This window comes from Pyrus communis, chromosome 8 (genome assembly GCF_041283825.1).
Source record: "Pyrus communis isolate YQ-2024b chromosome 8, ASM4128382v1, whole genome shotgun sequence".
NCBI classification, from domain to species: Eukaryota; Viridiplantae; Streptophyta; class Magnoliopsida; order Rosales; family Rosaceae; genus Pyrus; species Pyrus communis.
The window spans coordinates 8,022,328-8,310,685 of record NC_142572.1 but is presented as its reverse complement, the minus strand read 5'-3'; the positions used below and the strand labels follow the sequence as shown (position 1 = coordinate 8,310,685).

Sequence of the window (288,358 nt, the reverse complement as noted above, 5' to 3'; positions counted from 1 at the left end):
ATTCGCACCATTGTATAGGAACGTTGACATTCTTATCACCCCTTAATGGCGGAAAGACTGTCTCATTGAAGTGACAATCCACAAATGAGCGGTAAAGAGATCGCGTACAAGGGCTCTAAAAGAGCTAATGAGAAGGAGAATCATAATCGACAAAGATTCACATCTTTCATTTAGGACCCATAGTGGTACATTATGGCTGCGTAACTTGGCACATGGAATGCATACCCAAAACGCATAAATACAAAGAGTCAGGTTCGTACCCAGTAACCAACTGTAACGTCGACTAGGTTGAGTGGCAATAGGCTTCAAGGCGCACCAACATAACTGCGTACAAGATTTCAAAGCCCTAGGCAGAAATTGAAAACTTGGTACGCTCACCAAGGTCCGGGCAATCATTTAAATTGCACTTAATGATCACGATGCGAGGCTATTTAAGGTGAACATAGGAATTCGATGTTCAATTATAAACCCAAAAGACATGCAATACTTTATTAAAAAAAAACCATCAATATGAACTCTTTGGCATTATCCAATCTCCCAGACTTTAAGGGATAAGTAGGGTGGTGAACCCTTAAATTCAGCCAGGAGGTTTAGCAACAATGTGTGTAGACAAACATGTGACCAGTTTGTCGATTCATCAACCAAAATCGTAAGTATTTACATGGTTCGTATTTTGGTTGGATTAGTCCACATATTCCCTTAAATCCACAGTGAAAAAAGTTGATTTCGTATCTTTGTGAGGGATGATTAAAAAAATCAATTTTCCCAACGAGCAGGCTTGGCAAAGTGTGCTTGTAGGCACATGATCCTTACTTTGAGTGAGGAGATGCATCATTACATCATTGTTCGACCTAAACGTCCCAAATGGTCGTGCCAAAACAAGTAAAATGCTCAATCACCAAGCTCTAAGGCGGTCACAAGTGGTGTGTTCCCAGTTGAGATACAACCCATTGGCCCCAAAGCAAAGCTTCAGGCTCATTTTTGGAGGTGGTGCAATGACATTTCACTCTATTTTCTTTAGTGGTTTCATTCATGATCATTGTCATTTCGAATATCCTTTAAAACTCAATGAAGTTCTTCCAAAACGGGGAGAATATAAGGTCCCTTAAATGGTAATTCAGTACCATTCATACAACGAGGAGCGTGCCAATGATCTTAATCAGGTTGGATAGACCTGAAATCGTTGCTAGAGATGTGATTTAGGTGTAAAGTTAGTGTGCGTAGTATTGCATTCATCCAGACAACTAACTTTCTAACATTCCAACCTAATCACATGTTTAATTGAATTCGGTCACATGTATACAAGAAATATGATTCAATTAACTCATATTTGAGGACAATATCAATAAGATTACCCATAACGAAAAACAAACACCAAACTTGAATCCAAGAACATGAAAAAATGTTCACAAAGTAAACCAAAGTTACTAAGGGGATTCGACCAACAAAGACATTCATGTCAAAATTCTACTCTTCCCATGGTGTTCAGTGGAGCAAAATTTGTCTCACATATAGACTACGAGAATGGTGCTCGGTAGGGGCACAGATAGGTGTATAACCAATGATCCATTCCATCAAGACAGAAGTAGATTCTGCAAGGTTGAGGTTTGGGAATATTATCCCTTATTCTTGAAATTTTAGGTCTTAGGTACCAAAAATCACGCTTCGGGCATGATGCCACACATTGGCAGGCCCTGATTCTACCATATGTTGTAAAAACAAACTCGAAATTGGATTGTGAAAGAGACAAACCTAGAATTAGGTTTGGTAGGTTCCAGCCGAAGTTGAAGGGGTCTGTTCAGTAGGCCTCTGCCGAAGTAGAACAATATCGTTCGGTACATCTCTACCGAAGCAGAGCATGCCTTTCGATGCATCTCTGCCGAGGCAGGGCACCACCATTCAATAGGCTTTGATCAAACTGAGTTGATCCATTTGGTTGACTCCAGCCGAACTGAGTCTATACTGTTCGGTAAACTCTAGCTGAGGCTGGATCTATACCTTTCTCTCATGTTTGTGGTAGTAATCAAATTCGAGAATTTGGTAAATATCTATTGTCTGCACTGCTGCTTCATAAGCAAGTTAGAAACATGGAAGGACGAGAAAAGTATTCTCCAGCCAAAATTCGATCAGATTTATAAACTTCCAAAATTGTACTCATTCATGGACATAAGCATGGGGTGCTTCAGGCAATATCTTGAATGATTAGACTGGCAAAAGAGCCATGAAATCTTCATTCGGGAGGTACTTCCATTTGTAATGCTTCAGGCATAAGTCTTCCAACGAAGAGCATGGCAAAAGCTTATTCAACTCTTCCATGCCATTGTTCGCTTCAGTGGTTTCTCAACTGTATAGTAGTCAAGTAGAGATTCACGTCTTATACCCCACAGAAAGTGATTTCTATTAGAAACGTCCAAATTAGGGAAATCGAACTTGTGACGGTTCGACAATTCATTGAATTGGAGGGAACAAGATTGTGATTAGTGCTATAGGAATGAATCGTCCATAAGCATCAAAGTTAGAACATTCGAGTTCTAAGACATGCTTTTCATGAAAAACGTCGGGTTTTTATGGATGTATTTGTTTTATTAAAACTTAAGGTTTCAAAGGCACTGAATTTAAAACTACAGGTTCAATTTAGTTTATGAAAGTTTAGTTCATAAAAGAGAGGTTCCTGCAAGAACACAACATGCAATATGTTGATTTAAGTGTAGTGGATTTGAGTTGCTTCGGGAACTCAAGTGTGAGTGCTTCAGGACTACGAAATGATGTCAACAGTTCAAAGAACAGAATTAAAATATTGAATCGTTAATGTCCAAAAGTGATATTCAGGTCAATAATTTTGAATTTTTTGTTAGATTAATGGACAATTTGTCACTTTTAGTTAATTCAATAGATCGAGACCATTTGGGATTGATCATAGAAGCAAAATAATGACATGCGGGTCTTATTAGCTTCAATTGGCAGCGCGCCAAGTGACAAGTGACTTATAACTTAATTAGCATTAACGAAAAAATGTGCCAAAAAATATTTGGGTACGGTTAAGAAGCTGGGATGCCAAAATATGGCGTTGGGTCGAAAAAAGAATGTAGCCCAACACGTGTGGGCTGTCTGCAACACACAGCCCTGCAAAAAATAAAAATAAGAATTGCAAGCCATTGGGCTTGTTGACACGGCTGCAAGGTAGCCCAATCCATTGCAGGGCAAGCTACAAGTTTGCTACAGTTTTGGGCCGAAGGAATGGAGAGAGGGAAAAGGGAAAGAGAGAGAAAACCCTAGAGAGAGAGGAATGAGAGAGGGAAGAGGGAAGACTTGACTATTCAGTCACCACAGTGCTCACTAGCACGGAAGAACAAAAGCCCAGCATTCTCTGACTTTGGGTTGGTACGCGAGAAGCCTAGGGACACGCTGGCTTTTGGGATGAGACGCGGGCATGAAGCCTAGCACCAAAGACTCAGGCAATCAAGCCTAGTCTAATAAGAGAATAGTAAGCCTAAACAGAGATTGCTGGTTTAGAACTGAAGCAGCCTTGGTATGGCTGGACTACGGGCCAACCAAGCGCGACTCAGCGTTGGCATGGCACGACAGCGCAATTAGGAGTCGAGGCTTAGTTGCAATTAGGAATCCGAATCCTCATCGGATCCTTTTTGTAAGGATTCTGAAGATCCGTCAATCGTGTCCGTTCATCATACATCATGCTTCTTATTCCTTAATCTTCTCATGCATTTTCACAGGATTATTGAAAATTCTGCATGTTAATTGTAATGGTTTGATTGTGGTTTTTGTTCTCTTCAAGTTTTTCTTCTCTTAACATATCAAATAAACCAATTGAGAAATGAGGCTTTCAGTTTTTTATTTTTCTTCACAAGACTTTTAAGGACATCCTCAAGTCACAGTGATGGAATCAAAGTCTTCACTCAGGTTTGGGTGTGTTTTTTCCTTCTCTTTTTAGAGTAATTTTTCGAGTTTCTTCTCCCATTTTTCGGGTTCCTTTCCTCAGTCCCCCCAAATAACAATAAAAAATTGGCCTCTTCATTTTCAAACTCTCTTGGGGTTGGCAGACAAGGGGTTGCTTGCATTGAAACCTCACCGCTCGGTTTCTCCTCGCTTATGAAATTTTTTCCCTTTCCTATATCCAGTTCGTGAAGGCCGTTTTCAAATTGAGGTTTTGTATATTCTGTCTCTTAAGATTTTATCTGTTTTTGGCTTATTTTTTGTCTGATTTCTCAAACAATTTGGCTAATGAAGAGTTTATGGATATACAATGGGAGAGTGTATTATTTTCTCTCTGTTTTATGTGTTTATTTAGTTTTACTGTAGTTTTCATCTATGCCATGAGTTTTGACTTCTCTATTTTTTTTATCTTTTGTAGCGTTATAGGTAAATGGCGAGAATTATTCAAGTATGCGACATCATTTTAATTTCCTGTGAAAAATCTTCACTTATAATTCTATTTGAGTGATTGAATGTGCACATGTGAGCTTTTAGGTTTAGTTTCGTATTTATTGGGAGAATAAAAACAGAAAGTGAGGAACACAATAACCCTACTACAATTATGTATGAAATAAATTGGATCTATTAAAAACTTATATTTTGCGTGTGTTGTTAGGAAGAAACGCCTAAACTCCGAATTTGTATAGAACAAATTCATTATAGAATAAATTAATTGGATGTGTTATTGCTTTTAGTACTAAATTGACTTCTTTGCCCTCCTACAAGTCATAGCTTTGATGATAAATTAAGAATAATGTCTGATTTATTTTTTTTGGTCAAAATGTCTGATTTAGTTTAACTCTTTTCATTTCAGTCATCAAGTCATCAAGTCACCTATTAACTTCTATTCTGTTGATTTTTGTCTGTAGGTACACAAAAATATGCAGATTTGCTTTCAAATTGAGAGGCCTAAGGACAATCTCTGTTCATAGAAAAAAAGTTGGACAGAGAGGGCATGGGTATGGGAACATGATTGGTTGTTATATTGCTTTGGGATGTTTTGATATTTTAGAGATTAATCAGTTTGTGGAGCTTTTGCTTTTTACATCTTGCTTTGTATTTGAACTAAAGCACTAGAACTGAACTTACTTTTAAATTATAGGACTTCAAAATGCGACCGTGGTTAGGATTAGAAATGGCTAAGTATATATGTCGAGGTAAGAGGTGTTCCATGGTTTAGAACTATTTGAACCAACGTAAGGGCCTATATTAAGCATGGATAGATAAGTGTGTATATATATGAGGGAATGATGGGTAAAGAGAGATGTGTTTGTCTATGGTAGTCATGTAGAGAATAAAGTGAGCCTCCCCAGCTAAATACCCAGGCTATTGTATTTACAGGGATCTTGAGAGTCATGTAGGGAAGTAATCTTCATCAAATCCGGAGGCTATTGTAGACATGTAAATTTTGTTGCATGCAAATAATGCATCACAAAGCTCCACATGGCATATGACTCATCACAAATGGACAAGTCATCAATGACATGTGGCACAAATCAAGCAAAAGAAACTCAAAACTTCCCCAAAATTTAACAAAAAGGGGGAAATACCCCTTAAAATCGGCAAGGGGTCCAAATTGCTCTCAAAACCAGAAAGAAAGCTAAAGCATCTTCACAAAACAAGCAAGAATTGAAGATTGCTCACAAAATAGGCAAGAAAGCCTTATAATTCGGCCAAGCAAGGGAAAATGGCTGAAACAAGACATAAATCAAAGCTAAATCCACCCAAAGGCATGGCTTTAGAGGTCTATAAATACAAGGTCCCTGGACAAACAAAGGGTTGACAATTTCTACATTGAAAGGCCAAAATTCTCACAAAAGGAGAACCTCTACCAAATCTTTGAAGACTAATACGCTGTCAAAGCTCTCTTTGAAGAACGTACAACCAAAGTCGAAGCTTTCTTTCAACCAAAGCCGAAACATTCCCTTGAAGAATCAACAAGCACTTGTGCTGATTCCTTCAAGACTTTGTTGCAAGCTTAAAACTTATAACGATTTTCCATTCAAGATCAAGTCGCCAAGACCCTTGAATCAACAAAATCTCACATCAACATCACCTTTGCAGCAAGTCATACGCAAACCTAAAGGTGAAGATTATCCACGTATCGTTTCAAGCTCAAAACTTGAAGTAATCATTCAATTGTTAGTCCGAGATCAAGTCATCACAATCCTTGAATCAACAACCTACGCATCTACATCAAATTTGAAGGCTGAATCAAAGGAAAATTGTAAACAGAGATTGTAACCCAACAAATTCATCAATACAAATCTACTTTGTACAAGTGTTCTCATTTCATTTGTTACAAAATTTTCGTGTTTACAACTATCTAGGAGGAAATCTAGAATAAGATACCCAATCTTTCTAGAATATTAATTATGTTACCTAATACCTAACATAACCTAATTTGACTTTAATTAGGGCTTCCTTACTTAGGAGACAAGTAATATCTTCGATAAACTTAGGCCTAGTTTGTCTGCCTACGGTTGTTTGACTTTACTTGGTATTCTGACTTCGTTTAACTAAGGCTGGTTGAAGTCTAACTAAGGGTACTCCGAATTTGACTAGGCCTACTTCGAATCTAACTAGAGTGACTCCGAATTTAACTAGGGCTACTCCAATTAGACTAAGGCTACTCCGAGTTTCACTAAGGCTAGTCCTCTCTAACTATAAAAGTAACTTGTTCCGATCCACATCAATCCTCTCAACTTATTCACCTAAATATCACGTGGTATGGGCATTTCATTCTTTCTTGCCATCTAAGTTACTACTTGTCTTGGGTCTAGACAATCATGGTCCCACAATTGCCCCCTAACTATGCTTCTGAGAATGTGTTCTACTTCGAAGATGGATAGCTACCAACGGACCATGAGTGGATTATCTCAAAGTAACTTTTTTGGGGTGGTCTTTGAACTGTTTACGTGATTCAGAGCTAACAAAATTTGGCTAGTCTAGATTGTTGTGTCTTTAAAGGTTTAATCTTCTTAGGATAGAATCCTCGTTCTAGTCTGGGAGAATCTTAGAAGATATCAAAAAATAGATATTGTACCCTCTTAGGAGTTTCGATTACTTGCGGCGCACTCCAATTCCTAGATTGTAAGAACTACAAGACTTAAAGGATCTGATTGTGTCCATATCCAGATCCAACTGCGCATCTTACAAAACAAGCATGGTCATTCTAGCGAAACTGCTCAAACTTCGCTTATTGCCCCATAATAGGGTGACGGTGGCACCTCTGCTCTGTTTGATCCAGCTCTACCCGGAGCGATTGAGTCCATGATTGGACTTTTAAGGTAAGTGTATTCAAATCACCCTTATTCCAGCCCTAGAAAATCATGGTCTCACAATCGCCCTTAATTATGTATCTAAAAGGCAACCTGTTCTCTTTGAGGATGAACAGTTATCCAAAGACCATGCCTTTTGGAGTAGGCTGGAATACGTACTATTTAGTCTTCTTTCTTCTTGTGGTGATCTGATGCTTGCAGAGTATGTAATGATGAAACTTTGTGTTTGTTGGGTGTGTGCATGAAAAACAAGAAATTACCTTTGATTCTCTTCACTGATGTTTAACCATTAGATTTGTTGATCCCAAAAGAAATTAGTTCGTGTTTAGCTGGAATATACTGCTAAGCATATTTTACTCAAGTCAATAAGCCTATTAGAGTAAAACACTTGGAAATTTGCATCCTTGGCCTTCTAATCCGTCTATCTTTCTGAAGTAAGATAATTTAGAAATAAGAAATATTGAGGCAAAACATGACTAAACTTGTAAGCCCGGGATAAAGCTCAAAAGCCCTCCTCAGTGACGTTGATTCAGAAAAATGTCACCTCCCAAACTTGGTATTTATAAAGATTCCCATCACAATATTCGAAGTACCACCTTATTTCGGTACCAGGTATTAAATATTAAACCCATGAAAAACCTTTTGCCCCAGACTTATGATAACGGATTAACAGGATTAAGGATGGGAAAGTGTCAGATCATACCCAAAATGGCCTCCAAATTTAAATGTCAGTCTAACATGTTTGAGCTATCTTTACTTGTTGTTTCCTTTTGTTCTTTCACCTTTCCCCCATTCTAGGTCAGAGGATTTCAATGGTGCCACATACAACCAAGAAGAGAACTCATTCTTAGTCTGAATTGATGATTCACCCTTAGTGAATCTTAAACGAAAGTTCATTGTAGACTTGGTCACCTATAAGTGGATCGGTTTTGAATCCTTTTGTCAGACCCTATACGTAAAACCAAAGCGTTTCTGATCAGGCCACACTTAGCTGGCTTGAGTAAGGCACATTCGCATATCCGAGCGTTATTGGAATAAAATTCCCCTTAAGGATTTCCTAGTCTGGATGCCTCCTTTGGACTTGCTTAACACAAGGTGTTGCAGAACGTACTTGTCTTAGTACACTGGTCTGGGATAGAAGTAGTCATACTTAGGGTATTCCATGTACTGCATGAAATGTGTAAGAAATAACAAATGATGTCACATGAGGATCTGAAGAGACTATTCCCAGTTTTAGATCTTCTGTCTTGGTCATGTATTTAATCATGTATATAATTAAATAATTAAGAGTACTTATCTTTTGAAGCGCTACCATGGTTTAGACCAAGGTTGTTCACCCATGATGGCCTTTCTTCATGTGTGGGAATCTGGATCCATAACCACCATGTGGTGTAGAATTCATTCAGATTCATGAAATTTTTCTTCTTACTCCATACAGTTCATTCGGATTCATGAAATTTTTCTTCTTACTCCATACAGTATGCCCCATGACCTTTTTCCTTACAAGCTAGTAGTGGAGGAGGATAAATGTGGAGTTGTCGTCCAATGCTTAGCGGGCGCCCAACGGTTTTAGCTCATCAGAGCAGACTTGAATTGGTTGGAACCTTTAGGTTGACCATTGACTTAATCATGACTATGTGCATCTTGAACTCATAGGTTGTGTGCATCTTGAACTCTTAGGTCGTTCCGGCACATTGTACATCATTTGATATGAATTCAAAGGAAGAACTTGAAGGATCCTGCAAAAAATTCCAACATGTGCTATGAGGGGTAAAACGGCAATAACATCTCTCATGTAACTCAAAATTGAGTTCTGCAAAATTCTACAGAAATCTGACTTATGTATCTTCACGATGATATATGGTGCAAAATCCATTTTGCTCCAAACAAGTATAGTGTAATATGGGAAATTGTATATGCTGCTGTGACGTGTTGTTTATGTTGGCTTATTGTTCAACTACTTTGTGTGCCAGATCTGAGACTATTCTTTCTTTTGAAAATTCTAGAAAAATAAGAATATTGTAGCTCAACTTCTAGTAATATATGGCATGTCATGTGGAAAAATCAGGAAGGCCTTGAAATCTTCATTCTGCCTTAGATGTGCAGTTCTAACAAGAATCCAGCTTCGATTGACTTCATACGTAAAACTAAAAAGATTGGCTTTGTAGAAAATTATGAAACTTTGATACAACGATCTTAAGCATCTTAGTCTTTGTCTCCAACTGGCCTTTTGTTGAAATTCATCCGAGAAGTCAACTTTTTGTTGAAAATCATTTGAGTGCGCATAATGGGTTTTATGCATAATTACATTGCCCCAAAGCTTTACGCGAACACTTTCCTCCTATCAGAGTGTTGATGGACTTGAATTGAGTTGCGTATAGACTTCAGATGAGAGATCTACAAATCAAACTTGTGATGGGGTGTTGGTCCGCACAAGGCCAAACTTGCCTTTGTGCTGGAGCATGATCGCCATGTTGCATTGTAGAACAGTTGAACTTTTACGTCTTTTCTAAGGGCGACTTGCCCTTAGTGTACTTCTCCTTGTGTTGAGATTCTGACATGCTCTTCAAGGAGGTTTCATCGTTGTCGTAGTTACTAGCTCCATTGAGATGGTGTTGGACTGAGTTAGTCAAATGTCACAGGATCTAAAAGAAAAAATGGATGTGCAATCAGCACATATCCCCTTTAATGAGTCAATTTTATATTATTAATTTACCCTAATCTTAGTATGTTTTAGTGATTATTTTGGTGAAATTTTGGTACCTTATTATATATTATCAATGTAGGACAGGCAACTTCCTCTTGAGCAAAAAACGATCAAACAAATGAATTTTGGAGTGATTCCAATTGGAGGATGTTCGTGAGTCTCTCAACGTGTCAAACTTTCAAATTTTTCTACCGAACAATCAATTTTATGATGACAAAATAAAGGTCTAGCATGTAGTGCAGCCAAAATGATGTTTTTGGATTAATTGGCCCTTCTTTGTGTCCAAAAAGGTGTCTTTTGATGAAGGGCCTTCCTTGGAATGTGGTTGGGACAACTAAGCTTCAAGAAGAGTTATATTGGGCTTGTTTTGGAGCTATCAAGGGTCCAAAAGTGGTTGTTTTCTCTAGTGGCTGATTTTCCTTGTCAACAAAGGATTATGTTTCCTAATTTATTTTAATTTATTGGTTTCCTAGTTTTATTCTAAGACCTTTTCTATGAAGGATTTGATATTCTATGTAATATAAATAAAGCCTTTGGATGGCCCTATTGTTCTTCTCTATGCAATTTTTGAGAGTGGAATTCGGCCAAAGCTTAGAGATTTTAGACTTTTACATTCAAGGTGTTTTCAATCTTTTTCTATTTCAATAAAATTCCTTTTGATTATAATTAAGATCATGCATAACCAACTTTCTTTTGCTAGGGCGAAGTCATAAGCCTTAACATGAATATGTAGTCTTTTATTTAATAACTTATGAAATTATACATGCATACTTTGAATTATTAATCACTGTGTTCAAACTGTCTTTCTATCTTAGTGATTCGCGACTATTAGGATGCTTAGATAAGTAATTGGATGAACTTCAGTTGGAATATCACCAGTGGCTTTGAGTATTGCTTCTTGTGGTGAATAATTGTAATTTCACTTAGGATGAATATCACGTCTTAGAGGTTGCATGGTTTTTCAAAGGGTTTTCACAAAACTTAATGAGTCTTGTATGTTCATATTTGATATGAATATCATAGATGGATTTCATGTTTGATATACATTCTTGCTTGAATATCACAAGGAGAATATGCATAATTTATAAATAAATAAATTGGTAAAACTACGTTAAATTGTTAAGGTGATAGCGGAACCCCAGTACTTCCTTACTTTGATTTTCAAAAACTGATTTTCCTTTTCTTTAATATTGAAGATTTTTCTAATCTTTTTAGTGAAATTCATTTTTATTAATTTAGGTCATAAATCAATCTTTCCAAAACTTTGTTTTTAAAATAACTAATTGATATTTTGGTTTAATACGAATTGTTTTAATAATCCATGTGGAGAACGACCTTACTAAAGCCATCTATACTACAATAACCTTGTTACTCTTACAAGTATTATAGGTGTTTTAACCCCTTTTTTTGTGTGTGGTAAAAATCCTATCACCCTTTCGCAAAACGATAACAAATAGTCAGATTGTGTCCTTTGTTTTATGGTTAAGTGATTTAAACTTTTCAAAGCAATAAGATACTAGAACATAATACATAAAGGTATTAGAAACCCACCCCCCCCCCCTTTTTTGGTGTTCTTCCGGCAAAATCTGGGCCTTACGATAAGACTCTTCCTCACATCATATAGAGTTAGGGTTCGTGATTCTTCAATCCATCATGAAGTAATTGTGAGTCTGTGACCGTCGTCCTTGTTTTTGTTGTCACTCACGGATAGGATTTTTACCATCAAATCAACTTTGATTTGGTCCAAAAAAAAAAAAGGTCTCTTTTTAAAGCTTAAGACGTCCTCAACAAATCTTTAGAAGGAACCTTCCTTGAAATATGTCATCTTGATCTTCAAATTACCCAAAACGTTTGGAAATGTCAATCTGAAAAAGCTGTGTGATGGCCTTCTTTTCTTCACCATGATCAAACGACTTGAAATTAAATTATAAAATTTTGACTCAATTATCTTGTAAGACTCACAATTCCACTCTAACTAAAATTACTCCAAAAGTCCTCCTTGGATGCCTTTTTTCCCAAGGTAGATTCACATGTTGATAGAGTGATTTGGACGAGGGAATATAAATTCACTCTCAATGAAAGCACCAATTGTTGGAACCAAATTCACACACATCTGCAGACGGAGGCAAGAACCAAGTCGAAATTACCTATGATCATCGGCAAGGAGAATGAGGTTGATTGGGGTATGGTTGAATCCAAAAAGGACTGCCTACATATCTTTGGGAAGGAGAATCAAACCACGGGTGTAGCTCTATGAAAGAATGGAGTAAACCATCCTTGGCGAATAGCCTATGGTGAGGCATTGAGAGATGAGTTCTCCATGGACGTGTCTATGAGTAGAAGGCGGCATAAGGGCTTACATTAGGCATGGATAGAATAAGTGTGTATGTATCTGAGAAAAAGATAAGTAAGGGGAGATGTATTTGTCTATGGTAGTCTTGTAGAGAATAAAGTGATCATACCTCAATAAATAAGTAGGCTAGTGTGTTTATATGGATCGAGTCCTTGTAGGGAAAGTAATCTCCATCAAATTGAGAGACTATCTAGGAGGAATAGGATAAGATACCCAATCTTTCTAGAATCTTAATTATGTTGCCTAATCCCCTAACATATCTTAATTTGACTTTAATTACGGTTTCCTTACTTGGAAGACAAGTAATATCTTCAATGAGCTTAGGCCTAGTCTATCTAGCTACGACTGACTGACTTCACTTGTTATTCTGACTTCATCTTACTAAGGCTAGTCCGAGTCTAACTAGGGTTACTCTGAATCTGACTAAGGCTACTCCGAATTTGACTAGGGCTACTCTAAATATGACGAGGGTTACTTCGAGTCTGACTAAGGTTAGTCCTCTCTAACTATAAAAGTAACCTATTTTTATCCACATCAAGCCTCTCAGCTTATTCACCTAAATATCACGTGCTATGGACATTCAGGTCTTTCTTGCCACCTAAGATACCACATGTCTTAGGTCCAGATAATCATGATCCCACACCTCATCTCCATTACCATCTCAACCTCATTATCTCCCTCACAATCTTGTAATATTCATCAACACATGTAACACCGTCCCCACTCGTTTTTGGTGTTTCTCTTTGAGTTTATTGATGGATTCTTGTGGGGAAGATGAGTTTTAAGCTTAAGCTTGGAATGATCATGGGACAAGCTCAAAACGTGAATTAAATGCGCTCAACCCTAAACCAAACTAAGTTGATTCTCTTATTCAATTCAAATTTTAGTATTGGTTACATTCCTTGCAAAGGCTTGTAACTGGACTGGTTTAGAGCTTACACCTTCACATTGTAGTCAAATTCGATTCTCTAATCTAACAAATCTATCATTTAACCAAAAAAAAAAAACAAACAAACAGAAATTAATCAGATGATATAATAGAGCTTCTTGTGGTAAATCACATAAGAATGAACAACACCCAAATTGGGTACAATTCATATTATTGGGCCGAATTCTGGGCCCAATTAGTTGCTGTGTAAAATTTCCAAAGTCGGTTAAAAATAACGGTCGTATTCGTATGTCGCCGAGGTCTCTCGCTCCATCTTCCTCCTCTGTTCTTCATCTTCTTCCCCACTTTCCCTACAAAATCGACTGCAAAAGCTTCAAACTTTTCCTCCGAGGAAAATCCCACTCCCATTCTCATGGCTTCAGGTATCGTATTAATCTCTCGACGCTTCAATTTTGTCACTTTCTATTGGATTCTTCAGCCTTCGAATTTTCGCGCCGTTTTCTGCAAATGATATGCTTCTGTGTAGGCGGGAAAGATGATTTAAATGTTGAATATTTTAACTGAAGTGTAGAAATTTTGAGGTTTCGCGTTCTGGGTAGTGATTAATTTCGAATATGCATTGTGTTATGCGTTCTTCGAAATCGAATTGGAGCTGGAATTCGTTTGCCACTTATTTGGTTGTTGAGGAATTGGGAAATTGAAGGACTTTACGAGTGTTTAGGAGTTTAATTTTGCTTAAATTTTGCAGAATATTGAATTTGACATGTAAACAAAGTTTGATTTGACCAAGTAATATTTGAGCTGATTTAGCTGATGTCAATGAATGGTTATCTCTTGCAGATTTTGCTCTTAAAGTTCCAGCTGAACTTGAGTCGGCTTTGCGGTTGAACGCGGCTCAGAACTATATAACCAAGAGGCCGTGGCTTGGTAAATACTGGCGTCCATTACTTTGACCCCGGTTTTGGTATAAATTTAGTTATGTATATGGATTTTCTATGATATCTTATTATTCTCTGGTTTTCTGTTTCAGATCGTTATGGAATCAATGTGAGACCCATTGCACCGATTGGAAGTTCGAGTAGAAAAGTACAAGTTGATTCATCTATTTTACACCGTTGCTTGCCGGATGAGCTGCTCTTTGAGGTATCATCCGTGGATGAATGGCTGGTCAAAATTTTGATCAAGTCTTTAATATAAAAACATTGGTAGCAATGATGAAATTACAGTATTTTTTTACATTCTTCATCCATTATCTTCAGTTTGGTTTTGAGAAATTTTTTTTATGGAATGATAAAAGAGGTAGGAATTTTTACATCCTTGAGGTAACTGAAGAATCTCTGATTTGAACTGACTATTCTGAGCATGACTGAGCGATGTTTCAAATTATCTTTTCCCTATAGATATTGATTATATATATATATATATATATATATATATATTTATAACCTGGCTCCGGTACCAAATTGGTACGATCTTTCCAAGAAAATTAAGCAAGAAGTAAATGCAATTAAGAAATCAAAGATAAAAGTGCTTTCAAACTTCTCATAGCTTTCAAAGAGGCTCAACCTACAGATATAAATTAGAATGAAATGGAATCCCTAATGAGGTGCTCCGCACCCTACTGTAATGATTGGGAAAAGAAAAGAAAAAAAATATGCCAGCTCGATAATAGGTATCATATAAGGGTCTAAATGTAATTGCGCGATATATATATATATATATATATATATATATATATATATAATTGTTTTATTTCGAAGTATAAATTCTTGGTACTGAAGCGTGCTTATTTAAAGAGTATTTTATATGTTTTGTGGATTCTGAATTGTTGTGGGTATAACTGGAATTGGAGATTGAGCATGTGTGGTAACATGTTGACATTCCTTATTTTGGTTATAAAGTGAGAATATTTACATGCAGGTTTTTGCATGAATGACTCCATATGACTTGGGAAGGGCAGCTTGTGTTTGTTGAAAATGGAGATACACTATCCGTAACCCTGTGTTTTGGCGTAATGTATGCTTAAGGCTTGGCAGGTATAATGCTGTTGGTTTTAAAGTCTGTCCAGTTTAAATGTTGCACCATGTATATATTGGATTCAAAACTGGGACATTTTTTTCTTAAGCTCTCTGGAGTGGTGGAAAACCATGAGTACGACACTTCATGGAGGAAAATGTGGCTTCTAAGACCAAGGGTTCGCACTGATGGTAAGATGCATTTGTTTCCTGCCTCCCTTTCTTCTTTGCTTAAAATTTCATCACAATCTGTATTTGGATCTAGACCATGTACCCAATGATGCTATTTCTTCAATATGAGATTCCTCTCAATAGGATTTATCTGTTTTTCACATCTCAGGTCTGTATGTGAGCAGGAATACCTATATCCGTACCGGAATTGCAGAATGGGAGTTCACTTGGTATGCATAGTTTGTTTTTAGGTTTACCATTTATCAGAGGCCTATTAGTATTAGACCTGTGGCTTACAATGCTACAAAGTTAGATTGGGAGTTTTCACTTTCTCATTCCAAATACCCCAACTCCACTCACTGGTAAGGGCATGACTTTGATCCTAGCCTAGGTCCTTGAAAATGATTCCCATTGGGGATGCGTATATGTCATTCTAGTACTTGAAGCCTAGTTGAGACTACGGAAGTGTAGCTGCCTTAATGTTATCATGCGTTGATAGGGAAATCGTATAGTCAAACAAAAAGTAGTTGCAAAGCAGTCTTTTTGTGTAATTATTTCCAGCAGTTTTGAATCATTGTTTTGCTTTTGCAGGTGTGCTATTACTGTTACATGAGATTGTTTCCTTCTGGCCGATTTCTCTACAAGGTTGGAATATCTGAAGATTTTCTTAACTGATTTTTTTAATTAACGATAATTATATGTATCTGATTGGCCCTAATTTGTTCTCTTCTCTGCACTATCAGAATTCATCTCAAAAACTCAAGGATGTAGCGAAGTACATGAACTTCCGTGGAGCCAGGGCAGACTATGTTTTCAGTGGCCATTACACTTTGTCAGATGATAAGGTCAGGTTATGTTTCTTTAGATCAGTTAAAGTATTTTTTAAGTTTTGGATTTAATTCAATTCAATCAGTTATTGATTTAGTGGAGTGTTTACTGAGCACAGATATTCGACTACTCTACCTTGTTTAGTTTGCATCTTAAATCTTTTCTTCTCTCTTTCGTTGTAGGTTGAAGCTGCAGTTCTGTATCCAGGAATGCATCCTACACTCCTACTGTGTTGAGAATCCGACTGAAGCATTGCAACAGCTTGCATGGTCGCAATATCCTTTGTGAAGATTCTAAGATATTGTTATGAACACGGAGGACTGTCTATTATGCCACTTATGATTTACGTGATAGGAAAATGCAAGCTGGTAATTTAAATAAATTAGTTTAAGGTGCACTGTGTAGTTAAGTGCTGAGTGATCAAATATTCTAACGCGGACATCCAACAATTATATGCTCAAGTTAGAATGTGATTTAAAGTCAGTTACACCTCTAATCTGAGTTGTGAAGAAGAGAAATTAAGCTAACGAAGGCATGTTTTTCGTATTAAATAACGTCTGCAAGATTCTGTTTTTGCAGTCCTTGTGGGAAGATAAGACTTTGAAATGGGGCGGAGAGGGAGTCATTTGTTTTATGCGTAGTTTCTAATTGGAATGTCATTGGTGCTTATCTGCTTCTCGTATAGGTTAAGAGGAACAATAACAGGGGCAAACAATAGGATGGATTTGCTTTCACTTGTTTCAAGTGGTGTAAACAATGATGAGGTTAGCGGCCCTGATGAGGATATCCTTGGGGTGGTTGAAGGGTGGCAGGATGACGAGACTCACAACCCAGATGTGGCGGCTGTCTCGCACAAGAGGGGTCTAACACCTTTTGTCTTTGCCCCCTTTGAGGAGGTACATGTATTTCTTCCTTTTCACTTTACTTTCAGCAACCAAGTCCCTCTTCATGTAAAGGCTTCTGTGAATAATTGTTGCGCTTCAACATTTGGTGTTTCCTTACAATAGTTGAGTCTATTTTCTTCTTGTCCGATCAAGAAAAGTTTATATGATTCCCCTGCTGAAAGCGAGGAAAGGTCAACAAGATATGTTGTGATTTCTCACTTTTTCTGCCAAATGTTTCGTGTTTGCTTTCTTCGTGGTGTAGGTAGAAGCATCGTTTCTGAATCTTCCGGTGGAGAAGATGGATTATTTTGTACCAGGCTTATACCGTAACAAGAGAGTCTCCGCTATGTAAATACATTGTATAGTCATAAGCTTAAATGTTGAATTGAAGCCACGACGGCATCAAACATGTTCCCAGTGCGTGCTCTTGTTTTTGCTTCTGGAATTCACTGTCTTGCTGGAATTTTATGTACCAAAATATAAAGTTACGTGGAATGTGAGTTGTAATCTTGATTTCACTTCTGGCGTTCACTTGTGAGTTTTAAAATCCGGAAGCACTTACAGTTAATTGAATGTTGAACATTTGGTATGTGCTTTTGTGATGGTTAATTGAACCACAGCATGAAGAGTAAAGGGTGTCAATTTGAGAAACTAGTAAAACAACTCTGCAATACCAATCAAACCGCATTCACAATCACCTGAACACCCACCAACCACAATCCTCACAAAAATCCCTTAATCCTCTCCGCCGTGTACCTGAAAACGAGCACCAAGGCATTCCCAACCCTCCACTTAAGCAGCTTATGCTATTCTTCAAGGCAGTGAACCACATGGCCCATGTGTCAGTTTAATTCTATATGGTTTACAAGTTTTGGTTATTTTTCCAAATTTCTCCAAACTCTAGGATGGTGAACACACGATTGGCATGTGATTGACGCCTTTTTATTAATTTTGGTAACTGGCACATGAGTAACACTTGTTGAAAAGAAAATAACTTCTTTGGCCTACGTTGTATACAATGATATAAATGATATTTACCAAGTGTGGCTTTAATGCTACTTATCATTAAATGTTACGAGTGTTTTAATTGTAATTTTGATTTCCACAATTGTTTAGTTCTTCTATTTGCAGTCTCAATCATTCATTTTTTGGATCATTCAATGCTATGTAGTATTGATAAAAATCGATATTTATACTAACAAGTGGGGATTTGAACGAACTTACCCATGCAATAGTAATGTTATATTAAAATTTCCATCCACGAAAGTTGAACCTTAAAACAATGTTATAAAAATCCTCACCTAGCGGAGCCTTGGCCCCATCTAGACACTAGGCGGCTAGTCACTGCCCCAATTAATGCCTAGGCGTTTGAAAATTAAGAAAGTGCCTTATACCTGCTTGGGTTTTTGCCTAGCCTGACTAAACCCGCCTAGATTGCAACTCTCACTTAGACAAAAAATCAGAAAACTTTCATTCTGCGTTTTAATTATTCAATAAAATGTAAAAGACTTGTTGAATACACTCATTATGTATGCTTGTTTCCCATATTTTCAATGTCCTAATACTTTATAATTTAAATGTCATTTTAATTTGTAATTTATGTATCCCAAAATAATTATTTGTGTTTATTAAGTATAGATAGAAACTTATTTATCCACCTAGTCCGCACCTAGGAGTTAGGCGCTAACCGGGTAAGGAGTTAGGCCCTAACCTGTTACCCGGTTAGCGCCTAGCGTCTTTTAAAATCTTGCTTAAAAACGTCCCACTTATAAGTGAAAGACAAATATTTTCTTTTTGTTAACGGTAATGAATAGGAACTTGAAATTCTTTTTGTTACGGTGGGGTAGTTGAGATATCAACTGAAATATTTTAGATACGCTACGAATACATTGCATTCGATACTAATTTCTGCAACCGTGTGCTATTAGTCTCGGACGAAATGCATTTGATGTACACAAAAACTCGTGCAGTCAAAAGATTAAGTAAGATCCCGACGAACAAGATATCGCTAAATGACTCACCCATCCTATGGGTTTAGGATCCCAAATTTGATATGCAAGCCTCAATGAGTTTCTACAACCTGCGGAACATGCGCAGACTAATAATTTTACAGTCGAGACACACGACAAAATCGACCACCTTCATCTCAGTAGCGTTTCATCTCTCCTAAGAGCTCGGGATTTTCTAGTATGCACCGCAGGATCCTTGACCAATGGATGGATCATTGACTGCATCCAATGCTGCAAGAATACTATATACCGGAGCATAGTAGAATAATCTGTTCTTAACTAATCTGTTCTTATTTGGGGAAGGAGAAAAATAACATTCGAAACAATTGTTTCTTCATAACTACAAGCATGGTGCAGTTTAAACTTTAAATAATATACTTATAACGAAAAATTAACCAAGTTTTATAGTGATAGCACCATCATAAAGAAATCAAAACAATACGACCTTCAAATGATCTAGAGAAACAACATACTTGACTCCCTTAATCTGCGCGAGATTGCCCTGATCGGGATGAGAGGATGATCCCCACGATGAGACCATACAAGGCAAGAGCTTCAGCAAAGATGAGGATAAGAATCATACCAACAAAGAGCTTGGGCTGCTGTGCATTAGCTCTGAGATTAATCCAAAACGAACAATTGGTTAAATATCAAACCCACGTGTTATGTCTTCGATAGAAGAGTGCAAGTAGTGCCCTATTTACCAATGTACAATCTCACGTGGAAGAAAGCATACGAAATTCAATCAAGTGCAAAAACAACTGAACCAAAAAGGAATGGAGCTTTTGATTCCACCAAATCCAAACAATGACCCACATTTTAAGAAAAAACAACCAGGAGATTCTTGATCAAGTGTTTCAAATCCCCGCTGGTGATGTTGCTATAGTTTTTGAGTTTTTTGACACTAGGATTATAATTCAAACTATAGCAATCACATCGCATAAACCTGGTTATCAAAGGATGAAAGCCTGTAACTAGCCAATCTTACACTTAATCGGAAACACAAAAATAAAAGGCACAAATGACACTCATATGTAACCCAAACTGCTTTCACCTATTTCCTTGGAACTGAATGTGACAAGGTTGAATCTTATCAAAGCATATACCCGTTAACCAATACCTAATAGGAAATGTAATTCTACATCAGTACAGAATATCTGCATTCCACATTAGCCATACAACTAAAAACCAACATTGTTAAAACTACTGGCAATTTGGCATACAAACGATATATCATATATCCTCGTCCCCTTATAAAGTATTGTATCTCGGTTAATAGCTTATTGTTGGAAACACATAAGAACTTTGATTACAAATCCAAATGCTTCCCGAGTGGCGGGTATTCATCTAGCAGGTCTCATCGAGACGTTTAGCTTATTTCACCCAAACGCTGTCAACAACCGTTTCACTATTCAAAAGCTCTGTTGCCACTCCAAATTAATTCATGTCCACTGTTCTAAAAATCCCCACCTAGGCGCTAGGTGGCTGGCCACCGCCCCGATTAATCCCTAGGCATTTGAAAATCAAGAAAGGGCACCTAGCATGCCTAGGTGTCTATCTAGCATGCGTCGACCTGCCTATGTCACGACTCTGACTTATAGAAAATAGATAACCTTCATTCTGCATTTATTTTTTCAATACAATGTAGAAACTTAGTTGAATATTCAAATATGTTTATTCCCATGTTTTCAATATGTTTTAATACTTTATAATTTATCTATCATTTTATTTTGTAATTTATGTATCCCAATGCAATTATGTATTAAATAGGCGCTTCTTTATATGATATATAATAAATTTACGTAAATCCGTCTAGCCGTCTAGGCGCTAGGCGCTAGCCCGCGGCCCAACTGCTGCGCCTTTTAGAACCTTACATATCAATGTGCTGATTGTCAATAGGATACTAATTCACAGCTCTGTTACATCTACATATAAACTACAACATCTTCCTACACAATCATACAAGTTCTAAGTAATAAGACCACAAAACAAATGGGTTTTGGTCAAATTCAGCTAAAACTACGAAATTATTATGAATTAAGAGGTAAGAGTTAGAGGTGTTACCGGACACCGGCGTCACCGACAATCCCAATCGCCATTCCAGCGGAGAGTCCGGCCAGACCGCAAGCAAGGCCAGATGACAAGTGAGCATACCCATCAAACAGATAATAAGATTTGGCCTTCGGGTTAATCCCGGTACTAATAATAACAGCTATAATAAGCCCATAGATCCCGAGCACTCCCGCCATAACCACCGGAACGATCGATTTCATCACGAGCTCCGGCCGCATCACTCCCATGGAGGCCACGCCCACGCCGCTCTTGGCCGTACCATAGGCGGCGCCCATGCCTGCGAAATCATGAAAATTAAGAGTCGAAAGATCAGAATTTGAGAAAATTGAACGAAATTGAAAAACTTTGAGGGAAAAAAAGAGATTGAAAAGCGAGGGGGAAAGGAGTTTTACAGGAGAAGACGAGGGCTGCGGCGGCGCCGAGGAAGCCGAAGAAGGGAGCGGTTTCGTCGCCGCTGAAGGTAGAAGAAGCCATGTATCGCTGTGTGTGTGAGTGGGGGTGTATGGTTGCGGGGATTGGGGGGCGTGAGCGAATCTGGGGGTTTGGATGAAGACGAAGAAGCTCTGTTTTTAGTAGTTCAATAATGAATCGAATTCTTCTTTGGGGATTTGAGAGAGAGAGAGAGAGAGAGAGAGAGAGAGTTGAATCGGGGAGGACGGTTGATTTTGATTTGGGTGGCTTGCCGTTCGCGGTAAATTATCGTTGCAAATTTGTAACTAAATCAAAGTCAGGATAAAATGGGAGGTCTGGTTCGCGGGTCTGAGTTGGTGCGTCTGTTTTACTCTGATTACTGACAGAGTGAAGTTCCTGATTCTAGGTGGTGTATTCAATCGAAATTTTAAGGAATTTTAATTCTTTTAACGAATCTAGAGATATTTAATTGGGATTTTAAGTGATTCTCTAAAATTCAATGCGTATTCAATCAGGATTTTAAGATAGTTTATTAAAATTCTTAGAAATCCGAATGTATTCAATTAGAATTTTAAAGAAGTTTATAATATTCCAGATGTATTCAATTAGAATTTAAATTTAAAGAATTTAGAAAAGTTGAGGAATTAGAGGGAATTTGAGAGATTTTATAGTGTATTTTAAGTATTCACAAATCTTACCTCTCCCCATGAGATTTTAAGGGAATTGAATCAAAATTTTACATGGAATCTCTAGAAATCAGTTAAACTCCATAAAAATTCATGGATTTATAAATCTATTAAGGGGGTGTATTTAATTGGGAATTTGAGAGATTTTAATGGATTTATAAATCCATGAATTTTTACGGAGTTTAACTGATTTGTAGAGATTCTATGTAAAATTTTGATTCAATTCCCTCGAAATCTCATGGGAATATGTGATATTTGTAGATGCTTAAAATACACTACAAAATCTCTCCAATTCCCTCTAATTCCTTAACTTTTCCAAATTCTTTAAATTCTAATTCTAATGGAATACACTTGGAATGTTATAAACTTCTTTAAAATTCTAATTGAATACACCTGGATTTTTAAGGATTTTAATAAACTATCTTAAAATCCTGATTGAATACACTTAAATTCATTAAAAGAATTAAAATCTCTCAAAATCCCAATTGAATACACCCTTAAAAAATATCTCAAATTCCCAATTGAATACACCCTCCTTAGTTTATCTACACTCAAAAGTAATGGATAACTGCGACTTGTCATCAGTTATTCCCTTTAAAATATAAAATAAAAAATAAAAAAGAATAATAATAATAATAATAATAATAATAATAACAATAATAATAATAATAATAATAGTAGGGAGATCTAATTTTTAAATCAAATTAGCATATTGACTGACACTTAATAAATAATCAAATCATCTACAATCACATCATTTGACTTAAAAATTTTAGTCTCCCTAACATTATCATTCAAAAATAGTTGAATTCCATTAATATTTTGAAAATTTTAATAGCGAAGGCCACACAACCTATGCGTGAGAAATATAATTTTTTTTAAATATTGTTTTTCAATTTTTTATAGAAGGAATTATTTGTTTTTAACGGAGTTGGTAGGCATTCAGAAAAAAGGGGTTGGCAGTTAAGAGGAGAGAGAGAGAGAGAAGGAATTATTTGTTTTTATCGGGGTTGGTAGGCATTCGGAAAAAAGGGGTTGGCAGTTAAGGAGAGAGAGGGAGAAGGAGAGAGAGAGAGAGTTTAGAGGGTAAGACGGTCTCCTCAAATTTTAATTTTTTATTTTTAATACAACTGACACACCCCGATCTAGATCAGGGCATGCTGGGCGTCACGTGGAAGTGACGTAACCATGTGCACAGTGCGGAAGCTAATAAAATAATAATGGAAATAGTAATACGAATAAATAAAAACTAGTCTTACATAAAGTAATAACAACAAGTGCAAGCGTAAGTGTGACGCTAAGTTCAGAGCATAAAGCCTAAAGCAATCCGGGAGAAAATGACGCAACAAAAGTACACCCGAAGGTGGTCCTACGCTCGTGATCGTCTGTCAGATATGCCGGGAAAATCCTCAGGGAAACCACCAAACGTGCTAGCTAACTAGAACCTGGAGGGGGGCAAAACAAAAGCGTGAGTGGGCAAAAACAAAGCTTTTCGAAAACCATTTGATAAATAAGTTCTAACCCCTCGCCGTAAAACCTGTATACTTCCCAGAAAATAGATATATAGATATATATACCAATGCTCAAGAATATGCTATGCCAAAACCTCAAAATGAAATGCAAGTGCTCAGGTAATATCACATCAATATCATATAAACTGTCAGCCGGAGTCACCTAACGTGACCTGTATGGCTGAATCTAGAGCTCAAATCTCAATCTCACTAACTAGACCTGCACACGAGTCGGAACCACCTAAAGTGGTCTGTACGACAGGCCTGGGTGTAACATATATATATGCTCAAGTGCTACGATCACATGAAGGCTGGGCGAATAATCGCGGGTCGCCTACGAGTCGGAACCACCTAAAGTGGTCTGTACGACTGGACTGTGCACCTAACTTGGATCCAAGCTGAGCGTGTGGTGCGGGAGGTGAACATCACGTGAAGGATTGTGCCCAACTCTGGGCGGGAGCACTAACACCGGGGGTGCAGGTTATGAGCTCTCTATGCATCTCACATCACTACTGAATGTAAACATGAATTACACTTACCTGGCACTTACCTGTGCGTCCACAGCACCAATACATACACATATATAAATGAAACTAACCATGCATAACAAATGGCAATATAATGTATGGCATATAACTAATAAACATTTAAATCACCTTCTGGGAAAAATATAAGTATATAGGTATATACGGAAAACCAAAAGCCCACTCACTGGTAAGTGGAAGGGTCGTAGCCCCCCTGCCTCGAGTGATCACGCTCGTCCTCGGGATAGGATTCACCTATATGCGAAACAACTATAAAAACGTTAATTTTAAAGCACATAACCAAACTTAAGAAATAACTTCTCATACAATGCTCAAATGGGGTGTATATTCCACCAACGTGATCTACTCAACCTCAGGATCATCCCCATATTTTTAAAATAATTTTTCACCGTCGCACGCGCCGGCCAAGGCACGGCCACGCGCAGGCACGTGCCTGGCACGCTGACGGCGTCAGTTGACGCCGTCAAGAATATTCCGTTATCTCTAACGGTTTTCGTCAACGGCGTTAGGAATATTCCGTTAGTTTTGACAGAATATTCCGTCGTCTTCTCCGGCGCCGTCGCCGGCGCCGGAAAATCGGGAAATTTTCAAATCATGATATCTTCTTCGTTTTTCAACCAAATTTCACAAAATTGGTACCAAAATGAAGCTTACAACGAGAGGAACAAGATCATACCACTTTCAAGTGCCAAAATCCACGAAATCTCGCCTGGAAAATACCCCCAACTCCGGCCAACCTCGAAACTCGTGATCCCGATGTCCAAAACCTTCAAACGAACCACCCTGAGCCTCTTAAGGACCTCACCAAGCTTCCTACAAGCTTAAAATTCCCAAAAACATAAGAAATTACGTGTGCATGAACAGTACCCAAAATCGGGTATCCCGAGTTCGACGTGAAAACGAAGGTATTCTTACCTGAAATGGGTATGGATGGACTCCTACGGACCTCACGAGAATGGATATTTACTTTGTTTCTTCGATCTGTGAGGATTTGATGGGTTTGTGTGTCCGTACGTTTGGATGGAAAATGGGAAGGGGAATGGCACGGGAAAGGGAAAAGGTGAGTGTGTGTGTGTGGGGGGGGGGAATGTGTGGTCCACCACCAGCCAACAACCAACCAAAAATAACCACAAAACGTAAAGAAATCACACTAGGGGCAAAATCGTCTTTTCACGCGTACGTTTTAAAAATTTTCGGAACGGGCTGTCACAACAACAATATATTTTACATTTAGGAAAAAAGAGGGAGTTTGGCTGGAGAGAGAGAGAGAGAGAGTTTAGAGGGTAAGACGGTCTCCTCAAATTTTAATTTTTTATTTTTAATACAACAATATATTTTACATTTAGGAAAAAAGACGGAGTTCGGCTAAACCACACAACGGGCAATCTAATTTGGTATCGAATTCGTCGTCCACGAGATTCGAATCTAAGACCCGTCATTTACAAGTAAAGAGGAATACCACCAGAACATCATACTGAATGGCAGGAATTGTAAAATAAATTTTAAATTTGAGGCACATATTGTCAAATTTAAATTATTATTTTATTACATTATTTTATAGTTGTAATTAATGTTTTAAAACAAAAGATATGAATATAAATTATGAAAAGAATTTATTAATTACCCAAAATATATTTGAAGTTGCTGTCAAATTTGATATCAATTTCCTCTAATGCCATTTCATGTCATGCCACATAGGAAATCACATTTCTTTTGAAAAACAATAGTGATGTCTTTTTTAACCGCTATTGCTGATGTCGACTTTGGGTGACATGATTGTGTGATAGGAGCATATTTATGCTACTTAGTTATGTTTTTTCTTTGCATTTAGTTAGTTAACTACTACTTATTATAGTCTTTTAAGCTATTTTCATATGTTTTTAGGTCCTAATGGCAAAAGGAGCAAGAAAGTGCATTTTGGAGCTATTTGGAGCAATATTGGGCATGGATTAGATAGCTTAACTATGGAGCAAAGTGGATGGACGAAATTGAAGTCAAGAGAGGCTAGGAAAGGCTACAAATATGGAGAAAGAAGTTCAAATACAAAGAAGATAAGGAAAGAGCAAGAAATAAGGAACATTATCCAACCTTATCTTATCCTATCCTAACCAACCTTATCTTATCCTATCCTATTTTATCCAAATCAGTTTGTGCCTTAAATCTAGCTATTTAGAAGAGATTAGTTATACATTTAAACACTTAAACTCAGATTCTAGAAGCCTAATTTCTTGTGTGCCGCATATAGGTCATTCCTTTGAGGTTTAGGAGTTGTAATTCATATCCTACACCTATATCATATGTCCTTATCCCTTTAGGTCCAGAAATCTGTTCTAAAACATTCTTTCTAGAAGCACTATCTTCCAAAATACAAAGGTGCCGCACCCTATCCATATTCCCTTTGGTTTTCAGATTTCTAGAATGTCCAAAACCCTAGTCCTTTTCCCATTGGATTGTGTAATCCTTTTCCTTTAGAAATTGTGCAAGACTTAGCCTATAAATACAAGCCTTTGCCGTAGGTTTTATCCATCCATTCACTCATTCATTCATTCATACATTCAACCATCAAACACCATAATTCACACCACATCACCCTAGTGCCGCAAGCAAGGAAGGAAGGAGAAGAAGACTTGTGCAATCTGCCATCCAAGGGAGTGTCGTGCATGCCATTGGAGTGTGGAGTGTTTCTAGGTGTATTCTATCCTTAGTTTTAGTTCAATGTTTATATTAATTTGGTTTTCAATTATGATGAACATGTGGAACTAATTTCTTTTTAGTTAGAGGTGAATTCGAAGCCATGATTATATGTTTTATATGAATTGATTATATCTAGTTATTGTTTCTTAAGCCTTGAATGTGATTTGCTTATCTAAGTTATTAAAACTTGTTTATGTGTGTTGGTTAAGGGTTGACACTTAATTTGCATGCATGAATTTGATGCTAGAGTATAAGGGAGTTTCACGTAATAGTTATTCACTTATATTCACAAGTAGTGGAGGTTACTAGTCACAATCGTGTTAAGTAAATCCTTGGTATGAGTCTCATGCGTTTCATAGTGATGAATGCCTTGTCAATGCTTATGATTTTCATAGAACTTAATGACTTTTGGCATGTATCTCTATCATGTGTTTCATATAGGGAACTTGAGAAAGATATTTTGGTTTAGATGCGTATTCCATCTAATTCAATGAAATAAGGAAAATCTGATGGTTAGTTGTGCGATGCAACTAACTTGGGGCGTTGTCATTCATAGTCTAAAGGAATAATAACTGAAAATTGGTTTATATGCATATATCATGTGTGGAGAAGGACCATCTAACTAGCCTTTCACCCATTTAATTCACCCAAAGTCGTTTTTACAAAATGTTTTACATAAAGTTTCTGTTTTTAAGTTTGAAATTCGTCAAAAACAATCCCCCTTTCATTTAGTCTTGTTATTTGAGTCAAAATCTGTTTTCTTTTATTCTTTTGAGTCGAGTTAAGTTTTATTTTCGTCAAAACCACTTGTTAGGTCTAGAATTGAGTCTTTTTGAGTGTTTGTTGTTGTTTTAAGTGTTTTAAGTTAGTTTTGAGTCTATAGAGTCTAAATTAGTGTTTTTAAGTCTTATTTGTGTTGATTAGCATTCCTAGTTAATCCCCGGTCTAGAACGATCCCTACTTGCATATATACTACAATTGTCACAAATAGGGTTTAATTTGTGTGTCAAGTTAATTTTCACATCACTGTGAGGTTAAAAAAAATATATTAGTAAAAATTTGTTTGTGCAAAATTACTTTAATGCCCATATTTTTTTTCCTAATATTTTTTCAGTTATGTATTAAGGTTATATTTTTAATTTCATTGGGTTTTGGTTAACAACTGGTGTAGTTTGGATAAATTTTTATTTAATTAAAAAATATTTGATGAATTTTGATGGAGTTTAATTAATTGTAGATATTTCAAAATTTTGAGTAAATTTCTTCAAATTCTCAAAGTAAATTTAACTAATTGTAGATATTTTATATAAAATTTTAATTACTTATAGATACATTACGAAATTTCTCTAATCCCTTTTAATTCTTTAATTTTATTAAATCTTTTAAAACCAATTCCCAATTGAATGTACCTGAATTCTAAATGAATACATTCGGATTTGGCATTTGGACCTTTTTTTTTTTTTGCGTGGAAAAGAAAATTATAGAAGAAGTTTATCTGAATAAATGACAATAGTCTCGGAAAATCCAATAGAAAACAAAAGACATCCACCAGAACTCTCAAGAGAAATCCACACAATTCTTAAAAGTCCATTTGAATTCTACAAATCGTATGAAATCTACCACCTAAAAAATCTTTTAAAATCCTCCTAAATCCTAATTTGACTACACATTCTCTAAACTTTTAGTGAATCACTTAAAACCCTGATTTAACACGCCTTAGTTTGTAAAATTAAAAAAAAAAAAACTCCCTCGAAATTCCAATTGAATACACGTAGGGCCAGTTTGGGATTGCTGTGTTTTTTTAATAAATTGCTTATGTTGTGCATTAAGAATAATCAGCTGCAAAAAAAATAATGATCAACTGCAAAATAAAGCAGTTGAGCGTTTGATAAATTGTATTTTTAAAAGTGTTCTTGTGACATCCCGTCCCGGAATTATTAGAACGCACGTGTGAAATTACATAATTGCCCCTAGTTCATTTTCGTCACGTGTGTTGGTTGTTTTGTGTATTGTGGCAGGTGTTAGGCCACACACACACACCTGCACACTCACTGTCTCTCCCTTTCCCTCTGTCTCTCTCTCCCGTGTCTCTTTCTCTCCCTTTTCGTTTTCACCATATACGTACGGACAAACTCACAAACCACCAAACCATCACAGATCGAGGGAACCAACTACACCATTGAACTCGTGAGGTCGAGGGGGACACAGCCATACCATTTTCAGGTAAGAACTTCACTGTTTTCACGTCGATTCGAGGTAATCCGTTTTGAGTACTGTTCATGCAAAGGTTATTAATTGAGTTTTTGGGATTTCTAAGCTCGTAGGTGTCTTAGTGAGGTCCTAAGGAGCGTCGGAGTAGCTCGTTGGACGAAATTGGACATCGGGAAGGCCTGGTTCGAAGTTGGCCGAGTTTGGAGTTTTTGGACAGGTATAATCTTGTAGTTTTAGACCTTAAAACTTGTTTGGACGTGTTCTTCTAGTTCTAAGGTTTAATTTGGTGCAAGAAACGTGAAAAATGGTGGAAAAATGAGCGAGAAAACCCAAGTTGCAGGTTTTCCCAGTTTCCGGCACCGGCGACGTCGCCGGAGATTGAACGAAGAAGGTGACGGAATATTCCGTCAATTCTGACGGAATATTCCTGACGCCGTTAACGGAATCTGTCAGTTTTGACGGAATATTCCTAACGGCATCAGTTGACACCGTCAGTGTGCATGGCACGTGGCTGCGCGTGGAGGCGCGTAGGTCCGTGCCTATTTTGGCGCGTGGGGGCGCATGAAAGGTCCAAAAATTATTTTAAAAATATGGCTGTGATCCTGAGGTTGTGTAGAGCACGTTGGTATATTCATTTGTCCATTTTGAGCAATGTATGAGAAGTTATTACGAGAAGTTGGTTATGTGCTTTAAAGTTAACGTTTTTATAGTTATTTCGCATATAGGTGACACATACCCCGAGGACGAGCGTTCGCACTCGAGGCAGGGGGGCTACGACCCTTCCACGTACCAGTGAGTGGGCCTTTGTTTTCCGTATATACCTATATACATTTATATTCCCAGAAATTGTTTAAAAAGGGTTAATTATATTATGCCATGCACTTCATTATTATCGTTTACGCATCATTGCATGCATTATTAGTGGCATACATATACATATACATATTGGGTGCTGTGGACGCACAGGTAAGTGCCAGGTAAGTGATATTCATATTTACATTCAACAGTAGTTTGAGATGCTTAGAGAGCTCATAACCTGCACCCCCGGTGTTAGTGTTCCCGCCCAGAGTAGGGCACAGTCCTTCACGTGATGTTCACCTCCCGCACCACACGCTCAGCTTGGATCCAAGTTAGGTGCACAGTCTTGTCGTACAGACCACATTAGGTGGTTCCGACTCGTAGGTGACCCGCGATTATTCGCACAGCCTTCACGTGATCGTAGCACTAGAGCGTATATATGTATTACATCCAGGCCTGTCGTACAGACCACTTTAGGTGGTTCCGACTCGTGGGCAGGTTCAGTTATTAAGTTTGAGATTTGAGCTCTATATGCAGCCGTGCAGGTCACTTTAGGTGACTCCGGCTGCCAGATGTTATGTTATTGATATGATTCATACCTGAGCACATACATTTCATTATGAGGCTTTGACATAGCATATATTGAGCATGATTGGCATACCCTTGAGCATGTTTGGCATATTTATACATACGTATATAGGTTTATTTCTGGGAAGTATACAGGTTTTACGGCGAGGGGTTAGAATGTATTTTGTTAAATGGTTTTCAAAGAGCTTTGTTTTTGCCCACTCACGCTTTTGTTTTGCGCCCCTCCAGGTTCTAGTTGATTAGCAGTTTCGGTGGTCTCCCAGAGGATTTCCCCGGCTTTTCTGACAGATACTCACCAGAGTAGGGTCACCTTCGGGTGTACTTTTGTCGCAACTTTCTTTTGGACTGCTGTAGACCTGCTCTGAAATTGTCTTTCACTTACGCTAGCACTTGTTTAGTACTTTGTATGCTAGTTTTTAATTATTCGTACTTTTATATTATTACTTTATTGGCTTCCGCACGTGCACATGGCTACGTCACCTTCGTGTGACGGCCAGCACGCTCCGATCTTGGTCGGGGTGTGTCAGTTCTGACTATGAAAAACAATGTAAAAGCAGTGTCTAGAAGGATAAATAATGTCATTGTTTAAAACTAATGAGCTTATTATAGGTATTGAAATTATTCTAAAGGCTTAACTCCGCTTTTTATTAAAGCAGTTTTTAAAAGCAAATTATAGGCTGCTTTTAAAAGCTGCTGTCTAGAGGCCATTGTTTTTAAAATAAGCAGTATATTTTATTTCTACCAAGCACTTTTTTTACTGCTTAATTTTAAAATGAAGCAGTTTTTTGTGAAAAAGATCAATACCAAACTGGACCTTAGTCTCACAAAAACATGTTCCAAATAATTTGTGGCATTTTCAAAAGAGATGGACATTTGATTAGTACTGACTACTAAATCTAAGAAAATAAGTCAATTAGTATGTATGTTTTCGGTTTGACTGACTGTTTGGTTCTTTCTTTAATTGATGACATGGTGAGCATAAGGCTCATATATAGATTGATGTGTAGGAAATATTGGCACAGGATTAACAAAAAAATCAATTTAATGCAAGATTAGATGTTCAAACAAACAAAAGATAGAAACTGATACAATTTCAAAACCTCAAGGTGCAATGTGAAAAAAGTTGAAACTTCATAGCCCATTTGAAAACCATCTTAAGCCAAGGTGTAAAACGTAATTAGACCCTTTTTATCAGAACCAATTCTTAGTAACAATGCAAGTGAATTCTACAAAAGCACTTAAAGTGCTTCCTGCAAGAAGCACATAATTGGTGCTTCTTCCAAAATGCACTTCAAGTGTTTTTGGAACTCAAAAAAACTTTTACCAAAAGCACTTTCAATCACTTTAGAAGTACTTCCAAACGAGTCCAAATGTTCATTTTCGATTGAAGTGTTTGTTTATAGTTTTAACTAAATTTTTGCACTCTTCTTTCACTCATGCACTCCTTTGTCTTTGTCTAGCCTTATGATTGAGTAAATTTCCTTCCCAACACAAATAAAAGGACAAAAATAAAAGTTTAAGTCCTAAATGAAAAGGTGAAAGTGTGTAATCTCTTTCCCAACTTATAAACCAATATCTACATATTAGTAGCTTTAATATGCGCGTGAATGATTGTGAGTTGCTAATGAATGTGAATCTTTCTCTTGATGCACTGTGAGACTGACTCGCATTCATTAATAATAGCTCAAAGTCACAAATCCTTGCGTGAAAGACAGAACATTGCATTCTTCAGGCTGGAACCCACTTCTCAACCCTTGTAGAAGTTCATCGGGCCATACTTTGCAAGTACGGTCATCTCTAATGGAAGGTTATAGGTCCAAAAGCCAAAATATTGCATGATTTGTCCAAAAAATCATCTTCAATCGATAGCTGGACTATACTTCTATGGAGCCCACTTGGCTATTATTTGGCCAAAGGGGCATCAAGTTGGCCAAATGTAGCCCTTCTCGTAGCCTTTTTTTGGCACTCAACAACTCAATTGCGATAATTGATTCAAATTTAATGGCTAAATTTGAAAAAATTCAACAGCAGTTTTATTATTAACCAATAAATTTAAAGTATAAAATTTAAAACTAACAAATTAGTGAGGGACTATGTTTAGCCCCTTCGATTGGAGATGATATATGAGTATTGTATGTCACTGTTCATTTAAAAATAATTTTTTGCAGAACCATGTTTAGCCTTTTCGGTTGGAGATGACCTAAAGTTGTGGATAAAGAGTAGGAATTGGACACTTTTAGTCCAACCCTAGGCTAACCCCAATTGTTCTAGGGACAATCCTCTTTCTCAATCAGAACATTATACACACTAGCCTTCATGCATGCGCTCACGCACATACAAAAGACATTTTTTGAATCATGGCGTGCCACGCGCGATGTAAGATCCCACATCGCCTAGGAGTGAGGATCCTGTAAACCTTATATGTAGATTCCCACCTCCAATTAGCACGAGGTCTTTTGGAAGCTCACTGGCTTTGGGTTCCAGGCTGGGATGTGACACACGACTTACACGTTTTAAATGTATTTATATAAGTGAATTAACAAAAGGAAAGTCAAATATTTGAAGTAAATGAATAATCTTAGATCATGCTAGAAAAAACCCTTCACAAACCAATCAAAGTAGCTGAATTCACATAATACAATCGGTCTATCAATTTTCATCTACATTCTATTGATTTTACATTAAGAATAGAGAAAATAATATTTAATCAACTAATTGAATCACATTATTGTTAGCCCATTGTGAGGCTAAGCGCACTCCCTCCCCCTTAGTGTAGATAATATCGTTTGTTAAAAAAAAAAAATCATTTGACAACTAATTTAATTACATTATTATGTGTACGAAAGACTTTTTTTATAACTGACATTACACGCTTTTTAAGATGTTATGAACATGTTTACAAATAGAGAAAATAATATTTAATGAACAACTATTTGAATCATGTTATTGCTAACCTATTGTGATGTACTAATTATATAAAAAAAAAATGTACAAAAAGAATTCATTATTAAAAAAATACTGTTAAAATGACAAAAATACCATTGCATTATTTGGTGCATTATTTTGGGTTACTTTTGAATTTTTTTGTTTTGGGAATATTTTTGTTCAAAAATTTTTGGTGAAGCTTGTGACCCTAAAAAAAATTGTTGGCTTTATATATAAAGATTATTTATCTTTACCATTTCATTTTCAAACGTTATCAGATAAATCCTGGTAATATTTTTAATCATATATCATTTAATCTTATTATCATGGGGCTTTGTTTGTTAAGTTGTTTTTGTTTTTAATCCATTTCATGGCCGTTGTTTTCTGCTTTAATAATTATTAATAATGTCCTGTCATGTCCCACTATAGATAGTTCCATTTGGGTGGATATGGACACCTTTACTTCCTCGGCAAGATTGATAATTCATCACAACAAAGAAAATGTTACTTTCATGTGGAAGTGGAAACTTTCTACTACTTTAAAATACCTTTTACAGTTTTTTATTTTTATTTTTTATTATTTTTATGTGGAATTAATCGTTGGATCAAATTTCAATGGTCGGGATCCATTGATTTGGTAGATTAGGAGGAAGGGAGGATCCTTTTCCCTTATTACCTTTCATGCATTACATCTTTGTGCAAGCTTAATTCATCTCAATTGTTGATAGTGATTTGCCATCTATCCATAGTTGGGAGGGTCCCTTTATATGACCTTCAAGGCTTCGGATTTGGCTTTGTATCTGTTGATTCTAAAAATTACAAAACCTACGTGGCGCGCAGGCCGAGTAACTAATAAGCTAACTACGTCTTTCGGTTGAATGCGGGGCGTGCCAACTCGTCGGCCGAGCTCGGCCGACGAGTAAAATTCGTTGTTGTTGCATTGAGCGCGTTGCTGACTTCTTTATCATGCGACTACGACCGAGGAAGGAACATTCTCGATCTTTGGGTTCTAGAGCCTGAAGACAAGGCTGCTGGTTCTGCGAAGTTCACAAATCGTCGACACCCGATTCGGTCACCGTGACTATATTCGTAATAGTATAAGCACGTCAAATTGACACCAGACTATACGGACACAAATATTCAAAGGTGATGTATGTCTTGATGGTGAACGTGGTTCAGATGTCAGAATGCCGAACTCTAAAACTCACTTGTGAATATCCAGTCATAAAATCACTCAGCGTCCGGTACGTCGAATGTCGTAACTCGTAACACCTTACTTCGCCGAGAGGGCTGATAAGATGACCCCTGCCAATAAAGATTCGAAAACCCTTCTTGACCGAGACTTGGATAGGTAACCAGTCGGCCTCGACGCAGTGCTGTTTATCCAAACTGAAGGTGCTCCTTGGTCGGCTGCTTCTACGGCAACAGTGCTGTTTATCCAAACTGAAGGTGTTCGTCGGTTGCCTCCATAGTGCTGTTTATCCAAACTGAAGGTGTGTCGGCGGAAAAAAGAAAAGGAAAAATCTCAAGATGTTTGAGAGGTTTTGCGCAGGGCAATTGTATGTTGAATTGAAGGTCCCTCATTGTTGCATGATTTCTTGTATTTATAGCACTAACTCCTTGAGATCGAATTAAACCCCTATCTGGATTGGGAGTCTTTGCTCCGTTCCAACTTTGCTTCAAACAACCCTACTCCCATTAGGACTTTGAACTCACCCCCATTCGGGGCTTTATTCATTGCTGGTCGAGAATCCTAGTTGCACCAGGACTTCCTCGACCCTCTTTGCTTATCTGGACTACTCCTTCTTGCGATAGGACTCGACCATCCCTGCTAAATGGCCCAGAATCATCAGGCAGCCCATAGCATTTTGACACAGCTTTGGGCCGAGCACAAACCTACACTCGGCCCAACAATATTATTTTGAGCCCAAACAATATCATAATACACAAATTTAATAACAAAGGTAATACAATTATTAGAAGGATAATAAAAAGGTTTAATATATAAAATTTTAGATTTTTGAGTTTTTCATAAAATATAACTTGTTTAGAAGTGCTTTTAAAATTATTTAAGGAGCTTTTAGAGAAAGTGTTTTTGGGTTTCAAAAACACTTGAAGTGCATTCTGCAAGAAGCACCCGTTATTTATTTTAAATGTTTTTTCAGGATTTACTTGTATTTTTACTAAAAATTAATTCTAAAAGTATTCTCATAAAAAATACTTTTAGATATTTTAAAAGTATTTTTGTACGCATGGCTTTGAGGTCGATATTCCTTTAATATTCTATGAAAAATATAAACAGTGTTCGATATAGAAAGAAAGAAATCGACGAGACGACGTATTTGGAAGTTTGTGTATGAACTAGCATCCGGGGACCGCGTCAACAAACAATTCATCACTCAACAAGCAACACACAATGTCAATGGGTTCTCTGAGACTCTCAGACTCATGGTCTGACTGAGAGAGACAACCTCCAAAACTTCAAACCCTGCTGGTACTGCTGCTGGCGGAGCTCTGGAGAGAGAGAGACAGAAAGCTCAAAGCTCAAAACATGGCCGATTCCAAAGTGGAGACAATCTCCCGATTAGCCCAATGGAGGATCGAGAACTTCGGACCTTGCTCTTACAAAAAGTCCGACCCTTTCCGGCTCGGAATCTGGAATTGGTACTGCCCGCAATCCCCATTTTTTTACTTTGATTCATCTGTTTATGTGGGTTATGAAATTTGATGATCTTTTTTGGTTGGGAAATTAGGCATTTTTCGATAGAGAAGAATCGGTACCTCTACATTCGTCTGTTTCCAGAGCCGTCGCGGGTGTCGAAAGAACAGCCTCCCCTTGCTCGCTTTGTTCTCAGAGTCTCCAGCCCCAGCCCCGGCCCCGGCCCCGGCCGTAAGCCTTACATCTCTCCTGGTATTTCTCTTTCTCTTGCACTTTCAATTCAAATTCTTGAACTTTTTGGGGTGGTTTGTGATTGATTGGTGACGATGATTTCTGTGGATTTGTCACCTTTGGGAATGTGGTTAAATTGGATTTTATTAGGGTTGCTTGGGTGCCCATCAGCTCAAAATTGTGTAAAATGCAACTTCAAATGCTAAAGGGTGTTTCTCTTTCAATCGAAGGGGTAATTCTTAGCCGAATATGGATCAATCTCTTCCATTGTTCATATGGGTTTGATATGGTTTCTATACTTTTTTGGAAGTTAGTATATGAGTGATTGAAATGTTCGTAAGTTGGCAATAGCTGAGTCGAGTTATTGGAAGTAGTACATAATTAGACTACAGAGGAAATGAAAACAAAATCGATACTGTAGTAGTGCTTAGCGAAATGGTTGTTTTTGTTGTTTTCTTAGATATGTTTTGTATGAATTCTCCAGTGATATTTTGAGGCAGCACTGATAGAGGATCTTCACATGTCCCTTGTCAAATATATCATATACCTGTGTTTCAGTGTGCTCGTCAAAACATGGTATAAATTAATATGTAACTAGACACGACAAATTCAGACAGCAAAATTCCCCTGGCTCACTGGAACTCTGGAAAATTTAAATGTCATCAGAAATATTTACCTCACATATATTTGTTTTAGAAATCTCCTTTTTTATGGCCTTTTCTTTTCCTTTTAATCCAGAATGCATTAAGCAGTAATTCTGTTCCTGATGTTGTTCTGCCTCTTGTTACAGTTCATGAAAGACTGCTTCGTACAAGTGAAGACTTTGTCTGGCCTGTTGATTCCACCTTCCTTGGTCGCTTCATCATTGATGTTGAGTTTCTCGACTTGAAGATATGCCCTTTAAATGTAAGTTCCATAGCATAATTATCTGTGTGTTAGTTTCTTTATAAAATTTGTTGTATCACACCAAATGGATTTCCATTATTGTTGGTTATCTCCTCACTGGTGGACCATGGGAGGCAAACCATCATTTAACTGTGGAAACAATTATTCTGTTTTTAGCTTGTTTTACCTAGATTAACTAACATGTAGCTCAGTACCGGTGTCTGGAGGACATCATTTCTTGCAATTGTATTTATCCTTTAAGAATGGTAAGTTATTTTATGAAATCAGGGCGGGGAAGCTAGTCCTGTATGGCCTGCTGATGGATTGATGCAATCTGTGTCAACCCAAAGCACTCTCCGGTGCCTCTCTCGCATGCTTTATGAGGGCATCCATGCTGATGTTACTATCAACACTGCTGATGGCAGTTTAAGAGCTCACAAAGCAATTCTTTCTGCAACTTCTCCCGTGTTCCAAAGCATGTTCAGTCACGACCTTAAGGAAAAAGAGTCCTCCATAATCCACATAGTAGACATGTCCCTGGAATCTTGCATGGCTCTTCTAAGTTACCTCTATGGAACCATTAAACAAGAAGATTTCTGGAAGCACCGGTTGGCACTTCTAGGTGCGGCAAACAAGTACGACATTGCAGACTTAAAAGATGCTTGTGAGGAAAGCCTTTTGGAAGATATTAACTCGACGAATGTCCTTGAGAGGCTGCAAGACGCCTGGTTGTACCAGCTGAATAAGCTTAAGAAAGGATGCTTGATGTACTTGTTTGATTTTGGAAAAATATATGACGTGAGAGAAGAAGTAAGTAACTTTTTCAGGCATGCAGACCGAGAATTGATGACGGAAATGTTTCAGGAGGTGCTTACTGTTTGGAAGCCTGTGTAGGTTACCATGGTATTCTTAGTGTCATATGAAATCAGGTGAAAGATACATGTATATACATTTGTGAGTCCTTTGGTTATATGCATATATGAGGATGTTGTGATCTCATAAGAGAGTTGTTAGTTTGAAGTTTAGTTTTGGCTCTCAAGTGTTGTTTGAGTGAGATAATGTATGTTGTTGAAGCCAATATTGAATCTTGTAATGAATCTGCGTATTTCTGTTTTGAAAGCTTTAAAAGCTAAGGGTTGTTGGATAACCATTTTATTTTTACTTGATTGTGGCCACAGGCAGGGTGAAATTTCCCATGGCCTCTCGGGGGTTAAAATGGGTGGATAATTGTAGTTTGCTACAGTTGTCTTCCTTTTTTTTTTTTTTTTTTTTTTAAAAAAGAAGGGAAAAAAAAATATATTATGATGAAATTGAGATCTATTATCAAAATAATCTATCCTTTAGGTTTTCATTCTATTGTACCGCTCCTCAAACATTCACTCAAATTGAATTTTGTAGTTGTCATTTTATATTTATGTGATGTATTGTACATGTATGAACATTTTTAATGATATTTTATATTTATATGATGTATTGTGCCTGTATGAACATTTTTAATCATCAAACAATTTTCGACGTCTGATTATTTTTTCAAGAACAATTATTTACAAGGTACATAAAGAATGAACAATTTCAATGAATGAACCACATTATAGAATGGCGAAGAAGGGAGTATGTGGGGACTTTATGTGTACGATGAAGAGTGAAAAATTTTCGATGTTGATCTCTTAACTATATCCAGAACGTGTACAAGCAAATGAAATTATAAACTTATTTAGTTGATGATTGTTGGAACCAAATTTGCGCACATCTATGAGCGGTGATTGAGCACAAAACCGAGTAAACCTGAGCAACCTGCAAAACATTAAAACAACCGTAAGCAAACCTTAGACCAGAGGTGTGCCGGCCAAATGCTCTCCGACAGTCAAGTTAGTGAATGATTTGAGTCAAGCAATGGGCAAGAGAATTCAAGTGGGTAGATTGTTTTACCGTACATGAACTCTAGATGGGTGTATTTATACCTTGAGAGAGATTTTTTTTTTTTTTTTTTTTTTTTCAAGATAGACTCCTCGTTCTAAGCCAGGAGAATCTTAGAGGATATCTAGTAAGTAGATATTGTTTTACCATTTCTCCCTTACTGTTAGTTTTCCATATATTTCATCTAAATTAACGTTAACTCTTATCTCGTGCACACCACGTGACTCTCATTTGAGAATAAAAACGATACTTCACTAGACCTTTAGAGATTCACACATATTTGCACAAGTCAACACTTTAGAAATCTAGGGTTTTCAATTATTTCAAAGAATGAAGCGATCAAACTACTCTCATACATTGTGCACATATTTTCATCTAACATAAATTTAGATGGAATGAATAAAAAACTAACAGCAGGAGAAATTGGTCAGAAAAATTAGTTCAAATCCATGATTTTCCAATTTAAAAATGGGGAAACTTGATATAAGTCCAATTTTTTGAGCCAATAGTAGGAATAGTCCAATTTATTAAAATAAGTCCAATTTGTTATATTTAATTATTTAATTATCAATAGTTATCTGTTCAATGATAAAATTTATTACAAAAATCAAATTTCTTCCCAATTACCTCTTTGCTTATTTCTTTTTATTTATCTTTTTGTTATTTCTCGTCCTTTCTCCTACTTTAAACTCCATTTATAGATTTTATTTTTAATTTTTATAATCAACTTATATCACAGGTTAATTATATTTGTTTACCTATATAACAAATTCTTTTTTTATAATCAACCTGTCACAGATTAATGTGTCTTGCTTGTAGGTATGTTATGTTTTTTTCTACCCTTTAATTAGGTTTCATATCTCACGTATAGGTATTATATACATTCATATATTTGTTACTTGAGTTAGGGTAGAATGTTTTGCAAATAAATTTATGTTAGTATATTAGTTTTTTTGTTATAAGATATTAAATATATTCTTTTGGAGTTGGAAAATGCATAATATTAGAAGATTTTAATTGATTTTTAATATTTTTTAGAAAATATAAAATGAGTATAAAAGAAATAAAAACATATAATTAGATAACTGGACTTACTTCTAAAAACATTCTACATTTTTGGACCTGGATCTAAAAGCTTCTTTAAAAATTTAGAGATAAGTAAAAAATTAAGTGAAACTTTAGGGGAAAATCGGCAATTCACACTTTTTTCTTCGCCAATTGGTAATGTTACTTGGAACCTGGGTAGCCCAGCAAACCGACTGGACTAAGTAAGTAACACATAAATTCACACAATTCGATACTTTTTCGACGATCTCGATCAAATTACAGACCAAAAGAATTTTCCCAAAACTTTTAGAACGAACCCCTTCGCTACTTCCCCTTCCTCACAGTTTGTTTCTTTGAGCTCTCCAATGGCTTCCACCCTCTACCAATACTCAATCACTCAGCAAAACCAAGTCCTACCAAACACCCACCACCTCCTATCCTGCGACTGTTTCATCTTCCGCTTCAACTTCACCCACCAACTGCAACTGTTCTTCCCCCAGGACGTGATTGTCCCACTCAATTCAATCCAACAATCGTTCCTTGTCCCCTTTCATGTGTTTTTCTCACAGACCCGAGAAACAATCCAGACCATTCTATCCGGGACTGGAGTTTCCATGGACTTTGTGGAGACTCTGGTGCCGGAAGTTTATGCTTTGGCTGTGGAGATTACCCGGGACTCTGAAAATGCTGAGCCGATAGTAGTCCCGCTGGATTTGGATGTCCTTGCTGTGACCCCTTTTGATGACCGGGAACAGATTGAGAGGGCTATTGTGGAATCTGGGCGGGTTTATAATCCTGTCCCGGGCACCAAGTCATTGGGTGCCGGACTAAAGACTGTAAACATTGAGAATTTGGGTGTGAGCAAGGAATGTAGCATCTGTTTGGAGGAGCTTTCGACCGGATTGGAGGTTGTGCTCATGCCCTGCAATCATCTGTATCATAAAGATTGCATTGTTGAATGGCTGAAGAGAAGTCACATGTGCCCCTATTGCCGCTTCAAGATGCCCACTTGATTGCATTGGATTGGATTGGATTGCGAAAGGTAAATTCTTGGACTTGAATTTGGGATATCTTGTATTGGATTGGATTAGTGATTGACGTGATTATATCAACCTGTTGGTGTTTCTCAGTTGCCACACCTGCTGGCTTGATCACATTGGCCTAACGAGATTATGGTCGAAATCGCGGTGTTTGATAGTTGATGGCAAGGTTCTTGTCTTGGTATGGCCGCTTCTGTATAAATTTTGTGTGTTTGCGTGTTGATATGTGATCATTCATATAAATCCATAGCAATTGTTGATTTGTATATCACTTTTAACCAAAGGTCAATCCGTGTTTCTAACCAACACGAAGGAACTAATGATTTTAATTGATTGCGTTGAGCCATTCAGCTTTCTGCTATGTTACCGACAATGGAGGGAGTCTTATAAAAGTTTCCGGTGTTGTGCTTGGTACTGAAGTGCAGGGGACTTGATGCATTAGCTAGCTGCTATGAGTATCTGAGCTAGGTGCACGAAGGCTAAATAGATAAATTTCGGCGTTGATAGTTTTAAGGTAAATAGAAAATGCAGCAGAAGTTGATATGCAATGTGTAATGTAAGAGTAGTTTCTTGAGTCTTGGCAAAGACGAATGTCATTGTATTCGTTATCGACAATGCTAAAAGATTTTTGTCCTCTTTACCATGAACGAACGCGTTGCTTACGTTACAAATCAAAGGCATTTAAGGAGAAAAAGGAAAAAGATATTAACACTGTACACAAAAAAGAAAGCAAAAAAACAAAAAAAAAAAGTAGTGCACAGCTTCTTCTCTTCAATTGTACAAGGGTGTTCCTATGCAGATACTATTTTCTTCTTTGCCTCAGATCAGTTTAAAGTTCCCGCTGCGTCGCTCTTGGATTGGTTTATTTGAGCCAAGGAGTACCAAACTGCAAGGGCTTGTCAGCCAGTTACTGGATGATCATGTTATTTGCAAGTTTGTGCCGGAGGAGACCATTCAAGCAAGCAGGTTGGTTCCAGAGTTATTCATCGCAAAGAGGGATTTGTTGTTTTGGATTCGGGTTTAAGTTGATTTGGTGAAGGGTAGTTGTTTATCTCCTCGTTCCAAGGCGTCTCTCCATTGCCTGTACCTCACTCCTAGCTTGTCATAGGTCACCGGCGAATTCCATACATTTGCCCCGTTGTTCATTCGCTCTTGTTGACCTAGGACGAGCCTTAGATCCTCATTCAAAACCTGTGGATTGAACACAACAAATTTTGTAAGCAGGAATGCGAGAAAAAATGGTTATGTGAAAAGTAAAGTATGTCGCAAACAATTTTGTTTACCTGTTGGGCAAAATGCCTCCACATAAAGTTCATGAAGGGAACGTGCTTCAGCACGGGCGCAAAATCCAGTGACATTCTGTATAATAATCTTGTTTTACCTCTCGACGAAGGTAAGCATACATGGAGTTGATGAAGATGTGTGGAACACTGTTTAGTACTCTGTCCTTGCAGTTTTCCCGGTTTTGAGATCCCGATGGTTGAATTTACCATACAAGGTGGTCGAAATTCCATATCTATAGGATAAGGGTCCCAATATCCTTGGAGGCCAGACGCAGGCGTCAAGAATTTCACGAAGCTGAAAATTCAGATCATTCACCACATTAAATCCTGATGGAAAGGATTTGTTGTGAAACAACGCGCTACAACAGAAGCAATTCCACACTGATGGATAGACCTTCGATTCTTCGAAAAAGAAAAAAGAAACAAACCTAGGAACACTCCATCCCTTCGCGAAGGTGGACGTGTGAGTGAAAGGAGCGTGAGCGAGATCTAAAAGGTTATCAAGAAGCAGCCCATGTTCCACTGGGAGTTCTATGACGAGCTGCCAAGAACAGTAGAAAAATGTTACAACACTCGTCCACGTACAGAAACAATCACTAAACCTTGTTTTAGAAGAGCTAAAAGGATAAGAATTTTATCTGCAGCATACCTCGGCATGGATTTGAAATCCTGCAGGAGGTTGTAAAGAAGGAAGAGTGGCTGATGGAGGATCAGCACCGGGCCAAATCCACAACATTCCATCTTTCTCGAAACATGGCAATGACTTAATCTTCACTTTGTGTAATCGCGTAGATGGCATTTTTTCACATGTTCCATCGGTTGAATACTCCCACCCTGAAATTTATCCATCACAATGTTGTCAAAATGTTGAGTCCATTGTCGTACCTTATGACCTAAATAAGCGCAAATGGCAATGCCGTTTAAAGATGTCACTAACCATGGTAAGGGCACGTGATACGGCCCTCATTTACTGAGCCGAGGTCAAGAGGGCAAGCTCTGTGCGCACAAGTATTCTGCACACATCCAGGTTTCCCATCTTTTCCACGAAAGAGAACCCATGGTTCCTCAAAACAATCAAGTGGAACCTGAAAAAAGAAAATCGATGAGACTTTTGCTATAAGACATGCTAGATAACAAGTTCTTCAAAAGATTAACTCCGCAGAAGAAGTGTAACCGATAGATAATATCAAACTCCATAATGTTCAAACTATAATATAGCAACGAAAACCTATGCCGCTGAACTAACTATGTTTTTTGTTGTTGTTGTTAATGCTAATGTAGCTGATGCACAAATAATGAATGACAAATTCGAAGAACTAGCCTACCATGGTATCATCTTTCAGGTCAGTGGTGAAGGCAACAGGATACCAAAAATTCTTCAATCGGGGATGGTAGGGTTGAACTGGACCTGAAATGTTCAAGCATTTTCGAGGAGGCTTCCTTTTTACAGAATCTAGAGATTGCGTAGAAGTGCTGGGAGAAGGGGATGCTTCCTCGGAAGATGTAGTTGCTCTATCTTGTAACAGCTTATCATTCACTAATTCTTCCATGTAAGCCAATTTATCCAACGCTGTGGAAACCCTTGCTTCCGATATATGAACCTGTTGTAATTCAATTTCAATAGTAAGTATCTGATCAGCTGAATAGTCTAGAACTAGTTAATCTTCGTAAGTGCTACTCAATTTTCAAGGCGGATAAATGGAAGGAAATTTCAAGTTATTTGCAAGTTACAAGGCTTATATCTTCAGGTGTTAAAAAATTAAGTACCTGTCTATGAGCCTCTCCTAGTTCTTCTTGCAACTCCGCGAGCTCCTTTTTGACAGTACCTATAGACTTATATTCTCGGGCTAGAGGATTTAGAACGTCCACAACCTGAGCACCCATACTCGAGTGTAAGAATCCCAACGGAAATTTTCAAAAGCTAAAAAGATAATTACTAACTAAACAATAGTTTCCCCCCATGAATCAATGCTCAATGCGCATCACTAGAATTTTTCAAGATTTTGAGATTCGAACTTGATATATCGTCTAGAATCCAGATAGAAGTTACTCATCTTAGCACTCTGACCTTTTCATGGAGGAGCATGATTGCGAGCACATCTTGTCGAGCTCGCCAATCACAATACTGTATATCAAATCTAGCAACTTCCAAGGCCTGGTTTGCATCCAGAAACTTGCCTTTAGATTGTGGAACTTTCGACCTCGGATCCTCCACATCAAAGAGTGTGCTCCAAGCATTCTTCTTCTCTATCTCTGACTGCTCTCCGAATACAGCAAATACTCGAAATCCTCCTTTCACACCCTGAAATTTAACAAACCCAACCACCTAAGCCACCACATGATAATTTGGTCTATATTCATTAGATAAAGATCATAAGCACTGGTTTCAGTCGACAACTCAATTAACCAACAAACCAACTAAATTCCCCTTCAAAATTAGCTTGTGCCCACTTAAATAAAGGTGAAACCTATCCAAATTTGTTTACTTTTAAGCACTTATCAAACACACTAGATTATGGGTTTGTTTGGAAATGCTTATTCAGAAAACACTTATCCACATAAGCAGTTTGAACTTTGAAGAACGACCGAAACTTCAAATAAAAACCCTAAAAGTCGCTTTTGCAATACATGAACACTTTTAATCTGTCATACCAAAAATTATCATAAGCGCTTTTGATTATCTAAAATCGCTTTCGAAAAAAGGCCCCTAACATGCATTATTCCACATTTCAACGTACAAGTCTCTCAGATTTGATAAGTGAAGTATGAATTCGTACCTTCCTGGTGCTAAGCTTGGTTGTTCTGCAAAAAGATATTGGCAGAGATAGAGCTGCAGCTGTGGCTACAATGGTCATGGCGTTTGAAGCTGACAGACTCATGGCATAGATAGAGAGAGAGAGAGAGAGAGAGAGAGAAACGTAAGAGATATTGGTGTTTCAAATTTATTGTTGGAAAGTTTTGTTGATAAGTGGCTACTGTAGCCCGCGATCTCAGTTCTCCTCCCACGACACGCCACGTGGATGCAGTTCATCACACGTGGCAAGCTCTATTTCCACATGCTTTTTGCTTGTGTCGAGGAGTATCTGGCAGAAGTGGGGCCCATATATCTTGCCAGCTCGGATGACCAAGATATCTTGATCTACCCACCCCGTTTAGTGTATTTAGGCACTTCGATTTTTCAAGTGGGTTGGGTTTCGAAGTCGGTGGGTGCTTCACCTCTAATTTTATTTTATTTTTCTATTAAATGATAAATTTGTTAGATTAGTTACCAATGAACTTCAAACCCACATCATCATGCAAGGGTTTAAGTTATTTTCACCACTGTAGTAAAGGGTCATATGCTAATTTTTTAAATGTGGGAGGTTCCGGGTTCGATGATCTTCTGCTTAACTGTGACCATGGCTCACGGATATAGTGAAATTCCCCATAATTGTACCTAAAATGAGTAAATAATGGAAACTTGCAATCATATGTCCCCTTTAAAAAAAAATGATAAATTGATTGGCAAGGGGTGATTGTTTGTGATCAAAGATGTTGATGGTTGTGAATTGTGATGGGTGCTTAGTGTGTAGCATCTTATTTTCAAGTCAATTAAAAATTTGAAAAGAGAGAGTATGTGCTTTGACATGCTTAATGGGTTGGGCTCAATTTCGCGGTCGGGTCGGTACAGCGTCAACTTTGGGTCGGGCATTTGCTCGCTGAAATGGTTTGATCGTTGTTATGCCTCGTGGGATGGGATGCAAAAGGATAATATTTGTCTCTTTTATGGGGAGACTTACTTGTCCTCCCACTTGCCACTAACAAACCTTTACCGTCCCACCATTATAATTGAAATTGTTCATTTATTTTATTATCATTTAAAGATCAGACATGCAAAAAATTATCCAATTTCTAGTTCATTCAACCATTCATATGCATAAAACAAATAGACAGTCACAAGTTGCTATATGTTACGAAAATTGTTGATTGGGTTTTACACTATGAATAACTAAATGATCTCCATTGAATGATTTTTCTACAAATATGATCTTTAGATGATGATAAAGAGATTGAATAGTTCCAATTTTAATTAATACAATAAAGATTCGTTAATCATAAGTAAAGGGCAAAGTAAGTCTGGCCATGGGGGAACAAGCATTATCCAATGAGAAAAGTGTTACAATTCGTGTTGTTTGTTCTTTTAGATACTAAAAGCTCTTAAGAGAAAATTTGGTAGAAAATATTTTTAGTGCTTTTTACATAAGCACATTCTATGCGCTTTTTTGGGAATTACTTCTAGAAAGTCTATGAATTTGGTTTGGTTTTGGCTAAAGTCAGATCGATTTTGTTTGGTTTGGAGAATAGAGGAGAAGATAAAAAGATTGCAAGAGAAGCAAAGGTGAAGACAAAAAAAAGAGGAAGAGGTGAAGAGAGAAGGTGGTGAACGGAGAGTGGAGGATGAGATAGAGTAAGTAGGCAACTCAAAGTGAAGGACAAATTTGCATCCACCTTACGGGTGTGCTTCTTGTTCACTCATGTGTGAATAATGTACTTTAATTGTATAAATTTCAAAATTCAGGCTTATCTGCTTAAATCATTAATTAATAGGAACTTGGTAAGTTATCTTTATGCATAGAACAAATTGATAAGTATAGTAACAATTTACATTCTTGTGATGAAGTATCATTAGTTTGACACATATGGATGATAATCATCAAAGTGATTGATATTCTATTGGGACATTCCTTAAATGATGAATAAGAAATAGAGAAACTCTTACATTGACATTGGTACGATTATCAGAGTTAATTGGACAACAAAGTGCAAACTGTGCAACTATGGTTGAATGTAATATTGGCACAAAATAAAAATAATGTTAGAATAGTGTTATTTACACATTATTTTTATTTCTCACACTCTTTCTCAATTCGATCCTTAGATTAAATAACTTTAAAAAAAAAATCAATGTCTAAAAATTAACAAGGGTATATAAAAATAAAAACGATTGTGTAAATAATCCTGTCCAAAACAAAATAAATGAAACAATATCTAAACCGACAGTCACAGCTCGGTGCCCAACATTAGATTGCTGGTAAAAGAAGCAAGCAATCTCCAATCAGACAGACAATCAGCCAAACATTTCTCGAGTTCTTTTCATTAATTTGTTTTTTCAACTACTACGAGTACGAACAACCTCTAAAATATCTTTGCCATCCCGTTTTAACTTTTAATGGAGTTACTGTAGAGAGAGAAAGTAGAGCGAGGGAGAGAGAGTATAATGAGCAAAACAACGAGAGGTCCGAAAGAGGACAAGGCGGGACCTTTCTTCTTAGCCACTCTGTTGCTTTGGTTCGTCTCGGTCATGTTCGAAATACTCTTCCACCGGCGATCGGAGCTGCTCGCCATTGTTGCCGGCTACTTCTTTTACCAATTGGCCAACTGGGTTGTTCGCAGTTTCGTCTCTCGTGACCCTTTCTTTGTCAACACCTCCGTTTCTCTCCTCCACTCCTCCATAACTTCCGCTTCAGGTCTCTCTCTCTAACTTTTGCGTTTTGAAAATGTCTGATGGGCTATAGAGTATGCTCCGTAGTTTAACAAAAGATGGAATCTTTGTACTGAAATTAACATTTGAACTTTGTTAACTCAAAACCCAGTTCATCACTAGCAGGTTAGCAGGTTGTAACTTGGTATCAAGGTTGCCTATGTGCCTAGATTTTTGTCGTCTTATGATTGAGGCTGGTTTGGAAGCCATTGTTTCTTTGATTAGATTGGATATGATGGGGTCTCTGAGCACAGAGAGACTTCGCTACAACCCGAGATGCCACCATGGCCTTCTGGTTCCCCGGACCAATGGCATTGTATCACTGGCCCAAAGGCCATGGTGGCAGCACGGAGAGACTTCACTACAACCCTGAAATGCCACCATGGCTTTCTGGTCCCCCGGACCAATGGCATTGTGTCATTGGTTCGAAGGCCATGGTGGCAACCCAGGGTGTAGAGAAACTATTCCCTATAATATTTGTAAAAGTAGAATTTTATAGTATGAGTACTTAACTGCAATGTTATAGATTTTTGGGCAACGGACGAAATAGGTGCCTGCATATAGGATAAAGATAAGAACTTGCAATAGCTAAATTGAAGAACATTTTGAGTTGAAGTTCCAAAATCAAGGTACTTAGCTTTCAACATTTGTATGATCAATTAAATTTTCAAGTCCCCTACTATTTCCAAACGAGTTTTTTAACTTCTTTTTGTAACTAGCGTGAGTGTATCTTTCTTCATTCCTATTATATTGGATGGTAAGTTAAGTGTGTTTATTTTTGCAGTGGTATTCATTTTGGTTAATCAGTGTTTAAGAAATGGTTCGGTTGGAATGTTTGAGCACTCGGAGTTGGTTGGATGTACTTGGCCATGGGCATACCCAGCTTTGTGCTTCTCATGCGGTTACTTTGCATATGATCAGTGGGATATGCTGCATTATGGGTTATATAGTGGTTGGATCCCTTCCATCTTGATGCATCATCTGGTTCTCCTCATTTACCTTACTCTTGCTTTGTATCAGAATGTCACCATCAATTCTGACTCTCATTTGTGAGGTACGTTGAACTATCTTCTTAATGTTGGAGAGTTGACTTTTGTACTTAGTTTAGTTACCTTTTTTTTTTAGTCCTTATAATCAGATTGTAATTAGGTTATTTGATGTTTATTTCTTTCCTTGTAAATCACTCTTGTACATTATATATTTTCCTCATTGGTGAGAAGAATGATATCGGAAAATTAAGCCCCAAAGATAAGCTCTAATTAGCATGGTATCAGAGCAGAGATCCTAGGATTTTTGCTTTGCTCGTTCCCTCAAGCAAACTCGGCCCTCCCATGAAGAACCTACCACCACTTCACAGTGGAAACAATTTCATCCTAACCAATCCTACCCCTATACTAAACACTACTACCCTAACTAACCCTACCATGAATCCTCCTGTTTTGAGTTCTTCCGACATGCCTCCGGAGTCCTCAGGTAACTATGGTTATGCTTTTAATATGAATAATTGTGATACTCAGTCCGATTGGATTATTGACTCCGGTGCCACATATCATATGACCTATAACCCCACTGATTTATCTTGTGATACTGTTCCACTTCAACGAAATATTACTAATGCTAATGGTGTCACCTCACCGGTAACTGGTGCTGGCACTGTACGCCTCACGCCTACCCTCTCTTTGCTGCATACACTACTTGTACCTTCACTAAAGCATAAATTAATATCTCCTAGCCAAGCTCCTAAGCAATTGAATTGTTGTGTACTATTGTATCCAAAGTTTTGTCTTATTCAAGATATTCTCACGAAGGAGATAATTGGTCATGGTACTAAGAGGGGGGATCTCTATTTTGTGGACGATGTCAGTACAGGAAGGGTCAATCTCGCCCAAAGAGCCGTTGATCACAAATGGCGTCAGATATGGTTATGGCATCATCGTTTGGGTCATCCGTCTTTTAGTTATTTACAGCATATGTTTCCGAATTTATTTGTTGGTTGTTCGGTTTCAGACTTTAAATGTGACACTTGCGTACTTGCCAAGAGTCACCGTGTCTCTTATTCGTTGAATTCTAATAAAAGTGATATTCCTTTTGGTCTTGTTCATTCAGATGTTTGGGGACCATCTCCGATTACTACTTCATCTGGTATTAGGTGGTTTGTAACGTTCATAGATGATTGCACACGGATGACATGGTTATACCTTCTTAAGCATAAAAGTGATGTGTTGCTGGCATTTAAGACATTCCACACCATGATTTAGCCACAGTTTTCTACTAAAATCTGGATTTTGCATTCTGATAATGGTGGTGAATATGTTAATAATGATTTTACACATTATTTAATTAATCACGGAATCCGCCACGAGACTACTTGTCCTCAGCCTCCTCAACAGAATGGGGTGGCTGAGCGCTAAAATTGCCATCTATTAGAAACAGCTCGATCGCTATTGATTGGGACGGATGTTCCCCGCTCATCTTGGGATGTTTCTTTTCAGACTGCCACTTACCTTATCAACCGTATGTTATCCAAAGTATTGAATTTTCTGACACCTTTGCAAGTTCTTGCTACATTCGTGCCTCTACCGTCTATTTTGGTGCTCCCACTGCGAGTTTTTGGATGTGTTGCATTTGTTCATCTACATAAAAATCAACGGACAAAACTTGACCCATGTGCTCTCCGGTGTGTTTTCATGGGGTATGGATTACATCAGAAAGGGTACCATGCTACCACCCTCCTTCATGTCGGATGTATACTACTATGGATGTTACTTTTTTTTAGTCTGAGATGTATTACTCTTCGGCTTTTTCCAACCCTCATCTTCAGGGGGAGACACTGACAAGCAGGTTTGGACCATGGCTGCTGCTACCACTGATCTTTCGTTGCCAATGTTAGCCGAGCCCGCATTGGCTGCATTGCCAGCCTAGCCAATAGAAGTAGCATCGCTGCCCACAGAACTAGCGGCAGACACTGCAGTGCCGTGCTCACCCACGGCAACAGTGTTGCCACTTGTCGATGTTGAGACTTCTACTGATACCACTCCCCTTCGTCTCAAAATATAGTACCACTAGATGACCATACTCCAGAGAATATTCCTGAGGTAAGATGTGTTGGAAATGTGCCCTAAAACCAATCATATGATGATACTTTATGGACATTTCACATGTTAAACTAATCTAGTTTAATGTAAAGGGCAAAGATTATTGTTTGAGCCGTCTCATATAAATGTTATATGCTTAAACGATAAGTCCAAGGAATATGTGATTGGAAGAATGCGATCTAAAGAAGTTAGATTCATGAGACCATTCTTTCGTTGACACATCCTAAACGTTCCTGATCATAGGATTGTCAATTGGGCATTGACAGTCCGTTAAGATCAGTACGTGCTATGTCTTCTCTCAGGGAGAGTGACTAGTCTCGAGTCATTGATGTGTGTGACATCAAGACAAGTACGTAGGTGCTCAATAGAGAATGAGTTCACTGAACACGATCAACGAAGAGTTCTCATATTCATGTCACATGAGAACTCATGGTTGGGATAATGCAAATTAGTCTTTTGACCTGAGGCATCACAGTTGTCTTGTGGTTAGGTCCTTAATCTTTGATTATGTCAACGTCACTCTATCAGGGTGTCCACGACATCGTTGGGGTTAAGCCACTTAGCCATGGAGGCAAGTGAATGCGCAACAAGGGATCTCTAACCTTCAAACTGTTTTGAGGGAGAATACTCTATGATATGATTTAGAATCTCTGGCCAGAGTATGAATGAGATGTTGGAATGCGTTCCAGATCACATTCAAGGTAATCATATAAGTACAAGATTCACATTGGATAGTAGACATGAATAAACTATCAAACCAAACAATGTGGTCAAGAGTATTGTATTAGAGAAAGACCGTATTGCATTTGTAATCCTAAACTGAATAGGTTCTCCACCTCTTCTGATTAGCTTGGGTAACCATGATATGCTGCTAGGTGTCACTCATGGTTTGTGGAAGCCCTAAAAGTGTATTATCACTAACGGGAGAATTGAAAGTAAGTTTCAATTCACAATCGATTTGAAAGAGTTTGAATCGCCCACTGCCTCGCTAAAAGGAACCTAATGGATCGTACACCGTGTAAGGTAGAGATTGAAGATTCAACGGAGATGAGTAAGAATAATTAAATGGTTTAATTATTTATCTAAGGCTAGGATTAATTAATATGTTAATTAATCAAACGAATAAGTTCGTTAAAGACCTCGGGTTAGTTTTGGGCCGCAAGGCCCAATGGGATTTGAATGTCAAGCCCATTAACTCAAGTTGTATGACAACTTGAATAAAACAAAGGGCTTGAAAGCCCAATAAACCTATAGGCTAGCCATGTGTAAAAGAATAGGGCTTTTGGTCCATTAGGTCACTTATTTGAAGGGACTATATAAAGGACTTTATAGCCTAAAATTTACTAAGGGTTATTTTTGGGGGAAAGGATGAGAACACAAGCTCTCCTTTCTCTCTAAAATTTCGGCCAATCTAGAGGGGAAAATCTAGCAATCTTACTTACTCTAGGTCACTCATTTCTTCTTCAATATACCTTGGTGTGGAGACTTAGAGGTTCTCAATTTTGGGAACTTGGAGAAACCTTTTCATCCATCCAAATCCATGGATCCAAGATGCAAGGAATGAAGGCCCTCTCTTTGGGTGATTAGCCTTTGCTTATGCAAAGAGGAATCTACAAAGGTATTGATTTTTCAACTCACTTTGTTTTGAGTTGAGTCTTGATTCACCTATCTACTAGGCTTTGAATTTCATGGGTAAATGTTTTGTTTTAAGTGCATACAAGCATGATTCCGCCTTTAATTGTTAATTGCATGCTATTGATGTTGCTTAAATGAACATGTTTTTCACAAATTTTCCTTCAAGATGTACTATCCTTATTGAAGTATCCGATGTTCCGAATTATCAGTTACCTTTCAGGCACAACCAGGGAAAGCCACCCAATCGATATTCATCAGAAACAACGAAAGGCTCTAAATATCCCATTGCCAACTATGTGTCATCACATAAATTATCAGAACTCGGCAAAGCTTTTGTACAACAAATATCCAATGATAGCACACCAAGTTCATTGAAGGAGGCACTATCTGATGATCGATGAACCAAGGCAATGGAGGAAGAAATGGATGCACTTCAGAAAAATCAAACATGGGATTTAGTTCTGCTACTCCAAGGAAAGAAGAGAGTGGGATGTCGATGGGTGTACACCATCAAGTACAAAGCTGATGGGTCGATTGAACGATACAAAGCATGATTGGTGGCCAAAGGATACACTCAAACGTATGGTGTTGATTATACAGAAACATTTGCTCTGATAGCAAAGATTAATACGGTAAGAGTGTTACTTTCGTTGGCGGCTAACTTGGATTGGCCATTACAACAATTTGATGTGAAAAATGCTTTCTTACATGGTAATCTTAAAGAAGAAGTGTATATGGATATTCCACCTGGTTATGCATTGGTTTCACAACCCAGACTGGTGTGTAAGTTGAATAAAGCATTGTATAGATTGAAACAATCACCTCGGGCATGGTTTGGTAGGTTATGGACGACTATGAGGAAGTATGGGTTCAGGTAGAGCAATTCCGATCATACACTTTTCTTGAAATGTTGAATGGGTAAATTGATGACACTTATTATTTATGTGGATGATATAATTGTTACAGGTGATGATAAAGAGGAAATCTCAAGGCTGAAAGATTACTTAGCAACTGAGTTTGAGATGAAAGATCTTGGTGGATTGAAATATTTCTTGGGTATAGAAGTAGCTCGATCTAAACAGGGTATATTTCTATCTCAAAGAAAATATGTTCTTGACTTGTTAGCTGAAACCGAAATGCTTGATTGTAAACCGGCTGACACCCCTATAGTCCAAAATCACCATCTTGCCATGCACCTTGATCAAGTTCCCATTAACAGAGATCATTATCAAAGGTTAGTTGGGAGGTTAATTTATTTATCTCACACCAGGCTTGATATTGCATACGCAGTAAGTGTTGTTAGTCAATTTATGCATTCTCCGAGTGAGGCACATCTGGGTGCAGTTGAACGCATCCTACGATACCTGAAGTCCTCACCAGGTAGAGGTATCATGTTTTCCAAGAATGATCATTGCCGAATAAAGGGTTACACTGATGCAGATTGGGCAGGCAATGTTACTGATCGTCGGTCCACATCTGGTTACTTTACATTTGTGGGAGGAAACTTAGTGACTTGGCAGAGTAAGAAACAGAAAGTGGTTGTTTTATCAAGTGCAGAGGCGGAATACAAGGGTATGGAAAAAGGAGTATGTGAACTATTATGGCTTCAGAGGTTACTTGGTGAACTTGGGTATCCTTCGAATTCAGCCTCAAATTTATTTTGTGATAATAAAGCAGCTATCGATATCTCACACAACCCAATTCAACATGATCGCACAAAACACGTGGAAGTTGACAGACACTTCATTAAGGAGAAGTTGGATGGGAATATTATTCAATTCTCGTTCGTAAAGTCAGAGGATTAATTAGCGGATATCTTAACTAAAGCTATTGCAAGTCAAGCGTTCTACAACTCTCTTGTCAAGTTGGGTATGAACGACATTTATGCACCAACTTGAGGGGGAGTGTTGGTGAGTTGACTTTTGTAATTAGTTTAGTTACCTTTTTTTTGAGTCCTTATAATCAGATTGTAATTAGGTTATTTGATGTTTATTTCTTTCCTTGTAAATCACTCTTGTACATTATATATTTTCCTCCTTGGTGAGAAGAATGATATCAAAAAATTAAGCCCCAAGGATAAGCTCTAATTAGCACTTAAAAGCTTTCTTTTCCTTAGGCTTTCCTTTTCTTCTTCAGATAATATTTCTTAGTGTAAAGAAAATTCATCCAAAGTGTAAACTGCTCAGTTGAACTGTGAGCCAATTGGACCCAAAGACGATTTGAATCCATCATTGTGTCCTCATGCGAAAGTATTGTTATGTTGTGATCATTTCATAACATATTGCATAATGGTAGGAGATAACGAAAATGTCAGCAACCTCTTTCTTTTTTTTGTCTCCTGATTTTGTTTGAACGAGGGATGGAAAGTCTCGTTTAATTTATTTCTCATTGAGGTGCTCAGGTTTACTGGGTTTATAAGTTATTTTCCCTTGTAAATGAATTGTCTTGATTATTCCTTCACTAAGATTTATCTAGTTAAAGTAACTACAACCTCGAAATGAAATATTTCGATGTTGAAATAATAATATGTAAAACATGGTAACTTCAAATAAATGCTAAGAATCTAAAATCTTAAGAGGGATTTAGACTCTTAACGTGAATTCTACACAACATGAAATTGGTTCTGATATTTCTGTTTCTTTCAACAGCTGCATTCTATCTTTCTGCAGGTGAGGAAAGCACGGCGGATGGCTGGCATTCGTGACGCTAGAAGCAAAATTGTAAAGGCAGAGTGGGTTCTTAATTGGGTAACCTTCACTTTCGCAAGGACGGCAGCTCACCTTCTCATTACAGCCAAGCTCTTCTGCGATGCTTCAAAATTTGGAAAAGGGTATAGAGCTGCCGCTTGCGCTGTTTGGGATGTTCGGAATGAACTTTCTGAATGCTTTTCTTGGCATTGACCTCTTCCATGCCTTCAAGAGAGAGGAATTCTCAGCATGCTAATGCTCATCATGAATGACAAGGCCGAAACAAAGAGTTGCAAATAATTGTGGTTTCTATTGTTTAATTTAATTGATTTTGCACATGAAATCATCGTCGTTTCTTTGAGAAAATAAACAATGTAAATTATGTGATTATACGAAAAATATGGTTTGTTCCATCTAAGTTTTATTTTTTTTATTATTAGTTTTTATGTTTTGGTATCAAATCATTTAGTTTATTTGGGTGTTAAGAGATGAAAAGAAAAAAAAAAAAAAAAAAAAAATTCAGGATAAATTAAAAAGAGGTCCTACCGGGAGTCGAACCCAGGTCGCTGGATTCAAAGTCCAGAGTGCTAACCACTACACCATAGAACCCAATTTGCTCGATGATTACACCAGATGAAATAAAACGGGAAGCTAACCCAATTAAATATGAATACTTTAGGGCCAATGCTGTGTCGTTTGGCGCTGCTAGAGGTGGATGAGAATTCTCTCCGATCCCCTTTGTGAGGATCAGATATCATACCCGTTTATCGTATATTGTGCAGCTAATTTTTGTTAGGTACTATTTGTGTTTAATTTTAAATTAAAAAATTCATAATGATTTTTGGAAGCACGATATACAATTAATGGATAGGATGTGAGGATCCGAATGAGATCCACATCGGCTAGAAGTGTGTTTCAATTAACAAATGTCGATCATGCTACACTTAACATTTGAACACAAAATTTAAAGAGGAAAACTAATGAAAATGACTTGAAAATTTTGAGTTTTAACGATAGGGACAAAATAAAAGGTAAAACGAATGGTACCAAGATTGATTTTTTAGTGTAAAAATGTGATTTTTCATTAAAATAAGTAGTACGAGAGTTTTTCATTAAAATTCTCAATTTAACATTCAAATGTATTCACGATAGGTATCATTTATTCGACTAGCGTTCACCATGGGGCGGTGGCGCAGTTGGCTAGCGCGTAGGTCTCATAGCTTCTGAGTGATCCTGAGGTCGAGAGTTCGAGCCTCTCTCGCCCCAAAAACTTTTCATTTTTTTTACTTTCTTTTTGGGGTAAAATTTCTCTCTTTGCACCACTGTTTACCATCCTGGAGGAGTTTCCATTTTCCTAGCTGTGTGGCCGTTGAGTCGCGACATTCCATGAGCATAACAACTCGGCTCGGTTCCTTAGTTTGCTCATCTTTACATAATCTCACAAGAACGCATCTGATATGCCCCAAAAAGGATAAAATTATAAGAGCTGAGAATCTCTTGCAAATAAACTGAAGCACTAACTTCCCTGCTGTAATACAAACCCTACAAACCCCACAAACCAATTATGTTTCTTGTTTTCTCTACTAAAGAATTAACCTCGCCTAAATTTCTAGTCGTATCCCACTCTTGGTTCGGGAGAAGAACTTCGCAAACCCATTTCGATTCTTCTCAGAGCTGACATGAGTCGACAACACAGTGGATGAGGTTGATGCAGACGAAGATGGTGGGGAGTTGTCCTCATTTCTATTTGTCGAAGGACCACAACTCTCATCGGCTGGTTTTGATACAGAATCTCGTTTAGGTGAAAATGTCACATTGGAATGCAACTTCCACTGTTCATCAGCCTGAGGAATCTGCGGCGCAACACCAGTGAACCCTGGGAGGCTTTCGGAGTCTATCAGGAAATCTTCTAGTGTCGCTAGAGATTTGAGTTGATTTCCTAGCGATGCTATTGTCTTCTGGCACTCAGCAAGCTTTCCAGCTGCTACAGCTAGGTCTTCCTGGAATATTAGTCACCACAACATTAAATTACGGCATATTCATTTGTTTTAACTAGGTAAATGGCTTGAATAATCGAATACCAAAAGACGTAATGTAGATGGGTAAGTCCTTGATCACCAACCTGCTTTCTCTTCAATTCACTGTTCGAGCAAGCAGTTTTCTGAAGCTTGAATTCTTCGTTTTTTCTTGATAGCTCCTCCTCTAAATCCTGACATCTGATGGCAATTTCTGTTGACAAAGCCCTCTCCCTTTGAACCTCTGCTTCCAAAGAATCAACCTTAGTAGACATGGTCCACGCCTCCGCTTCCATGCTAATGAGCTGAGACTCAATAGTCTGCCTTGATTCATTTGCAATACTTAGCTCCTTTTGTAACTCCTCCAACTTCATTTCTGCTTCTTTAAGCTGAAACTCTGCTGCCGCATAACATTCTTGACTTTTGGCTAAAGCGGTTTTTATTTTAGCTTTCTCTACTTCCAAATTTTCTCTCTCAACTTCCTTCTTTTCTAACATGTCTTCTAATTCGGCTGCCCGATGACTCATAGCTTCAATTTCAGCATTCTCTACCTCTAACTTTTCTTTCTCTACTTCAAGCTTTTCTAACTTGTCCTCAAGTTCGGCCATCTGATGACTCATGGCTTCAAGTTCAGCTCTCAAGGCACGTTCTTCATTATTGGTTTGATTAACTATGGCTTCGGATTCCAGATAACTAGCTTCATTCTCAGTCTGTGGCAACGAAGCAAGTCGTTCCATCTCTAGGAAATCGTCCATGAGATCAACATCAATGGAAGGGGCAGGCAAATTTCTGCTTACAGCCTTTTCATTCTTGAATTGATCAAGCTCAGCAACCAGGGCCGAAGCCCAACAGTCAGAGAAAGTCAGGTCACGCTTGTTTGCCTGTGAGCCATTCATCTTTTGAGAATCTATCTCCATCATGTTTAGCCGTTCTCCACTGTCCGATTGACTATCCATGCAAGACTCCACGTACATTGAAGAAGCAGCACTGGACTTGTGATCAATGACAGTAGGTATTTTACTACCCAAAGCTTTTAGCCTCCGGCACTCGGATTCAAGCCTTGCAACCTTTTTTATACTCTCTAAATGTTGCTTACTCGCCGTTTCAGCTGCTTGAGTACTCAAGTCCCTTTCAATTGTCATGATTTCCAACTCCTCTGCTTGAGTCAGTAGCTCATGCTTTAGGGCCGAGTTTTCTTTTTCTAAAGATTGCAGCTTATGAGAAAGATGAGGATCGACAAAAGCAGAAACTTCAGATCTATTCACTTCTGCTTTTCTCTGTAGCTCAATAATCTGACTTTCAAGCTTCAACTTGGTGGACTCCCAGTCACGGGTTTTCTTCAGCACAGCTTCCTGTATGGTTTGTTCCTGCTCCTCTCTCGCTTGTCTAAGCTGTCTAACGCATTCCTTGAGGGCCCCATCTAGATGGCTTACACGATCTTCCAAAGCCGAGTTTTGCTGAACTGTAACTTCAAGTTCTGACTTAAAAACCGCAGCCTCATTTTCAGCCTTTTCCCAGCCTATAATAACATAAAAAACAGAATGGTTTAAGATAGAAAAACATGACAATTATATAAAATCCTTGGAAAACAAAACTATAGATCATGGTTGAGATTTGATAAACGTATTGTTCTCTTCTATTTGGAAAGATTATCCATTGCCGTTAGGAATTTCACAAATCTTTAAAATTCATCGCCATCATTATGTAGATAAAATATCTGTGTAAAGAGAAATTAGCAGAATTACCATGTTATATGACTATTACCTGCGACAGCTTCTTCAGCAACTTTGGCATGCTGCTTCACCAAGTCTTCTTTGGCGCTAACATTCACAAGAGCAGCTGATAATCTCTCCGTTAGACTCTTCAGACTATAATTAACATGGTCAGCACTGGATGCTGCTTTTGATGTGACTTCAGGTGATTGAGCATCATGATTTGGAGATGCCTTTTGTGCCTCCTGCTAGAATGATATCATAAGATATTCGACCATAGTTAAACATGCATAAAATCATAGTTCGGATTGCACAAACAACAAAAAGCACCTAATTGAGAGCGTTGTAAATGCACCAAAAGGCTTATCGTAAGAACATGAAAGGAAATATTGCCGGTCTCTTAGAGTGATATGAAACAGTCTGAAAACTTAAGGGCTTATTTTTAGCCATGTTCCTGGAACTCCATTTTGATCTCACTTTGCCCCCGGTAACTCAAAAGTCACCACTTTACTCCCTGAAACTCAAAATTCGTTCCACTTTGACTTGTGGACTCTCTCTCTTAACAGATCTAAGGCAATGTGGACCAAATTTTGAGTTTTATAGAGACAACTTTCAAGTTTCAAGGGAAAAAATGGAATCAAAATCAAGTTCCAGGAGGCAAAGTGAAGAGAACTTTGAGTTTCAGGGAGTAGAGTGGCGACTTTTGAGTTACAAGGAGCAAAGTGAGATTAAATTCAAGTTCTAGGGGGCGGAGCTAATAATAAGCCATCCTATAATTGGCTAAATCAAAGTGGCTGCTATTAGTTTGTATACATGTGGTCACACTAGAAGCTACCATTTATCTTCCTTTGGAGCCTGCAAGGTGTCCTGTAATACTAGTAATTATTCAGTTTTTAGCCACCACAGGAGGGGTCAGTGTAGGTAATAAATCCGAAAGTAGGACCCATAAATTATAAACTACACCCTCTATTCTCCAATATGATGCCTCAAACCTAGTCAACTAGACCAAAACTTCGATTTTTTAATTCCCCTACTTGAGATAACAATTTCAAAAATTTTCTACCACATTTCACAACTACCACAGCCCTGTGTACTCAACCAAGCCTGTTTGGGTTACAAATTTAAAAGTTCATCAGCCGAACTTCGTTTTCTAAGCGGTTGTTAACAAAATGAAACTTCAAGAGTACCAAAATTTTATACGTTATAAAACTCAGTTGGCATCAAGTATCTGCCACTCAAGGCAACGAAGACAACAAACAAGCAAGAGGGAGGAAACATATAGGTCATAAGCCTTTCTACAACACCAACTAGCTAGATATGATAACGGTATCTCAAACAGGAAATGCAACCTAATTGTTTGGTTACAGGGGCAGGCAGAAAGTCCTTGTGCAGGGCTACAAAGAATACGAAACACAAATTCCAAATCAGAACAGCCTAATCTATCTAATAGTTGTTTAGAACACTCGGTCATTGAAGGCAATTGATTAGCATAGGTGCATATTACTATGTTTTGGATATATGTTTCAGAAATGAGAAAAATATGTAGGATAGTAAACTAAAGCAATCAGTGTGCGGATAAGCAATGGTAGTTACGGTACATTATTTGTCTCCTCACATCATTAAGAGTCTATCCAGACAACAAAGAAATGGACAGAAAACTTCCACTGTAAATGCAATCTTCAACTTCTGAAGGGCATAAAAATTCATCAATAAGGCAAGGCTTTAAAGGGGTAGGGAGCAAAGCCGTTTATGTGAAATTGAGGACAATATACGTTAGTTACTTAGTTAAATGCCAAAAGAACAATGTGTACAAGCTTTGCAGAAGTAAAGTTGAACTCAAATATTGTGGTAATCAGGGTTCAGCTACCCACCTGTTCATCGGAGTACCTCTCCGAGTTTGAAGATACTGAACCTGAACTATCAGTTTCTCCAGAGCTCTTCTCCAAAGGCTTCTTCTTCCACAACCACTTGCGCTCCATCTACTGTTACTGTTCAATTCTCAACTCCTCAACTAGCACTTCACAATGTGTTCATCTACAACACACAATTACAAGTTTACAGACGTGTCATTGAAAAACCACCACGAATCCTCTTCAAAGTTGCAGAAAACAAAACAAGAAAGCAAAAAATAGATAGCCGACACCCAAATCTTTATCAACTTTTGCTGCACAACTGAACTCCAACCAATACAGCCAAAGCCTTTCAAAATCAGAAAGCAATATTCTTTCCACCAAATCCAAAGCATTTGAGTAAAAAAGAATGACTTCGCTTATCGCATTCTCTCAGCTTTGCTTCAAATCCACTCCAAAAACCATCTAACCCAAACAAAATATTATCACTTTATATAAGAATGAAAACAAAATGGATCTCTGCAAACTCGCTCGCTCTGAAGAGTCAACGATTTGCAACTCCAGCAGCATCACATCCAACTCAATCAATTGCTTTTGAAATAGTGAAAATATCATGAAATTGTGCAATCACTGAAGACCCAATTGCTGAAATCGCAAAAGAAGAACAGCCCAATTCATGAAATCACGAAAGAAGAACAACCCAGTTCTTGAAATTACAAACCAGAACAACCCAATTGATAAATTGATGAAGTTTGAAGAAAATCCAGTTTCAGAAGCCAAATTACGGATGAATGGAACAGTGCTTGCACCAGAAAAAGCAGCAAAAAAATTGAAAAAAACAAAAGTGGCCAACACAGAAGCTCCAATTGAAGAGCAACCCAAAAACTCGAATTCAAATAATAATCAAGATTTTAATGGACTAAAATTCAACTAAGAAAGATTAAAAGGAAGAAGACCCAGATCAAAATACCTTTGACTGGAGACCACAGTAACCTCAAGAGTTAGTTGGAAGCCAGCCAGCCAACCAGCCAGTACTAAAGTAAATGTAAAGATTCAAACTTCAAAACTTGAGACTGAAGATTTTACAAGCCAGCAATTAAAAATGATAGAGAGCAATAAATAAACAAGAAAGGCTGCAAAAATCTCTGTAGAATGTCAGATGAACAACCAAAAGCAGAAGCATAGATAATGTGGATTGGGTTGGGTTTGCATTTCTTGTTTTCTACTTTACCTTTTTGGGTACTCTCAGTAGTATTATTATATTAGTAAACAAGTGAAGAGCATGTGCTTCTTTGTGGATATCAAGCTCTGAGAAGGTTGAGAGAGGAGAGGGGGAATTGGATCCCCTCCAGAAACCTCAAAATTCCACTTTTTGTTTTTCTACAGCTTTTTCCTTTTTTTATTCAAATTTCAAAGAGACTTACTTTCATTTGTAAGTGAAAGGTATGTTCGATTTTTGTTAAAAACAAATTTGAATAATATTATTATTAATTTATTGTGAGGTTTAGCCGACTTTCTCTTACTTAGTGTAGATAATTTCGTTTCTTAAAAAAAAAAATATCAAAAGGGCAATTTTGTGTACCATTTTTCTTTTGGACTTTGAAATGGAGCTGAGCCCTTATTCCCGCCTATAATGGCGATTCATTACTTGTAATTTTGTAGCAAATGTAGCTCACTAGCAAGTTTTATTTTTCCAGACTCGGTTTAACTAAATTAGCTAAAGCAGCGTATTTCGTGTTCGGCACATAGATACGGTTAATTTAGTATAGTAATTCTATTATTTGACAAATTATTGTTTTTTAGTTTTCTAAATTATTGTTTCAATGGCAATTAAACTGTTTTTTGTTTATGCAATAATTTATGTTGCAGAGAAGGTGGTCCTAATTCTCATAAAGAGGATCCTCATTCGTTTTTCAAAACTCTTTTATATTGTTTTGTATTGGTCGGTGGGCCACGGGCACTGTGAAGGAATCTTTAGCATGAAACCGGGCCCTACATCTTCTCCCATTTCATGATCCAATGGTGGAGAAAAAACTTTGGGGGAATTTTCTCTTTTTGGGAAATGATTTTTTTTCTTTCTTATCAAAATTCACGGGTGCTTGTTACTTCGATTGTGTTTGGTACACTAAAAGGAATTCATGAAAATTAACTTCCCATGTCTTTTCCTTGAGAAAGGAAAATGCAAAATTCCTTTTCAATGTTTACTAACGATGCAAAATTAAGCAGGAATACCATTTTATGGGATATAATGATCATTTTACGTTAGGATATACTTGTTATAAACAGATAACAGTTAACTGGTGTTTTTTTCGGTTTCCCAAGGGGAAGGAAAGTGAGGACGGAGGGCTTCACTTTCCCCTCTATTTTCTCATGACTCAGAAAATCATTTCCCAAGCCTTACCAAATATGAAAAAGACAACAAATTTCCATTTTCAAGCTCTCTTTCCCGCATACCAAATGACACACCCCGACCCAGAAAGTCCACTTGGACCCTGAATCGAGCTGTGCTGGCCGACACCTGGAAGGTGACGAAGCCATAAAATGTGATAGTGTATAAAAAGTGAATAAATTTGAATCTAAAAGTGTCTAAGTACCAGAGTGCGCTACGAGTGGGAGCGAACTCATTTTCACACGCGATGTCAAAGCATAAGTAAGGTAGAATAATGTGGGTAAGAATCATACCCTCAGAAATACCCATCAATACTAAAATTCGCCACAGATTCTTGTCGATACAAACTCAGCAGCTAAAACCTGGAGGGCACCAAACAGAAGGTGTGAGTAAACGATAAAACCAAGCTTCCCAAAGTTATTACCTCTCTAAAAGTAATGCCCTAAATGTAAAACCCGTATCGTTTTCCATAAGACAGTACAACATATATACATATATCCAAACCATACTCAGAAATGACCAAAACCACGGTTTGCCATCAAATCCACCATACATTAATAAGTAGGCCAAATGAACTAAATCAATACAAAGTAATATATCAGTCAGAGTCATCTAAAATGACCTGTACAACTTATCCGTATCTCATCGATCATGGCTAGCATATAAGTCGGAGTCACCCATAGTGACCTGTACGACTTATCCATATCTCATCAATCCTGGCTAGCATATAAGTCGGAGTCACCTCTAGTGACCTGTACGACTTATCCATATCTCATCAATCCTGGCTAGCATATAAGTCGGAGTCACCTATAGTGACCTGTACGACTTATCCATATCTCATCAATCCTGGCTAGCATATAAGTCGGAGTCACCTATAGTGACCTGTACGACTTATCCATATCTCATCAATCCTGGCTAGCATATAAGTCGGAGTCACATATAGTGCTCAATAAGTATACCTGCACACGAGTCGGAACCACCTAAAGTGGTCTGTACGACAGGACTGGGTGTAAATAAATACGCTCGAGTGCTACGATCACGTGAAGACTGGGCGAATAATCGCGGGTCACCTACGAGTCGGAACCACCTAAAGTGGTTTGTACGACAAGATTGTGCACCTACCTTGGAACCAAGGTGAGCGTAAGGTGCGGGAGGTGAACATCACGTGAAGGACTGTGCCCTGGCCACGGGCGGGAGCACTAACACCGGGGTGTAGGTTTATGAGCTCTCAATGCATCTCAATATAACATGTGCAACTCATGGCAACCAGTACGACAGTATCGAAGTTGCCTAATTCATAATTGTAGTCATGCTATAACGCAATCGATTCAACTAGTACCATAAACTCACCTGAACTTACCTGGGTGCCCTGAGTTCACCTTTTCACTTGAAAGCATTCCTAATAATTATATGCAAGTAATATACATATGGATATATCATGATGCAATCTACTACTCAACCATGTCGTAGCATTTTCAATTATAAACAATATGGTGTGAAGTGTACAATCAGTAACGCCCTACTCCCAAACTACTTATTTTCAGGGATAATTATTCATGACAACCCAATTAACTCTAATTTAACTAACTAATTCACAAAACTAAAACTTGTCTTTACCAATTTCCTTCGCATTACTCAATTTCCCAAGCAAGGCTTTTGTCTCAAATATTTTATGGCTGCATCTAACGTCTCGTTAGACTACCTACATACCCTAAATAGAGATCAAGCCATTCGTAGTTCATATAGTACTTCAAGCATTCACAATAATTATATATGAAAGTAATATACCTAATCAATTTAAAAGTGTCGATAGGACTCTCAACAATATGTACGATAAAAAGGAAAAGATCCACTCACTTGGAGTCCACGCTATGATTCCCTAGCACACACATCGAGGCGTCCTGAATGATTGGTCCCTGTGACCAATTATCAAATCACATCTCAGAACTTTTATCTGAAGAATATGCAATTCACATAAAACACAACCTCAACGACATTCTAAAATAGGTTGAGACCTATTGACCACAAGTCAACCGTCGATCAAAGATCGACGGTAGGGTTTACAACACTGTATAACTTGACTCGGAAGATCCGCATATCAGATTTCCAATCCACAACTCCCAACGATCCACAATATTTTTCTAGAATAACATATTAAAATTTCATTACGATCCAACGGTCAGATCTTCGCCAATTGCTTAAAACAAGTGGCCGTGAACATTTATTTTACTAACTTACAAATCCAATTAAGGAAGATCTGTAAGTCGGATTCGCGATCCGTAAATTCCTATGAACTTTAAATATTACGCATTATAATTTATCCAATTTTGGTGACGATCCAACGGTCGGATCATCGATTCACATTTTTATCAAGTAACGTATCGTAACGAATTTACGTTCCAACTATCAACCTACGTCATTCAAATGACAAAACTGAATTCAAAACATTCGACATAGCCTAAAAATAGCATTGGCGGCTCACTGGCCACGCGCCGCCGCGGGTGGCGGTCGGCCGCCCCGACTCGCCGGAAAATCCAACTATTTCCAAAAATTCTCAAACTTCACAGAAATGAAGATCTCAGTGAGTGGAGCAACTTTTATACCTGCCACGAAGTCCAAAAGTGGACGGAAGATGGTCAATTTTGCCCACGAAGCCGGCGGGTGCCTAAAACTTTCCGACGTCGATTCGTCGTCTACGGTGGTCCAACGGGGTCAAGGTTGGTTGGGTTTTGCTCCTGGGATGATGGGCTACAAAGCCCAAGTGGTGGCATCGGCCATCGCTTTGCCGATTTGCCGGAAAATCGAAAAGGGTGGCCGGAGCACCATTGATTTTCGTCAACTTTCGTGGCCTCAAACCTCCACATCCCATGGTTAATCAAGGTGTTTCTTGGGTGGGTTTTGTAGAGGGGAATGAGAGCTTCAAGATGGTGGTGGTGGCATCGAAAAAATCCACCGGAGTTGGCCGGAATCGGCCTCGGAAAGTAGACCCACGGTGGGTGCGGGTGGACGGGAACCACCTCTTTTTTTTTTTCTTTCCTCCCTCCATTTCTGATTGGGTTTGTGGGGATTTAATTTAAATAAACACTAAACCTTGAATAACCAATTTCGAACGTCCGTAACTATACCGCTATAATCCGGACTCGCAAACGGCTTTCGCCTATACGTTCGTACCAATGAGTACTACGAGGATATGCTAAAAGAATAAGTTCCACATCTCTCAAGTCGATGGTCAACGGAAGTCAAAGTCCTTACCTCTAGGGCAATTTCGTAAATTCACGCTTTTAAAATAAAATAAAAACGTAAAATTTGGAACGGGTTGTCACACCAAACGTAGACTTCAGGATTATGTAAAATAAAGGCCAAGTCTCACTTTTAAATCATGTAATTTAGTTGAAGTTTAATTGGTGATTATAATTTTAATTTCTCAATTTTAGTCCTTGTAGTTTATCAAACGATAAAGTTCAAGAACGCATCACATTTTTCCTTCATTTAGTTAATGAAGAAGGCATGTGACACTCAAATGATCGAGCATTTTAGTAATTTTAAGACAAGTCATGACTCTTTCTCTCCTAAAAAGCAATTCATATTTGTGATAATGGTGCCATTTTTCTTTTTTTAAGTTTACTACTTTAAAATATTTAATAATTCGGTTAAAAGAATGTTGATTATTTTTTAATAGGTTCTTAGTCATCAAGTAGTCTAATTGGTATACTAAATTTGGGGTTCAGATAAATCTACACCATCGAATTTGAGATTTGTAAAATGTTTGCAGTTGTACAAATTGCTCCACCTTTTTAGAGGATAGTAACTTATATGGAACTGATTTATTGTCACTTAGCATCCCTACCCAATCATACATTTTACTTTTAGAAAAACTTGCACATAAAAAGGCTTTATTAAATAAGGAACGCCAAGTGAAGGTAAATCTTTCTATGTAAGTCATTATCTTTTTAGAGAGAATACGTTCTTAGATGTTCTCCCCAACTCACATGGGTTCTACGCACGGGCTACACACGACCTGGCTTTGTCAAATCTCAATCTTTCATTCCTTTACCTGAAAACAAGCGGTTTTGATTAGATTTGAAGAGATTGGCTGCAATAAAGAATGAATCACTGTATAACTATCTTTACAAGAATAATTGCATTCTTTGTTGCAACCCTTTGCTTGAAATCTTATCAGAGCCGCTCGTTTTTAGTTAAAAGAATGAAAGGATGAGATTCAACTAAGCCAAGTCGCGCGCAGCCCGCGCATAGAACCCAAGTACGCAGGGGTGAAAATCTGGTAAATACGCAGGGGAGAAAATCTGGTAAACCTAGCACTATCTCCCCCTCTAAGCACCACCATGATTTATTTACTTGACTAACTGCCTCTAGTGTTTCACTACCAACATTTGATTAGCATAAACGCAACAGACAGTTAATTAAGCCCAAAAGTATTTTTCTTCTTCATCTGTTTTGTTTCTGGATAGTTTATCAAGTTAATTATTTATACCACTATAAATAAAACCCAGCCCTGGATTTCACTATTCAAGTTTCGTATTTCATAGTTATGAATTTAATTTAATTTTCATTAAGTTTTGATTTTTAGTTGACTAGCTACTGAGTTTGATATTTTAGTAATTAGTCATTAAAAATCCGTAGATATGTTAGGATCTCTTTTAGTATATTTGGATAAGTTCGATTCTACGAACACGTGGGCAGAAACCGTTCACGAAACAAAGTTTTAACAAAGGAATTATGAGCGAATAAAGTTGAGGGCAAATTAGTAAATTGGGCTTTATAGCATCTGAAGATTGTGGAAGGGGGAAAAATCCCGTTTTAGAAACATGGGTCTGCAACTGACCCGTTTGCTGCGCACGATACGGGTTCTTGACACATTTCATGCAATAATTTTCAGCGCAGATTCCGGCAAAATTTGACGACGATGAACCGGGCACCCACCACCACCAATCGGTTCAGTGCTTCTCCAACTTCATTTTCCACCCAAACTCGAGTAAGCTTGTGCGCTGTTTCGAGATGGATGAGGCACGCCGTTTTGCCAAGTATCACGGTCGGTGATCTCCCAACTTCGACCAGTCCGACGTCGAGCACCACTTGTAATCAACTCATCTCAACCCTAACAACAAAACCCAGCTAGGTTTCGAGCCCTTGAAGCTCCAATAACGACAATTCGATATTCGACGGTTTTGAGTTTTCTAGCTATACCTCGCCATTTTCAAGCCTTTTTCGATGGAACCAACTATCTTGGCAGGTATAAAACTTACTCATCTCTTCGGAGGCTTCAATTTGATGTAAAACGAGTCTCGGCGGTGGTTAGATTCCAGCGGCCTATGGCCAGAGTCGACTTTGTCTCCCTAGACTAATTTTGATACCCTTTGACATCCGTTTGATGTATTCCATTGTTTGAACTTAGTTTCGTTAAGGCCCGCCACTTGAATTTTATGGTAGGTGGAGATCTGATCGTTGGATCGTCATGAAGTTATAGTACATTGTTATTTGATTAGTGTGATACTATTAGGACTTTACAAATAAGGAATCTGACGTATAGATCTTCCAGATTGGATTACTAAGGTTGTTGACTATATCATTGATCACGTTGACCAAGGGTTGACTTTTAGTCAAAATGTTTTGAATCATTCTTCAATATTGAAATTAACATTACTAAATATCCAATAGAGCCTAGTGGACCTATCTTTGTTAGTGAGCCGTCCTGAGGGATGTATGCTTCAGTTAGCGTGCAAGTGGCACCTTACCGAGATTTACGTGATGTGTGCTTCTGTTGAACCTAAAAACTACCAAGCCTACGTGGCGCGCATGCCGAGTAAATAATAAGCTAACTACGTCCTTCATTTGTGTGCTGGGCGTGCCAACTCGTCGGCCGAGCTCGGCCGAGGAGTAAAATGTGTTGATGTCGCGTTGAGCGTACTGCCGACTTCTTGATCTTGTGACTGCGGCCAAGGAAAGAACATGTATCGATCTTCAAGTTCTAGAGCCTGAAGACAAGGCTGCTAGTTCTACGAAGTTCAAGATCAAATTCGGCTTTCAATGTGCCGAATGTAGTAACCTGTAACACCTCACTTCGTCGAGAAGGCTAATGAGATGACCTCTTCCAACAAGGATTTGAAAATCCCTTTCGACCGAGACTTGGATAGACAATCAGTCAGCCTTAACGCAGTGCTGTTTATCCAAACTGAAGGTGCTCCGTGGATGGCTGATTCTACAACAACAGTGTTGTTTATCGAAATTGAAAGTGTCACCGGTTGCCTTCACAGTGCTATTTATCCAAACTGAAGATGTGTTGGCAGAACAATAAAAATCTCAAGGTTGTTGAGAGGTTTCGCGTAGAGCGAGAGTTTGCGCAAGGCAATTTGTGTGTTAAATTGGAGGGGGCCCTTGAATGTTGTCTGTGGCACTGTATTTATTTAAGCAAATGTTATGTGGCGCGGCTTCACACTAGTGTAGGATTTGATTTCAATTAAAACTCTTCAGCTAGGGTCCCAGTCAAAGACTTCTCAAGGTAAGCAACAACCTATCTTTTAAATGCCATCATTATCTCCTTATTTCATATAAATAATTAGATTGCAACAGCCTATCTGATGACCTCCACAGTGCTGGAACCAAGGCATGCAAATAATCAGCATGCAAGTTTATCCCCTAGCCATGCATTCCTGTAGGACTCCGCAATAAAGGGGGCACTGCCTTTAGTAATTCGAATGAAAGTTTTAACTCTTAATCTTTCCACCATATTTATCCAGTGCAATTGTGCATTTTCAAAAAACCGACTCGATCACAAATTCTAGCCCTCCACGTCTATGCATGTGCCGACTAGAGAATTGCAAATGAATTGCAATTCTTTTCCTGACCATTGGTTATAATATAATCATTCTTCTTTAATATTATCCCATGCAGAGAAACCCATTTCCAAACAAACGCTAGGATATTGATCATATTCAGTCTAGATCAATTGATATATTATTAAAAGATAATATCATGGTTAAAACCACAATATATCCTTCGATAATAATTATCTTAACTATTCTGTCATCCAACGGTTGAGAGCTATGTTCATCAACGACCTTGATTGCACGAGCCGATAGTATAAAATCAGGTCCAAACATTACCCCCAGTTTCCTTAAGCTTCGGCTCGTAAGCCAAATGGTTAAGGAAATTAGAGCAGTTAAAGAATCCCCCATATCACTGAAAATGAAGTGATTTGGTGAAGCAAATGACTCTCCTGTGCATTCAACGACCGTCAGTTCGAAAAAACTAAAACCAGTAATCGTACATTCCCTAACCATTGAGCACCTCCGAGTGACACCTAGAAATATATGGTCAAGGAAACATTACCATCCATCGCCGAATAAAAATTCACTCAGCAAAATGTTGTTCTGGATTCAGCCGAATGCAATCCATCTAAATGCTCAATGACCGCCAATAATTAAGGATTTAAACAATAAGACTTGGTCGTATGTGAGATTCGGTCGAGCTATATGGTCGAGGGCAATAAAATCGAAAAATCACTGTAGATATTAACCACCAAATGCCCTCTTTGTCCTATTGAATGCCAATTACAAGGTGAATAGGCTAGGCCACGTGGAGACCTACTACAACATGGGTGGCATTCTATTTAATGTAGAAAAGGAGAGAGCTGCCGTAACTCTCAACTGCCGAGGTCAAGAAAAATTTGGAGGTCGAGAAAAATTTAGGCCAAGGTTGGGAAACAAACCATTCTTAGCAGCTTCTTGGTAGCTCGACCTAGCACCGATCGAAGTCAATAATTGGAGCAAAGAATGGCCTACGTCTACTAATAATGTTTGCCCCCCTACTTTCTTATGCATCGGCCTGAAAGGCCAAATGGTTAAGAAAATAATTTATTCATCCTTTTGCTATTTATTTATTTATTTATTTTTAGCAAACGGAAATAAAAGTGGTCAAACCATGAGGAGGAGGCCAACGATGCTTTATTCCGAGGCGAGATCTTTTTGTATTAAAATTTTCGATTTGATTTCGCTTTTGGCTAAATAAAGAATCACTTCCAAATACTTTTGACTTGGCGAAATATTTTTTATTCTCAGCCGCCGAATGCATTGAACAATTATGAAGCCCCCTGGGCATAATAATTTCGTCAATTTTGGCTTTTAACTTAAACAACTTAGCCGAACAGGATTTCTCCATATCGGCTTTATCACCAATAATCATATCCATTGGCGTGGTTTTTTCGACTAGGCCTATGTCTCCAATGACCATATCAATTGATGTGGTTTTTTCATCTAAAGCCGTGTATCGGTCTTGTTTGTCATTGGAACACTCCTCTGACGAATCATTTTTTAAGTTGATTTTTGGCTTAGAAACTTGAACTTTTTCTTCTAGGCCTACCACACTTTCAGTCTCGATTGAGACAACAGATGGCCTAGGTATTTCTTCAGCCGTCTTGACAATTTTCTTCGGCCAATTTTTGATTGTGGCCGAAGTGGAAAATTGCCCCCCAGCCTTTAGATTTAACCATTTTTCAAAGGGAGTTGATTGGTAGTCAGAAACGTAAGGAAAACGTTCTTTATTTAGCCAGGCATTAAATCGAGCCCTATCTTCATTTAACCATTGATCTTGTAAGTTGTGATGAACTTTCACCTTTATCATTTGAGAGAAAGATTTTTGCCTTTCTTCACATGCTTTAAGGATCTGTTCCACATCAAGTTGAACTAGGAATTCGTCCAATCGGCTAAGTGGAGCTAAATTGGAATCTTGATATATCATATGAACTTCATAGTTTTAGCACTGTCAAAGACTCGTCAGCTAGGGTCCCAATCAAAGACTTCTCAAGGTAAGCAACAACCTATCTTTTAGATGCCATCATTATCTCCTTATTTCATGCAAATAATTAGCATGCAACAACCTATCTGATGACCTCATGATGTTGGAACCAAGGCTTGCAAATAATCAATATGCAAGTTTATCCCCTAGCCATGCATTCCTGCAGGACTCGACAATAAAGGGGGCACTGCCACTAGTAATTCGAATGCAAGTTTAACTCTTAATCTTTCCACCAAATCTGTCCAGTGCAATCATGCATTTTCAAAAAACCGACTCGATCACATATTCCAACCCTCCACATCTATGCATGTGCCAACTAGAGAATTGCAATTCTTTTCCTGACCATTGATTATAATATAACCATTCTTCTTCAATATTATCTTATGCAGAGAAACCCATTTCCAAACAAACGCTAGGATATTGATCATATTCAGTCTAGATCAATTGATATATTATTAAAAGATAATATCATGGTTAAAACCACAATATATCATTTGATAATAATTATCTTAACTATTCTGCCATCCAACTGTTAAGAGCTATGTTCATCAACGGCCTTGATTGCACGAGCTGATAGTGTAAAATCGAGTCCAAACAGCTTCTAAATGACAGTAATGACAACGTGCAACTACTAGCATGAAGAGATAGGTCGGGGACCATATTAGAACTATTTCGTAAAACTTGTACGTCTATATGATTTAAGATTTGTTAGTCATGCGGAATCAATAATTTGTATGCTTACAATTGTGATTCATGGTGAATTAATGTATTATGTATGATGCATGGTGTATGATGTATGATGTGTGATGATATAATTGAACTATGTAGCAGTGTGGTATATGGGTAGTCCTACTTGGTTAATCTGCATTGAGGGTCCACACCATTTGATGCATGCGTATGGTCTTGCTTGGTTAACAGGCATTGGGTGCCCATACACATTATAGGGGTAACGTTGTTTGGTTAATCCACATTGGGGAAACATACGCACCTAGGGATGATTTTGTTGAGTTGGTCCATTACATCAGGTTCTTGTGCATAGAAGTTGGTCAAGTTTAGCTTATGGTTTTAACTTAGAGTTACAATGTTGGATAATTGGATTTCAAGTAGAGAAATATGGCAAACTTTATAAAGTTGGCTTTATTAAATTAGTGAAGTGATATTTGATCTTGTTCATTGATCAGTGTAGTTAAATATTAATATTGTGCATCCTTAATTCATGGAATCGATTATTTGTTGTGATTGCGGAATTGTGCTTAAAACATTGTGATATATATAAATGACAAAATGACAAATCCTGGTTGGCAAATGGTTTTGTCATGTAGTTTGGAATCTAGTGATTCATGTTAGTCGAGTTCTATTGAGTGATTCTGGAACTCTATGCTTTTTTGCTATAAAGTACTATAAGAAATGTCAGAGTTTATCATACGGCGAGTCTAACACAAAGATTAGATGCAGCCATGAGAAATGCTAGAAAGTACTACAAATGACTTGATCTCATCTTAGGGTATGTAGGCAGTCTAACACAAAGGTTTTTGGTCATGCTTTGAAGGCGAGGGATGATAGATGAATAGATACATGGTGACATCACGTGTTAATTCTAGACGTATCTCGGGATCAGGGCGCAACACTAAACACTAGTTTGATCTTTTTTCTTTAATGATATAGAATTTTAGTTCAGAATAAAAGAATTTCTCATCTTTCAAAGTGATTATCACACTCCATTTTTTCTCCTACACATCCTCTGACACACCCCGACCGAGATCGGAGCGTGCTGGCCGTCACACTAAGGTGACGTAGCCATGTGCACGTGCGGAAGCTAATAAAGTAATAATATAAAAGTACGAATAATTAAAAACTAGCATACAAAGTCCTAGAACAATTGCTAGCGTAAGTGAAATACAAATTCAGAGCAGGTCTAAGCAGTCCAAAAGAAAAGTTGCGACAAAAGTACACCCGAAGGTGACCCTACACTGGTGAGTATCTGTCAGAAACGCCGGAAACGACCTCTGGGAGACCACCGAACTGCTAACCAACTAGAACCTGGAGGGGCGCAAAACAAAAGCGTGAGTGGGCAAAAACAAAGCTTTCTAAAACCATTTATAAAATACTTTCTAACCCCTCGCCGTAAAACCTGTATACTTCCCAGGAAATATATACATATAAAACATAAGCCAAATATGCTCAGAGGTATGTCAATCATACTCGATAATATGCCATGCCGAAATCTCATAACGATATGCAAGTGCCCAGGTGTAAACATATCAATATCATATAATCTGGCGGTCGGAGTCACCTAACGTGACCTGTACGACTGCATCTAGAGCTCAAATCTCAATCTCAATGTCTAAACCTGCCCACGAGTCGGAACCACCTAAAGTGGTCTGTACGACAGGCCTGGGTGTAAATAAGTGCTACGATCACGTGAAGACTGGGCGAATAATCGCGGGTCACTTACGAGTCGGAATCACCTAAAGTGGTCTGTACGACAGGCCTGTGCACCTACCTTGAGTCCAAGGTGAGCATAAGGTGCGGGAGGTGAACATCACGTGAAGGACTGTGCCTTGGCCACGGGCGGGAGCACTAACACCGGGGGTGCAGGTTATGAGCTCTCTAACTATCTCAAATCACTACTGAAACATAAACGTGAAAAACGCTTACCTGGCACTTACCTGTGTGTCCACAGCACCCAATATGCATATGTATATGCAAGCCTCTACTAATGCATGCAATTATGCATAAACGATAATAATAAAGTGCATGGCATAACGTAAATAACCCATTTTCAAACAATTTCTGGGAATATAAATGTATATAGGTATATACGGAAAACAAAAGCCCACTCACTGGTATGTGGAAGGGTCGTAGCCCCCCTGCCTCGCGTGTGCACGCTCGTCCTCGGGGTACGTGTCACCTATATGCGAAATAGCTATAAAAACGTTAACTTTAAAGCACATAACCAACTTCTCGTAATAACTTCCCATACATTGCTCAAATTGGACAAATGAATATACCAACGTGCTCTACACAACCTCAGGATCACAACCATATTTTTAAAATAATTTTTGGACCTCTCACACGCCCCCACGCGCCAAAATAGGCACGGACCTACGCGCCCCCACGCGCGGCCACGTGCCATGCACACTGACGGTGTCAATTGACGCCGTCAGGAATATTCCGTTAAAATTCCGGAATATTCCGTTAAACTTAATCGGATACCGTTACTGCCGTTAGGAATATTCCGTTAAAATTAACGGAATATTCCTGTTTCTTCTCCGGCCTACCCTCGCCGGACTCCGGTCACCGGAAAAACTGGGAAAACTTTAAACTCACTATTCTCCTTCGTTTTTCAACCATTTTCTATGATTCTTGGACCAAAAGAAAGCCCTAGACTAGTAGAATCACGTTATACAACTTTTACTAAAAACCACGCGATCGTACCTGTCTCAAAACTCAAAACTCGGCCAACTTCGAACCAAGCTTCCCCGACGTCAAAACACTTCCAACGAAACACTCCTGGGCTCCTCGTGACACCACCAAGCTACCTACAAGCTTAGAAATCCCAAAAACTCAATGAATAATTTTTGCATGAACAGTACACAAATCGGAGCTTGTGAAATCGACGTGAAAACGTCGAAGTTCCTACCTGAAAATGGTATATTCGTGCTCCCCTCGACCTCACGATCACGACTGCACCCTTGGTTTCCTCGATCTGCTACGGTATAATGGTTCTTGGTGTGTGTCCGTACGTTTGAAGGAAGAAGAAGAAGAAAGAAGGGAGCTCGGGGAAGAGAGAGAGAGAGAAACAGGGAAAAAGAGACAGAGAGAAAGGGAGTACGTGTATGGTTCCAAACATGCCAACCAGGCTCCAAATAACGATTAAACGTAAAAGAGACGGGCTAGGGGTAAAAGTGTCATTTCACGTGTGCGTTTTAAAAATTCCGGGACGGGATGTCACATCCTCTCTAATTATGGCTATTGGACTAAATAAATTAAAGAAAAATTGAAGAACAACAGTAAACATCTTCTTATAGATAAAGCCAACAAGCCCAATGAATAAGTTTTTTTGGTGTCACAAGCTTCACAAAAAAAAATAATTGGACAAAAATGCCCCTCAAATCAAAACTTCCAAAGCAACCCAAAATAATGCATCAAAAGTGGTAGGGGTATTTTCGTCATTTTAACAGTGATTTTGAATAATTAATTTTGTTTTGTACAATTTTTTTTTTTTTAGTACCTAACAATAGACTAGCAATAATGTGATTCAATCAGCTGTTTATTAAATAATATTTTCTCTATTCTTAATGTAAATTATATATAGACTGATTTTATTATGTGAATTTAGCTGCTTTAATTGGTTTATGAGGGGTTTCTTTTAGCATGATCTAAGATTATTCATTTACCTTTTCTTATATATAAAGCCAACAAGCCCAATGAATAGTGTTTTTTGGTGTCACAAGCTTAGGGCTTGTTTGGCATTGTTGAAATTATTTTAAAAGCAGTTTTTTAAAAAAGTTGGGGCTAAAATTGTGTTTGGTAAATGAAAAAAAAAAAGTGTTTATTGTCAAAATAATGGGTTCAAAACAGCAGAAAGCAGCAGTAGCTATACCTCTGCTTCTGAAAACAACACTTTTGTTTTTTTTTTTTCACAACACAGCAATCCTAAACTAGCCATTAAGCACTTACATTTAAGTGATCCTTTGCTTAGCTGAATCAACTCCAGTCGATCAAGTTAACAATGAAACTCGATTGAATCAATGCTTAGGAAGAACCTAACCACGATAACTAAACGAATCTAACTCAGAACGATATTTGCGACACGAAATCTTCTTTAAGAGACACCTTGACGAGGGAGGGTGCATTCAACAAAATAGTTCCACTCCTTCGTAGTCCTCTTCCATGGTAGATAAAGAACAAACCACTTTCAAAGAACGGAGATGTGTATCGCCATAAATACAAAGGTGTTCAAGAAGTTCGCAATGCGATATAACCTGCCCAACCGGTTCTCTACTTGTATTTACAGACTTCAAAGAAAGATGTATATAGAATAGACAATTTGTGGAAAATATGGAAGAGAATGCTTTTTTTCATTTTTTCTCTACAAGATTACAAGGATATATATACATGATACAAGTGTATAGGTAGGACAAGGTAGCCGTCCTAGTGTGTAGGTAGGACAAGGTAGGACGGCTGTAGGGGACAAGGTAGCCGTCCTAGTGTGTAGGTAGGACAAGGTAGGACGGCTTGACGGCTGTAGGACGGCTAGTGTGTAGGTAGGATAAGGTAGGACGGCTGTAGGACGGCTTATTCTTCCAATACTCCCCCTCAAGCTGGATCAAGGAGGTTAATTGATCTAAGCTTGGAGAGCAGACTTTGAAACTGAGGAGAAGCAAGAGACTTCGTGAAAATATCAGCAAGTTGATCTTGGCTTCGAGTGAATGTGGTTTGAATTACCTTGGACTGGACTTGTTCCCGAACGTAGTGACAGTCAACTTCAATGTGTTTGGTGCGTTCATGGAACACCAGATTGGAGGCAATATGCATAGCTGCTTGATTGTCATAGAAAAGTGACATAGGTGTGTTGATTGAGAACCCCAAGTCCGAGAGAAGGCCCTTGAGCCAAATGAGTTCACATGCAGTGGAAGCCATGGCTCTATACTCAGCTTCGGCACTTGAGCGAGCAATTACATTTTTTTTTTTGCTCTTCCATGTCACGAGGTTTCCTCCAACCAACGTGCAATAGCCAGTAGTGGATTTTCTATCAATAGCATTCCCTGCCCAGTCAGCATCGGTGTAGGCAATGATTTGAGTATGACCATTGTTTTTCATGACGATTCCCCGACCAATGGAGCCTTTGAGGTATCTGAGAATTCTTTTAACAACATTTAAATGAGCTTCAGTGGGTGCATGCATGAATTGGCTTACAAGACTAACGGCGTAAGTTATATCCGGTCTGGTGATGGTGAGCTATATAAGCTTACCCACCAATCGTTGGTAGTAACTGATATCACTGAGAGGTTCTCCTGTCAAGTCCAACTTCAATTTGCTATCAAGAGGAGTACGAGTTGGTTTGCAATCCATCATCTTCACTTCTTGAAGTAAGTCAATCACATATTTCCTTTGACTCAAAAAAAGTCCCTTGGGTGAAGTGGCCAGTTCAATCCCAAGGAAGTATTTTAAAACTCCTAAGTCTTTAATGGCAAATTGTTGATGAAGAGAATGTTTAAGAGTGTGAATCTCATCAATGTTCTCATCAATGTTATCACCTGTGATGATGATATCATCAACATAGATTAGTACAACTAATTTGCCAACTGATCCTATTCGAACAAACAGGGAGGAATCAACATGACTTCTCTTGAACCCAAAATTTTCAAGTACCGAGCTCAGTTTGGCATACCAGGCACGAGGAGATTGTTTCAAGCCATAGATTGACTTATGAAGCTTGCAAGCCATACCTGAATTATGTGCTTGTGGATGACCCAGGGGTAGTTGCATGTAGACTTCCTCTTCGAGGTCTCCATGTAAAAAAGCATTTTTTACATCCATTTGGTACAATGGCCATTCATGGTTCACTGCAACAGATAACAAAACCCTTATTGTGCTCATCTTAGCCACGGGAGCAAATGTCTCCTTATAGTCCACTCCAAAAGTTTGAGTAAAACCGCGAGCCACCAATCTTGCCTTGTGTCGTTCAATTGAGCCATCAGAATTAAACTTGATTTTATAGACCCATCGATTGCCTACCACCTTCTTGTCTTTGGGAAGTTGAACTACACTCCAGGTTTTATTTTCATTCAAGGCTTTGAGTTCTTCTTCCATGGCTAGCCTCCACACAACTTGACGATTGGCTTCTTGAAAGTTCCTTGGTTCACTTTCATATAACAGTTTACTGAGGAAGACTGCATGAGAGTGAGAGACTTTGGAGTAATTTACAAACTTGTGAATAGGGTACCTGGCATGGTAAGTTTCATAGTCTTGCAGCCTTGATGGTAGATGTCGATCTCGAGTCGGATTCCTGCGGGGTTGAGCTGGGATCACAATAGGTTCAGCTCCACTCTCTTGTATAGATGTTGTGTTATGGTCACGGGGAACTACTTGTGCTTCTGAGGCTTCAGTGTCGTCTCCAATAAGCAGGTTGTCATTAAGAGTTGCATGAGAGTCCCGGTTGTGAGGTAGTGAATGGACACAGTCACTTGGTTCGACTGGATTTGGCAATGGGAAGAGATCTAGGAAATGCTCCCCCTGACGATTTTGATCTGATGATTTGTTGAAATATGGTTGGTTTTCATCAAACTGTACATCTCTTGAGACAAACATCTTCCTGGAGCACGGATTGTAGCATTTGTACCCTTTTTGGGTGGAGGAGTATCCCATGAAAACACACTTGACAGCTTTGGGATCAAGCTTGTCTCGGTGATGGGATTGAATATGAACATAACAGGTACATCCAAAGATTCTCAGATGGGAAAGATTACCTTTTTTGTTTTGCATAACCTCAGATGGTGGTTTTGTATCCAGAACACGACTAGGCAGTCTGTTGATAAGATAGGTGGCTGCAAGAACTCCTTGAGACCAAAACCTCTTAGGTACATTCATTTGCAACATTAGCGCCCTGGTTTTTTCAAGTAGGTCTCAATTCTTCCTTTCGGCAATTCCATTTTGCTGAGGAGTACCTACACAACTTGTTTGATGTATAATTCCATGGGTGCTCAAATAGTTAGTCATATTTTTGGATGTATATTCAGTGCCATTATCAGACCTTAGTATGTGGATTTGGGACGAAAAATGGTTCATGACAAGATTATGAAAGTCCTTGAAAGCATCCATAACTTCACTTTTGAATTTTAGGAGGTACAACCAAGTGGCTCTTGAGAAATCATCAACAAAGATAACGTAGTACCTATAACCATCAAAAGACTCTAGAGGTGCAGGTCCCTAAACATCGGAGTGCACCATCTCAAACAACTTGCTAGTCCTAGACATGGAAGAATTGAATGGGAGTCTAGTAGATTTTGACAAATGACAAATTTCACATACAAGGGATGATTTGCATAAACTAGGGAACAACGTAGACAACACAGATTCTGAGAGATGTGCTAGGCGTTGATGCCACAACCGATGTTCTAGGTTTGAGCTGACTTGGAACCCCTTTGGAACATTGAGGTCCTCTGAAAAATAGTACAGCCCATTTAGGTAATGACCTTCACCAATCAGCTTCTTGGTGGCTAGATCCTGAAAAACAACATTGTGGGGGGAAAAAATTGCACGACAGTTTAGAGAGTTTGTAATCCTTCCTACGGACAATAATTGAAAAGGAAAAGATGGAACATATAACGCTGTGGACTCAACAGTTTCTGAAATCAGTTTAACTTTCCCTCTACCTAGAACTGGCACACCTCTACCATTTGCTATAGAAACTAGTGATGGTTTAGTGTGGCTTTCAAAATCGTATAGCTTAGAATATTGATTTGTCATGTGATCTGTGGCACCTGAGTCTATAATCCAAAAATCATGAGAGTGACTAACATTTAGAGCAGTTGAAAGAGCACACATGATACCTGGAATGTCTCCTTGAGGTACATGACCAGATTCAGCTAAGAGCCCTGCAAACTGTCCAAGAAGAGCAGTTTGACTTTCCCCAGTCGACGTTTCACCTGTGCTTCCTTTTCTGGTTTGAAGGTAGGTTGAGAACTCATTCAACAAGTCAGCCAGATTGGCTGTAAAGTTCATCGACCCACCGATGGATTTAGCAGCAGCAGCATGGTACTTGTTTGTATGTGGTCTGGCGTGTGAGCCCTTATGATCTCTTAAAGGCTTGTTCTCAAACCTTGGCTTCAACTCAGGGTGCAATATCCAGCATCGATCTATTAGATGTCCAACATTATTACAATGTAGACACTTCAGATCTGGCCTTTTTCCCTTGTATACTTTATCTCCAAATGACTTGTGATTTGTCACAAAAGCTCTAGCCTCAGACACACTAGGTTTTACGTCAACATTCATGACTTTTCTGCGTACTTCTTCTCGCTGGATAGTAGTGCAAACACTTGCAAATGATGGAAGTTCGGGATTCATTAGAATATGGCTTCTAAGATCTTCATATTCATAACCCAAACTTGCAAGCAAATGAAAGATTTTGTCTTCCTTGGACCTTTTTAACAGTACGGCAGCATCGATAGTGTGTGGTCGATACATTTCTAGTTCGTTCCACATGTTTTTCATGCAACCGAGATGATGAACAAAGGATTTATCACCTTGTTGAAGACTTGCAAGATTTCTCTTAAGCTGGAACACTCGAGCAGCATTGTTTTGATTTCCATACATGTCCTTGACTGCCTTCCAAAGAGCACTAGAGGATTCTAAAAAACTGAAAATTTCAGACAGCTTAGGATCCATGGAGTTGAGGAGCCACGACATGACCAGCTGGTCTTTGCACAGCCATGCTTCATACTCCGGCGATGCGACGTCAGGTGCTTCAATACTTCCATTGACGAATCCAAGTTTGGATCTTCCTCCAAGGGCAAGAGATATTGATCTGGACCATGGAAGATAGTTAAACTCATTTAACAACACAGAACACAAACGTTGGTTTGGGTTGACTTCAGCTTCTGGAAAACTAGGGCGAGGAGCTGTGAAGCTTTCAGCTTCTCAGTCAAAAAGATTATCTTCTGCCATTATCGAAACGAATGTGCAGAAGAAGAGAAGGGACAACAATGGAGTCAGGCCGGTTAAGGTTCCGACTCTGATACCATGTGGAAAATATGGAAGATGATGCTTTTTTTCATTTTTTCTCTACAAGATTACAAGGATATATATACATGATACAAGTGTGTAGGTAGGACAAGGTAGCCGTCCTAGTGTGTAGGTAGGACAAGGTAGGACGGCTGTAGGGGACAAGGTAGCCGTCCTAGTGTGTAGGTAGGACAAGGTAGGACGGCTGTAGGACGGCTAGTGTGTAGGTAGGACAAGGTAGGACGGCTGTAGGACGGCTTATTCTTCCAATACAATTTCATAGAGTGTCGAGAAAAAAAATACCGAGATGGGCGTATCCGCCGAGTCGATATATTCATATACCTATTTGATTATAGGCTCAATGAGCTAGAGGCTCATATACCAATTTGGTTATAGGCACAGTAAGCTATAGGCTTCCAATTGCATGAATATAAGCTTTATATTCATATATATGGGGCTACATGTCTCCCACTCATATATATGGGGCTACAAAGCCAATAGCCGACACAATTGGCTAAATGTTTTTAAATTGACTAGCAATAAAGAACAAATGATTGTTCTTTTGCCATATATGTAAAAGAAAATTAATGAAAATGGTTTGAAAACTCTGAGTTTTAATAAAAAAGATAAACAGGTGTTGTAAGTGAATATTACCAGGAATGACTTTTTAGAGTAAAAATATCATTTTCATTAAAAGTGAACAGTACCAAGAGTATTTTGTTAAAACTCCCTAAATGTAATTATAGAAATAAAAGGAAAAACTAATTAAGGTAAAAAGGCATACTAAAAGAGAGATCAAAAGTTTAAAATTTACAAATTAAATTCATTGTAATCCAATTATGCCGATTGATTACATGACGGGATGAGTTTGAACTTTGTCAATGACTAATCTGATATTTAATCTAACAAAATTTGTCGTTTGATGAAATTTTTTTCATATTTTTTTATGCCGATTGGTTATACGTCGTGCACGCACAGTGCCAAGAAAAAAAAAATCAAAATGAAGATGAATGGCAGACATATACCAGTAAATGTATATATGGTTTTTCAAAGAATATGCGCATAAACAAATGCGGAATTTCAAAGGATACATCACACAGGATTTTATCAATGCGGAATTACATTGCCCATATCACTCTTCTGCCTTCCAAGAGTAATTAAACAAGTAAACTTGCAAACTGATAATCTTATTGAAATTATATATTTAAAGAATGACTAACTCATGCGCGATAATAATCAAAAGTAAAATAATATAAAATTTTGATTTCACATGTTGACTTTGTATAGATTTCCTATTATTCCGGAATCCCTTTAATCTTGGGTTTCCTAGTTTAGGAGATATTGTCTAGTAATTATTCTTTCCTGTTTACAGTAGGATTGTATATGATTATATATACCTCTGAATGAGAAGAATAAAATATATATTCAAAGCATTATCTTCTTGGCACTAGAGCCAGGTCGTAAAAAAGGAAAGAAAAACTTCAAACCCTAATTGGGTTTGTGTTGCCGTGTTGTGCCCATCACCATTGCTGCGCCTCTCGTCTGCAACACACAGTGAGCGACTTGTTGTCATTGCTGTTCTTTGTTTTTTGCCCTAACTGCAACGAGCGACATGTGTCATTGCTACTTGAGTATTGTTCTAGGTTCATGTGGTGCTACCAGAGTCTGCCAGATTCCGACGACCGTTTTTTGTTCCAAACTCCTACCTTTGATGCTGCACAGATTACCATTCTTAGTGGAAGATGTCTGCCGAGGATAACAAGGTGGTTCTCGTTGCTAGCCCAGTTATGGTGCAGTTGGATAATTTAAACTTCAACATTGGGATGTTTTTGGATGAGAAGAACTATGAGTTATGGGCTCCTCTTATTCAGATTCATATTGCTGGAAGGAAGAAGATGGGATATCTTCGTGGGTCCATCAAGGCACCCAAGTAGGATGATCCTAGATATGATGATTGGCCTTCTGAAGATTAGAGAATTATGAGTTGGCTTTTGTCAGCGATGAAGCCGAAAATTATGAAACGCTAAATTCGATTGTCAACTTCGAAAGAAATCTGGGATTCTTTCAAGACTGCTTATTTTGATGAGAATGATGAGGCCATAATTTATTCATTGAATCAGAAGGCTTCACATCTTAGGCAAAATAGACGGTCTTTGGCTAACTACTTTGGAGAGCTGACAGAGATCTTTCAGGAATTGGACCACTTTAACAAGGTGGCCATGGTATGTGACAAAGATGTCCATATATTTCAGAAAACAACTGAGCGACAAAGGGTGTATTTATTTCTTGGAGGACTTGATGATGTGTTTGATCAGGTTCGTGGAGAAATATTGCGCAAAGATCCACCACTCGGACTTCAGGTTGCTTATGCGTATGTTCAGCACGAAGCAGATCGCAAGGAAGCCATGAAAACGGAGGACCAACATTTTGAAATAGCAGTAATGGAAGTCAAGGCCCGAGCTCCTTCCAACCGAATTGACTGAGGTGGGTTCGAGAGTAAGTTCAGACAACCACGAACCGGCCAAGCAAATCATAATCATTTTTTTGGGTAAATGTCCACATTGTTGTATGATGGGACATTCCAAGAGTAAGTGCTTTGAGTTGATTGGGTGTCCTGAAAATTAGGATAAGACACGGGATCCTTGCTTCAACAAACCTCGAGCCTTCGTTGTAGAAACCAAGGATGATTCAGCAATTGTAGCAAGCCAAACATTGGCTCTAATTACCGCAGCAGGTACCGAGGGTAAGGCACATAATGTTTCCACTTCTGTTATGAATATTATATGGATAATTGATTTCGGAGCTACTGATCATATGACTTGTGATTCTAGATAGGTTTCATCACTAAACAACTCCAACTATACCGAGGTTAATATCGTTAATGGTGATGCCGCCCAAGTTCTTGGGGAAGGCACTGTTTCTCTTTTTGACACCACGAAACTTGATACTGTCCTTGTGGTTCCCTCCTTAAATTATAATTTATTATCAATGGCCTAAATAACCCTTACCTTACTTTGTTTGGTTGTTTTTTTACCTTATTTTTGTGTATTTAAGGACATCCAGACGCAAAAGACGATTGGTTATGGTATTAGACAAGGGAAACTTTATTTCCTCAAGTTGAATTCCAGTAGCTCGGGGTTGCTCACTCAAGCATTGTCAGTGAATGAGACTTTAACAAAGACTAATCAAGAGGCCAACATGTAATACCTTGAAAATTTAAATATATGAATATGTGGAGAAAAATCGAAACTAAATTGTATATGGTTATGTAAAATTGAATTGAGAACTTTTAAAAGTTTTGTTTCCGGAAATTATTATAATTTACGTAGTAAAATTTATTGTTAAATGAAAAAGACGAAAATGCCCTAGTTGGTTTAACGTAATTATACAAGGACATATTTTATCATCGTATATATTTTATTGTATTTCTTGATATAGTTGGATAGAGCTTGACCCTACGAAAGCGAAGGCGAAAACCGTTTGTGAATCAGAGCTGAAACGAAGAAATTAAAGGTTAAAAAAAAAAAAAAACAAAAAAAAAAAAACGGACTAGAAGTTGCCAGCGTGAAAGAGGAGGGAAAGGAGAGAAGAAGGGGAGGGGGCTACCCAATCGGGAAAGGAAGAAAGGAGGGGAAAGGAGAGAAGAGGGGAGGAGGGGAACTCGAACCCCTTTCGACTCGTGACCCGACCAAGTTTCCACAAACAATTTCGATGGTTTTCCTTCTGTTTTTCTGGTGAACCACGTCACTTAACCACCAGGAAAACGTTCCCTATCGTTCCCTCCTCCTATTACACCCCAAAATCAAAGATATTTGGCTTGAAATTCAGGAAAATTGCACTGGTGGGTGCGGGAGTTCTTGTCGTTGATCCTCCCAATTTTGAAACAATTTCCTTCGATCACCACCACTTATAGCATCCTCTTGAGGCCTGGAACAAAGCCCAAACAACTATAGGGGTGGTGGAGCACCGGAGGTGACGGATTGAAGCCACCCATTTTTTAGGGTTTCCGGCGAGTTCGTGGGAAATTGGGGCTTTTCTTGGCTAAATTGGACTTGTCCACATGTATAAAACTTGTTCTACTCATTGAGATCTTCATTTACGTGAAACTTGGTAATTTTTGGAAATAGTTGAACTTTTCGGCAACTCGGGCGTCTGCCTGCCACGTGAGGCTGCACGTGGGCCGAGACCCCACTTGCCCTTCCTCAACTAATTCGGATACCCTGATTCCATATGTGACGTTCAATTGATGAAATCTCGTGGTATGACTATAGTTTTGATAGCGACAGCCACTTAGACATTATATGATTTGACGATCTGACCGTTGGATCGGTACCAAACTTAAATATATAGTAGAACATAATATCTGAGGAGATTAGAAACTTACGGATTGGGAATCTGACGTACGGATCTTCCCGAATTGGATTTCTAAATTTGTAAAACCAAATGTCGACTGCTACTTGATTTTGTGATTGGCGAAGATATGACCGTCGAATCGTAGTGAGACTTTAGTATATTATTCTAGAAGTATAATGTGGACTTTGAGAATTACAGAATAGGAATCTGATAGGTGCATCTTCTGATTTAGATTTCTAGGGTTGTGAACCCTATCCTCGATCTTGATGGATGGTTGATTTATTTTTTAGTCAACTAAACTGAGTTTCTAGTGTGCCGTTTATCTTAGAGTGTGGTTAACATTTCAAGAAGCTTAGTGCTCTCATTGCGACGAAGGGTGTCTTGATTTACGTACGAGTGATTATAATATAGGTTATTTATATTGAATTGTTATTTTATTTTATTGCTATTAATCTACGGTTGTGAAATGTGAACTACATAAGGCTTGATCCCGCTCAAGGGTACGTAGGCAGTTTAACAGAGGTTAGATGCAACCTTAAATAATCGAGGCATATCTTTTGTTGAGAAATTGAACTAAGAAAAGGAATTTGGTGAATAATTTGAGATTTAACCTTGTGTTTTGGTAAATAAATGTTGGTCATAAATTTTTTGTGAGGGATTAAGAAGTTGAAGTAGAGAATCGTGATTAATGGTGGTTAACTAAACAAGAGTTTAGTTTGGGCCTATCACCGATATTATTTTCCAAAATAAATATTTCAGGGTGGGGCGTTACATGACATCTGGATGTGTCACCGTCGTCTCGTCCATGCTTCATTTCGTTATTTGCATAAGTTATTTCCTAACTTGTTTGTAAAAAAAGATGTTTATCAGTTTAAGTGTGATGTGTGTGAAGTGGCTAAGAGCCATCGAACTTCTTTTTCTCCAAGTTTAAATAAGAGTTCTGTTCCTTTTATGGTTGAACACTCTGATGTTTAGGGCCCCTCGAAAATCACCTCTCTTAGTAGGGCTCATTGGGTTGTCACGTTTATTGATGATTGTACAAGAATGACTTGGGTTACTTTGTTAAAATCAAAAAGTGATGTTAGTATGGCTTTTCAAAAGTTTCACAAAATGTTCGATACAATACAATATGAATATTCAAGTGGTTCGCAACGACAATGGAGGCGAGTATGTTAATTCAGAACTTTGCTCCTTTTTTGATATGCATGGTATTGGTCATCAGACTATGTGTCCGTACACCCCTCAGCAGAATGAAGTGGTTGAATGGAAAAATAGATACTTTTTAAAAGTGGTTTGTGCTTCTATTTTTGAAGCCCATCTTCCCCTACACTATTGAGGTGAAGCACTCACATCCGTTGCCAATCTTATTAATCAACTTTCATCTCGTACCTTAGACTTTCAGACACCATTCCAGACCCTTCTGTCTCTGACAAATTGTCCACCAATTCTTAACTTTGCCCCACGGGTCCTTGGATGCTTGGCCTTTATCCACGTGCACTCCTCCCAACGGCAAAACAAACTAGAACCTCGAGCTCTTCGTTATGTTTTATGGGGTATGCTATTAGTCAAAAGGTTATCGTTGCTATCACCCTCCAACCAAGAAATTTTTTTATCACTGCCGATATCACTTTCCATGAAAATGAGATGTATTTTGGTTCCTTTGAGTCCTCACTTCAGGGGGAGTTTCAAGGCAATGAAGTTCAAATGTTTAATTATGGAATCAAGGAAAAAGCCACTGTACAACAACCTACTGCCAAGCAGCAAGCTGCTGCACAGCCGCCTATCACCGAGTTGCAGGCCACGAAGCGGCAGCCAACTGCCGAACCTAAGAGGGAGGAAGACACAGTTCCCTTTAAGGAAATCAGAGCACAATCCGAGGTGATTGATGATGGTAACCAATAGCAGTTGGAACCTACGGTTTTGGACGAAACAATACATGCAGACTCATCTCTCAATGATTCTCATAACCAATCGTCTTCTACGCTAGATGGACCACGACTCCGTAGTCTTCCAAAACGGAGTAACTGAGGTATTCGTAAACCCACTTGGTAGACCCTAAGTGTAAAACTAAATATTCAATGAGTGAATCAACCCAGAACCCAAGAGTGAGGTACCCACTAAACAACTATGTCTACTTGTTACCTGTCTGAATCAAATAAGTCATTTTTTAATCAATTGTCTACTGTATATATTCCTAACAGTGTGCAGGATGTCCTAGCTGATCCTAGATGGAAAAAAGTAATGAATGAAGAACTAAGGTCGCTAAAGAAGAATGCTACCTGGGAACTATTGGACTTGCCAAAAGGTAAGAAACCTGTGGGATCTAAATAGGTATATACAGTGAAGTACAAAGTGGATGGAATGGTTAGCAAAGGGATACACTCATAAATATGGCATAGAGTACACTGACACTTTCGCACCAGTAGCTAAGATCAATACCGTTCGAGTTTTAGTATCTCTGGTAGAAAACCTAAATTGGCCGCTGTAACATTTCGATGTCAAAAATGTGTCTTACACGGAGAACTAACCGAAAAATTTATATGGACTTTCCACCAGGATGTACCAGAACAGACATGCGAAATGGAAAGGTATGTAGGCGTAAAAAGTCATTATATGGGTTGAAGTAGTCACTAAGGGCATGGTTCGGTAGGTTCACTAAATCAATGAAGGCATTTGGGTATAGACAAAGCAATTGGGATCATACTTTATTCTTAAAGTGCAAGAATGAGAAGATTACGACATTCATTGTATATGCGGACGACATGGTGGTTACCAGAAATGATCCGGTTGAGCAATTAGAATTGAAGAAGTATTTGTCCATAGAGTTAAAAATGAAGGACCTTGGGCCTCTGAAATATTTCCTCATGATAGAGGTATTGAGAATCAAGTTCAGGATCTTTTTGTCCCAAAGAAAATATATTATTGATTTGTTGAAGAGACTGGGATGTTAGCATGCAAGCCGGTCATTACTTCATTGGCCAAAGGGATGGAGTTGAGTTTAGATCCGAATTAAGTACTAGTAGACAAAGGAAGATATTAGAGGTTGGTGGGAAGATTAATGTACTTGGTCCATACAAGATCAGATCTTGCCCATGCTTTGAGCGTGGTCAGTCAGTATATGCACAATCCCAGGAAACAACATATGCAAGCAGTTATGAGGATATTGTGCTACTTGAAAGGAAGTTCAGGAAAGAGACTTTTGTTTAGAAAGAACGCGCATTTCAAAATTGAAGGATATACTGATGTTGATTAGGCAGGTTTGATAAATAACCGATGTTCAACATCTGGATATTTTACCTTTGTGGGCGGTAATCTAGTGAAGTCGAGAAGTAAGAAACAAAATGTAGTAGCATGGTCTAGTGCTAAGGCTAAGTAAAGAAGTATGGCTCTTGGCATTTGTGAACTTTTGTGGCTTAAGTTCTTGTTACAAGATTTGGGAGTTAAACATAGTCAGCTAATGAAGTTATTCTATGACAACAAAGCTGCACGAGATATTGCTCATAATCCGGTACAACATGATAGGACTAAGTATGTGGAAGTTGACAGATTCTTCATTAAAGAAAAGTTGGAAGGGAAAGTAATTGAAGTTCCTCCAATCGGGACCTAGGACCAAGTGGCAAACATACTCACTAAGGTTGGCTCTAGTGAGAAATTCTCAAAGTTTTTGGACAAGTTGGGCATGTGTGACATATATGCACCAACTTGAAGGGGAGTGTTGACTTTGTATAGATTTCCTATTATTCCGGGATCCCCTTAATCTTGGGTTTCCTAGTTTAGGAGATATTATCTTGTAATTATCTTGTAATTATTCTTTCCTGTTTACAGTAGGATTGTATATGATTATACATACCTCTGAATGAGAAGAATACAATATATTCAAAGCATTCTCTTCTTCACATATGCAATTTAGATATGTGAAAATTCAAGAGAAGAAAAGGAAATCAAGAGAATGTTGAAGTCCAATGGTTAAGTGTAAAAAAACTCTAATCCACGCAATGACTCTAGCTTAGATGAGGAAAAGTGGGTTGATAACGTGTTGGAATTAAAGTATATAAAAAAAAAAAAAAACAATATAGAGATGGGAGGAGAAAACTAAGCCAGGACGATCACATCCGTTTATCGTACATCGTGCAGTCAGAAATCATTGTAATTTTTATTATTTAAAATTGAATATAAACAGTGTTAGACAAAAACTGACCACACAATGTACGATGAACGGATGTGATTGGAGGATTCCCAGGATCCTCACAAAGAGGATCCAGCGAGGATCCTCAATCAAAACTAAGTATCTTCCTTCTCATTAAAGTGCCTATTTATAAGCGTAGGATTTACATAGAAAGATATTCAACTATTGAGATATTATTTATTGGTCCAAAAAATGAACATCCATATAATAGATATTATGTATAACAATTTGGATTATATTCCTAGGGAACTGCCCCCTCCAAAAATCTCCTATATATATACTTCTCGCAAATGTTTTTTCCTTTTATTATAGAAAGTTTGGAGGCAAAATGAGATTTTTGAAGTGTCAATAACAATTTCCTATTTCCAATATTGATAAAAGAGTTTTTTTCTAAAATTCATTGATCTTGACTGGATCTAAAAAAGAAAAAAAAAAAAAAAAACTCTAGTATGCAACTAGGCTTGTGAGATGTTCTTACAAAGAAAGTTAAAGTTCCACCATAAAACCAATTGGCAATAGGAAGAGTAGTCCAACTTATTTATAAGCCTTTACAATGTTTCTCTTTTCTTCAATGTCAGACTCTTTTACTTTCACATCCTCACACGCCCCCCTCAAGTGTAGCTAATTTTAAAGCCAAATACATGGACAATATGAAGTGGGTGATGTGGAGCATGTGTGGCCATTGAGCTTCATACATGGGTCAACTTGCTCTGTTACCATGAACAAAGTTGAGGTTCAAGTATAAAACCAATTGGCAATATAAGGAGTAGCCTAACTTACTTATAAGCTCTTACAAAGTTTCTCCTTTCATCAATGCAGTACTCTTTTACCTTCACATCTAGAGCTTGGTAAGAAATTAATTTGGCATCATCCTGGGCTAGATGCTTTTATACCACAGAACAGAACAGTTGTTAGTATATAGTTCATTTTTTTTTAGAATTATTCAAATATTACTAATTTACTGAGGTTTATATTGTGCCAACAAAAACCTTGAAATATCCGGGTGCACTATGCTTCTTCATTGATGTGTTCAAATTTGATCTGTCGGCCTTGGATACTTTTTGTACCCAGCTTGTATTTTTCCTGGGATTCTAGCGAGAATGTGTGTGGCTCACATCTCCCAAACTTTGAGTGGACTTACTCATACAGTGAGGTGTGGATGTGACCCTAGGGAAAAGCTCCAAGTGAAGGCATGTGTTGTAAATGTCCCATAGCTAGTCCATATGCGTGTTGGTTTAGTAGATTCATTGCAAGCATAAAGGAGACAACTTCATTAATTAACCTGGCTTCGTTTAAGAAAAACCCTAGCTAACAAGGAGCTTAAGTGGATTAATTGACACATCCTGACCCAAAATATCTACCTGAAATCTGAATTGTGCTGTGCTAGCCGATACCTCGAAGGTGACGAAACTATAAAATGTAGTAATGTGGAAAGTATGAGTAAATTTAAAACTAAAAGTGACTAAATGCAAGAGTGCGCATGTGAGCGGGTTTGAACCCATTTCACACGTGATGTCTGAGTATAAGTAAAGTATAATAAAAGTAAATAAGAATTATATCATCGGAAGTAATCTCCTATTTAAGCTCCGTTTGCACCCACGCGTTTGTAACGTCAAGTACTACAATGATACACTAAAAGAATGGGACATACATCTCACGACACAATGGTCAATGAAAGTCAACATTCTCGCCTCTAGGGGCATTTTGGTCAATTCACTCCTTTAGAAATAAAAATACCATAAAATTAGGGTCGGGTCCTAACAATTACTCCATTTAATTGACACAGAATACTAAAAGTAGTCTAAAGTTCACTTGCAAATGAGTTCTAATAAAGTTTTGTTTGGATAGGTCCATACGGCTTAAATTAGAAGAAATTCTCTCATATATCCAAAACACCGTATATATGATCATAACTTCTACCAATCACAAGTGGGGCTTATGATTTATTTTTTCTTTCTCCTCTCGATTAAGCTTTTAAGTCCTGTCCATTTTTGACCTATGTCTAAGCTTTGGATAAAAAATTTGATCATCAAAGTGTCCATTCTATTTAGAACTTCTTTCCCAGATTAGTGTGTTTAATCCCAAATGCATCTAGGCTCACATGACATAACTTCTGTCAAATTTAATTAGACTTGTCCCGTCCAAAACAGTCCGCCAACTGTGACCAAGTTATGTTTTGCCACATAAAATACCAGTGTTGTATTGGACTATATTATTGTACTAAACAACCCAAACATTGTGCACACGGTGCACGGTACACTATTATTTGGTCCACTCTAGCAAATTTAATACGGTATATATTTTTGAACAGAAAATAAATTGTATAAAATATTTGTTGCATGCTACATTACAAGAGAGATAGAAAAAATGTACATGCACATGCATAAACTGGTGATTATCAAGTTTTTCCCGTAACACATGAGTTACAAAATCACATTAATGGCTACACTCTGCAACTATTGAATTGAATATTCTGTTGTTATGCTGTGTTGCTATATGTTCTGCACCTTATCAACCCAACCTGTTAAAATTTTACACGCGTCAGTTCCAAAGTTTGTGGATTATTTTACAATTTGTTGATGTTATTGCACTGAGGTAGGCTCCAGCATTATCTTCAACATCACAAAGTACTCGAAGACGTGGCTTTCTAATTGCCCATCAGTTGCTCACACACCATATCCACATCTCTCTCGATTTAAACCAGCTCTAACTCTCACGCACACCTCCAGTTCTCCACCCGAAGCAACAAAGACAATCTTCTTCCAACAACACCAAAGTTAAACCCTAGCGAAAAAAAAAAAAAAAAAAAAAAGAAAAGAGAAAAAAGAAAAAAACCATGGCTCAAACCATGCTTCTCATGTCTAGTAGTGTGTCTTCAGGCCATGTTGTGGACTTGAAGTCCTCAGACCCTTTACTCCAAGTACAAGCTCAAAGGCTTAGGCCTAAGTCTTTCTCTCAACTTGTTTGCAGACCCTCTTCTGCAGCGTCGTCATCGTCTACGAGGATTTCGACCGTCGTCGCTCTCTTCAAATCGAAAACCAAAGCTCCTGCCAAGAAGGTTTTCACTTCTTTTACACTACGTACATTCATTCTTTATTTTTATTTTTGTAGTTAAAATGTCACTTAGTTAACCACAAATTTACAGGCACCACCGCCGAAGCCCAAGGTTGAAGACGGTATCTTTGGAACCTCTGGGGGCATTGGTTTCACCAAGCAAAATGAGCTCTTTGTTGGTCGGGTTGCCATGATTGGCTTTGCTGTAAGACATTAATCTTCTTCTTGCTCGCTTTTGTCTGTTTTTAAACTTATCTTTCAGTTATATGTGATTTTCCTTTTGTTGTTATAAGTTCTTATAATCTCACTTTGTGTGTTTGTGAATAGAATTCATTTTTCAAACAAGCTAGTTTGTTCTTAAATTAATGTTAGGTGCTTATCAGAATGAAGTTGTGACAATTAGTTCAATTACATTACTCATCTGAGCACTATTGATAAGTTGAGACAACTTTTACACCGAGTTTCTATTTTTTTGTTTTACAGTACCACTTACGAAAGAAAATATAATACCTTATATTATCTTCAGAATATGTTAGTACTTTGTAACACATATTTTAAGTGACACAGCAAAATTGTGTGCTTGGGTTGTGGTGGTGTAGACATTTATAGAGAAATGTTTTCTTGGCAATATATGATTTGAGTTGCCTAACTTTTTTTTTTATTATTTTTTAAATAAAAGAAAACAACTTCGACAATACAATGGAAATTTTATTAAATAAAAAATTACATCTTGTCATGGGACACAAATTTTACTGCTTACAACAAAGCAAATTTGAAAAATGAAAGATAGATGAACAAGATGGAGCATGAAACCTACTCCGTTTGAAACAAAAAGCTTAAAATTATTGAGCTCCAAAACAAGCTTTGAATTGAAACACATAAAACAAAATGTTAGGAAATAAAGAAAATTGGACATCAGGAAATTTCCTTCATTTAACACTTTTTCACGATGTGCTTTGAAATACATAGCTATGTTATCAAATCTTAACATATTAATAATCAATCTCGAGTACTTGCCACCCAATCAGTTGTTCATGCTTTGATAACATCTTCCAAATTATGTTACGTGGAAAAAATTGTTTCTTACCTAACCAAGATTTATTTTCACTACCATTATCTTCCAAGATTTACGTAAAACTATTTAGTTTTCACCAATATCTCAATATAACCTATAATGGTTATGCAACAAATTTCTGTATAATCCTCTCCTTTCTCACTGTGCTCTAATGCCACTTCATTTAGAATTCATGGTGCAAAATACTTGTCCAATTAAATAGTAAAGATAATATAAAAACTTCTTAATTGTGTTCTTATAGTAGACCATCATATAATTAGCATGAACGAAGAATTTTTAGATGATCATATAACTAGCATGATGAAGCATTTTAAGATATACAAATAGTAAAAAAAACCCTCACACAGGACTGCCAAACAGTCACAAGCCTTGCCCTTTTGTGTGTGTATGTGTGTATTTATGAAGTATTTTGATATATAACATATAAAACAATGGACGTCGTGTACGACGAGAATTCGTAGAAGCATGAAATTGTAATATTGTATTATTTATGTATTTATTTATTGTTCTGAGCCTTTCTGTGCAAACATTACAGGCATCATTGTTGGGAGAAGCAATTACAGGGAAAGGGATTCTTTCCCAATTGAATTTGGAAACTGGAATTCCCATCTATGAAGCTGAACCCCTTCTTCTCTTCTTCATCCTTTTCACCCTGCTTGGAGCCATTGGAGCTCTAGGTGACCGTGGTAGATTTGTCGATGACCCGCCCGCTGGAATTGAAGGGGCAGTGATCCCTCCAGGCAAAGGATTGAAATCAGCCTTGGGTCTCAAGGAAGGAGGTAACTAATTTGCATGTCAAGATAAGCAATGTTCAAATTAAAGAGTAACTGTCCTTTGTCACATGTTAAGTTGTTACAGTGTCATCTTAGACATGTACAAGTCTAATCAATTGATAATTTTACATCATAACATGTCTAACGAGAAAATGTATGCATACAGAAGTAATTTATATTCGTGATACGTGGCATGACCTAGATGATCTAAGGAGTTCTTGTTGTGTAACAAATGCATAGGTCCTCTATTTGGATTCACAAAGGCGAATGAGCTATTTGTGGGAAGATTGGCACAGTTGGGATTTGCATTCTCCCTAATAGGAGAAATCATTACAGGGAAGGGAGCTCTAGCCCAGTTAAACATTGAGACTGGAGTCCCCATCAGCGAAATCGAACCCCTTGTGTTGCTCAACGTTGTCTTCTTCTTCATCGCTGCGGTGAATCCCGGAACTGGTAAATTCATCACAGATGTGGATGAAGAAGACTAGAGAGAGATAAATACTACATTGATGCTCACATCGAACTTGTTTGAATCATGTATGAGAAAATACTTCTTCCTCTAATTTTATTTTTATGTGATCGATCTTTTTTGTTTTCCCTTGGTCATGTTGACCTTAAATTAAGTTACTGTATTTTGCACTAGCTTTTAAATTCCTATGGTTATTGGTTACAACGCACCCAAAAAAAAAAAAAAAAAAAAAAAAAAGAAGAAAGGAAGAGAATGAGAAATTCGACGCAATGAGCTAACTTTCAACTCTACTGAGTTAACTTACTTAACAAGCTTGGTTTGTATATTGTAATCCCCTACGCGATTTACCGTATTGAACGGATCAATCAAATGCGACATTGTCTTCCATTGAGTTAACTTACTTTCTAAGTTAGGTTTGTAAATTGTAATACAAGATTTTCTTAGTTGGATTTACAAATGCGACAGTGTCTAAAAAATCCTAGAAGTTTCGAAATGGAATTCATCTAAAACTCAATATATTGGCGAGATTTATTTTGATATTTAATTAACAAAGAAAATTTTGAGACAAGAAGTGATCAAATAATCTTCTAGGAAATTTCATATAAACGACTTTTGTACCATGTCTCCGCCAAGAATCCCATATCGAAATGTGAAAATCGTTTTCATTTGCAACTAGCCCTTTATAAACAACGTTGCCTCTATGATTATTTAGTGATAACACTTTACAAACTAATTTAGGCATACATCTTGCATCTAAGTATATGAAAAAAAAAAAAAAAAAAAAAAATCTCATTCTATACAACTAGTTTTTTTTTTGGTCAACTATCTATAAATTGTTTTTTTGTCAACTATCTATACTATTATTTTTTTTTATCAACTATCTATGGTATTAATCAGAGAAGATGCTCCTTAGTCTTTCCAAGGAATCTCTCCCATGTCCCAATTTTCTTATGATTTTGTTGACTCTAAAAAACTACCAAACATACGTGGAGCGCATGATGAGTAACTAAGAGTTAATTACACACTTTTTGTGGTTGATGCGGGCTTGCCAACTCGCCACCGAGGTGAGTCGGACGAGTAAGATGATGATGGTGGTGGTGGTGTCGAACCGCAATGCTAACTTCTGTAACTATGGTTGAGGAAGGAAGACTCTCAGCTTAAGGTTCTACTAACCCAAAGATAAGGTTACTATCTTACTGCGAAGTTCAATAAGTAATTTGAATTTCATTCTAAAACTCAATATGCTGGCGAGATTTATTTTGACATTTAATTAACAAAGAAAATTTGGGACAAGAAGTGATCAAGTGTAATCTTCGAGGAAACTTAATATAAACGACTAGTTTAATCCCCTATCAAATTGTGGAAATCGTTTGCATTTGCAACTAGCGCTTTAAAAACAATGTTCACTCCATGATTATTTAGCAATAACACTTACAGACTAATTTATGCGAATCACATACATCTTGCATCTTAGTTTATGAAAAAAGAAAATTTTCTCTATCTATACAACTAGTCTCTTTTTTTTTTCTTTTTTTTGTCAACTATCCATAAAATAGTTTTTTGTCAACTATCTATACTATTATTTTTAATCAACTATCTATACTATTAATAAGATAAGATACTTAGTCTTTCCTAAAAATCCTTCCTATGTCCCAATTTCCTTACGATTTTGTTGACCTTAAAAACTACCAAGCCTACGTGGTGAGCAGACTAAGTAACTAAAAGCTAATTACGTCCTTCTTGTGGTTGATGCGGGCGTGCCAACTTGCCACTAAGGTGAATTGGGCGAGTAAGATAGTGATGGTGGTGGTGGTGTCAAATCGCATTGTGGACTTCCATGATTACAGTCGATGCTAATCTTGCTACGAAGTTCAATAAGTAATTCGACTTTCGTTGTGCTGAACAAGGGGTAACCTGGGAACACCTCACTTCGCCAAAGCTGGTAAAATGACCTCTTAAGACGAAAGAATAGAGAATTCCTCATCCACCAAGACTTGGATAAATAACCAACAAGGGTAGGAGAGTGTTGTTTAACCAAACTAAAGGTCTCCTAGGCCAAGCAGGTTCTATGACTCCAGTGTTGTTTAACCAAACTGAAGGTGTGTCGCCGTTGTTGACCTAGTGCTGTTTAACCAAACTGAATATTTGCCAACTGGGAGGGATTAATGAGCAGTTAGTGTTTTCTCAAGGTATGAGAGGGTTTCACGTAGAGTGTTGATTTATGTGTTGAGTTGAAGATCTCATTCTCGTTGCGATGCTTCTTCTATTTATAGATAAAGCCCTAAGGATGAACAAGTTTGCCAAGGCAAAGTCCTGCTAGGACTGAGCCACCTCTGCATCTCCCAAAATATTCCAATCCATCATTCCTTAGCTTAACCATGATCAGCTTCTCCATTCGAATCAGGGCTCTAAACCTAGTACCTTTCTAAACTTACTTCCTTCTTAGCTGATTAAGCATGAATTATGATCTCTTGAACAACCCTAACCTTATCAGAATCAATTGCCAATCCTTAACAGTTTTAGTCCATCTGGGACTCGGGCGAACCCTGCTCAAGTGTAACCTCTCTAAACTTAGTTTCGTAGTTTTTATTTATAAAACAGATTTTATATTTCAACATTAAAAATAAATAAAAAAGAATTTAAGTTTTAGTAATTTAAAATCTTAAAAATTACTAGTTACTTCATATTAGTTAAATTATATGTGTTTAACATTGACAAATTCCTTGTATTGTTGGCAGAGCATAGCCGCAACTCGTCTGGTACTTTTCCATGGTCAGAGATGGGTAGGTAGGCTCAGGTCCTCAATCAAGAAGTGGGTGAAGCCTAGTAAGAGATGGATTAAAGACAACTTTGACAGGGCATGGGAGGAGAGATTGAAGAATGGTGGCTTTGGGGTGATTCTTCATAACAGTGATAGGGGTTTCTTAGTGACGGTGGCTGGTTGAACTCGGGGTGTGGTTTCAAGTTTAGGGTGATTTTTCTATGACCCTTGCAGCGATGGCACCAAGAGGAGATGATATGTCAATGTTAGGGCCGATTGTTGATGTCCTTCAGGACTGCATTCAAGTATTTCCTCTGAAACGATTGAGCCATGTACGACGAGACACAAACCATGTAGGACATAGGCTAGCTTGGGTTGGGCTAGGTTAGCCACTGGAGGCGCAATGGTGGGAGCATCCACCTGGTATTCTCACTAACGTGCTCATGCACGATAGTTCTTTGTGATGTCTTTAGGTTTCTACTGTTAGTGCTTTTGTTGAGGATAATAAACTCTAAGCTTGTAAGTGCGGAATACTCTTTTTTCCTTTGACTTAGTTGAAATCCTCGACAAGATTTTTATTGAGACCCAGTTATGCAATCTATCCTCATCTTGGTTTGTGAATTTTTTACTTTTTCAATGAATATCGTACTTACTTTAAAAAAAATTATATCAAATTAAGGAAGAACAAAATTTAGTATTTTATATGTTTCACCATATTTGGCCTCTTCCTTTATATATTGAGATAAAAGATGCAATAACGACTACCACTTTTCCTTTTCCCACAATAACTAAACTCACCAAGGAAAAAAAGACATTTTACTTCTGCTAGACATGCTCATTTGGATGTTTAATGTTATAAAAAGAAATTACGTAATTATTGTGATTACCGTTGAATGCGAAGGGAATATGGCATGATGATAAGTCAGGTATGGAAAATATTATTGTGGATTACTTCACACAATTGTTTGATTCGCAGTGATGAATGAAATGATAGAAGTTCTTGATGCCATTAGGACATGAACGATGAACTTCTTTTGCCATTTAAAGATGATGAAATAAAGTTTGCTCTCTTTCAAATGCATCCTACAAAAGCTTCATAACCGGATGGTATGACCTGTTAACTTGTATAGTTTCCTATAATTTAGGATTTCGTAGTTTAGGATGGATCCCGTGTAATCTGTTTGAAATCTCTTTGTAATCTTCTGTAATTATTCTTCACTATTTCGTTAGGATTAATATTGTATATTATACCTCTTTCTCAGAAGAATAAACTTATCATTCAAAGCATTCTCTTCTTGGCACTAGAGCCATGTCGAAGAAAAAAAAACCCTAGCTGCAATAGCACTGCTGTGGGTCAGCCATGTTTGGTGCTCTGTCCTTGATTAGCATGTGACTATTGTTGTTGTTGTCCCTTGACTAGCAAGTGACTATTGTCATTGCTATCCCTCGATCAGTGGGCGACTGTTGTCGTTGCTACTCTATCTGTATTTGAAACGAACAGCGAGCAAACGTGTCGTTGCTACTAAATTTCTATGAGACCAATCTCAATTAGAAACTCAAAACATGTTGCTTGCCACTGCTCAACCCTAAGCTTTGCACGAAACAGACCACTAGAACCCATGGACGCACCTGCACCAACTCACCACTGTAGTTAAACTGTTATGCCTAGATTGGTTCAAATCGTCATAAGGTTGAACCCACTGTCTGCAATGTGAACTCGCACCCATTGCAATTTTTTTTTCTCTGCATCTAGTGGCGAAGCCAGGATTTGCCTTAGGGAGAGGTGAAATTCAAAAGAGTGCAAGGTTCAATCGAAGCGGTTACTTTCACATTGGAGAGTGCAAAGTTTTGAGTCAATATTCATAGTAGAAAATAGTCTCTTCACCATAGCGGTTGTAAGCAATAATATAAAAGCCAATGTAAGAATCTTAAATTTGCTAGTATTAGATCCTAAATAATGTTAGGCGCTAGTCAAACAATGGACTGGAACTTAGTAGCTAGGTGCCTAGGTGAGATCTAGGCAGTTTTTAAAAAGTAACATAATATTTATAAATAATGTGAGAGTTTAAGATAAATACGGTGTGAGTCTTAAAAGAGAGAATAAAAGTACATACAAGAATATAAAATATAAAAAATAAAAAAAAAAGGAGAGAAATGGGTTAATAAACCACAAAAAAAAGGTGGGGTCAGAAGAGAAAAAAAATGGAAGGGGGAAATGGGTAAACAAACAAATGGTGCAGAAAGATAAAGACCGGAAGAGAAGTGGTGGGTTAGCACAATATTTTAAGAGAGAAAAAAAGTGAACAAACGGTCAGCAGGATAATACTTGGGTAAAGTGTCAATACCCAATTTTTACTGACTTAGGTGGCCCAATAATTGTCCAACACCTATCTTTAAAACTCACACCCAAATTGAACAGCCAGTATCCAATTTACTCACCTTATTAAGTACCCAATAAAAATATAATAATGTCTTCTACCGCACACTTGTTATATTAGTAACAAAACACCCTTTCACCTTAAACAATAAACCAAACACTCATCTTCTTCTTCCTAGATGCAGACCTTCCACATTCCACATACTTTCAAGGAGCCTCACCAATCACCACCCATTACCCACTCCTATCTCCCCTCCAACCTTTGTCCTCCGTTGATCACACCTCCACACCGCAATCCATCCTCCAATGGTCAAGCCAACCCCAGACCTCTAATATCTCTCCTCCATCTTCACTTTTCCTCTGCAACACTGATAAAAACCAAACACATATCTGCTTCCTCTTTTCCCTATGCCAACCGCTCCGTCAATCCCAACCTCATCGCTCGAACGTCTCTTCTCCGTCTTCATCATTCCTCTGCAAATCCAACCAAACTTTTGCCCTTCCTCTACAAATTCGACCAAGATAGTGCACCAGCGAAAACCAATTTTTACAGGTGCTATGAATTCTGACAAGAGCGGAGGTGTTGAACCAGCACTCCTAGACGTGTTTTCCGACGAGGGGAGGAGTGGCTGCCACTCCTCGCCCTCACGTAGCTTCGCCACTATCTGCATCATTCATCAGAGATAAACATATTGAAAGCTGACCCCAAAAAAAGAAAAAAGTAAAAAAAAAAAAAAAGAAAAAGAAAAGTAAATCGGTTTGTTCTTTTGTTTTGGGCCATTGTTTTAAGGCTTACATAGTTTTTTTGTTGGGCTTGACTTGTTTGGGAGTTTAGCCATTGTCTATTTCAACCTAAAGCAATGGCAATGCGAGTTCATACCCTTTCGAATTGATCTGATCGAACTGAACAGGGGAGTAAGATCAATAGTGGCCGGTCTAATGCTCTTGGAGATTCCTCCTATCGTTCGCTTAGCAAATGTCCTCACTGCAGCCTGAGAAGACATTCAACAAATCAATGTTTCGAGCTTATTGGCTATCCTAATAATTAGGACAAGACTTGTGATCCCCACTGTAATAAGTCGCGTGCATTGTTTGCCGAAACTAAGGTAGATTCTGAACAAGAAAGTAATGATTTGCAAGGCTTTAAAAGTTTCTGCATTTGTTACGAATAATACATGGATAATTGATTCTGGTGCTACTGAACATATGAATTGTGATTCTAAACAGGTACAGATCCTAAAACCATCCCCCAAAATTGTCGTGAGTGTTACCAATGGTAATGTTACACTGAATCTTGATTATGTACTCGTTGTTCATTCTCTTGACTATAAGTTGTTATCTGTTGCTCAAAAAAATGCCATTGTACATTGTCTTGTGATTTTTTAGCCTTCTTTTTGTACTCTTAAGGACATTCGGACTCGCAAGACGATTGGTTATGATATTAAGAAGGGAAAGCTCTGCTACTTGAAACTCACATCGAACAGTACCCAAATGTACCCGAATGTTGACTTAAGCTCTTGCAGTGGAAGCAATTCAAGGGGAGAGGAATAAAGCTTTAAAGATTTGATCGTGGCATCGTCGACTTGGACATGCTTCATTCGGCTATATGTGGAGGTTGTTTCCTAGCCTATTTGTTAAGCATGATATTTCTAGCTTTAAATGTGGAGTTTGTGAACTGGCTAAAAGTCATCGTACTTTGTTTCTGCCTAGTTTGAATAAAAGTTCACTCCTGTTATGTGATGTGATAAAACTTAACACACAAATTAAAACCCTTTTTTTTTTTATAGTTGTAGTATGTGAAAGTAGGGATTGTTCTAGGTCGGGGATTAGAAGGGCTGTTAATCTACACAAATTAGACTCAAAAATAGAAAACTAGACTCAAACAACTCAGAACAAGCTAAACTGACTCAAATAACACATAATTAAGTTAAATTGACTTAAAACATGAACTAGAGAGAAGTTAGGACGAAAATTAAACTAAAAAGACTCAGAATACTAAATGGGGATAGTTTTGGCAAATTTAAGATTTAAAACAACAAACTTGCAAAAACAAACTAAAGTTGGTACGAAATTTGGGTGAATTAAAGGGGTGAAAGGCTAGTTAGAGGGTCCTTCTCCACACATGACACATATGCATATAAATCGATTTCCAGTTATTATTCCTATAAACCATGAATGACAATGCCCCAAATTAACTGTGAATTGCACAAATTAACTCTCAGATTTTCCTAATTTCATTGAATTGAACTCAGTGACGCAATCAAATTATTCTTATCAAGTTCCCTATATGAACTGCATAATAGAGATACATATCAAAGATCATTAAGTTTTATGAAAATCATAAGCATTGACAAGACATTTGTAACTATGAACTGCATGATACTCCTGCCATGGATTTACTTAACACAATCATGACTAGTGACTTCCACTACTTATAAATATAAGTTCATAACAATTAGGCAAAATTCCCTTATATTTTAGCATCAGATTCATGCATGCAAACTAAGTATGCATCCTTAACCAACATACAAGAATAAGTTATCAATCAAACAGATAAGTAAATCGCATTCATGTTTTACAAAACAATAACTGGAGGAAATCAATTCATATCACATATATGTTCATGGCTTTGAATTCACCTCTAACTAAAATGAAATTAGTTCCACATGTTTGCAATTAAACAAAACCAATCTAATTTAAACATAGAACTAAATCTAAGGATAGAAAGAACCAAGAAACGCTCCAGCACTGCAATGGTAGATTGCACAATCCTTGGATACAGGTCACGGCTCAAAGCTCCTTCTCTCCTTCCTTCCTTGTTGCGGCACAAAGTTATTTTTCTGATTTTCTCTCTAAGGCTCTCTGGTGGTTTTGTGCGGCATAAAACATGTATATATAGGGCTAGGGTTCACGCACCAATCCTTGAAGGACAAGGATAGGCACGGCACAAGTTCAGAAGGAAAAGGACTAGGGTTAGGTGCGGCATAAACTAAGGTTTCTAGAATGGGGTTGTGGCATAGAAAGGATAATGCTTCTAGAACCAGATATTTAGGTGTTCTAATGTGAAATTGATTCCTCTTTGCATCTGGAATTAAGGTGGGATAAGATTAGGTTAGGATAAGATAAGATAAGGTTTAGATAATGTTCCTTCCTTTTAGATGATTCCTTCTCTTCAATGTCTTGAATCAATTCTTCTAGATGTTAAGCATATTCCTAGCCTCTTTTGATCTTCAAAAACGTCCATCCACCTTGCTCCATACTTATGCTATCCATTCCAAGCCCAAAACTGCTCTAAAATGTTCCAAAGTGCCTTTTCTTGCCAACTTTGCCATTTGGACCTACAAACACACGAAAATGGCTTAAAACACTCTAATAAATAGAAACTAACTAAGTAAATGCAAGGAAATAGGCTAACAAAGTCGCATAAATATGCTCCTATCATTATGATGATTTATTCTAATGTTTGGGGACCATTTAAAACTGCTACACTTGGTGGTGCTCATTCGTTTGTTACTTTTATTGATGATTGCACACATATGACTTGGGTTTGTTTGATGAAGTTCAAAAGTGAAGTTACTTTTTTGTTTTAGCAGTTTTACAAAATGGTACAAGTATAATATAAGTCACAAATACAGGTTATCAGGAGTGACACTGTCAGCGAATATGTAAACTCTGAATTTCGTGCCTTTCTTGATCATTGTGGTATTTTTTATCAGACTACATGTCCATACACTCAACAACAAAATGGGATTGTTGATTGCAAGAACCATCAGCTTCTAGATGTTGTTCGTGCTTCTTTGCACAAGGCGTGTCTCCCATTATCCTTTTGGGGAGAAGCTTTCACCTCAGCTGCGTATCTTATTCATCACGTTCCATCACAATCAATCAATTTTTAGACATTGCTACAAGTTCTCTCCTCATATGCTAATGCTCATGCAGTTCCCAATCTTCCACTTCACATGTTTGGTTGTGTGGTCTTCGTTTATCTATATAAATAGCAAAGAAGTAAGCTAAAACTGTGGGCCTTACGATGTGTGTTTATAGGGTACGCCTCAAATAAAAAAAGGTATCGCTATTATCATTGTCTGAAGAAAAAGTTGTTAGTCATTATGGATGTTGCGTTTCATGAGAATGATATGTTTTGCCAATCCCAAGTCTTCACTTTAGGGGGAGAATCAGATAGAAGTTGAAACTCTTGATTATACTATTCCAAATACAAATAGTGTGAATGATTTGGATTTAAGTGGTAATGTCTTGGAAATAAGTGGTCATCATTCACACGAAAACAATGATGTGAATGAATTGGAACTAAGTGGTAATGTCTTGGAGAAAAGTGGTGATCATTCACATGGAAACAATGTTGAAAACCTTGAAAGGGATGAGTTAACATCGCCAGATAACTCACTGCCTGACAACTCAGTGCCAGTTTCCTCACCATTGGACAACCATGTGTTGCTAGCTACCTCAGAGTCGATCTCGCCACACTTGAGAGTCCCAGTAACCATAATCAATCATCTTTTATCCCGAGTGCACCACCACAACTTCGTCTCCCTGACCATGTCAACAAAGGTATTCCTAAACTTATGAAGCTGACCAAAAATGCAAAACATGGTAACAAGTTCAATTATCTATTGTGTCTAATCCTAACAATGTGCAGGAGGCTTTAACTGATCCACGTTGGCAAGCAGCAATGAATAAAGAGTTGAAATCTTTGAAGAAGAGTGTTACCTAGGAGATCACAAACTTGACAGTTGACAAGAAACCTGTGGGATGCAAATGGGTCTATACAGTGAAGTACAAAGCTGGTGGGACAGTGGATCGCTTCAAGGCAAGACTGGTACCAAAAGGATACACTCAAAAATATGGAATTGACTATACATATACATTTTCCTCTGTGGCCAAGATCAATATAGTCCGTGTTTTCTTGTCCTTGGCAGCAAATCTTAATTGGCCCTTAGAACAATTCGATGTGAAGAATGCCCTCTTGCATGGAGATTTGACAGAAGAGATTTACATGAAACTCCCACCAAGGAGTAACATTCCATATATGCATAGACAAAAGGTGTGTAGGCTTCGAAAAACATTGTATGGTTTGAAGCAGTCCCCAAGAGCGTGGTCAAGGAGATTTACCAAGTCTATGAGAGCATTTGGATATAAGCAGAGTAACTGTGATCACATGTTCTTGAAACGTCAGAGCGGAAAACTTACAACATTCATTGTATATATAGATGACATGGCAGTTACCGGTAATTAGCTGGATGAGCGTGTAGCCTTACAGAAATATTTATCTACATAATTCGAGATAAAAGATTTTGGGTATTAGAAATATTTTCTTGGGATTAAGGTATTAAGGAACAAGTCAGGAATCTTCCTGTCACAGAGAAAGTATATTCTTGACTTGTTAAAAGAAATTGGCATGTCAGTGTGCAAACCTGTGACTACTCCCTTAGTAGAAGGAATGAAGCTAAATATTGATCTAAACTAGGTACCGGTCGATAAAGGGAAGTACTAGTGGTTAGTGGGAAGATTAATGTATTTGGCACATACTAGACCAAACTTTGCTTATGCCTTGAGTGTCATTAGTCAATACATGCATAATCCAGGAGAACAACACATGAATGCAGTTATGAGAATATTGAGTTATTTGAAAAGTAGGTCCAAGGAAAGGGATTTTATTTAAGAAGAATGATCATTTTAGAATTGAAGGTTATATGAATGCTGACTGGGCCGGTTTTAGTGATGATAGGCGCTCAACATCAGGTTACTTCACCTTTATTGATGGAAATTTAGGTACTTGGAGAAGCAAGAAGCAGGGTGTAGTAGCAAGGTCGAGTGCAGAAGTATAGCCGTTGGTATTTTTGAGATTTTATAGCTTAAACTACTATTACATGATTTGGACGTCAAACATAATCAACCGATGATGTTGTCTTGTGATAATAAAGTTGCTAGTGATATTGCTCATAATCCGGTGCAACATGATAGCACTAAGCATGTATGAGTTGACTTCCTCAACCCTACATAATGCCGAATCCACTTGAGTGTTTACACATTCAAGGGAGAGTGTTATAAACTTCTTATTTAAGTGTGATTGTGTAAATTTTAGATTAGATTTGATTCTAATTATTCTTCTCTATTAGGACTTGTGTTCCTTGGAATAAAAGGATTTCTTCCCTACCTTATTACTATAAATCAAGGCAGTGCGTAGGAGAAATAACACATTCTTTACAAAACCCGACAAACACATCTCTCTCACAATATTTTCTCTATGTCGCCGGCCCCCTCTCACTGTGAGTTAAATATAGGCCAAAACAATAACAATATTATTAAAGAAAATAACAATATTATTCCCATTTTAAATTTAAAAAATAATTAATCCATAAACTACGAATGCCTTCTTGCCGTTAATGTCCACGTCAGCACAGAGAAATCTGTTCACAGGAAGAGAGCTCGCAGACGCCGCGGAGTCTATTTACTCTGCAATTCATTCATCTCGGCTTTCTTCTTTCCGGACACGGCCACTATCTGGTTCCTGATACGGCGTCGTATCCGGTCGAAATCCCAGCTCCAACTGCCACTGTTGGCGGTTAAACTCCCCCGAATCAGGCGGGATACGCTCTTCGCCATCCCACTTATCCACATCTGTCTTTCCTCTGGCCACAACTGTAATTTCAAAACAGTCGAATTTTCAGAAAAGTCTCCGCCACCGTCACGGCCACCGTCTCAGCCGTTGTTTCCAGCGTCTCGGATGGAGAAATCGAATATTTTCAGAGGCAGTTACCTCAACGGAGCTTACCATCCTTCCTTCTCCTCTTCTTCTTCTCGCGCCGATGTCAATTACAGGTCCCATCTCTCTCTCTAAGATCAGTCTTTTTGTTTTTTTATCAATTGGAATTTTTATATTTATTTGATAGATCGAAATAAAAATTGAATCTTTGATATCTGGGTGGATTTAATATATTTTAATTAATTAATGGAGAAGGAGTGAAAAATTGAAAGAATTGGCAGGATTTGTTTTGTGTTTAAGGAAATTCTTTGGATTAAACAAATAAGGAAATATTTTTTGAGATCTGTGAAAAGGGTCCTCAACAAAACTGCCAAAAATGGTGTTAAATTTCAGTTCTTTGATCATTCTTGCAGTTTTTGATATTTCAATTTCAGTTCCTTGAGATTGCAATTGTTTAGTTTTGTATCTTGTAGGAAACAGTGGAGTGCATTTTTGCTCACTCACGACGGATAACCACTTGATCGATTGTTATTAGATGAGCGTGATTTAATCTATGCATTACATAAATCTCAAAATTTAAACTCATCTGAACGATAATCAATATAATGGTGATGCGTAAGTGGTGAGCAAGAATATTTTCGCACTTCTCTTCAAGCCTCGACACTCCAAACTGAATATTCTATAATTTTATCTACATTTGCGGGAGGAGTGTAGGAAATTAACATAGCAGTGTTAAATTACTGACCGACGTTTATCATTTAGTAACACTAGTTGAAGTATTGTCCCAGTGGATTAGGATAGTTTTAATTGTGAAAGGAGCATAAATATTCAAATCTCTCCTACTCTCCAAACTCTCAGTCATTTCAATTTAATTGTCCTTAAATTCTTAATATAAGGCCAATTTACAGAACATTTAACATGAACATTGGTTTTTCATGCAGCTGTGGTTCTTGTGGGTATGAGCTAAACCTAAGTTCCAGCAACCGGAACACTTCTACGATTGGCTCTAATAAGTACGGAAAATCTATAAAGCGAGGGATCATATCATTCTTTAACATCGATGAGAGCAGATTTACTCAGGTTGATGAACTTAAATGTAAACCCCATTTCTCTAAGCGTTCTTGGGGTTTGTTCAGCCGAAGAACTAAACTTCTTTGTCGCAAGTGTGGTAACCATATAGGAAATGCTTATGATGAGTACACTTCATCGTCTTACCCGCTTGTGTTAGATGAATCAGATTCATCCGCAGGTCATGAAGTTACCAAATGCAGAAAATTTGATGTTAGAATTCGCGCTTTGCAACCTTCAAATTCTGAAGAATTTGGCCCTTCAATTTTGGAATGAAATTACTGAGCAAGCATTCTCGCATGAGGTTATACTCTGTACAGATTGTATCGTTGTTGTGTTTTACCCCTTTTATTAGAATGTTACTTTGCGTATAAAAGTTTGATCAGCATTGAAGGAATTGTGGTGTGGAATTTTTGAAGTGCTTTGAATGATTGAGGAAAGTTTGTTACAAGTTTAGAACATAGCATTGCTAGTTTCTTCAATTTGTTGGAGTTATATATATAATGTACTACTCATGACTCTTGTCCGTCATTTTTTGGGTGAGTTTTTGTGGGGGTGCCTTATCAGGCAGCTCTCTCACGGTAGGGTGAGACATGAGAGAATTGCCTAGGGCAAACTTACTCGAGAATTCTCCTATCTGGCGTTTCTTGTATTCATAGAAAACAAACTAAACAATAATAATACATTATACAAATCTACATAGAACAAAATGGCATCCAAAGATTTTAGTTATTTGATATCGGAAGATTCGGGACATGGGTGTTAAGAATCAAGATACCATTATCTTACCTTCGAAAATGCATTTCTACAAAAGAGAGGCAAGAATTCACAAATCAATAATATTTAGTACAGTCACTCAGTACCATTATCTGGTGGTATTCTTCTTCACTTGTAAGTGAAAAGTTTTAAATTCAAATCATTCGATACCAAATTAGGTTGTTCATTGTGTAGTTAGCTGAACTCTTCCTCCCCTTAGTATAAAATATATCGTTGTACTAAAAATAAAAAATAAATAACAATTTAGTGTGAATAAACCTTTTCTTTTATACTTTTAATAAGTTATTTATGCGAGTATGTAATTTGTAAGGAGGAATGTACCCTCAATTTGAAGGGGCTAAACAATATTCTTCTACAAATGCAAAATTTGAGTATTGGCTTTCTGATGTGGTTCAATAAAAAGATGTGACATATAACATATTCTTTATTTATTAATGCCCATAAAAATTTGTAAGGAGGAATGTCTCCTCAATTTGAAGGGGCTAAACAATATTCTTCTACAAATGCAAAATTTGAGTATTGGCTTTCTGATGTGGTTCAATAAAAAGATGTGACATATAACATATTCTTTATTTATTAAAGCCCATAAAAAATTTAAATTTATCATGTCTATTATTTTATAAATTAATTAAACATGTGTTAATAAATTATTGAGCTAGATCGTAAAGTCAATATAACGATTAGGCTTGGTAAATGAGTCATGTCTGTCATGTTCATATCATTTTCATATAACACCTGTTATCTTAACGGGTCGTGTCGTGTCACACTCATTATCTTAACAGGTCCTTAACAAGACCCGTTAAGAAAAATATAATTTTTTTCTTAAACTAAGGTTCGTAAAATTTTGCTCTACAACACCCATAGTTTCAAGAAAGAAAAACAAAACTATAAAATCTTCCTCATACCAATTTCATACCATATCCATTTCAATTTCAATTTCACATATCCATTTCAATTTCACATATCCAATTCAATTTCACCTATCTATACCCATTTCAAATTCACATATCCAATTAAATTTCAAAATCCAATTCACATATCCACAAATTACAATCCAATTCAAATTTACTTTCAATTTCACAATTCAATTAAAAACACCTTGCACTTGTGTGACAGCCCATCCCAGGAATTTTATAAACGTACGCGTGAAAAGACGATTTTACCCCTAGTTCGATTTCTTTACGTTTCGTGCCATGTTTTGGGTTTTGTTGGCATGTTTTTGGGCCACACACACCCTAACCTGCACCCACACCCTTTCCCTTGCCCTGTACCCCTATCCCGAGTTCCCTTTCCCTTCCCATTTTCCATACAACGTACGGACATACACTCAAACCTATCAAACCTCCACAGATCGAAGAATCCAAGCACATATTCATGCTCGTGAGGCTTGTAGGAGTCCAACCATACCCATTTCAGGTAAGAACACCTTCGTTTTCACGTCGAACTCACGATGCCCGATTTTGATATTGTTCATGCACACGTGATTTCTCACGTTTTAGGGAATTTCAAGCTTGTAGGAAGCTTGGTGAGGTCCCTAGGAGGCTCGGAGTGGTTCGTTTGAAGGTTTTGGACGTCGAGATCACTAGTTTCGAAGTTGGTCGGAGTTGGGTTGATTTTGCAGGTGAGATTTCGTGAATTTTAGCCCTTGAAAGTAGTATGATTGTGTTCCTCTAGTTCTAAGCTTCAATTTGGTACCAATTTTGTGAAATTTGGGTGAAAAACGAAGAAGATATCAAAGTTTGAAAATTTCCCAGTTTTCCGGCGCCGGAGAAGACGACGGAATATTCCGTCAAATCTGACGGAATATTCCTGACGCCGTTGACGAAAACCGTTATAGATAACGGAATATTCCTAACGCTGTCAGTTGATGCCGTCAGCGTGCCAGGCACGTGCCTGCCCGTGGCCGGCGCGTGTGGCCGTGCCTTAGCCGGCACGTGAGGGCGCGAGCGGTGGTGAAAAATTATTTTAAAAATATGGGGATGTTCCTGAGGTTGAGTAGATCACGTTGGTGTATTCATACACCCCATTTGAGCATTGTATGAGAAGTTATTCATAAAGATTGGTTATGTGTTTTAAAATTGACGTTTTTGTAGTTGTTTCGCATATAGGTGATACCTATCTCGAGGACGAGCGTGGTCACTCGAGGCAGGGGGCTACGACCCTTCCACATACCAGTGAGTGGGCTTTTGGTTTTTCCGTATATACCTATATACTTATATTTTCCCAGAAATCGATTTAAACGTTATTTAGTTTTATGCCATATATTATATTGCCATTTGTTATGCATGATTAGTTGCATTTATATATGCATATTTGGTGCTGCGGACGCACAGGTAAGTGCCAAGTAATGGTTATTCATGTTTACATTCAGTAATGGTTTGAGATGCTTAGAGAGCTCATAACCTGCACCCCCGGTGTTAGTGCTTCCGCCCAGAGTAGGGCACAGTCTTTCACGTGATGTTCACCTCCCGCACCACATGCTCAGCTTGGATCCAAGTTAGGTGCACAGTCCTGTCGTACAGACCACTTTAGGTGGTTCCGACTCGTAGATGACCCGCGATTACTCGCCCAGTCTTCATGTGATCGTAGCACTTGAGGGTTTATATGTTACACCTAGGCTTGTCGTACAGACCACTATAGGTGGTTCCGACTCGTGTGCAGGTCTAGTTAGCGAGATTGAGATTTGAGCTCTAGATTCAGCCGTACAGGTCACGTTAGGTGACTCCGGCTGCCAGATTATATGTTATCGATATAATTTATACCTGAGCACTTGCATTTCATTCTGAGGTTTTGGCATGGCATATTGTTGAGCATGATTGGTATATATATACGTATGTCTATTTTCTGGGAAGTATACAGGTTTTACGGCGAGGGGTTAGAACGTATTTATTAAATGGTTTTCGAAAAGCTTTGTTTTTGCCTACTCACGCTTTTGTTTTGCGCCCCTCCAGGTTCTAGTTGATTAACAGGTTTGGTGGTTTCCCAGAGGACTTTTACGGGCATTTCTGACAGACGATCACCAGCGTAGGGCCACCTTCGGGTGTACTGTTGTCGCATCATTTTCTTTTGGACTGCTTAGGCTTTATGCTCTGAACTTGTGTCTCACTGACGCTAGCACTTGTATTTATTACCTTTTGTATGCTAGTTTTTATTTATTCATACTATTTACATTACCATTTTATTAGCTTCCGCACTGTGCACATGGCTACGTCACTTCCACGTGACAGCTAGCATGCCCTGATCTAGGTCGGGGTGTGTCAGTTTGGTATCAGAGCCTAGGTTTGGCAGTCCTGTGTTTTTGTGAGTATTCTAATGGTTTTGGTGTCTTCTGTCAGAATTATGCCGCCTCGTTAGGAACCACGTCGCTCTGCTGAGCCTAGTTTCCCCGATATTGCTCAGCTGGGGGAAGCTATTGCTACAGCTATTCAGTCGGCGATCCGCCCTCCCCAGAGGACTCCTCTGGAGACTATGTATAATTTGAAATTGGATAAGTTTGAAGGTAATGAGGGTCATGAGGGTGCAGAGCGATGGTTAGAGCATATTGAGAAAACTTTTCGTGTGTTACACAATCAGGGGAACCTTCCTATCGAGATGTGGGTTGAGACGACATCATGGTTTCTGGGTAAAGAGTCTGCAGCCTGGTGGGAGCAGGAATCTCGTCGTTTGACCCCAGCTGAGATGACTGATTGGGATGTTTTCCAAGAGTTGTTCAGGAGAAGGTTGGTGCCTCCTGAGTATATTGATCGGAAGAAGCAGGAGTTCACCGAGTTGAGACAAGGGAAGTTGACGGCGAATGAGTACTATCGGAGGTTCATTGATCTGTCTCGCTACCATCCAGATGTTGCTGGTAATCCGGCGGAGATACTTCGTCGTTTCCGCCTAGGTACTAAGAAGAAGTGGCGTTCGATGGCGACCACCACTCACTGTGATACTTACCAGGATTTCTACGAGATATTGTTGAGGATTGAGGATTCAGAGAACATGCCGAGCGAGAGTGAGGAGGAAGAGAAGGATGGTAATCAGAAGAAAGATGATAAGGGTAAAGGTCAAGCGTCGCTCGAGCCTCGTAGGACACAGAACTTCAAGAGGGGTGGCACTAGTTCTAGCTCTTCTAGCGGTGGTTTTAGTGCCACTGGTCAGGGACGTGGAGGTAGGTTTGTTGGTGGTGCTAGAGGGCAGAGACAGGGTGATAGTGGTAGAGGCAGAGCCCCAGTTTGCCGCAGGTGTAATAATCGGCATTTTGGTGAGTGCAGGCGTGGCAGCAGTGGTTGCTTTACTTGTGGGCAGATGGGACATCGAGCTGCAAATTGTCCCCAGAGTCAACAGCAGAAGCCGCAACAGACTTTCTTGCCGCCACCTGCACCGATTCAGCAGATTCAGGGTCCGGGTAATTATGGTCAGGCAGGTCGAGGTGGTGCCTACCACTATCAGGGCGATGCTGTTCCTTATGCCCCGGGACAATATCAGTATCCCCAGGACCCCTATTTCTAGGGTGGCTATCCTCCGTATTCTGGCGGCTATATGCCGTATCCTCCAGCTTTAGCAGGCGGTTCTCAGTGGTTTCAGGGAGGACAGTTTCAGCCAGGAGAGATTTCTACGAGTAGCGCGGGGTCTTCGAGGCAGTCTGGTCAGCCCAATCAGGGGCGTGGTACTCAAAGTCGTGGTGGCCAGACGAGCAGAGGTCGAGGTGGACGACAGCAGACCCAGGGGCATATTCATAATATTTCACTGCAGGATGCTCAGAACAATCCGGATTTGATCATGGGTACGTTAAATATCCTTGGTTATTTTGCTAGAGTATTAATTGATTGTGGTGCTACATATTCTGTGATTTCTCATACATTTGCTCAAGTGACTCAACCTCGCCCCACACCTCTAGGGTATGATTTAGAGTTTGCTATGCCTAGATGGGAGAGATGTATTGTAGATTGTGTGTACCCAAGATGTCCAATGATAATAGAGGAGGTGGTTATGCCAGCTGATCTTATCCCGTTAGACATTGTTGACTTTGATGTGATTCTGGGCACGGATTGGTTGCATTTCAATCGTGCCAATATTGATTGTTACGGGAAAATAGTTACGTTTCATCGTCCTGGACTACCTGTGGTTACTTTTGTGGGCGAGCAGAGTAGGGTGAGACATGGCGTTATTTCGGCTTTGCGAGCGAAAAGGTTGTTGTCTAAAGGTTGCCAGGGGTACTTAGCTCATGTGGTGTTGGATGGCTGCTCCTAGTAGAGTTGAGGATGTGAGAGTAGTCAGACATTTTCCCAATGTTTTCCCCGAGGATTTACCTGGGTTACCACCAGATCGAGACGTAGAGTTCACTATTGAGTTGCTTCCAGGTACTAATCCTATTTCCTTGACTCCTTATCGTATGGCTCCTGCTGAGTTAAGGGAATTGAAAGTTCAGTTGCAGGAATTAGTGGATAAAGGTTTCATTCAGCCTAGTACTTCACCGTGGGGCGCTCCAGTTTTGTTTGTGAGAAAGCAAGACGGAACTTTGAGGCTATGTATTGATTATAGGCAATTGAATCGGGTGACGATTAAAAACCGTTATCCATTGCCACGTATCGATGATTTGTTTGATCAGCTTCGAGGTGCTTGTGTATTCTCCAAGATTGACTTGAGGTCTGGGTATTATCAGCTGAAGATTAGTAGGGATGACGTTCCTAAGACGGCGTTCAGGACTCGTTATGGTCATTACGAGTTTCTGGTTATGCGATTTGGGTTGACGAATGCACGGTTGACGAATGCACCAGCTGCATTTATAGATTTGATGAATCGGGTGTTCCAGCCATATTTGGATAGGTTTGTTATTGTTTTCATCGACGACATTTTGGTGTATTCCAAGTCCAAGGCGGAGCATGTTCGACATCTTACTTTGGTGTTGAAAAGGTTGAGGGAACACCAACTGTATGCTAAGTTTAGCAAGTGCCAGTTCTTGTTAGACCAAGTTGCGTTTTTGGGGCACTTCATTTCTGCTCAGGGTATTTTGGTGGACCCTCAGAAGGTCGCAGCTGTGGAGAGTTGGGAGCAACCACGAACCGTCACAGAGGTGAGGAGTTTCCTTGGTTTGGCGGGGTATTATCGGCGGTTTGTTAAGGATTTTTCTGTGATTGCTTTACCACTGACGAGATTAACGAGGAAAGACGTTAAATTTAAGTGGGATGATAGGTGTGAGCAGAGTTTCCAGCAGTTGAAGTATTGTCTCACTCATGCACCTGTATTGGCACTCTCGGACGATAGTGGTGATTTCGAGGTCTATAGTGATGCTTCCTTGAATGGTCTGGGATGTGTGTTGATGCAGCATGGTAGGGTGATTGCTTATGCTTCACGACAGTTGAAACCTCATGAGTTGAATTACCCTACACATGATTTGGAGTTGGCAGCGATCATCTTTGCATTGAAGTTATGGAGATACTACCTTTATGGAGAGAAATGTAGGATCTTTACAGATCACAAGAGTCTTCAATATCTTTTTATTCAGAAGGAACTTAATCTTCGTCAACGGAGGTGGTTGGAGTTGCTCAGTGATTATGACTGCACGATTGATTATCATCATGGTCGTGCAAATGTAGTTGCTGATGCACTTAGCAGGAAGTCTCAGGGCCGCATTAATGCTTTGTATGCGAGTCGTATTCCTCTTCTAGTAGACTTACGTTCTACGGGAGTGAGGTTGGAAGCAGAAGCTCGAGATGTGGCTTTACTTGCTAATTTTCAAGTTATGCCAATTTTAGTTGATCGGGTGCTTGAAGCTCAGGTAGCGGATAGAGAAACCCAGGAATTAATCCAAGCTCGAGATCGAGGGAGGAGGAGAGACCTCAGAGTTCGTGAATCGGATGGCATGTTAATGCAGGAGGGTAGAATGTTCGTGCCTAATAATTTGGATTTGAAGAAAGAAATTCTCAATGAAGCACATATCTCAGCTTACGCTATGCATCCAGGAGCTACTAAAATGTATCATACCATTCGACCATTTTATTATTGGCCGGGTATGAAGAGGGAGATAGCTGAGTATGTGAGTAGGTGTGTTGTTTGTCAGCAAGTTAAGGCGGAAAGGAAGAAGTCGTTTGGGTTGTTGCAGCCGCTTCCCGTTCCAGAGTGGAAATGGGAAAATATTACTATGGATTTTGTGTACAAGCTTCCGCGTACACATAATGGCTTTGATGGCATTTGGGTGATCGTTGATTGGCTCACTAAGTCGGCACATTTCATTCCTGTGAGGGAGAAGTATTCTTTGGGCCGATTAGCGAAGTTGTTTATCTCGAAGATTGTGAAATACCATGGTGTCCCTGTGAGTATTATCTCGGATCGTGATCCACAATTTACATCCAACTTTTGGGTGGCTTTTCAGGAAGCTTTGGGTACGAGACTACTTTATAGTACGGCGTATCATCCTCAAACGGACGGACAGTCAGAAAGAACCATTCAGACTTTGGAGGATATGTTGCGAGCTTCGGTGCTACAGTTTGGTGATGCTTGGCACAAGCGGTTGGATTTAATGGAATTTGCCTACAACAACAGCTTTCATTCGAGTATCGGCATGGCGCCATTTGAGGCATTGTATGGTCGATCATGTCGCACGCCGTTGTGTTGGTCAGAGGTCGAAGAAAGAGTTTTAGTGGGCCCGGAGATTGTTGAGGAAACTACTCAGAATGTTCAGGTGATCAAGTCTAACCTGAAAGCAGCCCAGGACAGGCAGAAGAGTTTAGCAGATCGTCATGCTACGGATAGAGTGTATGAGGTCGGAGATTGGGTATTTCTGAAGCTTTCACCGTGGAGAGGAGTTGTGCGGTTTGGAAAGAAGGGTAAGTTGAGTCCCAGGTACATTGGACCATACATGGTCATAGAGCGAGTTGGTGAGGTAGCTTACAGGTTGGAGTTGCCTCCGGAGTTGGCTAGAGTACATAACGTTTTCCACGTGTTTATGCTTCGACATTATGTTGCTGATCCGTCTCATGTGATACCTCCTCAACCCTTGGAGATTAATCCAGATTTGACTTATGACGAGGAACCAGTGACGATACTAGATTGGAAGGAAAAGGTTCTGAGGAACAAGACAGTGAACTTAGTAAAAGTTTTGTGGAGGAATCATACCATGGAGGAAGCTACATGGGAAACAGAAGATCGGATGAGGGATTTGTATCCTCAGTTGTTCTTTGATCACTAGGGGTTGTTATATGGTTGTTTTGAATTTCGGGACGAAATTCTAATAAGGTGGGTAGGTTATGACAGCCCGTCCCGGGAATTTTATAAACGTACGCGTGAAAAGACGATTTTACCCCTAGTTCGATTTCTTTACGTTTCGTGCCATGTTTTGGGTTTTGTTGGCATGTTTTTGGGCCATACACACCCTAACATGCACCCACACCCTTTCCCTTGCCCTGTACCCCTATCCCGAGTTCCCTTTCCCTTCCTATTTTCCATACAACGTACGGACATACACTCAAACCTATCAAACCTCCACAGATCGAAGAATCCAAGCACATATTCATGCTCGTGAGGCTTGTAGAAGTCCAACCATACCCATTTCAGGTAAGAACACATTCGTTTTCACGTCGAACTCACGATGCCCGATTTTGATACTGTTCATGCACATGTGATTTCTCACGTTTTAGGGAATTTCAAGCTTGTAGGAAGCTTGGTGAGGTCCCTAGGAGGCTCGGAGTGGTTCGTTTGAAGGTTTTAGACGTTGGGATCACTAGTTTCGAAGTTGGCCGGAGTTGGGTTGATTTTGCAGGTGAAATTTCGTGAATTTTAGCCCTTGAAAGTAGTATGATTGTGTTCCTCTAGTTCTAAGCTTCAATTTGGTACCAATTTTGTGGAATTTGGGTGAAAAACGAAGAAGATATCAAAGTTTGAAAATTTCCCAGTTTTCGGCGCCGGCGATGGCGCCGGAGGCTCGCCGGAGAAGACGACGGAATATTCCGTCAAATCTGACGGAATATTCCTAACGCCGTCAGTTGATGCCGTCAGCATGCCAGGCACGTGTGGCCGTGCCTTGGCCGGCGCGTGCGGTGGTGAAAAATTATTTTAAAAATATGGGGATGTTCCTGAGGTTGAGTAGATCACGTTGGTGTATTCATACACCCCATTTGAGCATTGTATGAGAAGTTATTCATAAAGATTGGTTATGTGTTTTAAAATTGACGTTTTTGTAGTTGTTTCGCATATAGGTGATACCTATCCCGAGGACGAGCGTGGTCACTCGAGGCAGGGGGGCTACGACCCTTCCACATACCAGTGAGTGGGCTTTTGGTTTTTCCGTATATACCTATATACTTATATTTTCCCAGAAATCGATTTAAACGTTATTTAGTTTTATGCCATATATTATATTGCCATTTGTTATGCATGATTAGTTGCATTTATATATGCATATTTGGTGCTGCGGACGCACAGGTAAGTGGCAGGTAATGGTTATTCATGTTTACATTCAGTAATGGTTTGAGATGCTTAGAGAGCTCATAACCTGCACCCCCGGTGTTAGTGCTTCCGCCCAGAGTAGGGCACAGTCCTTCACGTGATGTTCACCTCCCGCACCACACGCTCAGCTTGGATCCAAGTTAGGTGCACAGTCCTGTCGTACAGACCACTTTAGGTGGTTCCGACTCGTAGTTGACCCGCGATTACTCGCCCAGCCTTCACGTGATCGTAGCACTTGAGGGTTTATATGTTACACCCAGGCTTGTCGTATAGAGCACTATAGGTGGTTCCGACTCGTGTGCAGGTCTAGTTAGCGAGATTGAGATTTGAGCTCTAGATTCAGCCGTACAGGTCACGTTAGGTGACTCCGGCTGCCAGATTATATGTTATCGATATGATTTATACCTGAGCACTTGCATTTCATTCTGAGGTTTTGGCATGGCATATTGTTGAGCATGATTGGTATATATATACGTATGTCTATTTTCTGGGAAGTATACAGGTTTTACGGCGAGGGGTTAGAACGTATTTATTAAATGGTTTTCGAAAAGCTTTGTTTTTGCCCACTCACACTTTTGTTTTGCGCCCCTCTAGGTTCTAGTTGATTAACAGGTTTGGTGGTTTCCCAGAGGACTTTTACGGGCATTTCTAACAGACGATCACCAGCGTAGGGCCACCTTCGGGTGTACTGTTGTCGCATCATTTTCTTTTGGACTGCTTAGGCTTTATGCTCTAAACTTGTGTCTCACTTACGCTAGCACTTGTATTTATTACCTTTTGTATGCTAGTTTTTATTTATTCATACTATTTACATTACCATTTTATTAGCTTCCGCACTGTGCACATGGCTACGTCACTTCCACGTGACGGCCAGCATGCCCTGATCTAGGTCGGGGTGTGTCAACTTGCATGTTGCAGCCTTGCTTAATTGCTTTGCTTGTTTCAAATCTCCAAATCTGGAAAACAAATATAGATCCCACTTATTAACTTCAAGTAAATAGACCCCAAATGAAACATAGATACAAATGAACTCGTAGCGTTCACAAAAAAAAAAAAGGGAGCTGCCTGCCAATTGCCAATACTAGGGACAAATAATTCCATACAAATAATTAAGACATTGTATCTACTACAGCAAAATAAAAATAGGTGCGGCGTCACTACTCTGTCGTTGCCTGCCTCATAGGTCACCTGAATTCTAACCTCCCGAGTCCCCTGATAACATATTCCCAATATATATATATATATATATATATATATATATATGACATTAAGTAATGAATCTCACCTTACAGCTTACAATACGACTAAATAGCATGACATAATAAAGTTAATTTACATAACTACATCTATATTCCCAAATTCCAATGCTTGATTCTATTTCTGCCTCGTCCTTTTGTGATTTTCAAGCTTGTGAAGCCAACGCGAAGCACGCTTGCTCAATCGCTTGGTTTTTTGAATGTTTGCAAACATGCCCCAACTTAGAAACTCCAGAATCTCCAAAATCAGAAAACCCCAGAAACCCCAAACACAAAAAATCCCTGGCCATTAGTTTTAATTTTAACGAAAATCCCAAATCACTAGTTTTTGAAAAAAACACAAAATACCCAAAAATAAAAAATTCATACCTTTAGCGTGTGTTTGCCTGTATGTGGTTTTCTTGTGGCTACCAGAGTCGAGTTGAAGAAAGTGAACGGAGGAGGATGCGAGAGAGATGCGGATTAAGGAGACGGTGCGAGAGTAATTTTGGACTTAAGAGATCAGAGTGAATGAGAGAGAAGAGAAAGATAGCGTCCAACCTAATGCACAATGCATGGTTGAGATTAAACCTCAGCCGATCCAATGGTCACCAATTTTTTAAATTAAATTTAATATATATATATATACATATATAATTATTATAGTTTTTAGGAGTATAAAATTCTTAAATTAATATATATATATATATATATATATATATATAACTATTATGGGTTATAAAATTATTGAATTAATATTTTGCTTATCGTGCATCGTGTTACCCACATGTATACCCGAACCAACCTGTTATCTTAACAGTTGCTTATCAAGTTACCCGATAATGACCCAATTCTTTATCGTGTCGACCCAAATACCTGTTAATTTCATGTCGTATCATGTCGGGTTATTGGATCGTATCAGGAATTGCCAGGCCTAATAACGACAGTGACAAGTACTATCCATTAAGTAAAATTCTCCTTGCACTATAAAACAAACAGTAGTGCCCTCTTGAATTTACTTGTCATATGCAAAAATGTTTCTGGTATTATTTTGTTCTTGCATGCTTTTGTCACTCATATATATATATCACCAATTTTACTGCCTTGGCCTTGGAAGGCTGAGTTTCAAGCAATCTTTAACTTTGGAGACTCTAATTCATGGTGAACTGGCACCCCCTCCTTACGGCGAGACCTTTTTCCGTAGGCCGGCTAGATGATTCTTCGATGGCCGCCTCGTAATGGATTTCCTGGGTATGTATTCCACCATCTTTTTGTTTTCTCATAACTTGTTTATTCTTTGGATGACAATTTAAACATGAATGGTAGTTAGAGAAAGCACTTTTTTCGGTTATTCCAAGGCTCTATGTATAGTACATGTCCACTTAAGTACCATACAACATATACTTTGCTTGTTCTCAATTATAAATCATTGCTTTTTTTTTTTTTTTAAATTAAAAAAATTAGGTTCTCATCCTTTATTTTCCTACTTCATTGATTAAAAGTTTATTCCTTTTCAATTTTTTATCAAGGTCCTTAGATTTTAATAAACATTATTAATTATTTCAATAATAAAATATTAATTATTTCTAAATATATTCATTTAGTATTAGAAACGTTACATTTGTTATATTTATATTTATGCCTCAATTTTTTATCATATTTTTTATTTTTAGTCTATACCCATTTTTAATTTGCAACCCTTCTTTTAATTTGTACCAATTTTCTTTTTCAGTTACCCATATATTAATTAATTAATGGGAAAACTGGATATAAGTCCCATTTTTTTAGTCAATAGTAGGAATAGTCAAATTTATTAAAATAAGTCCAATTCCTTAAATTTAATTATTTAATTATCAATAATTATCTATTCAATGATAAGATTTATTATAAAAATCAAATTTCTTCCTAATTATCTCTTTGATTATTTCTTTTTATTTTTATTTTTTATTATTTCTTGTTCTTCCTCCTACTTTAAACCTCATTTATAGATTTTATTTTTAATTTTTATAATCAACCTATAACACATGTTAATTATTTTTTCGTATCTATATGACATATTCTTTTTTATAATCAACGTGTCACAAATAAATGTGTCTTGCTTGTAGGTATATTATGTTTTTTCCTACCTTTTAGTTAGGTTTCATATCTTGCTCACAGGTATAATATATATTCATATATTTGTTACTTGAGTTAAGGTAGAATGTTTTGTAGATAATTTATGTTAGTGTATTAGTTTTTGTTGTTGTAAGATATTACTTAGATTTTTTGGAGTTGAAAAATGCATAATATTAGAAGATTTTTAATTGATTTTTAATATTTTTAAAAAATATAAAATGAGTATAAAAGAAATAAAAACATGTAATTAGATAATTGGACTCACTCCTAAAAACCATCTATGTTTTTGGACCTAGATCTAAAAGCCCCTATATTAATTCCTTTTTTGTGCCCATATTTTTTTAACTTTTATTTCTATTTGTACCCATTTTTAATTTTGCTAAATATATCCATGCTAATTATATGTTTTTATTTATGTTTTTAAAGTGTATCAATAGTTATTTTTTAAAATATGTTAACAATTATGTGTGACACACCCCGATCCAAATGTCCACCTAGACTCTGAATCGAGTTGTGCTGGCCAACACCAGGAAAGTGATGAAGCCATAAAGTGTAGTGATGTGGAAATGTGAGCAAATTTAAACCTAAAAGTGTCTAAATGTAAGAGTACGCTTGTGAGCTGGAATGAACCCATTTCACACGTGATGTCAGAGCATAAGTAAAGTATAGTAAAATTAGAGTAAGAACTATACCATCAAGAGTAGTCTCTATTTATTGGTGATTGCCATAAATCCTCGTCAACACGAACACTGTGACTAGATCTTGGAGGGGCGAAAAATAAGGGTGAGTGGGCCTAAAAGTAAAGCTTTGTAAAAACCCTTTCGAAAACATAATAACCCCTCGCCACAAAACAAGTATAGTTTCCAAAATATACATACTACTATAGTATGAAAATACTTACCGTAGCCTACAAACACACAAGCTTATGTAGAGATATTTTGTATATACAAACAAATCATATCGAGTGCTCATCCACATATGCGGCCACACAAGCTTATGCAAAGATATTTTGACATGAACAAGATTGGGTGTAATAATGATTTACGCTCTAGTACTACAATAATGTGAAGACTGGTGGTATGTGCAACACATATGAGTCCTAATTGCCTATAGCAATCTAGGTCATGATTGGCACCTACAATGGATCCAAAATGAGCGTACGATGCGATGTGACCATACACGTGAAGCATGGCCTTGGCCCTGGCGAGTACCGACACCAGTGTAGCACATGATGAACAAATAACATACATACGATCAAGCAATAGTAAATCGATAATTCACGTCGACAAAATACTATTTAATAAATATTAATCATGGCCATAATTCAAATCCCATAAAGGCATGCATACTTGTGCATCCCGTAGGATTTAGGATAATTTCGTAAATTCCATCATTTCACTAATTCTTATAAACATTAGTCTAATCTAGGCATAAGTAGGAAATTCTTTTTCAAATATTTAAATGGAAACTAAATACGGTTGGCCGAAGTTAATTGTACCTAAGCATAATAGAGGCCCATTAGTAAAACTCAATTAAAACATTTGAATTCGGAGAAATGAACTGCGGTTTCAAAATCAGCGTGTCGAAATACGCTAAGAAGGGTCCCGGACAAATTTTGTAAAAAGTCAACAGTTAACCCAAAAAGTCAACCAAGATGCCCCGGCGGTCAACTACGTTCAAACTTTAGAATTTCACTAAATGGATGTCAAAAATGGACTCAGGGCATCGAAATTAATCTAGAAGGGTTTCCAAGAAAATTTTACAAAAGTCAACGCAAGGAATATTCCAAAGAATATTCCAGGCCCATTTCAGAAATAGGATGGATGGGGTTAAGACCATCTTCAACCGAAGGAGGCCAGAGAAATGGTGAACCAATGGCTTTTAAAGCCTAGTGAATGGTGAACCAAAAGACTCTTTAACAAATTAGATAGAAGAGAGAGTTTGAGTTTCATTACCCTTGAAGCTAATCCTTGTTTACACAAAGGATTCACCCAAGTGAAGGGCCTTCAAGTCACCTCTTTTGCTCCTTGGATGGTTGCTTCTTTGCTTTTCCTTTGCTCCTTGAGGATTTGAGGAAAGGAACTCGAAGAACACCAAAAGTTTGGTGTCTCTAAGTCTCCACACCAAGGATGAGGTGTGAAAATGAAATGGATAACTTAGAGGAAGGAAGATTGCTAGCTATTTTTCTCTCTAAGTGTGGCCGACCTCTTTGGAAGACAAAGAAAGAAAGAGTTTTGCTCTTCTACCTCAAAGAAAACCCTTGATGTGGTAAAGCTATAAAGTTCCTTTTATAGCACCTCACATTTGAGCCGCAAACTTGCAATTATGCCAAGTTCACTACCACTCACCCTATGGCCGGCCATCCTTTAGTTATTGGGCTAATTGCCCATTTTTTTTTAGTTGTCATACAACTTAAACATAATGAGCCTTATCGACCAAATCCTTTTGGGCCCCAAGGTCCGAAACTAACTTGGAAGCCCAATACGAACCTTTCATATAATTAAGTAACTAATTAATTAATCTTGACCATTCTCAATTAAACCATTTAATTGCTTATCCATCTCATTTATATTTCTTCACTTTCATCCTTACTTGGTGTACGATCCATTAGGTTCTAATTAGTGAGCCAATGGGCAATTGTTACTCTTAACGATCGATTGTGAATTGAAACTACATTTCAATTCTCCCTTTGATGAAGATAATCTTCAGGGCTTCCACAAACCATGAGTGACACCTAGCAGTATGTCATGGCTACCCAAGCTAAGTAGAAGTGGTTGGAGAACCTATCCAGTTACAATTACAATATAATACGGTCATTCTCTAATATAATACTCTTAATCGCATTGTTTGAGTGACAGTTTGTTTCAGGTCTACTATCAAATGTGATACTTCTCTATATGATTTAGAACAAACTTCCTAAGTCATATTCGTATGCTTTGGCCAAAGACTCCTGAATCATATCTCAGAGTATTCTCCCTCCACCATGGAAGGTTAAAGATCCCTTGTTGTGCATTCATATGCCTACATGACTAGATATATCTATAGGACATGTCCACATAAGTAGCCCACATCATATACTTTTTTTGTTCCCAATTATAAATCATTGTTTTTTTTTTCTTTTTAAAGTAGCCGAAAGATTGTGTTTTTTTTTTTTTGAATTAAAAAAAAATTAGGTTCTCATCCTTTATTTTCCTACTTCATTGATTAAAACTTTATTAATGTCGTTGACACTCTCAATGAAATGCTTTTGACATGATTAAAGATTAAGGACCTAACCATTAGACATCTATGATGCCTTTGGTCAAATGACTACTTTGCATATTGCAACTTCCGAGTTCTTACATGACTGTACGTTCGAACTCTCTTTTGATCGTAGTTCAGTGTACTCAATTACCATTTTGAGCACCTATGTGTTTGTCTCAGTGTCCAACACTAAATGACTGGAGATTAGTCATACTCACGCTTGAGTTAACATAACACATATTAACCTTAACGAATTGTCAATGCCCAATTGGCAATCTTATGGCTAGGAGCGTTTTAGGACTGAACATAAGAGAAAAGTCTCGTTAATCTAACTTACTTAGATCACTTCTCTCTTAGATTAAATACGTTCTTTGGATTCCCTTATTGCTTAAATAAGCTTTGCCCTTCATTAAACTTATAATAGTTTAACACAATAAGTATTCCAAAAGCTATTACATCAAATAAGTGGCTTTTTGGACGTACTTCCAACAATCTCTCACTTGCACTCAAAGCCACCTTCCCATGTATCTAATACCCATCTATTCCATATGGCAGTCAAGTTGGATCTGAGACATTGGCTTCGTCAGTGGATCTGCTATGTTATTGACTGAGGAAACCTTGAGGATGTAGACTTTCCCCTCGGCAGCATATCTTCTAATGATGTTAAAAAGTCTGTCAAAATGTTTGTTCTTTTGATGAGTCCTAGGTTCCTTGGCTTGAGTTATCGCCCCATTATTATCACAATACAAAGTTATTGGTGATGTAATGGTTGGAACCACTCCAAGTTCTCCAAGTTCTCCAATTTCACTAATGAACTTTTTCACCAATTAATTTTCTAGATCTATCACGATAGAGCTTTATCCCAAGCACATAAGATGCATCTCCCAAATCTTTCATGTGGAAGGTTTTGGACAACCACACTTTTATAGAAGAAAGTAATGCAGTGTCATTCTCGAATGGTAATATGTCATCTACATATAATACGAGGAATACAACTGCATCCCTAACGACCTTTTGATAAACACAGTTGTCGCCTTCGTTTTGAGCAAAACCAAATGATTTGATTTCAGTGTCAAAATGAATGTTCCAGCTCCTGAAGGCTTGCTTAATTCCATAAATAGACCTCTGAAGCTTGCATACCTTAGTCTTTTCAGACTTAGATACAAAACCTTCGGGTTGAGTCATATAGAGCTCTTCCTCTAAGTAGCCATTCAAAAAAGTCATTTTCACGTCCATTTGCCATATCTCATAATCAAAGTACGTAACTATAACAAGCAAAATCCGAATGGACTTAATCATGGCTACAGGAGAGAAGGTTTCTTTATAGTCAATCCCTTCTTGTTACCTGTAACCCTTGGTTACTAGTCTAGCCTTATAAGTCTCCACATTCCCATTAGCGCCTATCTTTCTCTTGAATACCCATTTGTTTCCAACAGGTATTATACCTTCTAGAGGGTCTACAAGAGTCTAAACATGATTTTGACATATGCTTCACAACCCTAAATCTTAATATAATTAAGACTTGGCTTTCTCTTATGCCATATCTCAGAGGGCATCTATGAAACTGACTTGGAATGTACTCTACCAAGCAAGTAACCTACTGTATATAGAGCGTATCCCCAGAATGTTACTGGTAGATCAGCGGAACTCATCATAGAATGAACCATGTTCATCAAGGTTCGATTTCTCTTTTCAGAAACTCCATTAAGTTGTGGAGTTCCCGATAGAGTCCATTGTGATATTATTCTACACTCTTTGAGATAATCTAGGAACTTGTCTTATTCGATCTAATCTTAGGATCTTTATATGCTTCCCAGTTTGCTTCTCAACTTCATTCTTGAATTCTTTGAACTTTTCAAAGGATTCTAACATGTACTTCATACGATACATATAGCCAAACCGAGAGTGATCGTCGATGAATGTGATATAGTATGAGAAGCCTGATCTCGACATAGTAGACATAGGTCCACATACCTTAGTGTGGATTAACCTTAGAATTATAGTGGCACGCTCTTCATTCCCAATGAATGGAGATTTGGTCATCTTCCCTTTCAAGCAACATTCAAAAGTACCCATTTGGTCATTACCTAATCCGTCTTACGACATCTTGCGAATCTTATCAAGGTTCACATGTCCAAATTTAAGATGCCACATCTTTTCTTGCTTAACTTCTTCTCTAGCCCTTTTGGGTTTTGAGGTATTCTTGCTTTCAATACAGTGCATCATACTACTTGTCTCTATGTTAATAAGTCCCTCTATCATATTACCATGAGAGATAATACGACCATTCAAGTATAAAGTGTAACTCATTTTGTTAAACAATACTAAGTGCCTATCTCGTAAAAGCTTAGAGATGGAAATCAAATTCTTTATACATGAAGGAAAATATAAACAATTTTTAAGTTCCAAGACTTCCCCAAAGGGTAGTTTAAGCATGTAGGTGCTTACTGTTTTTGCAGAAACTTTAGTGCCGTTCCCAACTCGCACAATCATCTCCTCATTAGGTAGTGTCCAGCTCCTTGTTAGTCCCTGCAATGAATTGCAAATATGTTGACTAGCGCCTAAATCAAATATCCAGGAAATAGAGCTTACTGTAAAAGCACTCTCTATGATAGAAATAGTCCCTTCAAAAGTTCGTGTTACAATGCTCGCAATGCGCACCCTGTATTTCTTCTTCTAACATTCATCTTTTCCGCAATGAAAGCATGTTCCTTTGGATTTTCTTGCCTTCTTCTTATGCAACCTTTTCCTTATGATTGCATTCTCACTCCCACTGTTCTTTTTGAAACCTTGGTCAAATTCACAGCACAGGTCAATCATCTCTGAAAAAGTATGATCAAATCTATTCACTTTATAGTTTACTATAAACTTGGTGAAATCATCCGAGAGAGATGCAAGGAAAAAGTCTTGGGCCATTCTCCCATCGATGGAAGTTCCTAAACTCTCAAGATCTTGAAAGATCATTTCCATCTTTTGTCCATGTTTTTGGATTGATGTCCTCTTTGCCATTTTGGCATTCAATAGACTACAAATATTTAAGAATCGTAGATTACTAGTCTCAATGTCATGCATCTTATGCAAACAATCAACCATGGCACAAGAAGTGTCCATGTGCTTATGTAGCTTCTTAAACTCCTCACTAAGTGAAGTGAGGATTAACTTGTAAGTCATCCTCATAGTGTCTAGCATAATTTTGACACTCCTCCTTTGAAGCTTGTTTCGTAGGAGATACATGAGGAGGGGATTTCTTGAGCACATACGATGTCATTCATCTTTGAGACATTCTCAATGTGATGATACCAAGCAAGTAAACGTTGGCCCCTAAGGCTCTTTTTGTCAAGTATAATGGTAAGTGTAATTTTAGGCATGTCGTTAACTACATAACATAACAGAAATTGTATTAGATTGTTGATTTGATTTTAAAAAACTACTTGATTGGGTCTTAAATCAAATAATACCACCCACTATTTTTAGCAAATTACATGTCCCTCAATGGAATCCGAGAGTTATGTTGAACTCTTAGCAGGGTATGAAAGGCTCACCATTACCAAGCCCACCTCACAATAATATGATGTTGGTTAGCAACAATAATGATGAGAGAATGACACTTTAGTCATTTACAACTCTTGTAATTACCCATCTAGTTTGGCCTCTAGAGAATGATGCCTCACAATGATATGATGTTGGCACCACTGCACTTAGTTAAGTCATTCCCACCATGCTAGTTTGTGTAGGGGTTCAAGAATAGCCTCACAATGATATGATGTTGACCATCCTCGTTGCCTACCTTACCACATCATGGATGTACATATGGACTCCTCCTAAATGTAAGCACATACTTTGAACTTCCTCATGATAGGGTGAAGCTGGTGTATGAGTCACAAACGATTGGAGCCCATTTCTCGCTTATCAACTTAATATTCGTTTTATTGAAGGAGTAGTGTTGGGCTATATCAATTTCATTTTAATCTTATTAAAATAACTTGGGCCTATCACAACCATTGGTTCCAAGTTTATATGAATTAGTAGTGTATAATACTCCCACTATTTCGATGAAACAAGAGAGACTATATGGAACTACTTACGAATGCATAGCATCCTCATATGGACTATATAGTCATTTTAGGTCTTAGGATGATTACAATCCATTTGATTTGATCCAACACAAGCCTTGTGTTGGACCTTGGGTCTAAGGTAGGTAGTTGTTGATTTTAGTTACGCGTTTAAATAAAATCGAATACTTGAAATAAAGAGAAGGGCTTATGCCCTTTTACAACACATTTGATGGACTTATGCCCTTTTACAACACATTTGAACTAATCAAATTACATTCAAATCTAAACTACTTAACCCAAACTTTCATAATGTAAAGCGGCCAATCACATAGCTCAATTATTGAGGCCTTTGGTTCATAATCACCCTTTTCTTAATCAATCACAGTAACTAAGAAAGCAACTTAAACAATTGGTTTTCAAATTCATAGAATTGATTTAAATGGAATAAATGAAATGAAAATCCAATTCTCATTAAAGAGACAAAACCATTTTGTTATCATCATAATTTGGGCCGAAAATGCAACGACCTCAACTATTGGGCCACAATGCAAAAACATAAACTTTTGGGGTCACTTTGTAAAAACACAAAAGTCCACAACTTCATGTAATTCCAACTAGAACCCAAAAATTTCAACAATTACAAAAACATCATTAAAGGAGCAAAATAATTTGTCCTTTAGTGATTTTGGGCATTTACGGAAAAACGTAAACTTTTGGGCCAAAGTGCAAATACACAAAAGTATCAAAACTTTATGTAATTGTATAAAAGCCCCAAAAGTACCCTCACTAAGGGGTGGCCGGTTTTAGATAGTGTAAAGGGAGGGTTGGTTTTGGTGAAAATTCAAAATTTTATAAAGTGTTGAAAAAGTGAAAGGTATGGGTTGAATAGTTGATTAGCGTGGTTGAAAAGTTTGATTGGTATGAGTTGTAAGATGTAGGTAAGGTGTAGAATTTATCAAACAATAAAAAAACACCAATCATCCATCACCAATCAATAACAAACCAAAACTTTATGAAAAACATCAAACACATTGAATCAAAGCGCCAAACCTTTTGTTCTTGGTATGAACATCAAGAACAAAGTAAGAACATTGAAGAGCACACATGAAAACTCATAAGAGCTCCATGAATGTTTTCACTCAATTAAAATTCAAAATTTACAATACTCAAAAGAGGGTTAACATCCTAAGGTACTTAGGAGTTCCTAATGTCAGTTTAAAACACTTTTAACAAGACAAACAAGAACCCAACAATCCACCCTTTGGATTTGGCCGAATTTGCCCACATACATGACACCAAATATTAGTTCCAATTATCATGCTTAAATGAACTACATCTACAACATTTGAGATCCTAAATTTTCAAGCAAAATTTATATTCAAAAAGTAAGAACAAAGCTTGTAACATTTTAAACATTTAAATCACAAACCATGAAAAAACACAAAACCCAAAAGGATTCACCATACACTAGACCTAAGCTCCAATACCTCTTGAAGGAAAAATTTGTCCTAGCAAAGAATATGTGAGAACATTTGAACGCATAAGCAAACTAATAACACTTTAAAGTAGACATGCATTAAAAAAACAATTCTAAAACCCATGACTTTCAAAGCCTAGTGAATGGTGAACCAAAAAACTCTTTAACAAATTAAAGAGAAAAGAGAGTTTGAGTTTCATTACCCTTGAAGCTCATCCTTGTTTACACAAGGGATTCATCCAAGTGGAGGGCCTTCAAGTCATCTCCTTTGCTCCTTGGATGGTTGCTTCTTTGCTTTTCCTTTGCTCCTTGACGATTTGAGGAGAGGAACTCCAAGAACACCAAAAGTTTGGTGTCTCTAAGTCTCCACACTAAGGATAAGGTGTAAAGATGAAATGGATGACTTAGAGGAAGGAAGATTGCTAGCTATTTTTCTCTAAGTGTGGCCGGCCTCTTTGGAAGACAAAGAGAGAAAGAGTTTTGCTCTTTTGCCTCAAACAAAACCCTTGATGTGGTAAAACTATAAAGTTCCTTTTATAGCACCTCACATTTGAGTGGCAAACTTGCAATTATGCCAAGTTCACTACCACTCACCCTATGGTCGGCCATCCTTTAGTTATTGGGCTAATTGCCCTTTGTTTTTTAGTTGTCATATGATTTGGAACAAACTTCCTAAGTCATATTCGTATGTTTTGGCCAAAGATTCCCGAATCATATCTCAAAGTATTCTCCCTCCACCATGGAAGGTTAGAGATCCCTTGTTGTGCATTCATACACCTATATGACTAGATAGCTTGACCCCAACAATGTCGTGGACACTCTCGATGGAATGCCTTTGACATGATCAAAGATCAAGGATCTAACCATTAGACATCTATGATGCCTTAGGTCAAAGGACTACTTTGCATATTGCAACTTACGAGTTCTTACATCACATGTATGTTCGAACTCTTTTTTTATAGTAGTTCAATGTACTCGATTACCATTTTGAGTACTTATGTGTTTGTCTCAGTGTCCAACACTAAATGACTTGAGACTAGTCATACTCACGCTTGAGTTAACATAACACATACTAACCTTAACGGATTGTCAATGCCCAATTGGCAATCCTATGGCTATGAACATTTTAGGAATGAACATAAGAGAAAGGTCTCGTTAATCTTACTTAGATCACTTCTCTCTTAGATTAAATACATTCCTTGGATTCCCTTATTGCTTAAACACACAATACAATAAATAGTGATTAACAATAAGCTTTGCCCTTCATTAAACATATAATAGTTTAACACAATAAGTATTCCAAAAGCTATTACATCAAATGACTGGCTTTGTGGGCATACTTCCAACAGAAATTTCTTCACATCGAAATCTAATATAATGTAGCCGTAAATTACATAACATAACTTTTCATTCTCGAATGGAATAGGGCCCTTACCGGAGACATAAGGGGACAATATCATGTTGAATTGGTTGTGATTGTTGTACTATTATTGTGGTTGCAGGAATTATGGATAGAACGTTGATGCAGAACCCGAACAGATGCGCTGACAAATACTTGGATGGAATCGATGATTTTGACTTTGCACATACACACAAATAGGGTGCAATTAGAATTCGGTGTCCTTGTAGGAGGTGTAACAACACAAAGGGACACAATTGAAAATGTTCAATTTCATTTAGTAAGGAATGGAATGGTAGAGACCTATAATATTTTGAACCATCATAGGGAACAATTAAACAATGCTTCATCTTCAGACATCACAGGAGTGAGCAATGTTAAACTTAATATGGATCCTAATAAACAAGTCATGGATTAAATGATGCTTTTCCATTTATGTTGACATTCACCAATCAGGAAAGGGAAGATGACGTGTCTGCACCAATGGACAATGTAGAATTCAAACAATATGAAAAAGTATTAAAAATACCAACCAAGAGTTATATTGGGGTGCCAGGGCTTTTTGGTTCTCGCGACCATTATGGAACTGATGCACATCAAAATAAAGTATCGTATATCGAACCAATGTTTTGATTACTTTTTTGGGATTTTCAAGAGAATGCTACCAAAGTACAATTGTTTGCCGAGAAACCATAGAAATGCGCAAAAGGAGTTGAATGGTCTCAGATTGGGTTACGCTTATAAAAACAGTTGTATATTGTTCTATAAGGAGACTAAAACATTGGATAAATGCTCTGTATCCAATGAGTCAAGGTTCAAAATGACATCTCAGAATAGGACGATGAAGATCCCACAAAAAGTCATGCGTTATCTGCCTTTGAAGCCTAAGTTGCGGCAATTGTCTTTGTCAACGCATACTACCACCGATATGAGATAGCATAAGGAAAAACGGGCAGATGACAAAGTGATGAGGCATATTGCAGATGCGGAGGCATGGAAAGAGTTCGATTAAACATTCCTCGATTTTGCTGCTAATCCCCAGAATGTTAGACTGGGACTTACCACTAATGGATTCAATCTATTCGGGGTTACAAACCAACACCACAACACTTGGTCAATTTTTCGTATTTTCGTATAATCTGCCACCTTGGAAATGCATGAAAAAAAAATTACATGACAATGACTCTATTGATAACCGATGATCTTGGTAGGTCAATTAATGTTACTTAAGGAAAACGGTGTGCGCACATACAATAAGTGTACTGGCAAGATGTCACTTTACGGGCAGCAGTGATGTGGATTGTGAACGATTTTCCCACATATGCAATGGTTTTCGGGTGGAACACTAAGGGTTATATGGCATTCTCTGTATGGAATGAGGATGTAACATCTGGTTGGCAAGCTGGAAAAGTTTGTTACCTTAGTTGTCGAAGATGGTTTCCATGGGACCGCGAGTGGCATAAGAAGGGTCTGGACATGGTTCGAAGATCAAATTTTGGAACACCTTAACCATTTGGATTTTGCTCCATTCTCGAAAACTGTAAGTAGGACCAGACCTTCTACACATATGAACTGGATGCACAAGTTGTTTTAAGCTCTCGTATTGGTTGAAACTAAAATTGAGACACAGCCTTAACGTTATGCATGTTGAGAAAAATGTATTCGACACATTGGTCGGCACAGTTCTAGATATCGAGGGCAAGACAAAGGACACGGTCAAAGCTCGTCTTGATTTGGAACGAATGGGAATAAGGATAGGTTTATGGATGAATAGGGATGATAAAGCCATAAGGGATCTTGCATTTCTTTTAATGAAACCAAATGACAAAAAAAAGTTTTTATCCTTTGTAAAGTTTCCTGATGGGTATGCTTCTAATATCGCGCGCTGCATGAACGTTGACGGGAGTAAATTAGCTGAACTAAAAAGTCATCACTTCCATATGCTTCTGCAATGCCTATTTCATATTGGTATTCTACACCTCTTGCCAAACGAAGTACTAAAGCTAATCATGTTGTTATCTAGATTTTTTTCGCACCTGACATCAAGATCGTTACGAAAGACGAACGTTAATCAGTTGTGCCATGACATTGTCCAAGTTCTATGAAACTTTGAGATGATATTTCCTCTAGCTTTCTTCATAAGTATGATCCATATGATGGTTGGCTTACTGGATGAGGCATTATTTGCTGGACCAGTCAACTTTCGATGGATGTATCCAATATAAAGGTATATAATCCTTATCATCTTTTATTCATACTTAGCTGACAGTTTTACTCATTCTTATCATATCGTTTTATTTTGGCAGGCTTCTTGGGGAGTTGAAAAAAAGTGTACGAAACAAACCGAAGCCCGAGTGATTGATTATAGAGGCTTGGGTAGTAAATGAGGTGCTTAGATTTTTTGGAATGTATTTAAAATATGTGAAGACAACTTTCAATCATCCTTAACGCAATAATGATAGGGGTGTGAGAAATGAGAAACTTTCAGTTTTTGCCCAAATTGCACAACCCTTTGGAGATTCAATATGAGGCGAGTCGTTTTCCAAAAAGAACATGAAGGTAGCGCATTGGTTCATACTCAACAATTGTGATGAGACAATGTCATACCTAGACAAGCATAAAGATATGATGAAGCTGGAACATCCTTCACATTTGTATGCCAAGAAACATCATAAATTGTTTCTGCGGTGGTTTCTCAAATATATAAGTTTGAAGTGTTTATGTATTGGACATATATATTGTAGAAATTAATTTGCTCGAATTAACAAGGTAACCATTTGTGTAATATTAGGTGAATCAATTGAAAGCATCGAATTCCCTCGCTTCCATTGAAGAGTTATATAACTTACCGTTCGGACCGATTCACGTTGAATTGTTCTCGGGTTGCCATGTTAACGGTGTCAAGTTCTTAGGGGCTGCATGAGTTGACAAGTTGTGTACGCAAAACAGCGGTGTCCATGTCCAAGGTGGAGGCAAAAACACAGACATTGAATTCTATGGCAAATTAACAAGTGTTGCAATTGTTTTACAAAGACCGATGCCAAGTGATTATGTTTAAGTGTCAATGGTTTGATACAAATACAAATAGGTAGGGAAGTGTTAAAAAATACTATGGTTTACTATCCGTGAACACTAACAAAACTTGGTACGATGACGACCCTTACATCTTAGCAAACATGGGAAACCATATTTTGTATCTAGATGACCCTAAAGTCAAGAGGGGTTGGAAAGTTGTTCAAAAGATGGATCATAAGAATGTGTATGTTGTGCTGGAACAAGACCTTACTGATGACGACATCGACAATGTCGCTAACCAACGTCAAGAATCTTCAATGAAAATTGGGATAGAAACACTCCGAGATCTAATCTTATCCAATAATCATTTTAGATACAGGGAGTAGCTTCATTCAAAATACCGGTTGAGTCAATCACAATTGACCTCTGTAATCATCCACGATACGATGTTGCAATGCGCACGAACAACGATGGCAATGTACCTATGGACAATGAAGTATGGGATACTGAAAAAAAATGATAGCAACGAAAGTGAAAGTTATTATAGTTCGGATGAAGATTAATGCAATTTATTTGTGAAATACATTAAATGGTTAATGTATTTTATTTGTGAATTACTTTTTCGATGTCTTTATTAATAAATTTGTTTTATTAAGTTGCTTATAATAAATTTTAATCGAACTTCCAAAAAAATAACCATTTTAAACATAATTGCACGACGAATAACCCATTTTCCGTCACGCAAGCGTTTTAATTTTATGCGAGTAGAACAGGTATTCATTGAGCAAAGCTACTTTGTGCGACAAAAGCGTGGTCTTCATCGTGCAATTGTCTAAAATGTTGGCTCAGAAATTTTTTTCCTGAAATTTTGAAAACAATGCGCAACAAAGTAGTAAACCTTGCGCAATGAACCCTTCATCGCCCAAGAATCAGTATATTTAATGTAATACGCAATGCATTTCCCTTCACTTCTCTCTTCTTCCTCATTTTCCTGACGCCTCCCACCCTTTCATCTTTTTCCCGACGAAGCTCCGACGCCATTTCCAACGTGTCTCACCCTCTCTCACCCTCAGTTCCACTTCCCTCAACACCCTTTTTCACCCTCTCAGCCTCTCTCTCCATCGCTCCTTCACTCACCCTCTATTCTCGTCGCTCCTCTTCATCTCCAAGAGGTAATTTCCTCTTTAATTTTTTTTTTTCAATTTACTTAATTTGCCATGTTAAATTAGGGTTTATAGATTTAGGGTTTTTTTTTAATTTTAAATAGGGGTTAGAATTAGGGCAATGGGGTTAAATTTAGGGTTCTTAAATTGGGGCTTAAATTAGGTTCTTAAATGATGGTTTATAGATTTTAAATTAGGGGAACGATTTTGGGCAGTGGGGTTAGATTAGGGTTCTTCAATCAGGGGCTAGATTTAGGGTTCTTAAATTGGGGGTTAGCTTTATGGTTCTTAAATTAGGGGTTGCTATTAGATTTAGGGTTCTTAAATTAGGGGTTAGCTAGATTTAGGGTTCTTAAATTAGAGGTTAGATTTAGGGTTCTTAAATTAGGGGGTTAGAAATTTTAAATTAGGGGTTAGAATTAGGGCAGTGGGGTTAGGTTTAGGGTGCTTAATTTAGGGGTTAGATTTATGGTTCTTAAGTTAGGGGTTTATTCATTTTAAATTAGGGGTTAGAATTAGGCGGTGGGGTTAGATTTAGGGTTTTTAATTTTTTTTTAGTTTTAAATTTAAGTAGAAATTATTATGCATGTCTAGGATAATTTTTATACTTGTAATCTTGCAATTTTTTTTTCCAATTATCTAGATGTCATAGCTCATTAGAAGTCGGAAGGCGGTGACAACTACACCTTGTCTGAATCCCCCACCTTCTATTGCTGCCGCCATTGCTCCAACGAAGATGGACCCTAGGCCGGTGAATCCAGTTGATCCAATTGGTCCCCAACTCCCCTAGGCATTGACATCATCGTCCTCTTTGGTGGCGCTACCTATTAGCACCAAGCATGCTCACCGACACCCCCGCACTCCAGACACAATGTCGCCATCAGCATCCACAACCGATGCCTCAGGTTCACAGCTAAGTAAACTATCCTAATTAACTCCCTCATTTCCTTGTTAACTTAGTTATGCTATTTTAAGATTAATTTTGTTCAGTTAGGTTATTTAAGGATTAAAAAGTTATTATATATATAAATATATGGTTTATTGTTGTGATTGTTCCCAAATGCCTTATTAAACTGTTGTGATTATTGTTGTTGGATACATATATTGTTTATTGTTATTTTCAGGATTTGGAAAATGTTTTAATTATAGGGGAGATTATGCCAAAATTTCGGTAGCATTTTTAATTAGTTTTGGTTTAACGTTAATTTTTAATTTGTTTGCATCCAAGAAAAACACCTGGAGACCTTGCCGGCAATTGAACACGGCGAAGGTCACCCGAGTGACCAATGATCGTATCACAATCGGATACGATGAGTGGCATCGGGCTACACCAACGACTGAGTAGCATAGCGCATTGGGCCACAATGTTGGGCACATCGTTCGGACTTTTTCCATATGCGGTGGAAGTCTTGGAAGGCGATTCCAAACGAGGTGAAGAAGGAGGTGCATCATTTGTTGGTAAGTATTCTCGCCTTTTTAATGTTTTTCATATAAAATTTATATATTTATATTTATTAATGTATTTAATTACTAATACTTTTGTAATATTTGTTACATTGCAGACAAACTAAAACTCTTAGTTGTGTTTCACCTTGTCCCGTGTCGTCCAAATCCGTTAGCAAATCTGTTAAAACTACTGACGTGGTTTGGACATTGAGTGCTGACGTGGTTTGAACATTGAGTTTCAAAGTAAATCTCTCTTTGGCTCGTCAAGTATCAATCTTTGTGTATATAAACGAGGATCTAGCATACACACACAAAAAAAAAAAAAAAAAAAAAATTTCTTCATGTGGTTGGAAATACAACCGCTCTACGTTATAGCCCATTTGATGCATTTCATCGAGCATATTTTCTACTTTCTTAATTGAGGTAAAGCTCGCCACATAGGTTCTATCGCTATTATAGGATGACAAGATGTGTAGGATAATGTGGTGCGTATACAAATATGAAAGAAGGAAGGAAGCCTTGGAGCTGCTAGTTTTATAATCCCTGCATTCAATTAATTTCCACATCCCTATTTGTCAGTCAGATCCCTAGACCAAGTATCAATAAGTGATGGTTCCTCTGTTGGCAATTTTGTCTTCATTATATTGTTTTCAATCACACATTTTGAGTACAAACGATATTCTACATTAACCTACACTAAATAAAAGGAGAAATCTTTGAGCCCAAAACATTATAGTAATGCGCTAACCACTTATCATTCAATCTCACATTGGGAGAAAAAAAAATGAAGAAGAAGAGAGATGGAACAAAATTATCCCATCTTGTAACTTGTTAATGGTAATTGTAATGTGTAGGATTCATCACTATAAGAAACATGATTGTAATGTGTAGGATTCATCTCTGTAAGAAACGTGATACCAAAATATCAAATGGGTGACGGAGGAAGGAAGCCTTGGTGTTACACTATCATTATCCATGCATTCAATTTAAACGAAAATCCTTGGTGTCTTATTTGCACGTAAGTTTGTTAAAGCTCCACGTATATTATGCATCAATCAAGTGATGGTTCCTTTGTTAACAATTTTGTCGTCTTCATTTTGTTGCATTCAATCTCATGTTGAAACTAACAAAACAAGTACCATCTCACAAGCGGAAAGACTTTGCCTATCTTGGGGTGTATAGACATTGTTCCCTTCTCGCACATTAGGTGATGTATCCGATGAGTATGTACACCCCGAGATAGGAACAAGGGGTATGTAAACCCTGAGGATTATGTACACCTCAAGGGAAGTCCCACTCCCTTGGAAGGTACTGCAAGTGAAAACAATATCAGAAGCTTCGTGTAAGCCCTACAGTAATTAATTAACCAATTTCCATGCCTGATGTTTCAAACCCATCTCTTTCACCAGAAAAGAACGGAACAGGAAAAGCAGACACCAGCGTTGTCCTCTTATCCTTCACACATTTCATTGGCTATGGAAGGATCATCAATCATCCCCCATATTCATCACCACAATCCATGGCAATTTCTCCACCTCAAAAACCAAACAGCCACGTGATCCTCTTATCTAATTTCCCCCTTCCATTCCCTCTCCATGCATGTGAATTCAATCTGTTCCCACCTTTTGCACCGATTTCCTCCTACTATTTTTCTTCTCTTCTCCAACGGCAACTGAAATTTTGTCCGACAGCTGAAGAAATTCCAACACTCAGCTCCTGGAAGAGCTCAAAGCACTGAGTAAATCACTCTACACATCCCACACTTCGAGTACTAGTACTCGAAGAACTGCCTCCCTTATCCTTCCTCGAAGCTTGGTTCCTCTCATACCATATAAAGATGGAGTTATTCCGGCAAGTGTTGAGGAGATTAGACTCAATAACAAACCGCGAAGGCGGAAGTCTTTGTCCCCATGGCGCTCCCGCCCAAAACTTGCTAATGATGAGGAAGATGAGGATAAGGATCAAGGCAAGAAGGCCGTGAAATATAATTCACTGGAGCTAAGAAGCTTGGATGACAAGGCAACTGCCATCATAGAGAAAAAAGGTATCTGGAATTAGAAGCCGGTTCGCGCTATTTCCCACATTGGAATGCAGAAGATGAGCTGCTTATTTTCTGTTGAAGTTGTCACTGCACAAGGTCTTTCAGCTTCAATGAATGGCCTTAGACTTTCTGTCCGCGTTAGAAAGAAGGAAACAAAAGACGGAGCGGTTCAAATAATGCCGTCAAGGGTGACACAAAGAAATGCTGATTTCGAGGAGACCCTTTTCGTTCGGTGCCATGTTTATTGCAGCTCTACCCATGGAAAAAAGACAAAGTTTGAGCCGAGACCCTTTTGGGTATATTTGTTTGCAGTTGATGCAAAGGAGTTTGATTTTGGGAAAAGCACTGTGGATTTGAGTCAGATGATTCGGGAGTCCATTGAGAAGAGTCGTGAAGGCCAACGAATTCGACAATGGGATATGAGTTTTAAACTGTTAGGGAAGGCGAAAGGTGGTGAGCTTGCTCTGAAACTAGGGTTTCAGATTATGGAGAAGAATGGAGGAGTTGGTATTTACAGTCAAGTTAAGGATTTGAAGTCTAGTAAGTCTAACAATTTCACATCTTCTTTTGGCAGGAAGCAATCGAAAACATCATTTAGTGTGCCTAGTCCAAAACTTTCAAGCAGAGGAGAAGCTTGGACACCTTCAGAAGCAAGAAAAGCAGTTGATCTTTAGGGGATTGATGAACTCAACCTTGATGAACCGAACCCGGTTCCTATATCATCACCTTCTTCTTCTTCTTCTGCAGCTCAAAAGCCTAAAGAACCAGAAGTGCCAAAGGTGGAGGTACTTGACCTGCCAGACTTTGAGGTAGTGGACAAAGGAGTTAAATTCCAAGACAAATGAGAGGAATATGGGGAGGAGCAATCCGAAAAGTCTGTTGGCGAAAAATCAGCAACATCAAGTGAGGTTGTGAAGGAAATTGTGCAAGACCATGTTCATACAACAAGATTGACAGATCTTGATTCAATTGCTCAGCAGATTAAGGCTCTTGAGTCTTTGATGAGGAAAGAAAAAATCAACGAAAAAGATGAAAAGGATGAAGATATCGAATCACAAAAATTGGAGGCAGATGAAGAAAATGTGACAAATGAGTTTCTTCAAATGCTTGAGGAGGAAGAGATCCTAAACGAATACAAATTGAATCAAGGTGACATTCCACCTTTTGCCCTTGAAGGGGCAGAGAAATCTAGTGAGGGTGAAGCAGCTGAAGTTTACCTTCCTGATCTTGGAAATAGCTTAGGGAGTGTGGTTCAAACCCGCGATTGAGGGTATTTGGCGTCCATGAATCCTTTAGATACTTTGGTAGCAAGGAAAAACACTCCAAAACTTGCCATGCAGATTTCAAAGCCGTTTGTTCTGCCATGGGATCAGTCCATGAGTGGATTTGAATTGTTTCAAAGGATTGCAGGTATTGGACTTGATGAGCTAAACACCCAGATTATGATTCTGATGGCATTGGATGAATTGATGGATAAAACTGCGGAGCAGATAGCTTTTAAAGGCATTGCGTCTGCAATCATTCAAGGAAGGAACAAGGAAGGCGCTAGCTCGAGCGCTGCAAGAACAATTGTTGCTATTAAAACCATGTCAAATGCATTGAGCACAGGCAGGAAGGAAAGGATTTCGACCTGGATTTGGAATGTGAACGAGAACCCTTTGACACCACAGGAGATTCTAGCCTTTTCCATGCAGAAAATCGAGGCCATGGTGCTCGAAGCTTTGAAAATTCAAGCTGAAACGGCTTAGGAAGAAGCCCCATTTGAAGTTTCACCAACAAACAATAGTTTCACAAATTCAAGTGGTGCAAAAGTACTTCAAAACCACCCTCTCGCTTGTTCTCGTACATTTACGTTATGTTTCTTTAGTTATTTTAGTACTTTAAGCTATTTTCGTGTGTTTGTAGGTCCAAAGGGCTAAAGGAGCAAAAAGATGCATTTTGGAGACTTTTGGAGCACTTTTGGGCTAAGGACGGATAGCTTATGCTTGAAGCCAAAGTGTTGGACAAAATTGAAGACCTAATTGGAGCCAAAGTGTTGGAACCTTGTTCTCTTTAGTTTTAGGACATTTAAACCTTTCCTAATCCCAATCATGCCATGCATAACACACATCCATTCTAACACATTGTCATTGCACATGCATTTCCTTCATTAGTTAACCCACATGCACTTATCACTTATCATCACCACATATCATATCACTTAATCACTTATCACTTATCATCACCACTTAACCACTTATCATATCATAACCACATATCATATCACTTATCACTTATCACTTAACATATCATCCACCTACTTCACCTACAACATCCACCTACTTCACCTACAACATCCACCTACTTCACCTACAACCTCCACTTACTTCACCAACCTCACACACCTACTTCACCTACAACATCCACCTACTTCACCTACAACATCCACCTACCTCACCTACAACATCCACCTACTTCACCTACAACCTCCACTTACTTCACCAACCTCACACACTTACTTCACCTACAAATGACATAGCCATATGTTCCCTCCACTACTCCTATAAATACCCTTGCATTCATTCATTCATGGACATCTCATTTCATACACAACACACCACAAACACATCCCTTTCTCTCTTAGCCGTGAGTCTCCCTTAGAATCCAAAAACCATCTTTCCATTTCCATCACTCCTCACTCCATTCAACACACCAACAACATCCCTTAGTCCTTGTGCTACAACGAAGAGGAAGAGAAGAGGGCCTAAACGTTCATACAATTCAAGTTTGAGTTGTTGGAATGTTTAGGTGTTTCTTTGATTTCAATGTTTAAATTCAATTCTCTTTGTTTTGTAATATGAGGAATGGAAGAGAAGAGTGCCTAAACGTTCATACAATTCAAGTTTGAGTTGTTGGAATGTTTAGGTGTTTCTTTGATTTCAAAGTTATGAGGAACTAAACCCCTTTTTGGCTAGGGGTGATTTCAATACCATGATTATTTATGTGATATGAATTGATGAATTCCGGTTATGAACTCTTGATTTGTGAATGCAATTGGCTTAACTATTTGATGATTAACTTATTTGTGTTTGTTGATTGAGGGTCGACACTTAATTAGCATGCATGAATATGTGGCTAAAGTTTAAGGAGGTTTCACATAATCGTTACTAACTTATACTTGAAAGTAGTAAAGGTCGCTTGTCACGATCGCGTTAAGTTTAATTCTTAGCATGAGTAACATGATGTCATAGTTGCAAATGCTTTGTCAATGCTTATGGTTTTCATTATTCTTAATGATCTTCGATTGTATCTCTATTATGATGACATGTAGGGAACTTTTGAGAATGTTTTGGGTTGTCGAATGATGCCATCCAATCCAATAATATAAGGAAAATCTGAGGGTTAACTAGTGATGTCACGGTTAATTTGGGGCATTGTCGTTCATAATTCAATGAAGGAATAACTGGAAATTGATTCATATGCATAAATATCATGTGTAGAGAAAGAACCCTTAGCTAGCTTCCCATCCATTCATTTCCGTCAAATCCATATTTACAATTTGTTTTGTTTCCAAGTATTCATTTTAGTTTAAATTCGTCCAAATCCAATTCCCCCCTATTTCGTTGAAGTCTTAGTCTTAATCTTTCTTATTTTTAGTTTTGCTTTCTTCGAGCATTAAATAGTGTTTTATATTGTGTTTTTATGTTTTTAAGTCAATTTAGAAGGTTTTAGCAAGCCCTCCTAATCCCCGGTCTAGAACGATCCCTCACTTATCCATTCTACTACAATTGTCAAACGAGGGTTTAATTTGAGTGTGCGTATAAATCTCGCATCAAATTTTTGGCGCCGTTGCCGGGGATTAGCAACTTTGCTAATCCCTTGGTTCTTTTTTTTTTTTTTTTTTTTTTTTGTTTAGTTGTTTTCGTTTTAGTTTCTAACTTAGTGTTGTTTTCTTTGTTTGTTGTTACTTTTGATATTTGATTTAGTTCTCTTTCTTTGATTTTAGGTACTAGAGAAGTAAGATATGGATTTTGCTAGCATTCAAGCTCAATTGGCAAATCTTACTTCTAAATTGTCGCCGTATGCCGAAAGGACCACAATGCAGAGTGTCCCTACATTTGGTGCTTCATATAGGCAAGGATTTCAAGCCAATCAATGTCCACAAAGAGATTGGAGGGATCATTCAAACTCTATATGGTGGGAAGATCAACAAGTTCAACGTGAAGCATATTGGCAACCATATGAGGAGTTCTATTCAAGACCTATGCAGCCACCACAACTTCATATGCAATATGCTCAATTAAATTCAAGTTCGCCAATAGATTATATTCAAATTCTTAATGAAATAAATTCTTTGGCGCAGGGGTCACAAAATCAAGCCAAGGAGGCTCAACAAGAAGCATATTGGCAACCATATGAGGAGTTCAATACAACACCTATGCAGCCACCACAACCTCCCCCACAACAATTCCAATCAAGTTCAAGTATGTCCATAGATAATGATAAAAATTTTCAATTACTAACCTCTTTGACGCAGGACGAACAAAATCAAGACAAGAAGTTGGGTAAATTGGACGAGCAATTTGGGCAGATTATGGAGTTCATGAAACAAATTCAAGAGCAAAGTGAACTTTCCAACTCAACTATTGAAAACTCGAAGGAAGATTTTGAAATCCATAATGCTATCACTTTGGGAAGTGCTATGGAGGTTGGAGCTGACCTAAAAATGTCCAAACATAGCCTAGAAGTGGAAGAGCTGCTAATTGAGGAGGAGGAAGAAGACATGCACACGGCAAGGGTAGAACAACCCTTGCCGCAGCCCCCTAAGCCCTCTAAACCACCCACCACCAGTAAGGACGTCCCAATTCCATGTTATTCTGATGTTATTCCACCCAATGTCCCTTTTCCTAGCAGGTTTTTGATTCCCAACCAAGAAGAGAGTAAAAAGGACATCGTGGAAGCCTTCCCAAAGGTGCAAAATGCTATTCCAATTCTTGGTGCAACACAGCAAGTTTTAGATGGTGTTGAATTCTTCAAAGGACTTTGTACACCAAGAAGAATGATTCAAGAGAAGGTAGTGGCTGGAGAAGATGTAGAAGGCATCAAAGAAGACATATTTGAAACCACAATTCCCAAGGAAGTTGGATTTTATGACACGGGACAAGTCATAACTTTCGAAGGGGTGTTTATTCTGGAGTTCATTTTGGAGCACATAGGTAAGCCGCCTCCCCGAATTTCAATTTTCTTTTATACTAACATATGGTTAATGATTCAGGCACCCAATCTGGAATTTAAACTATTACCAGATCATTTCAAGTATCACCGCCCATTCAAAGATAAATTCCATGCCGTTTGATTTTATTTATGTAAAAAAAAAAAAAAAAAAAAAAAAAAAAAAAAAAAAATACTAAACATGGAGAAAGATGGAGCCTTCACAGAGGATGTTTACGTGAAGCCCCGCTACGAGGCGTCGAAGCAGAAGGAATAGGAGCGGAAGGCGCAGAAGCGGGAGGCATAGAAGCGGGAGGCATCGGAGCGGAAGCCATCGGAGCTAGAGCATTCCAGGCCTCAATACTTGGCCAAGCGCTGGATGACCCAGGAAAAAGGTGCCTCTGGAGATAAGACGCAAGCCTTTGACGGTCGTTGTGAATTCGACCCTCAGATTCTTGCAGCTCATCAAGCTTCCTCTTCATGCCCGCCGAATAGTTATTTGCAAGCACATGCAAACTTCTATTCTCGTACTTAAGCTGTTTGATTTCCTGCTTAAGACTTTCCACCTCTGCCATCAACGATTCCACTTGGCGGGACCGAGCAAGCAGGCGTTGGCCCATGTTGGACACAGAACTCGCACACTGAACACTAAGTGCGAGGGACTCTTGAACGGCCAACTCATCGGACCGTCCTGACAGCAGCCTGCTATCTTTTGGAGTGAGGAGGTTCCTAGCTACTATTGTAGCTGTTGTGGCGTCCTGCATCACGGAGTCTTCACCTGTAAGAAGACCGTTAGAAGATAAGAAAGAAGGGCGCCATACGTTACCTTGACGCGGCGCGCCCGTATCACTGCTAAGGCTCAATTCCAAGCTAAGGTTCGATGAGTTTGCCATTTTTCAAAAGTGTTCAAAGAAAAGGGATGGAGTTAAATTTCAAAGGGCCGGAGTCGATCTTCAAGAATGGGAAATCTTCAGAGAGTGTTTGTTGTGGTGATCGATAGCTCAATAAAAAAGCCAAGGCGACGCGTCCACCGATTCAAAAAGCCGGAATTTCCGGTGTAATTTTGGCGACGCTTTCTCGGCTTTTCAGAAGACGCGTTCAACTTTGTCAAAAGATTTCTTCTTTTCAGACAACACGTGGAGGCCATCACCGCAACTACATATCTTTAGCCGACAAGCACAAAGTTCGGCGACGCTTTCTCTGCTTTTCAGAAGACGCGTGCAGCTTTGTCAAAAGGAGCCGCATCTGCACTACCACGTGTCGTTCAGAAAGCGAAGGGGTGTCGTTCAGAAATCGAAGGGGCGCCTGCTCAGAAATCGAAGAGGCGTATTCAGAGATCGAAGAGGCGCCACTATTTCAAAAAGCCGGAATTGCGGGATCAAAACGTTTGTCGACAAGGGTAAAAAGTACCACCACTTGATATTATCTCTATATATGTCGACCTTCGTCTTTTATGGCAGGGCAAACCTGAAGAAAATGCCCAACTCTCCCTCACCTCTGAGGGCGCACTCCCAGCAAAGCCTTTCGAAATACTAAATTTTTTCTTCTTCCCCAAAGATGATACCAGATGCCTGGAGTAAAGATGACCCAGGAGGAAATACATGTGCTGATTCATGCACCGCTTCTTCAAAAGCAAAGGTATCTCATATCATCAAGGTCAAAATCAAAAGTATCTCATATCATGCTCTTTCCCTGTCTTTTTCTTTGTCCTTGTTCTTACTCGCATGGCAAAGTAAAAGAAGCAATCAGCCGGCACTTGGAGTCAATCTTCCGATCCGGAGCCAACTGCCTGGAACCTATTCCTGATTGCTTACCTAGCGTTGCTCTCGAGTAGTCATCTTCAACGGTTGATACACTTCTGGAGAAGGGACCACTTCTGCAAAGGGGAGCGAGTAAGGCAAGTGAAAATGATACATTGAAGCATGTGGAGACAAACATAGGCTGAGTTATCCTCCAACCCTTTTCAATACGAATTGGAAAGATTGAACAAAGAAACAGATAAAAGGGATAAGCTCAGACCTTCGGGGGAGACCAAATGAACCATCATGCTGCCCAGTTCAAGAAGTAGCACAAAGGAAAATCAACGATGGGCGGAAACCAGTTCAAGAGTAAGCCTGTGGAATCACAAAGATCAAAGCCTCAATGCAATCACCAAGGAGAAGAGGGAATTTACACTCCATAACCAGATTTGCGTCCCTAAACTCTTCTCTTTGTTAATTACATTCTGCCATGTTTAGTATGTTTAAATGTTTTTTGTGTGTTTACTTATGTTTTGTGTGAACCATATGCTTAAAACATTGAGGACAATGTTTGATTTAAGTGTGGGGGGGTAACTAAGTTTATTTAATGCAAATTCGTGGGATTTTATCACCCATAACTTCAAATGTTGTTCCTTGCTGTTTTAAGGTGTTTTTAAGTTGTTTTAGAGTGTTTTAGTGTGTTTTGTTTTATAATTCGAAAATCCCATAAAAATTTGAAAAATTGTTTTGAAAAACCCAAAAAGAGTTGTTTTAAGAGTCGTTTTTGTGTGTTTGTGTCTTAGGGTACCTTCCAACACAATGATAAGGATTTGGTTTATAATTGCATGACGGTTAGAAAGAGTTATAAACATAGAGAAAAGTTTGATTTACTCTTGGTATATGCTTGGTTATGGTTATAATGTATGACTTCACATGCAATCATAAAAGAAAAAAATTCGTTTTTGTAACATGCTTGAAGGAAGGAACTCAAACAAACGCTACAACCCTGAGAGACTTGAGCCTATAACGTTCTTTGGAGAGTATAATCTGTGATTTCTTGTTTTCTAAAGTCGTTGCATGATCTCATTATTCTTTGCTTGGTTACTACTTAGAAGGCGTTTCATCATATAGTTCCAAATGCTAGAACTCATGCCCATTTCATTCAAAGCATGTTATTGATTTGCATAACACATATTCAAGAAGAAGTTGTGTAGTGACCACCACCATAGCCAAATAGCCTTACTTCCCATACTTCGTATATGTTGTAAGTTTTAACCCCGTTGAGCCTCGTTTTGCCTTTATTCCTTGTTTACCCACATCACCCCTTACCTAGCTTAGAGTAGGACTTTCCTATACCCTTGTTCTTAAAGTTTAGTGAGCATGACTTAAATGAATTCCTTTTGAGTTACATTATGCAAGAAAATGAGTGTGGGGGAGTAAAAGTTTGTTCTTACGTTTATATGTATGTTTTGAGATTCAAAAGAAAAAGAAGAAAAAAAAAAAAAAAAAAAAAAAAAAAAAAAAGGAGTGAAAATAAGTAAGAATGAACTCACGAGCGTTGATGGTTGAAGGAAGGGTCCAAAAAGTTGAATATGGCCCTAAGTTTTGTGTGATTTTCCCTTGGGTGTTCAAAGTTGACTTCTGCGTTCTTAAGGGAATTCTAAGTGCCTAATTCAATACTTTGCTCACTATTGCTTTAAGAATGTTTGTTTATCCTTCACCTTTCATTGTTAGCCAATACCCTAGCCCCGTTACTACCCTTTGACTTCTATATTGAGTGTTATGTATTTCAATTGTGGAGTTTGAACTTGGTATGAGCTTATGGTGTCACTGGTTCTCGCGTCTAAGTAGTAGCATTCCATTCATGAGATCATATCTAAACATGCTTATTAACTCCAGAAAATGCTTTCCTTATTATAACATATGTGAGTGTTCGTCTACATGTTTACATCAATCTTCTCACATATACCTAGTGTAGGGTGTGTAGTCAGAAAATCTGTGTGAAAAATGAGAGTACATCTAGTAAGAAATTGAGGGAATTCTCTAAAGGCATGTTACTACATTTGAAATGTGTTTTAATTGCTTAATTGTGAACTAGTATGTGGTGACTATGATTAAGAATGTACTTAAGTGTAAAGATGGCTCAAATCTGTGAGAATAATGATTTTTAACTTGTCATGTGCATTGGAAGTCCCTGATACGATTGTTGGAAGGTGTAGGTTGTGTTTTGTTCTTTTTGTTTTGTTTTTCTGTTTTGCTCGAGGACTAGCAAAAGCTAAGTGTGGGGGTATTTGATAGGAGCATATTTATGCGACTTAAATGGCTTGTTCTCGTACATTTACGTTATGTTTCTTTAGTTATTTTAGTACTTTAAGCTATTTTCGTGTGTTTGTAGGTCCAAAGGGCTAAAGGAGCAAAAAGATGCATTTTGGAGACTTTTGGAGCACTTTTGGGCTAAGGACGGATAGCTTATGCTTGAAGCCAAAGTGTTGGACAAAATTGAAGACCTAATTGGAGCCAAAGTGTTGGAACCTTGTTCTCTTTAGTTTTAGGACATTTAAACCTTTCCTAATCCCAATCATGCCATGCATAACACACATCCATTCTAACACATTGTCATTGCACATGCATTTCCTTCATTAGTTAACCCACATGCACTTATCACTTATCATCACCACATATCATATCACTTAATCACTTATCACTTATCATCACCACTTAACCACTTATCATATCATAACCACATATCATATCACTTATCACTTATCACTTAACATATCATCCACCTACTTCACCTACAACATCCACCTACTTCACCTACAACCTCCACTTACTTCACCAACCTCACACACCTACTTCACCTACAACATCCACCTACTTCACCTACAACATCCACCTACCTCACCTACAACATCCACCTACTTCACCTACAACCTCCACTTACTTCACCAACCTCACACACTTACTTCACCTACAAATGACATAGCCATATGTTCCCTCCACTACTCCTATAAATACCCTTGCATTCATTCATTCATGGACATCTCATTTCATACACAACACACCACAAACACATCCCTTTCTCTCTTAGCCGTGAGTCTCCCTTAGAATCCAAAAACCATCTTTCCATTTCCATCACTCCTCACTCCATTCAACACACCAACAACATCCCTTAGTCCTTGTGCTACAACGAAGAGGAAGAGAAGAGGGCCTAAACGTTCATACAATTCAAGTTTGAGTTGTTGGAATGTTTAGGTGTTTCTTTGATTTCAATGTTTAAATTCAATTCTCTTTGTTTTGTAATATGAGGAATGGAAGAGAAGAGTGCCTAAACGTTCATACAATTCAAGTTTGAGTTGTTGGAATGTTTAGGTGTTTCTTTGATTTCAAAGTTATGAGGAACTAAACCCCTTTTTGGCTAGGGGTGATTTCAATACCATGATTATTTATGTGATATGAATTGATGAATTCCGGTTATGAACTCTTGATTTGTGAATGCAATTGGCTTAACTATTTGATGATTAACTTATTTGTGTTTGTTGATTGAGGGTCGACACTTAATTAGCATGCATGAATATGTGGCTAAAGTTTAAGGAGGTTTCACATAATCGTTACTAACTTATACTTGAAAGTAGTAAAGGTCGCTTGTCACGATCGCGTTAAGTTTAATTCTTAGCATGAGTAACATGATGTCATAGTTGCAAATGCTTTGTCAATGCTTATGGTTTTCATTATTCTTAATGATCTTCGATTGTATCTCTATTATGATGACATGTAGGGAACTTTTGAGAATGTTTTGGGTTGTCGAATGATGCCATCCAATCCAATAATATAAGGAAAATCTGAGGGTTAACTAGTGATGTCACGGTTAATTTGGGGCATTGTCGTTCATAATTCAATGAAGGAATAACTGGAAATTGATTCATATGCATAAATATCATGTGTAGAGAAAGAACCCTTAGCTAGCTTCCCATCCATTCATTTCCGTCAAATCCATATTTACAATTTGTTTTGTTTCCAAGTATTCATTTTAGTTTAAATTCGTCCAAATCCAATTCCCCCCTATTTCGTTGAAGTCTTAGTCTTAATCTTTCTTATTTTTAGTTTTGCTTTCTTCGAGCATTAAATAGTGTTTTATATTGTGTTTTTATGTTTTTAAGTCAATTTAGAAGGTTTTAGCAAGCCCTCCTAATCCCCGGTCTAGAACGATCCCTCACTTATCCATTCTACTACAATTGTCAAACGAGGGTTTAATTTGAGTGTGCGTATAAATCTCGCATCACAAAGATAATGGAACCTTTGTAGCATAAGTTGACTTTCGAAAACCCTAATTCAGTAAGATATAGTGCACTTTCCTTGGTGGGCGGGATTGGAGGAACCGTAAGCACTATATTAAGGGTATCCTTGCTTTCACAAAACACACGTTCTATTCCGAACAAACCGTATTATTGCTAGAACAATTATGCTTGTTGAAAGTAGAAGACTCCTTAGTCATCCGCATGAACCAATTCTTTCGTATTTTACAGATAAATAAACTATAATTGGTTTATTGTAAATTTTAGTTTATCAAATCTGTAATCCTAATGTCTTGTTGTTATTTCTATGTTTTAAGAAATATCACATCCACCACCACAAGCCCACCACTAGGGAAACTTTTGAAAACCTACAATGTGGTCCTAACTCTAAAACAAAGATCAATGGTCCATTGCTTTGAGCAAGCCATAAAATTGGGACGAATTGAACCAACGGAGGAGACAAGTGAAGAAATTTGGCCTAGTCCTTATTGCCAGGTACATCACATGGATGATGACTTGCACATGGGAGGAATAGCTAAGACTCAATAACAACATTTTTAATTCATCATTAAGAACATGTTTATTAAAGCATACTTAATTAGTTTAGTTCCACGACAATTGAAAATATTACTGATAAATCTTCAAAGACTCAAAACTACCAAAAAAAAAAAAAAACAATTAGTCAGATACAATAACAGTTCAATCGAGAAGTTTTTCTCTTCAAAAGATATTTCTATTTTTTTTCTCTTTAACTGATTTGTCCATCGGTAATGGAGATCACATTGGTTGGAATGTAGGCCAATATGTCTTCAGCTTGTGTTTCAATGACGAGTAAGGCGGTCAAGCTACTTGCACCTGATCGTTTAGCAGCTCTTTCTAAGAGACAGGAATGCAAATAGAAAACATCGCCTAGGAAAGCCTCACGGCCTGGCAGTTGTTGCAACAATAATGAAATTTGTTGATATGTCAACTCTATAATACAATGTTGACTCAATTCCAACTTGAGTTTCACAATGGCCTTGTAGCTCAAAGACTCTTACGAAAGTTTACTCTTGCAATTCCTGTATACTCTTGGACCCGAAGTCCTGTGATCAATTCCCCCTCCATTAATATTGCTTGTACAAAAAAACCAACTTCCATCTTGAGTTCTTTATTGGAGGGAACAAGATGACACTAAGGCATCAAGACAAGTATTCGACAAGTTCCAGATGCAGAAGAATGGGCCCTCTGCTCCATTGTTTCCCACTTTGTGAACCTAACATGGGTCTTGCTTTACAAAATGTTTGGTAATGGGAGCTGAACTTTTACAAAATTAAATTTCATCTTTTTCTATAACAGTGTGAAACCAAAGCACCAAGATCCCTCCTTTTACAGCCTGTACTCCTTTGAAGAAATGAAAGAAAACCAAAAGAAAAAAGAAGCCCCAAAGAGTTGAAGTCCAGATAACAATAGCACTTTCTTAGGGTTTTTGACTTTATGGATTGGAGCTTCTACCCACAAATGAGCATGGTGGATGAAAAGACTTGTGTCACTTTCTGCACAAACAAACCCCCTTTATTCCATGGCCCCTCTCCTCTTTGTCAGGTTTCTTATCCAACCCTTCCTTACCTTGACTCCCTCCGCCTTGTTGCCGACATGACACACACTGCCCTTGTTCGACCTCTTCCATCTGATGAGCTGGGCCAAGTGACCAATCCTCTTCCGCCAACTGAGCGGGATGTGGGATTTCCCGTGCTCTATCACGCTCTTGCTATACTTTGCCTCCTTTGTTTCCTTGGCTTCCTTGCTCAGGTTGTGATTCCAGGACATGTTGCAATGATCTAGAGAGACCTTAGACACTTTGTTCTTTTCCCATGAGGCCACTCCATTGTCTTCAAACTTGATTGATATGAATGAGTCTGCAAAAGCAATTGACATTGCAAATAAGTGACCATGGTTGCCAAGAAAATTCACAGACATGCACATTTTTTACAATCCTTTTCAGTGGTGAGAAAAACCCCCATTGACCGACTATCTCGTTGAGTTCGGGGCCTTAGGACAAAAACCCCCCATTGACCGACTATCTCGTTGATTTCGGGGCCTTAGGACAAACCCCAAATACGAGCAATCATACGCAACCACACGGTACTCTCATCATTTTCAGTTAAGGCTCCAAGGGTTGATGACCAAATAAAAGCAAATGTAATTCAATCAAAAGAACGTAATTAACACAAATTTAAGGTTTGGAGTTAATTATATATGGTTTCATTCAAAATGGGCTAATGATCATGATATTAACTTATGAGAATATAAGCAAACAGAATATGTTAGTCAAATGTAGCAACTGTGTTTTCATCCCCTCCAAACTTTACTTTCATTATTATTATTATCATCAGTTGGTTGGGATGGATGGAGAGAGGGTTGAGTGAAAGCAAAGAGAAAGGATTGATCAAGAGAGGAAAACGATTGTTAGTTAGAAACTTAGAACTAAAACATAAGGTGATGTAAAATGATCATGCTACCTTTTGGCTTTTGCCCTTTAATATATTGTATATCAATTTAATTAAGTTGCTTATAATAATGGAAGTATGGTGATTGTTTAAAATATTTCTAAAGAGGGATGTTTTCCAATACCAATATAGATTTGGAGGACTAGTGGTGACCCTCCCTCACTTATTTTTCAAGTGAATCAAATGTAAATGCACAAAATCTCATAAAGGTGTCACTTAGTATTTCAGTCTAGTGATATTCCTCTTCACTTGTAAGTGAGAGGTCTTAGGTTCGATTCTCACCAATGGTGAATTTGAACCGCATTATTGCTAGCCCATTGTGAGGCTAAGTCACCCCCTCCTCCTTAGCGTAGATAATATCATTTGTTAAAAAAAAATCTCATAAAGATAACATCCATTTAATTCAAAAAAAAAAAAAAAAGATGCAACTTGGTTCAAAAGGATGAAGCTTTTTTAGGTAATTCTCAAACTGATCTGCATGTAGTTTTTTAATAACAGTCTCTTCACAAAATTGGAAACAATTCCTAATTAAATTAAATTGATTAGACAATTCCATGAACCCCAAAAACAGAAAAAGATGCTTCTTCATGAACAAATCCCTAAACCCTAAGTCATTTTTTGCAATCTTTCACCAGGATTTTTTTTCTTTTTCATGCTGTCATTGGTCTTGAAAACTTGGAAACCCCATATACTTCAGGTATAGTAAATGAAATCTTGCTTCCCAAATCTGCCATTTTATTTAAACTTTGACCATAATTTTGTCATTATTACCCAAAAAGCAATTAATTACGCAACATATTCAACCAGACCCACAACAAACAAAGAAACAAATACACACATACAACATCAAAGCACAATGCTTGGCCGTCAACATTGTTTATATCACCACAAACCCCTAATTTTTACCACTAAAAGCTGGAAAAAGTGAAAAAGATATAAAATTTAGCACTCACCCACTAGAAAAATAACTTACCTTCTTGGCTGGTGGAAGCCTCTTGATCTGAGCCGTCGTCTCGTTTCCCCTGCCGATTGAGGAGAGAGCTGAAAGCAAAGATCTTGGGGAGGCTAATGGGTACCTTCTTGTGCATACCATTTGGGTTTTTATGGGCACTGCCGCCTCCGACGGAGGAGATATGGTGGCGGTGGTGGTGGTGGCCTTTTTTGGAAGCCAAGATTAGAAGCCTCTCGGTCAGGCAGAGGGAGCAGACCCCCACAACAAGCTCTTTGGGGTGGAAATAGCAAAAGGAGGTGTCTTCTTTGTACCCATTCATGTTAGAATTAGGGTTTGAGGGAGTTGATGAGAAAGGTGGAAAAAGAAGGGGAAAAACCGAAAAAGTGAGAAAAATTTGTGACTTGGAAAGAAAGAAAAGGTTGTGTCTTCTGTGTTGTGTTGTCTTGTGTTTTTCTGTGTTTGTGGGAGAAGTGTGAGAGAAGAATAACTGTTTGTGCGTGTAATGTGTGTGTAGGAAGGCATTTATAGTCTGGAAAATTTTTAGATTAACGGAGGTGATCACGGGGTTGGCCCACAAATCAACTTTGGCCAATATAATACTTGGAATTGAATGTATGCTACACATCATCTCTAACGTTTGAGTTAAAATTTAAAATTTAGATTTTAAACTCCAATGATTGGGCCTAAAATAAGTTTTGCATTAAAACCTAAAGTTTGGAACCCATAATTTAGGTCAAGGTTAAAAGGCTGACCAACCAAAATTTAGGTTTTAAACTAATTCAATCCTTCTTCAATTGTTGGGTCTAAAATAAGTTTTGGGTTAAAATTTAAAATTTTGGCAATTTTAAATTTTAAAATGCATTAAATTCAACGGCTGAGATTGAATATGATCAAATCTAACATTAAAAGAAAGATCTAACGGCCCAAAATTGAGCTAAAACAATTAAAATATATATTTAAATCAAAATTCACCCTAAAACTCTATAAATATATGTTTCATGGGGTCGGTTTAGTGAATTTTTAATTTTTTCGGAATCTAAATATTTTAGGTTAAAATACTCATAAAAATACATTATGATAATCCACATAAATTTTATTTGATAAAGTTACTGAAAAAATAAAAAATAAAAAATAAAAATAAAAATTGAGCCTAAATTTATTTTTTAATAATCTCATGTAACCCATAGCTATTAGATCAAAAAAAAAGTTTATGGTTAAAACCTATTTTGAGTTATAAATTTTAGGTTTTAACATTGGACTGATAAATTGGAGTTTGAATATTATGATTTGGTTATTTAATTGAAATGAGAAAAGTCGTGAATTGGGAAAAAAAAAAAAAAAGTCGTGAATTGGGAAAAAAAAAAAAATAGGATGAACTAATATGTTTTCTTAAAAAGAGTACGATATTTCATTCGTTGAAAAAAGAGCATTACACAAATATATTATGAAGAACTCGACTCCATAAGAATCCTTGCAAACTAAATATGAAATATTATAATAAAACATCACGAATAATTAGATATGATGAGATTCACTTGATATTTCAATAAATTTTCATAAATAAACCAAATCAAATCCAATCTAATAAGCTCTAGTTAGATTGGGTTGGATTTACGCTACCAGTTTCACAACCTCAAATTGTGAAATTCACATCTCAAACCCCAAAAGGTCTATTGGATTCCTAACCAACCATGTCTACGTGCAATTTATTGCTTTTAAGTAGATAATATATGTCACTTAATATTACAGTTTAGTGGTATTTTTTTTCATTATATGAAGTTTAGCCTACTTCATTCTCTTTAATGTAAATAATATCGTTTGTTTAAAAAATATATATATAATATTCTATGCAGGTGACCCTCTACTATGGTAATGGAGAGAAGTGTTGACCTTGAACCACGACGCCTTAATTTAACATCTAATTTAACAAATTTATCGTTTGACCCAAAAAAAAAAGTAAAGTTGAACAAAGTTTTGGATTGGATGCTTCCTTTTTTTCACAATTCAATTACTAAAGCTAAAATATCTAGCAAAAGCATTGTGACTTAGTCTTGTTGCATAGATAGACCCGTTCTCCTCCCAAGAGGAAAAAGAAAAAGTATGGAGGAGTGGTGTCAACTGAACTGAGAGCCCACACGTTGAGTTGATTAGTATGATATATTTATGGCTAATCTTCCTAAACCAAAAGTGGAAGACTAAATGCCTAGAATTTGACAAACCAAACCCCGAAAGCCTATCGAAAACGCTTGGATTGGGGATGCGGTGTTGGTCACTGCCGTGTGACTTTTAAGTCAAAAAGTGCGACTCCCACTTGATTTCTTTCCCAACTTTATAAAGGCATAGATAAGATGTAAGCTAAAGTCGTGAGATTGCAATTGCAAAAGTAGGTTTTTATAGGTAGTTTGTAGGTGCTCAAGGAAAAGTTACAAAATGAAGAAATTTCTGCGTGCGACAATTATATCAGGTATATACCATTCGACTCATTTGTAAAGAAATGAGTTGTTTTGTATTTTAAATAGAGTAACTACTGATTTCTCTCTTGAACTTTCATTTAACTTTTTAATTAGAAACTCAAGGACTTGAACTTTTCTTTTTGTCGATTTCCGACCTAGTGTTAGCTTTTCACATATTCCATCCAAATTAACATTGACGCTTACCATGTGGACACCATGTGACTCCTTTGAGGACAAAAACGTCACTTCACTAGACCTTCAAACACAAAAACTATAGAATCACATAGATTTGCCTAGGTCAATATTTTAGAAATCTAAGGTTTTCGATTATTTTAAAGAACAAAGCGATCTAACTATCCTCACATGTTGTGCACATGCTTCCATTTAACAGAAATTTGGATAGAATAAATGAAAACCAAACAGCAGGGGAAATTGGCCAAAAAAATTAGTTTCCTTAATTTTCCAATTGAAAAGTTTATGAGGGAAATTGAAAGCTAAAGTAAAAGTTTAGGGAGAAATCGGCAATTTACTCTTTTAAGTATCACTTGATTCTATACACATATTGTATGAATTTCAATCCAAAAATCCCACTCTTTTATGAGTAAGTTGAACAGTTCACTTAATTTGACCACCGGACACAAGAACTTCTCAACAAGATTACCTAGCTGTTTTTTCGTCATATCACATCTTGGAAGAAAGCTACGGTGTGGGTGCATAACCTTTCTCCAAGAAGATTGTTTTCACTACAAATGTGTAGTCAAGGCCTTGATATTCCAAATTTCCTTGGAAAGCTATGAGGATTATGTGAAAAAATGGACTCGTTTTTTCTCTCTGTGAAGATTTTCCGGGACAATTATGCAAATCCCTATCTCCAAAACCTCTCATTCATGCCTCGTTTTCTACAAATTGGTCTACATTTTTCGTGTATCAAGATATAGGTCACTCGACAGTTGCTAACAAGATCGACAAGAGGGTTGGAAGACATAAGAAAAATCAATACCTCCTTAATTTAATATGTCTTGTGACGTTTTATTATCTGAACTTTTTTTTTTTTTGAAAAAGATTAGCAAGTGGTTTCGTTACGGCAGTCTATTTTTCCGGATACTGAAAAGACTCATAAAGACATTTCAGCCTCTTCCTAACCACCATTATGTGATTCAGGAAGACTGAAATGCTTCTTTGAATTTTAATTTGTGCCAATATTATCATTTCTAGTCCCTTTTTAATAAAATAAATAAATTATAAAATTATAAAATAAAAAATAAAAAATCTTTTAAGTTTGCTCCCTCAAAACTTTTAATTCGTGCCAATATTATCTCTTCCCCCAACACCTTCCGGTTAGGTTGGTCAATTTTTCTATCAAGTAAAGCGTTATTTGTGGCCATTTGGTACAATGAAAGCTTTTAAATTTGTTGTTGATGTGTAAGTTATCCTCTTTATTTTTCTCAAGCTCAAATTATCATAATCTTAAACATTTACTATTCGACCTTGTAAATGTATCATTTTGTTGACAGAATTGACCGTTGGGGGTATGTGTCTATATATATATATATTTTTTTTTTAATGTAGAATTAAAGTGACCAGTAAGTGGCTTCACCACAATAGTCCCCACTTCTAGGGGCCAGAAAGACTCACAAATGCATTCACTGAAAGTTTAAGAGGATTGAAACCCAAATTGAAACTTTTTGCAAACCGAAATAAGATCCAAAGTTGAAGAGCATTGCTAAACTTTTTTTTCTTTTGGTTAAAGATTATTGAAAGGGAAAGTGAATGAAGCATAAAGTTAAAAGGATTGAAAGTTGATGGAAACAAACTAACTAACTAATGGAGCACATGGGGTAAGTGGCCCTCTACCATAATGGTTCGAACATCGTTGGCTTTCTAATTTAACATCTAATCTAATAAATATATCGTTTGACCAAAAAAAAAAAAAGCGAACCTCGTTGGCTCCCTAATTTAACATCTAATCTAATAAATATATCATTTGACCAAAAAAAACAAAGGAGCACATGGGAATGCTTCTAGTTGGGCTGCCTCAACTCTCCAAGTCAGGTTCATAGCATTGAGCGTGGAGAATGGACCAGACCAGATATTTCCCTTCTCCCTTTCTTGACCAGACCAGATAAGTCCCTTTCCAAGCTGAAAATTTCATTTCCAAACCCTACCTTTACTTTTCTTATATACCAATAATGAAATGAAACATTTTAAGGTCCATGAATTGGAAAGTGAATACACTATATCTTCTCAACGCTATCGTGTTATTTCTAACCAAAAGAACGAATTGAGTTCGTATAGGCATTTTAGACGCTGCTATTGAAATAGTCCTTCTAGCTATATTTTTGCTACTCTGTTCATTTCATAAAATATTCTACCGAGTTTAACAATAGTAGCCCAATATTCGGGAGATCCTTTCCCCGAACCCATAGGTGTTTATGTAGGTCTTATAGTAACAGCTTTGTCTGAAAATATGCGTACCCATATTTTTCCACCGTTGTGTGCATTTCATGTCATTGCTCACCTCCCTGCTTCTATTTTTCTAGCTGTGATCCGAGATGGTTCAAGCGCTTGAAGAGCATATCTACCAAAGCAATTACAATTACTTCAATAAGATATTGCTTTCATTATTCCTCTGTGTTGTTTACAAAATCTAGTACGACGTCACGTGTTTTAAACTTTATATGGCATCACATGTTTCAAATTTCACGTTGTTGTTTCAAGAAGTCATCGTACAGGAATTAACCATTGGATTTTATTTAGTGGTTCAATGTATACCCAATTTTTATCTCTGGCCACCCTAAAATTGTTGGCAAAAAGCTATGGAGACCCATTGCACTAAGAAATTTGAGAAACAACGACTTTACTTCTTTTATTGTAAGCTAAGGCATCACTCTAGGTGGTTGGAAAATGATTGTCTGCAAACCTGCCGATTTGAAGGTGGGAGAAGCGCCGGTCACCATTAGTACGGTGACGAGTCAAAAAATGATAAGAGAGCGGATAAAGGATATGGGTGGTTGTGCACCGATGAAAGAGAGGGCAGGGCGACTGAGAGAGAGTTGGGTGGTGCTGCAACTGCAACACGATTTAGCTCCAACACTTAACCCATTCATTTTTTATTTTATTTTTTTTATACCTAACAATTATTCCCTAAAACTTAGTTGCGTGGTTTTGTAACTTAAACAATAGGATACAATGATCATTAAAATAAGAAAAATATATGGGCTGTCCAAAGAAAACAAATGAGTATACAAAGAACCAATGATAAAATTACACTAAATGGTGGCCTAAATCCCATAATACGTAATAATTGAGTATCAACCATGGGACCAACTGTGGTACTAAGTGATTGTCAAATTCTTCGAAACCTAAATTTTGCCGCAAAAAAAAAAAGTGTGGACAAGACGAACGAAAAATACAAGTTTAAAAAACAACTTAAATAAAAAAAAAAATACAGAGAGGACGGTGGCATTCTAAAAAATTGGTATCTTGAATTAGGGTTGGGCACGGACCAGGTCGGGCGCAATTTTGAAAGGACCAGACCAGACTTGGGTTTAAAAAAAATAGGCCAGATTGGGACGGGTACAACAAATTTTAATACAGGAATCGGACCTAACCCAACCCATTTGAAACGGACTGAGTCCACAGTCCTCCTTTTTTTGGGGGGGGGGGGGGAAACTGAATTTTTACAGTAGCACAACTACACAAATTCTCATAATACAGATTTTACAATTTGCACAACACATCCAAACATTACAAAGTCCAACATCTAAGTCCATAGATTAACATTACATCCAAAATAACAACATTACATTGTCCAACACTGTTCGATACATTAAATCCAAGACATTCAAAATAACATCCGAGACATCTAAAGATCAAATCAACATACAAAATAACATCCGCGAGTCCGAAACATCCAAATTCCGAAGTCCAAAATCAAATAATCCAAAATAACATAAACATGACATCCACAATAAATTCCAAATTAACATCCGAAATCATATCCAACGTCCAAGTTCCAACAATATTCCTCATTGAATCTATAAGGAAAAATAGAATATAAACATGACATTTTTAACATTCAATATCATATTATTCTAATTGAATCATTGAAATTTAAAGTTTATTCATTTGAGATATTAGCACAATTCCTTTTCTTTTATTCTTTCGAGTTGTTTGAGGAGCTTCAATTTCAAAAACCCATGGTGAGAGGGTTGAACTTGTAGATATAGTATTTGTTTTTCTTCTTTTATATTCTACAACAAAGAACAAAAGAAGCACGTTAATTGTAAATGAATAGAAGACAACCATTAATATAAACCAAACTATACAAAACAAAATAATTACCTTCTTCACACTCTTGATAAAATTCAAGCTCGGCCGGATTTGCTTCATACTCAATGTTGCTAATTTGTTCACTTCTTAACCAGTTTTGGAGGCATATCAATGACTCCACTATTTGAGGAAGGAGAGATGATCTAAAGGGATCAATTACTCTCTTTCCTCATGGCCTTCTACTTGGCTTTGAGATAATGCAAATCCAACTTCCGTAAAATCGTCTGCAGGAACAAGTAAAATATACCAAGAGATCTAGTTAGGATCACCTGCTAAATTTGAACGATATTTTCATGAAGACTTAAACTTTAATAAGAAAATGCAGAATTCGATCAATCCCAGATTGAGACTTATATGCTACTTAAATCCATCTGACAAATATTCCTAGACGTGAACCTATGAAACAGATATGATCTAAGCAAACCCTATCAACAACAATATTCTACAACAATGTGAAAAAAAAAAAAAAAAAAACTTATAGATAAGAATTAGCTCAAGAACTACAGTCCAATTCAAATCGAAAACCCACATCAGAATTACATACATACCAATAGATCAAACTACAAACACACAAGAAATTATGCAAAATATGGGAAGGACTAGGTTTAGATTTGGCAGGTTTTTAAGCATCAATTAACATTAGAGGTTAAAGAATTCACTTGAACTAGCGACGACGATGAACTGTTGGTGGTCACGACGGTGATGATGTCGTCGGGGAGGAGAGAAAGAGAATCGAGAAGATGGGTGGTGTGGGTGCCTGGGTTCTCTAAGTCTGAGATGTCGTCGAGGAGAACAATTGAGAAAATCAACCGTCGTGGTGGTAGCCAGGGCCCAGACTCACGACGGCGGTGATGTCAGGGTGGTGGAGGAGATGGCTGATGGGTAGTGACGGAGTGGGTGGAACCGTGGAAGGAGGGGATGACACACGCAAGAGACGAAGAGTTGAGGACTCGAGTCTGTAATCAAAGAGCAGACTAGGGTAAAAACTAACAGTGAATATTGGATGGTATGTTACTTTTTAATCTAGTCCGTCCATTGCAATTACAAACAGGCCGGTCCAGGGCCCCCTTTTTCTATACATTTGGAATCGGCCCGGCCTAGCTCGTCCTGTTTCCTCTATTAAAAAATTGAAACCGACTCATACCCATCCCGAACCTTGATTACTCATCCCAACGCGCGGTTCATATACCCGTTTGCCCACCCCTACCTTGAATCGTCTTTGTTTCAATGTTGTAAAACAAAGAAACGAAAAAACCTTGAAATAACAAATCTATCGTTTGACAAAAAAAAAAAAAAAAAAAAAAAACAACCTCGAAATAACCAATAAAAAAATCTGACCACTTTGCTTCAGTAGCTAACATAATTACGCTAATATCCTCATTCCTCTTATTGCTTGGAAAGTAGCTTAATACAAGTAAACTCTACGAATTTTCCCTAACACTAATCCTTTGGCTTGCATTAAACCTCCCAAGGCCACAAATAAAATGGAGAAACGAAATCTGGTGGTTCCATCGATTTATCACGAAGCGTATAACTTGGAGAGGTCTTCTGAGAACGCCTTCCTAATGACATCTCTCTTGAGCTTCAGGGCTGCAGTGACTAGGCCGGTGTCTGGAGTCCATGGTTCCGAAAGCAACTTGATTTTGGCAGGGATCTCAAACTTCTCCAAACGCGCATTCTTTGCTTCCTGTTAATTGGTGAAGCATAAATATTTGAATCAGAACAAAGCAGAACAGATGGCACCAAGCATGTTCAAATAGATTGCACTAAGTTTCAAGTTACAGAAATTTATCCAGAAGATGTACGTACCTTTACAAGTGATGCTTGCACTTCTTTTATGGCTTCTGATTTCGAACACAAGTCTGCAAAATCAGTAAAAGCGATTCCTTGCTTTGAAGCCCAATCTTCCACTGTGACTTGAGAAGCCACCACCAGAGCCACACAGTAACTACGAAAAGGATCAGCGTGCAACATGATGTTGTCGATGTAGGGGCAAACTGAAAGAGCAGCCTCAACCTGTAAAGGAAACATTAGTCTCCGAGGAAAACCTGACAAAAAGTTGCATTCATCTAGCAACACTCGTACCTTTCCTAAGGAGACATACTCCCCATGCTGAAGTTTGACTATATCCTTCTTACGGTCAATTATCTCAAGACAACCATCAGCATGAAATCGCCCTATGTCACCCGTATAGAACCACCTCATTCCCTTCTCATCGACCTTTTCAAGATAAGACCCAAAAAAAAAACAAAAATTCCCCTAAGTGACTGAAATGAACAATTGTTTTGGTGAGTAGCCACAATAAAAAAGAATGGTATGAAATATCCGAAAGTCTACCTTGTATAACTCTCTTGTTTTTTCTTCATTTTTGAAATAACCAAGTGTAACATTTGGGCCACCAATGACTATCTCTCCACGAGGCATTGGGGTATCGGTTTTCAGGTATCCTCCTTCAGCCCAATCAATTAACTGGATACAGAAGATAAAATATTGTAAAATGATTCAAGTAAATATCATCTTCATGCCTTGGAAACAGAGTACAATGCTCTTAAGCAATTTGCCCTTAACAGATACAAAAAACAGACAATTCAATCCAGAAATGCACAAATGAACACCTCCATCTATAAGTCATGAATCATGATAAGGATTTCATACATGTTTCTTTTTAAAGAAGAAGTTGATATTATGAATCAGAAAACATGTAAATAAAAACCCACTGTCATCTCTTACCTTTATAAATGAGCAAGGAAGCGGAGCTCCAACTCGACCTACAGAAGTATCATCAAACTCTGAGAATGTCCCACCAGCGCAAGTTTCAGTGAGGCCATACCCTTGGCCAATTGGAGAACTGTCAATAAAGAGATATGATGAGAATACAGCAAAAGAAAACAGAAACACAAATAAATTTGTTGCTTTACAAGAATGGAATAATGAGTCATCGCACAACCCTGAATTTTAACATTCTTAGGAACTTCTTATTAATATACAAGTTGAGTTCTTCCATAAGTATTACTGTCTAAACTTTATTTACTGAGGAGAAAGAAATAGGGTATCATAATCCTTTTAGAACACTGAATTTGTCCTGCTGGTAATCTTTGACTTTGAATTCATAAACTTTATAGGATTGGAAAAACACTCGAGGTGAAATAAGAGTTGGCCAACTTAAAGAAGATGAGCAGTTAAAAGTACTAAGACCATGTAAACCCAAAGCAAACTTTCATGAACTATTAAAATCACTCGAAAAAGTAGCAACATCACAGGATAAGGTCATGATTCACAATATCCTATGCTGTAGCTGTTAAAAGTACTAAAATCATACTAACCCAATGCAAATGTTGATGAATCTTTGAGTATCACCCGAGAGAGGGGCACCACCAGAAAGGATAAAACGAACGTGACCTCCTAGAACTGCACGGACCTTTCTAAACACAAGAAGGTCCCACAGAAACTTTTCCAGGCCCCAAGCTCCAAACCAACTGCCATTCACAGAAGACAACCTACGAGCATATGCCAAGTGAAACAATCTCTTGGCTAGTCCACCCTTTGCATTTACCTGAAGCATCATGAAGATACAGTGTTGATAAAATTGGCATAATGTGCATTTGTATATGCATCTGCTCATGTAATTTTGTATATATATTATATGCACAAGAAGTTTCAAAACCTTATTGAGCACTCCATCTCGAACACGGTCAAGAATTGCAGGGACAGCTGTCAATACGGTTGGTGCAAGCGCAGTTGCATCCCCCCTTGTTCCTCTTTTTATTTTACTTGATGTATCAATAAGGGTCAATGGAGATCCATACCCTATGGAACTTCCAACAGCAACCATGACGTTCTTCAAGATAGATAGTAAAACTTGTTAATCAAGTACCAGAAATATATAAGAACATAACAACGCAGCTAGTGAACGTTATTAACAAAAAAACTATCAAAGGATCACTGTAGCCATGCAATCTAGCCAGCTAACATATTCTCCATACCTCCGCTGCTAATTCAAGGATATGAGCGAGGGGAAGATATGCCAGATAAACATCCTTGCTTCCAAGGCCAGGAACAATAGTCATGACGGCAGAAACTACAGCTAGCACATTAGCATGTGTCATCATTACACCCTGTAAAAAGTGAAGATGAAGGTTAATTAATGGTGGTTGTTGATTGGATGAATGCCTATACTTGCATTAGATGCCAACTCAAAATAAGCATACAAAAAGTAAAAAAGAACAGCACAGAATAGAGTATAATACAAAATTTTCCATATATCTGAGGAAATTATGTAAGGAAATATAATGCAACAAGTGCCTATTCTATTTACACATACGACATAAAATGATAATATTTAATTGAACACAACCATCTAGTGTTCACCACCCTGTACCCGAACTCCATAAGGCAATGCTCACATTAGCAAATTACAATGCTTGTACTAAATAATTCCATCCATATTGATACACATGATATCTTTGTTCTGAAAATGTGAAGGAGATGGATGCTACAAAGCGACTTTCAACCATATCTTAGTATTTAACTCAAGACTATATTAATAAGAAGAAATTTATCAAATGAAAAGAAAAAGAGTATGGTAGTAGTGACATTTATAATGCTGCAGCAGTTTAATACCGATAGAAACTAGAAATGTGCATTATAAAAATGTCACAATCAAGCATCCTTGTCTTCTGAAAACTTTAACAGGGTAACAAAAGCACTTTTCAAGGGTTGTTTCAAAACCAAAACTCAATATATATCAACTGTCGACAATGTGAAGGTAAAAGGAAAAAGAGTAGCAATATTGACCCAAACATCGCACAAACTCCCAAGTCAACAATCAACAATTAAGTAACCAATTAGAAGGACTACCATGTCTGAAAGTGCAAGGAAAAAAAGGCAGAAACCAAAATAACAATATATAATAGAAGCTTTAAACCTTGGGTAATCCAGTGCTTCCACTTGTATACATAATGACGGCAATATCTGCTGGAAGAGGTAAATCAGGATCAACAGGGTTTTCTCGGCCAAGTTTCTCGACATCATCAAATGAAGTGATTTGCCATCGACTTTCAACAGATGAGGCACTAGACGGGATCTCGTCATCCAGACATATGACTCGCTTTACTGTGTCTAGTTGTCCACTTATGTGTAGAAGTTTTTTCAGTTCTTTTTGCCCACAAATCACAGTTGTAACTTCCGTCTGGAGAAAAATAAAATGAAAATTATGTTGGTTATGTAGTAGAACAAAAACTTTGAGGACAAATGACAAACAAACCCTAATGTAGAACTAACATGTCAACACCATCCATGCATTTATTTTCTCTATTTTTTTCTTCTTTCAAACACAGAGAAACCTGACACCAGAAAGCATCTCCAGTCATTGAAAAGCTTCCCAACTAGGTTGCAACATTTTGGATGAGCTATATGTAAGTCACACTATGAAATTAGAAATATATTGCTTGTGCTTAATACGCTGTTTAAAAATTAAAATCACTAAATAAGTAAATAAACATACATGCCTCTAATCAACAAAAAAAATGGTACAGAAAGCAGCCTATTCTGCATAGCATACTGTGCCAAACAACAGGAATGTGTGTGCGAGTCTAAGAGAGAGAGAAACAGAGATAGATATATAATTAATAAACATGTATATGTATATATACAGAGAGAGGGAGAGAGGGAGAGAGAGAGAGAGAGAGAGAGAGAGTGAACCTCATTTAGTGAGTGACATAGAGCCTCCTCCCCAAGAGATGCGTATATGGTAACAACAGTGACATTGCGCCTAAAACAACCCTGATATAAGAAAACATAATCAGGAAAAAGAAATTTGTGCATAAATTCAACCGCTTTATCATTGCTTACAAACAAAGCCTTAAAACTCTAATTAAGCTATAGATTATACAAATTAAAATCACATCATACGTGCAAAAAAAATCATGCTATCAGGAAGTTCAAGGTCAAGCAATAAATGAATCTCATGAATGTCAGAAGAATGATTAATTGTATGTAAGAAGAGCATGTAAGACATAATTTTATGTAAGAAGAGCAGGTAAGTCACGCACCTGCAATGCGATAAACCACTCTTCTCTAGTGTCAGCAAAGATTGCCACTCTCTCCTCCCTTTGATGCCCGAGTTGAGCTAAACCGGAAGCAAAGTTGCATACAACTTCAAATGCCTGTCCATATGTTAGCCATTCGTACTCCCCCAAATGAAGCTTCTCGAAGGATCTTCCGTCCTTTGATACTTCAACCTCCCTTGCAATCAATGCTCGGGTTCCAAGAAGGCATTTATCCTGGAACCGCTTGGATGACTGCTCGAAAAGCTCCGCAAGAGTTGTAACAGTTTCCCATAGTGTTTGAACTGGGGCAGTATACCGATGGTTTCGGATTGCATACCCGGGTTCCCCACCAACATCAACGGGCACACCCCGTTGCTTCGCTTTCTTCGATTTCTGAACTATTATAGTTAGCAACAGAGGAATAAACGCACCAACAATGTAAGGACCCATCTTTTCCCAAATGAATATCCAAATTTCAATCCTGAAAATTTAATAAAATTCAGTCACATTTTATTCAATCACAATTACACTAAAAAAACTTAAAAAATAAAGAAATTTAAACCGTTTTGATTATTCCAAATTTTAATAATTTGCTCACATTTATTTTTCATTTTTCAAATTTATAACATTCTTGCTACATTGTAAGCAAAGCATGTCATGAACTGAAGCACAAAAGCAGTGGAACGAAAGAACAAAACTACTACAAATCGCACATTGCAACAACACATAACAGAGAAGCAGAAACCCCAAAGAAAAAGCATAAAAACAACTTTTGAGGAAAGCAGATTCACCGTGTTAATTGCGCTTTGGAGTACCTTGTTGTTCAAGCCAAAGCCCCAGAAACCGAATTCGACCTTCAACTCATCAGCATTGCAAGAAATGCGAGCAATTAGAGAGCGAAGAGCTGAAGAACTGGGATCGAAACGAGGTCGTTTAGTAGCAGTGAGGGAGGGAAGGCTGAGAGGCGGAGAGATCGAGAGGAAGGGGAGTTGAAGTCTCAGACTTTTCAGACCGACTGAAATAGTCTCTGAAGACTGAACTGGAGTTTTATTTTGTTTTTTTCTGTTAGGTTATCGGTCCGGATCGAGTTAATATGGACCGTACGATGTGGGTATTTGTACGACCAGATATGGTGCTTACGGCCCATGTGGGTTTGAATGAAGGCACTCTATGCCCCACTCTTTTGTCTTCTATTTACCCTCTAAATTGGCTCTTTTGTATTTCTAGTTCCGTCAAATCACAATTTGATATAACCACAGCAAGTGGATCAGTGGTCAGGACTCGGATTGTGACTCTCCAATAAACAAAAAAATATGGGAAGTTTCAGGTTCGATGCTCCAAGTTGGTGAGTCTATTTGAATGTAGCCACGAGCAGGATGAAATTCTCCATAGCCTTTCCAAATCCAGAACGAAAAATATTTAAAATAACAAGAGAAATTGTTACACACATGTTAAATTATGATTAATAAGAATGTAAGAAAGGCTCTTTCAAGTTGTCTCCCTTTTTATAAGATGACATTTAAACTATCTTAATTAATAGGAAGTGAAACTTAATTAGGGCAGAGTGAGACGAACATACTAATTTAATAAACAAATCTAACTCACATCTCCGCCTTCTATTTTACTATTAGAAAAGAAGAACCAGAACATTGCATTGTTTATAAGTAAGAATTCATTCCTCCCAAGCCCTAATTTTGAATTACAGCCTAACTGATACTAAATTAAAATAGTGTTCAGTTTTACATCGTCTATGTAGAAGAATCAAAGAAGAATGATTCCTTACGGGTAAGATGACAGGCGTTTTCGTCAAAGGAGGAGAAAAAAAACATTTTTGGGAGGAAAAAACAAAAAAGTTGTTATTGATTGAATGAGTGTACATTGGTCTACCCACGTGGTGCAACATGAAAGAAGAGGATAAGAAGCAGGATGGTGATGCTAGGCCACCAAATTAGTTAGGTCTGGAATTAGTTATTAATTTTGAAAAGCACTCAACTGATTGGAGAAAAACTTCGGTGTAAGCCATGCATACACCCTTGTCGCAAGAGGGATGGGAACGAAGTGCATACAACCCCGATATGGCAGGAGTATGTCATGAAATTATCAAGTGATAAGATAGATAAACCAACGAATCAAAATGTATACAATGTGAGTCATGTGAAGAGAATAAGATATGAACAAATGTGCATGCAACGGTGAAGATAAGTTTTGTCCCCAACTTTCTGTACATTTCCCTACCAAAATAATCATTGCCAAATTACCAAACTACGTTTTTAATCATCAATTGAAATGACAAAGGTGTGTTAATACTCCTGTTTGGTCTCATTTCCCAAGGTTTCGATGCCGTCCCTAAACACATGCTGATAGCAATATTGTTTTAAAATTTTCCGTCTAGCATCGTTTAGGTTTCGCTTAGGCGCTAGGAGTTTGGTCACTGTCTCAATTAGTCCTTAGGCAAGAAAATATGCCTAGACCCCCTTAGGTATCTATCTTGTGACATCCCATATCGCCCATGGGAGTGATCCTTATATGTATATTCTCATCCCTACCTAGCACGAAACCTTTTGGGAGCTCACTGGCTTCGGATTCCATGGGAACTCCGAAGTTAAGCGAGTAGCGCGCGTGAGAGTTCTCGGGTGATCCATTGGGAAGTTCTCGTGTGAGTTCTCAAAAACAAAACCGTGAGGGCGTGGTCGGGGGCCCAAAGCGGACAATATCATGCTACGGTGGTGGAGCGGGCCTGTGAAGTGGTCCCACCCGGGCCGAGATGTGACAATTTGGTATCAGAGCCTAACCCTAGTCGTGGTGTGCCGACGAGGACGTCGGGCCCCTAAGGGGGGTGGATTGTGACATCCCACATCATCCAGGGGAGTGGTCCTTATATGTATATTCTCATCTCTACCTAGCACGAGGCCTTTTGGGAGCTCACTGGCTTCGGGTTCCTTAGGAACTCCAAAGTTAAGCGAGAAGGGGGCTAGAGCACTCCCAGGATGGGTGACCCACTAGGAAGTTGCTCGTGAGTTCCCAAAAACAAAACCGTGAGGGGGTGGTCGGGGCCCAAAGCAGACAATATCGTGCTGTGGTGGTGGAGCGGGCCCAGGAAGTGATCCGCCCCGGACCGGGATGTGACAATTTGGTATCATCCCACATCATCCAGGGGAGTGATCCTTATATGTATATTCTCATCTCTACCTAGCACGAGGCCTTTTGGAAGCTCACTGGCTTCGGGTTCCTTAGGAACTCCGAAGTTAAGCGAGAAGGGGGCTAAAGCACTCCCAGGATGGGTGACCCACTGGGAAGTTGCTCGTGAGTTCCCAAAAAGGCCTCGTGCTAGGTAGAGATGAGAATATACATATAAGGATTACTCCCTTGGATGATGTGGGATGTCAGATATCTAGCCCGCCTAAATCCGTCTAGGCACCCGCTTAAATCGTGACTCTTACTTAGACAGAAAATCAATTAACTTTCATTTTCGATTTTATTTGTTCAATGGAATGTAAGAGACTTGTTAAATACATCAATGGACACTTATTATACGCTTTCCAATATATTCTAATAATTTATGTTATTTTATTTTGCAATTTATGTAAACAATTATGTGTTTTTTAAGTATCAGTACACTTATTTATACTATGTAAAATAAATTTACCCAAATCCGCCTAGTCTGCCTAAGCCCCGCCTAGCCCGCCACCCAACTAGCACCCATCATCTTTTAGAACCTTAGCAATGATACAAAAAGAAAAGATGTGAGAATTTATACAGTTCCAACATGTTGTAGGTTTTTAGCTTGGTCTTGGCCTTTCACTCGTAGTATCTTGTGAATTTCCATGGGACGTAGCTCCTCCGGAAAAACATTTCCTTCACTGATCTCAAAACTCCGGATAGATCCTCAGGTATTTGCCCACCAAAATTCAAATTGGCGTTACTCCAATCCGTATTCTTGGTTCATCAGACCCATCGGTGCTGCTATTATCTCCTCGGCTATCATGAGAATGTTGTCCTCGGTATGCGTTTGTAGCCACGTTCATGAACATATTGGCAAATTCTGCAAGAAGAGCACATGTATGGTCATAGAACCAAATAGAGGTGGTGCAGCCAAGGTTTGAAAAGACGTTAGGCACTAGTTGGGCAGCAAGTTAGGGACTGACACCTAATGCCTAGGCCATAATTGGATTGCCACTAGTTATCTCATTTCAAGTTTTGTCCTCCCTTTTAATAAGATGATATTTTAAACTATCTTGATTAATAGGAAGTGAAATTGAGTGGGGTGAACATGCTACTCACATCTTAAGAGCATTTCCACCTCAAAAAGTGTCTCGGGCAATAGTCAATTCAATTCACTCGTGTGAATGGTAACTGTCTGTAATGAATGTTAACTATCTAAATGCATCTCTACCCTGAATAGCCCAAACAATTTGTATTAAAATATTATTATTTATTATAAAATAATAAAACATAATTTTATTTTAAATTTATGATAATAATAAAATATTGCTTGAAAGTATTTGAAATACTGAAATTTGGTGTAGTGGAAAAACATGATTAGGAATTTATAGTTATATTTTTAATTAATTTAAAAAAAATTAAAACTGAATTAATAGAATTGTCATCTTGCATCACATGGCCTAGAGATTGGGCTAAGCAATTGTTGACTGGGGGACTAACTAGGCTCCCTTGGAGCCCATTGGATGTAATGGGCTGGAGACCAAATTTGGAGGGGGAAAAGGGGAATATGCCACGTCCCCTAGGGGATGCACGGTGGTGGAACTGCTTTAATAGCATAGATGTAAGTCCCTTTAGTTATTCCAAAAATACGGTGACATGATTCATATCCACATGAACCAAACTTTTTTTTTTTTTTTTATAATTATTATTATTAAGAGAAGAGTTCAAAATTATTAGAATTATTTAAAAGAAGTGAAGTTTTGAACTCTGAACACATAGATAGAAACTTAACATCTTATAAACTAAATCATAAGTTGTCGTATGCAACACCAAACAACAATCGTGTATCTATAATCCTATCCATTGTATTACAAGCACTTGGTATTGGATACCTTAATTGCTATGTCACGAACAATAGTTTTTTTTTTTTTAACAAATTAAGAAATTCACATTCAGCTCTTTTATTTATTTATTTATTTTTAACACATAAAATGAAATAGTTAGTATAAAAAATGGTCATGCATATATAAACGGCAAGGTTAATTATACAAATTATTTCACAACTTAATAAACCAAAACAAGAAAATGAGTTTTCTAATGATTCATGGATTTTAAGTTGGTTTTGGTTTATTGAGTTGTCAAATATTTTAAGTCTTTGGATCTAAACTAATATAATATTGTGGTTAATATGCATTTGATTTATGCATTTGATTTTTTTTTTAATAAACGATATTATCTACACTAAGTGAGAGGAGGTAGGCTTAGCCTCACAATGGGCTAAGAATAAAGTGGTCCAAATTTGTCTCTGGCAAGAATCGAACCTAAGACCTCTTACTTACAAGTATAAAAAAATATCACTAGACTGTAGTGCTAAATGGCTGACCATTAATGCAAATTAAATGTCTCATTCCCACTACAATGAATCAACCTATGCAAAAGATGACTTGTTTATCTGAAAAATAGATGATCATTCTTAGAAGGATCTTCGAGCAATTCACTCCACCATTTATCGGCTTTCTATAATGAAATGATATTTTTGTTTGGTGGAAGTGTCGATTTAGTCATTGAACTATCATCTTAGTGAAAATTAGGTTTTTGAATTATTTTTTCGGTAAAATAAGTCTCTAAATTCATCAAAAATTGCTAATTTTATTCGTACTATTATATTCAAAGCTATTTTATCCAATTTTTTGTCAACTTAAGTTACTTGACATACCTTAGAGTGTAATACCATTCTTTTCTCACCTATAAGCCTTTAACATTTCATATAGGTTGCAAATCTAACGTTTAATTTACCATCTAAAGTGAACTCTATATACTATTTATTTACGTTAAATTACAAATCTACTCTCCCATGTGTGTCATGTGCAAGTACGTGACTTAAATTGATGTAAAATTGAATATAGTATTTTTAAATCTAATATTAGAGATGTAGTTGACTGATTTAAAGACCTAATTTTTACTCAGATGATAATTCAGCGATTAAATAGATAATTTACCCTTTTTGTTTTGAAACAAGTCTCTTACTTCATCCGGAGCTGGAGCAATTTATACAAAAGGGAAGTTTTGGTTATCCAACTTTGCCATCCACCACATTTTGTCATTCCACCTTCACCATCTTTGTAAGCAAAGTAACAACACCATGTATAATCTACATATTTGCCATCAAATTTAGCTAGGAATGCTTTAATTTTCAGTTAAAAAGATTCTATAAGTGATACTTCTAAGGCCGAGTTTTGTATTGTTTTTTTTTATAACCAAAAGCTGCTTCATTTTAAAGTTAAGCAGTAAAAAAATGTTTGGTAAAAAATAAATATCCTTCTTATTTTAATAGTAATAGCCTCTAGACAACAACTTTTAAAAATAGCATGTAGGTTGTTTTAATAAAAAGCGGAGTTGCATCTTTAATGAATATTTTTAATTCATATCTTTCTAAACACATTTTATCCTTGGAAGTGAGCATCACCACCTACCACTACAAACCCTAACCTCTTACACCACCATCACCATTACCACCACCACCACCACCATAACCATACCTGCCACCACTATCACTACAATCACAATTGTCAACTGCCACCACCATTGTTAACAGCACCGCCACCACCATCCTTCTTAAACACAAATGCCACCACCGCCACTCAACCACAATTGCCACCATCCCCATTGCCACCGCCCCTGCCACCATTGTTACTTATGCAGCCCAACCATCACACCTCTTTAACACCGCCGCCATTTTTGTCACTATATATAGGGTTGGTTCGGGTCAGGATCCCGAAACGAAACCCTAACCCGAATCCCAAACCAAAACATTTCGGGATGGGATTTTATATCCCAAAACCGAACCGTAACTATTCATTTCCCGAAATTCAGGATTCCCGAAAGTGTTTCAGGATTTTCGGGAAACTTCGGGATTGGGCCTTGAAGCCCAAAATGTTGGGCTTTTTAAACTTTTTACAATTTTAAGCTCTTTAACAAGTAAACCCCCCCACCCCCCCCCCCCCCCCCCCCCCCCAATTTTTCAAGAAAAAAAAAAGCTAACAATTGCAGGCTTGCAACCCACTGCCCACACAGCCCACCTGTTTCAGTTTCACAATCACATAAATAAATTTAATTCAATCAAAGTTCACCACAATTTCATCTCATAAATTCAATTTTCATACCAAGCAAGCAACAACTAATAAGTTAAGCTTAAGTTCACAATTGTCTACCAAACTCGTTAATTAAAAGTGCATGTAACCAAAATCAAATAAGTTAAGTTTTACAAACCAAACTTCCGAATGAATTTAGATTAAGTTACAAACCAAAAGCAAAACATAGGTTATAAGCAAAAAAGTGCAAGCAACCAAAATGAAGCTTAAGTAAGTTCATTCCCTTTCGCCCATTCAGCCCCTTCCTCTTGTTGATGAATGACCCGTTTCCGTTGATGGTGGACCCCTTCCTCTTGTTGATAATTGAACCCTCCTTTGTGTTGGTGTAGATGCTCTTGAAATGGGTGGTCACGGAGGTAGTGATGGGTGGCATTGAACTTTAAGGTGGTGGAGGAGATGGCATTTCACAATAATATATCACAACCACAGTTCAGCATATATCTCATATACTGATCAAACACACACACACACACACACATATATATATATATATATATCACAATCATAAACTGACAGAGTGCACATTCCATAAACTGATCCATAAACACATATTTATCTCTGATCCATAAACTGACAGAGTGCACATTCCATAAACTAATCTATAAACACATGTATATCAAACAAATGCAATAGGAAACTAACATGCTGCAAAGTTGGCAATAAGAGAATAGGCTAAATAGCTACGGCGTGCTTTGATGAAAATGCTTTGATAAAACAGTAACAAATGCAGTAGGAACTCACACGTGCTCTTAGATATTAGTTTCATTATATGATTGCCTATTATTATGCATGAAAAACAATAGTTCTTGTATGACACTGAAGATGTACATTGGCTTTTTCTTTTGAAAAAGATTTTAAAGTGGTTTTTTGGTTTTTTTTTTCTTTTAAAAAAAAAAATTTCAAAGTGGTTTTCTAGTGTTCAAACTTCAAACGGAATGAGAAATAACTTGTTTGTCATAAGAATAAAACTATTTTAGTTATAGTTTGGAATGAAATAACTCAATAAGCATGCAAAGCATAGTCAAATTTATGAAAAGGATATCTGATAGTGTCACAACCATTTATGCGAAACTGATTTTCCATATGTTGAGATAAATTTGGGTTTAAGGGTACTTAAAAACAGCGAGTACATAAAATAAAACAATATATGATGCAGCTTTTATGGCAAAGCCTTGTATTTACCCACCCTAATTTGAAACCCACAGTCCTCAAACCCTCACATATTCGACAAAACCCCATTGAAAATCAAGTTAGTCAACATGAAATTTGACCCTAAATGTGACAGCCCGTCCTGGACTTTTCATACCGTAGGAGTGAAATGACAGTTTTGCCCCTAATGGATAATTGTTGTTTGTGTGGTTGTTTTGGGTTTTGGTTGGTTGCATCCCAGCCACACATCCATCATCATCATCACCCCTCCCAGCCACACATCCATCATCATCATCACCCCTCTCCCATATTCCCTCTGCCCTATCCTGAGTCTCTCTCTCTCCCTTTCCTATTCTTTTTGTACGGACAACACCCAAAACCATTGAAACCTTCACAGATCGAGGAAACAAATTACATATTCGTGCTCGTGAAGTCCTTAGGAGTTCAACCATACCCATTTCAAGTAAAGATACCTTCGTTTTCACGTCGAACTCGGGATCCCCCGATTTGGTCATTGCTCATACACACGTTAATTCTTGTGTTTTTAGGAATTTCAAGCTTGTAGGAAGCTTGGTGAGGTCTTAGGAGGCTCGGGGTGGTTCATTGGAAGGTTTTGGACGTCGGGATTGTGAGTTACAAGTTTGGCCGGAGTTGGTGGTGTTTTCCTGACAAGATTCCATGGGTTTTAGTGCTTGAAAGTGGTATGGATTTGTTCCTCTTGTTGTAAGCTTCATTTTGATACCAATTTTGTGAAATTTGGTTGAAAAACGAAGAAGATACAAAGTTTTAAAAATTTCCCGTTTTTCTGGCGCCGGAGTTTGGCCGGAGAAGATGACAGAATATTCCGTCAGTTTGGACGGAATATTCCTAACGGCGTTAACGGCATCAGTTAGATTTAACGGAATATTCCTGACGACGTTAACTGACGCCGTCAGTGTGCCAGGCACGTGCCTGCGTGTGGGCGGCGCGTGGGGGCGCGTGCGGCGTCGGAAAATTTTTCTAAAAATATGGGGATGTTCCTGAGGTTGAGTAGATCACGTTGGTGTATTCATACACCCCATTTGAGCTTTGTATGAGAAGTTATTTCGTATAGTTGGTTATGTGCTTTAAAATTAACGTTTTTATAGTTGTTTCGCATATAGGTGAGACTTATCCCGAGGACGAGCGCGGTCACTCAAGGCAAGGGGGTTACGACCCTTCTACATATCAGTGAGTGGGCTTTTGGTTTTTCGTATATACCTATATACTTATCTTTTTCCCAGAAAATGAATTGAAATGTTTCTACGTTTATATGCCATGCATTATGTTTGCCGTTTGTTTATGCTTTATTAGTAGTATATATATATATATATATATATATGTATGTTGATAGGAGCATATTTAGGTGACTTACTTAGCTTGTTTTCGTGCATTTATGTTGTTAGTTCATAGTTGTTTTAGTAGTTTAAGCCATTTTTGTGTGTTTTTAGGTTCATATGGCTAAGGAAGCAAAAAGAAGCATTTTGGAGCATTTTGGACTTGGAATGGATAGCTTATGCTTGGAGCAAAAGGAATGGACGAAATTGAAGACCTAAAAGAGTTAGGATTCCTAATCACAAGAGGATTCCTAATCAAATGAGGAATCCTAGTCAAAGAAGGTTTCCTACTTGAAGTAGGAAAGTTAAGCCAAGGTTTCCTATTTTGGTTTAATCTTTCCTAATTCTTAAAGACTCCCTGTTTCAGCAATATCAAGGACTTCTACCTATTCTAGGACACAAGACAATGTTCCCTTGAAAACCAAAATCCTTGCCGTGTATCCCCTTAATATTTCCCTTCCTTGCCGTGCAAGGAAGGGTCCTCTTTCCTATTTTAAAGCATTCAAACACATTCCTTTTTCATACCAAACTCAGCCATAAATCACTTACCCTTTTCTATTCCAAAGTTCTTGCCTAATTTCAGAAATAAATGACATTCTCCTTCTCCTAATTGAATGCCGCAAGTCACTTCCCTTTTCCTTCAATTTCTGATTTTGTGTTTCCTATTCTGGAAGGATTTGGAGTTATTTCTTTCCCTAAACTAAGTAATAAAGCCTTAGGATTCTTTCTTCCATATAAATACCCTATGCCGCACCCTTAGAGACCTTAATCACCCTTCCACACGACCTGCCTTCATTCATTCAGAAAACCAACCCTTGCCGCAGCTTTCCATTCAACTTCCCACCATTCCCCTACTTCCAAACCTTCATCCAATCCTCCATACACCACACATAACCCTTGCCGCACCACCCTACCTTCCTAAATCCATTCAAAACCCAGAAATTCATCCACAAAACTACCCTAGACTCTTGTGCCGTGACTTAGCAAGGAGGAGGAGAAGGAAGACGAAGCCTTGGACATTTATGCATTCGAGTTGAAGTGTTGAAAAGTTTTTAGGTGTAATCTATCTTTTATTTTCAATGTTTAATTCTATTCTTCTTTGTTTTGTTATGACTATGAGAGGCTAAACTCGTTTTAGCCTAGGGATGCTTTGAAACCATGATTACGTTTATAATATGAGTTGATAAATTCCAGTTGTGATTTCATAAATTGTGAATGCAATTTACTTAACCGTTTGATGGATAACTTATTCTTGTATGTTGATTAGGGAGGCCTACTTAATTTGCATGCTTGAATTTGGTGCTAGAATATAAGGATGTTTCACATAATCGTTACAAACTTATATTCACAAGTAGTTACGGTTGTTTTCACAATCATGTTAAGTAAATTCCTAGCATGAGTATCATGATGTCATAGTTACAAGTGCTTTGTCAATACTTATGATTTCCATTGAACGTAATGATCTTTGATTGTATCTCTATTATGATGTCCTGTAGGGGACTTTTGAAGAATGCTTTGAGTTGTCGTATGATGTCATCCAATCCAATAACTTAAGGGAAATCTGAGGGTTAATTAGTGATGTCACGGTTAATCTGGGGTGTTGAGGTTCACGGTTTATCGAAAAAGCAACTGGAAATCAACTTATGTTTGAATGCATCATGTGTGGAGAAGTATCCTTTGGCTAGTTCATCATCCATTGGTTTTTCTTAAATTCGTCCAAAATTTGTTTTCAAGTTTAAGTTGCTTGTTTTTCTTTTCAATTCATCCAAAATCAAACCCCCCTTTCTTACTTGTTCTAAATCTGTCCAAAAGTGTCTTTTTAAGTCTTTTGAGTCAAAACTAATTATAATTTCGTCCAAATTGAGTCTTAAAGTCTAAATTAAGTCTTTTTTATTGTTTTGAGTTGTTTTGAGTCTTTAAAGATTGTTTTGAGTCATACAAGTTTAGTTAGAGTCTTTTGAGTGTGTTTAAGTGTTTTAAAGCATATTTTCACATCTTTGAGTCGATTTTCATTAGATTAGCAATCCCTCCTAATCCCAGGCCTAGAACGATCCCTACTTATATCTATACTACAATTGTAAAAAAGAGGATTTAATTTGTGTGCTATCTTTTATCACATCATATGTTGGTGCTGCGGACGCACAGGTAAGTGCCAGGTAGGTTAGGGTTTATGTTTATGTTCAGTAGTGATTTGAGTTGCATAGAGAGCTCATAACCTGCACCCCCGGTGTTAGTGTTCCCGCCCAGAGTTGGGCACAGTCCTTCATGTGATGTTCACCTCCCGCACCACACGCTCATCTTGGATCCAAGTTAGGTGCACAGTCCTGTCGTACAGACCACTTTAGGTGGTTCCGACTCGTAGGTGACCCGCGATTATTCGCCCAGCCTTCACATGATCGTAGCACTTGAGCGTACTTAGTATACACGCAGTCCTGTCGTACAGACCACTTTAGGTGGTTCCGACTCGTGTCAGGTATAGTTAGTGAGATGGAGATTTGAGCTCTAGTTTTAGCCGTACAGGTCACGTTAGGTGACTCCGGCTGACAGATTTCATGGCATTGTTTGGCATTACCTGAGTACTTGCATTCTATTTAGAGGCATTTGACATGGCATATTTCCGAGCTTGACTTATATATAAGTATATTCTATTTTCTGGGAAGTATACAGGTTTTACGGCGAGGGGTTAGAACTTTGTTTATGAAATGGTTTTTGAAAAGCTTTGTTTTTGCCCACTCACGCTTTCTGTTTTGCACCCTTCCAGGTTCTAGTTGGCTAGCACTTGTGGTGGCTCCCCAAAGGATTTTCCCGGCATATCTGACAGATTATCACCAGTGTAGGACCACCTTTGGGTGTGTTTATGTAGCGTTGTTTCTCCCGGACTGCATTAGGTCTTCCGTGCTCTGAACTTTGTTTTTCACACTTACGTTTGCACATGTATGTTATTACCTTGTGTATAGCTGGGTTTTTATTTATTTGTACTTTTATTTTTATTATTTTATTTGCTTCCGCACTGTGCACATGGTTACGTCACTTCCACGTGACGGCCAGCATGCCCTGATCTCAGTCGGGGTGTGTCACTAAACACTAAAGAACAAAACCCCAGTGAAAATCATAAACCCTTACCTGGATTTTGGGACTCGATTAGTGTCGGATTCGCGTCTTCTTGCGTCTGCATCTCTGTGTGTGTGGCCGGCTGGATGAGCGTCATTGAAGTAGACGTAAAACGGAAGGAGCGGTGTGAGTCGATGGAGGAGCGGAACGGCGGGAGCACAAGCACCTTTAGGAGATTGAGTGTGAGACTGTGAGAGTGAGCGACTAAGAGACCATAAATGACCTAACTCCATGGACGGTTGAATTAGATCTTAACCAATCCAACAGTCCAAGTAATTTCTAATTATAAATTAAAAATAAATAAATAAATAAATAAATATATATATATATATAATATTTGGTTTGGTTCAGGATTACCAAACGCTTTCAAAGCTGTGGCCGAATCCCAAACCGAAACTTTCGGGACGGGTTCGATTTCGGGTACAGAATTTTTCAGGAAATTCAGTTCGAGCATTTTTCGGTCAAATTTCGGGACAAGTTCGGGACTGTTTGGGAAAAAATTCCACCCCTAATTATATACAATAAATTGTTTTTATTGACATTTAGCAAACGCTATAACACTGTTTTTCATAGTCACAACAATTTAAAAATACAATTTTATCAAACGCTTAACTGCTTTATTTTGCAGTTGATTTTTCTTAAAGCACAACATAAGTCCTTTTTTTTCTTTTTTTTTTTTAAGCATAGCAACTATACATAGTGTCTGTTGTGAAATTGATGACATATGTGCAGTGAAATATAAAATAAATAAGACATAATATTTATGAGGTTCGACAAGTATGCCTACGTCCTTGGGGTTAGTAGCGATAGTCTCATTATCATACTAAAATTACAAAGTAATGGAAACAATACATTATATCTCTTTTATAGCAATTGTGAGATGTGCTTAGGAGGGTTTGATAGAAACCCCTAAAATTATGGTGCATCTCCACCCTCTTTTCTTAACTTTGTCTATGCACGATAGTGCCACCCACCTTTACAACTGTACTAATTTCTTCAGCACCAACCTTACTCACTAAGTTGAGAACAGAAAATACGATTCAAAATAGTCACGCTAGCTTATGCTAAACTTCTGAATTCAACTTAATAATTCCAAACCATTCAATTGGTTTTGGATTAATTGTATTGAATACGGTTAGAGATAAGGCTTGAATGATGGTGCTTTGTCTAGGCTCAATGACAAAACCATGCGCAGAACTTAGGCGCATATGTGAGCAATAAATATCTTATCTCGAATATAAAAGATAAATTAAATTGAATGTGACCACTAATACTAACTCAAATGCATCGCATCGTATTTGACCTGGAAAGTTTAATGAGTTTTGGCGAGAGTACTACTAAGACGAGTGACTTGCGTGAGAAGTCCTCGCATGCTTTCCTTTGTTTTGTGTAAACACATGCCCCACTCACATGAACACATTACATTACTCTTTTTTACAAATAAAAAATTAACATAAATATAAATAATGAATCAACGTACGTAAAAACGAAAAACTTATGCACATTTTTCAAATTGTTATTGTCAAGTGAATAACAAAGGATACAAGATTTCCATTAACAAGCCAAGTATTCAACGTTGCAGAAACTTCAATGAAACTCTCTTTGGTTTGAACTTTGAACATTTTTGGCCTTATTGATAAATGACCTACAGAAAAATATCACTAGGTCTTGGTCTTGTAATAAGACAAGTGAAAGCTGAGTCGGATTGTGTGACGAAATTTTGTACCATCATGCGATTAGTCCAACCACCATAATTAATTAAATCCTAATGACAGTAACCCATAATTAACATGGGAGGAATTAGCAATGAAATGAAGCTAACCACAACAAGTGGCTTAGTGATAAGGGTGCGGACTGTGGTTGCCCAATAAACAAAAAATTGTTGGAGGTCCCGGTTTCGATGCTCTGAGCTGGTGAGTCTGCTTGACTGTAATCACGAGCATAGTGAAATTTCTCAAAAGAGGTGGATAACCGTGGCTTCCCACTAGTTGTCCTAAAAAAAAATAAAAAATAAAAAGGTGAATGAAATGAAGCCCTTATGCAACTATAAATGCAATGGCACCAGTGCCTAGCTAGGATAAGCAGCTCCTTAACAATGGAAGAAATCAATCCATCATACATTCTATCAGAAGGATACAGGCCTAAACACGTAATCACCGAAGGCGAAGGAATCCCGTTGATCGATCTCACTCCGATAACCAACCGAGAAATGTCGGCCGGCTCTAACAATAAGGCAGTGGAAGAGCTTGCCGCTGAGATAGGGGACGCTTGCAGGACATGGGGGTTCTTCACGGTGATCAACCATGGTGTGCCTTCGGATATTCGGAGAAGAATTATGGAGGCGTCGAGGAAGTTCTTTGCGCTGCCGCTGGAGGAGAAGAAGAAGGTGAGCAGAGAGGCTCATAACACAGCAGGGTTTCATAACGATGAGCATAGCAAAGACTTCAAGGACTGGAAAGAAGTTTATGACTTTTATGTAAATGATGGGATGCTAATGCCGGCCTCCCATGAACCCGATGACCCCGAAATTGTTCCATGGTACACTCCGTGGCCCGAGAACCTATCCGAGTTCAGGTAAATGTCCCTTACAAAATACTAAAGTTTTGTAAATTATTAACAATTTGACAACATAACATGCCATGTAGGGAAACATGCGAAGAATATGGTCGAGCATGTGAGAAGTTGTTTTTCAATCTGCTGGAACTGGTAAGCCTCAGCTTAGGCTTACCTCCTAAGAGTTTGCATGGATACTTCGAGAATCAGGCAAGCTTTGCCCGGCTCAACTACTACGCTCCGTGCCCCAAACCGGACCTTGTTCTTGGCACCGGTGGACATAAGGACCCCAGCGCTCTTACCGTCCTTGCTCAAGAAGATGTCGAAGGCCTCGATGTGCTGCGAAAATCAGACGGAGCGTGGGTTCGCGTCAAGCCTGTCCCGGATTCCTTTGTCATCAACGTTGGTGACGTTCTTCAGGTACTACATCTCTTGAGCAAATGTTCATCCTGTTAACATTATTCGATTAAAAACTTTGGTTTCTTGGCAGGTATGGAGCAATGATCTTTACGAAAGCGTCGAGCATCGAGCCATGGTGAACGCAGAAACAGAGAGGTATTCGATCCCCATATTTTTTCACCCGTCTCACGACGTAACAATGAAGCCGTTGGATGAATTGGTCGACGAAAGAAGCCCGGCAAAGTATCCAGAATACAAGGCAGGGAAGTGGTTGAATCTGAGGATGTTTAACAATTACAAGAAACATGGCTTCTATATGCGGATGACTGACTACAAGATTGCTGCTTAGCCGACGGATTTCTAATCCAACGGCTTCTACTATGCATGATTCTCCAACTTCTAGTACGGATTATATGGTAAAATAAAATTAAAAGTTTGTAAAACTATACTGTTTATTTTACAAGTAACGGGTCACCGAGAAACCGTAGAACGTTGTAGTTTTACGTATTTAGGAACTGAATCGTAGCTATTGAGCTCAGAAAGTTTGATACTGCTGTGACAATGTCGTATGTAAACAAGAGCACACATTGCAAAAGAGATGCAGGCAGCGAACTAGGATGCTATACATCAGAATTAGCCCTTCGATCTGATGGCATTTCCAAGCTTGAATAAAATGACACGGACATTGTCTTAAATTATCATTCTACTTCTGAAAAGTACAAATATGTATGAGAATCTGTTCTTGCCTCTCAATTAGCATTAGAAGAACACATACTCGTTTCTACGTACTAAAGAGTTTCATTAGCAAGATGACTCGTAGATATGTACTTACGCATTCAAACTGTTCCGATGTTGCTTGCTTGTTAAGGAAGAATATATACAACACTGACATCTAGAGTGATTACTTACAACGGCAAGGGGTGCAAACTCTGGGATGACCTGCGGGAACTTTCTGCCGGACTGAAAGCACCAGAGATTCCTTGGAGTGATCTGCCCCCGACCTCCCAACTAGACTGATTTTTAAGTTAGAGATGTTGCTGTTTTCAAGCACTCAAGTGCAGGATGCAGTATAATTCGTAATGAAATATAATCATAGCTAAATTAGTTTCTTTTGTCTTCAAGTTCTTCAAGCCACCTGAACAAAGTAATCAAACAAAACTAGCGAAACATATAACCAGGGATATGTCAATAAACACAAACATACGAGGAACGAATTTTTCCTGGGCTGCAAAGAAACAACGATACTGCAAAGAAATTATTCGACTTGATATGTCAATGTATAAGAGCAAAATGTAATGATAACAACGAAAATACAATGCAAGCCTTGCAGCATCCTCATTTGCATTAGTAACTTCTGATGCCGATGTGTCCACAGAGGCTTTTTTCCCAACCCTTTGTTTCTGCTACATCCAAAACTACAGAGTTAGCATAACATCATTGGAACAGGGCAAAGAATTCAGAGTTAGCATAACATCATTGAAATTAACAAGCTAATAAAGCATTCATAGTATTTCACTCTTACCCTTTCCTCCAGTGAAACGTCACTTGATAGTTTCCCAGCTCTCACTTTCCAAGCATACTAATTGAACGTCCCAGCTACTATCACATGTGATCTGCCAATATGATGGGAAATTAATCACAGTAATTCAGATCAAGCAGTACGGCCATGGTTTTGATAAATACACAACGTATCCAGCTTACAATGCATTAAAGATGAAACAAAGGCAACGAAATTTAATCTCTAAAAACTTTCCACATAGTTTACTGTATCATTGAAATAGTTGTTTAAAAATGGAAATAAAAAATATAGTCATATTTAGTCACCTTGTACGTATTGTTTCGAGTATTATAACCATCCACTGTACCTGAATAAAAACTGGAAAAGAAAAACAAATATTGTTATAAACAAGGGCTAAAACAATGCTGAAAATCATCTCCCAACTGGGGGAATGCTCACCATTTATCTACTGGAGACAAAAATTTGATCCTTTGCCCAATCAATGCCTCATCCTTCTTACTAATTTCCTACATAATTAATTATAATCTAAAAAATGTAATACAATTTCAAGTGTACTCTCAGAAAGAGCTTATTCTTACTTTCAAGCTGCAAGGGCCCTTTAGCTTCGTTCTGGGGTGATTGGAATGTTCCACATTAATGTTTCTTTTCACATTAACATTTTCCATCAATGGAATGGTATTTTTTTTCAAATTCTGGACTGAGACATTTGATCCACTGATTGTAACTACAGAATCACAAGATGAATGTATTTCTTTTTCCAAAGTAATCTCAGATTTTTTGGATACACGATTCTGGTAATCATTATCAGAATCACTTGGCGAGAGATCTCGTTTTCTCCTACGTCCTTCAGTACTGGTGCCTTGTTTCTCAGCCTTCCGGGGTTCAGCTCCCCCATCATTGGACAAATTAACTATCTTGGAAGATGTTAGGATAAGTTTGTCGTCCTTGAAAACACCAGATTGTGTGCTATCCTCTTGACACTTACGCCCACGTCTAGGAAGAGCACTGGCAGGCTGAAACGTGAAGAAAGAGTTTCCAACAAAATGTTTATAGGAAGAAAATATCATTAAGAAAATCATAGGGGCAATATAACTAAAGCTGTAAAGGAAAACTGGAGATACATACCAAAGAGATATTTGATTCAAATATGTCAACTACTCTTTTGAAGTACTCATCAAAACATGATTGATTGAGGCATTTTGAATTGGACTGCACAGAACAGATAATAAAAAGGTGAAATGATGTAGAACATTTAACTAGAAATTTTTCTTCCAGCCAAAAGATAAAGAAAAGAATATCAAATCTTATCGAAAACTGCTCATCACTTTTATTAGAGATACTTACTTTATATAAGGATGATGGTAGAAAAACTTTCCCAGGAGCATGTGATGCGGAGATGCCATTATGATTTGTTAAAGTCACAAAAGAGTTCCCAATTTCTGCCAGAATATGCAGCTTCTGCATAACAAGAAAAACCTCCTTTCCTTAATTATAAAACATAAACATAAAGTGAGAGGAGAAAAGATCTTCTGAAGGAAAACTCTTACACCAGTTAGTTCAACGTCTATAGCATTCTCAGCTCTCTTAATAGCACGGAAAATGCAAATCAAATACAAGACAGAATCCTTGGTAATATCCAGAGCACCAGCGGCATTACTGGCATTGACTAAAGCCTGCAATAAACTAACAGTGGACTGCAAAGAGAAACATAATCCAAAGTGTGTCAGCATAGCTGCATTCATATTCAGTACTAGGCAATCTTCAATGTGATTATCTGGATATATTTACTTACCTGCAAAACTGAGCATATGCGTTTTCATCTTGACAGTCGTCAGGTGGGAAACCTGTATCATAAGCAAGAATATGGATTAAGAACACCACTATGTATGCTGGAAAATCAGTGTTTAATCCTTCTTGGACTCCAGAGATTTGACGCATTTGAGCTTCTCTACTGTAATCCTTGACAAATTCTGCAATATATTTTGACGACTAAATTGGATGGTATCAGAATACATTTACTTGCTCAAGCATACAGAAATAACTCATAGATACAGCATATTTAGCATACATCATCCTGCAGATCCTTGAGGCAATCTGAGGTGGCCATTGCGAAAGCACTTGCATATCTGCTAGGTATGGCATGCCCCTACAGTAATTTGTGTGTTTTTATCAAGAAGTGATCTTCTCACCAATGGTGAGTCATCCTGAAATGTGTAAGAAGGAAAAGAAAAATGTCCGTGAACATATAATTAGTGGCAATTCAAGAGTGACAATGAAATCAAATCTGAAGAAACTGAAGAGTATATAAATAGTATGGGATGCAAGTCAACTAACTGGATTAAGCATTACTGGTGATTGATATCAGATGCATAACATGCTTACTGCAGTGTTCTCATGCCATCTATTTAATAAATTTTATAAAGTGCATTTCTTTTACCAATTGTCAATCAGTCTATAAATGGGACAGCTCACTAGAAAAATCAGTGAATATTATTAAGTTAGCTAAAGACACGTTTATACTTTAGCAATAAACCATCATGAGCTCCAGGGACCAAAACCTCAAATTCCATCAGGATTCAGGAATATGTTTTCATTAGCTTTACAGGAAATGAAGTTCGAACAAGAAGTCCACCGGAATAACAGGTAACCAAGAAAAATGAAGGACTACACTAGGATGCACAAACCAGAACCAAACATAAATATCTTTGCCCTTAAAATTGTAAAGTGAAAGATCTCTGGAGAAATATGGAAATCCCATCTTTGAGCAAGCTGGAGAACAGACTTTGCAGCAGCTATAATCTAATACAAGCCTTATCACTTTCATTGCAATAGAAATAAGGTAAACCAAATGAGTGGTGTTCGTAATTCACTGAACACAGATCTTAAAAGCACAAAAAAAAAAAAAAAAAAAAAGAAGCAGAAAATTGTAGCCTTTTTATTCAGTTGTGTGTTGCTCAAAATTGCCGTTCACAATAATGAGCATCAGTCACAGACTCACAATAAAAGCCTAAACAAACAGTTGAGAATCTCATTTCTGAATGTGAATTTAAAAACTTACGTCAAAGTTTCAAAGCATCCCTCTTCCCATATTAGCAGAAATCTGGAAGAAAAAGAATTGTAACAATAAACTCAACCACTAATGCAGTCATGCTTATGAAAACAAAACCACATGTTTGACTGGTTCATTCAAGCACCACAGAGATTCTAGTCAAAAGCTGAGACGATATCCAAACACATGTGTTTAAAAAAAAAAAAAAAAAAAACTGAGCGCACGGCAGAGATATGTAATTAAATGAGTTCGTTAATTTGACCTTCAATTCACTTGAGCCAGAACGAAGAATTAAACCCATATAAAAGTTAAGGACAAGCTCATACAGTTTAAAACTTTCTATTTGATGACGGAATCTGAAATCATACCCTGAGGTGATACCCTCTGCAGTTTCTCCCTTTTGCAGCATTGTTGACAAAATGCCACAGAGCTCATTAATTTGCCATTTAGTGTTGTCCTCGAGCTCATTAATTTGCTGTTTGGTGTGAGTTCCCCGGTGTGGAAAGAAGCTCTTGACAAGTGTTTTCAGGCCATATATCTGCAAAATAAATGGTTAGAGAAACCAATGGAACTATCTGTAAGAAATGAACAATTTCAATACAAGTTATTCTCTAAGTTACATAATCATCTTCGGTGATTTTGGACCCCTTGGTGGGTTGATCCTTGCATAGACACAGAATCGACCACTTCTTTCACATGAGCCCCTAACAACACTTCTAATTCATTAACCTAAATGATACATACAGGCTACGTATCATAATTCCTGCAAACTATAACAGTGCCAAAAATTCTAAACAGAAAAGGTATCCACTCTGTCAACCAAATCTTTTAGTAACGTAATGACATACTTTCTCCTCCTCCATGGTAAACAGTTCAGCAAAAATTTAAATTGGTTAATTCCATACAGAAATTAAGGAAATTTTTCGTGAAGATCAGCTCAATTTAACACTGAATTGTCAACTATTTCATCAAATCCCACTCACAGCTCAACTCAACTCAAGTTTTTTTCATATACAAAAATGTAATATAAAAAAACTTTTTCTAGTGTTCATTGCATATAATTTTGTCTTCTTCTCACACAAATTTTTTTGTTTAAACATATAGTTCTTGGAAAATATTTTTCAACTTGGCTTTGGAATGTTGAAATAGAATGCTGTGCAAGACACCCCAAGGACTGTAACAGTGTTGGCATGTTCTGCCCAATTAGTAGAGAATCCACAAGTTCCTAGACATAATGAACAAAGTTGATTCAGTATGGATAACTCAGCATTATTTGAGTATGCATGCAAATTATGACATTCTGAAATATGACGATTCTGAAATTCTCAGATGTACAGCAAACAAAGAGGTAGTCTCACTAATATATCCATATACAACCCATTGTCAGACTTGCGTCTCTTGTGAGGGTGAACTTGAACAACAATAAGACTTTAAATAGAATGAAAATGTATACGGCACATAAACACACACACACACACAAACAACACAGATGCATGTGGATATAACAAATGGTAACCCAATACAGCTAACAACTTATTAGGAGGCAAATGAACGCCATAACGTGTATGTGATTTAGAAATATAAATAGATTATCTATAGAACCTAGTTTATGTAAAGCTGAAACAATATTTTAAAGGGCGAAGGTGTAGGCGTGGCGTTTCATGGATAGCCCCGCCTAGGCTAAAGCCTTGAGGAGTGAGGCGAAGCCTTACGGGACCTAAATAATTGGGGGACTGCTGTGGGTTTTAAAAATAAAAGTAAAAATAGACTTGGCCAAAACGGCGTCATTTTGGGCCAAATCATTTAAAAAAAATTAAAGCCTTGGCCGACTTGGCCGAATTGACGTTGTTTTGGGCCAAGTCTTTAAACAAAATAATAATAATTTCCTCTTCTTCGCGGTCCTCTTTCTCTTGAAGAGGCCGCCGCACAATGCAACCCTAAACCCAGACGACAGAGCCTTCGACTTCAATTTACCCAGACGACAGAGCCATTCGACTTCAATTTCAGGTCACTGATGGATCGCCAGCCACCCACCTTCAGGCTCGCCTCAGCCGCCTAGGAGCGCCTTGACCACACTTGTGCGAGTTTTCGCCTACTCCCATTGAGCAAAGGCATTATCACTCCCGCCCCGCCTCCAAAGCCGCCTAGGTGCGCCTCAAGGAGTGTTTTTTAAAACACTGAGCTGAAAGATACTTAACAATAAATATGGATAAACGAACCTAAAACTCCAAACTCAAGCTAAGCATACCTTACATAGATCTTGGAAAATGAATTGCTTCGAATTATCAATTAAAGCAGCAATTGCTGAAACAGCATATTTTGACTGAACACGAGTCCCCTCCAGACAAACCCTCTCCATAAAGCGGTGGATTTCACTTCAAAGGAAGAAGAAAAAGTTAAAGCCACTCTCTAAACATTTAGAAGAAAAAATAAATAAATAAATAAAGGTTTAGATTTGAAGGCTTTATATTTAAATTTAACAAAAGGAACGGAGAGGAAAGGAATCTATTTCTCATTTAACTGATGCCAAAGGAATATACAATGTATAAGCAAATAGCAAAAGTACGAAGCCCAAATATCATAGCATGTACATTAAAGGTTGGGGTATTTTAACAATTTGACCAGTTACTCCTGTCACGTATAAGGAATAGTTACGCACGCACATTAGAAAAACTGACAAACAATTCTGACAAAGACAATGTACATGGTGCCCATGGATTGTGTGCACATGTACAAGCTCTTTTTAATATATATTTAACAAAAACAATTCTGACAAAGAAAAAGCATCCAAAATTGAATGACTGACCAAATTAACATCAGAAATAATAAGATAAACGAGGAGACCCTTCACAATACAGCCTCCAATGGAAAATAAAACTCATCCTGCTAAAAAAATGCATAAGAATCAGAGAGATTGCAGAGATTACCTGAGTTTAACTGATATGTGAGGGCCTGCTTTGACTAATAGCCTAATACTTCAATCAACTTATCATTAATTGGGTCGCTCTCATTTAATAACTTCTGAAATTGCACTTCTGAACCTCTCAGGAGAGTTGGGAAAAAGCTGGTTATTGCCTGAACCAGAAAACAATTGAAAGACAATTTCAAACAGTGAAGAGACAAATATTCCCTAGATACTTACTAGTTAGTCACACATCCAAACTTATTTACTCCTAGTCTTATCTTATATAAAACATAGATACAAGGTCGAACTCCATAAAAATAAAAAATAAAAAAGGGTAAACGCTAGTTATATACACAAAAAAAATTAAATAATACCTCATCCACTTATGGAAACTAACTTATTCTCTCAAGCTTTATCCCATCAGCAATGCACGAAGCCAATTTGGGCCATTATAAGTTGGATGAAAAGCCAACATACTACCAAATGACAGCATCAGGTGAACTCAAACTCATTCTAAAACCTGGCGCTCGTAAATCATAAAACTTAGTTCAGTCCTTGAGATTCATCGCCAGAAATGCTAATGTGCTTGCCAAATTGTTTCTAGACGACCACCACAACAGCAATTCATGGCCATTGCTTAAATTTAGATGCTACATGTTTTTGTGCTCGCCAACCCTTCATGGCCATTCTCTTGTCTGGTTAGCTTTGTCTTTTTTATCACATAAACTCAATCTAACTTAAACATTCACATTTTACTCTTCTGCTGAAGAAAGTATTATTCAAATCCTCTAGGCAAAAAAAGCTTCTTACCAGCTGAAGTCTGACAGAAGCAACCTCCTAGTGCCTCTTTCCGGGACTGTTGCTAGATAGATCATCTAGAATACAGCAAACATGCTCTGCACTGAATATATTGTAAGAGCATTTCGAGGTGAGTGTCCATAGAAACTCAAAATTCTGATGTTTCCCCCCAATCATATTCAGAAATTTGTCCTGAAAAGAAGACAATAAGTAAATAACACAAATTTTTAACAAAGGAAAAAATAAAAGTAAACTATTATAATTTTGTTACAATCAAATTTCTTAATCAATAATCATATAAAAGAAAAATCACCAATAAAATACAAGACCATCTTTTGACACCACCACATTAGTAACCAAGTTGAAATCCAACTTGCCCTCCCACAATACAAAATAACTCCCATCAAAATTACAAGGAGTCAAATCATCGATTCAAGCAAACAAAAAGTTGATCCCACTTGACCTAATTTAATTCCAACCATGACTTCTCTAGTATAGATGGACTATAAGCGGAAATTGTCTTAAAGAAATGGTCTTTGTGCAATTGTAGTTACACCAGAGAGTTCCATAATGTGTTTCTGGTTTTCCGGAGAAGTTTTGAACGACTCCTCCATATTCCTATATTTGCATTGATTAAACAAAAAGCAATTAAGCCTCATCTCAGAACTGGAATTCTCTATATATAAACCTTGTCCTGCCTCTTCACAACATTACTTCAGATGTTTAAGTTTCATGGAAGTTAAAAGTTAAACCTTATAAATGATAAGCACTGTTTGCAAGTTGCCCCTACTCCACAAAAACTACCAATATAGGACATCATATATGATCCTATTCAACCGTTTTTGCCCTCCCCATATCATGAAACACTTTTAATAAGGCAAGGTTCATTGAACTTAGAGCTCTAGCCTTCAACAACATTGACTTACCAATTCTGTGATTCAGATAGTCTTAAATCAAGAAAATCCAACTGAGATAGACAACAAATGCCATAAAGAACCATAACTTAATATAGGATCTATATAACTAAAGTTTATATGAGGAAACCTGCATGTTATCTTTGCAATGTAAATCAACCAGATCCAAATTAATGAGCTAAGGATATACAATAAGAAATAATTAGCTTAAATTCTATGTTTACCGCATAAGACATGAAAATATCATATATATATATATATTATTTGCAACAAAGAAAGACATACATGTGGGTTCCATACAAAGTACTATATGCACACACATAAGTACGTGCATGTACCCGACAAACATACACATGCGGAAGTGTCTCAAAGAGGAAGAAGGGCATTCATGGGATCATTTAATTAAAAGTAAAGGTACAATAGACGCACTCTGCTGGTCCGGGCATCTTTAAATTGCACTGCATCCAATAACAGAGCAAGCGAATTAAAATTGTTATTATCTTTCATTTGGTTCAATTTTCCAAAGCGCTCTTCCGCTCTTGAAGGGTTTGCAAAGGAGACTGCCATTTTTGGGAACTGAACTTTGTATCACTTTTGCATCTCTTCCGAATTATTCCCCTGCAACATAATGTCAACTGCTTCAATTACTCAAAACTAATCAAGTATAGCCAAGAAGTAAAGAACTGCCATCCAGTTGCCTGTACAGACCATCATAACTTACACAACTTTCTTCAACGTGTAAATAAATTTAAAAAAAAAATGAAATATAAAGAAAACATAGAGCACCCTGATAAGCTAAAAAATATAAGGTTTATATACAAAGTCTATTACACAGCATTAGTCACAGGCACAATGGTGTATGCTGAATGCTTTGAAAATTGCTGTTGAAAGATATCTCAAAGGAAGCTTAACATCTACTAGTTATTGAATTTTCCAGGAAAGAAAAATTTCAAGATAATGCTAAGCCACATTTTGGGCTCTAGAAGCAGTCACAGGTGAGTGATGCCTAATTGAACACTAGGGCATATTTTCATTACTAAAAATGCCGAAATCAAGTCAAAACAGGAAATGAGGAAAAAAAATCTTCCACATGGTGAACCAATACTCATAAAAAGGAGGGAAGCAATCACTTTTGGATTTTAGTAAGAATCCAGCCTCAAGCAGTGTGTATTCGCATAAAGGGGCTTTGGTCTACTCTAAAGTCATAATAGTGATTAACAAATTAAAATTTTCCAGACATCAGTTAAGCATGCATTTCCAAGAACATAAATTAGCTCAACAAGACAAGGCTTCCCGATAATGGACAGTGCAATATGTATTCACATTTCAGTAGGTATATAAAATTCATCCTTAGCAAGTGCGAGTTTCAAGTACTCTACCTTCTCTTTCTTTTGATTGGCCAAATAAGTCCGCATCTCATTTTTGCAACCTATAAAACATTTGTACGTTGTAAAGAACAGATCAGTCACATTAACTGCAGCAAGAGTGAGTTAGTGATAATACCTTTGTTTCTGAAATAAAATAGAGTTCAAAGCCTTTTGTATGAAGCAGGGTGAAAAGAGAAAACAAGTGGATCCAGTGCCTTGTAATTTCCTCAACTGAAGGAACAGCTGGAAATAGATCTTCTGCAAGCACAAGCTCCATATTTTGGGACATAAAGTCAAACAATAAGAAAAATGATAATAGTCAAATACCACCTTTTAAAGCATTGGTTTATTTTAAAAAGATAGAGCATGTGAGAAAACAAACCTGAAATCCATACAATCTTTATCAAAGCATAGCATCAATATTTTACATGGAATCTGTTCAAAGTGGTCACTTATCGTCATGCTGCCTTCAAAGCATTTGTTACAATAATCTCGATATACTTCCATCAACTTCTGCAGAGCTTTCTTTCTAATAGTTATCTGCAAATAAAACAAGCAATTATAAATACAAGACAGCATGTGTAACTTAGCAAACTGAAACTTTTTTCTGTAGAAATACCGTCTTGTCCCGAAGTCTTTCAGTGGTCTGAGATATTATTTTGGGAGGAAAGCATCTCATATTAGACATGGCAAGATCACAGGCAACAACCACTGCTTGTGTTCTCACTCTATCACCAAAATCTAGAAGTCGACTTTCAAGGGCAGCTGTTTAAAGCAACAAACTAGTATAAGTAAGATCCCGAGAATTACATAATCAGAAGTCATATAGGAAACAGAAAATGTTCCATAACTTACGGAGAACTTCTTGTGATTCTGCCCCAGAGGGATTGGTCATGTAACAAACTTTAGCACATTGTAAAGCACTAACCCTAACGTCTGCAGATTTATCAGAGATGTTTCAAAAACTCAATGAAGAGGTCATGATACCTTTGTGCAATATGGTGATCAGGCAGTGTGAAAAGTTTTCCAATCAAATTAACAGCTTTTAGTCGCACATCAACCTGATCAGTCTATAGAAAAATCATCGGAGTCAGGTGATATTGATTGATTGCTTTTAAAGCACAAGTCAGGACCATAAGAGAACTATGAAGGAAGAGAAGAAAAGATCCAATGCCAAGAGATGAAATGATTAAATCAAAACAAAATGAACTAAGACATGAAGACATACCAATAACTATTGAGTCAAATTTGGAATGACAGCAAGAAGCATCTGAGGAGCACACCCAAAAATTTTAAAAATGATATCATGGTTAAATTCTTTGAGCTCACTCCCATCAGCATCTCCATCCAAAATACAAGATGTCAGAAACCCACAAACAAAGGACTTAAGTTTGTCTGCGCACGTTTGAATCACAGAAACTGCAAGCTGGGAAGAAGCACAGTCTGCATTCTGTAAAACATAATATAAGAAACAGAATAATATTTAATAGTTAATTGAGGTAAATATTGATATCGAGCATGAGCAGATAAGAAGCACTAAATCTTTACACTTTATTTGTTTAATCAAAAGATGTTGTGTTGTAAAACTAATTTAAAATGTAAAACAGTCTACATGAAAATGGGCATTTTCAACACAATTTCCTTTTGTTTGGCTGTGACTGCAAAATGCCCATTTCATCCCAAATTCCTTATTAAAACAAACATTTTTGTCCAAAAGGTAACAAGAGGCATTCCAAACAGTATACAAAAATCTCACATTCACTTGTAGTCAATATTCCTCTTTTCCTGTCAGGTTGGAGACCCAAATTAGAAATTAATCCATGATCTCACAAGCAACTAGTACATGAAGAAACAGATTCAATAAGATCCCAGTTTTTCTACTATAATACCAGAACATAATGCATAGGACATTTTCCCTATGACCAACAACCAAATTATGATAAGCGGAATGCAACATTTTAACTACCATGCCACCACAATCCCACTTACTATTTATCAGTGAAAGTAAATAAACATGGGTTGGAAAAAGCTCATATTGTAACAAGCATTGCTTTGCCAACCGTTCTACTTAACAATAGTGAACATTGTTTTGATACCAAAAACATGTAGGACTAGTATATCATGTAAATAAATGTTTCTATAAACCATTTTAAGCATACATTATCAAACACTTGCCATTAACTCCGTCACAAGATTGCATAGAACCATATCCAAAAGTGGCTGAGAAGCTTCCTTGTTTAGTATATAAACCATTATAGACAAAATATCATTTATCAAACTCTGCTGATGGTGTTGCCTACAGGGAAAAAATGCAAGGGATTATAATTGATGTCATCATAGTTAAGCCACCAAACTTACATACATTAAAACATAACAAATTGCACTTAACAGATTCAGAGACACTCTAATCTCAGATGCTTATAACTTGGTAAAACATAAACGTAGAGCATGTTCTAGCCATCTAAGGACATCTCCAACCGAAGGAGGGCCAGAGAGCTCGTTTTAGCCCTATAGCCCTCCAAGAAATTAATATTTTAATGAACAATGTCAGGCCATATTTCTTACCATCTCCAACCGAGGGGCCAAACGGCCATAGGCCAAACATAGCCCTGTGACAAAAAACCATCTCCAACCGAGGGGGCCAAAGGGCCATAGGCCAAACATAGCCCTGTGACAAAAAACCATCTCCAACCGAGGGGGCCAAAGGGCCATAGGGCCAAACATAATTTATTATTTTAATTTAAAAACTACAACTTAAATTTAAAAACTAAAACTTAAATTTAAAAACTACAACTTAAATTTAAAGTCTATAATCATCATCATCATCATCCACCATTATAGGATTATAGTCGGAGAACTCCCCCTCACACTATCTTCCGAGACCCATCTATAAGCCTTGCAAAGAGCTTCATCTTCTTTTCGGGTCCAAACCCTAGCTTTCATTGCAAATGTGGCCTTTTGAAAATTATTGAAAAAGTTGAAGGAAAGGTTATTGGAAGAGGTAAGAAAATAGAATGAAGTAAGATAGTATGGAATGGTAAAATTATGTGAGAAATGGTGTAGGAATGGCTTAGGTATTTATAGGAAAAAGATGGGAATTTTAAAAAAAAATTTGGTCAAAAAAAAAAAAATTCAAATCCAATGGCTAACTGACGTTAGCTAGCCGTTGGTTTCAAATAATTGGGCCAGCCCGGGGCTAGCTGGCCGGCTCCTTTGGGTCAGCTAGTTGGCCTGATTCCTCTTTTTGGCCCGGTGGGGCCCATGAGCCCTTTGGCCTAGTCCTCGGTTGAAGACAGTTTTCGTGTCATTTCAGGTTATTTTCGGCCCAATTATTACTTTTCGAATCAGGCCAACCGGCTGACCCAAAGTAGCCGTTGGTTTCAAATATTTGGGCCAGCTCGGGGTCGGCTAGCTCCTTCAGATCGGTTGGAGATAGCCTAAGTTACAGGCAGTTATTACTTTTCTTTATTGCATGAAAGTGGAAATCTAATCGTAGAATGTAATAAGCACTGATTCCTCCAGAATTATCAATTACGAAGAACCCAAACATAAAAGAGTAGCATGGAAAGTCAAAACTAGGAATTACCTCACAACAGAGAAGAATATATTGAACATTTCGAGATCTAGATCATTGCAGTTAATATCCAACATGATCACACAACATTTACATCGTGCAACAGTCTCTACTATTTTAGCCCTCCTCGAGAAGAGCGGGCTTTCCATGTCAGCTAGCTTCACGAACATGCTGATAATGAGTTTTAAAATGTTCTAAACAAAAGAAGAGTGTAAGCATCTTGCAAATGAAGAGTACACATTCAAATCAGACATGGGCAAATGCACACATACCCTTAGATATTTGTCGGCGAAAGGAGGTTCGGGTGCCATAGCCCGAAACATTTCAGTGACACAAATGGCCACTAGAAGCCTGACATCCTTATGCTGAAGCAAGCTATGCACGATAACTTCTGTCAGGGGCTCCAACTTCCTAGAAGCTTCAGCCGAAGAAGCCTGTTCTAACTGTGACAATGCACTCGCAGCTTGCTGTGAAACGAAGCATACAAATTACAAAACAAGCAAAGCCCCAACGATCAACTCAAATCGCTAGGCCGACGAAATGAACAAACTCAAATACAAAACTCCACATTAAACAAAGACCCGCAATTCCAATTCAAACATGGACTTATATAAACTATTCGAACACAAAAAATTGCTTACTCGGAGCGATTTGACGATGGAGTCCTTGTTTGGGCGGTTTGGCAGCGGAGGAGGGTGCCGATTTCGGAGACGAGCTGCAGCGCGGACTCAGCCATTGGGGCAGTGAATCGGAGAGAAACCCTAACTCAGAGACGGGTGTTTTGGCAGTGGTGCAGCGGACGGGCATTCGATCAGAGGCGGAAACCGCGATCGCAGGTCTCGGGGAGGACGAGAGCTTGACGAGTGTGACGAGAGAGTGAGGGGACTTCCGGACATTTGAGTGGAGGGGGCTTTAATTGCTGAGAGGCTCCCGCCCTTGGGGCGCGTTTTGTGGGAGTGGTAAGGAAATTGGAGGTTTGTTGAGTATGGATATTTTACCCGCCAAATAAAATGTGGCCTTTTGGAGTCAAAACCTACCCACGTCTGGGGCTATATGGGGTTATTTATACCCACCTTTGTCGTCTTTTTCATTTTGCCGTAAGTTGCCACTTAGGGTTCAGGGTACACCCTAAACCCTTGAGGTTTGAGATTCAAATTTCGTGGATAACTAATTTAATATTAAATTAAATTACTCACCCATTTTACTGTAAAGTATATTGTCATAATAAAATAATAATAATAATTTTGCCATAAGTTTTTTAAATTATTCTATATTTTTTAATTACTAATGATATTATTATTTCACTATTTATTGACAATTTATAGCATACGCAATCAATTTCTTGTTAATCATTACTGTAAGCTTGATAAGTCACATAAAAAATTTGGACATTTTGGTACCATCTGAATTAGTAAAACCAAATCTAATTCTAAGCTAAATGCTATTTTTTAGGTTTTATTCCCTCCTCCCAAACTCAACCCATGTTAAATGTGTGGACTAAAAGCTAAAAGCTAAAAGCCAAATTCTCCCTAGGATTTAGCCCAGAAAATGGTGTGGGCATCACCAGCGGGACCCCACCCACATGGACATGTCTTCCATAATTTATTAAATTCAACAACTGAGATCGAATATAATCAAATCTAACGATAAAAAAAAATCTAACGGCCCAAATTTAAATCCATCGGCGAAAATAATTAAAAAAATTATTTAACTCAAAATTCATCCAAATTTAGTTATTTTTCAATATTTATCGGAATTTAAATATTTTTAGGTTAAAATATTCATAAAATTAAATTATGATAGTGTACATAATTTTTTTTTTAAAATTACCTTAAAAGAAAAAATTAGCCTAAATTTATTCTTTAATAATTTTAGGCTAAAAAATTTAGGCCAGAAGGGTTGGGGTTGAAAAGCTGTTTTTGGGCTAAAATCTAAATTTTCTAGGCTAAAAATTTTAGGTTTTAGCCCAAGGATTGGAGATGGTCTAAGTATGTGCACAATTTCCATCCAGACTTTTTATTTTAGCAATATACCACCCAAACATGTGAAGTAAAAAGAAGTGTGTAAATATCATATTCTAAAATGAAAAATGAAAAAAGAAAAGGAAATAAATAAATAAATGGAAAAACATATATTTTCACCTTGATCTCTTAGAGCAGTTCCATCGGGGAACCTTTAGGCCGGCACCCAGCGAAATTATTGGCCAGGCACCCAGCCAATCCACTCCAGCCGAGCAGATAGGTTGGCACCCAGCCCAAGCTGGTCTCTAGGCCGGCTCAGAATGTGTTGAGCCTTTGCCTTGCCTACATGACGCCAGGCGATACCGTCATGCCTCCCTCGACCCGAATTTGATTCCCTGGGTGTGGAGCACCTCTTTGGCGAGCTCCAACGAGGAGACAACGAAGAAGCAGGGAGTCCAGAGAGAAGAAGAAGAAGGGAAGAAGAAGAAGGGCAGCGGCGCCATCAGCGTGATTCTCGACCCTGAGCTCAACAGCAGCGGCGGCACTGGCGGCGTCGAGGTCGAGTCCCAGAAGCTCCCTTCCTCCAAGTACAAAGGCGTGGTCCCGCAACCCAACAGATGCTGGGGTGCCCAGATTTACGAGAAGCACCAGCGCGTCTGGCTAGGTACCTTCAACAAAGAGGACGAGGCCGCTAGGGCCTACGACATTGCTGCACAGCGCTTCCGTGCCCGCGACGCCATCACCAACTTTAAGCCCTCATCCGCCGAAAAACTGTGCTTGACCGCACAGTTGGAAAATCAGGGAAGAAAGTGGGAAAAATGGGAAGAAGAAGAAGAAGAAGTCAGAAATTTAAAATTAAATTATTATTTTATAATAAAATAATACTATTTTAATAAAATGGACTAGGTTTTTTTTTTTTAGAGGTGAAGATACTTTGGCTTATGGCCTATTACTACTGTTTATTGTGATATATTACTGTTTACTTGAGTGGATAAATGTGCTGATGCTGGCGCAAAGTGAGTGGAACTGTTCTTAAGCCAACCCCCCAAATTTATCGTCATCCCCAAACCCCCAATTCATACCATACCATAACACCGTCTGTTCCTCCATCCCGCCATCATCAGTCTCACTCTCCCACTCTCCCTCCTCGCCACTCGCACGCGCACTCGCCTTTCCTTCTCCTCCAATCCCCCGTTCAACTCACACAGGTTTCTATCTCACGCTTTCCATTTTTTCCCTCCAACTGAGAAATTGGGAGAAGGGTTTTGATGAAATCACATTGGGTTTTTAAATTAAATTTTATTTTTCCTTTCAGTTACTTGCTGTGCACATAATATAGGTTGTATTGAATTGAATATTTATTTTAATTGGGAATATTGTTGCCCTGATGATTGCGTATTCGGATTCGCGGTTTTTTGTTCTGCATTTGAACGTGGTTGTAGGTTTTGTATTGAATTTTTGGTCAAGTAAATTTAGAGTTGTAGTATGTGCATTTGCTGATCATGTTTCTTGGTGTGAAATTTTTGTGTCTTTCTCTAACAATCTCATGGATTACGCAGTTACTTGGCAGAAAAGAGGTTGCATAAAATGGAGCATCAAATCGTCAATCAGAGTTCTTCGAATGAGGTATGAGTGTGTGTGTGTTTTTTATGATTGTATCAATGTTAAGAAATGTGAAATTTGCTTGGTTAGTCACCCATTTGTTTCTTCATTGTCCGGTAGCTTTACGCCTATGTTGGAAACTATTTAGGGAGTTAGGATCAGTTGACCCTAGTGTGATTCACTTCGTATTCCTCCTCCCACATATACACACCCTGTTTGGCAGATTGGATAAAGGATCGGATAGGATTAGTTATACGGACTCGGGTGTTTGGCGGTCACTCGTACTAAATAAGGGCCGGATTAATTTAACCGGTCAGATAGGATAATACGGTATACACCCGCTTAATAAAACCAACCAAAACGCCCGGATTATTTAGTCGGGGAAGAAGAAGGGAGAGAGAGGGAGGGTGTTTGGGGGGTGCAGAGAGATTTGGGAACAAAAAAATGATTTCACTTTTTAAAATTTTTTTTTTTTAAGTTTGATTCCTCCTATCTAGTATAATACTAAACACAGTATAAATAATACGGTCACTAGTCCGATGCTGCACCAAACACCCGACTAATTTAGTCAGTACTATCCGGTGGCTATTTATCCTATCCGACAGAAATAGTCAGTACAGTCCGAGCTGCCAAACGAGGCCACAGTGTACACTACCTTCCTCTCATCCTCCTCTTCCTCGCTGTCTAACCAATTTCTGCAACTTTTTTCTCTATTTGTTTTTGTATATTTCTGAAGATTGATTTTTATTTTATTTAATTGGTTTTTTTGTTGTTGTGTAAATGTTGATTAATAAATGGAAAAATGAAGGCAGGGATTGTGTGTATCGGTGTAGTGCTAGAATCAGTGCACTCTGATCCGAAAGAGTTCCCTGCAACATGAAATCCAAAGGGGAAGGTGGGCAGTTGTACTTCATCCACCTGTTGAAATTTCAACTATTATCTTCCCCATATTCCATTTTTTTATTTCTGCCATTTTCTGGGTCATTTGGTTCGAATGAAACAGTTTCATCTTTGAGGACAAAGATGCTAGATGCAGGGAGGATATGTGGGATAAAGTTCGACTATGCTCTTCTCATTGGGCTTCGGTTACTAAAGAATTTAAAGACGTGTCTTTCTCTTGTATTTTGTTTGATTGGAAGGCATCAGTTATCTAATTCTGTGCTGCTCTCTTCCTTTCCCCATTGTATATCTTTTTCTTCTGATATTAAAATGATATCGTTTCTATTAAAAAAAAAAATAGTAAGGGAAATTGAAACATTTCTAATAATTTTTTTTTTCACCAGGAATACAGCTCTGCTGGGGGCAGCGGTGCTTGCTCAGAACGTGTGATCGACTTCACTGGTGAATTCACAACAAATGAGGTTTGTCCTATTTAAATTTTGGCTTGTGACTTATGATTGAGAAGTTGGATTAGAGATAATGTATATTTGCACTGTGTAGATTTTTAAGAGTAGAGACGAATTGGTGGAGTGGGCTCGCGAGCGAGGACATAGTATTGGTTTGGTGATTATTATCAAGAACTCGGATACAGGAGGGGTTGGTAGTAAGAAACCCCGAATAAAATTGGGCTGTGAAAGGGGTGGCATTTACAAAAGGAGGATTGATGAGAGTGTCCAGAAGAAAAGGCGTAAAAGGAGTGGTACAAAAAAGTGTGGATGCCCATTTCTACTGAAGGGTGTAAGCTTGGGTGATGACGATGAGTGGAAATTGGAGGTTATATGTGGAGTTCACAACCACCATGCTGAAAAGAGCAATGCGAGGAGGTTATCTGAAGAGGAGAAAGCAGTGTTGGTAGATATGTCCAAGAGTTCAGCCAAACCCAAAGACATATTACGTACTATTCAAAAGAATGATGGACTCAACATCAATGAAACAATGAAAACAATTTATAATGTCAGACAACGGTTGAAGTTGAAAGAGAATGCTGTGAGATCACAGATGCATGTATTGCTAAATAAGTTATCCGATCACAAATATATTGAGTGGCATAGGAGCTCAGATGACAATAGTGTGGTGAAAGATCTGTTTTGGACTCACCCTGCTAGTGTAGATGTCTTACGTGCATTCCCCCATGTCCTAATCATGGATTGCATAAGTGAGACGTATTATTTTCCCCTTTTAGAGATCATAGGGGTGACTTGTACTAATATAACCTTTTCAGCTGCATTTGCTTACCTTGATGCTAAGAATGAAGACAATTACATATGGGCTTTGAGTAGATTGAGGGCTGTGTTGGATGAACATTGTCTTCCTACAGTTATTGTCATGGACAAAGACTTGCCTCTCATGAGTGCCGTCCATAGTATTTTTCCAAGTGCCCGACATTTGTTGTGTAAATTACATATCAGCAAACATGTGTTGGCAAAGTGTAAGGACATGTTTGAGGGTAAAGATCAGTTGGATAAGTTCATGATGAGTTGGAATATGTTGGTGTTATCGAAGACAGGGCACGAGTATGAAAGCCGTCTGCGCGAGCTTGATTATTATTTTGGTAGATATCCACATGCACTTGAATATGTGAAGAACACTTGGTTAAACGAGTATAAAGAGAGGTTTGTGTCTGTATGGACAGATACATGTATGCATTATGGCCACGCGACGTCAAATAGGTAAATTTGTTAAGCTTATTTGTTTCATATGGAAGTCATTATATACTACTAACTATTTTGTATGGCAGGGTGGAAGGCGCAAGTGCAAAACTGAAAAAACTACTTGGCAACAGCCGAGGTAGTTTTGAAATGTCTTGGGAAAGGATTCACTCCTTGTTAGAGTTGCAACATGAAGACATCAAGGTATCACTTGAGAAGTGTTTGGCCGTCGTCCAACACAATTTCATGCATGATGAATTGAAGGAGTTGCGAGGTTTTGTATCCACATTTGCTTTGAGCACAATTGTTTGTGAGTCGAAGAAAGCCAATTTGGTGGGGGTGGATTATTCGTCATGTGGTTGCACCATTCGACGCACACATGGATTGCCCTGTGTGCATGAGATTGCAGAGTATAGACAAACTCGTCGCCCCATTCCTCTTTATTGTGTTGATCCTTATTGGAAGAAATTGGATTTGTTGTACTCCCCAAAGTTTAGTGACCACGCAACTCACGTAATTACAAAAATGTATAGGATCTTAAAGCGGTGGATGGATAGCGATGAGGATGGCAGGGTAGATATTAGTACAAAGTTGGAGGAGATTCTGAATATGGACTCAATTACCAAGACTACCGACCAGCCAAGTAGAATTGGCACTACCACTCATTGCAATCTTTCTACCTTTGAGTTGGCCTTGTCCTGTCAAGTAAGTCATTCACCAGCTGACAGGGTTGCCGCAGTCACTACCACTTCCCACTCAGAGAAAACAACGAGGCATCCACCCAAGATGAAGGTATGTATGAACATCATTGACTTTTATTCACTATTTAGTGATGTAAGGTATTTTGTCGATACTTGAAAGTTGAAACTAGTATATTTATGAATATTGCTGTGCAGGCGCTCAGGATGTCTCCTCTCACTTCTTCTACGCTGAAAGAGCAGTTTCCTACTGCTTTGAAGCCATATATTTCCTCCATTAGGGATTTTACAGGTGATGGTAATTGTGGTTATCGAGTTATAGCTGGATTGATGGGTTTTGGTGATGATTCTTGGAGCAAGGTACGCAGAGAATTGTTGAATGAGTTGTGTTCTCATCAAACACAATATGAGAACCTTTTCGGTAGACATGATAGGGTTCACGAGCTTATGCATGCACTCTCATTCTTTGAGGATTCCCCACCGTATGATAGGTGGTTGACCATGCCTGATATGGGACACATTATCGCATCATGCTATAATGTAGTTGTGATCTATTTATCCATGTCATTATGTCTCACATTTTTGCCAACGAGGACTGTGTCATTGCCCTTGTTAGAGCGCCGACATATTGCCATTGGTTCGGTCAGTGACGACCACTTTGTTCAGGTATTGTACATGGCTTGAATACCTTAATTACCATATATGCTTTGATGTGCTTCGTGGAGGTGATTGCCCATTCCTAACAGTTGGTGTGTCATGTTCTCCATAGGTTTATATGTTTCCAGGGCATCCAATGCCACCTGTTTCGGTATGTTGGCACCGAGTTTGCCTACCAGGTACTGATGGTTGGCAAATCCCATACGCTGAACGTATTCTACGATTTAGACAGACTTTTGGTTCGGATATAGCTACTCAAGAGATGCAGTCGCTCAATAATTGTTGACATGATCTGATCGATATTCTTTTTGGTCAGCGGTTGACACTCAATTTTTCATTGGTTGCTAATACGTAGTTACAACACTCTGAATAGTTATAAGATTGTACAGTGTTCAAGTTTTTCCTTTTTCCGAGCCTGTGCTTGTGCATCTTTTTCTTTTTCTTTACGACGCAGGGTAACATTTCCCTTTGTTTTGCCCTTCATTCAAGAAGTTTTTATTGGCATGCAAATGGATGTTTACCCCCCTCCCCTCTCCCCAACCCAAACAAATATTATCTATCATCTTTTTAACCTTTTGTTTCCACTGATCTTAACCGGTTTAAAGTGATCTGTTTAATTTTTGGGAGCTGCAATTGGCATTCAAAAAAATTAATTAATGTCAACTAGAGACCATGGTTATCAAACGTTCTCTTAATATGCTTTTTAGTTCAAGATTATAGTGGTTTAAGATGCCCCTTGTAACACCCCATACCAAATATTGTTAATATGTTAATTATAATATTTGGAGATAGTGATAAACTGATATTACTGCATATTAAGCCTATGATTGAAATTGGCTAACTCGAGATCAAAGTGGTGTGTTATGCAAATCTCATAGACCATTTTGGCTAAAAAGCTTTTAAAGGTGTACATGGACCAAAATGCTCTTAAATGTTTCTTTATAATTATGAGTTGGTAACATTATTCGATATACTTTTCGGGAGCTCGGATGTATTTGCAGAATTGGAAAATAGAGTTATACTATATTTGTGCAAGGCCATGAGTTAATTGTTGGAAACACTAGTTTTTAATTCTGTTGGGGGTGCCAGGAAATGAGGTGGCAAGATGGGTTAGTATTTAATGTAAGAAAATAGATTTATACATTCCATCAAATAAACGGATTCATGGAGGTCTGACATTGTAATAAATTCATATATTTGTCTATAAAATTGTAATGTTTTAAAGATGAGGTAATGTTTTAAAATTGAGGTATAATATTGTCATGTCACTCAAATTTGAGAATGTAAAATGTTTTTTTTTTTTTTTTTTTGAAAATATCATAATAATTTTTAGGGTAAATTACATTTTCATACCTCAAGTTTGGGGCCTATTTCAATTCCTTACAACATCTTCAAAACATTTCACTTTCATACCTTAAGTACTATTTTATTTCAAAATAATACATTCGTTACATTTTCCATCCATAGATCCGTTAAGTGCTGACGTGGCTGCCAAATGTCTGCCACATGGCAAAAAAAAAATTAAAATTTTTTTCTTTTAAAACCTGAATTTTCTCAAAAAAAAAAAAAAAAAAACCATTATGCCCCCAGCGACCCGCAGCCCCGAAGAACCCAAAAACATGAAGAAGAAGAAGAAGAAGAGGGAGGAAAAAAAAAAACCCAAACCCATTTCCCCACATGTAAGAAGAAGAAGAGGAAAAGAAAAAAAAATGCAACCCCCCCCGGGGGGGGACCCCACGACCCACCTCCCTTGCACAGAGACACCTAATCTCGGGTGGTTTTGGGGAGTTTGAGATGGGGATGAGTTTCGGATGGTTTTGTGGTAGATCCACCTAATCTCGGGTGGATTTTTGAGGGTGGGTGATGGGGGATGGGAGAGAGGAGTGGTTTGGGTGGGATTTTGGGGTGGGTGATTTTGCAGCCACGTCAGCACTTAATTATTTTTTTTGCCACGTGGCACACATTTTGCAGCCACGTCAGCACTTAACGGATCTATGGATGGAAAATGTCACGGATGTATTATTTTGAAATAAAATAGTACTTAAGGTATGAAAATGAAATGTTTTGAAGATGTTGTAAGGAATTGAAATAGGCCCCAAACCTAAGGTATGAAAATGTAATTTACCTTATTTTTTAATATCATTTCATACACATGCAATTTCAACAGAGATAAGTGGGCTCAAATCACATCACTTCCACCTCTAAAAAGTCCATGGCCAATAGGCAATTTAATCCCCTAAGTAAACATTAACTACCTAAGTGCATCTCTACTTCTAAGCTGAATTGACACACCCCGACCGAGATCAGGGCGTGCTGGCCGTCACACGAAGGTGACGTAACCATGTGCACATGCGGAAGCTAATAAGATAGTAATATAAAAAGTACGAATAATTAAAAACTAGCATACACAGTACTAAAACAAGTGCTAGTGTGTGAGACACAATTTCAGAGCAAGTCTACAACAGTCCAAAAGAAAAGATGCGACAACAGTACACCCGAAGGTGACCCTACAATGGTGAGTGTCTGTCAGAAATGCCGGGATGCCCTCTGGGAAACCATCGAACCTGCTAGACCACTAGAACCTGGAGGGGCGCAAAACAAAAGCGTGAGTGGGCAAAAACAAAGCTTTCGAAAACCATTTATAAATACTTTCTAACCCCTCGCCGTAAAACCTGTATACTTCCCAGAAAATAGATATACGTATATATATACGTATATATATACGAAATATGCTCAAGAGTATGCCAAACGTGCTCAATAATATGCCATGCCAAAATCTCATAATGATATGCAAGTGCTCAGGTATAATCATATCAATATCAAGTAATCTGGCAGCCGGAGTCACCTAACGTGACCTGTACGGCTGCATCTAGAGCTCAAATCTCAAAATCAATAACTGAACTTGCCCACGAGTCGGAACCACCTAAAGTGGTCTGTACGACAGGCCTGGGTGTAACATATGTATACGCTCTAGTGCTACGATCACGTGAAGGCTGTGCGAATAATCGCGGGTCACCTACGAGTCGGAACCACCTAAAGTGGTCTGTACGACAGGACTGTGCACCTAACTTGGATCCAAGCTGAGCGTGTGGTGCGGGAGGTGAACATCACGTGAAGGACTGTGCCCTACTCTGGGGGGGAGCACTAACACCAGGGGTGCAGGTTATGAGCTCTCTAAGCATCTCAAACTGCTACTGAATATAAACATGGATACCACTTACCTAGCACTTACCTGTGCGTCCACAACACCATATATGCATATGTATATGTATATGCAACTACTAACATAACCAACGATGCATGAATGACGATAATGTAATGCATGGCATAAACTAATAAACATTTATTCAATTTCTGGGAAAATATAGTATATAGGTATATACGGAAAACCAAAAGCCCACTCACTGGTATGTGGAAGGGTCGTAGCCCCCCTGCCTCGAGTGCGCACGCTCGTCCTCGGGGTATGTATCACCTATACGCAAAACAACTACAGAAACGTAAATTTTAAAGCACACAAACAACTTCTCGTAATAACTTCTCATACATTGCTCAAATTGGACAAATGAATATACCAACGTGCTCTACACAACCTCAGGATCACAACCATATTTTTAGAAAAAATTTCCTCTGCCGCACGTGCCCCCATGCGCGGGCCACGCGCAGGCACGTGCCTGGCACGCTGACGGCGTCAACTGTCGCCGTTAGGAATATTCCGTCAGTTTTGACAGATTCCGTTAACGGCGTCAGGAATATTCCGTCACCTTCTCTGGCGAACCTCCGGCGAGGCTCCGGCACCGTCGCCGGCGCCGGAAAATTGGGAAAAACTTCCCACCTTGATATCTCGGTCATTTCTCGTCCAAATTCCACGATTTTTGCACCAAAATGACACTTAGGACTAGGAAAACATAAATATACAACTTTTAAGGGTTGAAAACCACTAGATTTTACCTGTCCAAATCTCCAAAATCCGGCCAACTCCACATCCAACGATCCCGACGTCCAAATTCACCAAATGAACCACTCCGAGACTCTTCGTGACACCACCAAGCTACCTACGAGCTTAGAAATCCCAAAAACGTGATGAATAATTTTTGCATGAACAGTACACAAATTGGAGCTTCACGAATCGACGTGAAAACGTTAGGATTCTCACCTGAAAATGGTACGATCGTGCTCCTCTCACCCTCACGAGTTCGACAGTGTTCTTGGTTCCCTCGATCTGCTAAGGTTTAGGGTGCTTGTGGGTGTGTCCGTACATGAATAGTGAGAAGGGAAGGGAAATGGGAAGAAAGGGAACTCGGGAGAGAGAGACAGGGAGAAGACAGAGGGAGAGGGAGAATGTGTGTGTGTGTGTGTGGCCCAACACATGCCAACAAAACAACCAAACAACATGACGGAAATGAACTAGGGGCAAATTCGTAATTTCACACGTACGTTACATGAATTTTGGGACGGGATGTCACATGAATAGTCAGGCTATTGGAATAAAAATATTATTTTTTTTTATAATATAATAACAGATAATTTTATTTTTAATTTTGATTAATGATAAAAGATTGGTTGAAAATATTGAAATGTGTTGTAAAGTAGATGCTTACAAAAAAAAAAAATATAAAAATTATTTATGTTGTTTTATATTTTTACTAGCCGATGAGCACACACTCTGTGTGCGTAAACAATTTCATTTCATTTTTTGTGTTTTTTTTTATTAAGGAGAGTGCTTAGTTTTTAAAATTTTAAAAAGAGTATGAAAAATTGATGGTAAAACAATTTCTCTTGATAAATGCATATTTTATCTTAATATTACATAATTACTATTTTGCCCTCCTTATGTAAATATTGTGTATCAAAAGTCAGAGTAAAATAGGAAAAATAAGAATATAATTGTCATTTTATCAAAAGATGCAAATGACTACTTTGCCCTCCTTATGTAAGTATTGTGTATAAAAAAATGAGGGCAAAATAGGAAAAAAAGGGTAAAGATACAAAATTACTATTTTGCCCTCATGATGTAAGTATTGTGTATCAAAAGTGAGATCAAAATTGGAAAAAAAGTGGCAAAAAGTTGACAAGGAGGGCTCTCTTAATAATAGTACTAGCATTTGTCTACACACTTTGTGTGTATGAACACATTTTTTTAGAAAATGAGAAGAAAAGAGGAAGAGAGAGAGAGAGAGAGAACGTGGGGGGAGTGAGAGGTTTTTGTTTTGATTTTTTTTTTTAAATATTAGAGATATTTTAACATCACCTGTAGGTGAGATTTCAATAAAAAATAGTAAAATTTGAACCTATGAAATTACATTATCACCCATCATTTTTTTGTGTAATAGAAGACTAAGTTGTCTTTTTACCGTCTTTTAGTTGGCAAAGAGGGTTTCATTAATTAATAGAGATAGATAAGTTTTGCATTTTTAATTAATTTTTTATAATTTTTAATTATGACTGATGTCATCCTTATGTCATATAGCTTAGGGGCTAACCTGTCGATTTTTGCTTGGATGAGCAATTGGGCTTAGGGTGGGAAAAAGGCCCTGGACTCGTGGGGCGGGGACTAGCGGTTTAGGACTGGATCGGGATGGTTCCATGTATTTTAGCCGAACTCGATACTAAATTATTGTCCATTATATGACTTAGCAGAACTTCTTCTATTAGTATAAAAATATCAATGTTAAAAAAAAAAAAAAAAAAAAAAAAAAGGGGCCGGGTCTTTTATCATTTTCACTTTCTCCGTTACTCAATCTCTCTCTCTTAAACTGAATCTCCACGGCTCAGTCCTCCCTCTCGAATTTCGATAGCTGAGCTCCCTCCCTAAACTCCTCTGAAGTCGACCCCGACCACCACCTGACGGTCAATCTCACTAAAGGTATTCAATTTTAGGGATTAGGATTGAAAAATAAATTAGGGTTTTGTAGATGTAGGGTTCTTGATTTGCTGCTTGTGTATGAGTTTGGAATTTGGTTTGCTGCTAGTGTATGTATGAATTTCGAATATTTAGATTTTGTGCTATTGCTGACGGTCCAACTCAGCAGGCGTCGACTCGTACGCTCTGTGGTTCCGGAAATGGAGTTGGCGAACAAGGTGGTGAGCGCTACCACGAGAGCGGTGAGCAACAACACGGTGATAAACGTGGCCCTGGTGGGTGCGTTCGTTGCACTGAGCGTAAGGTCGGTGAAGCAGCAAAACGACATCGAATCGCTGGAGGCGGAGAAGGCGTCGCTCATCAAGTCGAACAAGGCGGCGAAGCAGACCTTGTGGGACTGGAAGCAGCAGCTCTTCGCGGATGCCGCCTCCACCGACTCCGCCCTGGTTCCGCTTTCCAGGCTCAAAGCCATCTACGGCGAAGCCCCAGTATCACAAATTGGTAATTTCACTCACTCTCACTCTCACTTACTTTGATTTTGCGTTTGTTTCTAGGGGTTAGAAAATTTAGGGTTTGATAATTGGGAAACTGACCGAAAGGCAGATTTGCCAAATCTCAATTTATGAAATGATCATAATCAAATAACAACGACGCATCGATCAAATATTGATGACATTGTAGCATCGATAAAATCCCCAAAAGTGATCATTTTCGCAATTGAGATTTGTATTTTCAACATTTCAGTCAATTTCTGTTGATTATTTGTGGGTATGTTCTGATTTATCGAGTAATATTGCTTTAGGTGAGGTTGTGAAGGAGGAATCAAAATCTGCTGCCCCCAAATTTGTGGTCTGATGAGGTTTGAGTTTTTTACAATTTTGGGACATTTGGGTTTCTGATTAAATGTGTCAATGTTCATAGATTTTTCTCAATCTTAGAGGCTTAGATGGATTGTAGACCAAAAAGTGAGAGAGTCGGATGAACTGATTCTGAATTTTTAAGTTGTAGTTGAAAGGGCTGTTTGGTTTTGCAAATTACAATGCTACAATGCACAAGAAACTCAATATTTTCTTTCGATTCCAAGCAATTGCAGCCTAGTCAAATGTCTTGCTTTCATTTGATGATTGAGAATTTGGACCGCTTGTGTTCAAGTGTCGTGCCATGGAACTGTCGGTAACTTTCTTGTTTTTGCAAATTGCAATGCACTAGAAACTCAATGTTTTCTTTCGTTTCCAAGCAATTGCAGCTGAGTTTAATGTCATGCTCTCATTTGATGATTGAGATTTTGGACCGCTTGTGTTCAAGTGTGGTGCCATGGAACTGTGAGTAACTTTCTCTTGCCGGACTTACGCTACCAACAAATGTTTATGTTGATGTCTAACAATTTAGGGGATGAATGTGGTGTTTTCATGAGAAGATGAAGGGGCTAAATTCAAGATTGCAACCCAGCTGATCACATTGTTTTGTTATTTTGTACTCACTTGATCAATATTTTCTTCATTATTTAGGGGAAATTTTAAGAATCAAGCTTCTGTGGTGTGTAATTAGAGATGCGAAAGACACCTGCATTCACATTTTGGCCTAATCTTGCTCCCCAAGTACTTTGTTATTGTTTTAGTTCGTCTTACTAATCCTATTAACAACTTATTACTTGTTGCAAAGTGAGATTGTGAACAAGCATCTAATGTTCGGCCACATTTAGTTGTTAAGATTGGATTATATTGGATAACTTGCCAGATCAAGATAGGTTGAAGTAGTGGTATTCTTCTTCGCTTGTATGTGAGAGGTCTTTAGTTCCGAATCTCGGATATGAAGAGTTCGCAACCACTTTATTCTCTTATAGTTATTCCAGTGTGTATATATATTTTGTTGTATAAAATAATTAGATAGATTGGTCTCAAAAGGAATTTTATCTTTGAAAGGCATCGTATGGTATTGGTTTTTCTTTTTTTTTTTTTGTTTCAGAAAAATTGATTCACTTTAAAGTTAAGTAATAAAAAAGTGTTTGATGAAAATAAAATACACTGCTTATTTAAAAACAATGACTTCTATGCAACAGCTTTTAAAAGCAGCTTGTAGATTGCTTTTGAAAATTGTTTTAATAAGAGAGCTGTTCGACCCACTCCACAACCATATTTTCCCGACCAATTTTTAGGGAAAAATTTAATGGCACATTTGACCTTTTGTAATATGACTTATAAAGCCCTAATAAAATTATCCTAGTCTGTTTTTTATAGCCAAAAGAAAAATAATAATTAGAGAAGACGAAGAGAACGCATGGCTTTCTTCAAATTGGAAGAAAAGTTAGAATAAAAATAAGAAGAAAAGGGAGGAGCCCAACCATCCGTTTCAGAAAACACACTTTCCTCTTAATCGTTTTTTTATCAAAATTTCAAAATTTTGTTTTCGAACTTCTGTTTCGAATTCAAATGTCGCTATTGAGATTTGTTAGGGGAAAGATTTTCGGAAATCCAGCAAATTCTTCGTCGACATCAATGACGAATGAGATGAGGAGGAAGACTGAGATTATTTTTTTCATAGTCTTGGGCGTTGTGAGGTGAACATTGTCGCATGCGTCAAGGGAGGCTGTCAACAAGCAGATGGTGCTCAAGGGCGAATTCACGATGAACAGTAAATGGGGTGCCGTCAAATTCTCTAGTCTATTATGAATTGGAAGGTCATGTTTGGTCGACCTGAGACGAACAAGATCGAACATCGGCTTGTGAGATTGGGCTTAACGTTGGATGCTCAGGTTTTTTGATTTGAAAAACCTTCTGATGTAATTTCTAGCTTTCTATTTTAAAATAGTATTACTATTTAATTTAGAGTGCGGGATCCTTTTTTTCCTTTCGTCCAGATTGAAATCCCCTGCAAGATTTTTATCGAGGCACATTATTAACTCCCTATCCTCTTTGATTGATGTTTTCTTTCTTATCTAATGAATATTGTACTTCATTTCAAATTCTAACTTTAAACTTTTGGAAAATAGTTAAATTGATTTGAGGACATTTTAGGAATATTGGTGAGTGAAAAAAGAGTGTTCTAATTTTTTTTATGAGGGGTGAGAATATAAGATGGAGTGTAGGGTTGTGGGGTGGGTTTAATAGCTGTTAAGCGGAGTTGAGTATAATGAATATTTCTAATTTCTGTAATACTCTCGTTGGTTTTAAAAAATAACATTGTTTAACCTTTTACACTCATTTCATCTCTTGGAGAGTAAAGTGACAACCAGCACTTAGCACTACAAACACTAACCTTACACCATCACTGTCAATACCACCATCATTGTTGCTACAATCACCACCACCACCACCATAATGATAATTGCCACCACTATCGTTGTCACCTTCACCGCCATCATAACCACAGCCGCCACTATTGTTACCACGACTACAACTACCACTACTGTCGATGCCGTTACCCCTACAACCATTGTTACCTTTACACCCCAACCACCACACTCCACTATAGGTACCACCATTATATCCCCACTTTTGTCATTGCCATCACCGTTGCCACCACCATCACTATCACCATCATCACTAGCACCCCCGCCACCACCACCATTGCCATCTCCACCACCCCCACTATAATGTCCCTTTTTGTCATTATATACATTTATATCATTTTACATATAAATTTCTCAAAGCTTTTATACTGTTTTTCAGACCACCTTTAAAATGCAGTTTATCAAATGCTAAATTGCTTTATTTTTTTATTTTTTTATTTTTAATAAAGTTCAATAGCAATTAAAAAAAAAAACGCAGTGATTTCAAACTGGCGATAAGTTATCCCAACATAATTTTAGGATTGGAAGGGAAACGTAACCAAATGCATAAAATTTGACACCAAATGCTCCCAAGTTGATAAAAAGCAAACCATATACATTTGGTAACATGTGGTTCATAATTCGATACAAACATTTGCTGTTTATTAGGAACATGGTAAATACTATATCGGAAGTTGTGGAAGGTAAATGGAGTGACTAGTCAGCAAAATGGTAGGTCACTCACTTAAATATGTAACAGCATTTTCTTGAACCCATCTAACATGGATTTGAATCTCATTCGGATTCAAATTATGGGGATCTTAGGGATCTTCACATCTTAGTCATTCATCGTGTATTGTGCGGTCAGAAATCATTTGATTTTCTATATTTAAAATTAAACACAAATAATACCTAACGAAAACTGGCCGCATGATGTACAATGAACGATTAAGATATGGAAATCCCTAGAATCCCCACAAAGTGGATCCAGAGAGGATCCTCTTCCATCTAGCATATTGGTGTATTTATGATATTTATAACATAGATACATAGTACGATGATGGTCAGAATGAGGCTGAAATGCCTTTGTAAATCTTTTAGGCTTCCAAAACAATGGATTGCTATGGCAAAGCCACTAAATGATCTTTTTTTTTAAAAAAAAAGAAAAAAGAAAAGATACATAGTATGATTAAATATTACTAAAATTATGAATCGAACATATAAAAGCTACCTACACAATGTTTCACTTGAAATAGATTGTGTCACTGTTTTGACCAAAATCACCTATTATGATGTTTTTTTATTTATAATTATTGTTTTTGTGTTGATCACTTGAGTATTGTGTTCGGAATTAAACTTTCTTCCCAAAACCTAACATTTCTGAAAAAATTGGAGTGAGAGCGGTGGCGCCACCCTTCTACCCATTTTCACGCCGCAGCTTGATCCCTGTGCCACCACCCAATCCGACACCCACATCTCCTGCACTTAGGGGTGGACATAAAAACTGTGGAACAACCAAACCGAATAGGACTGAGACAAAATAAATCGGAAAAATTTGTGTTAACAAAAAAAAGTCAACGTAAGTTGAAGAACTGAACTGAACTATTTAGATCGGCTCCAGTTCCAGTTTTTATGTTGGTAGAACTGCTCAGAATAGAACCAAAACATGATTATAAATAAATAATTAAATTTAATAGTTGTATGCATGTGTCATTAAATGAGTGATAAAAACCAAATTGGTTTCACCTAATCCGACTACACGGGAGCATTTCTCAATTAGGTTTTTTACTTTCACGGTTCACCTATTGAGATAAGGCACATATTTGAAAAAGATTAGATCAATTTCCCTCATAGATCTCCAAATTTGACATTCTGGTTTCAATTTCATATTTTTAGATGAAATAATCTTAGATGTTGAGTTACTTCCTGCTTTTTTCTTTCCCTTTTTCCTGGGCCTTTGTTTTAATCTCTTGGTAAGTCTCTTTGGGACTTAAATTATTGCATTTATGCTAACATTCTTATATCACAGTAAATGTATTTTATGTGTGGATGTATATTTGTATTTTGAATCTATATATGTACATTTGAATTGTGTTTCTTTTTTGTTACCTTGGAATCAAGGACATTTGCATTTTGATTTAGTATCTAAAAACGATTTGTTTTGCCACTCAATACTTCAGTTTAATAATATTCCTCTTTATTTGGAATCTTAGGTTCGAATCTTATGGATGGCGAATTCGATACCAAATCAGGCCACTTATTGTGTGGCTTTGCCGAACTCTCTCACTTCTTAATATAAAAATATCAAAGTACTAAAAAAATAATTTATTTTGTTTATAACTTTATATAACCATTTTAGAAGTCATATTTGAATTCAAGCAAGCAAAAAAAATAAAAATAAAAAAATAAAGAAAGGAAAACCAAGTTGAATTCCATTTTGATTTGATATTTAAATGATTATTATGTCCTGTAAACAGGTATGAACCAAGCCGAAATCGATGTAAACTGAATCGTATAGTTTTAATAATAAATTAAAAAAATTTCATTGAATCGAACCATTCAACACCCCACATTCCTAGGAGGATCCTCGTCAGATTCTTTTTGTAAGGATTCTGGAGATTTTCTAATCATATCCGTTCATTGTATATCATGCAATCATAAATTATTGTAAATTTTTTATTTAAAATTAAATATAAACAGTATCTGATAAAAATTAATCGTACAATATACAATGAACCTATGTGATCGAAGAATTTACGAGGATCCTCTCTTCCGACATTCGACCCCAATACCCGACATTCGACCCAACACCTCCTATTCGACACAATTTCCCATATTCGATCCAACTCCAGTTTCTCTCCCGCCCACACCCACCATAGAGCGGCGCCACACCTCCGGAACTCAAAAACCCTAAAACCCTCAAAAGCTTCTCTTCCGTCGTATACCCTCAGACCACCATTAATCTACGAGCAGACCCGTCGGCGAATGGGGTTGCTTCTCCGTCCAACACTTGCACAGCGGCTTGGTCTGGCTGCCTTCAAGCAACCTCGTCTTTCTTCCGTACCTTGCTCCTTCCTCCAGGTATCTCTCTCTAGAAACCTGCTGTAGAATTTAAATTCCAAATGATTTAATTTGGATTTTGATTTTGTTGGTGTTTTATGCCCAGAGAGGAAGAAGACATTGGACAAATTGTGCCGGTAATTTTCGCATTGATTCGGTAGGAAATTTTAGAGCTTGTTATGTGTAGAAACATTGATGATGGTGTGTGTTGATGGCAGCTGAATGTGATGGACTGTTGGATTATGATGAGAATGACGATGCCAAAGCAAGGGAGAAAGATGCTGCATTGAGTTTGGCTCTCTCACGGCTTTCCGGTGATTTTTGCCGGGAGTCTATGATGTCAATGCAGCGGTTTTCTCGATCAAGACGTCCGCCTGTCATCTCCACTGGCTCCTTGAAGCTTGATCTAGCTCTTGGGATTGGAGGATTACCCAAGGTACATCGACTACTCATTACTTTTTGATGGATTTTGCTATTAGTTACCGTGTATGCCCTGTTGATGGTAGGACGAAAAGTGCTGGTAGTTACTAATAACTTAAAATAGGTGCATTGAATTCATTTGTATTTCAATTTTAGCTGCAAAACGATGAAATAGTGTCAATTGTAAAACCCTAGTGAGAGATGTGCATTGCCATCTGCAGGGAAGAATCGTTGAAATTTACGGGCAAGAAGCATCTGGGAAGACCACGCTTGCACTTCACATCATCAAGGAGGCTCAAAAGCTTGGAGGTGTGTATCATCTCATTCTTTGTATTGGAAATGTCATTTTGCTCATCTTTGTTGAAACTCTGATCAGCTACTGTATATAGAGTAAATTATCTTATCTTGTTATTTTCCATTGTGTTTGTGTATATATAATATTATATAACTCAAAGAAAAAAAATTGCCCCCCAATACACGAAGGTACACACAGATGGAAGCTAGGAAGCTATCTTCTTATAGATGGAAAACTGAAATTTTTGTATGGTTGAACACGAGGCGAAATAGGAACTGATATCTAGTGATTTAGGCATGAGAGGGTAATAAAGTATAATTGGTGGACTGTATTCTCAAGGTCCTAAAAGTTTCTACCCCTACGTTCCCTCCATAGACATGCAACCTATTCAATGAGTGATGGCCTTGAATTATATTGTTCTATATTGTATATTTCAAGTCTGTTATTATATTTGCTTAACTTGACTGTCCCTTTGTCAGGACTTTGTGCATTTCTTGATATAGAGAATGCCATGGAATGTTCACTTGCAGAATCTATGGGTATAAACACCAAAAACCTTCTCTTTTCACGTCCCGATTCTGCTGAGAATATGCTATGTGCTGTTGACACTCTGACTAAAAGTGGTTCTTTGGATGTGATTGTGGTTGATAGTGTAAGTGATTGATACTCTGACTAAAGATACATCTACCTGTTTTTCAACACTAATCTTTTTATTGACCTTTAACGCCAATCTTTAAGTGCACCAAATATTTCTACAGATATCCTGACATGTCTACACTTATATGTATGCTATCATTTCTGTTTGAAGAACCCTCTGTCATTTCTAAGTTATGCTATCAAGTCATACAGGAACGGTGACACTTTCAGACTGTTGTATTTTAAATTTCACAATCTAAGAAAGTTACCTCTTATACAATTAGATAGACCTGGGAACCAAAATGCAGTGTGACTAACTAATGAAATATATAAACTGAGATCAGTTCAGTGTTGAATGAAACTCTTAGAGAGTTCATTATTGGACCTGTATTTCCTTTTCTTTGGTTAATTAATTTATGCTGCTGTGCTGTCATAGATGTAGATAATCACTATTAATCATTTTAAAGTCTTTTGAGGATATAAAAGCTATCAATTTAATATTTGGCATGTTTTGATATTTCAGGTAGCTGCCCTGGTCCCCCAGTGCGAACTTGATGCTGAAATTGATGGTGAATACCGAGATGCACAATCAAGAATCATAACCCAAGCATTACGAAAAATACATTCTTCATTATCCCATTCTCGTACCCTTATTGTTTTTATTAACCAGGTTATCACCACTGTACTTAAAAACATTATAACCTATTAATTGTCTGTTCAAAATTGCATCTTAAAAGCTGCAGAAGGAGAAATAATATTTACTATGTAACATTTCTTCTGTATCCAGATTAGATCAAGTTCAAAGTCAGGGAAAGAATTTGGACCTACGGATGAGGTTACTTGTGGTGGAAATGCCTTGAAATTCTACGCGGCAGTGCGGTTGAGACTTAAAAGGATACAGTTGCTTCAGACTGAGGAAAAGGTAAATCCTTTATTAGTTTAATAATGACATGAAAAAAATTATTGATGTTATGCTGCGGCTGATGCTACTTAATGCTTCATGCTGTTGTGCTGTTGGTCTCTTTGGATGAGCCATATTGCTGTTGGGCAATATATTGGTCTTATTTGTTTTTTGTTTTTGTTTATAATTTTATTATTATCATTTGATCAAAAGTGAAAATATGGTCATATTTGTTAAGACTACCTAATAGTTGTCCAAAAAATGACAGTTTCTTTGATGTTCTGAGCAGTGGGAGTACTCGATAAGAGTATCACCTGTTTTTGTTTGGTAAATGAAACAATAACTAATCGAGTAGGAAAACTGACAGAAAGGTAGATATATTCTTATAAGTTAAAGAACAAAATCAAAGAACAATAAGTAGAATAGTATAGAACTGCAAAGAGAAAGCAATAGAATAAAAAATCGCTTCTGCAGTTGATGTATTTTTCCATGAATTTCAGTGGCTGCAATCTCTTGTCCTTGCCTGAAAACTGAGTGCTAAGAGAAGAGAGCGTGACGTCCTTGACAAGTGAATGTGCATTAGAGCCACTAGTAGAGCTTTTCGCTTCACAGTTATGTGAACTTATTAAAACCACTATGTTTATTGTGGGTGTTAGGTTGATCTAGTTAGAATATGGCAGTTCTCTTCTTTATCGATGTGAACTTATCAAAGTCCATGTTGTTTTTAGGTTACAGGTCTTGGGATTTCTGTGCAAGTTGTGAAAAATAAATTAGCACCTGCAATGAAGAAGGCCGATCTGGGGATACAGTTCGGGAGAGGCTTAAGCTGTGAATCAGAGGTATTGCAGTTGGCTTGTGAACACGGGGTCATTGCCAAAGAAGGAAGCAACTACCTCATAGGGCAAAAGGTTTTTAGTAATGAACGTGCAGCTGAACAGTGTCTGGCAAAAAACGATGCGCTTTTTGATGAGGTAGTAACGATCTTAAGGAACATACTGTTTGAAAGATAGAGTACCTAGACGACACTGACTGAACGAACATCTGTCAAATGTGAGGTGTAAAATGGTGGAGTGATCTAGTCCCGTCTCATGATGCTACCTGAAGGTTTGGGATGACATTCCGGTTTAGGATGCAGCTAGCATTTCTGTCAAAAATTTGACAGAGGCTAAGTGCGAGTTCCGAGTTAGAAAAAATGGAAGATTTCACCGTTATTCAACGCCTCAAGGTTATCGTATGTAAAATTGTCGGAGCTGTTCCATGGTTTCCACGACACTGTCGACTTTCACTTGTATATAGAACCTGGATTACGAGTTATATTTATATCTCCCATGCCTTATGAGAAACGTGTCTCATATGATATCACACTTTGCATGTCTCGTAACAGAATTTTGGACAGAATTGTGATGGAATGACAACATTAATTTGCGACACCTATTTTCAGGTGTTACATTAATTGATTATTAATTTCAGGAATCATTTTGATAGTATGGGTCAATTTCAAGGATCATTTGTGATATAAACCCTTGAATTTTTATGTACTATTTTATTATAGATAGAATGGAAATTCGTAACAAAAGTGAGGGATATTGAAGAGTGGAGTAAGAATAGTGGGGAGAGATGTAGAGACGGTACAAGGTAGAGAATGAAAACTTGAAAAAACCAAAGACTGTTCTATGTTGTTCACCTTCGAAATTTTGGTTTTATTCATTTGTTCCCGAGCCTAGTAGCATATGTGTTGGATAGTGGCCAAAATTAGTGCCATGTTTTGTGGTTTTTTTTCAAAGCCATGTTTTGTGGCTTTTTCAAAGCAATGTTTTGTGGCTTTTTCAAAGCCATGTTTTATGGCTTTCGGGTGGGAGAAGGCTTGGATTAAGAAAAGCATAAAAAGAGATGGTGAGAGCATTTGGTAATGGAAGGGCACGGGTGTAGAGAGAGTTGGAGAGAAAAATAAAGAGAGCTAGAGTGAAAGATCTCTTGTGAAAGAACTCTTGGGGTAGAGTGAGGCTCTTGGGAAAATTCTGTGAGTGGGTGTACAAGGGATATGGGATTGGGTTATGTCGATTTAACTCATGTGTAACTTGTACTGTTTTTCTCATAATGAAGAGCAATATCTCTCCGAGGACGTAGGCAGGTTTTTGCCGAACCTCGTAAATTTCTCGGTGTCTTTATTTCTTGTATTTTAAACTATTCAACTGTGGGTTTGTATGTTGGTGAAGATAATCAGCCAAGGCACAACAATTGGTATCAGAGCTTTGTTGGAAGCTTTGGTTCATTGAAGGTTCAGATTTATTATTCACCATGATGACTACAAACATGTCGTTTTCAGTTGAGAAGTTTAATGGGAATGGCAGTTTTACTCTCTGGCAGATGAGAGTAAAGGATGTCTTGACTCAACAAGGCTTGGTTAGAGCTTTGAAGGGAAAAGATGGGAAGCCTAAAGAAATGACAGATGACCAATGGGAGGAGCTGGAGTCGCGTTGTGTTAGCACGATTCGACACTGCATAGCTAATAACATTATCAACAATGTTATGGATGAAGATTCTGCGCCTGCACTGTGGGAGAAGTTGGAAAAACTCTATATTGCTAAGAGTTTGACCAACAAGTTACATCTGAAGAGGAAGTTGTACAAGCTGAAGATGGATGAAGGCGGGAATCTCATGGACCACATGAATGTGTTCAATGGATACTTGGATCAATTGAGGAAAGTTGATGTTACGGTTGAGGAAGAAGATAAAGCCCTCTTACTTCTTACCTCACTTCCAGATTCGTATGAGAATCTTGTGACAACCTTATTGCATGGAAAAGATACAGTAAGTTTGGAGCAGGTGCAGGCTTCTTTGGTGTCTTATGATACACAAAAGAGGAAGACCATTGTTGATGATGGGCACGAGACTGCTTTAGCTGTTCAAGGTTGGAATCATGGAAGAAAATTGGGAGGAGGATTTGAGAGAGACAGCAGGTTCAAATCAAGCTCCAAAGGCAAGGGACCACAATGCTATAACTGCAAAGAATTCGGGCATAAAAAGATAAATTGTCCTTTGAGAAAAAGAAAGGATGATCTTGGTCCAGGTAGCAGCAATTTTGTGGCGGAAGACTTCGAGTATGCCCTCTAGGTACTCGAAGCAACACATCTCCTGGTGATGTATAGTCTCAAGTGTTGCAGGGGTTTTGCAGCAGGTGGAGCTATGGGATTCACAGGTGATGAGATGGTCCTGAAGAATGAGAAGTGTGAGGAATGTTTGTCTGGCTCGACGGGTGTTGATGGAAATGGGTGCATCGACAAGTTTCCAAGTTGCAGACAATGAAGATGAGGAAAACCTGCTGGAGGAGACGAGGATGTGTCGAGATCCTGTCTGAAGCTAAATGTTTTTTTTGCTTGCAGCAATTGCACATGCATTGGCAGTGACTGAATCGGAACAGGACCAACGAGGTTGATTCAGAGTGTGCATGCTGGTACGTAAGGCCAATGGACTTTGGTACAGTGTTGATTCGAGTCTCTGTGATGTTTTCGAATTTGGCCAAGGTGGAGATTGTTGGATAGTGGCCAAAATTAGTGCCATGTTTTGTGGCTTTTTTTCAAAGCCATGTTTTGTGGCTTTTTCAAAGCAATGTTTTGTGGCTTTTTCAAAGCAATGTTTTGTGGCTTTCGGGTGGGAGAAGGCTTGGATTAAGAAAATCATAAAAAGAGATGGTGAGAGCATTTGGTAATGGAAGGGCACGGGTGTAGAGAGAGTTGGAGAGAAAAATAAAGAGAGCTAGAGTGAAAGATCTCTTGTGAAAGAACTCTTGGGGTAGAGTGAGGCTCTTGGGAAAATTCTGTGAGTGGGTGTACAAGGGATATGGGATTGGGTTATGTCGATTTAACTCATGTGTAACTTGTACTGTTTTTCTCATAATGAAGAGCAATATCTCTCCGAGGACGTAGGCAGGTTTTTGCCGAACCTCGTAAATTTCTCGGTGTCTTTATTTCTTGTATTTTAAACTATTCAACTGTGGGTTTGTATGTTGGTGAAGATAATCAGCCAAGGCACAACAATATGCTTATAACTAAGCAAGGTGCTTTAATAGTAAGGATACACAACCACATGGTATTATGTGCCAAGAATATGAGGACATGTGTTAGTTCTTTTTTTCACATGTTTTTGCATCATTGGCACATGAGGCAGTCGTGACAGTGTACCTGTATCATGCAAACTACTTTTTGTTGCATGAGGTGGTTGAGTCTAGCTAGTCTTAAGCCTACGTGGCACTCTCAACCTATCATGGATATATAGGTAGTGAAAAAAAATTGAGGTTTTACCTTAAATTAATTGACAATATGAAAATTAGACGAATTACTTATAAGCACATGCAAGGTCCATTCTTGCTCATATATGGGATTCCTACTCTCAACAGTTAGCAAATAACAAATAATTTGAAATATGATTCCCATTCTCGTTTATTTTTTCTCGTCATCCGCCACTTTTCTTTGTCCCTCATTTTTCCCATGGATTTACTTCATACGTCAAGCAACAAAAGAAAAACTAAAATTGAAATGGTTATCAAACCATCCCTAAAAGTATGCCCTTAACTACCAAATGATTTTTCATTTTGAGAAAGCTAGACACGAAAGAAACTTATCTTTTCTTAGTAATTCATATTTTACCATTTAGTTGTAAGTTATCCAACCGAATGCATCAAGTGTGCCCAGTACAAATCGGGCATTCGTCTATTTTCTAATACGAAGATTAATATACCACGTGACACTATCCAACTACCATGCACAAAACAATTCTTTCTCACATGGTAGTTATATATGGAATCATCCTACCAAGGTGCGGTAGCCCCATATCCACTCTAGAAGGCAGACTGCGGCATGAGAACCTCCTATATATCTCCCATCTCGTGGTTCTTATCAAGACGTCTCTTCACGTGTGACGAGTTTTCAAGACTAACACGTGGACAACACAACTCGGGTGACATGGAGCATGTGTGGGCTTCACACATAACAACCCGTTCTGATACTATGAAGAGAGTTGAGGTTCCAACTTAAAACCAATTGGCAATATAGGGAGTAACCCAACTATTTGTAAGCACATGCAAAGTCTATCCTCTCATCAATGTGAAATTCATTCTCAAAAAATCCATTACGGAGGCCAGCACCGGAGTGATCATTTGTAATGCAAAGGCCGGGGTATTTGATTGGTGGAAAGTTCAATTCATTTTTCCGATCTTCGTCATGAGAAGTGGAAGCAGAAGCTGTTCGAGAAGCATTTCACCTGACTAGAGAACATGGAGTTAAAGGCGATAATCATCGAGAGCGACTCCAAAGTTGTGATTGACGCCAAAGAGACCTTCCATTAGGGGTATTTATCCAGTCGTTGAGGAAATTTGGCGGCAATCTAGTTCTTTTTAGGGGAAACTTGATGTAAGTCCAATTTTTTGAGCCAATAGTAGGAATAGTCCAATTTATTAAAATAAGTCCAATTTGTTATATTTAATTATCAATATTTATCTATTCAATGATAAGATTTATTATAAAAATCAAATTTCTTTCCAATTATCTCTTTGCTTATTTCTTTTTATTTATCTTTTTGTTATTTCTCGTTCTTCCTCCTACTTTAAACCCCATTTATAGATTTTATTTTTAATTTTTATAATCGACCTATATCACAGGTTAATTATATTTATCTACCTATATAACATATTCATTTTTTATAATCAACCTGTCACAGATTAATGTGTCTTACTTGTAGGTATGTTATGTTTTTTCTACCCTTTAATTAGGTTTCATATCTCACATATAGGTATATTATATACATTCATATATTTGTTACTTGAGTTAGAGTAGAATGTTTTGCAGATAAATTTATTTTAGTATATTAGTTTTTTTGTTATAAGATATTAAATATATTCTTTTGGAGTTGGAAAATGCATAATATTAGAAGATTTTAATTGATTTTTAATATTTTTAGAAAATATAAAATGAGTATAAAAGAAATAAAAACATATAATTAGATAACTGGACTCACTCCTAAAAACACTCTACGTTTTTGGACCTGGATCTAAAAGCCCCTTCTTTTTATCAAGGACAATATTGTAAATGAATTTAGGGTTTCGGATTTGTGCCATATTTATCCAGTCGTTGAGGAAATTTGGCAGCAATCTAGTTCATTTTATCAAGGGCAATATTGTAAATGAGTCCGTTAAACATAAGACTTCGAGATTATTATTATTTTTTTTTGGAGAAATTTTTAAGTTTATTTATTTATTTTGATCATGTTAGTTTTGATTAGTTAGAGTGGCTGTTACTACAATATATACACAAATGTAATCTTATTTTCAAATAAATCAATGAAATCATATTTTTTTTTAATATGGTACCACCTGCCATTGTCTAAAGACCGTCCAACTCATTCTTCCCTCCCTCTCTTGTTCAAATCTTCATCTTCTTCGTCTGGATCTTCATCTGCAATGGAGGATTCGTACAAATTTCAATCAATGAAATGATCAAAATCAAATTACAAAATGTTGATGAAATATTCACGAAGTATTTACAAAATCACAGGAAATGACCATTTCAATAGCATTGAATTTGTGTTTTAATTATTTCAACCAAATTCCCATGATCATTTATGGGTAATGTTTTGATTTATTGGGTAATTACTTAGAGCACCTCCAGCGTGGGCATTAGCCCTGTGGACAGGCTGCTCCATCAACCCAATCGCTTGCTAAAGTGATTCCAGCCCATTCTGGCTATTGGGCTGAGGGGGAGCCCGAGGGACAGCTCAAGCACAAACCCAAGGCCCGAGCACCTAAGGGGAGAGTGATGCAAGGCTGACGTCAGCCACGTTATAAAAAAAATTGCATCAATCGCATGGCTAACAAGTGTGTGTGGGGGTGCATCACCGACAAGGTTTGCAGGCGATGGGGCCCGAGCTGGACATGCTGTCTATAGTCGTTGTTGGGTGCAATATGGCACCCTCTCAGCCGTTGGATTTCAACGGCTCTTTTTTCTGGACCATTTTATTTCCAATGGTAATTTTTTTTTTCGAAACTCCCCCAACGGTTAGATGATGTGGCACAATCTGAACCGTTTGATTCTAGATCAACGGTCTGCGTTTTTCAGCTTTAAAAATTTTAAAAAAAGAAAAAAAATGATATATTACCGTTATGCCACGTGTCACAATCTGGAGGGTTGGATTTCAAATTTTCTGTAATCCAACAGTAGAAATTAATTAAGTTAATAGAATTACATAAACACATCAAATAAAAAAAGAAACCACACTAAATGAACTTAAAAAACACACCAAATAAAAAAAAAACATACTAAATGAACTTAAAAAACACACCAAACAAACTAAGAGCATTCTTGTTCCACAAAAAATTGTACTTTCGAATAATGACACGTGGCGTAATGAGACTAGTTAAAAATGCTATCTAAAATTACAAATAAAATTGTTTTTTATTATTTTATAAAATAAAAATACTAATATTTTATTACCTATTGTCATGACTATTCAGTTTCGGGATGGAGATGTAAAAGACAATTACTGTTTATTAAAGACAGTTACGATTCAGTGAAGGGGATTCAATTGCCAATTGCCATGAGAAGCCCTTACACACTGGAATTGCTCTTAGGTGAGGGTGTGAAAGCGGAATCAAAATCTGTTGCCTCCAAACTTGTGGTCTAATTAGGTTTGCGTTTTTTTATTCGTCCCAATTTTTGTGATGTTAGGTTCATCATTAAGAATTTGGACCACATGTTTAGGTAAAAGCTAAACTAATCAATAATTCAAATCCATGTATTTTGGTAAAAGAACACTCCTAATTAAAATATTGTGTTAAGGCTAGTGGTTTTAACACCATTTTTAGCCTCTGCATTCCTTATGTGATTACAAAAAAAAATGTAAAACATCGAGTTTGGAGTGTGGATAGTTAAAAACAGAAGCGTAACAAGTGTTAAACTCGTTAGCGTTATTCGAACTGTACATGAATCAACATAACAAGAACCCTACACTAGGAGATAATAATTTTGTTGCAGCAGAAGTGGGATTTTTTCTGCATAAATCGGAAACCTTAGAAGATTCAGGTTAAATTTAGAAAATATCGATAGATATTGGTGATTATCAGTTAAAAATATAAAAAAAATGAGGAAAGCTTACTAATAAACATAAAAGTTAGGTTTCATACTTCTATAAATCCAAATCAACCATTAATGTATCAATTTAACGTATAAACTTTGTAAAATATCTACTCTTAATGAAAATTTGCAAAATACAATGAAACGTTGATAGAAACGTTTAGATGAGTTAGGTTTCATACTTCATTTTGGCATGAACTTGTATCACGAGTAGTTTAGATGAGTTTACGGTAGATCATTCCATCGTCTGTCAATTAAGTAAATTTACTAAAACTCAACTAAATCATAACAATAACGCAAATTAACAGCATGATATGTAAATTCCAAGAGGAGCTTGTGAAGAAGCATGTACCGTTGGTTTGGCTTTTTTGGCACTTATTCCTTTGATATGGGAAATCGCCCATAGAGGAAAGAGCAAAAGGAAATGAATTATATGAAAGGTGATTGGATTCTGCTTTGTTCTTGGGAAATTGTCATGGCATTCCAAAATTAGCTTCTCATTGTCGATGGAATACCACCGCATGGTACATTCTTCAGCTCTTATTTCTTAAAGTATAAGTGGTTTATTATTAATATTTTACCACGTGAATTAGTTATAATTTAAGACACACACACACACACACACACACACACACTGGTATTTCACATATTAAAGCATGAAAAGCTTACTTTGAAATGCCAAAAAACATCTCACATGGATTATATGGGCCCGTTTGATAGTGTTTTTAAAATAACTAAAAATGTTTTTGGTTAATTTTTTTTTGAAACTAATCCTTAGTAAAAATTCAAGTGGATACTAGAAAAGCACTTTAAGTGCTTTCTGTAAGAAGTGTTAAGCATGTAAAACAGATAGCTTGTAGAAGAAGATATAGAGAGAAAAGAGAGGGAAAAGAGATATTGAATCTTTGTATATTGCTTAACTGAGAAGATATTACATGTAGAGGTATTTATATTGTTCCTCTTACACTCTTAACAAACTATATAACAGAACCTAACATAAGCTGTAATCTCATTACAAGTGTCAACATCTCACCCATTCATTCATTCTATTTATTTACATATTCTAACATCCCCCCGCAATATCATGGTTATATAAACCTAACATGGATTGAAACAATGGGTAAGAAACAGAGGAGCACTTAATCCTTTTGTTAGAATATCAGCATATTGGTCCTTGGAAGTCACAAACTGAACGAAGAGTTTGTTCTGAGCAATTCTTTCTCGAACAAAGTGAACATCCACCTCAATGTGTTTAGTTCGCTGATGTTGCACAGGATTGAGAGACAAGGCAATGGCAGAAAGATTATCACAATACAATGTAGGAGAACCTAATATGGGAACCTGCAGAAAAGAGAGGAGTTGCTGAATCCAATCCAATTCAGCAGTAGTGGTAGACAACGCCCTGTACTCGGCCTCTGTTGACGATCTGGAGACAGTTTGTTGTTTCATGGAACTCCAGGATATGGGATTTGATCCCAGAAAGACCATAAATCCAGTGGTAGAACGTTTATCATTCGGATCCCCAGCCCAATCTGCATCACTGTATGCAGTAAGATTCAGATCACCCTTAGAGTAAGTCATACCAATCTGCATTGTGCCTTTTAAGTATCGTAAGATACGTTTGACAGCAGTAAAATGAGAGACCATGGGGGCTTGCATGAATTGACACACCTGATGAACCGAAAACGCAATATCAGGTCGTGTAAAGGTGAGATACTGAAGAGCACCCACTACACTTCTATATAAAGTGGGATTATTGTATAATTCTCCATCATCCTTAAGCAATCGGGTATAAGGCAGACATGGAGTATCACAGGACTTGGAATCCAGCATCTCAGTTTTATGCAATAAATCCTGTATGTATTTTGTTTGAGATAAAACCAAACCATGAGATGTTCGAGTAATCTGAATTCCCAAAAAAAAATGCAAATCACCAAGGTCTTTCAGATCAAATTCAGAAGTGAGGGAGTCAATAACATGCTGAATAACATCAGAATTGCTGCCGGTGATGATAATATCATCCACATACAGGAGCAATATCACAAGATGAGAACCTGCTGTCTTGACAAATAACGACGAGTCGGAGTAGGTAGACTTGAACCCTAGAGATGGTAAGAAAGTAGTAAATCGTTCATTCCAAGCCCGAGGAGCTTGCTTAAGACCATACAATGATTTATGCAGTTTACAAACCAGTTCAGGATGCTTGAGATCAACGAACCCTGGAGGTTGGTCCATATAAACTTCCTCTTGAAGAATGCCGTGCAAAAAGGCATTTTTGACATCTAATTGCCTTAAAGGCCAATCAAACTGAGCAGCTAAGGACAGAATGAGTTTCACTGTTGTTGGTTTCACCACCGGGCTGAAAGTTTCTCCATAATCTAAGCCAGGTTCTTGACTAAAACCTTTGGCCACAAGTCTAGCTTTATAACGAGCTATAGACCCATCAGCATGCTTCTTGATCTTAAAAATCCATTTGCAACCAACCAAGTTCTTGTTTGCTGGTAAAGGCACTAAACTCCATGTGCCTTGGTGCGACAAAGCCCTCAATTCTTCTTGCATAGCATTCAACCAAACTGGAGCCTTAAGTGCAGACTTATAAGTAGATGGTTCAGTAAAATTCAAATCAATACCGCCAGAGTCTTCCACAGTAGTAAGTAGAACCTTCTTCTTACAAATGCCACTCTTACTCCTTGTTCGCATGGGATGCAGATTCAAGGATGGGACTGAAGAAAGTACTGGAAGACTTTCAGGTCGAAAGTCAAGGTCCACAGGGATATTGGAAGATGAGTGTGCAGTATTAGGGACATTGGAAGGAGTGGGAAATGTATCTATGGAGACAGGTAAAATGACGGGAGACTCATGATGTGTAGAAACAGGTGGACTTGGAATAGAGGAAACCAGTTCATTATCAAAGTTGACAACAGGCAAAGGTAAAGAAATGGAAGATGGTGAATGTGTCAGATCAGTGTGTTTAGCTGCTTTTAACAAAGACATATATGGAAACTCGTGTTCATGAAACATCACATGTCTCGATATATAAAACTTGTGTTGTGTAACTGCATAGCATATGTAACCCTTAAACTTGGATGCATACCCTAAGAAGACACATTTCATGGTTTTAGGTTGCAATTTGGAACTATTGTAGGGTTTTAGTAAAGGAAAACATGCACATCCAAATATCTTGAGGTGAGAAATCAAAGGAACTGCACCAAACAGAATTTCAAAGGGAGATTTATGCTGTAAAACAGGAGATGGCATCCTATTAATCAAATAATTGGCAGTTTGAACAGCAAAGGACCAGAAGTGAGATGGTAAGTGAGATGATTGGAGCAAGGTCACTGTGGTTTCAACAAGGTGCCTATGTTTTCGTTCCGCTAAGCCATTCTGTTCAGGAGTGTAGGGACAAGAAATTTGATGTGAAATACCCTTGGTTTTGTGAAAAGATTGAAACCTATTGCTCACATATTCCCCACCCCATCACTTTGCAATGTTTTAAGTGATGCAGAAAGTTGAGTCATTATGAAAGAATGAAAGGCACAAAAGACATCAAAAGTATCTGATTTATTCATTAACGGAAAAATCCAACAGTACTGAGTACACTCATCAATGAAAGTGACATAGTATTTAAACCCATCTAAAGAAACACAAGGTGCTGGTCCCCATATATCACTATGCAGTACATCAAATGGTTTTGCAGCTTTATTGACACTGGACTGAAATGGCAGTTTACAAAACTTGCCTTCTAAGCAGCTTTGACACATTACAGGTAAATTGTCATGCCTACAGGAAACATTGGCTTTTTGCAGTATTAAAGAAACAATATGATTGGAGGGATGACCTAGTCTACTATGCCAAATAGATGAGTTAACTAGCTGACCAAGCAAAGCTGATGGTGGAAGTTGAAATGGATTGACAGTAGGCAAGGATGGAATTGGGTAGAGACCATTACTGCACACTCCTTTGTATAGCATCATCCCTGTGGCCTTGTCCTGAATCCAGAAATTGTAAGCATAAAAAATTAGCCAACAATTGGTATCTAAACAGATTCTATGAACATATAATAGATTCTGAGATAACTTGCGAACATATAGAACTGAATTGAGTTTAAAAGGTTGCAATGGAGTTCTTATAACAGTGTTACCAATGTGAGAAATGTTCAGACCTTCACCATTTGCAGTCTGTACCATTTCATTCGAGGGATAAGGAGTAGCCAAAGAAAGATTACCAAACTCGGATGTCATATGATTAGTTGCCCCCGAGTCAGTTAACCAAACTTGAGAATTAGAGTGACGGGAAGACATGGCAGGAACATTCGGTGAAGACTGAGAAAGAACAATATTCATAGCTTGCATAGGAGGCTGAAAGGAGGCTGAACCAACAGGCATTGAGAATTGCTGTTGTGGCATCGGGAATGACTGCGGAAACTGTGGTGGAAATTGAGGTACTTTGTCTTTGTGAAAACAGTACTGAGCAGTGTGATTGGATTTGCCACAAATAAAACACTTAGGTTTATCTCGAGGGACATTGGGACAATATGGAGCAATATGGCCATCTTGATTGCACAATTGACATGAAAGATAGGTGCTAGGAGAACCACCATATGCAGACATAGGAAATGAACCAAGAAGACCAGGAGCAGGAACTGGCAACACATGAGTTTGAGTAGGCATATTTGGCCTGGAGTAGGCATACTTATTACCCTGATAAACTTTGCCCTTCCCTTTGTTTTTATTATTGTGATAAGGCTTGAAAACATAGCTGGATGGACCAGAACTATGTCCTTGATAATTCCCAGAATGAGGTCCTTGATAGCTGCCAGAATGATTCCCTTGATAATGGTCGCCTTGATAATTGTTCCCTTGATAATTGTTGCCTTGATAGTTGGTACCCTGAGATGAACTGGCTTGAAAAGATCGACCTTTATCACTGACATCAGCCATCATAGCAGATAAAAATGGTGCAGTAGAATTAGTTTCAAGGATAGCCTCTTCAGCAAGCAATTGTGCTCGAAACTCTTTAAGGGAAATCACACTTTCTCGTCCTCGAATTACGCACCTGAAAGTGTTGTACTCAGATGGTAATCCATTGAGGGCTAAAATAACAATATCTTCATCCTCAAATTTCACTCCTGCAGCAGATAAGGAGTCCCTGGATTCTTTAATCCTCTGAAGATACTGTGACACAGTGCTGCTACCTTTCTTGATATTCTGTAAATCAGACTTCAGCTGAAACACACTAGTTTTGGAAACAGTCGAGAAATGTTCCTTCAATCGTATCCACAACTCCTTAGAACATGAACTACCAATCGCACAAGAAACAGCAATAGGTGACAAGGTAGCAGTAATCAATTGCATAATAGCCCTATCATGCATTTTCCACACTTTGTACTCATCAGATTCAAGAGTGCTCGGAGAAGCATCAGATTCAGTCGGTAAAACTTGAGCAGGGCACAGATTGGACCCATTAACAAAACCCATGATTCCATATCCTTCCAATAGTAATTCCATTTGGAAATGCCAATTCAAGTAATTTGCTTCATCCAATTTGACATTCACAGATGAAGAAACAGAAGAAATTAAAGCAGTAATCGGAGACTGTAAAATCTGAAGTTGCAAAGCAGTTACCATTTTTGGCAGAAGAAGGTAAAATTCTTGACTGGTGCAATTTAACAAACACCTGGTATGCAACCAAGAAACTGATTGAAGAAGACGAAGAGTGGTCAGTCGTAGAACCACAGAAACCCTAATTCTTGGAGATCACAGAAGAAATAAGCAATTCTCCAGAGGAATAGCAACACAAAGAAGAAAAGAAGAAAAGAAGATCGAACAACTGCAGATAGCAGACGAAATGAATGAGCGGAAGCTTGTTGCGGATCGATCAGTGCGCAAGCAAAGAAGACGATGATACCATGTTAAGCATGTAAAACAGATAGCTTGTAGAAGAAGATATAGAGAGAAAAGAGAGGGAAAAGAGATATTGAATCTTTGTATATTGCTTAACTGAGAAGATATTACATGTAGAGGTATTTATATTGTTCCTCTTACACTCTTAACAAACTATATAACAGAACCTAACATAAGCTGTAATCTCATTACAAGTGTCAACATCTCACCCATTCATTCATTCTATTTATTTACATATTCTAACAAGAAGCACATATCTGGTAATTCTTGTACTAAGCACTTAAAGTGTTTTTGGACACAAAACAATTTATTCAAAAGCGCTTTCAATCATTTTAAAAGCACTATATATGTCCTACATTATTTGTTTCGTTGCTTGGAAAACAGTAAAGTGCCCAAAGTTTTTAGGCTTGAAAACCAGCAAATGTAGAGAACTTTCAGGGCTCTAAGACAAAGTGCATAGCTGGTTGAGTTCTAGTACTATGTATGCGTTATATATGAAGTGTGGAAAATTAGCACATAAATTAACAAGTTGCTTTCGTTGCCACCTTCAAGAGGCTGCCATCAAATCTGCAACTCTATGGATGGTGGGGTTTGGTCGCTGCGCACCAGGAGAGTCATGTAGCCTCTTATATACATCCAAGTACGCTATATACGACACGAGTTGTTTATTGGAATTTCAAAAAAGTTTTCACGCACTATTTCTAGTAGCATATCATTTTTTTTAAGAAAAAAGAAAAGAAATTTGATTGATTAGTAATAGGGATGTGATATCCACACATCATTTTTTACTTTTTACACATCATTTTTAATTTTCGGCCGTCAGATTGGATGAATTGAAGAATATCAAATGACAAAATTCAACAAGAGGTATGTGAGAAGTAAAAAAGAATGTGTGAATAGCACACCATTAATAATATCTAATGATCATAAAGTGAATATGAAGCAGGAAGTCCAAACGCTCTGGTTTTGAACTCACACGTGAACGATTTGGCTCTATCGAATACTTTTAGTTTAAGGTGATTGCACCTTTCAAAAGGGTGACTAATGAGATTTTTCTTGGTTGAAAGAAAAAATTGCAACGTTTTACTTTCTCTTCTTCGTACTTAAAAATCAATTTTGCTTATTATTTTATCACAGTTTCTAATTTATTCGCAAGTTTGTAGTTTCTAATTTAGTCTAAATAATAACACTATTCTTTAAATAATTAACAAAGCTAAACCTTGACGTTGATTGAGCTAAATTAGTGCCTACATAAACAAACCACAAGTGATATACATTTGATAGAATTGCATTGCACCCCAAGAGCTGATTATATTACGAAGCTGTATGATGTACGTTTGTAAATGTGTGATTCATATCAGTACTACGGTCTAACAGTATTTTCTTTTACTTGTAAATGAAAAGACTTTGGGTTCGAATTTCGTAGATAGCAAATTCGATTCTAAATTAAGTTGCCTATTCTGTAACATTCCACGTTGTCTATGGGAGCGAATCTTATAAGCCTTATATGTATATTTCCATCTCTACCTAGTACGAGGTTTTTTGGGAGCTCACTGGCTCGGGTTCCATTGGAACTTCAAATTTAAGCGAGTTCGCGCGATAGCAATCTCAGGATGGGTGACCCACTGAGAAGTTCTCGTTTGAGTTCTCAGAAACAAAACCGTGAGGGCGTGATCGGGGCCCAAAGCGGACAATATCGTGCTACGGTGAAGTCGAGCCCAGGATGTAATGGGGGCCCGGATTAGAATGTGACATATTGTGTAGCTTACCCGAATTTCTCTTTTTTTAGTGTAAAATATATTTTTATACTAAAAAAAAAAAGTGTGATCCACATCATGTGGCGCAAAAGCCTGCAAAAAATCTGAATAAAGTGTGATCCACATCATGTGGCGCAAAAGCCTGCAAAAAATCTGAATAGTTGACAAGCTTCTGGAATACCAACTGTATACTTCATTAATTTCTCAAATATTAACGGGGAAATTCCTCGCATATCCACTTATGGTTATGCTTATAATTGTCGTAACAGAAAAATATTTTAAAAAAGTGTATCATTGGATTTGCATGCACGAAAGGAGAGGTGAATCTTGTCCTTTAGAAGCCAAAAGAAGTGTGGCTTTTGTCGTTTAGAAGGAAAAAAAAGGGGGCAATGGGTCGTCCGCTCAGAGAATACCTTGCAGAATATTATTTTTGTGCCAATTAAAATTGGAATGTGCTATCTACATACTTTTTTTTATTTCTCACACTTTTGGTTAATTTCTATCTTTTGATTTTTTTCAATCCATCCGATCTAACTGTCGAAAATTAAAAGGGTGTGTGAGAAGCAAAAAAAGGTGTATGTGTCACATCCCGACCTAAGTTCCACCACATCCCGACCCTGCTCCACTACTGTAGCATGATATTGTCCGCTTTGGGTCCTGACCATGCCCTCACAGTTTTGTTTCTGGGAACTCACACGAGAACTTCCCGGTGGGTCACCCACCATGGGGGTGCTCTCACGAGCTACTCACTTAACTTTGGATAACTTTGGAGTTCCCATGGAACCTGAAACTAGTGAGCTCCCAAAAAGCCTCGTGCTAGGTAGAGATAGGAATATACATATAAGGATCACTCCCCTGGACGATGTGGGATCTTACAGTATGGATATTATACCCGCTTAAACTTTGGTTTACTCTGCTGCTTGTACTATGATCTACTTGTATTTATTTTCGTTTATAAGTGAATGATTTTAAGGTTGACTCTCATAAAAATGAATTTGATACCAATTATTTTTTGTGAAAATAGTGTTACTTAGCACAATCATCCAACGTTTTTTTATTTTTTTATTTTTGACAGGAAACGATAGTGTATTTCATTAATCAACACGAACCATTACAAGGGTGTCATTGGGTACATAACTTCAGTGACCAATAAATTGACCTGAAGTGAATTACACAAATAGAAAAATAAGAGGAAAACCCTAAACGACAACCACAAGAGTTAACATACAACCGCCAAGCGTAGAAGAGCTACTAGTACAAATCTGTTACAATAAACGATAGCAATAACAGAGAAATACAGACAACCACAACGGACATTGCTGAAAAACAAGGCCACAAAAAATCCTCGTGAAAAAGCAAGATCACATCAAGTCATTGAATTGTTAGCAAACGAGACTACCAAAGGCGAAGACCAATTTGACCAAAACAAACAGCGACACCACGGTGCACCAAGGCGAGTGGACAACGAGACAACACCGGAAAAGGGTCTGTTGTACACCTCGGTAGTTAACAAAATATTCCGAGAAGGAAGCCATAAGGCGGCACCTTCCGATGGAATGATGCGCCACTCCTGATAAAGACCACATCACAGATTTGGATAGCCCTATTAACAAGTTGAACCAAGGCAATTGGCTTCACAACGAGAAGCCAGATCTGGAAAAGCCTAGGTGATGCAACCCTAGCAAAAGCACGACCCAGACGGAGCAAACAGAGGGTGGGCGTAAGAGGCGGTGCGTCCAAATCAAGAGGAGGAAACATCACATCATTGGCAAAGGAGTGGATTTCAAGCTCCGAATCAAACCTAAATCAAGAGAATAACTTGAAAAGGGCAAAGCTCGGATATGGGAAAGAGACCCGAAATCACGGGACAGCCGTGCAAAAGATGGGGGAGAAGAAGAACAGGGATGGAGCAAGCTAAAAGAGGCAGAAGGGGAGGGTTGGCCCAGTGAAAGAGAGAAAAGAAATGGAAAGAACAGAGGCGCGGGGGATGGAGGACACGAGGAGAGGGAGTGTAACATCCCACATCGCTCAGGGGAGTGATCCTTAAATGTATATTTCCATCTCTACCTAGCACGAGGCCTTTTGGGAGCTCACTGGCTTTGGGTTCCGTAGGAACTCCGAAGTTAAGCGAGAAGGGGGCTAGAGCAATCCCATGATGGGTGACCCACTGGGAAGTTGCTCGTGAGTTCCCAAAAACAAAACCGTGAGGGAATGGTAAGCCCAAAGCGGATAATATCGTGCTACGGTGGTGGAGCGGGCCCGGGAAGTGGTCCCCCCAGGGCCGGGATGTGACAATTTGGTATCAAAGCCTAACCCTGGCCGTGGTGTGTCGATGAGGACGTCGGGTCCCTAAAGGGGTTGGATTGTAATATCCCACATCGCTCAGGGGAGTGATCCTTAAATGTACATTCCCATCTCTACCTAGCACTAGGGGTGGTTCGATATGGGATACCATACCGAAACTAGTATCCCGAATCCCAAACCGAAATTTTTCGGGACGGGAATTTGAAGACCAATCCCAAACCAAATTTTCGGGAATCCCAAATTTCGGGAATCCCGAAATATTTTCGGGATTTTGGGACAAATCGGGATTCCCAAATTGAAATATGAAATTATGAATTGTTCTTCAAATATATAATTCAAGAACACATTCATGAATTAGGAATTTCATTTCATTCACACTACCATTTAATTGAACACTGGCATGCTTGACTCTTTTTATTATAGTCAAAATTCAAATTAATTAAACTCTTTTTGCAATCTGTTTAGAGACAAAAGAATCAAGCCTTCTGAAATCATCAGCCATGGCAGCATCAATAATAAAATCCACATGAATATCAAACAGAACATGAAAAATATGCAAGGTGTAGGGCATTCTAGGTTGCTGAGCATGAATTAGAAACTACTAGCATCAATTATAAAAGAATAATATATATATGTATAAATATATATATATATAATAATTAATATTATATATTTTCGGTTTGGTATGAGATTCCCGAAATATCGAGAAGCCAATCCCGAATCCCATACCGAAATTTTGGGATTGGTTCGGGATAGCATCCCGAAAATTTCGGGAATTTCGGTTTGGGAAATTTTTGGTTTGGGATCGGGATTTTTTCGGTTCGGTTCGGGATTTTCGGGAATTTTTTCCACCCTTACCTAGCACGAGGCCTTTTGGAAGCTCACTGACTTCGGGTTAAATTGTCACATCCCGACCCGGGGGAGACCACTTCCCAGGCCCGCTCCACCACCATAGCACAATATTGTCCGTTTTGGGCTTACCATTCCCTCACGGTTTTGTTTTTAGGAACTCATGAGCAATTTCTTAGTGGGTCATCCCATCATGGGATTGCTCTAGCCCTCTTCTCGCTTAACTTCGGAATTTCTGCGGAACCCTTATTTCTGTATACTGATCACTCTGAAAAATCTCTTCGATTTCAAAACCCTTGTTTCCTTTTTCAAGGTAAATTTCTGACCCATCACAATATAATTACCAAAGAGGAGACCCATTACAAGACCGTAAATTTTAATATTTTTTTTTTATCATAAACCAAGTGCATAAAATTTGGCACCAAGTTCAAACAGAATATCTTGATTCGAATGTTCATAATTTGATACAAAGCATATTTTGATTAGATGTAGTTCATTAATATTGATACAATTATTTGGTGTCAATCATAAACCTTGTATAAACGAAATGAGTTTAGTTTAGGGTATATATAAGTATATAGTTCAATTCATTTTTATATGACAAAATTATGACGTAATGTGATAAATAAATTTGTACCTAAAAACATGCATGAAGTATGATTTATTAAAAAGACTGACATAGTGATAACATAATGTCCTAGACAGTCTAACCCTCAACCTTCTAATGAGATTCAAACTTGATTAAATCATGTAAAATTTAGAGAAAATCGGTTCAAAGTTACACCCTTCTTGTTTTATGCAATGAAGATTTTTTTTTTCTTCCTAAAAGATAAATTATTAACCCCCCAACCCCCATTCTTCTTCGATTCTTGTTGACAGGGACATGGAACCAATTAACCATATTTTCCCATCACACTCATTTGATGGAAAATACGTACTGACATGTAACTCACAACATAAGCAACAACTTTTTCTGCTGCCATTCTATGTCATGTTACATAAGAAATTAAGAATTGACATTTCGGTTAAAAAATATTAGTGTTGTCTTTTTTTACTGTTATTGTTGATTTGAACATTTGAACATCTCTTCTAGAGATATTGTTAGCGACAATCTAAGAAAATTTTTGGTATACTTCCTATCATTTATAGGGAGCTTATTTAATTTGAAACTAAAATGGTGTTTTGGTGAAAACAAAAACAAAAAAGAAGAGGATCCTCTTCAGATCCACTTTGTAGGGATTTTAGGGATCCCCATATCCTAACCGTTCATCGTACATCGTGTGGTCTGTTTTTGTCAGGTATTATTTGTGTTTAATTTTAAATAAAAAAGTTGGATTGATTTCTGATCGCACGATGCACGATGAATGGTTAAGATGTGAGGATCCCTAAGATCTTCATAATTTGGTTCCAAATGGGATCCAAATCCAAACAAAAAGGGCTCAATACAATTTTATTATTATTATTATTTTCTAACTCACTTCAATGACAAATTTAGTATCAAATTATTAAAGACTGATTGGTTGACTTAACCTGACCTCCACCCCATTGATATCCTTGTTTAAATAAAAACATTCTCTATCATTACACTTAGGCATAATTAACTTGGTACGTTAGTAGTTCATAATTAATTGGAATCATACACACCATCCACATGAATTAAACCCAAAACTTCTTATTTAGAGACGAATTTGTTTTTCAATGAACCGTAGTATTAAGTTGCCATAACTAATTTTTACTAAAATATTGTAATTTGATCAACTAATATAATCTCCACACCTTTAAGAATTCAAAAATACTAATCTTACTATCTAGTTGGGGCATAAATTTTTTTAAAATTGCCTTAAAAGTGAAACAATGTAAGGGTCGACGATGGTTTTGTGACAACATAAGTAGACATTAATTATTAATTAATCTTTATTCAAGGACAATGAAGAATAAAACCACTCAGTTATTCAATACTTTTATGATGGTAAAAGAAACTGTTCGTGTCTTTAACCATATGATAAGAAGCTTCCAATGTTTTCGCGAGCAGCCGCAAATGTTTCAATCAAATCAAACAAGTCCAAGCCCTAATAATCCATCGAAAGAAACTCTAGAGTATGTTCAATGTCGCATGAAGTTACTAATGGTTGAACGACAATGTTAATACTTTTGAACAACATTGTTGTATAACATAATGTCGTCAACAATTTGAGTAAATTTGGTAACACCAGGTAATTTTGTGATTGTCGAACCGAGTAGTTTATTTTTTATTTTTTAATTATTTTAATTTTGTTTTAAGTTGTCATGCGTTAATAATACAAATATATATATATATATATATATATGTAAGTTTGTATTTATATGATATTGGTACGAAAATGCCCTAATAACGTTGAACCCTTTTTCTGTAAGTTTCTTCAAAATGTTTGACAATATTTGAGTAGTGAGTGAGTGAGTGCGTGAGTGGGCCTTGCCTTGGCACGCTTCACGCTTCGGCCTATACAAGAAACTAAAATAAAAAAAAAAGGTTACAAATTTTATAAGATCATCTTTAACCCTTGAGTTTTAACTTAGAAACAGTTTTTCCGTTTCAACCATTTTGAGTTAAATTTTTAGCCCAAAATTATTAAAGAATGAATTTAGGATAATTTTTTTTCTTAAAGTAACTTAAAAAAAAAATTATATAGGCTATCCTAATTTAATTTTATGAATGTATTAACCTAAAAATATTTAGAATCCGATAAATATTGAAAAATTACTAAATCGACACCATAAAACTCGTGTAACACTATGAAAGAATATGAAACACACGAAATAAATTTTTTTTTAATTACTTTAGCAGTTAGATTTAAATTTGGACCATTATATATATTTTTTACCATTATATTTGATCATATTAGATTATAACCGTTGGATTCAATGAGTTTATAAATATAAACTTAAAAAGAATACATATGATGAGTCAGCCAACTAATTTAAGGAGAAATTCTGGCATAAATTTATCGCAAAAATGAATTTTGGATTAAAACTTATATTTAGCTTAAGGGTTAGAGAGAGAGAGAGAGAGACAAAAATGAATTTTGGATTAAAACTTATATTTAGCTTAAGGGTTAGAGAGAGAGAGAGAGAGAGAGAGAGAGAGAGAGAGAGAGAGAGAGAGAGAGAGAGAGAGAGAGAGAGAATCATAGCATTTCCATGGCGTGACAGTTCAAACGTTTTAGGAACCACCAACGTAACGAATTAAAAACAGAAGGACAAATCACATGGGACTAAACACACAACACACACACAAGCGAGAGAGAGAGAGGGCAGCTTAACCTCAACAATTTCTCACACCCGTTACGCTAATTAGGGTTCTTAATTCCCTGATCCCCCATCTCTCCATAGCTCCCATAACTCTGTTTTCCCTCTGTTCTGCAACAAAACCCATCTGGGTCGGTTTTGTTTCTGGAAATTGTGAGGTGGGTGCGTTTGTGATCTGGATCTCTTTTAATTGAGTGATCTGGGTCTGAGATGGAGGAGTCTTGGCTGTGCCAGTGGAGCGTCATTAGATCTCTCCTCGCAATTCTTCAATGGTGGGGTTTCAATGTCACCGTGATTGTCATGAACAAGTGGATCTTTCAGGTCTCTGCTCTTTTGCCTTTCCCAGATTTTCTTGATTTCGATTTGTACCTTTTCATTTGTAGATTTTGTGAACTGGGTTTGCTTAATTTTCCTCAGCTGATACCTTAATTTCTTAATTTTTTGCAAGGGTTATTGGGTTTGATATAATTATGGACATATGTATTGGGTTTTGCATTTTATGAATTTAGCTGAATTTTACCGTTCTCTTTCGATTTTTGCTCGGTTATAATTCTAATTTATTGATATGGTTAAATTATGGAAAATGTGATCCCGATTTATTGGAATTTCATGAGCAGTATTAGAAGAAATATGGACCCCATTGTGAGGGCTGGAGTTGGTTGTTTTTTATTTAGATAATTTCTATGTATAATAGCAATAGTAAGCCACAGGCACTCGAATGAATCCCAAAAGTTTGGGCGAGACATCCATTGAGTGTTTCATTTGTTTATTTTTAACTTAATGTGAACAGCATTTAGTTATATTTTTCTTCAACAACTACGGAATTGCCATACTACCATGTGATCTGCCATGGCCGTCTGCCACAAATAACATAATACTATGAGATTTACCTTGGGTTTGGTTGCAAGTTTTTAGGAGAGAGGAAGGTTCTCCTAAAAGATGTAATTCTAATCATTAACGCGTTATTGGCAGGAAAATTCAGTTTAGCGGGGTTGAATTCGTGGCTTGTTCTTCTGCCTATTTTTGTATGGCTACATGATTTGAGTTTGTTACGTAGGAGAAAAATAGATATTTTGTGAATGGAATAACTAGTGACTTTCTTTATGATTAGGAAGTTTGTTTGGTTCTGGTGAATCCTTAATTTGCACCCGGACTTGATTGATAAATAATGTAATTTTCCAAAAGGAAAAGAAGATCCAATGGTGTCACCATACAGTTTGTCTTTTTAAGTTGTTGACTTGTTGTATATCATTTGATTGCTGGTTTACCATAATTTATTTGATTGTTTAGCTTTTGCACTAATCACTCAAAATTTTGAACTAATAACAACCTAATTCTTTTAAGTTTTTAGAGAAATTATTCAGTGGTCTGGGAGCAATACACCTTACTCTGACATCAGTTGTTCCCCACAGTGGGCACAATCCATAATCTGTCTGAAGCAGATTACTTTCATAATTCCACACCAGTCTTATGAGTTTGCATGGTGGCCATCATGGTGTCCCTAATTTTGAAGTGTTTTTGTTTTATGCAGAAACTGGATTTTAAGTTTCCCCTAACGGTGTCATCCATTCATTTCATATGCTCAGCCATTGGAGCATACATTGTAATCAAGGTTTTGAAACTTAAACCACTAATAACAGTTGACCCTGAAGATCGCTGGAGAAGAATATTTCCCATGTCATTTGTGTTCTGTATTAACATAGTGTTGGGCAATGTGAGCTTACGTTACATTCCAGTTTCCTTTATGCAGACCATAAAGTCGTTCACTCCTGCAACCACAGGTGAGCTCCAGAAGATTTCTAACAGTGTATAAAATTGACATCACCTTTAAAATGTTATACTGTGTTGTGGCTTCAACTGACCTCAAAGGTTTCTAACAGTTGTTTTGCAGTGGCTGGTCTGGAGAAAGTACTTTGATTGGAGAATTTGGTGTTCTTTGATACCCATTGTTGGAGGAATTCTACTTACCTCTTTTACAGAGCTTAGTTTCAATATGTTTGGATTTTGTGCTGCCTTATTTGGTTGTCTCGCTACTTCCACAAAGACCATCCTTGCAGAATCTCTTTTGCATGGATACAAATTTGACAGGTAGTATTTTTGTGTTTGCTGCCTTTAGATTGTTACCGTTACCTTCTTCTTGAAGTTTTTGTCAATTATGCTTTCTTTATTTTTGTCGTTGTGATAATTTATTATATGCGTGATGTCTTGTGCACAAATATGAATTATGTTGTTTAAACTTTTTGATTCACTGTTATTACACTTTCACTCTCATACTTCACGAGCCTAAGTTGAAGATATAAATTTGCAATCAGGTTCTGTACCAAACCTTCCAAAATCAGCATGTTGAAAAAGCCCACTATAAAGATGATCTCCAAACCTCCATAATGGCAGCTCTAATTGATATGATATCCTGCTGAATACTGTATTTTCTCATTTTATTGGATTATTGAATAATTAAATCTTAAAATAAGAAGAATCTTGGTTGAATGAGTATAAGAATTTATGACACAAAATGCTCCTTTGCATTTTTATGAAAGTGGTTCATATTATATGTGCGATCCATGCAATTCTTACAAGGCAATTAGCGTGATTGAGCATTTGGAAATGTTCTGAATATAAAAAGCAATTTTTATGGTGATGTGCCCTTAATGATGTAAAACTGCTGAGCAGTCTTGGAATTTTCTATAGGCTTATAGTCTTAGAACTGTTTGGATTGCCTTGTCATCCTTGTGAGGAATATGTGGGATTGAGTCCTTCTTCAGTGCAAACAACCCTTTTGTTGTTTTGTTTGTACCTTGTAGGAAATTAGCGCATTAACATCAGCCATTTCTTTTCATTCCATATTTTAAAATCCTCAACCCTGGCATCTTTTTTGTTATACTGATTTTCCTGCCTTGGAATTCCGTCATGTGGGTTATGACGTTAACGGTCTTCATTTTCATTGTGTTTGCTTGTTTTTCCACTCAAGTCAAGGAGGCTGTGTGTTTGAAACAGTTCTACTTTTATGTGTGCTCATTTTTTCACAGCTTCATGATTTATGCTGACATACTGTTATTCATTTTTTGGGTATACAATATAGCATAAACACGGTGTACTACATGGCACCTTTTGCGACCATGATCTTGGCAGTACCTGCAATGCTACTCGAAGGTAATGGGGTTATTGAATGGCTTCACACCCATCAGACTCTTGTTCCATCCCTCGTCATCATTTTCAGCTCCGGGGTACTGGCGTTTTGTCTCAACTTCTCCATATTTTACGTGATTCATTCTACAACTGCCGTAACATTCAACGTTGCTGGAAACCTCAAGGTAATTATAAAGCATAATCACTTGCCTTGTAATACTCATTCTGTTATATTTATACTATCCATCTTTGTGGCCAACTTGTGAAAGTCATGTCCAGTATATGATACGCGTTGGACATATTTTTAGCTCCGGCTGCTAGTGCTTTACTTATGAACCATATCTTTCAACTTCTTGATCATATTTATAATTTTTTGTTTAGTTCGGGGCTGGATTGTCCCTAGTAGCTTTATTTTGGTCAATCTAGTTATAACCCTTTTAGGCCATATCAAATACCTTGTCAATACATTCTGATACTAGGTTTTTTCGTTCGTTCTTTTTTTTTTTTTTTTGCAGGTTGCTGTTGCCGTCCTTGTTTCATGGATGATATTCAAAAACCCAATTCCAGCTTTGAACGCCGTTGGTTGTGGAATAACGCTTTTGGGATGTACATTCTATGGGTACGTGAGGCATCTGATCTCCCAGCAGCTGCCTGGAACTCCTCGAACGCCGCGGACCCCACGGGGTCGTATGGAGCTGCTTCCCCTCGTAAATGATAAATTAGATGACAAGGTCTAGTGGTTCAGGCCACGTGATTGAGATTGCTGGGAGCCGGAAAATGATTTATAGGAAACTTCAGAACACAAAGAACTTACTATTCACTTCTAGTATATGTAATTCTGCTTCATATCACTTGAATTTTTTTTAATATATGGTTTTTTTTTTTTTACCACAACCGCCGCCACCCCGGTTCAAAATTATTTCGTGTTTAGATTGATAAAATGCAACTGGAATAAAGTAGTGTTATAGTTATAATGCTATATGTTATATATACTTTGTGATAAGTAATGGTATTCATATGTTCTATAAATTTTTTTTGGTATTTTAACCAAAATGGTCCTTGAGATTTGGCTTATTTACTTTGGTTCTTGAGATTTGAAATCTATAGAAGTGGTTTTTGAGTTTGTCCGCTATTAATTAATTTGGTTCTTTTGTGAAAAATTTCTGTTAAATAAGAATCAAAATGATAAAAAAAAAACCTTTAATTAATAAACAACGGGTTAAAATGATTTTACCAAAATTAAAGGTATTTTTGTAATTTTATCCTTATTTAATGGAATTTCTTTTACGAAAAAAATAAAATGATGGATGATGAACAAACACAGGTACGAATTCTATCAATTATAAATCTCAATGACCAAAGTGAGGAGTTATGACAATGTTGGGTATTATTTTGCATAAAAAAAAACCAATTTTTCTAAAACAGGAGTAATAACAAAAAGCAAATACAAAAATAAAAACAACCCACCAAACGAACTACGCATGGGTGAAATCTCAGACTAACACCCCAACTCCAACACAAGAAAATTATGGACTAGAACTAAACGTTACGTCTTGGAGATTCGATGGCAACGATTCCGACTAACATTATGATAACAAACACTGTAACTACCACCACACTGGAATTTCACTGATTTGAAATCGCGTTCAGCCTTGAGGAGTTGATCCTCTTAACTCTTTATAAGTATCGGTTTGTCGCGAAACTAAGCACACAATGATGGTGTTTGGGTTAATATTTAAATATTGGGCTTGGATGAGGGAAGCCCAAGGATGTTAAAATTAAATGAAGACTTGGCCGAAGCCCAGCATCAAGCCCAAAAGCAAACTGAAGCCTTCTCAGCCAAAGCACAAGCCACGTGTTTATGATGGAAGTGACAAGTGATGGAGACCAACCTACTATCAGCCAAAAATCACTTTCTAAGTGGCACTACAAGTCAAAAGCTGATGATTCACTACCCTCCAAGAGCTTTTGGGCAAAAGCAATGCCTTGACCCTCAAGCCAAATCACCTATAAAAGGAAAAAGAGACAACAGAGACAAGGACACTCAATCAATCAAACAAACAAGCATACAAACTCTGCTCTCAAGCCAGTTCGTACTCTTCAAGCTTGAAATCAACTCAGATTTAGTCTTTTTAGCAATAGTTTATTTACAAAAACTATCTTTTGTCTAGTATAAAAGCTCTGCTACCTCCTTTAGTGTTGTAGCATTGATTCCCTCGTGGAAACCTGTTTAGCATCCATCCGTTTTAGCATACAACCCCTGTAAACTCAAAGAGAAGTGGATGCAAGAGATTCAACCTTGCCAAACAACGTGAAATCTTGCTCAAGTTTCTTTGTTTGTTCTCTAAATTAGTAGATCTATTACTTAATGCACTTTTCAGCATGTATTTAAGTCATTTTCACCTGTTTTTCCATTTTAAGAGTCCCATTTGCATCTGGATCTGGTTAACTTAATAGATCTGTTTTCATTAAAAGTAATTTGGAATCAAACAAATGACTTAAAGGGCTCTGGAATCCTTCCATTTGAATACACAAGATCATGAACTAAAAGTCCTTGGTTACAAGGCAAGAAAGAGAACTTAAGGCAGACTTAACCCATCTGCGACAATCCTTTGATTACAAGAAGTTTAAGTAACTTGGGGCGCAAATAATCAACTTAAAACACACTTGTTCTATATCTGCTATAATGAGATAGCAGTGGCACACCTAAGCATTTAGTTAGTTTTGATTGCGAGCGTCAATGTCTACACCTAAGGCCCCACAAAGGCACCTTTCAAAACTAACTTCAATCTCTTATTGCAGGACATAAGACAAGCAAAAACCTGACTACCAAACATACACATCCAAAGTGCCAATCCCTTGGGGAGTTGTGCTGAGGTCTAGAGACCTTATCCAGAGAAATGTTTACCCGAACATAGTTTTGGCACACCTGGTGAGATTTGAATTAGTCTTGTATGCCAAGAAGGAAAAGGAATGAGTGAACCTTCAGGTGGAACACAAAATACCCACCACCCCAGTGTCTACCAAGATCAGAAATGACAGATCATCCAGAAGATTTCCCTTCCCTATGAAGACCAGCTGTTCTGTAAAACTCGACTTCATCTGAGAAGTCGGGAGGAAAGGTGACCAATGAAGACTTACAAGCCACCATGGTGCAATTGTTGAAAAGTATGGAGAAGATCTCTCTAGAGACCAGATGAGAGGTGAGCAGACTCTGTTCCTTAACAGCAAATTTGCAAAGAAGACTAGATCTGGAGTATTCTACTCCAAAAGACAGTTATGCTAAAGAGATGATGAAAGAGGCAAGCCCTGAGAAGGAACTAGCTATTCCCCTATTTCCCTTACTTGAGGAAGGGAATGAAAGAGGAAAGAGTAAATGAGAAAGTAGGGCATGCGTCCAGCCAGCCAATATTAGAAGAAATCCTGGAGACAGAGTTGCCCGACCTACTACTATCCCTACTAGATACTAGAGGGTAGGCCAAGCAAGACAAGAAGAAATACGGAATGAACCAACAAGTTGGAGAATCTAGTGGAAAAGCTGTGTTCATAACTGCAGGCAAGCCTATTCCTTATAGGCCATCATTACTGGTTAATAAGGGGGGATGAGCAAGATGGAGATAGCCCGAACCAAAGAAGGAGACTTTCTCGGGTAATGAGCATAGCCCAAAGTGGGAACCTCCTTACACCCCACATAATAATACAGCTAACCAACAACTTAAAGTTGAGTTAGTCGACTTGAGAAGAATGGTGGTCCAGAATGCTCAACCCAAGGCCCGTCCGCTGTTCAGGATCACCTACTAGAAGCCTTACCCTGAGTATATTGATGAGCAGAATCCTTTTCTCCTCAACTTCAAGATGTATGCGTTTCCAACTTTTAGTGGAGAAGATGACGGTGTGTCCTCTAGAGATTACATCTTCAAGTTTTCCAATTACCGTGTGGCAATTGAAGACAATCCTAACTATAAGTTAAGATTATTTGGGAACTCGTTGGTTGGCCTAGTGTCTCAATGGTATTCTTTATTGCCCCTCAATTCTATTGCTAACTGGGGGTAAATGGAGATGGCTTTTCATGAACAGTTTTATAGGGTGGAGCCTGAGATGACTATCAATGATCTAGTTGAGGTGAAGCAATATGAACATGAGTCCACAGAGGACTTCATGATGAGATTTAGGAGGACAAGAATGAGGTTCCAATTTCCTATTAACCATGCCCAACTTATATCTATTGCTCAGAAGGCATTGAGGCTGCCTTTGATAAAGAAGCTTTATGATGTACAATTCAATGAGTTGCAATAGCTGGTAATCGTTTCCATAAAGTATGAGAAGCTGTTGATTGAAGAACAACAAGTGAAGCACTCATCCAATGTTCTTCATTTCTACAAAAATAAAGTTGCAATAGACAACAATTAACTAAGTGTGTCATGTGGGATGAGTCTATGCTAAGAAAACCTACAGATGGGCTATTGTAAAAGTGCCTAGGCCAAGAAGAATCAATGAGAATGATAGCTAAAGTACATGAAGGAATCTGCAAAGCACATCAAGCTGGAACTAAGATGAGGTGGTTGCTAAGAAGATATAGCCATTTTTGGCCCGACATGGAGAAGGACTGCAAGGCCTATGCCTGAGGATGTGAGGAGTGTCAAAGACATGGACCTCTCCAACATGTGCCTTCAGTACCCTTGAACCCTGTGGTCAAGCCTTGGCCCTTCAGAGGATGTGCTATGGATTTCATTGGGCAAATTTACCTAACTTCTAGCAAAGGGACACACATTTATAATTGTGGCAACATATTACTTTACCAAGTGGGTAGAGGCTTCAGCCGAAAAAGCCTATCACTTCAACTGCTGCCAAAAAGTTCATTGAAACCAAGATCTTACATATGTATGGGGTGCCCGAGACATTTGTTACAGACCGTGGGCCATCTTTTATTTCAAAAGAAGTAGAGGAATTTACAAGTAAGTTCAAGATAAAGATAATCCAGTCCAGTCTTTACTACCCCCCAAAGGATGAGAAGTTGGGAGACACTTTGTGGGCTTACAGAACCTCTAAGAGGGCAGGAACTAGAACTACTTAACCTTCGAGCAAGATCCTGTACTCATTATAAAGATTAATGTGAGTTCTGTTAGGATCCAAAACTAGTTTGGGCTACACAGTGAAGAGTACATTCAAGCTATATGTCAAGAGGCTAAAGATTTAGATGTAGCCCGAATTGAAGCTCTAAATAAAATTCAAGAAGGGAAGAGAGTTGTTGCCTGAGCTTATAACAACAAGGTGAAGCGGAAAACCTTCAAAGAAGGGGAATTAGTGTGGAAAGCGATTTTGCCCTTGGGAGCTCAAGTTAGAGGCTTTGGGAAATGGAGTCTCACTTGGAAAGCCCCATTCACTATCAACAAGGCACTGGATAAGTGAGGATATTACTTGACAGATTTAGAAGGAAACTTGCAAAGACATCCAATTAATGCTAACTTGCAAAGACATCCAATTAATGCTAAGTTTTTGAAGAAATATCATCCAACTTTATGGGATACAAGAGATTGTTATATTGAGGGGAGTTAAGCAGATCAAGAAAAAAAAAAGAAGTTAGGGAAGTAAGACAAGTAAAAGTGAAGAAGGAAGTTATTTCATTTCATAAGAGGAGAGGTTGCAATGACCCTAGCCTAACAAATTTACATCTTCACCCAAAGTGATTATTTTTGAAAAATAAGTTTGCATAATTGTAAAGATTCTGGTGGGCTCGGCTAAAATAGTACTACTATTGGCAAGTTGTGACTCAGCATCCTCTAGCTCTAAGTTCTCTCTCTTCACCTCTTCAATTTGCTGATGAAGTTTACCGAGACGACTCGTTTGTTCAGCATTCAACACAGCCAGTTGCTTCTCTAATTTCTAGATTTCAGAAGTCATAACCTTGATCTTATCTTCTGTGGGTGAACCTTCATCCACCAATTTTTGTATATGAGTTGAAGTTTTGGTTTGTTTCTCCTTGAAGCATCTCACTTGATTGGCTTGCCTATCAGCCCACTGGTGCTGATCCCTTAGAGCTATCAAATTCTCAAAATAAGAGAGGAATGACTCACACTGAACCTTTGATAATTGATTAGCCTTGTGCAATTCTGTAATGGCCTTCTCTACAACGTGGAGAGCCTTGAGACTAAAGGAAGCTGAAAAGTCCCTTCTAGCCCACTCTCGGAAGATTCACCCGTTGATCATGAAAGCCTTAAGACTCGGAGGGATGTTTTGAAGACCTAAGCCTTGTCTTAAGTTGCCTGAACTCTTTAAAAAGCTCGGGCAATGATGTTGTCACTGAGATGGGTGCAAGGGGTAGGGGCATCTCTCCATCTCCTTTAGAGGTTGCAGCAGTGGGAGCAGTCTCAGCAGGAGGAGAAGCCCGAGAAGTAGAGGCAGCAACAATCTTGCTTCCTTCTTAGGTCGATGAATTGGAATTCCATTAACCCCAAAAGCCAAGGAAAGCCTTGGGAGAGTTGCTTTATGCACCAGAGGCGGAGAAGATTAGTCCAAGCCTTCTCCAAGACTCTGTTGCAAACCAAGAAAAACAAGTTAAGAAGAAACTCTACAATTCAGATTAAAGAAAGGCGAGATAAGAAAAGTTAATATACATGGGTTGAGCTGGAAGCCTTGGAAGAAGGTGGATGAGTTGTTGCTTGCGAGGGCTGAGGAGGGTCAACTCTGCTCATTGAAGAAGAAGGAGGAATGAAGGCCGAGCTCTCACCAGAGGCCTGTAAACATCAAGAAAAGACAAGTGTCAGCAAACCAACTTATGTAGAAAAGAAAAATAGAAGTGGAAAAACTTCCATACTTGAGCAGGACCCTGAATAGGAAGATGAGACACCTCTGTGGTTGCTGTTGCCTGAGAAGAAGTAGGCAGATTGGCCTGAGCAGCATCGTGAGAAGCCCTCGGGCTAATCACCTCTAAGACCACAGGGATCTCAGGGACTATGGGCTCCCTAAATGAAGTGGTTGGTGGATGATTGGTCTCTTGTGCTGGGGATGACTAGAAAAGCAAAGAAAAGTATAAGTATAAATAAAGAGAGATAACTTTAATCATAAAAAGATTCAAGTTAGGGATGCTCACCGAGTTACTTTCATCCTCAACATAATGCCACATCTCCCCAGTCTTTGGATTGAACTGGGAAGTTGAAGTCATTAGCAACGCTGGTGGGGAAGTCAAGGGAGTAGGATCAGGGCTTTGCCCGACTGAGGAAGTTGATGCCCCAACCTTTACCTAAAAAGAAGAATAAAAAAATTAGTCAGCATTGGTTTATCAGATGTTGGATGATTACAAGCTTAGTTAAAGGAAGATAGAAGTAAGCATACCTTTTTGGGTTTAGCCCGAGATGGGGAAGCATGCACTGATTGGGTAGAAGGAGAAGAAGGCTCAGGCTGCGTGGTTCCTTCACCTATAGTATCTTATTTCAAAGCATAAGACATGAGTCAGTACAAATATAAAGGGAAGAAACTGTGACTAACAACTGAGGACTTAAAGGGTGCAAGCTATACCTCAAACTCCTCAATGATTGCATCAAGGAAATGCTTGTATTTCTGATACATCTCTGCATCCAATGGCTCATCCCTTGAGGCAAAAGTAGGCTTCTTTGTTGTTTGAGGCCCTAATGACAAAATAAAAGAGAAAATATTAAATCATAATTTAGGAGAATTTGAAATTGCAACTAAACAGGAAAAATGAGATAGTTTACTAGAAGCCTTCTGTTTTTTCTACTCGCCTCAGCTAAAGAAGCAAATGACTTAGAAGATTTAGAGGCTTTGGAGGATTGACCCCTAGTTATTTTCTTCGTGAGGGTTGCTCGCGGACTTGGTATGGAGAGTTGAGTTTGAGGTTGCTCTTTGGGCTCGGACTCTAAAGATTCCACCACTGTTGCCCAAGTCTCCACTATGGGCTCAGCTTCACCCTCAGATTCTCCAAACAACTCTGAGAGGTCTTTAGCATCACTAGCAGTGTGATCGGAACCAATACCTTGTCTCGTAACTTCTTCTTTTAGCCTGATGTCCACCATTTTGGTATTGCCTTGGGCTACATTTTCAAACAACTAAGAGAAGGGTTAATGGAGGACAGATCATAAAAGAATCATAAAAAAAAAATTGACAAAAGATACATATTAGAAAGAGCTGGTTCTTCTGATAAATCATCTCTTTCTAGCCTTCAAGCTCATTCGGCTTAGGATAAAACTTGATTGTGAGTTGCTCGAAGAGGCGGTTATGAGACTCCCTGAGGTCTCCTCCATACTTATTCGACCATTTGGTTTCCCAACAAATGGAGAAGGTTGAAGTACATTCAAAGTTGAGAATTACGGGCTTTCGGGCAATCTTGCTCATGACTTCAAGACTGTGTTGGGTAACCCAAAATGTGACTTCTTGTGGAGAGCAAAGACGGTAGGAGGAGCCACATTGCATAGAGTAAAAAAAAGAGACTGGAATGGCTTGCCTGAAGCCTAGCTGCCTGTTGCAGAAGTTTGGATGGTAAACCTCCAGCCAGCATTCATAACGGCTGCTCCTTACACCTCAGGCCAGGTCTCTTGGTTGAATGCAACTTATGAACCTCTCATTGCAGAAGGCACTAGCGTCATCCCTAAAGGAATCTTGGAAGATTTGGTCTAAAAACCAAGGGTATCTTTTTAGTACTGAAGCTTCCTACTCGAAGTCTGCCTGAGTGCGGCAAGTTCTGAAGAAGAACAGGCAGACGAATGTAGAATGGTTGGTGGGAGAAGCCTCAACCAAGATTCGGGCAGGAGTAACACCCTTAGGGAACTCTAGATTTGGTGCTTGAAGCTTGGGGAAATACCATTGCAACCACAACTAGACTATCCAGGTTGGCCTGTTAAAGTTGGTTTCAAATGGTTCACCCTTAGTCATTTCGAAGAGAAGATGGAAGAGATGACCGAGAAGGAAAGAGCCCATGGACACATCATCAAAGTGATGGAAAACTTCCACCAAAGGGATCTACTCGACCTTTACTTATTTGGATTTGTTGGGGAAGATGTGTTTGTTAAGTCAGTACAGAAGAAAGTACATGTGCTATTGATCTCTGTTGGCGTTAGATGAGAATGGGAAAAAGTTCTTCTTAACAAATGTGTTAAAACCCGTGAATGAAGTACCATAGCTTTTAAAAGTGGAAGAGTTATACTCCAGTCGAGTCATGAGATCATAAGTGGTCGAGCTCTCAGCAGTCGGGCGAGAAAATGGAGACCAGTCGTGGGTAACATCCATAACTCTGCCCAAAGGCCTTAGTCCAAAGACTTGAGCCATGTTGAGGATGGTTGGGGACATGTGACCCATCATGAAATCGAAAGTGTTGGTCCTTGAATTCCAGAAGAGAAGAGCTGTGGTCAACAACTTGGGGCTTGGCAATCATGGTGGTCTTGGAAAGCATTATGAGCTCGTATATGCCGTTGTTCATCCACTTCTTCATGAAGATGAGCTTGAGCTCGTTTATCCATTGTGTCCAACCCTCATGTTTCATTAAAAGGAAGCCTCTTCGATGGTTTGACCACTTAAAAGCCGAAATACTAGCCTCAGCCAAATATGGGTTGGGAGTGAACCAATTGGCCTTGGGCATATTGTTCTCTACTATAATTGGGACCTGAGAAGTCTATGCAGGTCCCAGGGAGTGCACTCCTTCTTCCTCGAAGAAAAGATAAGTATTTAGTCCAGCCCGAGGGCGATGAAGGCCATTGAGCAAACGACACATAATGGTAATGCCTTCGCCAGATTCACAGGAAGATTGGGCATCTTTGGGTTCCATTGGATGATTTTGAAAAGAGAATGAGAAGAAAATTGGGACTAGGAGCAATAACTGAGATAACAAGAGAGTTCTGGGAGATTCGGAGAATCTGAAGACTCTGGAAATTCGAAGGATGAGGATTTCAACTACAATAAACACATGTTGTTTGAATGCAATGGTCTTAAAAACATCCTTTTTTGTCGCATGATTTTAGCATTCCTTTTATGGGATAATTAAGAATGATTTTCGCATTCCTTTTTTGTCTCTTTGGTCTCCTTTTTCTTTAGCATTTGGTTCAAGTTCAGAACTCTCCGTCCAACCGTCGCTGCAGGCTCAAAGTTGCTTTGTGTTTAGATTGATTAACGGCTCGTTTGGATGTGCTTTTAAAATGATTGAAAGCGCTTTTTGAGAAATTGTTTTTGGGTTCCAAAAGCACTTTAACTGCTTTCTACAAGAAGCACCAGTTATGTGTTTCTTCCAGGAAATATTTAAATATTTTTTTTCAGAATTTACTTGCATTTTTACTAAGGATTGTTTCCAAAAACATTTTCACCAAAAACGTTTTCAATAATTTTAAAAGCACATCCAAACGAGTTTTAAATATATTGAATAAAATGCAACTGGAATAAAGTAATGTTATAGTTGTATTGCCATATGTTATATAGACGTTGTGATAATGGTATTGATATATTAAATTTGATCGGACTTGTCTAAGACCAAGAAACAACCTTAAACAGATGAAACAACAAAACCAAAAACTAAAAGCAAATACAAACGAAACAAAACCTAAAGCCTAAGACAAAAACCCCAACACAAGGCCCCATTTTTTCCTCTTTTCGAATGGTAAATATTTCTCAGAACATGGAGTGTGAAAAATTATGGACTAGAACTTGTTATATTCAACCAATCCGACTAACATTATGATAACAAACACTGCAACTGCCGGCAAAACTGTATTATTCGAGCAAGCCTTGAAACGAGTTTCAGCTGCGAGGAGTAAAGCCTCTAAGTCTTTGTATGTAATGGGTTTGTCGAGAGACTGAGCACGACGGATCACTTCATTCTTATAGTGACGGCTGACATTTTCCATGATCACATCAATGATCTCGGTCCCAGGAACAGGAGAACCTACTTACTCTAGTTCCTGGGCAACAGCATTGACGCAAGAAAGAAATTCAGCAATCGACCTGTCCACATTAGTAGTACGACGAAGATCACTGCGGAGCGGCGATATGTGTTTCTGACTGGCCAAGGCAAACTGTTCTTCCAAAATTAGCCAAGTTTTTCGAGCTGTACGGTCCTGGTGAGTGATGGAGCCAGGGTCGGCCCAGGAGCAGTGCAAGCTGGGCGACCGTCCAGGGTTCCAAAAAATTAGGGCACTAAAATTATTAGAGTGGTGTATTCAAATATGTGAGTATTAGTTTTTTAAATTTGGTTAAATGAAAAAGAAATTTAACTAAAATTAGTGGCTTTCATTATTTAAAATTAATGAGGAGGTCTTGGGTTTTAAACACCATGTGTGGTTATATCTAAAAGTTTGACCATAAGAAGTGGTGCTTTATTTTGTTTAAAATTAACAAGGAGGTCTCTAGTTTGAAACACTATGTGTGTTTTTTAATTTCCAACTTTACAAATTTCTTTTCATAAGAGTTTAAATTTATGACAATTGGCTAAATTTTCAAGAGGTTTAGTCAGAAGCAATGATTTTGTTGCTTAAAATTAACGAGATTTCTTGGGTTCAAAATGCTATGTGCATGTTTATTCTTTTCAATTTTTACGAATTTCTGTTTGGTTGTTAATTTCTTTTTAATTACTAGCTAGTAGCTATGTGGGTTGCAGTTTTAAATATTCGTTCCAATTCAAGTCTAACCTTCAACAAAGAGTAATGTGTAGACCAAATCTACAAATCATATGATGTGTCACCACTAGGTTTAATTTAGTGTTCGTTCATTGCTTATATATATATATATATATATATATATATATATATATATATATAAATTAAAGACTAGAAAATATCATTAACTTTTTAGTCCCATATTGACAAGGTTAGTAATTAAGAAAAAATACATAACGATTTATAAAAAAACACTTTAAAAGTTCAGATAGAAAGTAAACAAAACTCATCATTTATATACTTGTAATCCCTTTTTTGGTTCCCTTCCCTTGATACAAATTAAATTAGTTTTTTGGTGTTTTTAAATTATTGAGTCTGAAGTGGTTTTCTAAGTACAATTTTATCGAAATCTTGCATGTGAAAATAAATAATTTTCTTATATGAAGTTAGAACACATTTTTTGACTTCGCTCCGGACCTACAAAATCTCAAGGCCGGCCCTGGACGGAGCCAAGCACATAAGCGCTTAAGGAGCCATTGATCAAGGAGAGAGCAAGCTGGCCCTTTTGGACCCAATCTTCAAACTCGGGGTTGACAGTGTCCTCGGTTTTGTTTCCATCATCGTCGCCGGAGAGAAACTGAGGTGGACATGGAGAAGAACCATCCACAAAAGACATGAGTTTGTGAATCTTAAGCGCGGGAACAATTTAGGCCAACCAAACAGGGTAATTCTTGCAGTTGAGTTCGACGTTGATAACGCGAGAGACGTTGGGAACACAAGCAGCGGTAGAAGAGGAGGTCACCATTGGAAAAATAAGTACAAAACAGAAGAATAAAGTTTGAATATCAACTCGATGAAATTGAGTGAGTGTAGAAATATGAGTCATTGTATTGATGTGTTGAAAATATTACAATCTATATATAGGGTTATAGACTTACAGTAATCCTTATTTAGGTCGGAATATTACCCTAAGTACAATTGAAAATTACGTTCATATATTACATGCTACAATCACGGAGATAATTCTAAATTAATTAAGGATAATCTAATAGTGACTCGTGCATCTCGTATAAATTAAAACAAATATAAAACATGCTTCGGGGCAGATTTTTTTTGGTTGAAGAAATATCCAACAGATTCTCAGAATAATGTTGGCAAATCAAAATAATTAGTGCAGCCGGTGGGGGGAATCGGATTTACTTGTAAGCCATGTGAATCCTACAAATTGGGTCACGCCGGGAGAAGGATGAAGACCTTCCAATAATGGTTCAAATTTATGCATTTAATTATTTCGTAGGAAAAATAAAATAGTTAATTAAATTAATTAAGTAGTAAAGTTACCATTTAGTATATCCATTGGTTAGATTAACTAATAATTTTTTTTTGGGTCCAACGATAGATTTTGTTAGATTAATTAATTGACAATATCTTTAATTGTCATCTCTCATCCAATGTCCCACACCATACTTTCGTTAAAAAAGGGAAATTTTTTCTTTTGTGCAACTAAACTACAAAGTAAATTCTTTTTGTTGAGAGAGGAGTATTACCCTTTAACAACGGCGCGAGTTTGAACTCCATCGGCCCCCTAATTAATCTAACATCTGATCCAACAAATCTATCATCTAACCACAAAAAAAAAAAAAAAAAAAAAAAAAATCTTTTTGTTGATGTTTCCAATATTGAATTGGTGTGATATGATATGATATGCTTTAGGTAATTGAACTTCTTGCTGGCTCGGCTTAGCTCATTTTCATTGAGTTTAACTTTTAATCTTGATCCTGACCAATGATAATTGAAAATGACGGTGGGTTTGAATGAGCAACTTTGACCTCGTGTCCTGAATCCAATTTGTTTGTTTTTGAAACAAAAGTGTACTAGGTAATTTAGTTATTTTGATGCTAAAAATTATGAGGACCTTGATTCAACATAAAGTGTGGTATAGTACCTTAGTAAGGGTGCTTCGGTCATTAAGGAATGGTGATATATAAAGAGATATGGATATAGAAGTAGACACAAAATGTATATGGTTTACCTTAAGTTGGGCTACGTCCACAAAATTAGAGGAGTTGTCATTATGGGATGTTTACATAATATAAGGGTTTAAGCATAATTAGAGGACTTAGTGTGAATTATGGGTCCTAAGATTCCAGATATCTTAATTGTGGGAGATAGTCTCATTTTATAATCATTTTGGTCATCTCTAACCAAATGGGCTAAATATAGTCTCATTTATGTTTATAGCCCAGCAAAAAATTGTTTTTTTAATGAACAAGCCATATTTATATATTATCTTCAATGTAAGGAGCTAAATATAACCCCTGAATAATTTATCAGTATTAATTTTATTGGGTAAAGTTACATAAAATATGCATACATACATCAACATCCTCATCTTGAATTGAGGAGAGAAGGAGGACTAGGAAGAGTAGAGAGAACGAGCGAAAGATAAGAGATACAAAGAAGAAATTCGAAAAGAAAGAAGAGAAAGACGGGAAAAACAAAACCGGGCTTGCTATGTTTGGCAAGCCTGATGGCCTTTGGTCAGCCCGATGTTGATTAGGATTTAGCTAGTTTGTTAGAGACGGGTTTTTTTTAGCTTTCTTTGCCCATTTTTTAGATTTGAACTTTTAGTCTTCTTCACTAGAGATGGCCTTACAGGTGAGCAGAGTCCCCCATTCTTGTATGTTGTCGATGTGGGACTCTAGAAACGTCGTTGTAAGTAGTATTGCCACCTGTCCTTGAGCAAGTGGGCTTCAAGTTGGAGGAATGGAGAGCTGACTTGTTTGAGGTTGGTTTGTGTGCTTTGCGAGAGTGCCTCAGTAAGAATCTTTTGGAGGATTACTGAGGTTTCCTGGTTGACAAGTAGTCGGTGGTTTCAGAGTATAAGTTGCTGGTACAAACAAGTTATATTTATCATTTTTAAAAACTATAAATCATTTGCAAATTGAATACCAAAAAACCCTAAACTCTATTAAAATTAAACTCAATTGGTTAAAATGTTCTTTGAGATTAAAATAACTTTTCATTTTGATCTCTGCCAATGAAAATTGATTGAAGTGGTTTTTGAGTTTGTCCACTGTAAATCATTTTGATCAATAAGTGAAAAATCTGTCCATTTCTTTGTTACATTATCATGTAAACGACCATGTGATTATCTTTTTAAGACTATTTTTGTCATTTACCCAAAGTGTAGGCACGCGAGCTGGTTGGATGTCACGTGCTTCACTCTTTCTCCAAAGTCCACAGAGCTCAGAAGAAAAAAGAAGTGTTGGATCAAAATCATCCGATTAGATTTGCTGAGTGTAAGTGTTCAAATTCATTTCTATTAATTTCCGCCGGAGCTGTGGGTTGGCGTTTTTCTGAAATTTGAGATGGGAATCTAAAATGCTTCCTTCCAAATTTCCAATTCCATTAGTGCTTGAAAATTTGAGATGGGTTTTGGCTTTTTCTTGATTTTGGCAGATTAAATTTGAAATTTAAAGGTATAGGTCTATAATTTGCTGCGAATTAATGTTGTTAATGGATAGATAATATTGCTGCAGATTGATTGCTCATTTATTTGTTTTTATCAAATTCAGAGTTTCTGGGTGGGTAAGATTAGGCCAGTTTATTTGATTTAGGGTTTAGGGTTGATTGCCGGCCGCAGTCACGAGATGCTTCAGGTGCTAATATTTATATCAAGAGGAACAAAAATACTACTATAATTTGAATATATGTACATAGTAATTTAATGCTATTCAATTGTTCATACAACTTGTGTTTCCAAACCCAATAGAGAATTCAATAAATTTGATGCTGTTCATTTCGATTGTGTAATTGTTACGAAGAGATATTTGACAAGGATCGTAGAATTTAATTAAATAGTGTCATGAATTCACTTCAAACATTATCTGAGTTTAACCTTTCATAGCTTTTCAGGGTTTTTTGTGGAATTGATGAATTTTCTCATGTCACTACCATAGTTTTTTCTTTCTTGAGATTAGATTACCAGTTAACCAAATAATATTCTGCAGAAAAAACATAGCTTAAATTGCTAATATTCTTTTGCTTTTTAAATTTAAGGTGCAAAATCTTTTGTTTCTTTCAAATGAATTTTTATCGAGTAACTCCTGCGTTTGTATGTCAAGATCAATGACATATAGAGGGCGTGGATGCGATGGATTTTCAGGTGGGGGCGGTTTTGGCTTTGCTAAGCAAAAGCCTTTTGTGCTTTTTCCTGTGAGTTTTTGTTGCTGCAGTTTTGGGAAATTTTACATAAGTTTTGGAACTTTGCTAGGTTTCCATGAATTAGAAAAAGACACTTACGGCTGTGTTCCTACTTTCCGTATTTAACGTCGAAATTTTACTTTGCAGGACATTGATTTGCGTATTCCCAAAGGTATATCTGATCTAGAGAAAAAACACACTCTTACTGAGGAAGAAAACTTAATCAATCAAACTTGCAAGTTTCAAAATATTTGGAAAGGCTTTCCTTATTATCTTGAGCAGAGCCCTTTGAATGTTTAGCATGTTGTGGTTTAATTTTCATTATTTTTGTTTATTATCAGTACAAGTGGTAGTGGAATAAGCAATCTATGTTTAATTTGCATATTCGATCTGTTTTTCCCTTTCTTTTTCTCTATAAAATATGAATCCTAGCCGTTATTTTGACGGAATAAATCGTTGATTATGCACTTTTTAGTGCTTTTACCAATGTTGTTGAGGAGTACCATTCCCATAGTTAATATGTGAGACTAATTTTACTCCACTTAACACATTTGGAGAGCGAAATTTGACATGGAAGGCCGTATTGGCCGAACCCCCTTGTATATTTGGTTTACTTTGTGAATAATTGATTTTGTTCTTGGATTTAAGATTGGTGTTTGGATGTCATGATTATTCTTGAATACGAGTTAATTAACGAAAATTACTACATGTGACTAATACAATTAACTTATGCTTAGGTATGTTTTATGGGGAAGTTAGCAGTCTGGTTCTATGCTAACTTCATACCAAATCATCCTCTGACAACCTTTCAAGCTTATCCAACCTAATTGTAGGGGCATTGCACTGCCCTATATTGGCCAATGGTACTAATTTTACCATAAAGGGAAGCCTAATACTTACTTCGTTCTGGAAGAACGACTTTTTGAGCTTTAAGGATATTTGAGAGCATTATTACCATATTGAAACCAATGTTGAAAATGGAGTAAAATTCATTTGCATATTACCATATTGCACTTCTTACAAATAAAGCCAGAAGCGTATTCTAGAGAAGATGGAACGCTTAACGAGTGGATTACACCCATTTAGGCCCACTATATGACCAATTAAAAGCCCGAGATGGAATTTTTGCTATGGATATACGTTTGGGATATCTAGGATGATCTGTGATGAGCCGTTATGGGCATCCTCTTACTAAAAGTAAAGACATCATACCTAGAAGCATATCATGCCTTAACACCCTGCATTTTTCTACAAAAGAGTCAAGGGGACATTTGTGGACTGATTCAACCACCCTGCGGACCATTTAGATACCTTACGATATTGATTGATGCTTCTACATGTTGGTCACACATGTGGCTGTTGTCCATAAGTTGCCTTCTCTACACTGGTGGCTTAGATAAACAAACTCAAGGCTCACCACCCTGATTATCTGATCAAATCTATTTGATTGGATAAGTTGAAGAATTTACATTGAATACTTTCGATGGATATTGCATGTCGGTTGGGTTTTGACGTTGAACATCTAGTACTCCATGTTCATAACTAGAACAACCTAGCAAAAGCATTCATTAAATGCCTTCAAATGATTCCACGATCGATTGCTCATACGTACCAAGTTCTCGATCTCCGTTTAGGGCCATGCAATATTGCAAGCAACCATGTTGGTCTGCCTGAGGCCCGTCATGACCTAACCTTATAAAGCATATGTTAGTTGGTTACCAGATACGAACCTAACATATTGCATTTGCGCGTCTTTGGTTGTGAGGTCTATGTACCATTTGTGTCGCCCTTACGAACAAATAAAATGGGTCCTCAGAGAAGGATGAAAATCTATGTTGGTTATGATTCTCCTTCTAATATTCGTTACTTAGAACCTTTTTGACAGACGATCTCTTTACCACTCGTTTTGCGGATTGTCACTTTTATGAGACAGTCTCCATGCCATTAGTGGGAGATAAGAACGTCAACGTTCCTAAAGAACAACGCGAATTATCGTGGATGTCCCCATTATGTCTCATCTCGATCCTAATCTAGATTGTCAGAGTATAACCATGCGCTTCCTCCAATCTAGCAAAAGTGACGAGATCACATATACCATCTACAAATGTGCCTGCAAAGATTAATGTACCAAATGTATGACGGACCTTCATCCTCGAAAGTAGGAACGCCATTATTGTGGCCGACCTTCGTACATTGGTTGCTAGCCAATCAATCTGTCCTACGCCAAAAGCATGGTAGATCACTCGGTTCAAGGATTCACTTTTCCAAAAGTGGAGGAATGTGGCACAAACGAATCTGCCCCTCGATCGCTGTCTCAATCCTTTCCATCTCATGATATTAAATTCGGATTACTCCCGAGACTTGAAGTTCTTGATCCAGTATACTAATTTGGATGAGATATGAAATTGGAATGAGATTATCATAAATGATGTTTCATTTATATGGTAACTACCGACATAAATGAAAAGCGACAATAATGAACCGTGTTCCATTGATTAGTGTCAACGTAAAACTGACTGGTCAACTAGAAGATTTAATTGATGACAAATGAGATGAATGAAATAGTGCAATATGAGGCCTTATGGCGTAAGGTTTCTTTCATGAACCATGTAATTGATTGCAGAATTACAAACATGGTTGTAGTATCTCTGGGATCCTGATACGAAACCTACATGGAGTTTTCAAAGGACTTACATGTACTGATTCAAATAGTTCTAGACCACAAGAACATTCTCTCGGTTCTCAAAAGGCTTTCACTTTGCAGATGCAGAACTATCCGGACGGATGTGGTATACATGTCCAACTGAATATTTGATCAATTAGGGATATATGCCCTTGCATGTACAAAATCCAAAATTGCTAGAGTTAGAAAATTAACTCGCACCTAAAGTTGTATTTTAAGATGAATGATCTTGGGAAAACTCAACATTACCTTGACCTGAAGTTTCGAGCTAGTTGGTATTCTTGTCCACCAGTCGAACTAGACCTAGAAGGTGTTACATATTGGAACGTGAGGCAACCATATCTAAGTACATTGGCGTTTGTTGTACTTAGCTCAGTGCACTAGATCAGACATTTTATGTGTTGATAATTTTTTGGCATAAAGCAGCACTGCGTTTACATGCCACTATCAAATTTGGTGTTAAAGACATTTTTCTGTTACTACGAATTTGGGCTTATCTATCCCTATGCATCTCAGAATAGATCACACCACTTTGATCTTCAGAATGATGCCTACCTTGTGGGATTAGCTGAATTAAATCATCTATCTGACCGCACAAGGTACGTTCCTGAATATTTATGTCTTTACCATTAAGGAACACCGCAATATCTTGGAGGTTACTAGATAGACCTTTAGTTGTGAAACCTTTGAATCATTCCAAGACTTATTGTATCTCATCACGTGAAAGATATGGTCGAGAACTCTTGTTAAGCATATTCGAACTCCCTACGATTTTCATACATCGTTAAGTCCCAACAACGATCCATGAAGACAATGCCGTATGTATTGACCAGATCATGATACATCCCAACAAGTAAACACCAAGTATATTGTGTCTATATCAGCATGAGCGTTAGAAGATTGAAGTTAAGCAGTCTGATCCCAGACAAACTTGTCGACCTCTTCACGATGTCACTGCCGAAGTCTACCTTCCAAAAGCTTGTTCGAGGAATTGGTTTGCGTAACTTTCTCACTTGCGATGCTTGTAGTTTCATTTGGAAGTAATGTCAAACTCAGGGGGAGTATCCAAAAGTATACTCACTTGACCTTAATGTATTCTTTTTCCTTATGCTTAGGAGCATTTTTCCCACTAGGTTTTTGCTACCTGACTAGGTTTTGATGAGACACCTATCTTGGGTTGGTCATACCCTTGTGTATGTTCTACTTGCGTCCCGATGACGTATAGTTTTGACTTAATACAACTTCTCACTTTTTTTCTTTGACTATGGGCTTTTGTCATAGCGAAATTTTGTGAGTCTTACCACCCATGCATTCTTCCGTTTGTTTTGAGACTCGCATTCGTTACTTGTTCCGACTAGGCGAGACGACTTCATCAATTGCTTCTACATTTGCTTGAAGATCTGATGCGCCATCTACTTTTGTTTTAATATTTAAAAAATATTAAATAATTTTTTTTTAGTTTTTAATAATATTTTATTATTATTTGTTTTTAATAAAAAGTGGATCCTGAATTAAGCCACGTCAGCATTTAACTGAGAAATTAACGCCAAACTAACGGAAGGTATAACATTGGCACAAATTCGTAAGATGAGGTATGCCATTGTTAATTTTAAAAGATAAGATATAAAAGTGTCGTGTCACTAATAGTTAAGATAGTTTTTTGTACTTTACCTTGTGTTCTAATACATATTGTGATTGTGTAAATACTAAGTAGAGATAAATTAGGAATTCTTTAGGATCTAGAAGATCTTTTCTAATAGATTTTGTATTACTTAGAGAGCAAGTTTCCTTCTTCCTTTTTACTATAAATAAAGGCTTCTTCCTTATTACTATAAATAAAAGAAGAAGGACTTGGAAATTAATAGACAATTTCTCAAGTCTATTCTCCATCCTCTTTCTCTTCATGCCACACCCCTCAATTAAATATAGACCACACCACTCATATTAATTAGTAGAAAAATAATTATGAGAATGTTAAATATAAAAGAATGGTAAAATATTAAATTTAAGACTTGTCACGTGACGAGGTTTAAATGAATTGTAGTATCATTCAACAAAATTCAGTAACAAGCCAAACCCTACACAAATTTTTCTAGCAATATGTTGTTAGCTAAACATAAATAGACTTTAGATCTCGTTGAAATGTAAGATAAAAAGCTTTTTAAATAATTAATTTGATTGCCGTTAACTCAGAAATGGAGATTGAATGCAATTGCACTTGATAAAGTCTCAGTACACCATCGTCAACTCTTACCCTAATTTCACCTACTTAATACAGAGAGAAAGACGATCTAGTTAGTAAATAGTTAGATGGAGATAATTACAAAGCTAATCTACAATCTTAATTACTTATTAGGCACTAATCCTTAGTCCTTTCTTATTAAGCCAAGAGCCAGAAATCCTTCTGACATCTGGTGTTGATAAGGTAGCCACTCACTCCTTTGCTCTGCTTCCTCACTCCAATTGTCAAACACTCTGCATTGTTTATGCAATGCTCCACGAACAACTCTCTGCTGCTGCTGCTTCCAAATAAGCTGCATAAATCAAAATTAGCAATCTCTCAGAATTCCGAAAAATCAAACTGCAAGACAATGATTTGGTTTGATTCAGTTTCACTCGGCGGATTTAGATAAAACCTAATAATAATCCGAGATACGTTACACGGTAATCAGTTTTTGAGTAAAACCGATCCAAACCAGACCTTGCACTAATACGGGTTTTTGCAAGAAGGGATTAGTGAAATAGAACCCACCAGCTGATGAGGGGAGATGGCTTCTTCTGACCAAGAACTAGCAGTGAAACCTCAAGCTTCTTGACCTGGCTTATAACTGTGGCCAGTCTTGGACCTTGTATCACAAGAGCTTCCACTTCCACCTAAATATTATTTTGTCCCAAAAATAATAAACAAATAATTAATAATATAAACACATGACTAAATAAATGTTGAGTGACAGTGACACAACAGAAATTATGTCCCCTCTCTTTTTTTTCTGGGAAAAATAAGGGCAAAAGCAACTGAAAAGCCCGTCACTGTTCCCTTCTCCCACTGAAAAGAAAAAGAAAAAGATAATTTTGAGAGTGAAATTGCCACTGGAAAAAGCAAAATATTAAGAAAGCAATTTAGCCTTTTCATCTAGCTAGCTCTTGGGATCCATCTAACACAACGAAAACACTCTCAGCCTCTTCTAGTAGGATCTATCAAACAAAGCAAAATATTAAGAAAACAATTTAGCTTTTCCATCAAGCTAGCTCTCTTTTACTTCTCTTATTCGGGCGATATTCTAATATAATTTAAAATCTAAACTACGAGAAAGACGACTGGAATGTACCTCAGGCTTGCAAGCCTTGCAGAGGGAGCTAAGGGAGTTGGCAAGGCATGGTGAGGAGGAAAAGTCGTGGCAAGAAGGGATGATGTGGAGGAGAGTGAGCAAATCACCCCTGTTGGCAACATGAGTGAGGGCCCACATCATGGCATGCTTGGAATGTGATGAGTCATCCACCACCACCATCACTCTCTTCTTCGTTTCAAATCCACCGCCGCCACCACCATTGTTGTTGCCATACATGCTTTGAAGCCCTTCCATATGCTGAAAGCTTCCTCCTTTTCCCTCAGACCGCCCAACTCCGCCACTGAAAGACTTGTTATTTCCACCACCACCCCCACCTCCACCCCACCTCCTTGATTTTGATTTCCAAGCCTCCCTTCCACTTAACTCCCTCAAACATGCGCTTGGTTTTGGCATTTTCTCTCACCCTTTTGCCAAAATGTGCTTAAATGCTAAGTCAGAGTTTGGAGAGAGAGAGAGAGAGAGAGAGAGAGAGACTATGTGAGTATTTGGAGAGAGTATGTGCGGTTGGTTGAGAGTTTCTGGGTTATTATAATGAGAGAAAACGAGGGTGAGGAGTGAGAGAGAGAGAGAGAGAGAGAGAGAGAGAGAGAGGGGGGGGGGGGAACGGTGTTAAAATCTGATGATGCAAAGACATGATTTTTTTTATGTTTGTGCAGGTAAAGTGTCACGGGGATGACTGGTTGGTTGTGACTTTACTCTGCAGAGATGTAAAACAATCACCAGAGTTTTGTTTTCTTTTAGATATTTGATGATGGAAGGCAGGATCTTTGTACCATCTCTCCGGAAAGATATTATTCAGATTCTACTGCCCTATTTTTCTTCTCTCTTATCATGATCTGCATGTTATGATGAATAAAGTGGATTAGATCTTCGGAATCTGTATGTTATGATGAATGAAGTGGATTAGATCTTTCGAAAGAGATCATTTTCGGATACCTTCCTCTAAAACTACTAATCAAGTAATTTAGATTTTTACAATTTGATCAACAGAAAAAATAAAGAAATTAATAAAAAATTTTAAAAATTATAATAATTTTTTACCATTGGATCAAATTTTAATAGTCTGAATTATTTGATCCGTGAGTTTTAAAGGAATGGATCCGGAAATGATCTTTTTTCTAGATTTTCTTTTTATAACAGCATTATTCTACATTATTTTAACTAAAACCGGTAAACTTACTTGCAACAGAATATATTGCATCTCATTGCAACAATTTTTGAGAACTTACAAGCATTCAGTGTCGGACACCTCTTTGATTTGGATTTCATCCAGCAGTTCTCGACCACCGAGTTTAAACAATTGGATCAAAATCTACCATTAAATATGCGTTGGCACTTTAGTGCTTACTAAAGAAAAACCAATTCTACCATGATTAAAGAGATGAGAGAGGATCCTTGCCCGATCCTCCAATCACATTCATTCATCATGTATTGTGCGGCTAGTTTTCGTTAGGTACTGTTTATATTCAATTTTAAATTAAAAAAATTTATAATGATTTCTAACCGCACGATCAGTGGTGAAAACATGAATTGTCGGGAGGAGGGGCGAAATTTAAAAGCGTAAAAGGTTAAAAAAAATATAGACAACCAAATCATTTTAAATAATAGACAATATTAATTTCGTTCATAATCTATCAATACAAGTAAATTTCAATTATTATCAATGAAGTTTCATGTCATGAAAACGCGGTAGTACCTATGTAAAAAATTCGAGGTCACCATAAGTCCGAGGTCTTGAAGATCAAACATGGTATAGTACCCATGTAAAAAAATCACAATGATTAGTCATTAATTATATATCTTTAGGCATGACACCGCAACCATCTTGTAATGCATTGTTACCTTCCACTGAATTTCTTTACCAAAAAAATTTCACTTTCAATTGACACTCTAACCCCTAATATAGAAAATATATTCTGAATGATTCATAACACAAAAGCTTATATTTGTACAACGTTTATGCTTGGTGTACAAGTAAGAATCTCATCCTATATAGATACAATCAGAATCAAGTTACAATATTAATTCATATCCTTAGGAGTTACAGTTGATTTTGAGAGGACTCCTTTTGTAACACCCAAGTCTTTCACCCATATTTTATAGGATAGTCAATTTTCATCGAAAACCTTTGCCACTTAGGGTAGAAAATTACAAATGAAATATAAAATTTCATATTTTCTCATGGTTTAAATAAAAATGATGTCTTGTAAATTTCTATTTGATTTTACGTTAACTTTTTTATATTTATTTTCTTATAGTTTTCTTTCTAGATGAGACCAGAATAAAGAATTGATTATCTTCTTTCAAAATACAAATCGTGGGGTGCTTGAATTTCATTAGATGGTCCCCACAATCCCACACCTCAATTTCTAATTGGCACCACACTTTCCCACGCACTGTTTTATTTATTTTTTTCAAACCCCAAGTCCAATCGGCGTCGTTTGGTTTGGGTATTTTAAGAAAAAATGAAAACGCAGATTCCGTAAAGCCAGAACCAAACCAGCAGCGCAGCACCGCATCACACAATCAGAACCAAACCCATCCCAGATTTCGGCAGCCTGGATGTTTAAAACAAAAAAACAAAACAGCTCTGCTGCGCAGCAGCAGTGGGTCGAACTAGTTGGTTTTTCTGCAAAGGGAGGGGTTGAACCAGCGCTCCAGTTGTATTTTCCGCCAAGGGGAGTGGCGGCTGCCACTTCTCGCCCTCACGTGACTTCGTTTCTGCGGACAATATACGATAAACGGATATAATTTAAGTATCCAAGATTCTCATTCTAAAGATATGACAAAAGAGAAGTGCAATAAAACATACACTCGCTTACATTTATTTTTTTTTTTTTTATTTTTGTTTTTTTTTAAGTTCTATTGCAACCAATAAATAGTCCAAGTGATGTCTCCGTTTCAATGAATAATTTGACAGGTATTTAAAAAGTTCATTGATCATCTAATAAATATTTGTCATGTGACGTCTCTAATTACTTGAGAGTATCTGTTTGGGCCCAAAATTACACAATCAGCCCGAACGATCGATGCCGTTGAGTGAGTGAAGTTCTAACCGTTAGATAACTTAATCAGGATAATTTTTGGTTATTATTAGGGAATAATATTGTGATTTTTTTAGTCATGATAATATCCCTTAATAATATGTTAAATTATTCTGACTTGGTTTGATCTTAAAATCTAGCTGGTTTGATTTGTATTCCAAGGCCTTACAAATTTTCTTCTATGCGCGATGCATATGCGTGTGGGTGAGGGACTTTACATGCAATTCGTGCTTGCGTGGAGTGATCAACACAAAGACACTTAAAAGGGATTAGCATGTTCTGCATGGATGAAGTTGGAACTTGACCAAGCAAAGAGTTGGTGATGATTATCATCGAAAAGTGGTAATCATGGTGCCGTTTGAAATGAGGTATAAGTTGAAATGACATGGTCTCTCTTGGGGCATGCGAAAGATTGAGGTGGAAAGAATAAAATAATATTCTTTTGTTTTCCTATATAGTCAAAACAACAATATACATTGAATGTTGCCAATAATCTAGTCAAAACAAGATTGCATCAGGATAAATCTTTGAAAGCCGAATTTGATGGAAGGTCAGGTTCTCAAGATGACAATAGGTTTTGATTGATGTGATAAGGTGTGGGGTTAGCAACAGATAAAGACTCAGAGTCACAGTGCAATTGGGATTGGTTTCCACGACTTGAGCATACCGGTCTCTATAAATACCAGAGTCGTAGACAACATTAAGGACCTGCAATTCAACACACAACTGCCATGCACAAAACCTCTCAAACATCTTGAGATTTTTTTTTTTCTTTTTCCCGCCGACACATCTTCAGTTTGTATATACAGCACTGTGAAGGCAACCGACGAATACCTTCAGTTTGGATAAACAGCACTGTTACCGTAGAATTAGCCGACCGAAGAGCACCTTCAGTTTGGATAAACAACATTGTGTCGAGGCCAACTGGTTACTTATCCAAGTCTCGGTCGAGAAGGGTTTCCGAATCTTTACTGACAAGGGTCATCTTATTAGCCTTTTCGGCGAAGTAAGGTGTTACGAGTTACGATATTCGACGCATTGAACGCCGAGTGATTTTATAATGGGATACTCACAAGTGAGTTTTAGAGTTCAGCATTCTGATGGCCAAACCACATTCACCATCAAGACATACATCACCTTTGAATACTTGTGTCCATATAGTTTGGTGTCGATTCGACGTGCTTATACTCTCACGAATATAATCACCGTGACCGAATCCGACGCCGACGATTCGTGAACTTCGCAGAACTAGCAGCCTTGTCTTCAAGCTCAAGAACCAGAAGGCCAAGATTTGTTCCTTCCTCGGCCGTAGTCGCAGGATAAAGAAGTCAGCAATGCACTCAACGCAACATCAACAAATTTTACTCCTCGGCTGACGAGTTGGCACACCTCCCATTCAACCGAAGGACGTAGTTAGCTTATTAGTTACTCGGCCTACGCGCCACGTAGACTTTGTAATTTTTAGGGTCAACATTTTGGCACGCCCAGTGGGACCCAGTGCTAAAACTACGAAGTTCATATGATATATCAAGATTCCAATCTGGTTTAACGTAGCTGATTGTACGAGCGCCTAGAGGAATTGAAAAAACACAATGAGGAACGAAAAAGATCTTTGGAAGTGGAAAAAATTCTTCGTGGTCATATAGAGATTCAAAAGTCATTCGCTTACATGTTGAGAATAAAAGCTCCTGTTACCCTGCAAGAGCAATGGGTAAATGAAGACAGGGCTCAATTTAATACCTGGCTAGATGGAAAATATTTTCCTTACGTTTTCAACTACAAATCGATTCCATTTGAGGACTGGTTGGTTGAAAAGACCCGGGGGCAATTTTCCGCTCCGGCCGTAATCAGACATCGGCCTAAGAAAATTGTTACTTTGGCCGAAGAACAAAGGCCACCTATTTTTTCGATCGAGGCTGAAAGTGTGGTAGGCCTAGAAGAAAATGTTCAAGTTTCTGAGCCAAAAATTGACTCAGAAAATAATTCATTAGAAAAGTGTTCCAATGACGAACAAGACCAATTCATGGTTTCAGTTGAACAAACCACGCCAATCGATATGATTATTGGTGATAAAGCAGATATGGAGCAATCCCGTTCGGCTCAGTTGTTCGGGTTAAAAGCCGAAACTAGCGAAATTATTATGCCTGGGGGGCATAATAATTGTCCAACACATTCGGCGGCCAAAAATGAAAAATATTCCACCGAGTCAAAAATATTTGGAGAAAATTCTTTTCTCGGCCTAGAGCGAAATCAATTTGAAAATTTTGATGTAAAAAGATCTCAGCTCAGAATAAAACATAGTTGGCCTCCTCCACTTTATGGTTCGGCCACTTTTATTTTCGTTTGCTAAAATAAATAAATATATATATATATATATATATATATATATGATAAATTATTTTCTTACCCATTCGGCCTCTTAACCGATGCTTTAGAAAATAAAGGGGGCATAAGTGGTATAGTTGGCGATTGAGAAATGGGTATGCTCAGTTTTAAAATTTAGTGCATTCACGGAGGAAAATGTCGCAAGGCACCATCGGTTTTTGGAATTAGCCGAGTGGGACAAAAAGAAAGAATTGACGTTTGTAATCGACCAATAAGCCAAGATCGGTGGAATCGGTCACTCGACCGACATCATCCCAGTTTTGACAAAGGTTTGGGATCCTTCATGGGGTAGAGCATGCATAGTTGGAATGCATATGGTAAATATATATTGTTATGCATGGCTTGGTAGGGGAGAATCATCAAGGATGCATGGTTGCAGAAGCTTGCTCAATTAAGTTCTACATGCGGTTCAAGCTTATGCATGAGTGTTCCCAAATTCAAATTTGGCCGAATCAATTTGGCTGAGCTCGGTTAAAATTCAAGCAGGTTCTAATCATCTATACTGTCATGGACCTATTCAGTAGGCCAAACCGTGGGTTTTATGCATGTACCTCGACCTCGACCAATTAGTCTTCTTTGTCGAGATTGTTAGGACTGTTGTTTCGGCCTTGGAGCAATTTAGACCAAGAGGTGGGTCATTGAATTTATATCATTACCGACGCATCCTCACAGAAGACACCCAGGTAACTCTTGGTTAACTTTTTATCTGGGTCGAAGAAACTTCCAAATGACTCCGGCCTGCTTCCACCAAGCCTCAGTCGAGAAATAATATATATTGAAGAGATGAAGAATAATGGTGACTCAGTCAAAGAATACGTTTATGGCCATGGAAGTTCAGTTTTTCCATTTGGCCAACATACACATTAGGGGGCATTTAGTCACCTGATTGAGACAAAAGGAGCAAAAAGCTACATTATTAATGGCAGGTTATTAAGGAGAACCAGGTTGGGACCCCACAATGAGGTTGAAGGTACCAGACTAATGAGGAATCATGATTGCTTTCAAGTTGTCAGAATACCATTGGAAAGACAACTTTTTTTTTTTTTAGGCCGAGCTCGGTCAACTCGTCGAGATATACTTTCCAAGTTGTGCGACTAACTTTTGAGAGACAGGAAACAGGGCCCAAATTTAGAACAACATGCTGCCGGGTGAAATTTTATTCGGCGGAAGATGCTCATTTTTCCTCGACCATATATTTCTTAGTGTCACTCGGAAGTACTCAGCGATCAGGGAACGTACGATTACTGGTTCTAATTTTTTCAAACTAATGGTCGTTAAGTGCGCATGAGAGTTCTTTACTTTACCGAATCACTTCATTTTTGGCAATATGGGGCGTTGGTTGACTGCATTAATTTCCTTAACCATTCGGTTTACGAGCCAAAGCTCAAGGAAACTGAGGGGTAATGTTTGGGCCCAAAATTACACAATCAGCCCGAGCGATCGATGCCGTTGAGTGAGTGAAGTTCTAACTATTAGATGACTTCATCAGGATAATTTTTGGTTATTATTAGGGAATAATATTGTGATTTTTTTAGTCATGATAATATCCCTTAATAATATGTTAAATTATTCTGACTTGATTTGATCTTAAAATCTAGCTGGTTTGATTTGTATTCCAAGGCCTTACAAATTTTCTTCCATGCGTGTGGGTGAGGAACTTTACATGCAATTCATGTTTGCGTGGAGTGATCAGCACAAAGACACTTAAAAGGGATTAGCATGTTCTGCATGGATGAAGTTGGAACTTGACCAAGCAAAGAGTTGGTGATGATTATCATCGAAAAGTGGTAATCATGGTGCTATCTGAAATGAGGTATAAGTTGAAATGGACATGGTCTCTCTTGGGGCATGCGAAAGATAAAGGTGGAAAGAATAAAATAATATTCTTTTGTTTTCCTATATGGTCAAAACAACAATATACATTGAATGTTGCCAATAATCTAGTCAAAATAAGATTGCATCAGGATAAATCTTTGAAAGCTGAATTTGATGGAAGGTCAGGTTCTCAAGATGAAAGCAGGTTTTAATTAATGTGATAAGGTGTGGGGTTAGCAACAGAGAAAGACTTAGAGTCACAGTGCAATTGGGATTGGTTTCCACGACTTGAGCATATCGGTCTCTATAAATACCAGAGTCGCAGACAACATTAAGGACCTGTAATTCAACACACAACTGCCCTCCACAAAACCTCTCAAACATCTTGAGATTTTTTATTTTCTTTTTCCCACTGACACATCTTCAGTTTGGATAAACAGCACTGTGAAGGTAACCGGCGAACACCTTTAGTTTGGATAAACAGCACTGTTGCTGTAGAATCAGCCGACCGAGGAGCACCTTCAGTTTGGATAAACAGCACTGCGTCGAGGCCGACTGGTTACCTATCCAAGTCTCAGTCGAGAAGGGTTTCTAAATCTTTATTGACATTGGTCATTTTATTAGCCTTCTCGGCGAAGTAAGGTGTTACGAGTTACGACATTCAGCGCATTGAACGCCGAGTGATTTTATGATTGGATACTCACAAGTGAGTTTCAAAGTTCGGCATTCTGACGGCCGAACCACATTCACCATCAAGACATACATCACCTTTGAATACTTTTGTCCATATAGTCTGGTGTTGATTCGACGTGCTTATACTTGAAGGAAAATTTGTGAAAACCAAGTTCATTTGAGTAACATCAACAACATGCAATTAACAATTAAAAGGCGGAATCATGTTTATATGCACTCAAAAACAAAACTTAACCCATGAACTTCAAAGCCTAGTAGATAGGTGAACCAAGACTCAATTCAAAACAAAGTGAGTTGAGAAATCAATACCTTTGTAGATTCCTCTTTGCATAAGCAAAGGCTAATCACCCAAAGAGAGGGCCTTCATTCCTTGCATCTTAGATCCATGGATTTGGATGGATGAAAAGGTTTCTCCAAGTTCCCAAAATTGAAAACCTCTAAGTCTCCACACCAAGGCATATTGTAGAAGAAATGAGTGACCTTGGAGGAGTTTGATTGCTAGATGATCCCTCCAAGGTGGCTGAAATTTTAGAGAGAAAGGAGAGCTTGTATTCTCATCCTTTCCCCAAAAATTACCTTTTGTGAATTTTGGCTATTAAGTCATACTTATTCCTTAATTCATTTGAGTGGCAAACTTGTAAATAAGTCCAAAACCACTCCTTCTTTAACATGGGATTTATTGGGCTATTTAGGCCTTTGTGAATCATTATTCATTAAGTTGTCACACAACTTAAGTCAATGGACTTGACGTTCGAAGCCCATTGGGCCTTAAGGTCCAAAACTATCCCGTGGTCTTTTAACGAACTTATTCGTTTGATTAATAATCATATTAATTAATCCTTGCCATAAATAATTAAACCATTTAATTATTCTTACTCATCTCCGTTGAATCTTCAATCTCTACCTTACACGGTGTACGATCCATTAGGTTCCTTTTAGCGAGGCAGTGGGCGATTCAAACTCTTTCAAATCGATTGTGAATTGAAACTTACTTTCAATTCTCCCGTTAATGATAATACACTTTTAGGGCTTCCACAAACCATGGTTGACGCCTAGCAGCATGTCATGGTTACCCAAGCTAATCAGAAGAGGTGGAGAACCTATTCAGTTTTAGGATTACAAATGCAATACGGTCTTTCTCTAATACAATACTCTTGACCACATTGTTTGGTTTGATAGTTTATTCATGTTTACTATCCAATGTGAGTCTTGTGCTTATATGATTACTTTGAATGTGATTTGGAACACATTCCTAAATCTCATTCATACTCTGGCCAGAGATTCTAAATCATATCATAGAGTATTCTCCCTCAAACAGTTTGAAGGTTAGAGATCCCTTGTTGCGCATTCACTTGTCTCCATGGCTAAGTGGCTTAACCCCAACGATGCCGTGGACACCCTCCTGATGGAGTGACTTTGACATAATCGAAGATTAAGGACCTAACCACAAGACAACTGTGATGCCTCAGGTCAAAAGACTAATTTGCATTATCCCAACCATGAGTTCCCATGTGACATGAATATGAGAACTCTTCGTTGATCGTGTTCAGTGAACTCATTCTCTATTGAGCACCTACGTACTTGTCTTGATGTCACACACACCAATGACTCGAGACTAGTCACTCTCCCTGAGAGAAGACATAGCACGTACTGATCTTAACGGACTGTCAATGCCCAATTGACAATCCTATGATCAGGAACGTTTAGGATGTGTCAACGAAAGAATGGTCTCATGAATCTAACTTCTTTAGATCGCATTCTTCCAATCACATATTCCTTGGACTTATCGTTTAAGCATATAACATTTATATGAGACGGCTCAAACAATAATCTTTGCCCTTTACATTAAACTAGATTAGTTTAACATGTGAAATGTCCATAAAGTATCATCATATGATTGGTTTTAGGGCACATTTCCAACAATACTCTCACGAATATAATCACCGTGACCGAATCTGACGCCGAGGATTCGTGAACTTCGCAGAATTAGCATCCTTGTCTTCAGGCTCAAGAACCAGAAAGCCGAGATTTGTTCATTCCTAAGCCGTAGTCGCAGGATAAAGAAGTCAGCAACGCACTCAACGTAACATCAACAAGTTTTACTCCTCGGCCGAGCTCGGCTTGCTCATTCAATCGAATGATGTAACTAGCTTATTAGTTACTCGGCCTGCGCGCCACGTAGGCTTTGTAATTTTTAGGGTCAACAGTATCTCTCAGCTTCATTAAATGGGTAGGGTTAAGGAACTAACTATATTTGTTAAGGAAACTAACAACAGATCTATCGTACATATTATGTCATGCAGAGGTTGCATATGGTATACACTACTGGTCCAAGTTTAGAATAGACTTGTCCAGGCCCTTGAATTGTGTTTTCAGCACCATTTTCTTGTGTTTGCTTTTTATGTGATCTTTCGTAGGGTTTCGGCGTTCCTGGATAATGCCTAAACAGCCTACATATATATATATATATATATATATATATATATATATATATATATATATATATATATATATATATATATATTAAGCTTACGTACTTATTACAAATGAGAGAGATGAAATGAAATATACACGTGGGTGTGGCATGGTAACTATTTTAAGGGAATGAGGATCTTGTCCGGATCCTCTTTGTGAGAATTCAGGGAATCTTTTAATTGTGTTTATTCGTCGTAAATTATGTGGTCAGTTTTCATCAGGTACTATTTGTATTCAATTTTAAATATAAAATTTAAATAGATTTTTGACCGCACGATATACGATGAATTAACATGATTAGAGAATCTCTGGGATCCTCACAAAGAGGATCCGAAAATGATCCCCATTCATTTTAAGGGAGCATTTTTGCTTATCACTATAAATTATGGTGTATGCTCATCACCATATTTATTGCCGTTAGATGAGTTTAAATTTTGAGATTTGTGTAGTGAATAGGTACAAATCTTAAAACTTAAACTCATCTAACGGTTATAAATAGGGTGGTGAACATTATCACCACTTGAGGGTAGTGAACAAAAATGTACTTCTATTTTAATGAGTACAGGAGACTAGTACTAGTCCACTGGACATATTTAAGGCCATCTCCAATCAAGGGGGCAACGTTTAGCCCCTGTCCAGATTATAACCCTACAACCAAATGGGGTTAGTTTTAGCCCCCTCAATAATTTATTATTTTAAGTTTGTTCTTTAATTTTATTGGTTAATTGAATTAAACTACTATATTAAAATAAGTTTTTCGGACATATTTTGAGTGCCACTTGTCGCTAAATGAATAAACTTCCGGATTTCTTATTCTTTATTTAAAGATGTGGCCGTTTGAAAAATATTGAAAAATTTAAATTTAAATTATTGGAAGATATAAGAGAGTGGTGTTTATGAAAATGTGTAATGTTTTAGGAGACGTCATTATTTAGAAGAATAATTGACATAGAATAAGTTTATAATTACTATGACACCGATTTAATAAAATAATGTCATGTTTTTTGTGACGACCCGTCCCAATTTATTATATAATTTTCTTCCAGAGTGTGTAAAGTGACGAATATACCCTTGTTGGCTTAGTGACATGGATGTACATAAGCATTTTTAAATTATTATTTCTGCCATCATAATTAAATCGTACTAGACGTCACAAATGCGTTGACGCAAGTTAGGCCTGAATCGGAGTCGTAATGAAAAAGTTACGATTATTTGAATACGTAAATGGGTAAATAGCATTGTATTTTTCCTTGTTGACCCTTATGTGCATCCCTTACCCAATTATTTTAGTTCCCATGTTCTTGAACCCAATTAGATATGTGGCCCTATTGTTTTTCTGCCCAATCATGTACGCACACACACATACACTCTCATTCTCTCTCCTTCACGACTCTTCTCCCTTCTTTTTCCTTTGCACCGTGACACACCCATACCCAAACCCATCAAAACCTCACAGATCGAATGTGAGCTTTACATTATCGTGTTCCCCATGGCCTCACGATCCTAGTGATACCATTTGATCATCGAACGGACATCAAGAACTTGAAAACTAGAAGCTCAGGCGAGGAGCCAAGTTTACTCTGACGTGATCCTGGCGAGGTTAAGGAGTTTTAGGACTTGGAAAGTTATCCACTCAGCTTCCCTAACACTTTGGAGTAGTTTTGGAGTGGAGTGAATGTCGAAATAGGCAAGTTCAAGAGGGTGCAGAGTTGGCCGGATTTTCCAAGGAATTTTCCGATTGTTTTTCATTGGATTTTGGTAGGTACGAACGTGTTCTACTCTTCAAGACCTTCAAATCCATATAAATTTCATGTAATTTGGTTAAGAATTGAAGTAGATATAAGCTTTTGAAATTTTTCCAGAAACTGACGTGTGTAGACAGTGGACGGCGGAGACTGGCGAGTGACCGGAGAAGAAGATGGTATATTCCGTTAACTTTAACGGAATATTCTAACGGCGTTAGGTAGCGCCGTTACCATTTAACGGAATATTTTGCCTATTTTCACGGAATATTCCTAACATCGTTAGGGTTTCTGTTAATGTGATGTGCATGTACCTGTACGTGGCCGGCGCATGAGGGCACGTCCGGTGTTCAAAAATCTTTCTGAAAATTTATGTGGGTTCGTATCGTCGAGTAAATCACATTCGTATATTCAAACCTTTCATTTGAGCAAGCTATGAGAAGTTAATCCTAGATTTTGTATATGTGCTAATTAATTAATGTAAAAATAGTTGTATCGCATATAGGTGAGACGTACCCCGAGGACGAGCGTGGACAAGCCAGATTAGGGGGCTACGATCCTGCTACTTATCAGTGAGTGGGCATTTGTTTTCTATACACACACACACACACACACACACACACACACATATATGCTTTATAGTTTCCAGAAAACGTTTTAAAATGAATTATGCCTTGAAAGCCATGTCAAGTATGCATGATATTTATACACATTGCATTGTTATGAATTCAATTACATTGAATGATGTTGTGGAGGCCCAGGTCCAAGTGAGTTAGTATATGGTTGAGTTGGTTGCCTTACATTGGTATGCATAAATGCCTTTAGAGCTCATCATTGTTGCACCCCGGTGTTAGTGCTCCAGCCCTGGGCCAGGGCATAGTCCTTCGCGTGATTTTTCATCTCCTGCACCACACGCTCACATTGGATCCAAGTCTGGTGCTAGCCTGTCATATAGCCCACAATAGGTGGTTCGGACTCGTAGGTGACCCGCAATTTATTGCACAGCCTTCACGTGATCGTAGCACTTATGCGTACATATTTACACCTAACCTTGTCGTACAGGTCACATTAGGTGACTTCGACTCACGTGTTAGCCTAAGTTCAGCTATAGGTCCAGTCGTATAGGTCACGTTAAGTGACTCTGACTAACATGTTATTTTATATTGATTCTACACATGGCTTACATGTTTTAGTTCTGAAACGTTATAACATGGCATATTTTGGTTTTCACTACCCTTGTGCATTGTTTTTACATACATACGTAGTATTGTTTTCTGGGAACTATACAGGTTTTATAGTGAGGGGTTATTATGTTCAGAAAGATAACTATGTTTTCAAAAGCTTTGTTTTTCCCCACTCACCCTTTTGTTTTGTGCCCCTCCAGGTCCTAGGTAGTTGTTCGTATCTATGGCTCACAAGGACTATCTGGCGGTTTTGACGTTTCCATAAATAAATGTAGGGATCTTCTCCCTGTTTGTATAATTAGTACTTGTTCAGTTTGATTGCACTGTTGGATTGCCTATGCTCTGAATACTTGTATTTGGTTTTTGGTCACTTCCACACACTTATATATATTATCTCTAGTTTAAATAATTTTAGGTTTGTTTTATTTAATTATTTATTCACATATTCTTGTTACTATCACTTCTGTTGCGCACTAGGCTACGTCACCCTTACGTGACGGCCAGCATGCCTTGACTCAGGTCAGGGTATGCCATTTTTCATCGCTTAGTACTGTATTACTAGATCAGAAAGTCATTTTGCGATAAACTTGTTTTATATCAGTTACTCTCCGTTTTGATAGACTACACTGTACCACGGTATGGCCCGCCATACAAGTAGTTCCTACTTTTGTTATAAAAGAAATGTGATAAGGTCTTTTTAAATATTATCTCCATCGCAGTAGGGTTTGATGCGATTAAAAATCTTCCAGAGGAGAAATTTTGTTTGCCAACTCTCACTACTTCCCCTGCCACCACATCCCAGTAATTTTGATAATAACTGCCCGTAAACCCGTTAGGCGCGGAGCTTTGTCCTCCGTTGTCACTCGAAGTTCCACACATCTCAAAATTTCTTCCATTGATCGAAGGAGCTGTCCAAAGTACCCCCACTGCTGTCTGTTTAACCAAAGCTTGGTCCTCCGTCCATTCGCCATTAGAATTTTCTAGTCCTCTAATCTTATTTTGTCTCGGTCGCATTACCGTTTTCGAGTGGAAAAATCTTGTGTTCTTATCCCTTCTTGCAGCATGCATTCTAGACTTTGTTTTCCAAATTCCTCTTCCTCGCTTATGGCACCACGAAGCCCTAGTTTTTCATACGAATTACCTCCTCTAAAAAGTCCGAGCATTGATATTCCACATGCATCTCATCTTGTAACTCAATTAATTATAAACATTTATCTATACATTTAAAAGTCTTAGCTTTGATTCTTCTCTCTTACTAGACCTAACAATTTCTTACACTATCTGTTAACACAACACGATAACTAATTGGGTCGTTATAGGTCACACGATAAGAATCCGTTAATAACGGGTCCTTAACAGGTTTACACGAGGGTAACATGTGAGTAATCCATTTCGCCATGTTAAGGAAAATGTTATTTTGATGATTTTAATTTTTTTTAAACTAATAAAAAAACTTACTATAAAATACAGTAATCACAGTGTATATCTATGAATTGTATATCAAATATATATTATTGTATTATTATTCTACATAAATTTAAAAAATTTAAATTTTATTTGTTTATTTATTTAGCTTTATAGTATACTATACGACACACCCCAACCCCAATCGAGCCATGATGGCCGTCACGAAAGGATGACGTAGCCATGTGTGCTGTGCGGAAGTGAACGTGATATGAAAATACGGATAAACATAAACATAATGTGGTCTGTATGATAGGCTGGCACCTACCTTGGATCCAAGGTGAGCGTGTGGTGTGGGAGGTGAACGATTACGTGAAGGCTAGACCATAGCCTCAGGCAGAGTACTAACACTGGGGTGTAGGATATAAATCACTAAAAGCAACTCATCATAATCATACACATTGCCATCTCAACCATCACTATATACTCACCTGAAGCTTACCTAAGTGTCCATGGCGTCGAGCAATAATATGCACAGCTATATTATAGCACATACTGATATGTAATGCATACGACATGGTATTTAAAACGTAAAAACCATTTAAACAGTTTTTGGGAAACATAAGACATATATATGTATATATATAAAACCAAAAAGCCCACTCATTGGTATGTAGCTGGGTTGTAACCCCCAAGTCTCGCCTGGCTGTGCTCGTCCTCTGGAAATGTCACACTTATATGTGAAACAACCATTTTAATGTTATTTTAAAGCACATAGCCATCACTATGAAATAACTTCTCATACATTGCTCAATTGGGGTGTTGGAATATACCATCGTGGCCTACTCAACACCACGAGCATCCCTATATTTTTAGAATAATTTTCTGATGTCCCACGCGACCTCACGTGCCAGTCAAGGCACAGCCACACGCACCGGCCATACGCAGGCACGTGCTTGGCACGCTGACGGTAACCCTAACACCGTTAGGGAATATTATGTTAAAAAATAGAATATTCCGTTAAATATACATGACGCCGTTAAGAATATTCCGTCAAAGTTGACAGAATACGCTCTGTCTTCTCTAGTATCCATCGCCGGCCGCTGCTGCATGATAGAAGCATATTTATGCGACTTAGTTAGCTTGTTTTCTTGCATTTACATAGTTAGTTTCATTTATTATAGTGTTTAAGCTATTTTCGTGTGTTTGTAGGTCATAATGGCAAAGTTGGCAAGAAAGTGCATTTTAGAGCTATTTGGAGCTATTTGGAGTAGTTTTGGGCATGGAATGGATAGCTTGCATATGGAGCAAGGTGGATGGATGAGTTTGAAGATCAAGAGAGGCTAGGAATGTGCTTAATATCTAGAGAAACAAATTTGGAAGCATTAAAGATAAGGAATCAGCTACAAAGAAGGAACATTATCCAAACAAACCTTATCTTATCCAAACCTTATCCAACCTTATTTTATCTTATCCTATCCTAATCTTTTCCTACCTTAATTCTAGCTACAAAGAGGACTCTTTTTCATATTTAATCACCTAAATATCAGGTTCTAGAAGCCCTATTTTCGTGCCCTAAGTTTATGCCACATGTAACCCTTCTAGAAGTTCTAGAATCTGCCACAAGGACCATTCCTTGTCCTCCCTGGAATCTGATTGAAAGTGTCCTTGTTCTTTGGTGATTTGGAGTCTTAATTCCTCTCATTTTTAGCCCAATTTCGTGCCTTCCCTTCACCCTATAAATACATGATGCTGCAGTACTCATAAACACCACCCTCTACCATAATTTCACACCACACCATCCACCACACCTCAATAGCCTAAATTCAAAAAATCCCCATTGTGCCGTAGTAAGGAAGGAAGGAAAAGCCACCTGGAGTGTTTCTAGGTGTATTCTATCTTTGTTTTCAATGTTTAAGTTTAATTATCTTTGTTTTGCGAACATGAGGAGCTAAACTTGTTTTAGCTAGAGGAGACTTTGAAACCATGATTATATTTGCAATATGAATTGATTACTTTCAATTGTGATTTCATAAATCGTGAATATAATTTACTTAATTGTTTGATTAAGAACTTATTCTTGTGTGTTGATTAAAAGGGCCCGCTTAGTTTGCATGCATGAATTTGATGCTAGAATATAAGGGAGTTTCACCTAATCGTTATGAACTTATATTCATAAGTAGTGGAGGTTGCTAGTCACAATCGTGTTAAGTAAATTCCTGGCAAGAGTATCATGCTTTTCATAATTACGAATGCCTTGTCAATGCTTATGATTTTCACAAAGCTTAATGATATTTGATTGTATCTCTATTATGCTGTTCATGTAGGGAACTATTGAAGAATAATTTGGTTGCCGATGCGTATTCCATCCAATTCAATGACTAAAGGAAAATCTGAGGGTTAATTAGTGCTATTCACGGTTAATCTGGGGTGTTGAGATTCATGGTTTATTGGAAAAGCAACTGGAAATCGATTTGTATGCAAGTGTGTCATGTGTGGAGAAGGACCCTTTAACTAGCTTATCACCCATCCATTCACCCCAATTTCGTGCAACTTAGTTTAGAGTTTTTAATTTACTTGTTTTTACTTTAAATTCGTCAAAAACTCAATCCCTTTTACTTTGTTGTGTCAAATTAGTTAGAATATGTTTTGTTTCTTTTAGTGTTTTGAGTCAACATAAGTTGGAATTCGTCCAAATTACTCCTTAGGTCCTGTTTTGAGTCAATTTAACTTAATTTGTGTGTTTTGAGTCTATTTAGCTTAATTTGAGTCATAAGAGTCTAGTTTAGTGATTTAGAGTTTAAATTGAGTAGATTAGCATCCCTTCTAATCCCCGGTCAAAAACAATCCCTACTTTCATATACTACAATCATAGGGTTTTAATTTGAGTGTTAGAATATTTCACATCACTGCACTTGCCGATTTCTGGAAAAACCTTTAAATCTCAATATCTCTGTCGTTTCAACACTAAATTTCACGAATTTTATATCAAATTGAAGCCCTGAACGAGACGAGTACATTCTTACCTATTTGGGGGTCATAAATTCGACGGAAAATGACCAGAAAAATCCTTGAAAAACCGGCTACTCCTGTAAACCCATTACCAAGCTTATTTCGACATCCAAACTTAACCAAAATTAGGCTAACAGGTTAGATATGTTGAGTAATTACCTTACTAAACCTTGAAACTAAGTGAAACACCCTTGATCATGCTGGAGCTAATTTCACTCCTCACCAAAGCTCGGGTATCCCGTGTTCCCGTCAATGGCTCTTTCAACTACAAGTATGGATAGGCTTGTGGAGTCAAGAGGAAGATGATGGTGACTAAGTTAGAGACGATCTGTGAGGTTTTGGAAGAATTTGAGAGCTGTGATTTTGAGTGTACGGAGAGAGAGAGTTTGAGAAAAAGGGAGAAGCAGATGGTTGCACGTGTGTGTATGTGTGTGAGCCACAGGATAGGCCAAAATAAAAGAACCAAGGCCCTGATTGGGCCATGAAGTTTAGGGCAAAAGAAAATCAATCTAAAACAAACCCAAATTCTAATTGGGTCCAAATTTGTGGGAGATATGGCGGTTGGTCAATTCCTTTGGCCAGATTACATAATTGTATTACAACATTTCAAGGGCAACATCATCATTTCCACGCTATTGAGGAGAAAATATATAATAATTCGGGACGGGTCGTCACATTATAGGCAAAGAGTGAAATTAAAAATTTATAGAATACATTAAAAATAAAAATATTAAGTAATTTAAAAAATTCCAAACACAATAAAAATTATAAAAATTATAAAAATTATTTACAAGTGCGAAAAATGTGAAAAAAATAGGCAAACGCTTGTGATCGCATCCTTTATGCTTTGAGGATGGGTACATCGCCGTTTGAATTTTTAGAACCATACAAACTCTCATGAATAGTATTTTTAAGAGAGTTCAACATAAATAAAATACATAATCATTAATGTACAAGTCTGAAAAATGTGAAAACATATATAAACGCTCGTGATTGCATCATCAATATTGAAAAGCAACTCCTTTTATTTTGCATATCCTTAAACATTTGGTATTTTGTAGTAATGTACTAATGTGTTTTTATTAGGCTTTTATTTTGGAGTACGTAATACTTAAAAGACAAATGATTTTATTTTATTTTTATTTTTTATGTTTTAGAGTAATATTTATGTTCCAGTGTGATATGCATATATACTAATTTAGTATTATGTTTTCCATTTTTTTGGGTTCAAATTATATTTTTCATTTTCATTATTTATTGATTTAAAAATATTTTCTCAATGAGTATAAGATCAGGTCATATTATTTGATAATATTAACTGGTCGATTTTGGATCGGGTCAAATTATCCGTTTACTTTAACGAGTGTTACACGACACAATCTGTTAAAGTATTGAATATGTTACGAAAATGATATGAACATGAAAAACATGATGCGAATGCCAGTCTATATCATACTATCACTTATATAACAAAAAAGGACAATACAACTTTACACAACAAGGAACAAGTCAGGCCTTAATCCTATTGTTCACTTGGTCATGGACCTTGTCACTTGTGCCCGACACATTATTATTGGGGATGTCAAAAGGGGTGGGAAAGTATAGTTAAACCACCTAAAAGTAGAGTGTATGATGCGACTACATTGGGATAAAATGCATTCATCTATGCATTTATATCTAAATAAATATTGATGCATTGTATTAAAATTAATTATGGGTTTGGCTATTGGCGTTCCGCCTTTTCATCTTATATTTACTTGTAAGCCTAGATGGCTAGGCAGTTTTTTTGAATGTGAAAGAAAAGTAAGAGTTTTATTCTCTTCCCTTCTATCAACTTGGGCATTCCATAGGAATCAACAAGGCATAGATTTCCTTTGTTCTTGGCTATTCTTTTCTTGAGAATCAACAAGACTTAAGGGTTACTGTATTTTAGAGCTTGTTTCATTTTCCCCTATATTATCCGCTGCATCAGTTAGCATTGGAGGCAGGTTCCATCATGCTACCAAAAAGGGGACGTGGTGGAAGGGGTCTGGGATGGGGAACTAACCATGATGATGTGTACGAGAGATAAGATATTGGGAAATTAGCACAACAGGTTGAGCGACTTACGTAACAAATGGAGACTTTGCTTGCTCGACAACGGGACGAAGAAGAAGACTATGATGAGAACACAAATCTTTTCGGTGAAGAAGGTGAGAGGGAAAGTCTTAAGACCAATTGAGGGTTTTGATACTAGGCGTTGGGAGTTGGAATTGAGAATTGACATTCCTGAATTCCACAAAAGCATTCAGCCTGAAGAGTTCCTAGATTGGTTTAATTCTGTGGAGGAGGTTATAGAGTTCAAGGATGTCCATGAGAGTAAGAGGTATCCCTTGTAGCAATCAGATTGCGTGGTTGTGCTTCAAATTGGTGGCAACAATTAAAAATGACTAGATCACGACAAAGAAAGAAAAAGATTGAAACTTGAGAGAAAATGAAGAAGCATATGCGCACAACTTTCCTGCCACCCAATTACTCAAAGCTAGTTTACCAACAGATCCAACGCTTAAGGCAAGGAAGTCGAACGGTGACTGAATATACCACTGAGTTCTATCAACTAATAACTCGAAGTCATATTGTTAAGACAGAGGACCAGATGGTGTCACAGTATATTGGGGGCCTCCACATTCAATTTCAAGATACTTTGAATTTATTTGATCCTTTTTCTGTGGCTGAAGCACATCAAGGGGTCTTGTAGATAGAAAAACAAATGAGTCAAAAGGCAAATAATGGCGGCACGTGGTCTACAAGTGGTTCTAATAATCAAGGAGGTGTGAGCAATTCAGCCCTTAGTCGTTTACGAGCTCCACAAGTTCACAACACAAGGACAAACTCAAATACAACTCCAGGTAGAGCGCCGACTATGGGTCCTGAATGCGATGGTAATCCTTGTTTTAATTGTAGGGAATATAGGCATCAAATGGCTGTTTGCACAAAGGGAGGAAAAACTAGCAAATGATTGTTTTACAGAGGGTGAAAGTGCTCGATTCACAAAATATCACGATTTAGAACAAGCTCCAGTTTATGATGAATATGTTCAAGGTGATGCTTCCATTGAGGAGTTTGTGACTGGGGATGATGGCCCGTTACTTGTGGTGCGAATAACATGTTTCACACCTTGGGGAACTGAAGATGATGATTTATGGCTCCGACATAACATATTTCAGTCGATATGTACCATCGATGGGAAGGTTTGTAGGTTGGTGATTGATTCTGGAAGCTGGGAAATTGTTATTTCTGAAGAAGTAATGAACAAGTTGCACCTCGAAACGCATCAACATCCTTGACCATATAATATTTCTTGGTTGGAAAAGGTGAATGAGGTAACAGTTTCAAAGCGAGCTTTTGTACCTTTCTCTATTGGCACCAACTATAAAGATAAAATGCAGTGAGATGTTGTGCCAATGGATGTTTGCCATATTCTTTTGGGAAGACCTTAGGAATTTGATAGATGCGTGATGCATAACAGATGGAAAAACACCTATAACCTTTATGTTTAATGATATCAAAACCACCCTTTTGCCTACTATAGAATAGGTTACAAAGCTCTCTCAAAGCAAAGCGTCAACTACATTGTTAACCATGGCAAAGTTTATATAAGAGGCACAAGAAATGGGAGTTGTTTATTT

The 288,358-nt window shown here is 37.7% G+C and overlaps 17 protein-coding genes, 1 long non-coding RNA gene, 3 other non-coding genes and 6 pseudogenes across 34 annotated transcripts; 16 read left to right on the top strand and 11 right to left on the bottom strand.

Moving 5' to 3' along the window:
* The first annotated feature begins 13,483 nt into the window (after window positions 1-13,483).
* LOC137718723 (F-box protein 7-like) lies at window positions 13,484-17,636 on the top strand (annotated as a pseudogene). Its single transcript, XR_015965024.1, has 10 exons — window positions 13,484-13,642; window positions 14,061-14,147; window positions 14,251-14,363; window positions 15,141-15,256; window positions 15,346-15,427; window positions 15,576-15,636; window positions 15,998-16,051; window positions 16,150-16,251; window positions 16,417-17,130; window positions 17,381-17,636. The product of XR_015965024.1 is annotated as an F-box protein 7-like (transcript).
* On the top strand, window positions 16,105-17,470 carry LOC137718721 (F-box protein 7-like). The gene is made up of 4 exons (XM_088698293.1): window positions 16,105-16,256; window positions 16,417-16,503; window positions 16,920-17,130; window positions 17,381-17,470. Exons 1-4 carry the CDS (start codon window positions 16,105-16,107, stop codon window positions 17,468-17,470), a joined length of 540 nt encoding a protein of 179 aa, XP_088554419.1.
* Window positions 17,637-19,123: 1,487 nt separating the features above from the next.
* On the bottom strand, window positions 19,124-22,013 carry LOC137718040 (V-type proton ATPase 16 kDa proteolipid subunit). Its single transcript, XM_068457560.2, has 3 exons — window positions 21,593-22,013; window positions 21,192-21,477; window positions 19,124-19,742 (listed from the first exon to the last, which is right to left on the bottom strand). The coding sequence occupies exons 1-3, from the start codon at window positions 21,672-21,674 to the stop codon at window positions 19,610-19,612; spliced, it is 501 nt and encodes a 166-aa protein (XP_068313661.1). The 5' UTR covers window positions 21,675-22,013; the 3' UTR covers window positions 19,124-19,609.
* Window positions 22,014-35,831: 13,818 nt separating this feature from the next.
* Window positions 35,832-38,505, top strand: LOC137717903 (BTB/POZ domain-containing protein). The gene is made up of 4 exons (XM_068457408.2): window positions 35,832-36,233; window positions 36,323-36,480; window positions 37,250-37,365; window positions 37,633-38,505. Exons 1-4 carry the CDS (start codon window positions 36,121-36,123, stop codon window positions 38,236-38,238), a joined length of 993 nt encoding a protein of 330 aa, XP_068313509.2. The 5' UTR covers window positions 35,832-36,120; the 3' UTR covers window positions 38,239-38,505.
* Window positions 38,506-40,673: 2,168 nt separating this feature from the next.
* Window positions 40,674-41,321, top strand: LOC137717095 (uncharacterized). The gene has a single exon (XM_068456405.2). The coding sequence runs from the start codon at window positions 40,674-40,676 to the stop codon at window positions 41,319-41,321; it is 648 nt and encodes a 215-aa protein (XP_068312506.2).
* A 593-nt stretch (window positions 41,322-41,914) lies between these two features.
* On the bottom strand, window positions 41,915-45,581 carry LOC137717720 (chlorophyllide a oxygenase, chloroplastic). The gene is made up of 9 exons (XM_088698873.1): window positions 45,409-45,581; window positions 44,700-44,933; window positions 44,399-44,503; window positions 43,957-44,232; window positions 43,569-43,716; window positions 43,281-43,465; window positions 43,060-43,172; window positions 42,632-42,926; window positions 41,915-42,539 (listed from the first exon to the last, which is right to left on the bottom strand). Exons 1-9 carry the CDS (start codon window positions 45,508-45,510, stop codon window positions 42,369-42,371), a joined length of 1,629 nt encoding a protein of 542 aa, XP_088554999.1. The 5' UTR covers window positions 45,511-45,581; the 3' UTR covers window positions 41,915-42,368.
* A 2,307-nt stretch (window positions 45,582-47,888) lies between these two features.
* Window positions 47,889-55,842, top strand: LOC137717096 (uncharacterized; annotated as a pseudogene).
* A 264-nt stretch (window positions 55,843-56,106) lies between these two features.
* On the bottom strand, window positions 56,107-56,178 carry TRNAQ-UUG (transfer RNA glutamine (anticodon UUG)). The gene has a single exon. It is a non-coding gene; the product is annotated as a tRNA-Gln (tRNA).
* Window positions 56,179-56,750: 572 nt separating this feature from the next.
* TRNAM-CAU (transfer RNA methionine (anticodon CAU)) lies at window positions 56,751-56,835 on the top strand. The gene is given in 2 exon segments: window positions 56,751-56,788; window positions 56,800-56,835. It is a non-coding gene; the product is annotated as a tRNA-Met (tRNA).
* Window positions 56,836-57,027: 192 nt separating this feature from the next.
* LOC137718129 (filament-like plant protein) lies at window positions 57,028-62,593 on the bottom strand. 7 transcript variants are annotated; one of them, XM_088698650.1, is made up of 6 exons: window positions 62,378-62,544; window positions 62,117-62,219; window positions 61,168-61,330; window positions 59,349-59,541; window positions 57,692-59,103; window positions 57,028-57,569 (listed from the first exon to the last, which is right to left on the bottom strand). In XM_088698650.1, the coding sequence occupies exons 3-6, from the start codon at window positions 61,273-61,275 to the stop codon at window positions 57,171-57,173; spliced, it is 2,112 nt and encodes a 703-aa protein (XP_088554776.1). In that variant the 5' UTR covers window positions 61,276-61,330; window positions 62,117-62,219; window positions 62,378-62,544; the 3' UTR covers window positions 57,028-57,170. The 7 variants fall into 7 exon arrangements, with proteins under 7 accessions (XP_088554776.1, XP_088554774.1, XP_068313734.2 ...); XM_088698648.1 differs by having other exon boundaries at window positions 59,349-59,544; window positions 62,378-62,513; XM_068457633.2 differs by having other exon boundaries at window positions 62,117-62,593.
* A 17,956-nt stretch (window positions 62,594-80,549) lies between these two features.
* Window positions 80,550-83,651, bottom strand: LOC148695047 (uncharacterized). Its single transcript, XM_088698292.1, has 3 exons — window positions 83,566-83,651; window positions 80,728-81,881; window positions 80,550-80,578 (listed from the first exon to the last, which is right to left on the bottom strand). Exons 1-3 carry the CDS (start codon window positions 83,649-83,651, stop codon window positions 80,550-80,552), a joined length of 1,269 nt encoding a protein of 422 aa, XP_088554418.1.
* A 9,576-nt stretch (window positions 83,652-93,227) lies between these two features.
* LOC137718587 (photosystem II 22 kDa protein, chloroplastic) lies at window positions 93,228-96,114 on the top strand. The gene is made up of 4 exons (XM_068458137.2): window positions 93,228-93,675; window positions 93,763-93,876; window positions 95,282-95,525; window positions 95,760-96,114. Exons 1-4 carry the CDS (start codon window positions 93,454-93,456, stop codon window positions 96,005-96,007), a joined length of 828 nt encoding a protein of 275 aa, XP_068314238.1. The 5' UTR covers window positions 93,228-93,453; the 3' UTR covers window positions 96,008-96,114.
* Window positions 96,115-107,523: 11,409 nt separating this feature from the next.
* Window positions 107,524-109,377, top strand: LOC137718607 (uncharacterized protein At4g08330, chloroplastic). The gene is made up of 2 exons (XM_068458158.2): window positions 107,524-107,966; window positions 108,792-109,377. Exons 1-2 carry the CDS (start codon window positions 107,872-107,874, stop codon window positions 109,192-109,194), a joined length of 498 nt encoding a protein of 165 aa, XP_068314259.1. The 5' UTR covers window positions 107,524-107,871; the 3' UTR covers window positions 109,195-109,377.
* Window positions 109,378-113,163: 3,786 nt separating this feature from the next.
* Window positions 113,164-152,433, top strand: LOC137718787 (protein PLASTID MOVEMENT IMPAIRED 1-like; annotated as a pseudogene).
* A 167-nt stretch (window positions 152,434-152,600) lies between these two features.
* On the bottom strand, window positions 152,601-155,466 carry LOC137718388 (uncharacterized). Its single transcript, XM_068457928.2, has 2 exons — window positions 154,997-155,466; window positions 152,601-153,432 (listed from the first exon to the last, which is right to left on the bottom strand). The coding sequence occupies exons 1-2, from the start codon at window positions 155,292-155,294 to the stop codon at window positions 153,089-153,091; spliced, it is 642 nt and encodes a 213-aa protein (XP_068314029.2). The 5' UTR covers window positions 155,295-155,466; the 3' UTR covers window positions 152,601-153,088.
* A 6,306-nt stretch (window positions 155,467-161,772) lies between these two features.
* Window positions 161,773-162,561, bottom strand: LOC137716852 (uncharacterized). The gene is made up of 2 exons (XR_011065753.2): window positions 162,420-162,561; window positions 161,773-161,984 (listed from the first exon to the last, which is right to left on the bottom strand). It is a non-coding gene; the product is annotated as an uncharacterized LOC137716852 (long non-coding RNA).
* Window positions 162,562-163,077: 516 nt separating this feature from the next.
* On the bottom strand, window positions 163,078-168,909 carry LOC137717428 (long chain acyl-CoA synthetase 9, chloroplastic). Of its 2 annotated transcripts, none has more exons than XM_068456794.2 (12): window positions 168,599-168,909; window positions 167,811-168,288; window positions 167,461-167,541; window positions 166,685-166,948; window positions 165,744-165,875; window positions 165,425-165,598; window positions 165,084-165,313; window positions 164,491-164,608; window positions 164,098-164,229; window positions 163,846-163,980; window positions 163,570-163,776; window positions 163,078-163,447 (listed from the first exon to the last, which is right to left on the bottom strand). In XM_068456794.2, the coding sequence occupies exons 2-12, from the start codon at window positions 168,255-168,257 to the stop codon at window positions 163,280-163,282; spliced, it is 2,088 nt and encodes a 695-aa protein (XP_068312895.2). In that variant the 5' UTR covers window positions 168,258-168,288; window positions 168,599-168,909; the 3' UTR covers window positions 163,078-163,279. The 2 variants fall into 2 exon arrangements, with proteins under 2 accessions (XP_068312895.2, XP_068312896.2); XM_068456795.2 differs by having other exon boundaries at window positions 168,623-168,897.
* A 13,861-nt stretch (window positions 168,910-182,770) lies between these two features.
* Window positions 182,771-184,382, top strand: LOC137717706 (fe(II)/2-oxoglutarate-dependent dioxygenase 4). Its single transcript, XM_068457157.2, has 3 exons — window positions 182,771-183,309; window positions 183,381-183,708; window positions 183,779-184,382. Exons 1-3 carry the CDS (start codon window positions 182,786-182,788, stop codon window positions 184,034-184,036), a joined length of 1,110 nt encoding a protein of 369 aa, XP_068313258.2. The 5' UTR covers window positions 182,771-182,785; the 3' UTR covers window positions 184,037-184,382.
* Window positions 184,383-184,788: 406 nt separating this feature from the next.
* LOC137717097 (sister chromatid cohesion protein PDS5 homolog B-like) lies at window positions 184,789-198,779 on the bottom strand (annotated as a pseudogene). The gene is made up of 24 exons (XR_015965097.1): window positions 198,455-198,779; window positions 198,086-198,280; window positions 197,826-198,007; window positions 196,415-196,535; window positions 195,468-195,689; window positions 195,095-195,309; window positions 194,859-195,004; window positions 194,622-194,779; window positions 194,375-194,526; window positions 194,252-194,299; window positions 193,302-193,490; window positions 191,971-192,150; window positions 191,183-191,330; window positions 190,504-190,630; window positions 189,307-189,480; window positions 186,754-186,900; window positions 186,551-186,664; window positions 186,332-186,415; window positions 185,785-186,219; window positions 185,645-185,712; window positions 185,512-185,563; window positions 185,210-185,300; window positions 185,002-185,090; window positions 184,789-184,822 (listed from the first exon to the last, which is right to left on the bottom strand). The product of XR_015965097.1 is annotated as a sister chromatid cohesion protein PDS5 homolog B-like (transcript).
* Window positions 198,780-200,773: 1,994 nt separating this feature from the next.
* Window positions 200,774-205,829, top strand: LOC137717098 (uncharacterized). Of its 3 annotated transcripts, none has more exons than XM_068456408.2 (8): window positions 200,797-200,982; window positions 201,334-201,400; window positions 202,660-202,737; window positions 202,817-203,985; window positions 204,054-204,374; window positions 204,498-204,756; window positions 204,861-205,328; window positions 205,432-205,732. In XM_068456408.2, exons 2-8 carry the CDS (start codon window positions 201,362-201,364, stop codon window positions 205,603-205,605), a joined length of 2,508 nt encoding a protein of 835 aa, XP_068312509.2. In that variant the 5' UTR covers window positions 200,797-200,982; window positions 201,334-201,361; the 3' UTR covers window positions 205,606-205,732. The 3 variants fall into 3 exon arrangements, with proteins under 3 accessions (XP_088555238.1, XP_068312509.2, XP_088555239.1); XM_088699113.1 differs by adding an exon at window positions 202,185-202,271 and having other exon boundaries at window positions 200,800-200,982; window positions 204,054-204,756; window positions 205,432-205,829; XM_088699112.1 differs by having other exon boundaries at window positions 200,774-200,982; window positions 204,054-204,756; window positions 205,432-205,829.
* Window positions 202,182-202,329, top strand: LOC137718918 (small nucleolar RNA snoR135). The gene has a single exon (XR_011065996.2). It is a non-coding gene; the product is annotated as a small nucleolar RNA snoR135 (small nucleolar RNA).
* A 5,180-nt stretch (window positions 205,830-211,009) lies between the features above and the next one.
* Window positions 211,010-212,266, top strand: LOC137718536 (uncharacterized). 2 transcript variants are annotated; one of them, XM_068458089.2, is made up of 3 exons: window positions 211,010-211,182; window positions 211,346-211,680; window positions 211,982-212,266. In XM_068458089.2, exons 2-3 carry the CDS (start codon window positions 211,380-211,382, stop codon window positions 212,032-212,034), a joined length of 354 nt encoding a protein of 117 aa, XP_068314190.2. In that variant the 5' UTR covers window positions 211,010-211,182; window positions 211,346-211,379; the 3' UTR covers window positions 212,035-212,266. The 2 variants fall into 2 exon arrangements, with proteins under 2 accessions (XP_068314190.2, XP_068314189.2); XM_068458088.2 differs by having other exon boundaries at window positions 211,012-211,182; window positions 211,349-211,680.
* A 4,911-nt stretch (window positions 212,267-217,177) lies between these two features.
* RECA3 (RECA homolog 3) lies at window positions 217,178-221,235 on the top strand. 2 transcript variants are annotated; one of them, XM_088699290.1, is made up of 8 exons: window positions 217,178-217,528; window positions 217,614-217,644; window positions 217,726-217,943; window positions 218,149-218,236; window positions 218,753-218,874; window positions 219,382-219,528; window positions 219,646-219,780; window positions 220,488-221,235. In XM_088699290.1, exons 1-8 carry the CDS (start codon window positions 217,433-217,435, stop codon window positions 220,767-220,769), a joined length of 1,119 nt encoding a protein of 372 aa, XP_088555416.1. In that variant the 5' UTR covers window positions 217,178-217,432; the 3' UTR covers window positions 220,770-221,235. The 2 variants fall into 2 exon arrangements, with proteins under 2 accessions (XP_088555416.1, XP_068314126.2); XM_068458025.2 differs by having other exon boundaries at window positions 218,702-218,874.
* A 20,536-nt stretch (window positions 221,236-241,771) lies between these two features.
* On the top strand, window positions 241,772-246,000 carry LOC137717744 (UDP-galactose transporter 1). The gene is made up of 5 exons (XM_068457208.2): window positions 241,772-242,301; window positions 243,512-243,761; window positions 243,861-244,068; window positions 245,060-245,291; window positions 245,622-246,000. Exons 1-5 carry the CDS (start codon window positions 242,191-242,193, stop codon window positions 245,841-245,843), a joined length of 1,023 nt encoding a protein of 340 aa, XP_068313309.2. The 5' UTR covers window positions 241,772-242,190; the 3' UTR covers window positions 245,844-246,000.
* A 6,919-nt stretch (window positions 246,001-252,919) lies between these two features.
* Window positions 252,920-254,881, bottom strand: LOC148695046 (uncharacterized; annotated as a pseudogene).
* A 10,889-nt stretch (window positions 254,882-265,770) lies between these two features.
* On the bottom strand, window positions 265,771-267,677 carry LOC137717099 (uncharacterized). The gene is made up of 3 exons (XM_068456409.2): window positions 266,916-267,677; window positions 266,339-266,460; window positions 265,771-266,120 (listed from the first exon to the last, which is right to left on the bottom strand). Exons 1-3 carry the CDS (start codon window positions 267,327-267,329, stop codon window positions 265,967-265,969), a joined length of 690 nt encoding a protein of 229 aa, XP_068312510.2. The 5' UTR covers window positions 267,330-267,677; the 3' UTR covers window positions 265,771-265,966.
* A 19,175-nt stretch (window positions 267,678-286,852) lies between these two features.
* Window positions 286,853-288,121, top strand: LOC148695045 (uncharacterized; annotated as a pseudogene).
* Window positions 288,122-288,358: the final 237 nt, after the last annotated feature.

Excerpts from the sequence above, each read along its gene's own strand:
- LOC137718721 (XM_088698293.1), top strand. The coding sequence starts at position 16,105 with ATGTATCTGATTGGCCCTAATTTGTTCTCTTCTCTGCACTATCAGAAT. Across the intron at positions 16,257-16,416 it reads TTGTCAGATGATAAGGTCAG|GTTGAAGCTGCAGTTCTGTA; the intron begins GTTATGTTTCTT and ends CTTTCGTTGTAG. Across the intron at positions 17,131-17,380 it reads TCTTTGCCCCCTTTGAGGAG|GTAGAAGCATCGTTTCTGAA; the intron begins GTACATGTATTT and ends TTCGTGGTGTAG.
- LOC137718040 (XM_068457560.2), bottom strand. The coding sequence starts at position 21,674 with ATGGCTTCTTCTACCTTCAGCGGCGACGAAACCGCTCCCTTCTTCGGC. Across the intron at positions 21,478-21,592 it reads CGCAGCCCTCGTCTTCTCCT|GCATGGGCGCCGCCTATGGT; the intron begins GTAAAACTCCTT and ends ATGATTTCGCAG. Across the intron at positions 19,743-21,191 it reads GTCGGTGACGCCGGTGTCCG|AGCTAATGCACAGCAGCCCA; the intron begins GTAACACCTCTA and ends GATTAATCTCAG.
- LOC137717903 (XM_068457408.2), top strand. The coding sequence starts at position 36,121 with ATGGCCGATTCCAAAGTGGAGACAATCTCCCGATTAGCCCAATGGAGG. Across the intron at positions 36,234-36,322 it reads CGGCTCGGAATCTGGAATTG|GCATTTTTCGATAGAGAAGA; the intron begins GTACTGCCCGCA and ends TTGGGAAATTAG. Across the intron at positions 36,481-37,249 it reads TAAGCCTTACATCTCTCCTG|TTCATGAAAGACTGCTTCGT; the intron begins GTATTTCTCTTT and ends CTCTTGTTACAG.
- LOC137717095 (XM_068456405.2), top strand. The coding sequence starts at position 40,674 with ATGGCTTCCACCCTCTACCAATACTCAATCACTCAGCAAAACCAAGTC.
- LOC137717720 (XM_088698873.1), bottom strand. The coding sequence starts at position 45,510 with ATGAGTCTGTCAGCTTCAAACGCCATGACCATTGTAGCCACAGCTGCA. Across the intron at positions 44,504-44,699 it reads TCATGCTCCTCCATGAAAAG|GTTGTGGACGTTCTAAATCC; the intron begins GTCAGAGTGCTA and ends ATGGGTGCTCAG. Across the intron at positions 43,466-43,568 it reads TATCACGTGCCCTTACCATG|GGTGGGAGTATTCAACCGAT; the intron begins GTTAGTGACATC and ends GATAAATTTCAG.
- LOC137718129 (XM_088698649.1), bottom strand. The coding sequence starts at position 61,275 with ATGGAGCGCAAGTGGTTGTGGAAGAAGAAGCCTTTGGAGAAGAGCTCT. Across the intron at positions 59,545-61,167 it reads AGAGGTACTCCGATGAACAG|CAGGAGGCACAAAAGGCATC; the intron begins GTGGGTAGCTGA and ends ATATCATTCTAG. Across the intron at positions 57,570-57,691 it reads GTGAATTGAAGAGAAAGCAG|GAAGACCTAGCTGTAGCAGC; the intron begins GTTGGTGATCAA and ends CTAATATTCCAG.
- LOC148695047 (XM_088698292.1), bottom strand. The coding sequence starts at position 83,651 with ATGACAACAAGTCGCTCACTGTGTGTTGCAGACGAGAGGCGCAGCAAT. Across the intron at positions 81,882-83,565 it reads GCAACACAAACCCAATTAGG|ATCAATATCTCTTGCCCTTG; the intron begins GTTTGAAGTTTT and ends TCCATGGTCCAG. Across the intron at positions 80,579-80,727 it reads TAGAGGTGTGCCAGTTCTAG|GATCTAGCCACCAAGAAGCT; the intron begins GTAGAGGGAAAG and ends GTTGTTTTTCAG.
- LOC137718587 (XM_068458137.2), top strand. The coding sequence starts at position 93,454 with ATGGCTCAAACCATGCTTCTCATGTCTAGTAGTGTGTCTTCAGGCCAT. Across the intron at positions 93,676-93,762 it reads CCAAAGCTCCTGCCAAGAAG|GCACCACCGCCGAAGCCCAA; the intron begins GTTTTCACTTCT and ends ACAAATTTACAG. Across the intron at positions 95,526-95,759 it reads CTTGGGTCTCAAGGAAGGAG|GTCCTCTATTTGGATTCACA; the intron begins GTAACTAATTTG and ends ACAAATGCATAG.
- LOC137718607 (XM_068458158.2), top strand. The coding sequence starts at position 107,872 with ATGGAGAAATCGAATATTTTCAGAGGCAGTTACCTCAACGGAGCTTAC. Across the intron at positions 107,967-108,791 it reads CGCGCCGATGTCAATTACAG|CTGTGGTTCTTGTGGGTATG; the intron begins GTCCCATCTCTC and ends TTTTTCATGCAG.
- LOC137718388 (XM_068457928.2), bottom strand. The coding sequence starts at position 155,294 with ATGAATGGGTACAAAGAAGACACCTCCTTTTGCTATTTCCACCCCAAA. Across the intron at positions 153,433-154,996 it reads GGCTTCCACCAGCCAAGAAG|ACTCATTCATATCAATCAAG; the intron begins GTAAGTTATTTT and ends TTGCTTTTGCAG.
- LOC137717428 (XM_068456794.2), bottom strand. The coding sequence starts at position 168,257 with ATGGGTCCTTACATTGTTGGTGCGTTTATTCCTCTGTTGCTAACTATA. Across the intron at positions 165,876-166,684 it reads GAAGCACTGGATTACCCAAG|GGTGTAATGATGACACATGC; the intron begins GTTTAAAGCTTC and ends CACTTTTTACAG. Across the intron at positions 165,599-165,743 it reads TCCTTGAATTAGCAGCGGAG|AACGTCATGGTTGCTGTTGG; the intron begins GTATGGAGAATA and ends TCTATCTTGAAG.
- LOC137717706 (XM_068457157.2), top strand. The coding sequence starts at position 182,786 with ATGCAATGGCACCAGTGCCTAGCTAGGATAAGCAGCTCCTTAACAATG. Across the intron at positions 183,310-183,380 it reads GAGAACCTATCCGAGTTCAG|GGAAACATGCGAAGAATATG; the intron begins GTAAATGTCCCT and ends CATGCCATGTAG. Across the intron at positions 183,709-183,778 it reads ACGTTGGTGACGTTCTTCAG|GTATGGAGCAATGATCTTTA; the intron begins GTACTACATCTC and ends GTTTCTTGGCAG.
- LOC137717098 (XM_088699112.1), top strand. The coding sequence starts at position 201,362 with ATGGAGCATCAAATCGTCAATCAGAGTTCTTCGAATGAG. Across the intron at positions 203,986-204,053 it reads GGCCACGCGACGTCAAATAG|GGTGGAAGGCGCAAGTGCAA; the intron begins GTAAATTTGTTA and ends TTTGTATGGCAG. Across the intron at positions 204,757-204,860 it reads GGCATCCACCCAAGATGAAG|GCGCTCAGGATGTCTCCTCT; the intron begins GTATGTATGAAC and ends ATTGCTGTGCAG.
- LOC137718536 (XM_068458089.2), top strand. The coding sequence starts at position 211,380 with ATGGAGTTGGCGAACAAGGTGGTGAGCGCTACCACGAGAGCGGTGAGC. Across the intron at positions 211,681-211,981 it reads AGCCCCAGTATCACAAATTG|GTGAGGTTGTGAAGGAGGAA; the intron begins GTAATTTCACTC and ends ATATTGCTTTAG.
- RECA3 (XM_068458025.2), top strand. The coding sequence starts at position 217,433 with ATGGGGTTGCTTCTCCGTCCAACACTTGCACAGCGGCTTGGTCTGGCT. Across the intron at positions 218,237-218,701 it reads GGAGGCTCAAAAGCTTGGAG|GACTTTGTGCATTTCTTGAT; the intron begins GTGTGTATCATC and ends TCCCTTTGTCAG. Across the intron at positions 219,529-219,645 it reads TTATTGTTTTTATTAACCAG|ATTAGATCAAGTTCAAAGTC; the intron begins GTTATCACCACT and ends TTCTGTATCCAG.
- LOC137717744 (XM_068457208.2), top strand. The coding sequence starts at position 242,191 with ATGGAGGAGTCTTGGCTGTGCCAGTGGAGCGTCATTAGATCTCTCCTC. Across the intron at positions 242,302-243,511 it reads TGAACAAGTGGATCTTTCAG|AAACTGGATTTTAAGTTTCC; the intron begins GTCTCTGCTCTT and ends TGTTTTATGCAG. Across the intron at positions 245,292-245,621 it reads ACGTTGCTGGAAACCTCAAG|GTTGCTGTTGCCGTCCTTGT; the intron begins GTAATTATAAAG and ends TTTTTTTTGCAG.
- LOC137717099 (XM_068456409.2), bottom strand. The coding sequence starts at position 267,329 with ATGCCAAAACCAAGCGCATGTTTGAGGGAGTTAAGTGGAAGGGAGGCT. Across the intron at positions 266,461-266,915 it reads GCAAGGCTTGCAAGCCTGAG|GTGGAAGTGGAAGCTCTTGT; the intron begins GTACATTCCAGT and ends AATAATATTTAG. Across the intron at positions 266,121-266,338 it reads CCATCTCCCCTCATCAGCTG|CTTATTTGGAAGCAGCAGCA; the intron begins GTGGGTTCTATT and ends TGATTTATGCAG.